This window comes from Balaenoptera musculus, chromosome 19, assembly GCF_009873245.2.
Source record: "Balaenoptera musculus isolate JJ_BM4_2016_0621 chromosome 19, mBalMus1.pri.v3, whole genome shotgun sequence".
Taxonomy (NCBI): Eukaryota; Metazoa; Chordata; class Mammalia; order Artiodactyla; family Balaenopteridae; genus Balaenoptera; species Balaenoptera musculus.
The window spans coordinates 13,734,637-14,011,062 of record NC_045803.1 but is presented as its reverse complement, the minus strand read 5'-3'; the positions used below and the strand labels follow the sequence as shown (position 1 = coordinate 14,011,062).

General features: G+C 49.6%; 19 protein-coding genes, 2 non-coding genes and 1 pseudogene across 36 annotated transcripts; 12 read left to right on the top strand and 10 right to left on the bottom strand.

Moving 5' to 3' along the window:
- Positions 1–12,301: 12,301 nt before the first annotated feature.
- Positions 12,302–13,630, bottom strand: LOC118885700 (interferon lambda-3-like). The gene is made up of 5 exons (XM_036834597.1): positions 13,451–13,630; positions 13,094–13,171; positions 12,681–12,824; positions 12,489–12,572; positions 12,302–12,397 (listed from the first exon to the last, which is right to left on the bottom strand). The coding sequence occupies exons 1-5, from the start codon at positions 13,628–13,630 to the stop codon at positions 12,302–12,304; spliced, it is 582 nt and encodes a 193-aa protein (XP_036690492.1).
- A 3,501-nt stretch (positions 13,631–17,131) lies between these two features.
- On the bottom strand, positions 17,132–18,698 carry LOC118885770 (interferon lambda-4-like). The gene is made up of 5 exons (XM_036834758.1): positions 18,531–18,698; positions 18,033–18,104; positions 17,790–17,933; positions 17,470–17,544; positions 17,132–17,342 (listed from the first exon to the last, which is right to left on the bottom strand). The coding sequence occupies exons 1-5, from the start codon at positions 18,696–18,698 to the stop codon at positions 17,244–17,246; spliced, it is 558 nt and encodes a 185-aa protein (XP_036690653.1). The 3' UTR covers positions 17,132–17,243.
- A 6,628-nt stretch (positions 18,699–25,326) lies between these two features.
- On the top strand, positions 25,327–27,034 carry LOC118885803 (interferon lambda-4-like). Its single transcript, XM_036834874.1, has 5 exons — positions 25,327–25,494; positions 25,921–25,992; positions 26,092–26,235; positions 26,481–26,555; positions 26,683–27,034. Exons 1-5 carry the CDS (start codon positions 25,327–25,329, stop codon positions 26,779–26,781), a joined length of 558 nt encoding a protein of 185 aa, XP_036690769.1. The 3' UTR covers positions 26,782–27,034.
- Positions 27,035–30,415: 3,381 nt separating this feature from the next.
- Positions 30,416–31,744, top strand: LOC118885617 (interferon lambda-3-like). Of its 2 annotated transcripts, none has more exons than XM_036834425.1 (5): positions 30,416–30,595; positions 30,875–30,952; positions 31,222–31,365; positions 31,474–31,557; positions 31,649–31,744. In XM_036834425.1, the coding sequence occupies exons 1-5, from the start codon at positions 30,416–30,418 to the stop codon at positions 31,742–31,744; spliced, it is 582 nt and encodes a 193-aa protein (XP_036690320.1). The 2 variants fall into 2 exon arrangements, with proteins under 2 accessions (XP_036690320.1, XP_036690319.1); XM_036834424.1 differs by having other exon boundaries at positions 31,646–31,744.
- Positions 31,745–35,137: 3,393 nt separating this feature from the next.
- Positions 35,138–35,722, bottom strand: DPRX (divergent-paired related homeobox). Its single transcript, XM_036834089.1, has one exon. It carries the CDS (start codon positions 35,720–35,722, stop codon positions 35,138–35,140), a length of 585 nt encoding a protein of 194 aa, XP_036689984.1.
- A 29,809-nt stretch (positions 35,723–65,531) lies between these two features.
- LOC118885979 lies at positions 65,532–65,638 on the bottom strand. Its single transcript, XR_005017611.1, has one exon. It is a non-coding gene; the product is annotated as a U6 spliceosomal RNA (small nuclear RNA).
- Positions 65,639–72,980: 7,342 nt separating this feature from the next.
- LOC118885453 lies at positions 72,981–75,226 on the top strand (annotated as a pseudogene).
- Positions 75,227–80,516: 5,290 nt separating this feature from the next.
- Positions 80,517–92,728, bottom strand: LRFN1 (leucine rich repeat and fibronectin type III domain containing 1). Of its 5 annotated transcripts, none has more exons than XM_036832205.1 (5): positions 92,709–92,728; positions 90,206–90,238; positions 87,936–87,990; positions 86,101–87,543; positions 80,517–82,263 (listed from the first exon to the last, which is right to left on the bottom strand). In XM_036832205.1, the coding sequence occupies exons 4-5, from the start codon at positions 87,504–87,506 to the stop codon at positions 81,351–81,353; spliced, it is 2,319 nt and encodes a 772-aa protein (XP_036688100.1). In that variant the 5' UTR covers positions 87,507–87,543; positions 87,936–87,990; positions 90,206–90,238; positions 92,709–92,728; the 3' UTR covers positions 80,517–81,350. The 5 variants fall into 5 exon arrangements, with proteins under 5 accessions (XP_036688100.1, XP_036688102.1, XP_036688103.1 ...); XM_036832207.1 differs by lacking the exon at positions 92,709–92,728 and adding an exon at positions 92,632–92,679; XM_036832208.1 differs by lacking the exon at positions 92,709–92,728 and adding an exon at positions 92,503–92,529.
- A 5,953-nt stretch (positions 92,729–98,681) lies between these two features.
- On the bottom strand, positions 98,682–103,462 carry GMFG (glia maturation factor gamma). The gene is made up of 7 exons (XM_036834218.1): positions 103,375–103,462; positions 102,894–102,990; positions 102,747–102,796; positions 102,249–102,298; positions 99,529–99,611; positions 98,986–99,059; positions 98,682–98,812 (listed from the first exon to the last, which is right to left on the bottom strand). Exons 1-7 carry the CDS (start codon positions 103,375–103,377, stop codon positions 98,741–98,743), a joined length of 429 nt encoding a protein of 142 aa, XP_036690113.1. The 5' UTR covers positions 103,378–103,462; the 3' UTR covers positions 98,682–98,740.
- A 6,825-nt stretch (positions 103,463–110,287) lies between these two features.
- On the top strand, positions 110,288–147,457 carry SAMD4B (sterile alpha motif domain containing 4B). 5 transcript variants are annotated; one of them, XM_036832162.1, is made up of 15 exons: positions 110,288–110,386; positions 116,296–116,614; positions 122,244–122,300; positions 123,559–123,961; positions 133,182–133,652; positions 137,989–138,228; positions 138,802–138,911; positions 139,071–139,157; positions 139,897–140,242; positions 141,312–141,397; positions 141,900–142,018; positions 142,597–142,795; positions 142,985–143,108; positions 144,910–144,993; positions 145,212–147,457. In XM_036832162.1, exons 4-15 carry the CDS (start codon positions 123,766–123,768, stop codon positions 145,238–145,240), a joined length of 2,091 nt encoding a protein of 696 aa, XP_036688057.1. In that variant the 5' UTR covers positions 110,288–110,386; positions 116,296–116,614; positions 122,244–122,300; positions 123,559–123,765; the 3' UTR covers positions 145,241–147,457. The 5 variants fall into 5 exon arrangements, with proteins under 5 accessions (XP_036688057.1, XP_036688061.1, XP_036688058.1 ...); XM_036832164.1 differs by lacking the exon at positions 110,288–110,386 and adding an exon at positions 115,197–115,371; XM_036832166.1 differs by lacking the exon at positions 142,597–142,795.
- Positions 147,458–147,605: 148 nt separating this feature from the next.
- On the bottom strand, positions 147,606–159,943 carry PAF1 (PAF1 homolog, Paf1/RNA polymerase II complex component). Its single transcript, XM_036832168.1, has 15 exons — positions 159,884–159,943; positions 152,080–152,614; positions 151,501–151,530; positions 151,310–151,402; positions 150,869–150,990; positions 150,709–150,775; positions 150,520–150,621; positions 150,332–150,437; positions 150,170–150,238; positions 149,982–150,085; positions 149,775–149,891; positions 149,549–149,677; positions 148,432–148,537; positions 148,229–148,319; positions 147,606–148,150 (listed from the first exon to the last, which is right to left on the bottom strand). Exons 2-15 carry the CDS (start codon positions 152,124–152,126, stop codon positions 147,753–147,755), a joined length of 1,581 nt encoding a protein of 526 aa, XP_036688063.1. The 5' UTR covers positions 152,127–152,614; positions 159,884–159,943; the 3' UTR covers positions 147,606–147,752.
- On the top strand, positions 152,546–155,971 carry MED29 (mediator complex subunit 29). The gene is made up of 4 exons (XM_036832170.1): positions 152,546–152,904; positions 153,452–153,510; positions 153,777–153,861; positions 155,668–155,971. The coding sequence occupies exons 1-4, from the start codon at positions 152,689–152,691 to the stop codon at positions 155,908–155,910; spliced, it is 603 nt and encodes a 200-aa protein (XP_036688065.1). The 5' UTR covers positions 152,546–152,688; the 3' UTR covers positions 155,911–155,971.
- A 2,346-nt stretch (positions 159,944–162,289) lies between the features above and the next one.
- On the top strand, positions 162,290–164,910 carry ZFP36 (ZFP36 ring finger protein). Its single transcript, XM_036832169.1, has 2 exons — positions 162,290–162,446; positions 163,271–164,910. The coding sequence occupies exons 1-2, from the start codon at positions 162,423–162,425 to the stop codon at positions 164,222–164,224; spliced, it is 978 nt and encodes a 325-aa protein (XP_036688064.1). The 5' UTR covers positions 162,290–162,422; the 3' UTR covers positions 164,225–164,910.
- A 455-nt stretch (positions 164,911–165,365) lies between these two features.
- PLEKHG2 (pleckstrin homology and RhoGEF domain containing G2) lies at positions 165,366–181,560 on the top strand. 3 transcript variants are annotated; one of them, XM_036834206.1, is made up of 19 exons: positions 165,366–165,736; positions 169,825–169,948; positions 170,748–171,019; positions 171,098–171,198; positions 172,101–172,167; positions 172,285–172,331; positions 172,577–172,727; positions 173,050–173,187; positions 173,381–173,581; positions 173,982–174,074; positions 174,167–174,253; positions 174,623–174,656; positions 174,748–174,849; positions 174,948–174,995; positions 175,073–175,111; positions 175,278–175,294; positions 175,480–175,656; positions 175,768–176,692; positions 176,775–181,560. In XM_036834206.1, the coding sequence occupies exons 2-19, from the start codon at positions 169,846–169,848 to the stop codon at positions 178,547–178,549; spliced, it is 4,377 nt and encodes a 1,458-aa protein (XP_036690101.1). In that variant the 5' UTR covers positions 165,366–165,736; positions 169,825–169,845; the 3' UTR covers positions 178,550–181,560. The 3 variants fall into 3 exon arrangements, with proteins under 3 accessions (XP_036690101.1, XP_036690102.1, XP_036690100.1); XM_036834207.1 differs by lacking the exon at positions 165,366–165,736 and adding an exon at positions 168,331–169,160 and having other exon boundaries at positions 170,751–171,019; XM_036834205.1 differs by lacking the exon at positions 165,366–165,736 and adding an exon at positions 168,331–169,160.
- On the bottom strand, positions 167,882–167,974 carry TRNAI-UAU. The gene is given in 2 exon segments: positions 167,882–167,917; positions 167,937–167,974. It is a non-coding gene; the product is annotated as a tRNA-Ile (tRNA).
- Positions 181,561–182,709: 1,149 nt separating the features above from the next.
- Positions 182,710–185,327, bottom strand: RPS16 (ribosomal protein S16). 2 transcript variants are annotated; one of them, XM_036832117.1, is made up of 5 exons: positions 185,193–185,327; positions 184,955–185,056; positions 183,202–183,298; positions 183,053–183,100; positions 182,710–182,914 (listed from the first exon to the last, which is right to left on the bottom strand). In XM_036832117.1, the coding sequence occupies exons 1-5, from the start codon at positions 185,238–185,240 to the stop codon at positions 182,769–182,771; spliced, it is 441 nt and encodes a 146-aa protein (XP_036688012.1). In that variant the 5' UTR covers positions 185,241–185,327; the 3' UTR covers positions 182,710–182,768. The 2 variants fall into 2 exon arrangements, with proteins under 2 accessions (XP_036688012.1, XP_036688011.1); XM_036832116.1 differs by having other exon boundaries at positions 182,715–182,914; positions 183,053–183,298.
- Positions 185,328–187,509: 2,182 nt separating this feature from the next.
- On the top strand, positions 187,510–189,035 carry LOC118885914. The gene is made up of 3 exons (XM_036835107.1): positions 187,510–187,638; positions 187,767–187,811; positions 188,781–189,035. Exons 1-3 carry the CDS (start codon positions 187,528–187,530, stop codon positions 189,033–189,035), a joined length of 411 nt encoding a protein of 136 aa, XP_036691002.1. The 5' UTR covers positions 187,510–187,527.
- A 2,596-nt stretch (positions 189,036–191,631) lies between these two features.
- Positions 191,632–218,111, top strand: SUPT5H (SPT5 homolog, DSIF elongation factor subunit). Of its 3 annotated transcripts, XM_036832584.1 has the most exons (30): positions 191,632–191,702; positions 191,969–192,046; positions 196,469–196,634; positions 200,341–200,406; positions 200,946–200,957; positions 201,484–201,553; positions 201,649–201,717; positions 201,826–201,891; positions 202,181–202,211; positions 202,965–203,033; positions 206,491–206,742; positions 207,938–208,027; positions 208,136–208,206; positions 209,771–209,876; positions 210,108–210,201; positions 210,290–210,426; positions 210,858–211,013; positions 211,113–211,259; positions 212,118–212,264; positions 212,351–212,476; positions 213,398–213,482; positions 213,807–213,926; positions 214,010–214,112; positions 214,196–214,323; positions 214,415–214,520; positions 214,975–215,133; positions 215,254–215,422; positions 215,537–215,740; positions 217,509–217,604; positions 217,693–218,111. In XM_036832584.1, the coding sequence occupies exons 2-30, from the start codon at positions 191,972–191,974 to the stop codon at positions 217,834–217,836; spliced, it is 3,264 nt and encodes a 1,087-aa protein (XP_036688479.1). In that variant the 5' UTR covers positions 191,632–191,702; positions 191,969–191,971; the 3' UTR covers positions 217,837–218,111. The 3 variants fall into 3 exon arrangements, with proteins under 3 accessions (XP_036688479.1, XP_036688480.1, XP_036688481.1); XM_036832585.1 differs by lacking the exon at positions 200,946–200,957; XM_036832586.1 differs by lacking the exons at positions 191,632–191,702; positions 196,469–196,634 and having other exon boundaries at positions 191,993–192,046.
- Positions 218,112–219,379: 1,268 nt separating this feature from the next.
- On the top strand, positions 219,380–226,461 carry TIMM50 (translocase of inner mitochondrial membrane 50). Of its 2 annotated transcripts, none has more exons than XM_036832589.1 (11): positions 219,380–219,515; positions 220,448–220,604; positions 221,133–221,164; positions 221,381–221,402; positions 222,875–222,933; positions 223,026–223,145; positions 223,564–223,668; positions 223,778–223,876; positions 224,860–225,016; positions 225,356–225,462; positions 226,252–226,461. In XM_036832589.1, the coding sequence occupies exons 1-11, from the start codon at positions 219,408–219,410 to the stop codon at positions 226,351–226,353; spliced, it is 1,068 nt and encodes a 355-aa protein (XP_036688484.1). In that variant the 5' UTR covers positions 219,380–219,407; the 3' UTR covers positions 226,354–226,461. The 2 variants fall into 2 exon arrangements, with proteins under 2 accessions (XP_036688484.1, XP_036688483.1); XM_036832588.1 differs by having other exon boundaries at positions 219,385–219,515; positions 220,442–220,604.
- Positions 226,462–231,342: 4,881 nt separating this feature from the next.
- Positions 231,343–239,490, top strand: DLL3 (delta like canonical Notch ligand 3). Its single transcript, XM_036832587.1, has 9 exons — positions 231,343–231,411; positions 231,539–231,820; positions 232,668–232,725; positions 233,668–233,910; positions 234,845–235,062; positions 236,144–236,366; positions 237,906–238,485; positions 238,736–238,820; positions 239,164–239,490. The coding sequence occupies exons 1-9, from the start codon at positions 231,343–231,345 to the stop codon at positions 239,167–239,169; spliced, it is 1,764 nt and encodes a 587-aa protein (XP_036688482.1). The 3' UTR covers positions 239,170–239,490.
- A 4,572-nt stretch (positions 239,491–244,062) lies between these two features.
- Positions 244,063–248,437, top strand: SELENOV (selenoprotein V). The gene is made up of 6 exons (XM_036832300.1): positions 244,063–244,733; positions 246,178–246,202; positions 246,333–246,386; positions 246,504–246,578; positions 246,679–246,777; positions 248,392–248,437. The coding sequence occupies exons 1-5, from the start codon at positions 244,063–244,065 to the stop codon at positions 246,754–246,756; spliced, it is 903 nt and encodes a 300-aa protein (XP_036688195.1). The 3' UTR covers positions 246,757–246,777; positions 248,392–248,437.
- A 13,022-nt stretch (positions 248,438–261,459) lies between these two features.
- Positions 261,460–262,543, bottom strand: LOC118884591 (EP300-interacting inhibitor of differentiation 2). The gene has a single exon (XM_036832301.1). It carries the CDS (start codon positions 262,416–262,418, stop codon positions 261,855–261,857), a length of 564 nt encoding a protein of 187 aa, XP_036688196.1. The 5' UTR covers positions 262,419–262,543; the 3' UTR covers positions 261,460–261,854.
- Positions 262,544–276,426: the final 13,883 nt, after the last annotated feature.

The window sequence follows — 276,426 nt, the reverse complement described above, 5'->3', positions numbered from 1 at the left end:
TTGAATCTTCTCCAGCGCAGACACAAAATCAGTCATCGTCTAACTTCAGGACGTGGCTGAAGACCATTTTCTCAGCTACACCTGCTCCAGGTGAGGGGCCTATCTGGAAGGCTCCCTGGGTCCCACGGTCCCCTTGTGGTCTAGGCCAGAGCTACTCAGCCTTCACTGTGCTGCAAATTACTTGGGGGGCGAGGTGGGGTGGGGAGGGTCAAGATACTGATCCCGATTCAGCAGGTCTGGGGTAGGATTTCGTTTCTGCATTTCCTACCAGCTCCCAGGTGATGTCAGGCTGCTGGGGGTCCTTGAGCAAGGCTGACACTCCCATCTGAGACAGATATAGCAATAATTCGGCTCCAAATAGGCAACCTGCCACCAGGAGGGCGTGGCAGGAATTCAGAGGTGATCAAGGCTGCAGGGTGGGGGCCACTGCAGGGGAGTGATTGAAACTGAAAGAGAAAATCCAATGAAATTTCAGAAGGAAGCCTGTGGAGTAAGCGGAGTCTGAACCTCCTAAGGGCTGCAGCAACTTTGACCCGAGATTCCCGGCAGGTGGGCGGTGGAAACCCTAAACTAAATCCCGGGAGGGGGCGGAGTTTCGCGGGCTGCCGGCCGGGATGGGGAGGCTGGGCACTCTCGCGAGGTGGCGCCAAAGCACAGAGATTCGTGTAGCGGGCAGGTGAGTGCTGGAGCCTCAGGTTCAAATCCCGACGCTGCCACTTACCTGCTGCGTGAACTAGGGAAGATACTCAACTTCTGTGAACTTCAGTTTCCTCGTGTGTGAAGTGGAGACAATACACACAAAAGCTAGTTACCTCTTCTAGTTTTGAGACTTGTAAGGAACGTTTCCTTTCCTTTTATTTTATTTTTTATACAATTTTAAAAAGTTACACTCCTTTTACAGTTACTATAAAATACTGGCAATATTCCCCGTGTTGTACAATACATCCTTGTAGCCTACTTTTCACCTCCCACTCTCCCACCTCTACATTGCCCCTCCCCACTGGTAACCACTAGTTTGTTCTCTATATCTGTGTCTACTTTATTTTTATTTTTTATTTTTTGGCTCCCAGGCTTGCGGGATCTTAGTTCCCCGACCAGGGATTGAACTCGATCTCGGGCCACGGCAGTGAAAGCACTGAATCCTAACCACTGGACCGCCAGGGAATTCCCTGCTTCTTACTTGTTATACTCACTAGTTTGTTGTACTTTTTAGATTCCACATGTAAGTGATACCATACAGTATATGTCTTTCTCTGTCTGACTTATTTCGCTGAGCATAATACCCTCTAGGTCCACCCATGTTGCTGCAAATGGCAAAATTTCGGAAGGTTTCCTTTTCTGTTGCTTATATTGGTCATTGATATATTCTCTATCTCTTTTTCTTCTTTTTCCTTCTCTTTTCCAGTTTTATTGAGATATAATTGACATATAGTATTGTATATGTTTAAGGTGTACAACATAATGATATATGCATATATTGTGAAATGATGACCACAGTAAGTTTAGTTAACATGCATCCCCTCGAATAATTGCATTTTTTTCCCTGTGGTGAGAACCGTTAAGATGTCCTCTCTTAGCAACTTTCAAATATACAATACAGTATTGTTCACTATAGTCACCATGCTGTACATTACATACCCAGGACTTATCTATCTTATAACTGGAAATGTGTACGTTTTGACCGCTTTCATCCATCCACCAATCTGTTCTCTGTTTCTATGAGTTCAGTTTTTCATTTGTTTTTGGTTTTGTTTTTTGAGATTCCACATATAAGCGAGATCACACAGTATTTGTTTCTCTGCCTGACTTATTTCACTTAGCATAATGCCATCCAACCTGTTGCAAATTGCAAGATTTCCTTCTTTTTTTTAATGGCTGAATCTTTTTTTTCATCGATTTTGAGATATAATTGCAAGGGTTTTATTAGTCTTTTCAAATTACTAGTGATAACCAACATTTAGCTTTGTAGATCCTCTCTACTGCATATTTGGGTTTTTTCTTTCGTTTTATCTTATTTCATTAATAATAATAAATAGCATTAGTTTCTATTGTGCATTTGGTTTTCATTCTTTCTTTGAGTTTATTGTGTTGTTCTTATCCTAACATTTGAGATTGATGTTTAGCTTGCTAATTTTCAGCCTTTTTTTTTTCTTTTCCAACATTTGTATTTAAGGCTTTCTACTTCCTTTGTAGGATTGTTGTGAGGCTTACATAAGATAATAAGTGTCATGTGCTGAGATTGTGTCAGGCACAGGAAAATGCTCAGTATGTTAACTATTAATGTTGGTGTTGGTTTTGATTATTATTTCTTTAAATTTATTTTTATTTATTTGGCTGCGGCGGGTCTTAGTCGCGGCACTCAGGATCTTCATTGCAGCATGCAGGATCGTTCATTGAGGTGTGTGGGCTCTTTGTTGTGGCACATGGGCTTCTCTCTAGTTGTGGCACACGGGCTCAGTAGTTGCGGCACGCAGGCATAGTTGCCCCGTGGCATTTGGGATCTTAGTTCCCCGAGCAGGGATCGAGCCAGCGCCCCCTGCACTGGAAGGCGGATTCTTAACCACTGGACCACCAGGGAAGTCCCTTGATTATTATTATTAGTGATGGGCCTTAAAGACAGAGAAAGATTCAGGGGAAGAAGGCTGGATCAATTATATATTAGTTTTCTATTGCTGCCATAACAAATGATTACAAACTTAGTAGTTTAAAACAACACAGACATTATCTGACAGATCTGGAGGTCAGAAGTCTAAAGTGGATCTCATTGGGCTAAAATCAAGGTGTTGGCAGGGCTGCATTCCTTCTGGAGGCTCTAGGGGACAATCCATTTCCTTGCATTTTCTAGTTTCTAGAGGCTGCCTACATTCCTTAGCTTGTGGCCCCCTCCTTCTTCAAAGCCAGCAACATAGCATCTTCAAATCTCTCTCTGACTCTGACCTCCTCTTCTGCCCCTCTTCCATATTAAAGGATCTTTGTGATCACATTGGACTCACCCAGATTATGCAGGATAATTTCCTTATTTTAAGGTCAGCTGATTAACAGCTTTTATTCCATCTGCCACCTTATCTCCCCCTTGTCATAACTGGGGATTAGGACAGGGACATCTTTGGGGGGGCCATTATTCTGCCTATCACTAATTTGTATTTGATTTTACTGCAAATGAGGAGTATTCTTCTCTCCTTCATGAAGAGAGGTGCCACCCAAGCTGTCTGGGGCTCCAGTGTCAGACTGTCTGGGGTTCCACAGTGCGAGAACCCAAGCTCCTTCCATACTGTTGCTCCATCGTCAATATGTGGCTTCCTCTTCATGGTCCAAGATGATTGCTTGAACTCCATCCTTTGCATCCATATCCCAGACAACAGGTGGAGAATAGGAGGGAGGGAAGAAGAAGAGAATGCCCCACCCTTTAAGAGCTCTTTCTGTCAGAACTTAGTTACAGGTGAGCATATGATGCCATAAGAAGCTGAGTCATGACTCAGGTTAGCCATATGCCTGGTAAAAATCAAGTTTCCTATTAATAAAGGAAGAATAGATATTAAGGTATTATCACAAAGCTTGGGTAAGAGGCAGGTTGAGGGATGATCAGAGAGTCAGATAGGACACAGATCTCCAGGGGAAAATAAAGGGAATTCAGTCTTTCCACAACCTGGGTACAGTAGAGGGGAGGCTGACTGTGGTAGGCTGATTGATAATGGCCTCCTAAGATATCCAGGTCCTAATCCTGGAATCTATGAATGTGACCTTTTTTGGCAGAAGAGACTTTGCAGATGTTCTTGAATTAAGGATCTTGAGATGGGGAGATTGTCCTGGATTATCTGGATGAACTGTAAATGGAGACACAAGTGTCCTTATGAGAGGGAGATTTGACTACAGATGAGAAGGAGATGTGATAATAGGAGCAGAGACTGGGGTGATGTTCTATGAAGCTAGAGGAAGGGGCCGCAAGCCCAGGAATCCAGGTGGCCACTAGAAGTTGAAAAAGGCAAGGAATCGTATTCTTCCCAGGATCTTCCCTAAGGAATCAGCCCTGCTGACACCTTGATTTTAGCCCTCTAAGACTCATTTTGATGCAAATGACCAACAAGCACATGAAAATATGTTCACTGATCATTAAGGAAATGCAAATCCATTCCATTTCTTTCTTAGATCGACTGATCAATTTTTCTTTGACATATATATCATTATTTTGTTTATTCATTCGTTGATCAATGGACACTTACTGTGAGTGAGATGGAGCCAGGAGAGCACTCTGGGCAGGGGAGGGGCCTGACCTGACTCAGGTGTTCACAGAGTCCCTCTGGCTGCATGTGGGGAACAGGCTGTGGGCTCAGAGCAGGACTGGGGAGCACAGGGTAGAGGCTGATGCCATGGTCCAGCTGGGAGAGGGTGGGGCCAGAGAGGGAGTGAGCAATGGTCCAATGCAGCATATTCTTTCAAGTAGCGTCAGCTGGACTTACTAACTGGATGTGGGAGATGACAAAAAGAGAGAAGCCAAGGATGATTCCAAAGTCTTTGGCCTGTGGGTCTTGACAGATGGAGCTGCCATTTACTAGGATGAGAAAAATAATAGATGGAGAGGTTTAGGGTGGAGAAGGGCAGAAGTTACATTTCCGGCATGATAAGTTTGAGAAGCCCATTAGACATCCAAATGAAGTTGTTCAGTAGTCAGTTTGATGTATAAGCATGGAGTTCAGGAGTGAGGTCTGAAGAGCTAAATTTGGGGGGGTGTATCCGTCAGTGTGTGCTGTGACTGATAAACAACCACAAAAATTTCAAGAACACAAAAACCACTTACTTAGCTCAGCCATCTGCAGATGAGCTGGGGATGGCTCTGCTGATCTCTGGGGCTGGGTGATGCAGGTCAGGTTCAGCTGGGTGGCTCTGATTCAAGCTGAGGGTCTGGCTGGCTCAGGTCTGAGGCCAGGCTGAAGGAGAGCAGCAAGCCAGGGGAGCTCTTCTCATTGTCATGACAAAATCCCAGGAGGGCACAGGAAACCCATGAGGCCTCTTGAGCACTAGACTGAGAACAGGCACATTATTGTGTATCATTGCACATACATACCACTGGCTAAAAAAATGTCACATGGCTAGGTCCAAAATCAAGGGGCAGGGAAGTAAACTCTGCCTTCAGTGAGGCCATGGGAAGGGTATAGATGCAGGGAGGGGGAAATTTTGCACCAAGAATTCAATCTGCCACAAGAGCCATGACTGTAGAGGTAGGGTTGGGTTCTAAGCCATGAGAAGAGATACATGCATCACAGATAGATGAGAGATAAGGGCCAGGATGAGCCCTGGTATATTCGGGGAGAAGCAGAATCAGAAAAGAGAATGAGAAGGAACCACCAGAGAGGGAGGAGGAAAACCAGGAAAGTGGGAGCCCGCGAAGAATGTGTTTCATGGAGCAGAGGATGAACACCCATGTCAACTACTGCTGGCAGATCAGGAAACATTGGACTGAGACTCAACCGCTGGGTTTGGCAACATGGAGGTCATTGATGGTCTGAACAAGAGCTGAATGTGGAGTGGTTGGGAGAAAAGCCTTACTCAAAGGAGACACAGGGGAAGAGGAGACAGTGACATAGACAACTCTTTTGACAAACGTTGCTGAAAAGGGAGTGTGATGGTCAACTTTATGTGTCAACTTGATTGGGCCATTGGGTGCCCAGACATTTGGTCAAACGTTGTTCAGGGTGTGTCTGTGAGGGTGTTTCTGGATTAGATTACATTTGAACTGGTAGACTGAGTAAAGTATATTGCCTTCCCTACTGTGGGTGGACCTCATCTAATCAATGACAGACCTGAATAGAAGGAAAAGGCTGAGTAAGAGAGAACGCCACCTGCCTGACTGCTTTGAGCTGAGATTGTGTTCTTTTCTGGCTTTCAGATTCGAGCTGAGACATTGGCCTTTCCTGGGTCTCAAGCATCCTGGATTTTGGACTGGAACTTATACCATAGGCTCTCCTGGCTCTCAGGGCTTTGGTATATATCTATATCTGTATCCTGTTGGTTCTGTTTCTCTGGAGAAGCCTGACTAGTACAAGGAGGCAGAGAAATGGGGAGGTAACTGGAAGGGGTGTGGGATTGAGATAGAATTTCTTTATGTTTTTATTTTTATGTACTTATTTTTTGGCCACATCACTGCATGTGGGATCTTAGTTCCCTGACCAGGGATCAAACCTGTGCCCCTGGCAGTGGAAGCGTGGAGTCCTAACCACTGGACCACCAGGGAGTTCCCGAGATAGAATAAATAATAGAAATGATAGGAATAGACAGGGGAAAACTGATGACGCAGGATAAGCGGTGAGGGGAGAATTATGAGTAAGAAACAGGTAGGATCCAGGGTCCAAGTGGAGAAGTTGGGCTTAGAAAGGAGGACAGCAGAGCGTCCAGGCCCCGATGCTGGTAGGTAAGTGGATGTGGTAGTGGGAGCATATGGGATTTCTCTCCTACTGCTTCCATATTTTCAGCGGAAGAAGCAAAGCCATCTGTGAGAGTGAGGATGGGGGAGAGGAGTTGGAGTTTTAAGGAGAGGGGAGAAAATATGAAATAAGTATTGGAGGTTTGTAATAGATTATGGAGGCCTGAAATAACCTCCGTTTTGATCAGAAATCTACCATCTTTGCTGTGACCTGAGCTTTCAGGAGAAGTGGGCCCCTCCCCCACCCTACAAAGCAGACCATCTTTGGTCTGAGCCAATTATAGTTGTCTCATGTCCCTTTCCAGTGAATCATTTGGGCTGAGGCATGTGACACAATGTGACAGTCATCCATTCTTTCAATAAGTATTGACTGAGCACCTACTCTGTGCCTGTTTTGGGTGCCGGGGACAGAGGTGAACAAAACAGACAATAACCTCTGAGCTGGTGGAGCTTATATTCTAGCAGAGAGAGACAGGTCATAAACAACAACATAATAAGTAACCACATTTCTTTTTTTTTTTTTTTTTTTTTGGCGGCGCCGCTTGGGGGATCTTAGTTCCCAGACAAAGGATCGAACCGGCACCCCCTGCAGTGCAAGCGCAAAGTCTTAACCACTGGACCGCCAGGGAAGTCCCAATAAGTAAGTACATTCTTGGGACTTCCCTGTTGGTCCAGTGGTTAAGACTCCACACTCCCAATACAGGGGACCTGGGGTCGATCCCTGGTCAGGGAAGTAACTAAATCCGGCACGCAGCAACGAAGGTCCCGTGTGCCGCGACTAAGACCTGGTTCAGCCAAATAAACACTTTTTTTTTTTTTAAAGTAAGCACATTTATGGTGTGTTAGAAGGAGATATGTGCTATGGGGGGGAAAGTAGAGCACTAGGATATCAGGAGCACTAGGGGGGGTTGCAATTTTTAATGGGATGTTAGTGTGGGATTGAAGGAAAGTCTGCTAGGGGGCTCCTGGGAAAGGCTTTCCTCAGTGATAAGAAAGATACATGGAAATGCTGTCCCTTTTCTTCCTCTGGACATTGCTCAAAGGATTTAATATCTGGAACTGCGGTAGCCACCTTGTGACCTGAGGTGATCAAACTTGAGGATGAGGCTGAAATGCTGAGGACGGCAAGGCTGAAAGATGGAAGGGATTTGAATTATCAATAACATTAGTGTGATTTCCTAAATTAGCCAACTTCTTATCTATCTTACCCTCAGGCTGCTTGGTATATGAGATTACAAATTCCTGATTGTTTAAGCAAGTTGAGTTGAAGTTTTCTGTTATTTAAGAAAAAAAAATCCCACAACCATATGTGATGTGACAATATTTCATTTTAAAAATCTGTAAGTGCTGAAGAAGTTAACAGGCATCCACCAAGGTCCCAGGGATGAAAGAAACCACCCTCCTGTAGCCAACAGCGGTGTTCAGAACCATGGAGAGTGGACAGTGGGCCTGCCTTCTCAGCACTGTGGACTAGCTCTTCTTAATGGGGGTTTCCACCAGCAAATCCCTTTCTATGGAGCATTAGTCAGAAAATGGCATGGGAACTTTTAGGATCAGAGTGGTCATTGCTACTGGCTTATCAGCTGGTCCAGTTTGGATCTGAACTTGAGCTGGTTTCTACACACAATAATAAAGCTAATTTGTCTTTGTCTTTAAAGTCAGAGTTGGAGGGACTTCCCTGGTGGTCCAGTGGTTGAGAATCCATCCTGCAATGCAGGGGATGCCAGTTCAGTCCCTGGTCGGGGAACTAAGATCCCACATGCCGAGGGGCAACTAAGCCCACGTGCTGCGACTACTGAGCCCACGTGCTCTAGAGCCCGTGCGCCACAACTAGAGAGAAGCCCACATGCTGCAACTAAAGAGAAGCCCGCACGCCGCAACGAAAGATCTCACATGCCACAACTGAGACCCTATGCAGTCAAAAACTAAATAAATAATAAAGTCAGAGTTGGAGATAAGAACTTAGGATGTGTTATACTGCCTTATCATTCCAAATACCTTCTTCCTTTCCAAAGTGAGGAATCCATTTCTTGGGGAAAATTTTTAATCTCTGCCTTATTGACCTCAGGCTTGGCTATGTCACTTGTTTGGGCCAATGAAATGGGGATGGAAGTGGTCTGTGTCATTTCTGAGCAGAAGTTCTAAGAGCCAGTGGATAGTACACCATGTACTCTTTTTTGTGTTTTGTTTTGTTGGCTGAGCCGCAAAGCTTGTGGGATCTTATTTCCCTAACCAGGGATTGAACCTGGGCCCCAGCAGTGAAAGCGCCGAGTCCAAACCAGGGGATTCCCTCCATCATGTACTCTTATCTCTCTACTCTAAGACCAGAAATGTCCCAGATACAACTGCACCTTCATCCTGAATCCCGGTGAGGAGCTGAGAGTCAGCCTACTCAAGATGGTTGTGTTGCGGACTTCCCGGTGGCTCAGTGGTTAAGAATCCACCTGCCAATGCAGGAGCCATGGGTTCGAGCCCTGGTCCAGGAAGATCCCACATGCCACAGAGCAACTAAGCCTGTGCGCCACAACTACTGAGCCTGCGCTCTAGAGCCCGCAAACCACAACTACTGAGCCCATGTGCCACAACTACTAAAGCCCGCACGCCTAGAGCCTGTGCTCCACAACAAGAGAAGCCACCACAATGAGAAGTCTGTGCACCACGATGAAGAGTAGCCCCCACTTACCACAACTAGAGAAAGCCTGCATGCAGCAACAAAGACCCAATGCAACCAAAAATATAATTAATTAATTAATTATTTTTAAAAAGATGGTTGTGTTGCATAAGTGAGCAATAAACCTTTGTTGTTATAAGCCACTGTAATTTGAGGGTCATTTGTTACTAAAGCATAACCCAGCCTAAGCAGACTGATACAAAAGTAGTCAGCGAGAAGGTAGTTGGTGAATCCATGAGGATATGTGAGATGACCCCAGAGAGAGTATAAAGACAGAAGAGAAATGAGAGTCCAGGATAGGACCCTGAGACACTCCAGTATTCAAGAGGTGGGAAGAAGAAAGAGAACCAGAAAATATGACTGAGAAGAACCAGACAGAAATTGAAGGAAAACAAAGAGAGGGTGGTATCACTAAGGTCAAAGTAGGAGAGAGTTACAAGAAGGAGTTGGTGAGGAATGGGTTGGATGCTACTGAGAGGTCTTCTAGGGTGAGAACTGGAGAAGCAATTGCAGGATTTAGCTATAAGAAATTGTTGTGGAGTGGAGTTCTGGGAACAGAAGCCAACTGTAAGGGCTATGGAGCCTGGATTAGGTAAGGAAATGGAGCCAGTGGAAAAGAGAGATGGAGAAATAGTTGAAGAGAAGAGGACAGATTAAGAAAGGGGTTTTATAAAAGGGGAGACCACTGATGGGCAGGTACTTGTAGAAAGGAAGTTTTGAAAAATGGAGGATAAGAGAAGGATAATTTATGGAGGAAAGACATAAGAGGGGCCAGGATCAGGCACTGGCCCCTCTCATGTCATTAAGAGAAATTGATTGATTTTGACAGGGGAGCAAAAGGACGGTGGAGACAGGTAGGAGAGTGGTATAGATGATGTGGAATTTCTACCTGGTAGCTTCTGTGAGGGAGAGGGCAAAGTAATCCATTTGGAGAGAGAGAGGACATGATGGAGTAGTGGATAAGAGGAAGCAGAGAAGATTTGAAAGAGTTGGAGTGAAACTTTCAAGAAACAGAGGTAAGAAATAGTAATGTCATAGAGACAGGAGTAGGCAGAAGAGCATGTTTCCCCAGATTGCAGCCCCAGATTATTCATCTTCTTGCCCCCCTTCCATGGATACTGAATACAAGGACTCTTTGCAGCTTTGTATCAATGACAGTCTTGGGGATGGCAGAGGCAGAACAATCCCATGCAGCCAGAATTCTTCAACTCTGAGAGAAACTCACTTTTCATTTCCATGTGTGTCATTAAGGATGCTTTTGGCTGCAAGTAACAGTAAGTTTTAACTCAACTGGCTTAAAAAATAATGCAAACTTGTTATCTCACACAAAGTAAGGTAATGAATATAGACACAAAAATCCTTAACAAAATATTGGCATATAGAATTCAGCAGTAGATCAAAAAAATTATACACCATGACCTAAAGGATTCATTCCAAGGTTGCAAGGTTGGTTCAATATTTGAAAACCAATCAATACAATCCACCAAGACGGGCTAAAGAAAAAAAAATCACGTGATCATATCAAACAATGAAGAAGAACATTTGCCAAATTTCAACATCCATTCATGATTTTTTTTTTTTTATTGGGCTGCATCAGGTCTTAGTTGTGGCATGCGAGATCTTTCATTGCAGCACACGGGCTCTTCGTTGCAGTGTGCAGTCTTCTCTCTAGTTGTGGCACACGGGCTCCAGAGCACACAGGCTTCTCTAGTTGCGGTGCACGGGCTCCAGAGTGCACAAGCTCAGTAGTTGCAGCACATGGGCTCTCTAGTTGTGCCACACAGGCTCTAGAGCGCTCAGGCTCAGTAGTTGTGGTGCACGGGCTTAGTTGCCCCATGGCATGTGGGATCTTAGTTCCCTGACCGGAGATCTAACACATGCCCCCTGCATTGGAAGGCGGATTTTTAACCACTGGACCACCAGGGAAGTCCCCAATCATAATTTTTAAAAACTCTTAGAAAAATAGGAATGGAAAGGAACTTCCTCAACTTGAAAAAGAGCATCTACAAAAAACCTACAGCTGACATTTACACTTAATGGTGAAACTGAATGTTTTCCCCCTAAGATCAGGAAGAAGGCGAAGATGCCCTCTTTCACCCTTCTTATTCAACATAGTACTACAGTTCTATCCAGTGCAATAAGGCAAGAAAAGGAAATAAAAGACATACAGATCAGACAAGAAAATTATTTGCAGTCAACACCATTGTCTACATAGAACAATGCCCACAGTGGAACTTAATGATTTTTTGGTGACAACTCTCTCTGTGATATTTCTCCCAGCACATCGCCACCCTGACAATAGTCATCCCAGGTTTAGAACCACAGGAAGTTGGGGTGAATGTAACACAAACACAATTTTAACACATATCTTTAGAAATACTAACAGATATAGACCGTAGGTCCATGATAAAGCCATGGTCCGGCTGATCTGCCCAGACACAGCCTCCTCTAGACATCTTATTACTTAATGTAATGATAGCTTGTGATGCAATGAAATCTTCCATTGTTGTGGCTGAAAACATCCTCAGTGATTCTTTCACTCCTCATTCATTTATTCTTTCATAGTCTCTTCATCTCTTACTTCGCCTTCCCACCGCAACACACACACTCTCAGAGGGCCACAGTCACATATGCGGTTGTGCAGTCACTTATACAGTCACATGTAAACAAGGTCAATGTCATAGAAAAACTGTTTATTTTCACACATTTTACAAAAAGTACAAGAATAAATATCTTTTAGGGGCTTCAAAAACAAATAGGGATCTGGAAGCAATAATCCAGTGGAGGTAGTTTGTGCATAAATAATATCTAAGATGCTGAGACAGGGCTTCCCTGGTAGCGCAGTGATTAAGAATCCACCTGCCAATGCAGGGGACACGGGTTCGAGCCCTGGTCCGGGAAGATCCCACATGCTGCGGAACAACTAAGCCTGTGCGCCACAACTACTGAGCCTGTGCTCTAGAGCCCGCGAGCCACAACTGCTGAGCCCACGTGCCACAACTACTGAAGCCCGCACGCCTAGAGCCGGTGATCCGCAGCAAGAGAAGTCATCGCAATGAGAAGCCCACTCAGCGCAATGAAGAGTAGCCCGTGCTTGCCGCAACTAGAGAAAGCCCGTGCACAGCAACAAAGACCCAATGCAGCTAGAAATAAATTAATTAATTAAATTTAAAAAAAGTAAAAAAGATGCTGAGACAGGTGGGTCTCCAGGGTCAGACACACTGGTCTCCACTGGCAACACATTTCAGGTCCCGGGTGAGGAGGCGGAAGAGGTTGAACATGACAGAGGCTTCGAGGCAGTCCCGGGACTCCTGGGGGGAGAGGGGGATGGCTCAGTAGCTCCCATGTCTGGGCTCGCAGCTGAGCCCAGCCATCGGTTTCCCCTCCCCGGTCACTCACCTTCTTCGGGGCCTCCTGGAGCCGGTGCAGCCAGTGGTGGAGGCGGCCCCGGGGCCTGGGGCCTGCTGTGGGCTGAGCTGGGACCTGTGGGCAGAGGAGGGTGGTGTTGAGGGTGTGAGGCAGGGCCTGGGACAGAGGGGGACGTACAGGCGGCCAGAGCCCAGACACGGCCCGGGTGCCCCGAGCACTCACACAGGCCTGGAGCTTGGAGTGGATGTGGTGCAGCGTGTGAAGGGGCTGGTCCAGGATGTGCTCCAGGGATGAGTTAGCCGTGGCCTCCAGGACATTCAGTGTCAGGGCCAGCTCAGCCTCCAAGGCCACAGGGCGCTCCCACACCTGAGGAGGAGACAGAAGACAGGTGAGAGTTGCACGTGAGAGAGAACAGGCGAGGAGGCACAGGTGAGGGGGACAGAGGAAGGGACAGTGGAAGGTGAAAGTCGGGGTCAGGTGAGAGCCGATGTGCTTGGCTGAGGGGAAGGGGTCAGGGGACGGGTGGGGAGAGCAGGGAGAGAAGGACGTGAGAGAAGGAGGAGGTGAGGGGCCACCTGCAGAGCTGGAGCGGGGCGGGCAGGTGAGGGCAGGCGGGCCTGACTCTCCCAACTCACCTGCAGCTGCCTCAGGTCCCGGGTCCTGGGGAAGAGGCGGGAGCTGCAGTCCCAGTCCTTCTGCAAGAGCGACTCTTCCTAGAGAGCAAGGGCAAGGTCAGCCCACAGGGGGAGGGACAGAGGGGAGACCCCAGGGAGACTGGAGGATGGCCAACAACAGGAGGACGGGAGGTGAACTTGCAAAAGGACCGCAGAGGCGCGTCCACCGCAGGAGGACAGGAGATCGCCCACCGCGGGGAGGGTGGTGGTCAGCCCAGTGCGGGGAGGGCAGGCCCACCTTCAGCCCAGGTAGCCGGGGAGCGCCCAGAGGGAGGGGTGGAGGGTCGCCCACTGCAGGAGGGGCCGGGGGAGACTCACAAAGGCGTCCTTGGCCCTCTTGAAGGCCTGCAGCTCTTGTGGGGACAGAGACTTGAACTGGGCCATGTGGCAGCCCCGTGCACCTGGGAGGGCCCCGAGGGGCGAGGGCACAGGAGCTGCTCCTGTCCTGCTCGGCGCCACGGTCATCAGCATCAGCACCAGCGTGCAGCCCGGGGCCATGTCTGTGTTAAGGAAGGACAGAAAGATGAGGGGAGGGAGGGCGTCAGGGGGTGAGGGTGGAGGCTCTGGGGAGGTGAGGGTCCCAGACAATGATGTAGGGGCTGACCCAGCTTCATTCCTGCTCTCTGGTCTCTGTCAGCAGATGGGGGATCAAGTGTCCACTCTGAGGCTGCCGCCTGGGGTCTCTCAGTCTCCTCTGGCGTCTCTGACTTCAGCCTCCTCTTCTGGATCTCAGCTCGTTGCTCTGTCCGTGTCTCTGAACTTCCAGCTCCGTCTGAGGTGCAATTCCTGCCTGAGTTCCATGGCGCAGCTTTTAGCCTGTGCAGCTGGGCAATCCCAGCTGATGTAGGAAAAGTGAAAACGCAGCTAGAGGCTGACACCGGCACCAGCGGAGGTGCGGGCTGGGAAAGCCCAGAGCAGGGCGGGGCCTGTGAGCCATGTGAGCCGCTGAGGGAAAGAGAAACTGACATCCATTCACGCTCACCTCCAAGAAAGTGAGTAACGAAGTCAAAATCAGGGCTGGGGCAGCTTCAGCCCCACACGGCGGGTCTCCTGCGCCGGTGCCCAGGCTGATCTAGGGCTGGGGTGGGGAGGGGACAGAGGGACTTCCTTTTTTGCAGAGGCCCCAGTACAGGGAGTAGAGGGAAAAGGCACCTGTAGGAGGTGTTGCCATGAAGAACCTGGAACTTCCAAGAGGGAGGCTGTTTAGGAGATGGCAGAAGGTCCAGGGGTGCTGCTGCGGGTGGGAGAGAGAGTGAGAAAGGCAAAACACTCGCGAATTAAGTGAGGACACCAGCTCCTTCCCACCCTTCCCCACCTGATACGGATAGAGACAGAATGGGGGCAGTCGGGAACCTGCACTATCCTGTTCTCTGACTGTCAGGCGCAGAAGGACCCAGGAATAGGAGGATGTGCTAGGAAATTGAGCTGTGACCAGTACTTCAGGGAAATCAGGTGGGTTTGAGAAAAACACCTTCATTCATTCACCAAGTACTTATTTGCCCTCCCACCCCCACTTTGGGTCAGACCCTGCTCAAGGTGCCAGGAAGAGAGCACTGGAAAAAGAAAAGACATGAAACAATCCTTCATGGGGCTTTTTACTAGAGAGAGGTACCAGATAGTACCTCTCTGGGACACGGGGATTAGGCATGTGGTATGTATTACGTTAGGTAAAGTCAGATAATGGAAAATGAAAGAAATGAAGCAGGGACGAGAGCAGAGTGCGAGAGGAAGTCTGTATTAACTAAGGTAATGAAATGACATTTGAGGGAAGACCTAAAGGAAGTGAGGGAGGGAGCCCTGTGGAGATCTGCGGGGAGCCTTCCAGGAAAAGGGAACAGTCAGTGAAAAAGGAAATCAGAGACACCCCGCTCCTTCTGTGGGCCTGTGTATGTCTCACCCTGTTCACAGAGGCTCTGCCACAAGGTGGTTTTTTGTCGCTGTTGTTGTTTCTGGCCGTGCCGCTTGCAGGATCTCAGTTCCCCGACCAGGGATTGAACCGGACCCTCAGCGGTGAAAGCGCAGCGTCCTGACCACTCGAATGGCAGGGAATTCCCTCACAATGTGCTACTGAATACTCATGGTAGCACCAAGGACATCCTGTGCTTTGCCTACATCTCAAATACAGAGGAAACTGCAGGGACTCAGAGGGGTTAAGAGACTTGTCCAAGGTCATACAGCAAATAAGTGGTGAGGGCAGGGTATTAACTGAGTTCTGTCTGACACTAGAGAGTACCCACTGCACTCAACTGCCCCAGTGTAGCTACATCTCCTGACTTGGAGGTAATGGACGTCTCGAACAGAAGGTGTGGAGTCCTTTTGACTATTACTCCCACCCCCTCTTTCCCTCATTCATAATTCCAGGGAGAGTGTGGACCAAAGTTCTCAGTTGGGAATATCTTTGAGCTCTGATACGTAACATTTTTTAGAAATTTTTTTTATTGGAGTATAATTGCTTTACAATGTTGTATTACTTTCCGCTGTACAATGAAGTGAATCAGCTATATGTATGCCTATATCCCCTCCGTCCTGGACCTCCTTCCCACACCCCCCATCCCACCCATCTAGGTCGTCACAGAGCACCGACCGAGCTGAGCTTCCTGTGCTTTATAGCACGTTCCCACTAGCTATCTATTTTACGTATGGTAGTGTATATATGTCAGTCCTAACCTCCCACTTCGTCCCACCCTCCCCTGCCCCCACTCTGTCCACATGTCCATTCTCTAGGTCCACGTCTCTATTCCTGCCCTGCAGATAGGTTCATCTGTAACAGCAGGTGGACTTCCCTGGGGGTCCAGTGGGTAAGACTCTGTGCAGGGGGCCCGGGTTCGATCCCTGGTAGGGGAACTAGATCCTGCATGCATGCCCCAACTCAGACCCAGAGCAGCCAAAATAAATAAACATCTTTTAAAAAATAAAAGCAACAGCAGGGATGTGCCCAAGTCACCTACCAGTGTTCTGGTCAGTATCTATTCATTGCATCGGCCTTACATCAGGGGAGGACACATTGCAACAACTGTGAATCCTGAAAATTGACAAATTATCTCAAAATCCCTCAACATCATACTGTTTCTCTTAGAAAGGAAGTTCAGGGGAGTGGCTAGGAGCATGGGAGCTGGGGCTAGACTCTGGGGCTCAAACCTGGCTCCGACCCTCTCTAGCTGTGTGACCTTGGGAAACAGGCTTTGCAGTTGGCCACGAAGATTGCCCATCCACAGATGCAGACAAATTTTAAAAGTACACTTGTTCTGCATTTATGTGTGTGATTATTTAATGGAGACCGATTATTAAGGCCATTCTGTGGCTTCAGCTGGAAGCTTCAGAAACATTATTTCAATGTATAGTGCTCACTGCAAGGGAAGTGTAACAATGCCATGGCATAAATGAGTAAACTGAGGCTCAGAGAGAAGTAATTTGCCCAGACACGCAACTCTTAAGTGGCAGGGGCAGAACTGAAACTCAGGTCACCTGATTTCCCTGTCTCAGCATTTTGTGCTGAGCAGCCCCCCTCAAAATGATCACGGAATAAACAACCTGCAGAAATGCAAAAATATTTAATAATTGGCAATAAATTAACAACAGAAGACAGAACAGCAAATACACACAGGAACTTCATAAATACAAAACACACTTAAGTAACAGAATTCAAAAAACTAATTATCCAGAAGACTTTTGGCCCTTTCACTACCCAGTCCCTGAGGGAATGAGGCCTCCCCAGCCGGGAGGTCCAAGAGTCACATATTCATGGAATCGCAAAGCGGACATTGAAGGTTCAAAGCAGGGGGTGGGACCTGTCATGAGACAGGGCTGTTCCTGTAACCACAGAAGTAGAAACTGGTCCATGGTACGTGGTGGTCAGCGACCAAGGCGGACACGGACTCCAGTCTTTTCCTGCCAGCCTGGGCCCGGGAAGATCCTAGGGCAACGCATCCCGCAGAAATACCGCTGCTTCCGGGGGAACTCGTTCTGGTCTTTAGGAAAGGGGCACCTCTGGCACCAGCGCCGGCGGGTCCAGGATGAGAGACCCGCCTGGTCCGATGGGGCCACGGAGGAGGGCGGCGTCTGCAACCTGGCGCCCCCGGGGCTTCGGGTCCCAGGCGGAGCCGCGGCGGGATCACAGACAAGGACCCGAGTGCGCCACCAGCCGCAGGTCCCACGCGAGCAGGCGCAGGAGGTTGAAGATGACGGTGGCTTCGTGGCACCGAGGCGAGCCCTGCAGCCCGGGAAGCAGGCGGAGCGGGGCTGAGTCAGGAATCTCCTTCCCCGAGAGACCCCCCTCCAGACCCGCACGCCTGCAAGCCGGCCTCCCGTCTAGCCGCTTTCCCGCCTGCTCCACTCACAGCTGTGCGAGTCTGGGGACGCCTCCCGGGCCGCCGCAGGGACTTCCTCCGGGAGCCTGGCCGGACCAGCTCGAGCTGGAGGGAGAACGGGAGGTCAGTGCAGACGGCGGGGAACCGAGCCTCCCCTCCCAGGTGACTCCGCCCCTCACCCTCCCAGCCGCAGACCAAAGCCCGGATCTGGGGACACCGAGAGGACGTGAATCGTGTCTGCGCCCGTTTCTGGCCTCACGGGACAGATTCGCAGTCGGGGGGCCTGGCCTTGAGACCAGGGGCGCAGAGCGAGCCGGGAGGGGTGCGGGGCCAGGGCGCGGCGCACTCACGCAGGCCGCCACGTCCCGCCCCGCGGCCGCCAGCAGCTCCAGGGTCGGGCCGACGCCGGGGAACAGCTCGGGGCTCGGCAGGCTGCTCAGCACGTCTTGGGCGTCGGCGAGGCCGCGGGCCACCTGGCGGAGCAGCGCACGGGACTGCGGGGACCCGGCGGGAGTTAGACGGGGCGGCGCGCCAGCCCGCGCTCCCCCACCCCCACCCCACCCGACCCCCCGCCCGCCGGCCTCGGGCCTCACGGAAGGCCGCGGAGGGTCCCTCCTCCGGCGGAACGAGCAGTTGCGCGGCCTCCAGCTCAGCGTCTCTTCCTCCTGCGGGACAAGGGCTGGGGTGACGCGGAGTCTCCTGGCAAGGGCCCCTGAAGCGCTGGGACGTCGGAGATTCCTGGACGTGGCTCGGGACTGGCCGGGACGGTTGTGCTTATCGTGTCCCGAACCAGGCAGCGCTCCGATGGCTGAGCGGGGCTGAAAGGCACCCGCGCTCCCCGTGCGGAGCCTGCGCCCCGATGTGGAGCCGAGTCCGCCTAGAGGGGGCGCCCCTCTGTGACCCGCACCAAGGCCGTGCCTGAACTGACCACCGGGACCTCCCGGAAGATGTCGTGGTCACAATTCTGGACCCTGAAATCTGAGATGTGCCTGCTGGACGCTAGGACGCGAGGGCCCCTCGGGACAAAGACTGATGTCTCCGAGCCCGCGGGCCCGGGGTCCAGGGGGCGGGGGCGTCTGAGCATCACTCACATAGCGGTCCCTCAGTGCCTTGATGGCCAGCAGCGCCCGGGGGTCCAGGGAGCGGTAGTGTGAGAGGAGGCGGCGCGGAGGCTCCACCACTTCGGGGTCCGCCGCCACGCCCACCGTCACCAAGACCCACAGCCCCACGGCCACCGCGGCTGCGCCACTCGGCCCCATCTCTGCTCCTGCAGGACGCGACGGACGTCAGGGAGCTCAAGGAGAAGGCCCCGAGTCCAAGCCCCTGCCTGTGGTTAGACTTGCAGAGGGACTGACGCTCAGAGCGTGGGCTGTGGACACACCAGGGGAAGAGACAGGATGGGCCCCCTCCTACCCTCAGCCTCTCTCCTCTCACTCCTCACCTACAATGTGTCTCTGGTGCCTGGTGCTGCAGCAGGGCCTGCCTCCCACTGTCCTCTGGGTGGTGTCCAGAGTGGGGTCCACCTGGGACAGCGGTGCCTGCACCCTCCATGGTGGCTTTTAAGTGCCCAGCTGAGAATGGTGAGCAACCGGGCTTCCCCGTGCAGGGTAAGCTTTCCCAACGTCATTGCTGGCCATTGATCAGCCCAGAGGGTTGCAGGCAGGGGTTTGAGGACTTTACCCACCTGTGGGCCAGTGCCAGCGATGACTCTACCCCAGCTCTCTGTCACCAGTTCTGGTCTCTGTCCCTTTCTGTAGCCTCTCACTTTCTTTTCATCACCCTGGGTGTCCTTATCTGTGTTCTATAATAACAACCAGCCCTTATACAGTGCTTAGTGTTACTGGGCCCTGTTCTAAGTAACTTATATGTACATGTCTCATTTAATGCTCAAAAAATGACACTGCAAGAACTGTTCCACCTCCAATTTATAGATGGGATAACTGAGGCACAGTAAAGTGAAGGAACTTTTCCAAGACACACAGTCAGTAATTGGCAGAGGCAGAATTTGAACCTATACTCAATCCAGCTCCAAAGCTTGATCTCCAAGCCACAACTACCCCTAAATATCTGATTCAGTGCCTCCTTCTCTCTCTCCATTTCTGTCCTCATTTCATTCTGTTTCTTTCTTCCCTCTCTGTTTGCCTCCTCTTTTGTCTGTCTCTCTGTTCCTGTTTTTATCTCTGTCAATAACTCCATCTGTCTATCATTCCTTTTTCTAGCAAACATTCAGGCCAGTGTCTCTCTGTCTCCGTGTGTCTCAATCAGTCTCTTTGTTTCGCTTTAAAAATAAAATCTACTACTTTTCCTGATAAAATTAGCAAGGCAAGGTTATTGGATAAAGCTGGAAAAATAGAGACATGCATAGGAGAGGAAAAAAACCCCACCTATAATTTCACCACCCACCTGTCTTCCGTCACCCCAGCTCTGGAACAATTTTTCCAATGAGTAGAAATGTTACGTATATTTACTTGTACATATGTTTTCTGATTATTGAAGTAAAACATTCGTTATAAAGATTCAGTCAATAAAAAAATACCATTGGGGCTTCCCTGGTGGCGCAGTGGCTAAGACTCTATGCTCCCAATGCAGGGGCCGGGGTTCGATCCCTGGTCAGGGAACTAGATCCCACATGCACGCCGCAACTAAGGAGCCTGCCTGCTGCAACTAAGACCCAGTGCAACCAAATAAATAAATAAATATTTTTTAAAAAAATACAACTTGGAGAGTTAAAGAAAGTCTTTAATCCCACTTCCTGGAGGTAATCTTTTTAGCAGTTAGTGGCTATTTCTCCTCTTTTTTTTTTTTTTTCTCTTTCTTTGAGCAACTTCTCCTAAATTGGAACGAGTCTGTATACAGTTTGATAGCCTGCTTTTTGTGTCTTACCATTACCTCATTACCATTTGCAGTCCCCCACATCTTTAATTATACTGTATCAGTGAGGTACCCTGCAGGAAACAGATGGCCTAATCAATGTAGGATAATTTGTGGTGGTTTAATACCAAGGGTGTTTACAAAGGGATTGGATGGTGAAGAGAACAGAGGAGGAGTAATGCAAGGCCTTGGGGCCCACACGGGTGAGGGTCTGTCATCCCTAGGCCTGAAGGAATGGGGGAAGGGAGGGAGTGGTTACCTGACCTGGGAAGGAGGGAGTCATGTACACAGGGGGAGGGACAGAGAAGTCATGATGCCCCTGCAGGGAGGAAGCCTGGGGAATAAATACTCTGACTTTACTCTCCTTCCCGACTCTCTGGCCCTATTGCTAGGCTCCCCATTGGCTGCACCCAACAGAAGCCAAAGTCCAGCTTCCTGGGGCCCAGAGGAGGGTGGAGAAGTGGGAAGAGTGAACTTGGAGGGGCAAATGGAAGACATCCTGCATATACCACCGGTAAGGCTTCCATTCTGACAGGATTATTGAATAACCAATCCCCTATTGGTGGGCATTGATATTCTTTCCAGTCTTTTGTTAAAATCATGGTTCTCAAGACTGCGGGAGAGAAAGGGAGTAATTTTTTCGTTCTTTTAATAGTGTCTTTCATAGGGCTGGAGTTTAAAATGTTTCCAATTCATCAATTTTTTTCTTCCATGGATCGTGCTTTCAGTGTATATACAAAATCGTCACCATGGCTCCCTAGATTTTCTCCTATACTACATTCTAGGAGTTTTATAATTCTGCACTTTACATTTAGGTCTATGATACATTTTAAGTTAATTTTTGTGAAATGTGCAAGGTCTGCATCTAGCTTGGTTTGTTTATTTTTTTATTTATTCGCATGCGAATGTCCAGTTGTTTCAATACCATTTGTTGGAAGTCTATCCTTTCTTCATTGAATTGCCTTTGCTCTTTTCTCAAAGATCAGTTGACTATATTTGTGTGGGTCTATTCCTGGGCTCTCTATTCTGTTCCATTGATTTGTCTATCCTTCTACTAATATCACACTGTCTTGATTACAGTAGCTTTATAGTAAGTCTTGATGTGAGAGAGTGTCAGTCCTCCAACTTTGTTCTTCTCTTTTAATATTGTGAAAGTTATTCTGGGTCTTTTGAATCTCTATATAAACTTTCACTTTGTCAATATCCACATATTAACTTGCTGGGATTTTGATTGGATTGCATTGAATCTATAGATTAAGTTGGGAAGAACCAACATCTTGACAATATTGAGTCATCCTATCCATATTCATAGAATATTTCCATTTTTAGATGTACTTTTATTTCTTTCATCAAAGTTTTATAGTTTTCCTCACACAGATTTTATTTATATTTTGTGGTATTTGTACTTAAGTGTTTCATTTTTGGGGGTGCTGATGTAAATGGTATTTTAAATTTCAACTACAAACTGTTCACTGCTGTTATACAAGAAAGCAGTATACTTTTGCATATTAATCTTGTATCCTGCAACCTTGCTATAATCACTTCTTGGTTCAGAAATGTGTTTTAAAATACATAAAATTAAATACACAGGACTACTAAGAAAACCGATTATTTTGAAACACAGTTACCAAAACATTAAAGTAACTTTGTGATAAGTAATACATATGTCTCTTTATTAATGAACTAAGTACAAGACATAGCAGTAGGTTTAATAACTACTATACTGTTGAGGGAGTAATGGGAGTAAATGATATTTCAAGATATGTGCCACATCTGTAATGTGTTAGGAAATATCTGTGGCTTCTTTTAGTGACAAAGTCACAGGTTCTGCTAATATATTGTGGTTTGTTGCTTACATTCATAGTGGAAAGAAATGCTAAATTTCAGTTTGAGGTCAGTGAAGATGGAGATGCAGCTTTTTCCCATGCAAGTTCACCCTCCCCTGAATCCTATTGTCCATGAACTCCAGGTTAAGCTAGACCTGCAGCAGTTGAATAGAATGAAGCAGATCTATAGGCATTGACATGGAAAAATCTTGAAGACATATCATACAGTGAAAAAAGTAAATTGCTGAATAATATACATGGTGTGACACTCCTTGCGTTTAGAAATACTCATACATACTAAAGCAATTCAGTGGAGAAAAATAGCCTTTTCAAAAAATAGTGCTGGAGTAATTGGACCTCCATAGGCCAAAAAATGAACCTTGACCTAAACTTCACACTAAAATAAAAATTAACTCAATATGGATCATGGACTTAAATGTAAAATATAAAGCTATAAAACTTTTTGAAAAAATTATGAAGAACATCTTCAGGATCTAGAGCAAGGCAAAGGGTTCTTAGACTTGACACCAAGGGCTTAATCCATAAAGGGAAAATTGATCAACTGAATTTGATCCAAAACTTTTGCTCTCTAAAAGACCATGTTAAGAAGATAGAAAAATGAGCTAAAGACTGGGAGAGAATACTTGCAAACCACCTATCTGATGAAGGACTAGTATCTAGAATAGATAAAGAACTCTCAAAAATCAACAGTACAAAAATTAAACAATCTGTTTGGGAATGGGCAAAAGACATGAAGAGACATTTCACTAAAGAGTGAAAGATGGGAAATAAGTACATGAAAAGATGTTCAACATTATTAGCCAATAAAGAGATGCACATTAAAACCACCATGAGATATCATTATACAGCTATCCGAATGCCTAAAAAAAAAAAATCAAATGCTAACGAGGATATGGAGAAATTGATCGCTTATTGCTGGTGTAAATGCAAAATGGTACAGCCCCTCTGGAAAATAGGGTTGGTAGTTTTTTAAAAAAACTAAACATGCAACTACCATATGACCTAGCAATTGCATTCCTGGGCATTTGCCCAGAGAAATGAAGACTTACATTCATACAAGATCTTGCACATGATTGTTTATAGCAGCTTTATTTATAACAGCCAAAAAACAACCCAGACGTTCTTTAACAGGTAACTGTTTAAAAAAAACCAAAACTGTAGTACATTCATACCACGGAATACCATTTGGCAATAAAAAGGAACAAACTTGATACACAAAACTATCTGGGAATAAGATGTCCAGCATTGAGATTCATTCTGATTAGATTAGCTTAGGTCATATGCCCACCCCCAAATGCAATCACTGTGGCCAGGGAGACTAACTGAGGTAAATGGCTGCAGCCAGGTCACATATGCCAACCCAGAGATGGGGGGTCAAGTCACCTTCCCCAAACCATTTGGATCTCCAGCTGAAATGGGGGGATGCTGGGGTGAGTTGGGGAGAGGTAATGGAAGCCTGGAAAGTTTGCTGCATGGACACATTGGCTGATCTCGTCTAGTGTTTCAGTAGAATTTCTCTCATGTTTTTTCCAGAGTGCTTCTGTTTCAACCAATTTGATGTTTTTTAAAACCTCTATGCCTTTCAATAAGGAAAATATACACTGAAAGACAAAATAATTTTTTCATATTAATGCTGAGGAAGACATACATGGGAAAAACAATCATTACTTGTCTGTAATTATCAATATTTATTAATAAACTTTATAATTAATTAAAGGTGGTCTCATGTAGGAAACTTGGCTTTACTCGCCCAAAACATACCTTAACTATTCTGCACATGAATAGATCTGTCTATATAGGTGAGAAATGGCAGAGCACCACCAGTAATAACCCAGACAGCCTGGCATCACATCTACAAGCTGTGTGAGCTTGGGCAGACTCACAGCCTCTGTACCTCAGTTTCCTCATCTTATAAAATGTCAGCCAGTGAGAGGACCTACCTCACAGACTTGCTGGGGAGAATAAAGCAGTAAATACATGAGAAGAGCTTAAAGTGGAGCCAAGCATACAGGAAGTGCTCAGTATGTATCAACTATAATTATTATTAACAGTGGTTCAGAAAAACATGTTTGCAATTCCAATTTTCAACAGCAAACGAAGAATAGTTTTATAATTGGTAAAGGAATACATATCATTTAATAACAGACTAAGGAAGCCAGAGAGAGTTTGTCTAAGTCCCAGATGAGGAAAGAAGCTGAGAAAACAGAAGGGAGGGATATTTGTGCAGAGAAAGAGGGGGAAAAAAGACAGGGAGAGAAAAGATATAATGACAAGAGAGTGATTGAAGAGCAAGCATTAGAAACCCTAGTATGGGGACTTCCCTGGCAGTCTAGTGGTTAGGACTTCACCTTCCAATGCAGAGGGCGTGGGTTCAGTCCCTGGTTGGGGAGCTAAGATCTGACATGCCTCGTGGCCCTAAAAACCAAAACTTAAAACATAAGCAATATTGTAACAAATTCAATAAAGACTTTTAAAAAAATGTGGTCCATATCAAAAAAAATCTTTAAAAAGAAAGAGAGAAAGAAACCCGAGTATGAACTCCTGACAGCAGGCACTTGTACGGGTACCTCTGCCAAGCTTGCAGCTTCCAGCCGAAGGAAAAGGTGTGTTTTGAGTTCATTCCTCGAGTGCAAAAGAAAGACCAACACACAGAAAAAACAAAACGTGCAGAAAACAAACATAGCAATTGGCTCAGGAGAGAGGGTTGGGCAGAGTCATCACTGGCACTGGCCCACAGGTGGGTAAAGTCCTCAAACCCCTGCCTGCAACCCTCTGGGCTGATCAATGGCCAGCAATGACGTTGGGAAAGCTTACCCTGCACGGGGAAGCCCGGTTGCTCACCATTCTCAGCTGGGCACTTAAAAGCCACCATGGAGGGTGCAGGCACCGCTGTCCCAGGTGGACCCCACTCTGGACACCACCCAGAGGACAGTGGGAGGCAGGCCCTGCTGCAGCACCAGGCACCAGAGACACATCGTAGGTGAGGAGTGAGAGGAGAGAGGCTGAGGGTAGGAGGGGGCCCATCCTGTCTCTTCCCCTGCGTGTGTCCACAGCCCACGCTCTGAGCGTCAGTCCCTCTGCCTCTGCAAGTCTAACCACAGGCAGGGGCTTGGACTCGGGGCCTTCTCCTTGAGCTCCCTGACGTCCGTCGCGTCCTGCAGGAGCAGAGATGGGGCCGAGTGGCGCAGCCGCGGTGGCCGTGGGGCTGTGGGTCTTGGTGACGGTGGGCGTGGCGGCGGACCCCGAAGTGGTGGAGCCTCCGCGCCGCCTCCTCTCACACTACCGCTCCCTGGACCCCCGGGCGCTGCTGGCCATCAAGGCACTGAGGGACCACTATGTGAGTGATGCTCAGACGCCCCCGCCCCCTGGACCCCGGGCCCGCGGGCTCGGAGACATCAGTCTTTGTCCCGAGGGGCCCTCGCGTCCTAGCGTCCAGCAGGCACATCTCAGATTTCAGGGTCCAGAATTGTGACCACGACATCTTCCGGGAGGTCCCGGTGGTCAGTTCAGGCACGGCCTTGGTGCGGGTCACAGAGGGGCGCCCCCTCTAGGCGGACTCGGCTCCACATCGGGGCGCAGGCTCCGCACGGGGAGCGCGGGTGCCTTTCAGCCCCGCTCAGCCATCGGAGCGCTGCCTGGTTCGGGACACGATAAGCACAACCGTCCCGGCCAGTCCCGAGCCACGTCCAGGAATCTCCGACGTCCCAGCGCTTCAGGGGCCCTTGCCAGGAGACTCCGCGTCACCCCAGCCCTTGTCCCGCAGGAGGAAGAGACGCTGAGCTGGAGGCCGCGCAACTGCTCGTTCCGCCGGAGGAGGGACCCTCCGCGGCCTTCCGTGAGGCCCGAGGCCGGCGGGCGGGGGGTCGGGTGGGGTGGGGGTGGGGGAGCGCGGGCTGGCGCGCCGCCCCGTCTAACTCCCGCCGGGTCCCCGCAGTCCCGTGCGCTGCTCCGCCAGGTGGCCCGCGGCCTCGCCGACGCCCAAGACGTGCTGAGCAGCCTGCCGAGCCCCGAGCTGTTCCCCGGCGTCGGCCCGACCCTGGAGCTGCTGGCGGCCGCGGGGCGGGACGTGGCGGCCTGCGTGAGTGCGCCGCGCCCTGGCCCCGCACCCCTCCCGGCTCGCTCTGCGCCCCTGGTCTCAAGGCCAGGCCCCCCGACTGCGAATCTGTCCCGTGAGGCCAGAAACGGGCGCAGACACGATTCACGTCCTCTCGGTGTCCCCAGATCCGGGCTTTGGTCTGCGGCTGGGAGGGTGAGGGGCGGAGTCACCTGGGAGGGGAGGCTCGGTTCCCCGCCGTCTGCACTGACCTCCCGTTCTCCCTCCAGCTCGAGCTGGTCCGGCCAGGCTCCCGGAGGAAGTCCCTGCGGCGGCCCGGGAGGCGTCCCCAGACTCGCACAGCTGTGAGTGGAGCAGGCGGGAAAGCGGCTAGACGGGAGGCCGGCTTGGAGGCGTGCGGGTCTGGAGGGGGGTCTCTCGGGGAAGGAGATTCCTGACTCAGACCCGCTCCGCCTGCTTCCCGGGCTGCAGGGCTCGCCTCGGTGCCACGAAGCCACCGTCATCTTCAACCTCCTGCGCCTGCTCGCGTGGGACCTGCGGCTGGTGGCGCACTCGGGTCCTTGTCTGTGATCCCGCCGCGGCTCCGCCTGAGACCCGAAGCCCCGGGGGCGCCTGGTTGCGGACGCCGCCCTCCTCCGTGGCCCCATCGGACCAGGCGGGTCTCTCAGCCTGGACCCGCCGGCGCTGGTGCCAGAGGCGCCCTTTTCCTAAAGACCAGAACGAGTTCCCCCGGAAGCAGCGGTATTTCTGCGGGATGCGTTGCCCTAGGATCTTCCCGGGCCCGGGCTGGCAGGAAAAGACTGGAGTCCGTGTCCGCCTTGGTCGCTGACCACCACGTACCATGGACCAGTTTCTACTTCTGTGGTTACAGGAACAGCCCTGTCTCATGACAGGTCCCACCCCCTGCTTTGAACCTTCAATGTCCGCTTTGCGATTCCATGAATATGTGACTCTTGGACCTCCCGGCTGGGGAGGCCTCATTCCCTGAGGGACTGGGTAGTGAAAGGGCCAAAAGTCCTCTGGATAAGTAGTTTTTTGAATTCCGTTACTTAAGTGTGTTTTGTATTTATGAAGTTCCTGTGTGTATTTGCTGTTCTGTCTTCTGTTGTTAATTTATTGCCAATTATTAAATATTTTTGCATTTCTGCGGGTTGTTTATTCCGTGATCATTTTGAGGGGGGCTGTTCAGCACAAAATGCTGAGACAGGGAAATCAGGTGACCTGAGTCTCAGTTCTGCCCCTGCCACTTAAGAGTTGCGTGTCTGGGCAAATTACTTCTCTCTGAGCCTCAGTTTACTCATTTATGCCATGGCATTGTTACACTTCCCTTGCAGTGAGCACTATACATTGAAATAATGTTTCTGAAGCTTCCAGCTGAAGCCACAGAATGGCCTTAATAATTGGTCTCCATTAAATAATCACACACATAAATGCAGAACAATTGTACTTTTAAAATTTGTCTGCATCTGTGGATGGGCAATCTTCGTGGCCAACTGCAAAGCCTGTTTCCCAAGGTCACACAGCTAGAGAGGGTCGGAGCCAGGTTTGAGCCCCAGAGTCTAGCCCCAGCTCCCATGCTCCTAGCCACTCCCCTGAACTTCCTTTCTAAGAGAAACAGTATGATGTTGAGGGATTTTGAGATAATTTGTCAATTTTCAGGATTCACAGTTGTTGCAGTGTGTCCTCCCCTGATGTAAGGCCGATGCAATGAATAGATACTGACCAGAACACTGGTAGGTGACTTGGGCACATCCCTGCTGTTGCTTTTATTTTTTAAAAAATGTTTATTTATTTTGGCTGCTCTGGGTCTGAGTTGGGGCATGCATGCAGGATCTAGTTCCCCTACCAGGGATCGAACCCGGGCCCCCTGCACAGAGTCTTACCCACTGGACCCCCAGGGAAGTCCACCTGCTGTTACAGATGAACCTATCTGCAGGGCAGGAATAGAGACGTGGACCTAGAGAATGGACATGTGGACAGAGTGGGGGCAGGGGAGGGTGGGACGAAGTGGGAGGTTAGGACTGACATATATACACTACCATACGTAAAATAGATAGCTAGTGGGAACGTGCTATAAAGCACAGGAAGCTCAGCTCGGTCGGTGCTCTGTGACGACCTAGATGGGTGGGATGGGGGGCGTGGGAAGGAGGTCCAGGACGGAGGGGATATAGGCATACATATAGCTGATTCACTTCATTGTACAGCGGAAAGTAATACAACATTGTAAAGCAATTATACTCCAATAAAAAAAATTTCTAAAAAATGTTACGTATCAGAGCTCAAAGATATTCCCAACTGAGGACTTTGGTCCACACTCTCCCTGGAATTATGAATGAGGGAAAGAGGGGGTGGGAGTAATAGTCAAAAGGACTCCACACCTTCTGTTCGAGACGTCCATTACCTCCAAGTCAGGAGATGTAGCTACACTGGGGCAGTTGAGTGCAGTGGGTACTCTCTAGTGTCAGACAGAACTCAGTTAATACCCTGCCCTCACCACTTATTTGCTGTATGACCTTGGACAAGTCTCTTAACCCCTCTGAGTCCCTGCAGTTTCCTCTGTATTTGAGATGTAGGCAAAGCACAGGATGTCCTTGGTGCTACCATGAGTATTCAGTAGCACATTGTGAGGGAATTCCCTGCCATTCGAGTGGTCAGGACGCTGTGCTTTCGCCGCTGAGGGTCCGGTTCAATCCCTGGTCGGGGAACTGAGACCTTGCAAGCGGCACGGCCAGAAACAACAACAACGACAAAAAACCACATTGTGGCAGAGCCTCTGTGAACAGGGTGAGACACACACAGGCCCACAGAAGGAGCGGGGTGTCTCTGATTTCCTTTTTCACTGACTGTTCCCTTTTCCTGGAAGGCTCCCCGCAGATCTCCACAGGGCTCCCTCCCTCACTTCCTTTAGGTCCTCCCTCACTTCCTTTAGGTCTTCCCTCAAATGTCATTTCATTACCTTAGTTAATACAGACTTCCTCTCGCACTCTGCTCTCGTCCCTGCTTCATTTCTTTCATTTTCCATTATCTGACTTTACCTAACGTAATACATACCACATGCCTAATCCCCGTGTCCCAGAGAGGTACTATCTGGTACCTCTCTCTAGTAAAAAGCCCCATGAAGGATTGTTTCATGTCTTTTCTTTTTCCAATGCTCTCTTCCTGGCACCTTGAGCAGGGTCTGACCCAAAGTGGGGGTGGGAGGGCAAATAAGTACTTGGTGAATGAATGAAGGCGTTTTTCTCAAACCCACCTGATTTCCCTGAAGTACTGGTCACAGCTCAATTTCCTAGCACATCCTCCTATTCCTGGGTCCTTCTGCGCCTGACAGTCAGAGAACAGGTTAGTGCAGGCTCCCGACCGCCCCCATTCTGTCTCTATCGGTACCAGGTGGGGAAGGGTGGGGAGGAGCTGGTGTCCTCGCTTAATTCACTAGTGTTTTGCCTTTCTCACTCTCTCTCCCACCCGCAGCAGCACCCCTGGACCTTCTGCCATCTCCTAAACAGCCTCCCTCTTGGAAGTTCCAGGTTCTTCATGGCAACACCTCCTACAGGTGCCTTTTCCCTCTACTCCCTGTACTGGGGCCTCTGCAAAAAAGGAAGTCCCTCTGTCCCCTCCCCACCCCAGCCCTAGATCAGCCTGGGCACCGGCGCAGGAGACCCGCCGTGTGGGGCTGAAGCTGCCCCAGCCCTGATTTTGACTTCGTTACTCACTTTCTTGGAGGTGAGCGTGAATGGATGTCAGTTTCTCTTTCCCTCAGCGGCTCACATGGCTCACAGGCCCCGCCCTGCTCTGGGCTTTCCCAGCCCGCACCTCCGCTGGTGCCGGTGTCAGCCTCTAGCTGCGCTTTCACTTTTCCTACATCAGCTGGGATTGCCCAGCTGCACAGGCTAAAAGCTGCGCCATGGAACTCAGGCAGGAATTGCACCTCAGACGGAGCTGGAAGTTCAGAGACACGGACAGAGCAACGAGCTGAGATCCAGAAGAGGAGGCTGAAGTCAGAGACGCCAGAGGAGACTGAGAGACCCCAGGCGGCAGCCTCAGAGTGGACACTTGATCCCCCATCTGCTGACAGAGACCAGAGAGCAGGAATGAAGCTGGGTCAGCCCCTACATCATTGTCTGGGACCCTCACCTCCCCAGAGCCTCCACCCTCACCCCCTGACGCCCTCCCTCCCCTCATCTTTCTGTCCTTCCTTAACACAGACATGGCCCCGGGCTGCACGCTGGTGCTGATGCTGATGACCGTGGCGCCGAGCAGGACAGGAGCAGCTCCTGTGCCCTCGCCCCTCGGGGCCCTCCCAGGTGCACGGGGCTGCCACATGGCCCAGTTCAAGTCTCTGTCCCCACAAGAGCTGCAGGCCTTCAAGAGGGCCAAGGACGCCTTTGTGAGTCTCCCCCGGCCCCTCCTGCAGTGGGCGACCCTCCACCCCTCCCTCTGGGCGCTCCCCGGCTACCTGGGTTGAAGGTGGGCCTGCCCTCCCCGCACTGGGCTGACCTCCACCCTCCCCGCGGTGGGCGATCTCCTGTCCTCCTGCGGTGGACGCGCCTCTGCGGTCCTTTTGCAAGTTCACCTCCCGTCCTCCTGTTGTTGGCCATCCTCCAGTCTCCCTGGGGTCTCCCCTCTGTCCCTCCCCCTGTGGGCTGACCTTGCCCTTGCTCTCTAGGAAGAGTCGCTCTTGCAGAAGGACTGGGACTGCAGCTCCCGCCTCTTCCCCAGGACCCGGGACCTGAGGCAGCTGCAGGTGAGTTGGGAGAGTCAGGCCCGCCTGCCCTCACCTGCCTGCCCCGCTCCAGCTCTGCAGGTGGCCCCTCACCTCCTCCTTCTCTCACGTCCTTCTCTCCCTGCTCTCCCCACCCGTCCCCTGACCCCTTCCCCTCAGCCAAGCACATCGGCTCTCACCTGACCCCGACTTTCACCTTCCGCTGTCCCTTCCTCTGTCCCCCTCACCTGTGCCTCCTCGCCTGTTCTCTCTCACGTGCAACTCTCACCTGTCTTCTGTCTCCTCCTCAGGTGTGGGAGCGCCCTGTGGCCTTGGAGGCTGAGCTGGCCCTGACACTGAATGTCCTGGAGGCCACGGCTAACTCATCCCTGGACCACATCCTGGACCAGCCCCTTCACACGCTGCACCACATCCACTCCAAGCTCCAGGCCTGTGTGAGTGCTCGGGGCACCCGGGCCGTGTCTGGGCTCTGGCCACCTGTACGTCCCCCTCTGTCCCAGGCCCTGCCTCACACCCTCAACACCACCCTCCTCTGCCCACAGGTCCCAGCTCAGCCCACAGCAGGCCCCAGGCCCCGGGGCCGCCTCCACCACTGGCTGCACCGGCTCCAGGAGGCCCCGAAGAAGGTGAGTGACCGGGGAGGGGAAACCGATGGCTGGGCTCAGCTGCGAGCCCAGACATGGGAGCTACTGAGCCATCCCCCTCTCCCCCCAGGAGTCCCGGGACTGCCTCGAAGCCTCTGTCATGTTCAACCTCTTCCGCCTCCTCACCCAGGACCTGAAATGTGTTGCCAGTGGAGACCAGTGTGTCTGACCCCAGAGACCCACCTGCAACGTGTCTCAGCATCTTCGATATTATTTATGCGTCAAAACCCCTTTTTTTAATTTATTGCCTCCAAATCACTATTTTTATATTTATGTGTGTGATTTATCAAGCTCAGACCCCATAAAATGTTTATTTTTCTACTTTTTATAAAAACTGTACAAATAAACAATGAAGAAAAGATGCTCTTTGTGGTGTGGGACTGTGTGTGTGTGTGTTGGTTTTTCTTTGCTGCCATAACAAATTCTCACAAACTGAGCATATCAACACAACACAAATTCATTATCTTACATTTCTGCAGGTCAGAAATCCGGGTGGGCTCAGCTAATTTCCCTGCTGTGGGTCTCACAAGGCTGATCAAAGTGTGGCTGGCTGGATTGTTTCGGAAGCTCTGTGCAGGATCCGCTTCCAAACTCATTTAAGTTGTTGGCAGAATTCTATTCCTTGCGGTTGTCAGACTGAGATCCTTTTTTCTTGCTGGCTGTGAGGGCCCATCCTTAGCTCTTCGCAACTTCTTTCTGGTCCCTGTACGTTGACCCTACCTCTCAGAGTCTGTAATGATGAGTCAAATCCTTCTCATGCTTGGAATCCCTCTCATTTCTCCTTCTGCCACATTTCTCTTCTACCTCCAGCCTGAGAAAGTTCTCTGCTCTTAAGAACTCGTGTGTTTAGACTGGGTCCACTCAGGGAATCCAGGATAATCTCTCTCTTTTAGAGTCCATAAATCTTAATTACATCTGCAAAGTCCCTTTGGCATGTAACAGGGGATATTCGTAGGTCTGAGATTGTGGGTTGGCACTTTGGGGGCCATAATTCATCCTCCCACAGTGTGTGTGTGATGGTATGATGGTGTCACTAGATTGCATTCTGTTATAAGTAAAGTAATATTAACTCAAAGTGCCTTAATATTGAGAACATTTATTATTGTACAGGATGAGAAATCTCAAACAGCAGGGTCCATTTAAGCTGAGCTGTCCAATATGGCTCCCAGATCACATGTAGCCATTGTTCACTTGAAAGGTAACTAGTACAAGCCAAGCTGTGCTCTAAGTATAAAATATCCTCCAGAATTTAATGACGTCTTATTTTTCTTATTTTTCTTTTTTCAGATGTTGCCTGCCAAGTTTCTCTATGGTTACTTTTTTTCTCTTTGTAGTTAATAAGGATGTGGAGAGAGTTTGAGACCATGTAAATTCCCATTACTTCTCAAACTCTGAGCCATTCATTTTAGCATCCGTTGTTGGAGTTTGTCTTACAGTTACTATTATGACCATTACCAAATACTGAGCCTCTAATGTCATCATTCTTTCTACATTTCTTAGTCGACATTCTACTCTTAGGAAGAGCTTTCCTCCCCTTCCTGATTCATGTATTTACCAATGGCTTTATGTCAACATGGACTCATGAGTTATTAGTTTATAATTGTAGTTCTTTACTATCATTTATCGTGACACTCAAGTTGTCCCAGATGAGGCCAATGGGAACCTTTTCAAGAGGGCTCATGTCCTTTTGATGTGTCCCCATCATTTGTTGAGCACCTCCTCGCTTTCTGGTATCAGATTCCCAGGCTCCTTTTGTAATTTTCCTGCCTCATCTCTGTAACTCTGGCCATTTCCCCAAGGAGCTCTGGTTCCTTTTAGTGGAGAACAGTATTTAGAAACCAAGACCTGGTGAACTGATTGCGACAAGGATATCATTGCTTCTGCTCTCTCTCAGTGGATAGAGCTAGGAAATAGATGTGTGTACATATAGAATTTTTATTTACTGTTTAAAAGATTTAAAATCATTAATAATTTTACATTGATTATATATTTAAATTATATTTTGGGTATACTGGGTCAAATAAAGTATATTTTAAATTAATTTCTTATATATTTTTTAACTTTTCAAGCATGGTTACTGAAAATTTTAAATGGTATGCATGGCTCACATAATATTTATACTGAAGTGTGCCAGTTTAGAGAGCATGATGTCATAGTGGAGCCAGGGTTTTTCCATCTGGCTGCTCCTCCATCCTCAGTGTATCAGTACTGTCTCCCCTCATGGTCATAAGATGGCTGCCACAGCTCCAGCCATCACACAACCACATAATTGTCTATAAAGCTGGATGACAGAGACTCCAGCTAGCTGTCTCTATATCTGTTATCCCTTCTTCCTTTACCTAGTGGATTTAAGAGTGCTCTACTAATGACAACATTTTCCAGTTTTCCCCACACCTATGGCACTATGTTTTGGCCAATGCAAATGAGTGAAAGCAATCTGAGCACCTTATGAGTTGGTCCTTTAAAGGAAATGGCAATGCCCTCCTCGTTTCCTGTCTCCACTCTTGCTAAATGACAGAAATGAGAGCAGCCATCTTATTTTGCCAATTTTCTAGGATATTTAGAGTGGATATAGAATTCTGTGTTGACAGCTTTCTTTTTCTTTCAGTACATTAAAGATTCAAGGGTAATTTATATACGGACTTAGGTCCTCTTTCTCTGGGGCTCCCTCCATATTAGGATTTCTCCTCTCAGTTTCCAACTACTCTTGCCACCCTGAACTCTAGGGTCTGATACTTCAAGTCAATGACTGGTTTTCTGCTTGAATTCAAGCTGTCCCTTGCCACATGAACAGGGGTGCGTCCTCAGAGGAAAAGCCATATGAACTTGATCTCACATAGTGTGTTCCATTCTTTTTTTTTTTCCCTTCAGCTTTAATGAGATATGATTGACACATAATTTCACATAAGTTTAAGGTACACAACATGTTGATGTGATACATTTATATGTGGCAAAATGATTACCACCATAGCATTAGCTAACACCTCCATCCATCCCATCACATAATTCTCATTTCTTTTTTGTGGTGAGAACATTTAAGACCCAGTCTCTTGCAACTTTCAAGTATATAATGTAGTACTCTGATGAATTTTACACCTAGGTAACTGACATTTTAAGACGTGAGAGGAATTCCCTGGCAATCTAGTGGTTAGGACTCAGCGCTTTCACAGCTGTGGGCTGGGTTCAGGGAAATAAGATCCTGCAAGCCATACAGAGTGGCCAAAAAAAAAAAAAAAAAAAAAAGACATGAAACCTCTACATCATCCTGTGCCTTTTTCAACTCAATTCTTCCTACGACATGGACAGTCACTAATCTGCTTCTGGCTGCTGTAGATTAGTTTTTCCTGCCTGCTCTACAAATTCATACAGTGGGAATTATACAGAATTATACACTGTGTACTCTGTTGTGTGGGTTTTTTTTCTTTCACTCAACCTAATGGTCTTGAACTGCATCCACGTTGTGTATATCTTGTTTTTTCCTTTCACTGCTGAAAGGTATTCCCTTGTATGGGAATCATTACAAATCATATGTGACTTTCTGTGTCTAGCTTCTCTAAGATCTTTATGGCGAAAAAGAGCCAAAAGAATTAGAATTGAAGCTTGTGGAGAGAGCTTGGGTTTCCAAAATGGGATAGAGGCAGTATATATTAGGGTATTGGCAGTAGCCAAAATGTACCATTTTGTGGCCAAGAGAATGGTCTGTGACAGCCTTCAAATTGCGCCACCTGCTGAGTTGGAAGGAAGATATTGGACGATCCATATAAACTAGAGATGCAGGGGAGGTACCATTAGGGGACCTGGGAGGTGTATCCATATTTCCCTTGGAAGAGCTGATCTTGCCTCCTGCCTCAGATAATTGCTGTTGAGCCTCTTGCTGTTCTGACTGAAAATCCTCGTATTTGGCTTTCTTGAGTTTCGCTCTACGATTCTTGAACCAAACCTGCAGGACTGTTGGATGTATGTCCATTTTTGAGGTCATTTCTCTCTGAAGGCTAGGGGTGGGGTACGGGTTTTTATTGAAAAGGAAGTTCAAATCTGCCAATTGTTTCTTCGTGAACGTAGTTCGTTTCCTTTTTGGATGTTTCTGGTACTTTCCTTTTGAAAGGTCGTCTGGATCCGACACCCTGTAATCTAGATGTGTTTCCATGCTGTGGTCTAGTAATAAGCAAAAAAGTCCATTCTTTATTTTATTTTTGGCCATGCCGCTCGGCTTGCAGGATCTTAGTTCCCCAACCAGGGATCGAACCCGTGCCCCCTGTAGTGGAGGGCACAGTCCCAACCACTGGACCACCAGGGAATTCCCAGTGTCTTCCATTCCTTAAAAGGTTGAATCCCCTCCAGCTTCTGCCTGTGTCTGGTTTCTCTCCAGTGCCTTCAAATAGTTGGGTTTTTGTTTTTATTTATTTATTTATTTATTTATGACTGTGTTGAGTCTTCGTTTCTGTGCGAGGGCTTTCTCTAGTTGCGGCAAGTGGGGACCACTCTTCATCGCGGTGCGCGGGCCTCTCACCATCGCGGCCTCTCTTGTTGCGGAGCACAGGCTCCAGACGCGCAGGCTCAGCAATTGTGGCCCACGGGCCCAGTCGCTCCGTGGCATGTGGGATCTTCCCAGACCAGGGCTCGAACCCGTGTCCCCCGCATTGGCAGGCAGACTCTCAACCACTGCGCCACCAGGGAAGCCCCTGTTTTGTTTTTTTTAATATTTTGTTCAGAGTTGGCAATTGCTGTCTGTGGGGAAGTGAGACAGTACCCTCTCACCTGTCCATGTCGTACCTTTCTCCTCCTCCTGTTCTCCCTCAGGTGAGTGATTTTTCACTTGGGGTCTCTCCCACGGTTGCAGTTGGATGTCAGCTGGGATTTGATTGATCTGAAGGCTTGACGGGGCTGGAGGCAGTTGATGGCTCACCCACAGGGCAGCTGTTGGCTGGGAGCTCAGCTGGGCATGCTGAGCAGAGCGCTTACAGGTGGCTTCTCTGCCACCATTGGCTGAACCTTGACCCACCCACGCTGGGTGCAAGAGGCACGGATTCTTTCCCAAGACCAGAACGAGTTCCCTGGGTGCAGTGACATTTCCGTGGGATGCATGGCCAGAATATCTTTCCAGGTGGTCAGTAGAAGACTTGATTCCTGGGTTGCTTTGGTCACTGACCCCCGCATACCATGAACCAGTCTGACATAATTGCCTGGGTTCCTCTGACCATTACAGGGTTGGTCCTCTAATGTGAATCCCCAACACTTTTTGGGGATTTTATAAATCTGTCACTCTTGGACCTCCCCACCTGAGCAGGTCTCGTTCCCTGAGGGATTTGGGGATCATAGATGTCAAAGTTCCCAGTTATGATACTTTGGGTCCTGCTATTTATGTGTCCTCGTGTTTGCAAACCCTGTACCTCTGGTGTCATCCTTTTCTCCTGGTGTCAAGTCATTTTCATTATCAAATGGTGTTACACTTACGAGTGGGAGCAGTCATTCTGAGACAGCGTGAGTGGAGGAAACCCAACTCTGAACTCAGACCTGAATTTGATACCCAGACGGACCATTTACCTGCTGAGTGACATTTAGTAATATACTTGCCTTTCCTGGCCTCTAGATTTCTTCATCTGAAGATAACTTAGGGATACCTCTCTTTTTTTTTTTTTTTTTTTTTTTTTTTTTTTTGGCTGTGTTGGGTCTTCATTTCTGTGCGAGGGCCCTCTCCAGTTGCGGCAAGCGGGGGCCACTCCTCATCGCGGTGCGTGGGCCTCTCACTATTGCAGCCTCTCTTGTTGCGGAGCACAGGCTCCAGACGCGCAGGCTCAGCAATTGTGGCTCACGGGCCCAGCTGCTCCGCGTCATGCGGGATCTTTCCAGACCAGGGCTCGAACCCGCGTGCCCTGCATTGGCAGGCAGACTCCCAACCACTGCGCCACCAGGGAAGCCCAGGGATACCTCTCTTTGAAAGGTTCATTTATTCATCCACGCAGCCATTCAGTCGTCCATTCATTATATACATGGACAGTATTTCCTAGCTGCCTGTTATTTGCCAGTATTGGGAATACAGATCCACAGGCCCCTGTCCTCGGGGACCTTCAGACTGGGGAGGGAGCTGGTCATTAAAATTTGAGGAACAGAAAGGAAGCCAGTGTGCTGCAGTCCAGAACTCCACGGAGAGGTGGCTAGGAGTGAAGTTAGACAGGTAGATAGGGACCAGGGCCTTGGGTGTCTGTGAGATCTTTAAGCACTTGGATTTTCCTGGAAGATACATAGGCAGTCACTGCAGAGTTTTAAGCAAAGAAGCAACTGCTCCAGTTTATGTTTCTAAAAGTTCAGGACTCATAAGAGGAGAGCACCCAGGAATGCCTAAGGGTAGAGGAGGGAGTTTGGGTGTGAGATGATGGTGACGTGTATTCACGTAGAGAGGTTCTTCTGCAAATTAGAAACAATATACGTAAAGCAATTAGCATCTCACCTGGTGGATAAAAGTATCTCAAGTACGATAAAGGAGACAGTATGGTTGTAGTGGTTAAAAATGCAAGCTCTGAGGTCACAGAGATCTTAGAATCCCAACTTCTGCTCGCTTAGTTACTGCATGACCTTGGGCAAGTCAGTTAAACTTTTAGTTTCCAATCAGTAAACTATATTATAATATCCTTCATCACTGGGTGGTAGTCGGAATTAAATGTGTTAAATCATGTCAAGTACCAAGGCACAGTCCCTGGCACAACCTAAGGACTCGTTATTAAATCAATATATCACCATTAAAAATTTTTTCTAACATGTGAACTGTCAAAGAAGAGAGGAAGCTTTATCCTAGGGCCCTAATCTCTAAAATGGATGAAGGAGACACAGTCGTTGCCAGCCCAGCAAAAATTTCTCATGTCATTCTTTGTGGCACAGCCCTTCCCCCACGTCATTCTTGATTGACCTAAACCAACCTACACGAGCCCTCTTGCTAAAGACTCGTGTAGGCTTGGCTCTGTGACTGCGTCAGCCAGGATCCCCACAGGAGACCAAATGGTCAAATGGGGTAAGGGAGTTATTTAAGCAACAACGTACTGATGTGGGGTATGATTAGGGGAAACCAACACAGGGCAGCACCTGGGCCCACCCAACAGCCAGAAGCTATCACTGTTCCTAAACCACCAGAAGGGACCTGGGAGGGAGCTGTTACCAGTCCCCTGACAGAGATTCGGGAACATCACTGCTGCCAGCCCACAGCCCAGCAGGGAAGTAGGAGAGTAAATACCCACCTGCTCTCTTTTCCTCTATCCAATTTTCTGCTAACACCTCCCATTGCTGAACCCAGCTGGAAGACAGAAGGCAAGGGAGTCCCAACTGATGTAATACACATTCCCGGACCTAGAGCAGAGCGGAGAGTGAATCCAGAGGGAAAAGAGAGGACATGTTTTCGGACTTCCCTGGCGGTCCAGTGGTTAAGACTCAGTGTATCCACTGCAGGGAGCACGGGTTTGAACCCTGGTCAGGGAACTAAGATCCCCTGGTGACGCACGGCGTGGTCAAAAAAAAAAGGAGAGAGGACGTGTTTCACAGTGATCCAATTGGCCCATGATTAGGGGAATTTGGCTTGCGGGGAGGTGGATGCTCTAAGAAAGGTTTTGTTTTTGTTTTCTTTCTTTCTTTTGGCTGTGTTGGGTCTTCGTTGCTGCACGCGGGCTTTCTCTAGTTGCGGCGAACGGGGGCTATTCTTCGTTGCGGTGCACAGGTTTCTCGGTGCGGTGGCTCTCTTGTTGCGGAGCACGGGCTCTAGGCGCGTGGGCTTCAGTAGTTGTGGCTCGTGGGCTCTAGAGCGCAGGCTCAGTAATTGTTGCACACGGGCTTAGTTGCTCCACGGCATGTGGGATCTTCCTGGACCAGGGATCGAACCCGTGTCCCCTGAATTGGCAGGCGGATTCTTAACCACCGCGCCACCAGGGAAGCCCTCTAAGAAAGGTTTTATGGTGCTTCATTCGGTAGGCTGAAAAATGGCTCTCCCAAAGATATCCATGTCCCAGTCCCTGGGACCTGTAAATGTGACCTTATTTGGCGGGGGGGGGGGGGGGAAGGTTTTTTTAGATGTGATTAAATTAAGTTTTTGAGATGGGATTATCCTGGATTATCAGGGTGAGACTGAAATGCTATGGCAAGCATCATGATAAGAGAGACACAAAGGGAGAGAATCCCCTGGTGGTCCAGTGGTTAGGACTTCGTGCTTTCACTGACGAGGGCCTGGGTTTGATCCCTGGTCTGGGAACTAAGATCCCTCAAGCTTCATGGCCAAAAAAAAAAAAAAGAAAAGAAAAGAAAAGAGAGAGAGAGAGACAGAGGGAGATTACACACACAGAAGAGGAGGAGGGAACATGACCAGGGAGGCAGACATGGAGAGATGCAGCCACAAGCCAAGGAGTGCCGGCAGCTACCAGAAGCTGGAAGGGGCGAGGAACAGATTCTCCCCTAGAGCTGCCAGAAGGAGCATGGCTCTGCTAACACATTGATTTTGGCCCAGTGGTCCTGATTATAGCCTTCTGGCCTCACAAAGCTGAGAGAATAAATTTCTGTTGTTTTATGCCACAAAATTGGAGGTAATTCGTTACAGTAGCCATGGCAAACTTATACAGTTCATTACAGAGACCAGGACCAATTCTGGTTAATGTCTGCAGTAAGGGATTTATTATAGGGTGATAAGTGGCTTACAGAAGTGTCAGGAAGGTTGAACAAATAGATTCTGTGTTGACCATTCAGGTATAACTTTAAGAGCCAAACCATAAACCAGAGCTTTTCAAAGGCCCACTTCCTTTCTAGGATCAGGATCCTGACTGCTTAATTAGGAATTGGCTTCCACCACCATGATCAGGAAGGCCACAGGCCACACAACCAGGGATCTGTCACAGTTATGGGACAACTGCCATCTGGAAACTGCTATGATCAGAAAGACCACCACAAAAAAGCAGACACTTCCATGGGGGTAGAGCCAGCAGAAGAATGGCCTCCACCCCTCGTCCATCATTCAAATCTTGTCTGAGTGCATCTGGTTGGAAGAACCCAAATGTAAGGCAGATCCCAGCTGCACCGGAGTCAGAAATGTTGTTTTAAACCTTTCAGCCCCTGCAGGCAGGACAGCGTACAAGAGGGAAGTTGAAATGAATGCAGAGCATCAACCTACATATTCAAGACAGGTTTCCTGGTTGCTAATAGGACCAGGAGATCCTTCCATCCCCTTCTTACCCTAGATGTCACTGTGTCTCCATGTGATACCTGGAGCTGCAGCAGCCATCTTGGGACCATAAGGATCTGAGGACAAGTCAATTCTCTAAGACTAGCAGATCAGAGAGAAGGAAGGAATCTAAGCCTTCCATACTCCCTTCATCTTCTAAAATGCATTAACTACCCTCCAGAGCCACCTACATTTAGATTCCTTAATTGTGATGAAATACATTCTCCTTAATGCTTAAGCCCAGTTGAGACAGTGTTTCCAGTTACTTGCAGCCAATGCATCCTGGTGACCTCACACAGGCATGCTTTCTGTGTGGAAATAGAGGGCCTCATATAAAACAGCAGCGTTCTTTTATGTAAATATTTACCAGTTTGCATCTGCCCATGTACTAGTCACTGGAGTTTTAGTAATGATAAGACAGACCCTTCCTTGTCCTTGTGGAGTTTCAGACATTTTTCTTTATCCTTTAAGGTCTAACGAGATCCCCTCTTCCTCTGAGAGGCCTTCATTGGCTCCATCAGTAAGTCACATTCACCTTTCTTCCTACACACTTTGCACATGACACATACTGAGTGTATGAGCTCTTTCTTAATGTGGCCTCTGAGTCCTCAGAGGGCTGGGATGGTGGGCCACACTGGATTCCAGTATCGAGGACAAAGGCCTGGACTCTGCAGATGCCAGAAATACAGATGTCAGAAGTATGTGATTCTTATATGTGGAATCTAAAATATGACACAAATGAAGTTATTTACAAAACAGAAACAGACTCACAGACACAGAAAACAAACTTATGGTTACCAAAAGGGAAATGGGGGCGGGAGGAGGGATAAATTAGGAGTTTGGGATTGCCAGATACAAACTACTATATATAAAATAGATAAACAACAGAGTCCTACTGTATACTAGAGGGAACTATATTCAATATCTTATAATAACATAATATAATGGAACAGAATATGAAAAAGAATATATATATGTGTCTGTATATGTACATATGTATACGTACATATATATAAAACTGAATCAATTTGCTGCACACCAGAAACTAACATGGTAAATCAACTGTACTTCAGTAAATAAGTACATAAGTACATAAATAAGTAAAAGAAATACGTGATTAATGAATGAAGGAATGAACCAACAACTATAGTGAAGTCATCACCCCTGAGGTGGGACATTACCTCAGGGGAGCCCCTAGGAGAGAAAGTCCAATTGCTCTGGGACCCCAGAAATCATCAAGAAATGTCCTCCCAAAGAATTTTGTCCACTTACTCAATAAATATCTACTGAGTACCTACCCTGTGACAGGCCCTGAACTAGGTGACGACTGGACACTGTGATGATCGAGAGAGCCAGGTCCTGCCCTCATAGAGTTCCCAGGCCAGTTACTCTCAAACTCCTCAGCACTTGGTATTTTTAGTCCTTCTATTTAAAACCATTCAGGTGAGTGAGTAGTGGTGTCTCATTGTGATTTTAATTTGCATTCCCCTAATGACTAAAATGATGAGCATGGTTTCATATTGTTATTTACAATCTATATATCTTTGTTGGTGAAGTGTCTGTTCAGAATTTTTGCTCATTTTTATTGGATTCTTTGGCTTATTATTGAGTTGCAAGTTTTCAAAACTATATTCTGGATTAAAAGCCTTTATCTAATCATTGTTTTGCAAATATCTTCTCCCCATCCATGGCTTGTCTTTTCCTGTCTTAACCTTGTCTATTTTTTTTTTTTTTTTGAAATGAGGAGTGACTATTTTTTTTTAAAATCAGTTTACTGTTTTTATTTTATTTATTTATTTATTTATTTTGGCCGCGTTGGGTCTTCGTTGCTGTGTACGGGCTTTCTCTAGCTGCGGCAAGCGGTGCAGTGTGCGGGCTTCTCATTGTGGTGGCTTCTCTTGTTGCGGAGCACGGGCTTCTAGGCGTGCGGGCTTCAGTAGTTGCAGCACGCGGGCTCAGTAGTTGTGGCTCGCGGGTTTAGTTGCTCCGTGGCATGTGGGATCTTCCCGGACCAGGGCTCGAACCCAGGTCCTCTGCATTGGCAGGCAGATTCTTAACCACTGTGCCACCAGGGAAGTCCCTATTTTTTATATATAGCTTTTTTGAGATATAATTGACATACAATAAACTGCACATATTTAAGTTTACAATTTGAACAATTTTGACGTATGAAAACATCTGTGGAACCATCACCACAATCAAGATAATAGATCACCAGCTGCTAAAGTTTTCTCCTGCTACTCTGTAATTCTTCCCTTCCTTGCACTCCTGAAATAAGCCAGAAAAGGGCCACATACTGGGTGATTCATTTATAGACTCTGGCCTCAGAAACCACTCAGGCTGGGCTGATCCTTCCTCTGCAGCCTGATGAGGACACACATGGAGGTCATCAGGCAGGGTAAATGCTCATCTGGGGGCTTTTTCTCTCGTATTTTATTTTATTTTTTTAGTATTTTTTATGGCTGCCATAATAACTTACCACAAATTTCGCAGTTTAAAACAACACATGTTTATTATTTTACAGTTTCTGTAGATCAGAATTTTGAATGGGTTGAACTGGGTCCTCTGCTTAGGGTCTGTCACAAGGCCAAAATCAAGGTGTTATCAGGGCTGCCTTCCTTCCTGGAGGCTCCGGGGAAGAATCCATTTCTAAGCTCACTCAGGTTGCTGGCCGAATTCTCCTTACCGCTGTAGGGCCGTGTTCTCGGCTTCCTCCCTGGGGGTCCGGCAGGGACCAGTCTTTACTCTTAGAGGCTGCCTGTGTTCCTGCTCTTGTTTTCTATGCAGCCCCTGCCAGCAACCCTGGTTGGAATCCTTCTCACACTGTGAATCTCTCTGACTTCTCCTTCTGCCTCAACTCTCTGACCTCAGCCACAGAAAGTCCTCTGCTTGTAAGAGCTCATGGGATTAGATTGGGCCCACTCACATAACCCAGAGTAATCTCTCTATTTTATTGTCTGAAACCCCAATTACATCTATAAAGTCCTTTTTGCCTTGTAACATACTTCTGTCACTCGCTTCTTTTTTTTTTTTTTTTTTTTTTTTTTTTTGGCCTCGTTGCACTGCTTGCTGGATCTTAGTTCCCCGACTAGGGATCAAACGGGGACCCTCGGCAGTGAAAGCCCGGCGTCCTAACCACTGGACTGCCAGGGAATTCCCCTGCCACTCACTTCTGTCTTATCCACCAAACAACTTTCTCAGGCCCTGTTACCTCTTCCAATCAACCTGGATTTGCTCAAACTAACCTCAGCCTCTAACTCTTCTAGACTCACCCAAATCCTTCGCTCAACCCCTACAATGTGGCCCCCAGCCTCACCAGCCTACCACGACTGCCAGTGGTAAAGCTTTAGGGGAGTCTTTTGTTCAGTGGGGCGAGGAGGGATAATTGGTAAAGTGGCATCCTTTCAACCTCCTTCCACTGTATCATCCTGAATTGTAGAAGCTGGAAACTTAAAAATCTTTCTCAGACTCCTTTCCAGTCAAGTTCTGGATGCAAATTAGGTTTGGCCAATTAGGTGTGGTCACAGAGATTTAAAAGGGAGAAGTGAGACGTAGACTTTCCTCCCGCTGTCTTGATTTTGTTCTGCAGCAGTATTCCAGAAAATTCCTACAGAGAGATTCACAGGTGTCAAGAAGCAGTAGGGGGACTTCCCTGGTGGCACAGCGGTTAAGAATCCACCTGCCAACGCAGGGGACATGGGTTTGAACCCTAGTCCGGGAAGATCCCACATGCCTCAGGGCAACTAAGCCAGTGCACCACAACTACTGAGCCTGTGCTCTAGAGCCCGCGAGCTGCAACTACTGAGCCTGCGTGCCGCAACTACTGAGCCCACGTGCTGCACCTGCTGAAGCCTGCACGCCTAGACCCCATGTTCTGCAACAAGAGAAGCCACCGCAATGAGAAGCCCGTGCACCGCAATGAAGAGTAGCCCCCGCTCGCCGCAACTAGAGAAAGCCTGTGCGCAGCAACAAAGACGCAACGCAGCCAAAAATAAATAAATAAAATTACTTAATTATTTTTTTTTAAAAAAAAGAAGCATAGGACAATCACTGAGTCCCAACACAGGATGTGTTCTTGAAGTCATCTGTTCCAGTGATAACCTCATGATCTCCCATCTTCAGCTATTTGTGGCAGAGGGATCAGTCGGGGTCCAGTCAGGAAAAGAGAACCACTCTAGGTTATTTCAAGCAAGAGGGTTTTAAATGCAGATATTTGTGCAACTAGAGATTATCATACTAAGTGAAGTAAGTCAGAAGGAGAAAGGCAAATATCATATGATATCACCTATATGTGGAATCTAAAATGTGGCACAAATGAACCTATCTACAAAACAGAAACAGAATCAGGGACATAGAGAGTAGACTGGTGGTTGCCAAGGGGGAGGGGGATGGGAGAGGATTGGATTGGGAGTCTGGGATTAGCAGATGCAAACTGGTGTATATAGAATGGATAAACAGCAAGGTCCTACTGTATAGCACAGGGAACTATAGTCAATATCTTGTGATAAGCCATAACTGGAAAGAATATGAAAAAGAATGTATACATATATGTATGTATAACTGACTCACATTGCTGTACAGCAGTAATTAACACAACATTGTAATTCAACTATACTTCAATAAAAATAAATAAATAACTCAGATATTCAGTTGCACAGAGGTTTGGAAGGCTGAATGAGCTAAAAAAGGATGTCAGAGTAACCGGAAGATTGTAATGGAATAAACCCACTGTCACCTCTGGGACTGAAGGAACAAAAGAAGACAGGTGGTACTCCCATAATCCAGGGTCTGAGAGATGAGGCCCCACTTGGTGGAGTCCCAGGTTACCAAGAGCTGGGGCTGGAACCTCCAAGGAGGCACAAAAGCAGCTCATGCTCTGGCCTCGGAAGGGAGCCCCCTGCATCAGGTGCACAGGCTCTGAAGGGAGAACTGTGAAGCTGATTTTCTGATCATCAGATGTAGGTTCCCTGCAGCTGGTTCTTTGATCATCCAAGGTGCATGGCATATTGGCCTACTAGAATATTTTAGGGAAGGTACAGAGTAGCTAGGACTGGGAATACTGCAGTATTCCAGCTGAAACTAGAGTTATCCACTGTATGGTAGATGCTACAGTAAATGACCCAGACTCCCATTCAGGAATGAAGAACTTCTCCAGGTGCTGGCATTGCTTAGCTGTCGGCTCTCTTTAGGAATTGCCTGAGTTGAAGGAAACTGTTTTGCCTAAATTCACACCTCACTCCAGGGCAGCCTGCATCCAATAACTGATGAACATGGAGGTGTAAAGACCCAGATCCTTCACCCCAACTCAAGACAATTCTGAAGAGCCATCCAGAGGTCCCACAAGGTCGGGAGAGATCTTTATTGGGAATACATCACAGCTCAACTTCCCCTCTGCCCAATGCTGATTCAGTTCCCTCTTTCACAGGTGTGAAGGAGCCCTCCCTAGTGCTCTCCCTGGGAACCCCAGCTGTGACACACAGCGACTGAGAGGATGCCGATCTGAGCTAGAAGCAGGAAGAAAGTTCCTGATCCATCCTTCCCTCATTGGCAGAACTGAATCAGAAGATGGCAAAGGAGTCTAGGAAAATGTAGCTTGTAGGCTTTCAGCCCTATAATCATAGAGCAGAGTGGAGACAAATGAGCTGGAGGCTGAGACTATAGATGAATAATCAGTTCTCCCAATTTGCTCCTGAATTCAACAGTCCCGCTATAGTCTTTTGAACTCCCATCTTCTGGCAGAAGATGGCAGAAATAGTAAGTTCTGGGTAAGTTCTGCAGCACTGTTTGAGAGTCATTTCTGGAGGCCAAGCCCACAGCTTTCTCCTCTGAGCCTTTAAGTGATTTTACACGTGTATTAGTCGGGGTTCTCCAGAGAAGCGGAACCAATAGGAGATATAGATATAGATTTAGATATAGATATAGAGAGAGAGTCAGAAAGAGAGAGACAGACAGAGGTTTATGATTATGGAAGTTGGCAAGTCCAAAATCTGCAGGGTGCACTGAAAAGCTGGATATGCTGGAAAGAAGGGAGGTGGCAGTTCAAGTCCAAAGACTTTCTGCTGGCAGAACTTCCTCTTGCTCAGAGGAGGTCAGTTCTTTGTTCTATTCAGGCTTTCAACTGATTGGATGAGGCCCACCCACATGGTGGAGGAAAATCTGCTTTACTCCAAGTCCACTGATTTAAATGTTAACCTCATCCAAAAACACATTCACGGAAACATCCAGGATAATGTTTGACCAGATACCTGGGCACAATGGCCTAGTCAAGTTGACACATAAAATTAACCATCACACACACACACAAAAAAACCATTAACTATCACAGTAAGTGCCTGATACTTACTATTAAACTCCTTTCTGTTTAGAATAGCTAGAGTGGTTTATTTCTTCTAGAAATGAACCCTGACTGATATCAATATCAGTCTTTTTGCAAGATACTTGGGAGCTGCTTCAAAGTCTTCCTCTTTACAAAGTCTCTTTGTTAAAGTTGAGGTGCGTCAGATAGGTAATCTCAGGTGAGATCACTGGATTCAGGTCCCAGATCTGCCACTTACTAGGTATGTGCCTTTGATCAAATCATCTAACCTCTCTGTACCTCACTTTCCTCGGAAATAAGAATAAAAATGACACCTAACTCATAAGGTTATTGAAAATCTCAAGTTATTTAATGCATATAAATCACAGAATAATTCTCAGCACATCATCTGTGCTCAATAAACGTAAGTTGTCATCATCATGATCATCTTCACCTATCCGTGCTCCTGAAGCTTCATTGCCCACTTGAGTTTAATGATTTCTCCACAGACACTAGAATATAGGGACGTTTGGCCAGTCTTTCCAAGAAATTCTAAACCAGGAGAGGTAAAAAAAATCAATAAGGACAGGAAGAGAAACAGACAGACAAATAGATTCAGGCTGTGCGGGAATCTAGCTACAAAAAGATTTCAAGAAAAAAGCAAGAAAAACTTGTTTCCACGTTGTTGTCAAAGAATACCAGACTGCTGAAAACTTTTCCGTCTTGATGGAAAATCTGCACTGTTTATGCTAGAACAAAAATTGATATTTCAAAATCTTCAAGGCATTTTGTAACCATCAGTGGAATAAATGATTCAGATGAGGATCATCCATAGATGCTAAAACCTTTGGGTGAAAAGTTGTTGGAGCATAGGATATTCACACAATCGCCAGTATCCTCCCACAGGTGACTTATTAACTAGAAGGAAGCAAAGAAACCTTTATGATGGAGAAATTTGGCAGACTCCACCTTAACCCAATCACCAAAAAGGAGATAAACTGACAGCATGTTCCTCGGGATATGATACACTGAGGACACAAAGTCATCTCTGAATTACTCTTGGCCAAAACTTTTAACCTGAATTTAAATCATGAATAAAGAATCAAACGAACCCAAGCCAAAATATCCTACAGAACAACTAGCTTGGAGTCTTCAAAAACGTCAATGTCATGAAAGAACAAAACAAAACAAAAAGGCTGTGGAACTGCTCCAGATCAAAGGACGGCAAGAGACATGACATTGACATCTAAATGCAATGCACCCTCCTAGACTGGATAGGATCCTGAATTTGAAAAAATATGAAGAACAAAGCTATTATTGGTATAACTGGATAAATTTTAACATGGAGTGCATATTAGATAATATAGTGTTGATCTTGTTACTCCAATGTTAAAATTGTGGAGTATTGTGATTTATGTAGATTTCCTTGTTTCTAGGAGCTTCATAGAAAGTTTTTAGGGGGGAAGTAGTGATGTCTGCAACTTACTTTCAAGTGGGAGAGAGAAAGGAAGGCAAAATATTAACAGTGGTGAATCAAGGTGAAGGGTATATGAGTGTTCATTGTACTACTTTTATAACTTTTCTGTAAGAGTGAAAATTTTCAAAATAAAAAATTGGGGGCAAGTCAACAAGTATTTTTTTTAAACTTCTACCACATTCCAAACGATTTTAAGTTTGTTTGTTTTTTTCCTCCTCCTTAGAGTGTTAGCCAGAAGCACATTCATTCAATTTTTATTGAGTACCTACTGTGTGCTAGGCATTGTTCTAGGCACTGGGTAAGCAGTGGTGAACAGAACACATAAAAATCCTTGCTCTCCAATAAGTGGTGCTGGGAAAACTGGACAGCTACATGTAAAAGAATGAAATTAGAACACGCCATAACATCATACACAAAAATAAACTCAAAATGGATTAAAGGCCTAAAGGTAAGGCCAGATACTATAAAACTCTTAGAGGAAAACATAGGCAGAACACTCTATGACATAAATCACAGCAATATCCTTTTGACCCACCTCGTAGAGAAATGGAAATAAAAACAAAAATAAACAAATGGGACCTAATGAAACTTAAAAGCTTTTGCACAGCAAAGGAAACCATAAACAAGATAAAAAGACAACCCTCAGAATGGGAGAAAATATTTGCAAACGAAGCAACTGACAAAGGATTCATCTCCAAAATATACAAGCAGCTCATGCAGCTCAATATCAAAACAACAAACAACCCAATCCAAAAATGGGCAGAAGACCTAAATAGACATTTCTCCAAAGAAGATATACAAATTGCCAACAAACACATGAAAGGACGCTCAACATCATTAATCATTAGAGAAATGCAAATCGAAACTACAATGAGGTATCACCTCACACCGGTCAGAGTGGCCATCATCAAAAAATCTACAAACTATAAATGTTGGAGAGAGTGTGGAGAAAAGGGAACCCTCTTGCACTGTTGGTGGGAATGTAAATTGATACAGCCACTATGGAGAACAGTATGGAGGTTCCTTAAAAAACTAAAACTAGAACTACCATACGACCCAGCAATCCCACTACTGAGCATATACCCAGAGAAAACCATAATTCAAAAGAGTCATGTACCACAATGTTCATTGCAGCACTATTTACAATAGCCAGGACACGGAAGAAACCTAAGTGTCCATCGACAGATGAATGGATAAAGAAGATGTGGCACATATATATACAATGGAATATTACTCAGCCATAAAAAGAAATGAAACAGCTATTTATAGTGAGGTGGATGGACCTAGAGTCTGTCATACAGAGTGAAGTAAGTCAGAAAGAGAAAAACAAATACCGTATGCTAACACATATATATGGAATCTAAGAAAAAAAAAAGTTCTGAAGAACCTAGGGGCAGGACCGGAATAAAGACACAGACGTAGAGAATGGACTTGAGGACACGGGAAGGGGGAAGGGAATGCTGGGACGAAGTGAGAGAGTGGCATTGACATATATACACTACCAAATGTAAAATAGCTAGCTAGTGGGAAGCAGCCCCATAGCACAGGGAGATCAGCTCGGTGCTTTGTGACCACCTAGAGGGGTGGGATAGGGAGCGTGGGAGGGAGGGAGACGCAAGAGGGAGGGGATATGGGGATATATGTATACGTATAGCTGATTCACCTTGTTATACAGCAGAAACTAACACACCATTGTAAAGCAATTATACTCCAATTAAGATGTTAAAAAAAAAATCCTTGCTCTCACAGAACTTTGACAGTCTAGTGGAAAATGCTTCTCAACCTGACATTGCCGTTATTCTCCACACCAGCACACTCACCATCTGGCTATAGGTGCGGGGCAAAGACTGCTACTGGCCTGGGCTATATCCATTCTCTACTTTTTCAGTAACAGAACCCTGATTTAATTGCAGATGGCAATGGACCAGGCCAAAAGATGTTTACCAGCTTCCCTTGCTAAAACAAAAAAACCCAAGTCATTGGGTGGGGATTCCAGGAAAGTTTCTTAAAGGGAATAGGCAGCTGGCAGGTGCCCTTTATGCCCTTTACTCCTTCCATGGAATTTCTGCTTTGAATATGGCTTGGGCTCCAGCAGCCACAGTGAACCAAGAAAAGATCTCTTTTTTTTAAATGTATAACTGAGTTACCTTGCTGTACAGCAGTAATCAACATGACATTGTAATTCAACTGTACCTCAACAAAAAATAAATTTAAAAAAAAAAAGCTGAGAAAACAGATTCCTTCCTTGTGTCCTACACCATCCCGCCACCACCATGTAAACCTCTGCCAGCTAAAATTTGCCAAGTGAGACACCTGAGCACCTTTTCTGGCCCACGGGTGAGAAATCGTAGTTCGTTTCTAGAGATCACTTCATTCTTCATTCTTTGAAGAAACGATCTTAAGAATGGAATCCATGTTCTGAGACTGGCAGAGCAGGAGGCTGAGAGGAGCCTGGATTCCTGATGTAGAACTGAAATACCAACCCTACCTCTGGATGTAGGGCTAGTATTTTACATGGGAGAGAAATAAATCTCTATCTTGCACAGGTGGTCTCTGTTCTAACAGTCAAATATAATTCGTAACTGACACAAGAGCCCTCAGGAACATCAACAATCCAGCCCACGCTGATGGGGGAAAGTGTTAATGATGGCACTATTTATTGAGTGCTACCTGCATGCCAGGCATTGATTTAAGTATTTTGCATGCATTAATTTATTTAATGCTCACACTATGAAATAGATAAATATTAACCCATCACCTCCTGCGTAAGCCAATTACTTGTAATGCATCAATCTCTAGATAGATAGGTAGATAGATAGATAGATAGATAGATAGATAGATAAGATAGATAGATAGATATTCTACTGATTCTGTTCCTCTAGTAGAACCCTGACTGATACACTTGATAAAATGGTTTTTAAAAAAAGTTTAAAAAATCTACATGAAAGTAGAAAAAATAGCTACTAATCTGTTGAAATTAAATTTGAACTTATGATTTTAAATGCCAGATGTGGTTTTAGGTTCTGAGGATTCAACATGGACCAAGACGAACAGAGTCCCTGCCCTCATAGAGCTTGCATTCTAGTGGTGGGCAGGGAGAAAACAAACAGACACACAAATAAATATATAATGGCAAGTAATGAATAGTGTTATACAGAAAAGATAAAGTGGGAAAAAGGGATAGAATGGTGGAAGCACTCATTTAAACAGGATGACATTTGAGCAGAGGATGAAGCGAAGAAGTAAGTCATGCAAACATCTGGGGGGAAAGCATTTTAGATAGCAGGAACTGCAAGTGCAAAGGCCCTGAGGTAGTATAGAGGACATAGGTTATTTTGTCTGTCCAACATGTATTGATTGCTGTATCAGTCTGGGTCCTAAGAGAAGACAGAGACCACCCAGTAAGTTAAGCAGGAGAAGTTTCATATAAGGAAACATTAAGATATTAATATATTTAATATTCTATATAATTATTTATTTAGTATAAAGAATTATTAAGCAATGGTAGGAGAGTGACTATAAAGATAAAAGAGAATGCTAAAGTGTACCCTAGGTCCGAGGAGGAATACCCAAGGAAGGACAAACTTGGAAGGGGGGTTCAGACCTCTACCACTGGATGGTGGGAAAGTTCCCTGGGTCACCGGGGCCAGAGCTGGTCACCAGTCATCAGGTAAGCAGAAACAATGCTGTGGGTGCAGGCAAGCAAAGGCTTTTAGTGGGTGGGTTCACAGAGGGAGTTGGGTGGTCTGAAGGGTGCTATTGGAACTGGGTGCTAAAAAGAACATCAGCTTCAGGGGTCTTGTGTACTTCTCTGTGTGGCTTGGCCAAGGCAGATCCAGGTCAGGTGCATGGGATGAGAATTGGATCATCAGCTCATTAGACAGCCAGCCCCATGTCCCCAGCCCCATCCCACCTCATTCCCCAGCATGCACATGCTTGGGGCTATTAACCTAAAATAATAAAACAGCCAGTTATTTTACCAACAAAACGGATTTATTCAGAAGCAGCAAAGAATTGCAATTCAGGACACACAGCTATGGTGAACCACATGCAAGTCCCCTAAGGCAAAGGAGAGGGAACTCTTTTATAGAGGAGAGGGAAAGTTGGGAGGGGCTGCTATAAACAAAAAGCCCATTAGAGGAAACTGGGAGTTTGCAGTATAGTGGCTTTTCCTTGGCTGAGTTGTGAGAGACTCTCATTGGCTCAGCTGTTGCCAGGCAAGTAGAAAATTTTTCTTCCTCCTGCTGGTGGTAGCAAACTAGTGTCACTCCCTGCCCAACATGCAAAGTATGTGCCTCCTGACTCCTTTTTAGGGAGGTTTTCCCTTTATTAATTTTCACAGGGCTGAGGAAAGGGTGTGAAATCAGCGACCCATCAGGGCACAGCCCATGCTGCCTGAGGCTGCCACTCAGGTCAAGAGAGAAAGGACACAGAAGAAGAGAAAAATGTACCCTGCTGTAATGTGGCCAGGAGAAACCACACAGGACCAAGCAGTGGCAAACAAGCCACCAAAGAAAGCCTCTTTCTCCTACGGTGTAATCTCTGGCGCCCTCTACTGGCCTGGCTGAACACCTTCCTGACAGGCCAAGGAAAAATTCATAAAAGGCCTAGCTCCATCATCAAAGAGAAGGCAAGGGACTATCCTGGCTGTCCACTAGTTAGGACTCCATGATCTCACTGCCGAGGGCCTGGGTTCAATCCCTGCTCTGGAAACTAGGATCACACAAACTGCGGCCAAAAAGAAAAAAGCAGGCAAAAAGAGTGAATGTGGAAACAAGAAGCAGGATGTTTAAAACTTACAAAAATATCCTCCCACATTTTGGTAATTTACCACAAGACTCAGACTTCCTCAGGTAGAAGCCAAAAAACTCACACTCCCAGACTCCCTCTGTCCTAGATAGTATTTCTGTAGACACGTGACCTGGGCTCCACCAATCAGATGCATCTGCATAAGTTTGAGTTCAAAAGTGAGCCACAATAACCAAGAGAAATGAAAACGTATACCCACACAGAAGCTTGTACATAAATGTTCATAGCAGCATTATACATAATAGCCAAAGAGTGGAAACAACCCAAAAGTCCACCAACTGATGAATGGATAAACAAAATGTGGTATATCCATACAATGGAATATTATCAGGCATAAAAAGAAAGTACAGATCCGTGCCACAATATGGATGAACCTTGAAAACATTATACTAAGTGAAAGAAGCCAGGCACAAAAGACCACATACTATATGATTCTATTTGTATGAAATGTCTAGAATAGGCAAATCCATAGAGACAGAAAGTAGATTAACAGTTGCCTAGGGCTGGGGTGGGGTGCAGGGATTGAGAGGAAAAGGGGAGTGACTGCTAAAGCATATAGGATTTCTTTTGGGGGTGATGAAAATGTTCTAAAATTGATTGTGGCGATGGCTTCGCAACTGTGTGAATATATTAAAATCCATTGAATTATACTTTTTTTAAATTGAAGTATAGTTAATTGACAATGTTGTGTTAGTTTTGAATTGTACTCTTTAAATAGGTGAATTATATGGTGTGCGAATTATATCTCGATAAAACTGTGACCAAAAAATATGTAATATAATGTCAGGTAGGGATACAGAGTTTGAAGTACATAAGACAGACTTGAATATAAAGCCTGGTGCCACTTAAAAATCGCTTGACCTTGAGTAGGTTGCTTCATCTTGCTGATCCTCAGTTTCCTCATCTATATAACTGGAATAATAATAATATCTACTTCATGTAGTGGTTATGAGAATTAAGTGAAGAAGATAACAGTATCTGGGAGATAATAAGTGCTCAATAAATGTTGGGTTTTGTTGTTTAAAAAGGGAGAGAGAGAGAGAGCCACAAGAGGTGGCCACAAAAATGAAAAGCAGTCATCTGGTGGCCTCTGCAATAAAAACCTCTGGGAAAAGAATCTTAAAAAAGAGTGGATATATGTATATGTATAACCGATTCACTTTGCTGTACAGCAAAAACTAACACAACATTTTTTTTTTAAGATTTTTTTTTGATGTGGACCATTTTTAAACTCTTTATTGAATTTGTTACAGTATTGCTTCTATTTTATGTTTTGGTTTTTTGGCTGCGAGGCATGTGGGATCTTAGCTCCCCGACCAGGGATCAAACCCACACCCCTTGCATTGGAAGGTGAAGTCTTAACCACTGGACCATCAGGGAAGTCCCCTAACACAACATTTTAAATCAACTATACTTCAGTAAAATTTAAAAAAACAAAAAAGCCTCTGGTTCTTTTGGGAAGGTTGTGAAGGATGTTCCTGGAGCCTGGTCTGACCTTTAGAGATTCTAAGCTTCAGGTACAGGGTTTTTCTCCCCAGAGAGGCCCTCATGGTGTGGCTGGGGATTATTCCAGGCTTTTGGCTCCATAAGCTGCCACTCTGCCCTCTCTGGTAATCTATGAGCTTCCCAATGTCTTTAATTGAATGTCTTTACTGCTCTAGCCAGTGTGGATTCTGTTGTTTGCAACTAAGAGCCCTGACAGATATAGGCAGGAAGGGGCTTGCTGAAGGGACAGCAGTAAGGTCATGTGGTGGAGGAGAGGGGGGTGAAGAGGGAGATGAGGTGAGAAGACCTGGAGGGCCAGCCCTCAAAGGGCTTGTAAAGCATGGCAGGGAGTTTGGATTTGATTCTGAGTGAAATGGGAGCCATGAGAGGGTCTTGAATAGAAGGGGAACATAATCGCTGACTGTATATGGGAGACAGTCTAGGGTTGGGGTGAGGGATCAGGGAGGAGGCTGCTGTGATCGTCCAGGCAGGAGGTGAGCATAACAGGACCAGATGGGGGTGTGGAGAGGATGAGAAGTGGGTGAATTTGGAAACACTTTGAAAGTACAGCCAGCAGAATTTGCTGATAAATTGAAAATAGTACGGACTATGTGTGAGAGAGAGACAGACAGACAGAGGGAGAAAGTAAAATCAAGGATGACTTGATGGTTACAATGAAGCCTCAATTTCATTGACAGGAAAAGGAAAGCAATACTTACTGCATAGGGTCATCACAGGGAGTCTCTATAACAGTGGGTATAGAACACTTAGCACATTTCATATACCACTGTCATCATTATTTATTATGGGATGTGTTTGAGACAACTCATCTAAACCCATCATCTTTATCTGGCACCCCCAAACCCTACATGTGTCCCCTGAGATTCCAAGAAAGCCCTCCACCATGCCCCAATTTCTTCAAAAACATTTGCCCCCTTATTTTGTGTCCCTCACAAGGAAAATAGGGGTGACTCAGGGCAACTTCCTCCCCTCCCACCATTCCATGGGTTCTAAGGATTTGCCTGTCCAGGAGTCTCTTGGAAGGATTCCAGACTCCCTGTTCTAGCCTCGTTTTTGGTACTCTTACAAATTCAGTTTCCCATTTGTCATCTCCTGGCCACTGCCCACCTGGGCTTCCCCAGGCCTGCCCAAACCCTGCCAGCAAATTCCAATTCAGCTACTGTGTTCATTTACTTACATAAACTAGGATTGTCCCTCCAGCTAATCTGGTGGTTCAGGGTCTTTGCTTGCTTTACAATTACCTGGGGAACTGTAAAGACACCAATGTCTGGGCTGCAGTCCCAGAGATTTGACTGGTCTTAATTGTCACACTCAGTCAGTGGTTCTCAAACTTTAATGTGCATCGGAATCAGCTGGAGGTCTTACTAAACCTGACTGCTGGACTCCCCATCCAGAATTTCTGATTCAGTGTAGCTCAGAGAATCTGCATTTCTAAGAAGTTCCCAGTGGACTTCCCTGGTGGCACAGCGGTTAAGAATCCGCCTGCCAATGCGGGGGACACGGGTTCTATCCCTGATCCGGGAAGATCCCACATACCGCGGAGCAACTAAGCCCGTGCACCACAACTACTGAGCCTGCACTCTAGAGCCCACACGCCACAACTACTGAAGACCGTGTGCCTAGAGCCCGTGCTCCGCAACAAGAGAAGCCACCGCGATGAAAAGCCTGCGCACTGCAACAAAGAGTAGCCCCCACTCGCCGAAACTAGAGATAGCCCACACACAGCAACGAAGACCCAATGAGGCCAAAAAATAAAGTAATTTAAAAAAAAAACGATTAAAGAAAAAAAGTTCCCAGGTGAAGCTGATGCTGCTGGTCCAAGGACCACACTTTGAGAAGCACTGCTCTGTACCAAGAGGTGGTAACTTGAAATGGTTAAAACTCTTGCTCCTCAAGTGTGAGCCACAGACCATTGGCATCACCTTGGGAGAATGCTAGAAATGCAGAATCTCAGGCCTGACCCCCCCTCCACCTACTGAATCAGAAATCTGCATTTTAACAATAACTTCAGGTGGTTCATACATATGTTAAAGTTTAAGGAGTACCGGGTTCAATCCCAGTTCTGCCTATGATTAACTATGAGATTTGGAAGTGGCTTCTTGAGGTCTCAGTTTTCTCGTCTGTAAAATGGGGGTAATAATAATACCTATCTCATAAGAGCATAGTCAGGATTAAATGAGTTAACATAAGTATAACAGTGCCTAGCATAGGATATGCACCAAATAAATATTTGCTATTTTTGTCATGAGTATTATCAACTCCCCAGGTGTTTCTAATGTGCAGCAGAGGCTGAAAAACACTGAGCAAGGCTGAAAGCTGCCCCCTGGAGCCCCAGGAGCCACGGAAATATTGATAAAATATGAAAACAGACTGAAATGGAGATGCAGACACCAAGATAGAGGCTAGAGCCAGAAAACAGACAGTGGCAAAGCGCCAGAGACTGAGACCCAAGAAATCAAAAGCTGAACCCCAGACTCGCAACGGGGGAGACAGAGACTCCAGGAGAAATACACCCACAGAGAAGAAGTACCAACACTTTCCACAGCCAGAAGTTAGAGGCAAAGCTAGGTGAGGCAGACCTCCCTCCCCTGATCAATGCCCATCCATCTATCCATCTATCCATCTGCCCAATCCATGCGCCAGCCGTGACTCCCCTCTCCCTGCCATGTCCTTATCCCTTCAGCCTGTCCATCCAACAGGTAGGGCCACAGGTCCAGCCCTGACCAAGTGGCACCTTTGGGGGCACACACCTGGGAGAGACTGCTGTGTTGTGAGGTTCTAGTCGGCAGGCATCCAAGAAAGCAGAGAGGCCACCACCTTTGTGAGCCTCCCCCATGAGTGTTAAGAAGCTCTCAAGTCAGGCAGACCTGGGATTGAATCTGACTCCACCACCTATAAACTGTGTAGCCTAGGGTAGATTACTTTACTTCTCTGTGCCTCAGTTTCCTCATCTGGAAAATGGGAAACATAAATAATATGTCTGAGTTAGGTCCTAAGACTATTCTGAGGATTAAGGGGGACAACACAAGTGACATATTTAGAACAGTGCCTAGCATAGGGTAAGCATTCAAATGTTGCCACTGTGGTTTATGATTTCCCGCTTGTCCTGCTAAAGGCTCACCTCTGGTGCTCCCACTCCTGGAACTGCTCTCTCAGGTCGTCTGTGGACTCACACTCTCCTTCGCTGGGAGATAACAGTGGTAGCTCTTACTATTGAGGTCTATTCCCCCATCCCTCGTGCTCTGGGCTGAGACCCCCTGCCACCCTGCCGCTGTCCTCAGACCCACTCCTCTCTGAGGGACCAAGGCAGTAAACATTTGATCACCCAGGGCACACACTGGGGGCTCATTAACATATGATGAGAGAACAGATGAGAGAATCCTTAGGGACTTGGTGGGCATAGCTCCTGCCCCTCCAGAGGACCTGAAAGCTGGGACCTGCTGTAGCAAGCAAGGAGCTGGGGAAGCTTAAAGATGGGTACATGTGAGGGGCAAAGCTGAGCAGGACAGTGGGGTCAGGTGAAGGGGGACAGGTGATCAGTGAGAAGGAGACCCACAAAGTCAGGCTGAAGAGAGAGAGGTGAGGAGACACATTTGAGTGGCACAGGTGGCAGGCACAGGCAAGGAGCAAGTCAGAGAGGAGGAGAGTCCAATGGGCGTCCTAACTCTCCTGCCTCACCTGGCCGCCTCACCTGGCCTTTTCATCCGGCTCTCCTCCCCAGCCTCTATAACCTGTCTCCCCTCACCTTTCTCCCTCTCCTAACTTCCCTTCCACTCTCTCACCGTCCCAACTCCCTGCCCCCTTCACTCAACCTTCTCGACTGTTCTAATCTAGTTGTGGCTTCCCTCACTTGCCTTGCCCACCTTTCCCCTCTCAGTCACTCCTCACGGACCTCCCCCTTCACCTTTAACCCTCCGCCTCTGTCTTTTTCATCTTTCCCTCTTCGCTTATTCCCCACTTGTCTCCTCTTCTGTATCCTTTTTGCTAGCAAGGGCTTCCTGTTTCCCACCCAGGGTGCCCCAAAGGCTCTCAGGGATTCTGGGCGCCCTGGGCAGGGTTGGGCAGGGCTGTGGACCTCAGGGCTGGGAAGGAATGTAGGGGCCGGGGAACTATTCAGACCTGCGCAGGAGGGATAGGCAAGAGGTGGGGAGGAGCGTGCAGAAAAGGCTGTGTAGGAGATGGAGGTTCCCTGGGGTTGCAACCTTGGGGTGGCATCCGACGTTCTGCAGGGCAAGCCGGTGGAGCCAGTCCACCTCCTCTACCCCCAGCGGAACCGAAGTGCCCCTTTCTGCCGTCTCCCAGCCTCTGCCCTTGAAAACGCGCCCCCCGTGTTTGCCCCTTGGGTCCCCTCCACACCTGCAGTGGGGCTCCTGAGAGACGCACCAGAGATTTCAAGGTGGCCCGGCAGGCACCGCGGGAGTGATGCGCAGTGGGAGGGGGGCTGAGACCCCAATCAGGGTCCCCTGATTCAGCCCCTCCCACCCCCACCTGGGAACTCGTGCCTCCCCTTTACTGCTTCCCCCAGACCTACCCTGACCACCCAGGAAAACGCTGGCCAGTTCCAGGAGCACAGCAAAGTGAGAAAAGCAAATTGCAGAAAAACATACGACTGATGCCACTTTTGTAAAACCAAAACGAGAATATGTGCATGAATCTGCATTTGATATAAGTGTACAGGAAAAGCTGTGAGTTAACAATGGTTATCTAAGGCGATTGGAGTAGGGCAGGGAGGGGCAGAAAGGGAGGTAAGAAAGAAAGGGGAAAAGGAGTATAAGCTGAACGGAAAAATGCGCATGGAATCATTTTTTTCTTTTAGTACATTTACTGCATAGTACATAAAAAAAACAAAAATTTCTAAAATTTTACAATACTATAGACTTACAAGAAGTTGCAAAAATACTACAGAGAAGCTCCCTGTATCCATTATTACGTAACTATAGCACTGTCTCAAAACTAGGAAATTGACATTGTCACGATGCAATTAACTAGACCACAGACCTTACTGGGACTGGGACTTCCCCAGCTTTCCAATGCACTCTTTTGTTTGTTTGTTTGTTTGTTTTTGGACTTTTGTGTATAATTCGGTGACATTTTATCATATGTATAAGTACCACAATCAGAATACAGAATTATCTTCTCGCCACAGAGGAATGCCCAAGTGCCACCCGTTTATACAGTCATACCTTCCCTCCTCTTCTGTTACCCTTGACAACTACTAATCTGTTCTCTAGCTCTATAATTTGTCATTTCAAGAATATTATATAAATGGAGTCCTATAGCACGTAACCTTTTGAGATTGGCTTTTTTCATTCAGCACAGTGCCCTTAAAATTCATCCAATTTGTGTATCACTAGTTCCTTCCTTTTTATTGCTGAGTACTCTTCCATTGCATGGATGTGACAACAAAGGAATATTAACCATTTGGCAGTTGAAGGACATACAGATTGTTTCTAGTTTGGGGCTACTACAAACTAATAATATTAACCAGTTTAGCTAGTATTAAATAGTTTAATGGGCTATTGAAGCTGCTATGAATATTCATATCTGATTTTTGTGTGAACATGAATTTTTATTTCTCTAGGATAAATGCCCAGGAGCGTGACTGCTGAGTCATGCAGTGTAAGTGCATGCTTTACTTTTTAAGAAATCTCCAACTGTTTTCTAGAATGGCTGTGCCATTTTACATTCCCATTAGCAATGTATGAGAGTTCCAGTTTCTTCTAATGCTCACCAGCATTTGGTCCTATCAGTATTATTATTATTATTAGCCAGGCTAGGAGGTGTGTAGTGAATGATGAATCATCATTTCATCATGATTTTAATTTGCATAATTTTAATTTGCATTTTCCTAACGGCAAGTGATGCTGACATCTTTTCTTGTGTTCATTTGCCACCTGAATATACTGTTTGGTGAAATGTCAATGTTTTCTGCCCATTTTCTAATTGGATTTTTTGACTTTTTAAAATTGATGACTTCTGAGGTTTTTAAAATATATTCTAGATACTAGTCCTTGTCAGATATGTGGTTTGCAAATATTTTCTTCCAGTCAGCTACTTATTTTCTCATCCTTTTCAATGAGCCTTTCACAGAGTAAAAGTTTTTAATTTTGATGAAGTCCAATTGATCCTTTTTGTTTTTCTAAAGGATCGTGCTTTTGGTGTCAAGTCTAAGAACTCTGCCTAATCCCGGGTCATGAAGATGCTCTCCTATGTTCTCTTCTAAAAGTTTACAGTTTTACATTTTACATGAAGATCTATGACCTGTTTTGTGTATAGTTTGTGTATAAGGTGTGACGTTTAGGTCAAGGTTCATATTTTTGCCTACTAACGTCCAGTTGTTCCAGCACCATTTGTTAAAAAGACTATCCTTCCTTTTTGGATTGCTTTTCAATTTTTGTCAAAATTCATTTGGGCATACTTATGTGGCTCCATTTTTGGGTTCCCTCCTCTGGTCCATTGATTAATGTGTCTATGCTTCCCCCAGTACCACACTGTCTTGATTACTGTCACTATCTAGTAAGTCTTGAAATCAGGTAGTGTGATGCCTCTAACATTTTTTTTTTCTTTTTTAATATTGTTTTAACTGTTCTAGTTCTTTTTCTTTCCCATATAAATTTAAATATAATAATCCATGTAAATATAAATTTTAAGATAAGCTTGTGTATATATACTAAAAAGAAACTTGTTGGCATTTTGATAGGAATTGCATTGAATTACAAATCAGTTTGGGGAGAATTGACATCTTTACTACATTGAGCATTCCTGTTCACTGTATGTCTCTACCTTTATTTATTTCTCCTTTGATGCCTTTCTGTAAAAAGAGAAGAACAAACCTGATTCCATATCCGATCTATTCCTTTAGCTCTAACCCTTTATGCTCTGTTGCCTCTGCTTAGTAATTCTGGCTCTGAACCTTTGTAAAAGAATGTTGCCTAGAGCCTGAAATATACATGATAGCCCGTCTGACCTTTAAAGATATAACACCTTTCCATTCATATAGAGATTAAAAGTTGCAGGATAGAGAATAACGTTTGTCTTGTTGGAGGTTTATAGGAACATTGCAACCAGCCCTACAGTGAATAGCTGCCAGAAGGATTTCCCCACCAAGAAGCTTGCAACGAGGAACCACACCCCCTCCCTTTTTAGCATGAAAGGAGCCTGAATTCTAACTCGGGTAAGATGGTTCTTTGGGACACGAGTCCACCACGCTTTCGGTCTGCTGGCTTTCCGAATAAAGCCCCTATTCCTTGCCCCAACTCATCTCTCGATTTATTGGCCTGTTTATTGGCCAGCAAGCCATATGAGCTTGGACTCGGTAACATTTCATCAGAATTTTGTAACTTTTAACATACAGATTCTATCCATATTTTGTTGATTTATATCTAAGTGGGGTTTTTTTAGCAATTGTAAGAGGTATCCTATTTTTAATTTTGATTTTCAATTGTTTACTGCTAGTATAAAGAAACATAATTTATTTCGTGTGTTTACCTTGTACCTTATTCTTGCTAAACTCACTTATTAGTTCTAGGAGTTTTTGTATTTTCCTGGTGTCTCTATACATACACATTCATGTCATCTACAAACAGCTTTATTTCTTCCTTTCCAATCTTCCTTTATTTCTTTCTCTTTTCTTCCTTCCTTCCCTCCCTCCCTCCTTTTTTCCTTCCTTCCTTCCTTTCTTCCTCTCTCCCTTCCTTCCTTTCTTCCTTTCTTCCTCTCTCCCTTTCTCTTTCTTTCTTTCTTTCTCTCTTCCTTCCTCCCTCCCTCTCTCTCTCCTCCCTCTCTCTCTTTCTTTCTCTCTTTCTTTCTTTCTTCCTTCCTTCCTTCTTTTCTTCCTTCTTCCCTCCCTCCCTCCCTTCCTTCCTTTCTTCCTTCCTTTCTTTCTTCCTTTCTTCCTTCCTTCCTTTCTTTCTTCCTTCCTTCCTTCCTTTCTTTCTTTCTTTTCCTTCTTTCTTTCTTCCTTCCTTCCTTCCTTTCTTTCTTTCTTTTCTTTCTTTCTTTCTTTCTCCTTATTGTACTGCCTAGGATCTCCAGCACTGTGTTAAATAAGAGTGGTGAGACTTCACACTCATTAGGATGGCTGTTACTAAAAAAATAATAATAACAAGTGATGGTAAGGATGTGGAGAAATTGGAACCCTTATGCACTGTTGGTGGGAATGTAAAATGGTGCCACCACTCTGGCAAATAGTATGGCAGTTCCTAAAAAAAATTTTAAACGCCATACCATCCAACAATTCCCCTTCCGGGTGTATACCCCAAAGAATTGAAAGCAGGAACTCAAACAGATATTTGTACACCCATGTTCGTAATAGCCTTGTATACAATAGCCAAAAGATGGAAGCAACCCAAGTGTCCATTGCCAGATGACTGGATAAACAAAATGTGATATATACATATGATGGAGTATTATTCAGCCTTAAAATTGAAGGAAATTCTGACACATATCAACATGGATGAACCTTGAGGACATTATGCTAGTGAAATAAGACAGTCACAGAAGGACAAATACTGTATGATTCCACTTATATGAGGTGCCCCAGAGTAGCCAAATTCATACAGATAGAAAGTAGAATGTGGTTGCCAGGGGCAAGGAGTAAGGGAGAATGGGGAGTTATCGTTTCTTAGGTACAGAGTTTCAGTTTTGCAAGGTGAAAAGAGTTCTGTGGCTGGATGGCAGTGATGATAGCACAGCAATGTGAATGTACTTAATGCTACTGAACTGTGCACTTAAAAATGGTTAAGATGGTAAATTTTATATTATGTGTACTTTTCCACAATAAAAACAGCAAGAATGGTGAGAGTAGGCATCCTTACCTTGTTCCTGATTTTAGTGTGAAAAGCATTCAGTATTTCACCATTATGAGATTACCTGAATGTTTTTCACTGATTCGCTTTATCAAGTCAAAAAATTTCCTTCTATTCCTTGGTTGCTGAGAGTTTGTAATCAGAAATGGATGTTAGACTTTGTCGAAAGCCTTTTCTGCATTGACTGATATGATCACATGATTTTCTTTAATGTTTTAAATTTTTATACAATTTTAAAGGTTACTTTATGTGTACAGTTATTACAAAATATTGGCTGTATTCCCTATGTTGTACAATACGTCCTTGAGCCTGTCTTACACCCAATAGTTTGTACCTCCCACTCCCCCTCCCCAATATTGCCCCTTGCCCCACCACTGGTAACCACTAGTTTGTTCTCTATATCTGTGAGTCTTCTTCTTTTTTGTTATATTCACTAGTTTGTTGTATTTTTTAGATTCCGTATATAAGTGATATCATCAGTATTTATCTTTCTCTGACTTATTTCACTTAGCATAATGCCCTCCAAGTCCAACCATGCTGCTTCAAATGGCAAATTTTCATTATTTTTTATGACTGAGTAGTATTCCATTGTGTGTGTGTGTGTGTGTGTGTGTGTGTGTGTGTGTGTATCAATCACATCTTCATCATCCATTCATCTGTCGATGGAAACTTAGTTTGCTTCCATATCTTGGCAATTATAGATAAGGCTGCTATGAACATTGGGGTGCATGTACCTTTTCAAATTAGTGTTTTTGGTTTTTTTGGATATATACCCAGGAGTGGAGTTGCCAGGTCATATGATAGTTTTAGTTTTTTGAGAAACCTCTGTACTGTTTTTCGCAGTGGCTGCACCAAATTACATTCCCACCAACAGTGCAGAAGGATTCCCTTTTCTCCACATCCTTGCCAACATTTGTTATTTGTGGTCTTTTTGTTGATAGCCATTCTGACAGGTGTGAGGTGATATCTCATTATGGTTTTGATTTGCATTTCCCTGATGATTAGCGATGTTGAGCACCTTTTCATGTGCCTGTTGGTTATCTGCAAATCCTCTTTGGAAAAATGTCTATTCAGTTCTTCTGCCCATTTTTTAGTTGGATTATTTGTTGTTTTTTTTTTATGTTGAGCATATGAGCTATTTATGTATGTTGGATATCAATCCCTTATAGGTCATATCATTTGCAAATATTTTCTCCCATTCAGTAGGTTGTCTTTTCATTTTGTCAGTGGTTTCCTTTGCTGTGTAAAAGGTTTTGTGATCGTATGATTTTTTTCTCTTTAGCCTGTTAATATGGTGGATTCCATTGATAGATTTTCAAATATTGAAGCTGCATTAATGGAATAAATCTCTGCTTGGTCATTGTGTATGATTTTTTTTTTAATATAAAACATCTTTATTCACTTTGGATTTCCATTCTTCCAGTAAGGTTACCTTTTTCTCCATTAATTATGGTAAAAAATATACATATAGTAAAATTTGCCACTTTAGCCATTTTTTTATCTTTGGTATTTTTTTGTTTTTAGTTTTTTGTGGGTTTTTTTGTTGTTGTGTGTTTGTTTGTGTTGGCTGTGCCACATGGCTTGTGGGATCCTACTTTTGCAACCAGTGGTGGAACCCAGGCCACCTGCAGTGGAAGCGTGGAGTCCTAACCACTGGACCGCCAGGGAATTCTGCCATTTAAACAATTTTTTTTTTTTTTTTTTTTTTTATGGCTGTGTTGGGTCTTCGTTCCTGTGCGAGGGCTTTCTCTAGTTGTGGCAAGCGGGGGCCACTCTTCATCGTGGTGCACGGGCCTCTCACTATCGTGGCCTCTCTTGTTGCGGAGCACAGGCTCCAGACGCGCAGGCTCGGTAGTTGTGGCTCACGGGCCTAAAAATATGGAACGCTTCACGAATTTGCGTGTCATCCTTGCGCAGGGGCCATGCTAATCTTCTCTGTATCATTCCAATTTTAGTATATGTGCTGCCGAAGCGAGCACTAAACAATTTTTAAGTGTACAATTCAGTGGCATTAGTGTAAACCATCACCACTATCTGTTTCCAAAACTTTTTCAACACCCCAAACAGAAACTCTGTACACATTAAGTAATAACTCCTCTGTCTCCCATGCTCCCAGACCTGGGTAACTGCTAAACTATTTTCTGTATCTGTGAACTTGCCTATCCTAGATATTTCCTATAAGTAGAACCACACCATATTTGTCCTTTTATGTCTGTCTTATTTCATTTAGCATAATGTTTTCAAGGTTCATCCATATTGTTGCATGCATCAGAATTTCATTCCTTTTTATGGCTGAATAACATTCCATTATATGTATGTACCACATTTTGTTTATCCACTCATCTGTTCATGGACACTTGGCTCATTTCCACCTTCAACTATTTTGAATAATGCTTCTATGAACATAGGCATACAAGTACTTTTTGAGTCCCTGTTTTCAATTCTTCTGGGTACGTACTGACTTTTTACATGTATTTTTATTGCTGGATAAAATTTGCTAAAGTTTTAGGTGTTTTTTTTTGGTCTATGTTTATGAGGAATACTGATCTTCAGTTCCCTTTTTTTTTTTTCCTCTATTTTTGTTATGTCTTTATCTGGCTTTGGAATGAAATGCAATGCTGGCCTCATAAAATGAATTGGAAAGTGTTGCCTCCTCTTTAATTTTCTGGAAGAGTTTGTGATGAATTAGTGTTAATTCTTCCTTAAATTAATATTTGGTAGAATTCTACAGTTAAACCATCTGGGCCTGGTGATTTCTTTCTTGGAAGCCTTTTAATTACAGATTAAATTTCTTCCATAGTTAATAAGATTATTTATATTACCTATTTCATCTTACGTGAGCTTTGGTAGTTTGTGGGTTTTGAGGAATTTGTCCTTTTTGTCTAAGTTGTTGAATGTATATGCATAGAATTGCTTGTAGTATTCCCTTATTTCTATTTTAATGTCTATGAGGTCTATAGTGATATCTCCTTTCATTCACGATAGTGGTCATTTGTGTCTTCTCTCTTTTTCTATTCTTCAGTCTTGCTAAAAGTTTATCAGTTTTACAATATTTTCAAAGAAACAGATTTTTGTTTTATTGATTGTCCTTATTGTTTTTCTGGTTATTTTATTAATTTCTGTTCTTATCTTTCTTATTTATTTCCTTCTGTTTGCTTGGGTTTTTCTCTTCTTTTTCTAGTTTCTTGAGGATGCTTAGATTGTTGATTTGAGAAAATATTTTTCAAATATAAGCACTTAAGGCTACAAATTTCACTCTACGCACTGCATTAGCTGTATCTCACATATTTTTATATGGTGTATTTTCATTTTCATTCAGTTCAGTGTATTTTTTATTTGCTTTGAGATTTCTTCTTTGACCCATGGATTGTTCAGGAGTGCATTGTTTCATTTCCAAGTGTTTGAAAAATGTCCTGCTTTCTGTATTGATTTCCAGTTTGATTCCATTGTAACCAGAGAATATATTCTACATTATTTTAATTCTTTTAAATTTGTTGAGGTTGGTTTTATAACCTGGGACATGGTCTATCTTGTTTAATGTTCCATGTGCCCTTTAAAAGAATATATAGTCTACAGTTGTTGGGTGGAATGTCCTACAAATGTCAGTTAGATCCTGTTGGTTGACGGTACTGTTCAATCTACTATATCCTTGCTGATTTTTGTGTCTAGTCATTCTGAGAGAGAGACTTGAAGTACTCAACTGTAACTGTGCATTTTTCTATTTATCCTTTCTATTCTGTTGATTTTTGCTTAAGCTCTGTACTTTGAAGCTCTGTTATTTGGTGTATACACTTTTAAGATTGTTTTGTCTCCTTGGTACATTGACCCTATTATCATTATGTAATGTCCTTCTCTGTCTCTGATAATTTCCTAAAGCCTACTTTATCTAGTATTTCTATTGGCACTCCAGCTTTCTATTGATTGTTATATCTTTTTCCATCCATTTACTTTTTTTTTAATTTATTTATTTTATTTATTTATGTTTGGCTGCGTTGGGTCTTCGTTGCTGCGCGTGGGCTTTCTCTAGTTTCGGCAAGCAGGGGCTACTCTTCATTGCGGTGCACGGGCTTCTCATTGCAGTGGCTTCTCTTGTTGTGGAGCACGGGCTCTAGGCACGCAGGCTTCAGTAGTTGTGGCACGCAGGCTCAGTAGTTGTGGCTTGCGGGCTCTAGAGCGCAGGCTCAGTAGTTGTGGCACGTGGGCTTAGTTGTTCCGTGGCATGTGGGATCTTCCCGGACCAGGGCTCGAACCCGTGTCCTCTGCATTGGCAGGCGGATTCTTAACCACTGCGCTACCAGGGAAGTCCCATATTCTTTCTTAAAGAATATTTTTCACTGGATAAGGAAATCTGGGTTGACAGTTCTTTTATTACAGCGTTTGAAAAATGGGTCACTTTCTCCTGGCCTCTATGGTTTCTGAAGAGCAATCCATTGTCAATCAAATTATTGTCCCCCTATAAAATGTAATGCATCTTTTCCCTCTGGTTTCTTTCAAGTTTCTTTCTTTGTCCTTAGTTTTCAGAAGTGTTTTTATGATGTTTCTAGATTTGGATTTCTTTTATTTATCCTGTTTAAGGGTTATTCAGCTTCTTGAATTTGTAGGTTTATATAGTTTGCTAAGTATGGGATATTTTTAGCCATTATTTCTTCAAAAATTTTTTTCAGACCCAATTTCTTTATGTTTTTCTTCTGGAACTTCAATGATGTGAATATTAGATCATTTCTTATTGTCCCAAAGGTCCCTGAGGCTCCCTTTGTCCCAAAAGCTCCCTTTTAATTTCTAAAAATCTACTTCTCTTTTGTTTGGACTTCAGTCTATTTACTCTCTGTTGTGCAGAGTGGATAATTTCTATTGGTCTATTATCAAGATCATTGATTCTTCTCTCTCTCATCTTCATTCTTCTATTTACCGCTTCCAGTGAGTTTTATTTCAAGTATTGTATTTTTCAATTCAAAAATTTCCATTCAGTTCTTTATGTCTTCTGTTTCTTTGCTGAGACTTTCTATTTTTTAATTTGTTTCAAGAATGTTCATGATTGCTCCTTGAAGCATTTTTACAATAGTTACTTTAAAATTCTTGTCAAATAATTCTAATATCTGCATCATCTTGGTGTTGGTATCTACTTATTGGCTTTTCCCATTCTGTTTAAGATTTTCCTGATTCTTGAGATATCGAGTATAATGAATTACTTTCTTTTGTATCCTGGATATTTGGAGTATTATAATATGAGGCTCTAATTCCTCTCTTAAAATGTTACTGCCAGGGCAATAATCAGAGCTCTGTTTATACATTCCCAGTGCTGGTCACCTTGTACAGTGGCTGAATCACATTTTTGGAGTTTTGGATAATTTGTTTCATAGTAATTGTAACCAGATATGTATGTATGCATGTATGTATATATATGTGTGTGTGTGTGTATATATGTATATACCCATTTGTATATAAAAGGAGAGATTTTATATGTATGAATGTATGTGTGCATATATAATTATTTTGTTCTCTGGGCCACAGAGGCCTGGGAGCAGTAGAGTAAAAATGGCTGTGTAGAGTCCTTGGTGGGGTGGGGATTAGAGATAATAGACCCCAACCATAGTCTGGGGGTTCTGAGAGCTGGGCTGGATGTCCGAGATGTCTCATTCACATGGCTGGCAGTTGATGCTGAGTGAGGGTGGGAGCATGGTGGTCTCGGGTCATTCATCCTTTTCACATGGCAGCTGGCCTTCCCAAGAGAGAGATTCTCAAGAGAAACATGCAGGGACTTCCCTGGCGGTCCAGTGGTTAAGACTCTGTGTTTCCACTGCAGGGGGCATGGGTTTGATCCCTGGTTGGGGAATTAAGATCCCACATGCCCTGTGGTGTGGCAAAAAAAAAAAGAGAGAGAGAGAGAACCACACAGAAGCTGCCTAAGTCTTTTCTGACTTAGACCCAGAGCTCATGCAGCACCTATAGTTACACGTGAGCCACTAGGTTGTATGATAAGGCCACCCAAGATGGCTGTTCTCTTGCTCTCTGTACATCCCCTGCTTGACCAGTCCCTGCTTCACCTACACCCTACTCACATGACTGACTCTTCCTCTAAATCATAGAGCTTAATCAGTAAACACCTACAGACTTGCCTCCAGCCCCAGCTAGTAATTGTTCTAATCTTTAGATCAGAATGTCTCCACCAAGACAGCTTATCCGAGGGGTGGTGAGGGGCCATGCTCCTCTGCTGGTTTCCCTGGTAACCGGTGAGCCAACCTGACATCAGTTCCCCCCCTCTAACTGGTAACCTCTCTCCCAAACCCCCGTAGCAAATACTACTACCACCATGTCCTGCCCGCTGTCTGCCACACACGGTGGGGTGTCACTCCAAGACCTTGCTTCAGGAATGTAAGATCCCCCCATCCATTAAACCATTGATGTCTCTGTCACTGACTCTGGGCTCTTTCTTTGACCTTGAGGCTGGGCAGGTACAGGGCTTGCAGGCCTGCAAGGTACAGCCCAACAAAGGTCAACCCAGATTGAAGGGAAGGGGACAGACCCACTTCTCGGTAGGGAAAGGGTCAAAGCTTTTGAAGACATGTTTTGAAACTACTACAATCTGCTTTCTGGCCATAAAATATTTACATTCCTTCCACATGCAAAATTTACTCATCTCTCTCCTCAACCTCAAAAGTCTCATCTATGTTGCATCAGGCTCATAGTCAAAGCCTAGGACCTCATCATCTAAGTCAGAGCCAGGTGTTGAGGAGGCCACCCTATTGCAGGGATACAGGGTCTCTCGAGCACCTCCAAAGGGAGTGAAGCAGGTGCAACTATTTGGGAGAACAAGATGAGTATTTAGAACTGCACTGCCCATTATGGAAGCCACCAGCCACATATAGCAATTAGATTTAAATTAAGGGAAAAAGAGAAATTGAAAATTCAGTTCCTCCAACACACTAGCCAAATTTTAAGTACTCAACAGCCACATGTGGCTAGTAACTCCTGTATTGGACATTACAGATATAGAACCCTTCCATCATTGCAGAAAGTTCTACGGAATGGTGCTAACTAGACAATATAAGCACAGGTGTGCCCTGTGACTCAGAAATCTTACTCCTGAATAGGGATCAGGATTTAGTTTGGGATCTCCCAAAAGCATGCCCTGAGCAAAGGGTATAGGTAGTTTATCTGGGAGGTATCCCCAGAAAATACAAGTGAGTGGGAAACTTGGGACTGAAAGAGAAAAAAGCTGGGAGTTCCCTGGTGGCCTAGTGGTTGGGATTTGGTGCTGTCACTGCCATGGCCCCGGGTTCAATCCCTGGTCGGGGGCCTGAGATCCCACAAGCTGTGAGGCACAGCCCCCAATTTTTTTTTTAATTTTTTTTAAAGAAAGAGGGGAAAAGCCAATAAATGGTGCAGAGTGTGGACTAGAGTGAGGCAAGTGAGGCACCTAGGGCGCTTACCTGAACCTGAGCGGGGCTGGCTCCTTAAATTTTGCACCCTAGACACCTTGCTTCCTCACCCTAGTCCCAGCCCCGAAAGGGTGACCACTGTGAACAATTAGAGCTCATTGGTACCCAGGACCCTCTAAGGAGTTGAGAAATCATGTAGAACATACCTCAGAATTGACTCACTGAGGAAAAGGGAAGCAAAAGTATTTAATCACAAACTCCTGACCCTCACTGGTTGAAGACTGCCCCTGGGGAATTAATCCTGGCACTTCCAATCTGTTCTGCATGCCCACAGGAGAAAGACCTCAGAGGGAGAAGCAGAAAGATACGGGCACATGAGGTGGGAAGCTGGCAGCGCGTGTGGGAACCAGACGTACAAGTGAGAGAGAAAATGAGTTGAAGCAATATGGTGGGGGCACCCCCCTGGGGCTACAGCAGCCTAGAAAACCTCCCGCAGAGAGGATGTGTGTGAGCCTTATGGTGATAGGGAGCTGGAGGCAACCTAAATGTCCGTCACTGGAGGAATAAATAAGTGAAGGAGTGCTGTGGGCACACCATGGAATACAACACAGCAGTTAGAACCAGAGAGCTTGGGGGCTCCCTGGGCTCCCCTGGTGGCGCAGTGGTTGGGAATCCACCTGCCAATGCAGGGGACACGGGTTCGAGCCCTGGTCCGGGAAGATCCCACAAGCCGCGGAGCAACTAAGCCTGTGAGCCACAACTACTGAGCCTGCGTGCTGCAACTACTGAAGCCCGCGAGCCTAGAGCCCATGCTTCGCAACAAGAAAAGCCACCGCAGTGAGAAGCCCGCGCACTGCAATGGAGAGTAGCCCCCGTTCGCCACAACCAGAGAAAGCCCGCGCGCAGCAACGAAGACCCAACGCAGCCAGAAATTAAATAAATAAATAAATTTATTAAAAAAAAAAAAAAGAAACAGAGAGCTTGATGTACACCACTACATGGAGACACCTCAGAAACATACTGTTATGTTTAAAAAAAGAGGGGGAAGAAACAGAACAAGATTTATAGCCCAATCCCATTTATGTAAATTGGAGACATATACACACACAAAATCACAAAGTATAAAGATATATCTTCGCAGCTATGTATCAAGTGCATTAAAGTGGGTGTCTGTGAAGGGGAGGGATGGGATAGGGATTGGGTATGAGGCTGGGGGTAAAACCTTAGGGGGTCTTTCATGGGCCAATTGTGATTCTATATTATGATCCGAAGAGTATGATTAGTATCTTTCTGCACCTAAGGGCCAAGAAAAAAATACAGAAATGAAAAATATGAAGTGCCGGTACATCAGAGCAATTCCCTTCTCGCTACACAATGATTATCACCTCAGGGGACGATGATAACAAAGCAACCAGACTCTGCCTGCCTTCTGGAAGCCCTCCTCACTGCCTTCTTTCCAGGCAGCCCCTCCAGTACCCAGCACGTGCTCTTGCCCCGCAAACGAGGAACTTCCTAGCCTTTCATGCTACCCAGAGGGAGAGAAAGGAAAGCTGGACGTCTGTGAGTCCCAGAGGTTCCCACCTTCTGCTGTGGCTGTACACAGAATAGGGAGTAATTGCGTGGGATTCCATTCAAACCCCAGCTCTGCCATTAAACACCAGTGGGACCTTAGGTTAAGTCACTTTACCCTCCTGTGCCCTAGTTCCTTCACTGGTAAAATGGGGGGTGATCATAAAAATAACTACTCACGGGAATGTTCGGAGCCTAATGTGAATGAGTTCGTGGAACATGCTTAAACCAGTGGAGGAAGCTCCCTCTCTGCTTCTCCAGCAGCCCCGCCCACACACACCCCGCCCCAGCCCCTGCCCTGCTGTGACAGCTTCCCATTTCTCTTCCCGCCTCAGCCGCAGTCAGGGGCTCCCCAACATCCCAGGGTTTCCTAAACCAGGTTCAGGAACTTCTCAGGCTCCCTCCTGGGATTTCAGTTTCTCTTTCCTTCTGGGCGTAGCTCTGAGCTCACCTGGCCCCAATACCTGTCAACTCACCTGGCTTAGCAGCTGGCCCCATCCATTCATGCCTTTTAAAGTCAAAGCCCTCAGCCAGGGTTGCACATTTAGCCTGGCTAAAAAGCACAGCTGGGGAAGCAGTTTGCGATTTGGCCATGGCTGCAGACTTGATGCTAGTTCTGGTGACGACAATGGGGCTGGGCTTGGCTAGAGCATGTCCTGTCCCCACCACAACCAGGAAGGGCTGCGGCATTGGCATGTTCAAATCTCTGCTGCCAAGTGAGCTGGTGGCCTTCAAGAAAGCCAAGGATGGGAATTCCCTGGCAGTCCAGTGGTTAGGGCTCCACGCTCTCACTGCCGGGTCCAGGTTCGATCCCTGGTCAGGGAACCAAGATCCCACAAGCCGCGGGGCACGGCCAAAAAAAAAGCCAAAGATGCCTTCATAAGTCCCTGTTGTGGGCTAACCTCTACCCCTTCTACCATAGCCAAGCTGCTGCCCTGCTACTGTTGGCCTAACCTCTATCCTCCAGCTACATGGGCTAGCCTCTAGCTTTTCGGCTATGACTAACATCTATTCTCTCTGCTGTGGATTAAACTCAAGCCCTCCTGCTAGACCTTCATCCTTGCTGCTAGTCTCTGTCCCTCCCGCTGTGGGTTGAACTTGCCCTTGCTCTCTGAGAAGTGTCGCTCTTGCAGAAAGACTGGAACTGCAGCTCCCGCCTCTTCCCCAGGACCCGGGACCTGAAGCAGCTGCAGGTGAGTTGGGAGAGTCAGGCCCGCCTGCCCTCACCTGCCCGCCCCGCTGCTCCGGCTCTGCAGGTGGCCCCTCATGTCCTTTATCTCACCTGTGCTTCCCTCCCTCTGGTCTCTCCTCATCTCTCCTGGGCCTCTGTGCCTCCCCAACTGCTCCCTTGACCCTGTCCCTCCCCTGGGTTCCTTTTTATCATCCCTCTGCCTGTCCTCACTTCCCTGTCTCCCCCACCTGTCCCTCTCACCTGCACTCTCACCTTGTTCCTTCTCACTCCTCTCTTCTTTTCTCTCCCGGCTCTGTCCCCAGCCTGTGCCCCTTGCCCTGCCCACCTTGTCACCATCTACTCTCAACACTGATTCCCTCTTCCCCTCTCACCTGCCCTCCTGGCCGCTCTCACCTCTGTCCCTTGTCATCTTCCTCCGCTGATCTTTTCCCAGCAAACGTTCCTCCTTCCTCCACCCTCCTCACCTGTGCAGCCAACTGTCCCATGCTCACCTACCTCCCAAACTGCTCTCTTCTCACCCGTTCCCATCCCCGTCTCTTCAGACCTCTGTGACCTCCCCCATGAGTCACTTTTCATTTGTCCCCATTTCACTTTTTTACCTGTTGCCTCACTCTTCTCTTCCCTTATCATTCTGCCTCACCTGCATCCCCTTCATCTGCCTCCTTCCTCATGTGTTCCCCTCTCCTGTCTCCCTCTTACCTGTCCCATCACCTGTCCCCCTCATATGTCTCCTATCACCTGCCCTCCTCCCCTGTTCTCCCTACCTGTCCCCACTTAACTGGGCCTTCTTGCCTATCCTTCCTCACCTTTCCACCTCACCTGTTCTCTCTCACCTCTCCTCAGGTGTAGGAGCACGCCACAGCCTTGGAGGCGGAGCTGGCCCTGACACTGAAGGGTCCTGGGGACGGTGGCTAATTCATCCTTGGACCACATCCTGGACCAGCCACTTCACACACTGCACCACATCCACTCCAAATTCCAGGCCTGTGTGAGTGCTCAGGGCACCGGGGCCATATCTGTGGTTTTGGGCGGATGAGACCTCACCGCTCTGTCCCAAGCCCTGTCTCACACACCACCTTCCTCTGTTCTCAGGTCCAGGCTCAGCCCACAGCAGGCTCCAGGCCCCAGGAGCTGCTTCCAGTACTGGCTGCATCGGCTCCAGGAGGCCCCAGAGAAGGTGAGTGACCCAGGAAGAGGGTGGATGCCTGGGCCCTGGGCAAGGAGGAGGCTGACGCCCGGGCAACGGGGAACCACCTTCTCATCTCTTGAAACAGGAGTTTCAAGATGGCCTCAAGGCCTCTGTCACATTCATCCTCTTCCACCTCCTCACTTGGGACCTGAATTGTGCTGCCAGAGGAGACCTGTGCATCTGCGAACTGGGACCTACCCCAGCCCATCTGGGAGCCCAGACCTTATTTATGCACTAACCCCAGCCCTGCCTTAAGTTATTTCTTCTCACCCCTGCAGCCCTGACTCAGACCTGAAAGAAATGTTTCTTTTTCTACTTTTATATAATATGCAGAAATAAACAGTAAGCAATTGGAATCTTCTGTGATAAGTGAATCTTTGAGTGTGTGTGTGTGTGTGTGTGTGACTGTGGGTCTGTGACTGAGTGTGGATGTCTGCGTAGTGCAGGCAAAATTGATGACAGGTTGCATATATTTGCGTGTGCCTGACTTCTGTGAATGTGTATGTATATGCATCCAAGTGAGTATCTGCCCGAACCTGAGTCCAACTGAAGATGTATAACAGCATATTCATGCCCACGTGTGTGTAAGTGTGTGTGTACTTATGCACATGTTTATATATCTCTCCCTGTCTGTGTGAACTGTATATCTCTCTTTTCCATATGTACCTAGGACAGATGGAAGTCTGTATCAGTCAGGATGCTTTATCCTATAATGTGTCAGAAACCCAACTCAAATGGATAGAACAAAAATGAATTTATTATGTCACAGTAAAAAGTGCATTGGGGGGCTTCCCTGGTGGCGCAGTGGTTGAGAGTCTGCCTGCCAATGCAGGGGACACGGGTTCGAGCCCTGGTCTGGGAAGATCCCACATGCCGTGGAGCAACTGGGCCCATGAGCCACAGTTACTGAGCCTGCGCGTCTGGAGCCTGTGCTCCGCAACAAGAGAGGCCGCGATAATGAGAGGCCCACGCACCACGATGAAGAGTGGCCCCCACTCGCCGCAACTAGAGAAAGCCCTCGCACAGAAACGAAGACGCAACACAGCCATAAATTAATTAATTTTTTTTTTTTTAAAGTGCATTGGCAGGGCAGTTCCAAAACTCATTCATTCATTCATTCAACAATGTCATTGGGGAACCAGGTTCTTTCCATTTCTGTTGACTGATTCTTACTCTGGCTACCTCACGGTCTCAAGATGGCAGCCATGGCTCCAGCTTTCACACAAACAATATCCTCCAAGTCATAACAAACACCCCAAACTTAGTGGAGTAAAACAACAACTATCTTATTATGCTCACAGATTCTGTGGGTCACGAAATTGGACAAGGCCCAGTGTGGATCACTTGCCTCTGCAGTTTGGAGTGGCCATGAGACTAAAGGGCTTCTTAAGTGAGTTAATTTATGTAAAGAATTGAAAACAATTCTTGGCACAGGTTAAGCCCCATATATGTGTTTATTGCTGTCATTTTTATTATTTTGGGATTTTTTTCTTCCCTAACACAAAGAAAACTCTTGCATTTGTTCCCTTCCTTCCTGCTTAGTTCATTGGTATAAGGATGAGAGACCTGGAGCTGTGATGGCCAATGAGGCAGCAACCCTAGAATATGAAACTATTCTTCTAAGGAAGGTGGAACAAAATAGTAGGAGAATGGGTCATTGGTGATATCAATAAGCTGTTGCATTAACAGCTCCAAACTCCCAACTCCAGACATATTAAATGAGATAACCAAATATCCTGAGTCACGTTAATTGGGTTTTGTTTCTTCAGCCAAATGTATCCTCAAAAATCCATCTCTGTATGCCCAGCAAAGAACCCAGAGGAAGAAACCAATTATTTGATAATAAAAATTTGAATCATGTAGGACATGTCTGAGTTCAAGCATATACCCCTTTTCAGTATGAGTGCTGTAATTGAAACAAGGTTGCAAACCTCTGCTTGGAGATGCCAAGGCCTAACAAAGAAATTTTGAACTGGATATATTTCGGTTTGCCTGCCCAGCGTCCATTTCACCTGGTAAAGCTTCTCAATTTTCCTTTGGGGCATGACCCCCCTTTCCCATTCCCTCATTGGTTGGACATAAGACTCAGGTGTGCCCAGAGCACTCCATCTCCAGAGTAAAGTGACCAGTCTTCCCTTGCCTCCCTCATGACAGCCTTTGCATAAGCTGTGCCCTCTGCTTGGGACATGTCCCCACTACTCTCCCACCACTACCACGTCTTCATCTAATTTCCATTCATTCCCTATGTCTCAGTAATATCACTTCCTCCACCAAAAATCCTTCTGAGTGGAGCACTGGGGTTTCTATTGCTTTTATATGCCCAATAAGTTTTCCCATCCTACTTTTCCAGTGACTATTTAAGTTCAACCATATGAAATTGCCAATGTTCTGCCATTTCTAACCTACAAAACTGGCAATTTCATATGGTTCAACTTAAAATTTTTAGCACCTCCCCCTTCCCCAGGCCAAACGATCTGGACATGTGACCCCAACCTGGCCAGTCAAAGCATTCCATTCCTTTGGATATCACAATCAATGCAGGGGTGGCAAGTGTCCCCAGTCAGGCCAATCAGAGCCCTTCCCTGGGATTTTTTTTTCATTTAGGACTGGAGGAGATTTTGCCATTTTACCTCTGGGCTATGGTGCTAGAAGGATTGAGTCTGTGTCTGTAAATAAATGGCCATTTTCCCTACTACATGCAGTTGAAGGGGATAGATCTGAGCTGAGACAAGCGGAGAAGAGAAATGAATGGGAAGACTGTCATGATGGAGTTGAGTCTGGGTTCCAGTCTCTAAGGCCAAGTTCCTGGTAGCTTTACCCTTGATTGTCTCCTTCCTAGCTACATGAACCAACAAATGCACACTTTTTACACCTAATCCAGTTAAGCTGACTTCCTGTCACTTGCTACCAAGACTCAAATACACTTCCCTGAACTTCCAGGCAGGGTAAGGCAGCTCTTCTGGGCTCTGATAGGCTTTATGTTTCTCCCATCGCAGCCCTATTGCCATCTGTCTGCCTGAGCTCCAAGAGGGCAGGAACTGGAGCTGTCTTGGTCAATCGGTCACTGTTGACCAATTGGTCACTGCTGGGTCTCCAGTGCCCATCACAGGGCCAGGGCACAGAGCAGATGTTCCAATACTCCCCTCTCTCACCTAATGTACCTGTTCTTGGGTTTAAAGCTCTTAATTTTCGGAAAAAACAAAAACAAGCATGTCATTGGCATTGATAAATACTTCTCTGTTAAATGAAAGACCTGAAGTTACAGGGGAAGGAAGGTGATGGCTGTCATCCAGAGGGCTGAACCAGGGACCATGTGGGCTCCAAATATGCCAATGGCTGGATGCCAAGTTCTGAGGTGGCAGTTCCTGATTTTGTTTTGAAGACAGGCACACCCTGCTCAAAGCTGGATTCTCCATGGAAATCAGGCCATATACTGCCCCAGCTGAAAACACGCCACTGGCTTCCCACAGCTCTGAGAATAAAATCTTTACTCTTGACCACAGCCCACAAGGCTCTGCAGAACCTGCTCCCTGCTTGCCTTTCCCACTTGCTCTCCTCTCACTCTCCCCCTTATTCCAGTCCAGACACGCTATACCTCCAACACACCAAGCACACTCCTGCCTCAGGGGCTTTGCACATGCTGTACTCTTTGCCAGGAATGCTCTTCCCTGGCTCTTCCCACAATGGATTTCTTCAGCTCCAACATCACCTTCCTTGACCTTCTAACCTAAAGTAAGCCTCTCAGTCATCCCATCCCATCATCCTGTTTTCATTCTCAACGTGACACTTATTCACTACCAGACACTCATTATTTACTTGCTTGATTACTGTCTCCTGCCTCTAGAATATACGCTCCATGGGGCAGGGGTTTCTCGTTTTGTCTATTTTGTTCACTGTTGTATCCCCTGCGCAGGGCCAGGTACACAGTACATGCTCAAGAAACCTTTATCAGGTGGATTAGAGACAATATAGTCAGATGGTTAGGTGTGCAGGATTTGGAGGCAGTAAACTTTCCAATCATGGATGGCTCTGCCGTTTACTGCCTGCATGATCTTGGGCAAGTCCTTACCTCTCTGAACTTCAGTTTCCTTATCTAAAAAAAGAGGGTACACGAGGCCTCTCGCCTTCTGAGATGGCCCACACTCTGTCTGTGGAGTGTGTTTCTCTCTAAGTAAATCCACTTCTTACCTATCCAAAAATAAATAAATAAATAAGAGGGTGCACACACCGCACACATCTGTTGCAGAGTATAGATGTAATCATGCTTACTGTCTGAGTAAACCCATTTTGTGAGTGCGATGTGCCAGGGGCTGAGCTGCACACTCTCTATTCATGCATCAGGGAGGGTTTGTGAGCACAGTGCCTGGTGTGTGGGAAGCCCTCAGTACCCAGGAGTCGTGATGACTGAGATAGATAAGTGTGGCTAGGCCACTGGGTGATTCTGGCCTGTGATTCTCTGGTGTCTCTGTCCTTGCTGCCTCCCACCTTGTCTGCCCAGATCCATTCCCCTCCCTCCTGCTCTGTTTCTATTTCTGTCTTTCTCTCCTCCTCCCCAGCCCTCAGGAGGCCCCTGGCTGGCATGAGGCCTTCTTCCTTCTTCCCCAGGATCGGGAAAGTTTTCACTGCAGGGCCCACCCGCCGAAACAACTTCCCTTCCCCAGCCACAGCTCACACCCTCACCTGAGAAACTCCCCTCCCCACACCAAGCCCTGCGCCCTAAGCAGACCCCTTCTCTACCTAAGAGCCCTCAGATTCCAGACAGCATGACCAATGAGCCCTTTCCCTCGTCCCCTCCCCCACCAGGCTGGCTTTGGATACCCATGCTCAGCTAACTAAGGTCCTTGGGGCCACTCCCCAGCCTCCAGACACAGACATCAGAGGCTACATTTGGTAGTGGTGAGGAACAGATACTGAGGTCAAACTGCCAGCTCTCCAATTTCTTCACCAGGGGAGCCTCGGGCACGTGACTTCACTGCTCTTGGGTGCAGATTCCAGTCTGTAAAATGGGGCCAAATGCATCTGCCTCCAACAGCCGTCCGACCCTGAAGAGATGAGCTGTGCTTAGCACAATGCCTGTGTGTAGAATGAACACTTCCTAGCTGCTCAGCACTAAAGACTCAGAAGCCTGCCTGCCTTTTTAAATCCCAATTTTGCCACCTTCTGGTTATGTGACCTGGGACACGTTACTTTACTTCTGGGCCTCAATTTACTCATCTATAAAATGGGATAATGGTACTGATGTCCTAGGGCTGTTGTGAGGATTAAACGAATTAAGTGCTTGGCACACAGCAAGCACTCACTAAACCTTAGCTATTGTTTGTGCCGTTTGGGGTTTGGTTTGGTTTTTGACATATTATTCCCCACCGCTAAGTCTCTCAGAGGGTAGGAAACTGTCTGCAAATCTCCCTGGGCCCAGTTAGCTGTCCTACCTTCAGTCTCACTTAAGAGCCCTTATGCTGTAATCTAGGTCACCCTCCCCCTCAACCTCCCCAAGACACATGGACACACACAGAGGTCAGCAGAGCGGCCTCAGACACAGAAAAATGTTTAATTCTCCTGCGGCAGAGGGTCCCGGCTCCGGTAGGGAGGGGAATTTGGTTTTGGATTTTGTTCATGTGGGGATTTATTTGGGGGTTAAGAGGAAGGAATAGGGGAGAGTCTGGTCCTTCCAGTGGGACCTGCCCGGGAGAATGTGTACTGGGGAGATATAATCTGGAGAGACAAGGAGGCTGGACGCAATACGGGAGTGCAGAGGGAGAAGAGATGACGGGACAGAGAAATGAGAGACAAACAGGGAAGGACGTAAGACACAGACGACAGAGGGCGGGACAGAGACAAACGAAGGGAACAGAGAAAGGGGCACCCCAAGCCAGACCCGACGGGACCAGGGAATTGAATGGGGTGGGGGTGGGGGCTTTGGAGGCCGCCGCGGGACAGAATAGGATCTAGTCCAGCCAGATACAAGAAATGGGTCCCTCGCCCCTGCCCCGGGTCCCGGGCGGGGGTAGGGGGCTCGTGTCTCAGTGCTGCAGTGTCGGGGGGGCCCTGCCCCTCCCCGCGCTTCGCTGTGTAAGGCACCGGCTCCAGCGAGGTCCGCGAGCGCGCGGGGGGAGGGGCAGGAGGGGGGCTTAAAGTCCGTGGGGGAGGGGAGCTCGGCGGCCCGCCCTCAAATCCCCCTGAGCGCGGGGGCGTGACCTCGAGCCGCAGCCCAGGCCGCCCACCCCCTCCAGGGAGGAGAAGGGCACGCCTCCCCTGCAGTCCGACGTCGTAGCTCGGCGCTTTGTCCCCCGAGTCCTGCCCCGGCGTCCGGGCGGCTGGGCGATCGTCCGCGGCACCCAGGCGTCCCGGCGCCCGCCCGCCGCTCACACGGTACTCTCCAGCATCCACTCGGTGCTGGTAAAGGCCAGACGCGCCCTGGCGGAGCCCAGCCCCAGGTCTCCGTCGTCCCCGGCCGCGCCCCCTCCGGCCCCGTCCAGGTGCGGCGTGGACCGGTGGCGCTTTGTCCGCCGGGCGCGGCGCGGGTAACTGTGGCTCTGGAAGAGCGCCCCGTAGTCCCCGTCAAACGAATAGCGCTGCTGCGGCCTCTGCCGGGCCGGGGCTCCCCCAGGAACCAGAGCTAAAGTGGGGGGCGCCGAAGCCAGCGGTCCCAGGGCCCCAGAACGGCTCCTCCGAGGGCCCGCAGCGGCCCGGGACTCCTCCCCGGAGGTTTCCTCGGACGGCAGCAGGCACAGCGAGGTGGCTGAGCCACCCAGGGAGCGTCCAAGGACCGCCTCCGGTTCCGCGGAAGCCGTGTCCGCCGCCACGGCCTTTGCCTCGACAGCCACCGCCGCAGCAGCCGAAGCTGGCACCTCGCGCAGCGCCTCGTAGCGGTCTTGCGCCGGCGGGGGCGGGGCTTGCGTTGCGCCTGCGCCTGCGCCGTTGGTCTGAGAGCACACGTGGCTGACCCGCGGAGGCGACCTGGAGGTGCCCTTGACTCGGCGGCCATCCCCATCGCCGTAGACCTTGTAGCGGATCATGAGCAGAACTATGAAAACGAGGACGGAGGCGACAATAACACCCCCGATGGCGATGATCATGGTGCCGCCCAAGAAATGGGCCCTCAGTGGGCGGCAGGGCGCGGGATCCCCTGCCGTGGTAAACTGCACGCAGCCCACCACTCGGGTGGCGGGCAGCGCCGTGGCCCCATCGTCGTAGACGGCCAGCACGCACAGGTCGTAGGCGCGGCCCGCTGCCAGATCATTCACCAGGAAGGTCTGGCTGGTGGATGGGATCATCCTGCGGGAGGGGGCGGGATCAGCGCGGGGTTAGCTCCACTCTGAACCACGCTGCTTCAGTTGCATGTCCCACCCGGGGGGACCAAACGATACATCCCTACCAGTGTCTCACCCTCTACTGGGACAACAGCAGCCATTAAAGCAACAAATTCTCACCCTCTCAGGACTTTTGATACAGCCCACGCCCCTTACCTGCATGCCCCACCCTCAGACCCACCTCCTGTCCGTGTCTCATCACCTACTAGGATAATTTTAGCCATTCATCTACCCTCATCTACATATCCTGGCCCCTGCCAGGGAGGAATGCTACAGTTTTTATGCCCTGCCCTCAAGGGGCATGCGCCCTAGCAGTGTCTCATTCCTACTGGGACAAATGCCATTCAAGCGTTCTTAACTACATATTCCCACCTTTAAGGGGATGGATGCTACAGGCCACGCCCCCTTACCTGCATGCCCCACCCTCACTCAAGTGGACAATGAGGTCACCTCACACCCCATCTTACTCCTACTGGGGCAATGGGTGCTCTTCTAGTTCCTCTCTTCTACACATTCCTGTCCTTTCAGGGAAACCATGATACAGACCACTCCCCCTCATCTGTACATCCTTGGGTATACACATCTCGTAGCTGCATCTATCTTCTGGGACAATTTCCAAGCCCCTCAACTATATATTTCCGCCTACTAAGTGGCCACGGCTAAAGGCCACTTCCTTTCTGACTGACAGGTGCCTTCCAAGCCACACCCCACAACGGTCCACTGGAGACGGTTCCCCTACTGTGCCTAGGACCATGTCCACTCTTTGGATGTCCTGCACCGTGTCCAGGTAACAAAGGCAACCACTCTGTGCACGCCCTGCCCCTATACTGCCTGAAGTCACTAAATTATGCCCCCCCCCCCGGTAAGTCTCATCCATAATTGGGGCAAATGTAGCCAAGAAAGCATGCTCCTTTCTTGCTATGGGCCCCTGCCCTCAAATAAGCAGCAGTGTAGAGAAGTGGTTAAGCTGAAAAAGTCTGAGAGCCACGATGCCAGGGTTTGAGTTCTCTTCTGCTCCTTGCTAGCTCTGTGACCTCAGGCAAGTTTCTTAACCTCTCTGTGTCTCATTTCCCCCAAATGGGGGTATTAACAATTCCTACTCCATAGAGATGGCGTGAAGTATGATGAGTTAACATACCCAAAGCCTGGCATTTAATAATTTCATTAACAGCTTGTGTCCCACACGATGCTGGCCAGTAACGCTTGCTGTGGCTCAGTTGTGCTCCTCCGCATCTATAAGACCATTCCCACTAGGCCTTGCCCCTCTTCTGTTGGGCACATCCCTTCCATGTCCAGCCTCGGCTAACCTGGGACTGCCACATCCACATAGATTTGCATGCACTCAATCTCGCAAGCTCTCCTCTCCCACAAAGCTCTTAGTGGGTCACCAGAGACAAGAACCGCCTCTTCATCTGCGTGGGGACTATGCTGCAGGAGCGCCACCTCCTCTAAAGGCCATGCCCCCATCTCTACAGGCCACCTTCTGGTCCTGAAACCCACCTCAGTTCTAGCCAGGCCATCTTCTGGTCCTGAAACCCACCTCAGTTCCTCCACCTCCAGAAGGTTCCACCACCACCAAGAGCCATCCTCCCACCGAAAGACTTCAAGTAAGGCCCTCACCACCTCATAAAGGCCCACCACCTCTCCGACTCTGCCCCTGCCTGCCATTTCACAGACCACTGCCCCCCCCACCCCCATCCAACCTTGGGCCCCCTGGCTGTAAGTCTTCCTCTTCCTCTCATCATCCCTTCTCAAAGAGCCTTGGATTCCTTTTGCTCCTTCCCCCAAAATAACCAGTTGTTAGGGACTCCCCCCTTTTCAAGGACAGAGGCTGGCTCCTTAAGAAAGCTTGAGCCCATGTGTCTCTAATTGGCTGTAAGACCCAAGCAAGCAGCAGAGCAGGCTTCTGGTTGGTTGTCACCTCCGCCCATGGCGGCAGTGAGGAAGTTAACCCCTGCAGTGCTGTAGCACAGGCGCCTGCAATGGGGGACGGAGGATTGGAACTGTGGCCCTACAGGGAAGGGAAGAGTCCCAGGGTCTGTTGCCCAGCTGGAGACAGAGGGCTATCAACGTCGGCATACATGCAGGGTCTGTGGACCTGTAAACCTCCCTCCACTCCATCATGTAGTGACCATGGGTTAGAGAGAGAAGGAAAAGAGAAAGAGAGAGGTGGAGAATCACAGAAACCAAGAGCTGTTTACAGAAATGTATTATCCATCTCCCCTAATCCCTGCCTGGCAAACAGTAGGTGCTCGATAAACATGTGTTCAATGTAAAAAGGGCAGAATTAGGAGTTAGAAGGGTAAGAACTAGAATCCTGGCTCTGCCTCTTTCTGTGTGACCTTGAGCAAGTGACTTCCCCCAACTGAGCCTCACTTTCCCTGTCTGTAAAATGGGAGGGGAGATCATAGCTGCCTCACAGCGGAGTTGGGAAGGTCGAATGGAGTAGCATCCTTGGTAGTACCTTATAAAAGTTTTTGTTTTGTTCATTTGTTTGCCCTAATGTTTGTAAGACTGGGCCAGTGTTTGATCCATCTCGGTAGGCCCGGGCCCAGCATGGAAACTGGCATGCAGTAGGCATTTATTCAGTGTTTGGTGACCAGATTCAGAAAGAGAGGAAAATGAGGATGACAGAGACAAGAGAAAAGGGAGGCATCTACTCATTCAGCCAACAATGGGAAAGTGCCTACTGTGTGCCAGGACCGTGGCCAAAAGAACACTGGGCAAGGTGAAGATGGACCCCAAGAGGCAGACTTCTCAGTGCAGGTCTGAGTACCCCCAAGATCTGGGGTTGCCCACAGGTGGGGAAATGGCTCCACCCCCTCTGGCGCCCCCAAGTGAAGTCAAACACAGGATTAAGCATTCAGCGGGCACTCTACAGCGTGCCCAAGGGAGGCAGAGCCAGGATGAAGGAGAGACATCCACAGAGTCCACAACCACCTATGTGCCAGGCACCTGTGTGCCAGGTCTGTGGCTGTGAGCCACACTCACAAACTACCCAGCTGGAGAGGCAACGCAAGGCCAAGGCTGTTAATTCATCGTGTACTATCTGCCTCCTCCCTCTGGGCTGTGAGCTCCCTGAGGGCAGGGACTGCTCTCTTGGTCTCCCTGTGTCCCCTGCACCCAGCTCAGGGCCTAGCACAGAGCAGGGGCTTAGTGCCTCATGAGGGCAGGAGGGAGAGAAGGTACAGACAGACAGAGACACGGTGAGAACAAGAGAAAAACAGATGATGGGGGAAAGTAACTCTTTAACATCTGTCTACACCATACGTGTCTGTCCTTACCGGGGCAATGGCTTCTAACCCAATGTATGGTGGAAATAATTTGTATTTATATCTTTTTCTCATACTTTTCTGTTTCTATAATGTACCCAATGTGTTGATACAGTAGCACTGGTATATAATTTCCAAATATAAATGTAACTCTAAATATATATATGTGAGTATATTTCATGCTCTAGAATGTTTAACTGACAAGGTAGACAATCAGACACCTTTGGCGAGCAGTGATGTAGACCATGAGCCCCATGACAGCAGGGATCATGCTGGGCGCATTCACAGTTATAACTCCAGTGCCCAGCCCTGGTCTGGCTCATGTGGGTGCTAAACGAAGATATGCAAAATGCGTGAAACACAAAGACAGTGAGACAGAAAGAGAGAGAGAAGGAAATATGGCAAATGAGAGCCAGAGACCACTCTACATACCCATCTAGAACCCCAGCTGAGCAAGAAGGCCTAGTGAGCCGGCAGATGGGAGGGAGGGCCCCTGGGGTGGGAGGAGGTCCTGGGACTGCAGCACCCACCTGTAGACAAGGGAGTCATCTGCGGAGCTGTTGTACTGGACCTGGTACATGCGGATGCCAGGCACGGGCCTCTGGGCTGGCCAGCGGATGAGCACGGAGCTGGAGGTGAGCTCGGCAGCCACAAGCCGGCGCTCAGCCCCAGATTCATTGGCACCAGGTCGGCCAGGCGTGGCGATGTCCGAGGAGCCAGGCTCGGTGAGAGGTGGCGGGGCGGCCGGTGGGGGCGCCATCAGAGGCAGAGGCACCACGCACACCTCCACCGGTGCCGTGGCTTCCCCGGCGGCGTTGGAGGCGATGCAAGTGAACGTGCCACTGTCCCGCAAGGTGGTGATGGTTACATCCAGTGTCCCATCCCCCCGGACCCGGGTCCGGCTCGAGTTCCCCAGCAACCGCCCATCAGGTGCCACCCAATGCACCACCGGCTCAGGGTCACCCACAGCGCGGCACCGCAGGCTGACCGCCTGGCCCTCCACCACCAGGGCCCGGCCGCCTGCCTGCCGAGTGATCAATGGAGGTTCACACAGGAACTCCTCCTCGGGGATGGACCAGAAGTAGCGGTCGGTGAGGTGCTCAGGGGTGGCGCACGTCTCCAGGTCATCCTCCCTCGTCAGCCGCCGCAGCCAGAGCAGCTCGCAGTTGCAGTGCAGGGGGTTGCCGCCGAAGCTGACCGTGAGCGGCGTGGGTGGCTTTGGCCCGGGGCCTTGGGACCTCAGGAAGAGCCCATCAGGGGGCAGTTTATGCAGGCGGTTGGAGGTCATGTCCAGGCGAACCAGTTTGTGAAGCTGCACGAAGGTACCTTCGGCGATGTGGTCGATCAGGTTGTGGTCCAGCGTGAGGGTGTTTAGGTTCACCATCTGGCCTACGGCCTCCCACGGCAGGGCCTCCAAGTTGTTGTAGGACAGATCCAGGTCCTCCACGGTGGAGAGAAAGGCGTCGAAGGCGGCCGACTCCACCCGGCGGATCTGGTTGTTGCCGAGGATCAGGTGGCGGAGGTTGCCCAAGCCGCGGAGCTGGTCGCCCCGGACCTCCGCCAAGCGGTTGCTGTCGAGGTGCAGGGCGCGGAGGGCGCGGAGGTCTGCAAAGGCGCCGGCCGCCACCTGGCCGATGGTGTTCCGGGAGAGGGTGAGGTGCACCAGGCTGGTCATGTTGGCGAAGTCTCGGCGGCGGACGGCCGCGATGAAGTTGTCGGTGAGCCGCAGCTCCACCACGCGCCGGTCGATGGCCGGCGGCACAAAGAGCAAGCCGGTCTTGGCGCACAGCATGGTCAGCGTGGGCGCCACGTTCTGGCAGATGCAGCGGCCGGGGCAGGGCTGGCCTCGAGATGCCCCCGCCCAGAGGAGCAGCAGAAAGGGCAGGGCAGCAGGCGGCAGCGAGAGGAGCGCCGAGGAGGATGGGCCCGGAGCCATGGTGCAGGGGGAAGATGGGAGGAGTGGGAGGTGAGATCTGCAAGGAAGGAGGAGGGTCACCCAGGCGTAGGGCTTGACCACCAGCCTGGCCACCCTGGGATTTCCTGCTCGTAGTCCGACCCAGGTCCCTCCCTTCCTGACAAGCGGGTCCTATAGGACAGTGACAAGACTGGTCACCAGCTGGCACGCACTTGTTAACAGGTAACAGTATTTCCATGCTGCTTGGTAAATTACCACTGCCCCACCTCTGCCCCTCTTCTAGGAGCTCCCAGACCTCTTATAATCTCCCAACCAGAGGGATGTCATCTGGCCCAGCCTGGGTCTTCCATTACCCACGATATATTTTGAAAAATCACTGCTGACTAGGGCTTAAAGTCATGGATTTCAAAGCCATACTCCCTGGGTTCAAATTCCAGCTCTGACACTTACTAGCTGTGTGACCTCGGGCAAGTGTCTGAACCTCTCTGAATCTCGGTTTCTTCATCTGTAAAATGGAGATAAAAACAGGCCTTACCTCTGTGAGGATTAAATGGATTAATGAGCATGGTATACTCAGAATAGTGCCCAGCACATAAAATGTGTTCAATACATATATGTGGATAATTATTATTATTATCATCATGTCCAATATGTGCCAGACGTAGAAATGTGCACTATTATTAAGAGCAAGGGCTTTGAGATCAAATAGACTCAGGTTCAAGTCCTGGCTTCCCCAACTTGCTAGCTCTGTGACCCCAAACCAATGATTTTCCCTAACTAGGCCATAATTTCCTGATTTGTAAAATGGTCTGATAATTGTACTGTCTTCATTGGGTTGCTGCAAGGGTTCAGTGAACTCATTCATAGGGGTCACTGAGCATGGGGCCTGGCACACAGTAAGTATTCAGTAAATGTTAAGGGTAATACATGCCCCGCCCCCAACCTCTGGCTGTAGCAGAGGGGGTCTGAAGGTGGAAGGGGCTGAGAAAAACACATCAGTCTCCCTGCTCAGTCTTGAGAAGTCTTTCTCTGAGCCTGGTTTCATCCTGGGCTCTGCTGAGCTCCCACGCAGGGGGCAGACTTTCATGCTCACATTAATGGGCACAACACAAGGCCCCATATATGCCTACACACACACACACACACACACACACACACACACTCACACACACACACACAAAATCAGGCTGTGCCTCTGCTCCAGGCAAAACCTTCCGGCGGGGATTCCCCCTGCGGCAGCTGCAGCCCACGACACGTCAGCTCCCATCACAACACAGGGTGGGCGGGGGGTGAAGAGAAAAGGATGGGGGGGGGGTCCCTGAAACTGTTTTCACCCCACCCCATGCCCCAGTCCCTGCTGGCCCACCTCCCAGGAATCTGCATTTGGGGCCTGTGGCCTGATGTGGCCTTGATCCTTTGGCCCATGGGGAGGGGACTGTGGACACAGAGAAGGGACCAAGAGGCAGAGAGAGACGAGGGGGAGGGAGAGATGGACCCACAGTTACAGAGAGACAGATTCAGAGAGAGAGACAAAGAGACAACAAGAGAAAGAATCTGAAAGAAAGGTGAAGATACAGTAAGACTGAAGCAAAGAGAGACAGAAAAACTGGGTGGAGGAGACACACACAGAAAAGAGAGAGTGAGACACAGAGATGGAGAGGGGGAGAGACAGGAAGAGAAACTAAGAGTGTTATAGAGACAGATAAAGACGGGAAGAAAGAGAGAGACTGAGGGAGACGGTGATGGGGCTGAAGAGAGAAAAAGGCAAAGTCAGGGCATCCCACCATCTCTGAGGTCCCCCACTAATTCATCTTGCACTCCCTCCAGGACACTGCTCTACATCGGACAGAAAACCCTGGCCTGGGAGGTGGCGCTCCCAAGGTAGGAGGCCCAGCTCTGTACCTGCTTGGCAGTAGGGTCTCCAGGGCTCAGAACCACAATCTATGCAACGGGAAGTCCCACAGCTTGGGTGGGACTCAAGTTGAAACTGTAATAATAACACTGAAAACAGCTAACATTCATCGAGAGGCAGTGCAGCCTTGCCGGACAGAATCTGGCCCCAACCTTTCCAGGTTCACACCCCAATTCCCTGCTGTGTGACTTGAATCAGGTGACTTCCTCTCTTTGTGCCTCAGTGTGTTCATCTGTAAAACAAGGATGATAGCACCTGCCTCATAGGATTATTGTGAGGATGAGATGAGATAATACACTGTAACACGCTTAGAGTAGTTGCTGACAGAGTAAACACTATATAAATGTTAGCTCCTATTAGCGTTAAATTATCATTTTCTCTGGCTTTTTCTCAGCCACCAGCAGGTCTGACTATCAGGAGATTTTCCCACGTACATGCACATACACACACAAAATGGTAAACCGTATCCATGCCCCTCTCCAAATGCAGGGTCATATCATGTCAGGAACCTCTTTTGCATCCTTTACTGATATGTGGAAACTTCCCTTTCCCGACCACTTGACTCATCCTGAAAGGGGATGGCTCCAGGTCTGAGACCGCCACCTACCACCCATGCCATGGTTCTTTCGAGCCCTTACCCAAACACGATGTTCCCGACCTTGTCACTACCCCCCAGCCTGGGGGGCACCTGGTCCCTGCCATACCCGCCACTGAATCCATACAAGGCAGTGCTCCAGGCCTCCAGCTGGCTCAGAACAAGCCCAGTCACTCCACATCCCTCTCCCCAGCCTGTGGGACCCCCACTCACCTCTCTTCAGGGAATCAGGGCCTGGGCCAGTACCTGCAAAGGAACAAAACCACACTGTTAACATTCTTCTGGCTCTTTTCCGGAGACCTGACTCAGAGACCATCTCAGCCAAGGAAGTCCCTGGTGTGATCACTCTCTCAGCTCTCCTGCTGCAGATTCTGCATAGTCTCAGGTGGACCCAGGAAGTCACCTCTGGAAACCAAGGAGTCTGGGCCTAAGACTGTTCACCCTCCAAAATCCAAGAGTCTAGGACTTTTGTCCTTTGTCCTCTGGGGGTTCAAGAGGCTAAGAACCCCACCCTCCCCTTCCCTCAGATTCAAGAGTCCAGGTCTCAGTTCCTTCCTTTCTCAAGACGCAGGACTCTGGCCCCCCAGCCCTCTTCTCCTTCAAACCCAGGATTCTAGGCTCCCAGCCTCCTCCTTCCAGAATCCACATCCCAGTCCCCCAGCTTCAAAGACCTGAACAGTACCAGGAGATGGGGGAGGACCAGAGATTCCCATCTTCACCATCACACCACTGTCACACCAACATGTGTGGACATGCCAAAACCCACATGGGCCCACAACCCACGACTCTCCATCTGGATTTCCATGGACACAGCAGCATGATCTGTGTGCCCCCTGCCCTCAATAGGCTCTTGGTCCAGGATGTGGGCACACTTGTATCCATGGATCCCAGCATACTACAGGTCATGCCACATGGGCCCCAATTCACTGGGCCCATAAGTGGGGTCAGCCTTGTGTCAAGGACACAGGCACATGTGTGCATATCATCCTGAATATATGTATTTGAACATATACAACCCCACCCCCAGAGACCAACGTGAACACAAAAATGGACTCACAGTATAGACACATACCCTCAAGGTTGACACACCGACACACAACCACACATACAATATTGCCTTTTCCCTTGTACACTCACACACAGATGCACACACACAACAGTGAAACCCACGTGTCCCCAGGTGCGTGCACCTATAACAGATCTACCCTTGCACACTCACCAACACACAGGGGCACACACATATAACAGATGCTCACTCGCACAAAGATACACAGGTGCATGCTCTTAAATGCCCAAACACACTCATGCAACTTCACATATCCCCATGATGCATGGTCACAAAGCTGATACATTACTACACCAACAGATGCACAAATGCACACACTTGCGAATACACACCTCACACACATACACAGAACCACACGTGCACAGACACTTACAAGGCTGATACATACTCAAACAAGCACACAGGTACAGAAAGATCCACCTTTGCACAGACACTCCCAGATGTTCACTCATAACAGACATGCTCACACAACTGCCCTGTGAGGGATTTACACACTTACAAATACACACAAAATACTGAACCACAGTGGCACAGTCAACAGATAAGCAGAGAATCCCACTCACACACAGTCATGGACACACATGCCTCCCAGCCCTGAGGCACCCCCGCCCCACCTACTTCCCAGGCCAAAGAAATCCTAACATCCCTCCCTCCCAGCACAACCCCTCCCCAGCCAGGTCAGAGTTCAGCAGGTCGAATCTCAGAGGGTTGGGGGCCTGAGTCGTAGAGCATTGGTCCAAGGCAATCCTCCCACCAGCAGCCCAAGGTACCTCAGCCTGGCTATCTGGATGCAGGCAACTCCGGCCCCATCTGCGGAGATCTGGCCGGTGGGGGATTGGGGTGGGATGGGTGGGAAAGGGCCGGGTCTGCGTCCCTCCCCTAGGGCCCATCTGTCCATCCCTCGGCCTCTCATCCCTCCATCTGTCCACCTACCGGCTGCCCATCCCCCCCACCCAGCCACCGGGAAGGGGAAGACATGGCCGTCTCCCCCAAGGACCGCCGAGGACCCCCCCACCGGAGTTGACATGGACCGAGGGAGCGGCAAACTCCCCTCCCCCAAACCCACACAGAGGCCTGGCCCCACGAGGCGCTGAGCCCCAGCCCCCGCCAGGAACCTGACATGGACGCACAGACACACACCCTCGGAGACATACAACCCGCAGACACACACACACACACACACGCACAAATGGACACCCAAGAGGGCACACCCGGCTACACAGACCCTGGGATGGACATCCAACCCGGACACAAACACCCAACGCAGCTAGCCGCGCGAACACACTAGCTGCGGGGGGGTGGGGTGGGGGACTCACACCTGGGCACACAACCCACGCACACACACCTGCACACAGCCCCTCCGATGGGCGCGCGACAGCCCCCCAGACACACAGCAGGAGGGGCGGCCACCCGGGGGACACACACGCACGGCAGGACACAGCACCTCGGCTCGACACCCGGCACACACCCGGATGGCCACACAAGCAGGGCGCCGCACACGCCGGCGCCGGGCACACAGAGGGCCGCGCGAGCGCACGCCGGGCCCGCCGCAGCGCCGCGGACACACACTCACACGCTCGCACGCTCACACCGGCGCTCACACCGGCGCCCCCGCCCGCCGCCTCCCCGGCCGCTGCGGGCCGCGCTCACCCAGTCAAGGGGGGGCCCCGGGCCCGGCCCCGCCGCCGCCGCTGCCTCGCTCCGCGCCATGGTGGGGGGAGGGCCGGGGGAGGGGGCGCGGGGCCGCGGGGCCGCCTCCCTCCCGCCTCCCACCCTCCCTCCCGAGCCGCCGCCGAGCTCCGCCCTCCGCACCGCCCGCCGCCGGAACCCCGCCGCCAACACCGCCGCAAGCGGGGAGGGGACGCCGACCGGAGGGGCCGGGCAGGGCGGCCACACGCCCCCGACCCTCGCCCCTGGGCCCGCCGCAGACCCCTCTCCCCTGCGGAGTTGCCGGCCCGCCCCCAACCCCTCCCCAGCCCCACCTCCAGCCCTGCCGGCTTCCCCGGAGACCACCAGACCACGCCCCGACTGGCATGGGGAACCCTTGAAGCCCCAGTGGAGACGTCGGATCGTGTCCCAATACCCAGGGGGACTCCAGATCATACCTTACCTCCTTTGAGAACCCAGACCATGTTCCTCAGCCACCCAGGACCACAAATCATGTCCTACTCTCCTTGGGGACCTCGGACTCTGCCCCAAACCCATCAGGGACCTTAGTCTGTACCCCCAAATCTAAGGGGACCCCAGACCACATCCCAGCATCCAAGGCGATCCACAGCACCCCCATCAGGGACCTTAAGTCATACCCCAACATTCAGGTGGACCCCAGACCACACCCCATCACTCAGGGCCCCCAGATCACACCCCAACATCCAGAGAAGATTCAGACCATATGTCAACATCCAGGGAGACCCCAGATCGTGCCTTACTCCCTTTGGGGACCCAAACCATGTTCTACAGCCACTCAGGACCACAAACCATATCCCACTCCTTCCTGGGGACCCCCTATGTCCTTCTAACCTCTCGACCTCAAACCATTCCCTGCCCCCAGTAGGAACTCCAGACCACGTCTAACATCTAGGAGGCCCAAATATGTCTCTTACCCCCATGGGAGACCCTAAACGTTCCTGATTACCCCCATTAGATCCCAGACCGTCCTCCCCTCCAAGGCACCCCTTGGTTTACAAAATGCCCAATTTGCCCCAGATTCTTGATCATCCTCCCCACCAGTGCTGCCCTCCTGAGGACCCAGCCTCCTCCCCATTCCTATTCTCTCTCTTGAACCCTGAAGACCCTTCCCCCTCCCTGTGACTTCTGTGGAGTCCAGAATGCCGTGTTCCTTCCTTGTTCAGACCCCTTTGCCCAACTCCTATCGAATAGCTGACCCCCAGCCCCTCTCCCACTGAGTATCTCAGGCCACTTTCCACCTCGTTTTGAGATATTCACTGGCCCCTAAACCCAGCAAGTCCTCCCCTCAAAATCTGTCTTATTGCAATTCCCCAGCTTCCTGGTGGCCCAAATCCTTCCCATTTTGAATCCCATTTGGATTCCAAGGTCTTCCCCTAAACCCCTTCCCTAAATTCTTCCTAGCCACATCATCACATGGAGCTTGCCCTGCCCCCCAGATCAAGGGCATCTCTGCAGAGCTTCCCTCTAGTGAACCTCCCTCTAGTGAAGCTCTAGTGAACCACTCACAACCATTAGATCCCCCTGGGGACACTCACAATCCCACCTCCCACCCCCTAGTCTTTAGATTTCACCATCACCACCACCATTACCACCACCACCCAGGCACCATCCCCACCTCTCACCCTGGTATTTGGTGCTCCCTGCCAGGATGTGGAGGATCAGGGCTGGGAGGACAGATGTGGGAGAATAATAACAGCAACAGCAAAAGTGGACACGTGTCCAACACTACTGTGTACCAGGAATGGATCTAAGGGCTTCACATATATGACTCCATTCACTCTTCACAGCAGCCAGATGAGGAAGTCGCATTATTATCCCCATTTTACAGATGAAGAAAATTGAGCCACAGAGAGGTTTAGTCACTTGCCTAAGGTCACACAGATGGTAAATGTCAGAACAAGGTGGAGGAGAAGGGGAAAGAGGGTGAGGGCAGCCCTGGGGTGGACGGGAGTGGAAGGGGCCGGGGCGGTGAGAAGTTAATAATAAGAGACACAAAGGTATACAGAGATGGAGAAACAAAGAGCCTGAGCCCAGGCAGTGACAGCCTCACTCACAGAGCATATCTGGCCCTGTGAGCTCTGGCCCCTGCCCACCTCTTGACCTCATCCCTGACCACGCTTGTCTTTTAGCCTCAATAATGAATTTTCTCTTCTTCCAACATACCACCTCATTCCAGCCCCTTGGCCTTTGCACTCTTTTCCCCTTCCATGGCTGATCCCATCTTTTCATTCAATTCTTAATTCAAATGTAATTTCTTCAGAGATCTCTTTCCCATGGCCAATTTACATCCTCACCACCACCAATTCTCCTGATGTCTGCAGATTACTTTGAAATACTTTAAAAATAAAAATGGATTAATGGATGAATAGATGGATGGCTATGTGGTAAAGCAAGTACAGTCAAAACGTTAATGGTAGGGAATTCCCTGCCAGTCCAGTGGTTAAGATTCCAAGCTTCCAATGCAGGGGGCACGGGTTCAATCCCCGGTCAGGGAACTAAGATCCCACATGGCACATGGCGCAGCCAAAAAAAAAAAAAAAAAAAAGTTAATGGTAGAATCTAGGTGGTGGATATATGGGTGTTCACTGTAAAATTATTTCAACTTTTCTGTATGTTTGAAATTCATGATAAATATTGGTGGAGAGAAAACCGGAGGACTCTTCTAGAGACTAAAGAGGCAGCAAAAAAAAAAAACTCAAATGGGTCCCACCATTTCTATCATCCCATCACCTCATTTTATTTCCTTCATAGCCCTATCACTCTTGCTAATACTCTTGTTTGCTTGTTTGTTTACCTATTTATTGTTTACTTATTTGTTTATTGCTTATTGTCTAGTCATTGAAATGTAAGCCACCTGAGGGAGGTGGCATGGGCACCAATTTTCTCCAGTGTCCAGAGTAGTAATTGGCACCCAGTAGGTGCTCGCTAAACATGTGTCCTTGAACTCCTCTTAGGAGAGGGTCTGGAAGCTAGATCTGCTGCAGACTCACTGGAGAGCCCACACTCAGGCATAAACAGGATCTCCCAGCCTGGGGTCCCTGCAAGGGGAGGGATATACCCCAGAGGCAGGGGAATGCCCCATGAGGTCAGGGAATGTGAGTTGGCCTGAAAAACAGGGCAACAGGCAGAAGCTGATAGTGTGATTATTTCCCTGGGGCCCTAATTCTTGACCTAGACCAGCTAATAGAGATGCAATCTAATTCTTCAACAACTTAGGCCCCGCCCCCAAGCAGAGGTTCCACCCTCTGTCTCTAAGGCCCCACCCCACAGCAAAATCCCTGCCCTATCTGACCTAAATAAATAACACCCCTCGGGACATCCCTGGTGGTCCAGTGGTTAAGAATCCCCCTTCCAATGCTTAAGAATCCCCCTTCCAATGCCCGGGACACGGGTTCCATCCCTGGTCGGGGAACTAAGATCTCACATGCTGCGGGGCAACTAAGCCCACATACCACAACTAGAGAGCCCATGTGCCACAACTACAGAGCCCACGCGGCCAGAGCCCACGGGCCACAACTAGAGAGAAGCCTGCGCACCCGCAAGGAAAGATCCCGCATGCCGCAACTAAGACCCGAGGCAGCCAAAAATAAATAAATAAATATTTTAAATAACACCCCTCAAGCCTAGGTCCCACCCTCACAGCCCAAGCCCCACCCCTTTACCTTAGACACCACCCTAAAATTTATAAGATTCATACTTCTTCAGTCTGGGCCCTGCCCCCACCTAAGCCCCACCCCTCCACCTTAGGCTCCACTCCAAAAGCGTCAAGCTTTCAGCCTAGGCACTGGCCCTTCAGGCCTAGTTTGGGTACCCCATTCTCAGCTCTGACCTAACGTCCAGTCTTCACCTGTTCAATATAAGCGCTGCTCACATTCAAGGTTAGCAGGGAGAAGTGCCCCAGGAAAAGCCTAGGGAGCCTGGATCTGTGGGAACCTAGAGGGGAGGTTGGTGGAAAGCGAGGAGGTGGCTCCCACTTTGTACCGCCCCTCAAAGGCCTGGCCCCAAACCAAGAGCAACGCCCCATTGAGCCCACTTTGCATTGTACAGCGGTATTCTGTTCTGACCTCTTTGATTGGTCCCTCCACAAGCCCTCTACTCAAACCTACTCTGCATTGGACTGCCCCTCAGAGTCACCCTCTCTGATTGGTCCCTGCTTTCCAAACTCCTTGCTCCTGATTGGGCAAGTCCTTGCACATGCCTCTTTCTGATTGGATCGTTTGCAATCATGAAGCTGGAGGCAGACAGTTCAACTGTGGTGTGGGGGGTAGTGGGAGGAGAAAGAGGAGGTAGAGGAGGAGGAGCGGGTTCCCTGAATCCCCTGCCTAAGAGAGGGAGTGGCCGTGGACCACAGGATAGCTTTGGGTTAAAGTTCTAACTGTACAGACCACTAGTTGTGTGGCTTTGAGCAACTATTTTTGACTTCTGTGCCTCAGTTTCTTCATTTGTAAATTGGGGATAATACTGGTACCTTCTTCACGGGTTACTGTAGGAATTAAATTAGTTAATACCTGTAAAGTGCCTATAGAAGTACCTGGCACATAGGAAGCCCTCAATCAAAGAGCTGGCTATTATTATCCATTTGATCATGTAAGTTCATGACCTTGGACAAGTCCTTTTGCCTCTCTGATCCCTGCAGACCAGGAGTTGCTGACCTCTTCATTGAATGACCCCTCCTATTTCCTCATCTCTAGCCTTCAGGAACTGAGGCTGTGCAGAGGGAGGTGTAGAGACATCCCTAGCAAGAGAAATGGGATAGGGGCACCAGCATGGGTGAAAGAGAGGAGAGGCGCTCAGCCCAACCCTCTCCCCCCAGAAAACTGAGGGCAGTGGGGATCTCTCTATAGCCCAGTGTAGAGCGATTCTATCCTGAATCCCTCATGCAAAGGGCTTGTCCTGACTGGGGACAAGGGGCAAGGGATGGGACAGAGCGGGGTGATGAGGACATGGCATGTTAAGGCTGGGAAGGAAGGGGAAGGGTTGGAGCTGGGCTTGTGGACCCTCCCCCAGGAATGACAGGGCCGGGGGAGGGGCAGCCAGGGCCCAAGGTCACCCTGTCATTGTTACCATGGCAACAGCCACCTCTCAACTGGGAACCTGGAAAAGGGTGGGAGGAGGGAGTTCCCAGGTCCCTGAATCTAGGGACAGAGAGAGGAAGAATCAGAGACCCGGAGGAGAGGCAGAGAGAGACAGTGATTCAACTCTGAAGACCTGCCCATCTCAGAATCCTCAGAGCCTGGTACACTGTGGGTGATCAATGAATGTCCCTCAGAAACAGAAAGCCTTAGAGAGTCAAATACCCAGAGATGACAGAGAAAGAAAGAAGAATCTCCAGACAGGGGCAGGCAGTGTCCCTTTCCTGCCTGCTCAACCTCATACTCCTCAGGGGTCCACTGAGAGTCCTGGATCCTCTTAATCTTTCCCAGACCTGGGCCCTCAGGCCTACCCAACTGCACAAACCACCCACCCCCAGCAACTCCCCAGCCCCTGAAGCTGTTATATTTCACTTTTATAGTAACTTCAACAACTTTTCTGCCTTTAAAATCTTCCGGCCTGGGGACTCACTGAGAAAATTAGCATAGGTACAAGCTAATGCCTGCTAGGGTGGGAAGGTGAGAGGTGGGGAGACAGGCACTCTGCCTTCTTTACTCTCAGGGACGCAGGTGTCCTTGTCCCCCTTGGGAGTGGCCCCTCCACAGATTCAGATATCCTCCCAATCCCTCTAGGAGACCAGGCCTCCCTCATTTCTCCCTAGGAAATCCTGCAGGCCCCTCCCTTTCTTTCAGAGGAACAGGTACTGTATCCTCCTTTACTCCCAGGCCTCAGCAGGCGTCCACGGGATCTGCCTGACCTCTACTGGCCTAAGGCTGGTACTGCAGGACTGCCACCTACGGCCCACAGTGAGGAACAGACACTGAGCCAGAACTGAGGGTCTCTTGAGTTCTTGCATTTTAATTTCTTTAAGGTCTCAGATGTTCAGGTCCCCCGCCCAGAGGTCAGCGAAAGAAAGACAACTTCTCTTGGAGCCAGGCCTCTGTGAGGTCATCAGTGGTGCGGATTTCAAACACCTGGGCAGAGAGAGGGCTCAGTATTATAATCCACTCAGGAACCGAAAACAGTGAGGGCCCTGACCCCCTCCTCCTTCAGACCCAGGAACCCAGATCCCCAGCCCCCTCCTGCCTCAGACCAGGAGTCCAGACTCTCCCTCTCACACCCGGGAGCCTCAGCCCCAGGCCCAGACCTTTGTGAGCTCTGCCGTCTGCACCAGCCTGTTTTTGCTCCCTGCGTACATCATCTGTTGTTCAGGCTTGCAGCCTGTGTGGAAAAGAGAAGAAGGAAGCATAACTGGGGAATGCCAGAGTGTTCTCTAAGGCCCTAGTAATGTCCTGCAGACCCTGGAGTTTTCTAACAGTCCCAGGAACTGTTCTAAGGAGGTCCCTGGAGGCTATAGTCAGAGTCTCCAGGTTTGTTTGGGGGCTTGAAGTTATTCTAGGGTCCCTGGAGATGGTTTGGGGCCAGACAGGGGTTTCTAGGTAAAAGGAAGAAGTGAGTTTGCTTATACGCCTCAGGACTAAGGAGGATGGGGGCTCTGTGCCTCCACCTCCACCCAATGCCCTCTCAGGACTCACACCACACTCTCACACAGGCACCTACACACATGCACACAGTCACACAATCACCAGTCACAGGCATGCACACACACTTGCACTCAAACACACACGCTTACACACCCTCACACAGACTCTAAGACCCCCTTCTCAGGATGAGTAGAGCTGTGTCTCACCCACGGGGCTGGAGAAGATGAAACACAAGGGGTAGGACACTCGGCCATCGGCGTGCATGTACTTGTAGCTGTAGACCACGAACCTACAGCAGCAAAAGGGAATTCAAACTCAGGACTTGGCCTGGAGCCCAGGCCCAGTGCCCATTACCTGAGACCACAACCTTGAAATCTTGACTGTCTGAGAACCTAGGGTTAACAACTGAGACCCAGGGTACTGGCCTCAAACACAATAAATGATTTTAAAAATAATAATAAAAATGGATAACTAATAAGAACCTGCTGTATTAAAATTAATTAATTAATTAATTAATTAAATTTTTTTGAAAAGATAACATAGAACTATACATACAGTGTATAAATGTCAATTTCCCAGTTTTGATACTGCACTATAGTTAGGTAAGATGTAACCATTGGGGGAAACTGGATAAGGGGTACTATATTTGCAACTCTCTGTGAATCTATAATAATTTCAAAATTAAAAGTCTTTTTAATAATTAAAATAATAATAATAATAGTAAATGCTAAATAGAACTACCATTTGATCCAGCAATTCCACTGCTGGGTAGTTATCAAAGAAAATGAAAACAATCATTCGAAAAGATATATGCACCCCATGTTTATTGCAGCATTATTTATAATAGCCAAGGTATGGAAAAAACCTAAGTGTCCATTGATGGATGAATGGATAAAGAAGATGCAGTACACACACACGCGCGCGCGCGCGCACACACACACACACACACACACACAATGGAATACTATTCAGCCATAAAAAAGAACGAAATCTTGCTATTTGCAACATGGATGGATGTTGAGGGCATTTTGCTAAGTGAAATAAGTCAGAGAAGGATAAATGTCTTATGACCTCACTTATATGTGGAATTTAAAAAATAAAAACAAAGAAACAAACCACCAAGTTCATAAACAGAGAGAACAGATTAGTGGTTGCCGAAGGTGGGGGTGGGCGAAATGGGTGAAGGGAGTCAAAATGTACAGATTTCCAGTTATTTTATTTCCCATTATTTATTTTAAATAAGTCCTAGGGATGTGACGTACAGCATGGTAAGTATAGTTAACAATGCTGTATTGTATATTTGAAAGTTGCTAAAAGAGTAAATATTAAAAGTCCTCATCGTAAGAAAAAAAAATTTTTTTAACTATGTATGGTGACAGATGTTAACTAGATTAGAGTGGTGAACAGTTTGTAATACAGTATATACGAATATCAAATCATTATGTTGTACACCTGAAACTAATATAATATGTCAAATATATCTCAATAAAAATTTTTTTTAAGAAAAAATGGCTTAGGGACTTCCCTGGCGGTCCAGTGGTTAAGACTCTGCCCCTCCACTGCAGGGGGCACAGGTTCCATCCCTGGTCAGGGAACTAAGATCTCACATGCCAAGTGGCGTGGCCAAAATAAATAAATAATAAATAAGTAAGTGCTTATTTGATTCACAACAACCCTATGATGTAGGTACTATTATTATCCCCATACTACAGATGGGAAAATTGAGGCCCAGAGAGGCAAAGTCACTTGCCCAAGGTTCTATGGATAGATTTGAACCCAGGAAGTTGGCTGGTAGAGTATAAGTGCTCAACCACTATGTTTTACTATCCAGAGAACTAGAATCAGGGGCTGAGACTAGAGCCAGCTACATAATTTCCCAAGCCCAGTGCAAAATGAAAATGCAGGGCCCCTTGTCATAAACACAGGAGAAAGGCTTTTTTCCTTTCTTCTGCAGTCTCTCTCCAGATTGATCTTTTAAAATTTCCTATTTAAAATCATGCTGTCTTGGGCGTGGGGACACTCACGGAGGGAGTGGAAATGCTCAAAGGCACACACTGGAACTTGTCACGCAGGGGGTGAGTGCCGACCCTGACCCTGACACTCCCTGAATCTGTAATCAGGTCCCCTGTCTGGGACAGAGGGCAGCAGCCATTGCTGGGCAATGCGGGGAGTGGGTAGCTGAGAACCCATCCAGGCTGGAGATATGAGCTGAGGGAGGCTCCAAGCCCCCAGCACATGCTCCATTGTTCCATCACACTTCACACAAAACACAGATTCAAAGATAAAACTATAAAGAATTTCAAGACAGCAGGCAGTCGTAGAGCATCAAGCCCTGCATTCAAGGCTCCCTTCTGGGTACGGGGCCCTGTGTGACTGCACTTGTCAGACGCCCAGGATGCTGGTCCTGACTGAGATCTAGAGCCTGGGATTGAGGCTCAAAGTTGTAGGGCACCCAAAATTCACCCCAGTCGAGATGAAAAATCTAAAGAGACCAGTTTTCACAGAAGTGTCAAAAAGCTCCTCCACACACGAAAGCACCAGGCTCCTCTGGCTTCACACAGGATTCTCCCCAATCATTAAAGGTCAAATAAATCCTTTGCTACTCAAAGTATTCCCTTATTTATTGAAAAATAAGGAAATTTTAACTTTTTTTTTTTAAATGAAGTAAGTGCAATGTTGAGACCAAAACCTGACACGATTTGTACAAAAAAAGCAAACTCTAACATTACATATGACTATTAGTGTAAAATTCTGCAATAAAATTTTGTTAAACAAACCAAAAGTCCTAGGACAGGAACACTTGACTTCAAAGGCATAGATCCCAAGCCCATGAATAGGACTGGAACCCAAGCAGTCCCTCAGTCTGTATCCCTATCATCACCCCTCTCCCCATGGCCTGACCTTCCCCTTCCTTCCCCCAGGATACCTGGGCTGTCTCTCTGGCAACTCCATTTTTAGTTCCTCTGGAGAAATATTCTGGGGATGAGGGGAGAGAAAAAAAAAGACTGCCATTAAATGAACACTTACTGTGTGCCAAGGCACTAGTCCAAGAAATACACATGGATTAACTCATTGACCTCTCCCGAATCCCAGAGGGGTGGGTCTTATTGTTATCCCCATTTTACAGGTGAGCAAACTGAAGCCCAGAGGTGTTAAGACACTTTTCTTCTAAACCCACTACAAGGATTAAATCATTGAATCCACAGACAACCCTAAGAGGTAGGGACTGCTATCGCCATTTCACAGATGAGGAAAGAGAGACCCATACAGGTGAAGTCTCTCACCTAGGGTCACAGCTAAGCTGGGACTTGACCTCCGGGTCTTTCTGGCCCCCAATGCCAGGCTCTTAGCATCAGTCACAGTCGCTTGGGTCTCCCAGTCCCACCCTGCCCTTCTTGGAGGTCCCATCCCCCCATCCCCTCACCTGAAATTCTTCCTCCAGCACCACCATCTGCCGGTCTTTGTCCACCTTCACTGAGGAGGGAGGGCACATGGGGGTTAGACGCCCCTCCCATCTGCCCCCACGCTTGTCCCCATACCCCATCCTTCCAGGAGGGAAGATGACACTCACTTATTATGGCCGCATTGTCCGTCTCTTTCCGGAAGCGAAATTTCCTCAGCTTTTCCTTTAGCTCTGGGTCCACCTCGCACACCACCAGGGAGTCAGACTGTCAGAGGAGCCCAGCAAGAGCTGAGTCGCCTGGCCTCAGCCCTGCCCCCTTCCCCAAACCTCAGTTTCTCCATCTACTAATGAAGAGGAAGACCCAATAGCCCATAGATTGCCTTTGTGAACATCAGGAAAAGGCTCCTTTCCCTCAGGCCAGATGCTGCCCCTTGCAGAGCAGAGGCTGGACTCGAGCCCTCTCAGCAGGTGCCCTTGGGCAGCGCCCAGGGTGGACCAGGGATCTGCTTGCCTGGGGCTAAACCCGGAACCACAGTCTCTCTTCCCCCAGCCTTGACCTCCCTTCCACAGCCTGACCTTCACCCTGGCATCCTCCTAGCCCCAGCCCCACTCCAGCCCCTAGCCCTTTCCATACGACCCTGGCCCCGACCATGACTTTTCTGTCCACAGGCCTCTTCTTTTCTGGGTTCCGCTGTCCTCTAGGGGTGGGGACCAGGGCTACAGGGGGCAGGGTGTGGGGTAGGGGAAAGGTTTCATCTAACACCACATCCTGTTTATGCCCATTCTGGGACAACTGTCACAGACGACTCCTCCCCCTCCTTCCTTCCCCTCATCTGCTGGGACCTCCCAGGCTTTGCAGTCACCCAGACCGGGTTCGAATGCTGCCTTACTGTGTGGCCCTAGCTAAGTAACTTCACGCCTCTGATTCAGGATTGTTATGAGGATAAAATAGTTTCACATATCTCCCAGCATGGTGGACACACTCAATACACAGTAGGTAATGATGAGCTTTTTTTTTTAAATTTTTATTGGAGTATAGTTGATTTACAATGTTGTGTTAGTTTCAGGTGTATAGCAAAGTGAATCAGTTATACATATACATATATCCACTCTTTTTTAGATTCTTTTCCCGTATAGGTCATTACAGAGAATTGAATAGAGTTCCCTGTGCTATACAATAGATCCTTATTAGTTATCTACTTTATGTATAGTAGTGTATATATGTCAATCCCAATTTCCCAGTTTATCCCTTCCCCTCCTTTTCCCCACTGGTAACCATAAGTTTGTTTTCTACATCTGTGACTATTTCTGTTTTGTAAATAAGGTCATTTGTACCATTTTTTTAAGATTCCACTTATAAGAGATATATATTTGTCTCTCTCTGTCTGACTTACTTCACTCAGTATGACAATCTCTAGGTCCATCCATGTTGCTGCAAATGACATTATTTTGTTCTTTTTTATGGCTGAGTAATATTCCATTGTATGTATGTACCACATCTTCTTTACCCACTCGTCTGTCAATGGACATTAGGTTGCTTCAATGGCTTGGCTATTGTAAATAGTGCTGCACTGGGGTGCATGTATCTCTTTTTTTTTAAATAAATTTATTTATTTTAGGCTGTGTTGGGTCTTCATTGCTGTGCACGGGCTTTCCCTAGTTGCAGCCAGTGGGGGTTACTCTTCATTGCAGTGCAAGGGCTTCTCACTGCGGTGGCTTCTCTTGTTGCACAGCACAGGCTCTAGGCACGTGGGCTTCAGTAGTTGTGGCACGTGGGCTCAGTAGTTGTGGCTCACGGGCTCTAGAGAGCAGGCTCAGTAGTTGTGGCGCATGGTCTCAGTTGCTCTGCGGTATGTGGGATCTTCCCAGACCAGGGCTCGAACCTGTGTCCCTTGCATTGGCAAGCAGATTCTTAACCACTGCACCACCAGGGAAGTCCCTGGGGTGCATGTATCTTTTTGAATTATGTTTTTCTTCGGATATATGCGCAGGCATTGCTGGATCATATGGTAGTTCTATATTTAGTTTTTTAAGGAACCTCCATGCTGTTCTCCATAATGGTTGTACCAATTTACATTCCCACCAACAGTGTAGGAGGGTTCCCTTTTCTCCACACCCTCTCTAGTATTTATTATCTGTAGATTTTTTGATAATTGAATGATGAGTTCTTTAGCCCCTCCTCCAGGAAGACTTCCTGGATTCCCACCCCCCCCCTCCAATCTGGAATATTTTAATTCCAGAGCTGAAAGGGGGAAATTAGAGATGTTTGCTGGTCAAACTGCCACTTATTAGGTTGATGGGGAAATGGAGAATAGAGAGGAGACTCCACAGCACCCAAGTAATGGTGAATTTTTTCCTGCAATTATTCAACCTCATGGGCCTTATAGTGGCACTACAACAATGGTGTTCCATCCTATCAGACCAATAACTCCTTTTTTATTAACAGCATTTTGTATTGCCCCCCCCAGTTCCCATCCTGAAATGAAACTCCTAGATAATGCAACATACTTATACACATAAGTTCTCCCCCAAATCAATATAATGTCTTAATTGTCGTATAAAGGAGAAATAAAAGGGAAGTAATTGATCAGAAACCTGTGCATTTCCATGAGAAAATATAAGCAAACAATAGAGAATTTTTACAGGATCCAGCTGCACGATGTCTGGCTCACTGTACTGAGTTCCCTCCATAGCAGTGGGCAGATCCCACCCTCTCTCACCTCCTCAAGGGCATTGCTGCAGTTGCTCTCCTTCTTCCTGCATCATCAATGTCTTCATCTCTACTGGACCTTTCCCCTCAGCCTACACGCTGTGTTATGTCTTCCATCTTAAAAACTAAAAACCCTGTCTCCTGTCCAGCCACTGCCCATTCATTTCCTTCCCTTTTCAGCAAGACTTCTTTTTTTTTTAACAAATATGTTAGCCGTTTTTTTTTGTTTGTTTGTTTTTTAAATTTTTATTTATTTATTTATATTTATTTTTGGCTGTGTTGGGTCTTCGTTTCTGTGCGAGGGCTTTCTCTAGTTGTGGCGAGCGGGGGCCACTCTTCATCACGGTGCGCGGGCCTCTCACTGTCGCAGCCTCTCTTGTTGCGGAGCACAGGCTCCAGACGTGCAGGCTCAGTAGTTGTGGCTCACGGGCCCAGTTGCTCTGCGGCATGTGGGATCTTCCCAGACCAGGGCTTGAACCCGTGTCCCCTGCATTGGCAGGCAGACTCTCAACCACTGCGCCACCAGGGAGGCCCTCAGCAAGACTTCTTGAAAGAACTGTCCACACTCACTGCCTCCAATTTCTCCTTCCAATTCACTCTTCAACTCTCTCCCAGCAGACTCACTCCTGTCTCTCTCCAATGACATACCCTTGTCAGGGCCACCAAGGACATCTGTGGTGCTGGACCTAATGGTCAATTCTCAGTCTTCATCTGCTGTGCCCTGTCAGCCGCATCTGACACCATCCATCACACCCCGTGCCCCAAACACTTTCTTCACTTGGCTTCCAGGACACCACCCTGGCCTGGTTTTCCTCTGGCTCTTCTGGCTGTGCCTGCTCAGACCTTCTTTTTTTTTCTTAATTTCATTGAAGTATAGTTGATTTACAATGTTGTGTTAATTTCTGCTGTACAGCAAAGTGATTCCGTTATACACATACATACTTTTTTTACATATTCTTTTCCATTTTGGTTTATCACAGGATATTAAATAGTTCCCTGCGCTATACAGTAGGAACTTGTTGTTTATCCATTCTGTGTATAATAGTTTGCATCTGCTAACCCCGAACTCCCAATCCATCCCTGTCCCACGCCCCTCCAACCACAAGTCTGTTCTCTATGTCTGCGAGTCTGTTTCTGTTTCGTAGATAAGTTCATTTGTGTCACATTTTCGATTCCTCATATAAGTGATAACATATGGTATTTGTCTTTCTATTTCTGACTTAGTATGATAATCTCTAGGTCCATCCATTCATTTGTCGATGGACATTTAGGTTGTTTCCATGCCTTGGCTATTGTAAATAGTGCTGCAAGGAACATTGCAGTGCATGTATCTTCTCAAATTATAGTTTTCTCTGGATATATGCTTAGGAGTGCGATTGCAGGATCATATGTCAGCTTCCTTTTAACAGTCAGGTGTCCCAGGGGTCAGTCCTCGGTCCCCTTCTCTTTTCCATCCATCTTCCTGTCTTCCTGATAGCATCAGTTTCTTGGTTTTCAAAGGGGATACCTTAATTATTTCTCCAGCTGGGCCTCTCCCTGAACTCTAGGCTCTTATATCCAACTGTCAGTGTGACATATCCATCTGGATGTCTTAGAGTCACCCTTGACCCGTCTCTTTCCTCTGACGATGTACCTCAGAAGTTGTCAGCTCTGAACTTCAAAATATAACCAGAACTGGTCTACTTCTCCCCCTCCACAGCCCATATTCTTCTGCCTGAAATCTCACAGCAGCCTCCTGTTTCTCTGCTCCTGCCCCCCTCTCAACACTCTATTCTTCATAGGACTGTCAGAGACATCCTAAAAAAACCCAAGCCAGGAATTCCCTGGCTGTCCAGTGGTTAGGACTCTGTGCTTCCACTGCGGGGGGCACAGGTTCGATTCCTGGTCAGGGGAACTAAGATCCCGCATGCTGTGCGGTGTGGCCAAAAAAAAAAAAAAAAAACAAGCCAGATGACATGCCTGCCCTCTCAAAAACCCTCTCATGGCTCCACTATTATTTGGGTGAAAGCAAAAGTCCTTATAGTGGCCTTAAAAACTCTAATAAATCATCTGCCACGACCCCTCCTCCATTACCTCTTGGACCTTGTCTTTCAATACTCTCCTCTTTGCTCACTCCTCTCCACCCACACTAGCCCCTTTTTGGTTCTGTGAATGATCCTGTCACCGGGCCTTTGCACTTGCTGGCTCCTCTTTCTGGAACCCTCCTTCCTTCATGGTTCATCCCTTCACTCCTTCAGATTTCTGTTCAAATGTCACCTGATCAAAGGTGCTTTTCCCCATCTAAAACAGTGCCAACCCCATCTCTCAATCCCCTTAGCTTGCTTTTTCTCCATAGAACTTATTACCAAGTTACATTGTAAGTATTTATTTATTGTTTCTGTCCCCCCAACTAGAAGGTAAGCCTCATAAAGACAGGGATTTTTGCCTGCCTCGTTCACTGCTGAATTTTTAGCACTTGGAGTAGTGTCTGGCACACTTTAGGTACTCAAGAAATATTATTGAATGAATAAATGAACCAGCATCCTTAGAGCACAACCATTCTATATGGTGTGAAAGTTGTTGCTTAAATGGAGGGGGTAATGCTTAGGGTTTGTGATATTCCCCCACTCTGTTTTAAAATGGCCTTTCCAGGCTTCCCTGGTGGCGCAGTGGTTAAGAACCCGCCTGCCAATGCATGGGACACGGGTTCGAGCCCTGGTCCGGGAAGATTCCCACATGCTGTGGAGCAACTAAGCCCGTGCACCTCAAATACTGAGCCTGCGCTCTAGAGCCCGCAAGCCACAACTACTGAGCCCCAGTGCCACAACTACTGAAGCCCGTGCGCCTGGACCCCATGCTCCGCAACAAGAGAAGCCACTGCAATGAGAAGCCCGTGCCCTGCAACGAAGAGTAGCCCGTGCTCGCCACAACTAGAGAGAGCCCGAGAGCAGCAACGAAGACCCAACGCAGCCAAAAATAAATAAATAAATTTTTTTTTTAATTAAAAAAAAATGTTTTTTAATAAAAATAAATAAAATGGCCTTTCCTCTCAGCATCTGAGATGCCATGTTTTCCTGGTTTTCTTCCTCCTCTCTCTCTGGCTGCTCCTTCTCAATCTTTGTTGAAAGTGTCAATTCCTTTGCTCAAACCTTATACGTCTCCTCTTCTCAAGGTTCTGTCCAGTCCTTGTCTCCATTCCTCCTTCATACCCTCCGCAGGATAGGTCACTAACTCCCACAGCTTCAATTACCATCTTTGATCATCCTCAGATCTTGGTTTCCAGCCCCAATTTTTCTCTTAAGCCCTAGACCCAGGGGTGTGGAGCCGCCTAAACCCTGATGCTGGGTGGCACACACTGGGCTCAGCATCTTCCTAACCTGCTTCTCCTTTGGGTCTCCTTCTCAGGGAAGCCCCTAATCCCCCCAACCTTCTTCTAGCCAGAGGGCCTCGTCTTGGACTTCTCCCTCCCTACCCCTCTGCGGCCACCCAGTCCCAGAGCAGGTTCCCCGGGCCTCCTGGGCATGCATCCCTGCCACCCACTCCTCCTCCCCTCCCCACAGTCCCACCCTGGTGCAAACGCCCCTCTCCTACCCCAGCTGCCTCCCTGGACTCTCCAGCTCCAGTTCTATTTCCTCCAATCCATCTTCCATATAGAAGCCAGAGACATCTTTCCAAACCCCCACTGACTCTCCTTGGCTTGAAGCCCTTCCATGGCTCCTCAGTGTCCTCGGGACAAATCCAAACTCTCTCAAGTGGCCAAACTTTTGGCCGCGGTGAACTCTATGTTCCACTCCGACTGCCTTTCTTTGGGTTCCTCTAACAACCACGCCTCTGTCACCTGACAGCCCGCTCTGCTTAGTTCACGCTGATCCAGGACAGTGTGCGGAATGAATAGGTTACAACAGTCAGAGCAACAACTCCCACTTATTGAAGGCTTTGCGCCCAGCGCTTTATCAACATATATATTTTTTAATTTATTTATTTTATTTATTTACTTTTGCCTGCATTGGGTCTTCCGTTGCAGTGCGCGGGCTTCTCATTGCGGTGGCTTCTCTTGTGCAGCACAGGCTCTAGGCGCGCGGGCTTCAGTAGTTGTAGCACGTGGGCTCTAGAGCCTAGGCTCAGTAGCTGTGGCACACGGGCTTAGTTGCTCCCGGACCAGGGCTCGAACCATTGTTCCCTGTATTGGCAGGCGGATTCTTAACCACTGCGCCACCAGGGAAGCCCTGCCCAGCGCTTTTAAATGCTTCCTCTCTTTCAATTCCTATCTGAGAGAAGAAGCAACAGGCTCAGAGACGGTTGCGGTGGGAAAGCTGAGACTCCAGCAGCCGGAGCGGTTACTTGCTACCTGGACGGTCAGGTGGTGGCGGGGCTCAGGCCTAGAGCGGAGCGTGCAGGCGGGGCGCACAGCTGGGCCTTGAACGCCAGAATCAGGAATTGTGACTTAGCTCGAGGCCGTTGAGGTAGACGCGCGCGAGACTGCCCCCTGCGGGCCGGGAGGCCCAATCCCGGGCTCCGCCGGGCCCGTTGCCCGTGGCAACGCCGCGCGCGCCCCGCCCCTTCCCCGCCCGCCGTGCCGACTGCCCGTCAGCCGCGCAGCCGGCCAATCCCACTGAGCGGGGGGCGGGCCTCGTGAGCCTCGTTCAACCCCCGCGGCCCCCTTCTCCGCTGGGACCCCGCCTTTCTCCGCGCACACCTCCCGCCCTTCGGGCTGCCCTCGCAGCCCGTTGGCGGGCGCACCGTTCCTCACCGCGGCGTCAGCTAATGCCGGCGCGCGGCAGTCCCGTCGGGGCGGGGCCAGGGGCGGTGACGCACGGCGCGGTGACGCAGCGCGACGGCGGCGGTGGCGGCGGCGGTGGTCGGTGCGGGAGGAGGGAGGGGAGCTCGCGGGCCGGAGAGGGGGCGACGGCAGTGGCGGAGGCCTGAGGAGGCCCGGGCGGCGGCGGCGGCGGCGGCGGCGGAGGCCGAGGCGGTGAGTGGCGGGCAGGGTCGGGCGGACGCGGGGCGGCGGCGGGTCGGAGCGCGCGGGGCTCACCTCGGGGCGCCCCAGGCCGCGGGCGGCCCCGCCCCCTCAGGGACCCCGGGAGGCGGCGGGCGCGGAGCGCGGGCCTCCGAGGTCCCGACCCTCGAGAGAATCTCCCACACCCATTCCCCGAGTCGCCCTCACAGGCCGCTTCTCGAGCTTCTCTCCGAAATTCTCGCCCCTCGGGGTGGCCGGGGGGCCCGGCAGCAGCCTATCTCGTGACCCTCCAGGTGTACCTCAGACACGTCCCTGGAGGGCACGCCCACAGACCCCCCGAATCCTCCCGAAGTCCTCCGTCCCCTCCCGCGGTGCGAAAGCCTTCCCGAGAGGCCACCCCTGTTATTTCCACGTCTGCTCCAGACCCCGTCCTACGCCTCAGAAATCTTCCTCAGAGAACCTCCGTCTGGTCCCAGATCCCCCATCCTCCTTCTCCGTCCAGAAATATTCCCCCGGGGCCACTCCTCATATTCCAATGATATGTGTCAGATATCTTCTCCAGGAACCTCCCTCGTAAGCCCTAAAAATCTCCTTCAGATCAGAGATTCCCCGAAATCCCCTCCAGACCCCGTACATTCCAGAAATCTCCCCCAGCGACCTACTTCGCACATCCCAACAGTCTCCCCCAGACTTCCTTCTCACACATCCCAAGAATTTTCCCTCCCACCTACCCCCATACCAGAAATCGCCTTGGAGATTTTCCACTCATAGCCCCCAAATCTCAGAGCCCCTCCCCCTGGAATCCTCCAGAATGCCCCTGATGTCCCCTGAAAATCTTCCTCAGAGGCTCTCTGAAATGGCCTCGGATCCTCAAAACTCACTTGGAGCGCCCCCACCGCCCCCACCCCGCCAATCCATCTCCCATATACACTCCGCCTTGACATATCCCGAAAGTCATCCCTTTGGCCCCTCCCACAGGTCCCCAAAATCTCTCCCAAAGACCTCCTCATGTTTCTCAAATCTCACCACCCTGAAATGCTCTAGAGATCACCCTCAGATACCCCAGAAATCTTCCCCTGAGACCCTCCTCACTTATCCCAAAACTCTCCTCCAGAGATTCCCTGAAATCTCTGGAGAACTCTTCTTCCACATTCCACAAGTCTCTTCCAAAACCCTTTTTATGTATCCCAAATCTCCTAGTAACCCACACAAAATGTTCCAGAAATTGCTTCCTCAGGATTCCAAAAGGTTTCCTTATAGTTTCTCTCTGATATTTTCTAGAATCGCTCTTCGAATCCCCCTTTCAAAATCTCTCCTTCTAGACCTACTTTCAGATGAACTTTCTTCCTCACAACCCCTGTAAACCCTAAGACCCTCTCTTCACGACCCCTCTGAGATGCAGGTTTTCAAGACCTCCTCCTGTCTTCACAGAGACCCCAGCAACCCCCTTGAGCCCTCTGAGATACGCCCTTGAAATCCCTCCCAGAGACCCTTCCAGCACAGAGACCCTTGAATCAGCACTTAGAGACCTCCTGCCTTACTATGAGACTTTTCCTGGATAATTCCCTCCCTGAACTCACCCTCACAGCTTCCCTCAAATCCTCTAGAACCATCTGTAGAAGACCCCCAGCACCAACCGGCTCCTTTTCTTAGAAAGTCCCAGAATTTTTTTTTGAAAAACCCTCTACTCTGACGTTCCCATATTCCCCCACCCGAAGACCCACCTTCCCCGTATATCCTATTGAGACCTTTACTCAGAGATTTCTCATCTGAGCTCTTTGAGAGTTGTTCCTAAAAAGGTGTCTGTCATCTTACTCCAGTAAATCTAAGATCTCTCACAGAAGACCACACCTCCACAGACTCCCTTTAGAGAATTGTCTCCAGAATTGCTGTGCATCAACAACCCCAGCACTTTGTGAGACTTCCTCAGAACACTCTCTCTCAGATTCTCCCTCTGACATCCCCAAGAAACCTTATTCAGGGCCCTGTCAGATATACCCCTTTTAGAACCCCCATTTACACCCTCTCATCTCCTCCATTCTCTTTCCTCTGAAATCAACTTAGAGATCCTTCTCAGATCTGAGCCTCCTTCCCCCATTATCCCACTATAGGCCCCCAGCATCCTACAGACTCCCCCTCTCAAGAGCCTCTATGTCCCCTTTTATTAAACAGATCCTCAAGAGATACCCTCACCTCTTGAAATCCCAGCCCTCAGAGATCTTTCTCTCAGACCATATTTCTTAGGTTCTATCTTCATAGACCCCTCCTCCCTTTAGATCTTCCCTTCAGAGAGATGGAGAGACCCTTAACACCTTCCTTAGACTCTTTTTTTTTTTTTTTAAGGTTTTTATTTTTTTGGCTGCGCTGCAAGGCTTGTGGGATTTTAGTTCCCTGACCAGGGATTGAACCCAGGCCCTCGGCATTGGGAGCATGGAGTCCTAACCACTGAACCACCAGGGAATCCCCACCCTCCTTAGACTCTCCTTGAGGACTCCCCCGATTTTCCTCTCTGAAGCCTTCTCCTTCCTTTTTCCATTTTGAGGGCCTCCTCACAAAAGAATCCCTCCCCCTGTAGTAGTGGTTCTCGAAGTGTTGTCCCTGGACCAGCAACATCAGCATCACCTGAGAACTTGTTAGAAATGCAAATTCTTAGGTCCCAACCCAGACCTGCTGAATCAGAAAACCTAGGGGTAGGGCCCAGCTCTTTTTAGGAACCTTCCTGGTGATTCTCATGCATGCTCAAGTTTGAGAGCCACTGCCCTCTAAGAGGATTTCCCTTTCCCCACAGAAAGCCCCGCTGAAAGATATCTCAGGGTATGCCTCTGTGCCCTACTGCCCACCCCCATTTTCCTGGGAGTCCCCTTTGTGAAGTACCTGCCCTCCAGAAGATTCCTTACCCTCTTTGAAAGGTTTCTGGCTTCTCCACAAGGTTACCCCACCCTCTGAGCAATTACTTCATATTCCGCCTTTGAATGGTTCCCTTTCAGATCTTCCTCAGCATTTTCTTCTTCTGGCTTCCCCTCCACCCCTCCATACCATCCCCTTTCTGTGCTTCTGCTTCAAGTTGCTCCCTCCTTGAACACACATGTCCATCTCTTCTCCTTATCTATTCCTCATCTATTCTCCACATAGGCACCCTTGCCTTAAGGCACCTTCCAGTCTTTTCATTCTCTGTGTCTTACTGCCCAGAGCCTTCCATTGTACTTCTTAGAGCACTGCTCATCTTCTTCCTTGTAGTTTTTCATGTACTTGTCCACTCAGCCTCACTGGACTGGGAGTTTGGAAAGTACCAGGATGTAACTTGTTCTTCTCTGAATCCCACAAGCTAGGATCGTTCCCTCTGTAAGTTATTAGGAATCATTGGCTCATGGGCAGCTCTTCCTGCATTTGGTCAGAAATCTCTGTGTTCCTTACTCTCACTCCCCATTCAGGTTCAACACACCTTACCCACCACCTCCTCTCCTCTTACCTCTTTTATTCTCTCTACCCAGCTCCTTTTGCCACTCCTCCTAGGAGAGGCTGCCTTCCCCACCTTCTCTCATCTGGAACTTTTCTTTGTGCTGTTTCCTGATTCTTAGCTACCCCACGTCCTATTCCTGGGGATCTGCCTCACCCCATCCTAGTTGGCTTCTCAGCCCTCCTCAGCCTTTGTAGGTCTGGGGCCTCCACAGGGCTCTCAACTTTCTCCAAGGGTTTTTGTTTCTCTCTAAGTTTCAGAAGAATAAACAGATCATGAGGTAAATACTGGGGCTGGCCTTCAGGGAGCTCACAGTACAGTAGAGAGGTTGGGCAGGTACACAGGGCAGAACGTGAGGTACAGATTATATACTGTGGAAATTTGGCAGTGAGAGAAGGCACCCTCTATCTGGAAAGACTTCATGGAAGAGGTGGTATTTGTTCTGGGTGCTGTTCCACAAGAGTTGGGATGAGGATGAGTGGCCTTCCAGGCAGACGAAGCAGCTTATGCAGTGGGTGAAAGACAAGAAAGACTCTTCATCTCTAACCCATGGCATCTCTTCTCTTCACCTAAAGGACAGAGGTGAAAGAAAACAGATCTCTTCCATCTGCATTGTATTTGCCAGTTGCACTTTAGTGACCCACAGAGTAGTAATGTTAATGACCACTGTTTATTGAGTAATTATTATCTGCCAGTCACTGTTTAAGTGCTTCACATGTATTGTCTCATCTCATATTCACAGGAACTCTATGAGGTAGGTAAACTGTGATTATCCTCATTTTACAAAGGATGAAATTGAGGACAGGTGGCACAAATAGAAGGTCTCTGGGCTCTGTCCGTCCCAGGATGATGGTGTCTGGGGTCAGAGAGTTGGATTTTCTGTTCAGATAGGATTGGGTGCAATGGGGCATTGTAGTGTAGTGATTAAGTATGCAGACTCTGGGGCCAGACAGGATTTGCATCCCACATCATTGCTTACCCCCTGTTTTGTGACCTAGGACAAGTTATTGAACTTCTCTGGTCCTTAGTTTCCAGAGTTGAAAAATGAAGGTAACAATGATCTCTTACTTCATAGAACTATTATAAGGATTAAATAAGTTAATGTGTATAAAGTATTTAGAACAATGCCCTGTATATAAGTGCTCAGTTTTAGCAAAAAAAAAAAAAAAGTTCATATCAATCAAGACTCTAAAGATATAGGTGACAGTACGTTAGCTCAAACTGGTTTAATAAAAGAGAATTAATTGGCTCATGTTACTGAAAAGTCCAGAACTAGGATGGCTCTAGACCTCCATGCATCCAGGAGTTCAAACAATCTTCCTAGTAATCTCTCCCCATTTCTCCACTGACTTAGCTTCATCCTCAACTGGTTTCTGCTTTGTGACAACAAAGATGACCCTCAGCAACCGTAGGCTTAAACCCTACCTTCTTAGCAGTCTCAGTGGAAAGAGAACTCTTTCCTGAGAGCCCCAGTTTGAAAACAGTTTCCTCTCTGAATAAGTGTGAAATGGTGACAGAAGATCCTTTGAGACATGTTTAGGTGAGCGGCACTCTTAGAGACTCTCTTGCTTGCTAAACCAGATAGGACTGTGATTCCATCCCATGACCTTTCTGAGGGTTGATGGTAGTCCCCGTCTTCACTGTTCCCCAGCCCCAATCATTCTCTTCTCTATGGTCGTTTGGATCCAGAGAGAGTTTATGGCTGGTCTGACCCCACCAGACTTTCCTTTGGGATCTCACTGGGAGAAACAGGAATGAGATGACTGGCCTGGTTTGGTTATAGCCTTGGGGTAGTGGAATCCAAGAGTACTCATGTTCAGTTCCCTACCTCAGCTTTGGGTTTCTAGGGCTCAGAACTTTAGAAGAAGTTAAGTAGATTACTGTGAGTAGAGTTTTGTTTTGTTTGTTTTAGGGTAAATTTGTTGAATAGAGTCTGGTCGAGGGCAAGTAACAGAACAGCAGTGTAGAGTGTGCACATCTCAAACGTCTCCAGCAATTAAACAATTTATGAAAGCACTTTTCTAGGTACTGGAGATACAGCAGTGAATGAAACAGTCAAGGTCTTAGAGCTCTTGGGTCTTATATTCTGATGGAGGGAAGATATATAAACAAAAGAAATCAGATAGTGATATGTGCTATGAAGGAATTAAAACAGTGGGAAGGGGGTGGGAGGTTGGCCACTGTACACAGGGTGGTCAGAATTGGCCTCTTAGAGGAGGTGACAGTTGAGCCTGATAACCTGAAAAATGAGAAGGCACCAGTTGTGGGAAGATCTAAGAGCTGGGCATTCTAATCTAAGCATTGTTACATGTGGAGAAAGGACTGCTGCAAGGTGGGGGAAATTTTTCACAGATGCTTACTGAGGGTCTTACTGAGGGTTATGTGCCAGGTACTATTCTAGGAATTGAAAATGTAGCCGTGAATAATACAGCCACAGTCTTCCTTTCCCTCGTGGATCTTACAGTCTAGATGTTTCCGGAAGAGCTGCAGCCTTTGAAGAAACACTTTTTGACGACGATATCAGACCAAAGACTCCTTCCTACTGGGGAGATGAGGAAGATTGGGGCACACATGAACCCAGATCTGATTGATGAGAAGGAACCAACCATGTGATGATCTGGGGAAGAACATTTCGGGTAGAGGGGTCAGCCAGTGCAAAACCCCTGAGATGTGTTCAAGGAACATCAAGGAGATCGGTGTGGCTGAAGCATAAGTGAAGCAGAAGGGGCAAGGGCTTGGAGTGGTTGACAGAGGCCAGATCATGTGGGGCCTTGTGGGCCATGGTAAGGAGTTTACATTTTCACGTAAGAGCATTGTGAAGCTATTAGAGGATTTTTTTTTTTTTTTTTTTTGTGGCTGCGTTGGGTCTGTTGCTGCGCACGGGCTTTCTCTAGTTGTGGCGAGTGGGGGCTACTCTTCGTTGCGGTGCGTGCACTTCTCATTGCAGTGGCTTCTCTTGTTGCGGAGCACAGGCTCTAGGCGCACAGGCTTCAATAGTTGTGGCACGTGGGCTCGGTACCTGTGGCTCGCGGGCTCCAGAGTGCAGGCTCAGTAGTTGTGACTCATGGGCTTAGTTGCTCCGCGGCATGTGGGATCTTCCCGGACCAGGGATCGAACCGTGTCCGCTGCATTGACAGGCGGATTCTTAACCACTGCGCCACCAGGGAAGTCCCTATTAGAGGATTTTTAAAGCAAGACTGTGACATTCGTTTGCTTGTTTGTTTGTTTGTAAAGAAAGTTCACTGGTTTCTGCAAGGAAAACGGGGGCAAGAATGGAAGCAGGAGGCAATACATTTGTCCAGATGAGAAAAGATGATGACTTGAATATGGTGGTGGTAGTAAAAATGGAGAGATACAGATACATGTTCCATGTTGAGAAAATAGGAGTTAATGATGGGATTAGAGAAAGAGGAATGAATCCAGGATGATGATACTAGCTAACAACTCTGTGAGGGTATTTATGCCTCATAACACTATGAGAGTAGGTACTATTATTAAACCCATTTTACAGATGAAAAAACAGACACTGCAAGGTAAAATCATTTGTCCCAAATTATGCAGGTTTCCCAGAGCTCCCCAGGCTCTGTTATCTTCCAGGAGGCCCTGCCTGGCTTCTCCCCTCCTCTCCTTCCCTCCTCCAGGACCATTCATACAAAAGCCTCATTCTTGGCTGAGGCAATAATATACATATTTTGTATACATATTTCAGGAGTTTCTGAAAATAATGGTTGGTTTTCACAAGAGAGAAGTTGGGCTCCCTTGGCTTCTGACATTCTCCTGTTCTTCTCAGGTTGGGATAGTGAGTTAACCTTAGGTAACTAGCCTATTACTTTACTCATGAAATGAACAAGTTCCTCCAAGGCCTATGTGGATGCTGTAGAAAGGCTAGGGATAGGTGGGAAGGCTAATAGGACCCTCCCGTTATTTGTCCAGAGATGTTGGCGTTAAAGGGTGTATGCTTTGGTCCAGCTTTCCAGGCAGTGGAAGGGAACTTATAAATATATATAAATATATAATATATAAACTTATATATATAAACTTATAAATATATATATATTTATAAGTTTATATAAATATAAATAAATACGCTGTAGCATTATTTGCAAGAAGAAGCAAGAGCTCTAAAGCCAGAGTGCTTGGCCTTAAAAATCTCAGCTTAGCTGTGTGCAGTCTTGGGTAAGTGACTTGACCTTCTCTGTGCCTCAGTGTCTTCATCTGTAAAGTGAGAATACTATTATATACATATATATATTTATATTTATAGCTTTTGAGATCAGATGAGCTCATCCACGGAAAGCTATTAGCATAAGGCCTGGCACATGATACAATAATATATGATGTGAAGACATTTGAAGCATCATGCTAGGTGTTTTTATATATATTCTTTCATTTCATTCTTACGACAAGCTTCACTGAGGAAGAAACTGAGTTACTTGCCAAAGGTCAACACAGCAAGTTAGTATCAGTAGGAGAGCTCTGGTTCAGCCAGGTCTCACTCCACAGTGCTGCTTGTGGATGAGGAGAGCTGACCTCCAGAGGCGCCTCCTATATGTGGGCTGCTTTTCACTGGGGCCAAAGAAAGAGTCCAGTGGACAGTTTTTCCTGGAACCTCTTAGCCAATTTTTGACTCCATTTCCCACCCTCCAGGGTTAGAAGATGCTTCTCAAGAAGGTTACTTGGTCTCTTAGAGACCAAGTATGGCAGCCATATTGTTGGACTATTTGAAAGACTTCACCATAGGGGTTCCCCTCTAGTGTCTTTTCTCAAAGGCAGGGAGTCATTTTTGGTCACTTATGTGAGAGACTAGAGCAGCAGATAGAGACTAGAGCAGTGGTGAATTCTCTTGTATGGGAGCAGTCAAGGCTTAAAGTTGAAACTTTAAGTGGTAGAAACCCAGCTCAAACTGACCTCAACCCAAAAGGAATTTATTGGTCCATGTAACTGAAAAGTCTGGGATGGGGAGGTGGGGTGGGAGGCTTCAAGCTAACTGGAGACAGGTCTTCAAATGATGTGAACAGGTCTCTCTTTTTCTCCCCTCTTTTGACTCTGCTTTCATCTGTATTGGCTTCATTCTGAGGTAGGCCCTCACTGTGAGGTAGCAGAAGTGGCAACCAGGAATATCAGGAGATGTTGTATAATCTGAGCAACCCTAACCAAGAACTTATTTTCCCCAATATTTCCAGCAAAAGTCCAGGGAGGCCTTTCCTTGGCCAGGCTTTACTCCATGTATGCTCCTAGATCCAAGAAAGACAGTTAATTCTCCAAAGGGAATTTAGGGGCCTGGTACCAGAAGATGGGCATGGATGTTTGGCAGACAAATCCACCAGAGTCCATCATAGTAATTTGCTACCACATTAAGATGTCTTCAAATAGTCAGGGCTGATGCCTCTTCCCTAGCCAATCTCACCAAGCCAGGTCTTCCTTTCTCACTGTTGCCAAGCACGCAGGAGAGGAGGTAGCTGGAGGCCTCTGGCTTTTTGATGGAAGAAGGCCATCCAGTCCTCCTCTCCAGTCACCATCCAGACCAAACACCCAGCATTCTTCTCCTGTCCAAAACATAGGAACACTTCCTTTAGGGATGATTTTTATTGAAGTATAGTTGATTTACAATGTTGTGTTAGTTTCTGGTGTACAGCAAAGTGAATCAGTTAAGTGTGTGTGTGTGTGTGTATTCTTTTTCATATTCTTTTCCATTAGGGTTTATTACAAGATACTGAATATAGTTCCCTGTGCTATACAGTAGGACCTTGTTGTTTTATCTATTTTGTATATAGTAGTTCGTATCTGCTAATCCCAAACTCCTAACGTGTCCCTCCCCTAATAGTATATTCTTAAAAGTGACTGTTTGTTACCTAAAGCCCCAGTGTTTCTTGAGGACTGTCCAAGCTATACTTGGGCACTAGATCCTCTCTACCAATCATGTTTCCTGAGCAGTGGGGTGGCTTAAACGTGTAGGACCTTCTCTAGGCCCTCGAGAGGGATGGTTATCGGACTTTTGGTCTTATCACAGTTTGTGTCTATCTGGTCTAAGGACTGCAGGCCACAGGCTTTGTTTGTTCTGTATAGTGGTTCATTGTTGCTCTTTTAATATGGATTATTTTCCAACATTTAAAAATAGGGGAATTTTATTTAAAAATCCAGATTTCTGGCTCCTCTTTAAAAATATATATAATAATCTAAGATCTAACAATACTGGACCCAAATTCCTACATGGCAGCAGTTGATTAGAGCTAAATAGTAACTTCTCCCTTTAGACAGGGTGTGTGCTTTCCAGCTCACCATAGTCCTCACCAGCCTGCTCCATTCAAAACCTGGCCTTGTAAGCATCATGTTTGAGATCCTGCTGTGTCCCAAGGCTTTGCTTCTAGCATTTGGCTCAGGGGAAGAAACTGGATTAATGTTCAGTCAACAGTTTATTTAGGGGGCACAGTGCTGTTGCTTGGGAAAAGTAACAACCCAGTAAAAGTGTTTATAGGAAAGAGTGTGCACAACTTTGGTCTGTTTGTGGATTTGGTCATCTTTTTGCCGTAAACGCTGTTGGCATAGCAAACCTCCCATCACAGTTGTTCCCTCTGAAATAGTAACATGTCCTTCTATCTTATGAGTTGCCACCCAGTGAAGGAATCCCTCCCACTCCCAAGGGATATTCATCCAGCCTCTGCTTGACCACTTCCAGCAGCCAGGGAGCTTATTACCTCCTCATATGGCAGCCAGTTCCATTCTTGGACAGATACATTATTTTAAAATTCTTCCTTATGTTGAGGCAGCTGCTGTCTCCTTGGGACTGAAAGCCACAAAATGCTGGAGCTGGGAAGGGAAACTGATTTTTTTCAGGCACATGAGCTACCACTCATCCATCCCGTATCCAGGGCAAACATTGATAATCAATCACATTACTCTTTCTCACTGAGCCAGAAAGTAAAATGCAGCCTTAATTTTTTTTTAATTAAATTTATCTTTAAAAATTACAAAAGTAATATGTGTTCATTTGCAACTAGTGAAATAGTACAAAGTTATATAAAGAGAGTGTTAATAATTCCTCCTTCTCTCCAAGGTAACCAATATGAACAGCATACACATTTCTCTACATACATACATACATAGACATTGACATATGAGATATTTAAGGGTTTTTGTATATGGCTCTTTTTTTTTTTTCATTTTACAAAAATGGCATCATTGTACATATTACTATGTACTTATGGACATCCCTCCATCATGGTAGTTAAAGATCAAACACTATACTTAGATATAAATACATTGTTTGTATGCTGCTATCAAGATCAAGCATATTTTTAATTACTACATAACATCCCCTTGTATGAGGTATGCTCCAATTTATTAATCATTCTCCATTGATGGATATTGCCATTGCTTCATTTCTTCAGTACCCTTCTCACTGCAGTGTTCCGGGCAGCCACTACCAATCGATTGGAGTTAGCCTGTGAGGTAAAACCCATTTGTCATGTCTGATCCAGTCTCGCTCCTTATCTCACACATTCTAGAGAAGGGAAGCAGAGTAGCTCAAAGATTAAAGTGACAGAGTGGCTGGGGCAAGACTAGAACTGAATTTTCTTGACTTTCAACATTTCCCGTATCTCATGTTGCCTCTCACTTAGAGCCATCTACCCTGTTTCTCCTCTGGAGTAAATAAACAAATCTAATTCTTCTTCTGTGTGCTATGCCTTCAGGTATTTGAAGTCAGTTATGCCATTCCTCCTGAGTCTTCTCTTCCCCAGGGGAAATTTCCCCAGTGCCTTCAAATTTTTCTCTTAGGGCAAGGTTTCCAAATCCCTTTACCATCCTTTGGGCGATTCCTTCTATCATCTTCTCCCCAGGGGCTGTAGAAGTCCCAAGTGTGGCTTCCATGCTCACTTTCATTTATTCATTCAATAAATATATATTGAGCACCTTCTAAGTCCTAGTCACTGTTCTGGGCACTGCGCAACTATATAGCTTGCATTTGTTGGGAAGAGAGAAACAACAAACAAAGATAAGATGATATCTGAGGGTGCCAAATTATATAGAATAAATGAAATAGCATTAATATAATAGAGTGACAGAGAGAAACTCCTTAGATTGGATGGTCAGGGAAGATCTCTCTGAGGAAATGACACTGAGCTGAGACCTGAGTGACAAGTAGAAGCCAGCCATGCATAGGTCTGGGGGAAGCCATGGATAGGTACAAGTGAACAAGAACTTGGTACACAGGGAGGTTGGAGGGGCCACCAGAGTCTTGCAGGGAGCCCTGTAGGCATTTTATTTAAATGCAGTAGGAAGTCATTGGAGGGTTTTAAGCCAGGGAGGCAACATTTGATTTGTCTTTTGAAAAGATTTCTGGGAGGCTTGTTTAGCTGGGAGCAAGGTTTCATTCCCCCCTCACACACTTTCTCTTGTTTCTTATATCCAAAGGGATTGACAGCCAGACCAGTTTGCTCTGTTCAACTGTCCCACTGAGGATCTATTGAGGTGAGTCACAGCCATTGTCAGGTGTACCTCAACAGCCCTCCTCAGCAGGAGCATGGACATTCAGGGAGATGGCAATAGCTCCCTAAAACCTAGCCCAGCAGGTTCAATGGGTCTTTGTATGGAGTTCTCAGTCCTCTTGGCAGCCAGAGGGAGATGGAGCCAAATGTGGTTTGGGGATGGAGCCAAGAGCACTGGTTGCAAGAGAGACAGAGGGGAAATGTGAGTGGAGACCTGGAGCAGGAGACACTTAGAAAAAGCCTTAAGAGTAGTGTCCAGAAACCAGTCAACTGAAGAATAGGCCTGTTGTCTGCCCAGTTGACACAGCTCCTGTGTAGTTCCTGCCTGCTAAAGGAATTTGGACACTTTCTTGCTTGGGAGTTTTTAACATCTGATGTGTCGCCTTCTCAGGTTGGTATCCTCTTGGCTCTTAGGAGTCTGAGTGACAAGCTGCCATCTCTGGGAGCCAAGGGGACATCGCAACCTAGAGGACCTGGGTCAGGAGTAGCCTTCAAGGGAATGAAGAAGAAGTGAGAGATTCACTTCAGAACAGGGATAGGTGGGATCTTAGAGATCGGAGTGGGAGAGCTGGGTTGGAACAGATGAGATCCCCCCAGCACGTTGGAGATCTCTGAAAAGGACCTCTGCCCCTACGCTCAGGCACCCAGTTACTGATCAGTTAGCTATCCACATACCTGAGATCTCCACCAGGGTCACCACACACCTGTATCCTAGCCTTGTGGGTCTTAGCTTGAAATAATACAAAGAGTCCATAGGGTCCTTTTAGCAGGCGAGCAGTCACTCTGCCCAGACCCCTGAAGGAGGTGACCAGAGACCAGCAAGGAAAGGGCATGTGCTCAGCATCACATGTCTGCTTAGTCATGTCACCTGGGGCCAGGTCTCCATTAATTCAGATATTTTGCCACAGTGTGCAGTGTCTCCTATTTCCCATCTAGAATATCTTGGCAACTTACTCTCTGCTTTAAATCCACTTCCTTTGGCCCTGTGACAGCCAGACCTGAGGGGAAGCATCTTCTCCTTTGTCTGGGTCTCTGAGTCCCAATCAAGCCTTTTCTCTGGATCTGGAGATTGGAGGGAGAGTTGGTTTAGTATCTGGTTAGCTTCATCTTTCTCCCAGGAGCTCGGCAGAGTAGGTGCCCTGAAAGAGGAAGGCCTGAGGCCTCCTTACCCCTTCAGCCCACACTCACCAGGCCAGTTCCAGCCCCTTCATTCTCTCTGACCTCCTTGCTTCCTTTTCCAGGAGCCTGGAGAGGAGTGGCTAGACCAAGACCTCCCCCGATGTGAGCAGGTGTCCTCCTCCCTGCACCACCCATTGCCACCACGCCAGGGAACATCCTCAAGCCCTGGCCCTCAGGGGAGAGGTAACAGGAGCCCGCAGCCGAGACCATGTGACGGCGCTGGCCCTTGCCACCGCCGTCCCCCCCACCCTGGCCCCAGGCCTGGCACCATGATGTTCCGAGACCAGGTGGGCATCCTCGCTGGCTGGTTCAAGGGCTGGAATGAGTGTGAACAGACAGTGGCCCTGCTGTCACTTCTGAAGCGGGTCACCCGCACCCAGGCCCGCTTCCTACAGCTCTGCCTGGAGCACTCACTGGCGGACTGCAATGACATTCACCTGCTGGAGTCGGAGGCCAACAGTGCTGGTGAGTCTCCAGAGATGGGAGCACAGCAGGAGGGAGACCTGGAACAGGAACAGATACCAGGTGTCTGAGGAGGCCTACCCAACAATGGCACTAAGAAATGTGGGTTCTAGGCTTGCTGGTAGGGGAGGAGTCCCTGAGCTCCCAAGTTATCATCATGGCTCTTCTGGGGCTTTGTTGCCAGAAATCCTCAGACATGGAATGGGGGACTCCTGGGGGAGTGCAGTGCAAACTGGAAACTACCCGTAACAGAAGAAGGATCACGTAGGGTGGCTTGTCTGGGTGGCTAAAAGGAACAGACTAAAGTCATTACCTATGAAAGGGGGACGGAAGGTGAGCATTATTTCATTTCTCAAGCTATGGGACATCAGACCTAGGAGGGAATTTTAGAACTCTTCCAAAATTCACATGTCATCTTATACTGTTCTTTATCCCCTCAAAGGTAGGTTGCTCCTAAGGCATAAACAGCTTCAAGAGAGTTTTGAATTTAGATATAGTCCGTATCAGTTTCCTGAACACTCAGTAGAGAAGTGCTCTTTGTCCCACGAAGTTGACATTGTGACGGGTGAGCTAGGCTTCTCTAGAACCTCTCCCTCAGGCCCCAGGTATAGCTAGGAGTCAGTCCAGAGAACCATCTCAAGGGGCACTGCTGAAGCCATTCTGGCCTTCTGGGCCTCCACAAGGCTGGATGGAGAGGTGTTGACCTAGGTGACGGGTGGGAGTGATGGAGGCCAAAGAAGAGGGGGAGTATGTGCACCTGAAAGCTAGCTGGGGAGGGGACCCCAGGACCCCATGTAGCATGTGTCCAAACCTTTCCCATGTTCTTCCTCAGGGTAACAGTTCACATTGAGTCCCTACAACAAGCCAAGTACTGGTTTTACTTGTATAGTAACTTTGAAAACAGTGTTCTTTGGTGGCTCTAGAGTCGGACTGTCGAGGTTTAAATCCCAGTTGTGTCACTTGCTGTATAATCAAGTAACTTCACCTTTCTGAGCCTTGGTTTCCTCATCTTTAAAATCAAGATGATAACTGTGTTTCTGGGTTAGTTACGACCCCTCTGAGAACAGTGCCTGGCATGTAGTAAACATTCAATAAATGTTAACTGTTATTTTTATTGTCAGTAACTCGTTTAGTCCACACAACAACCTCATGAGAAAGGTAGTGTTGTTGTCTCCATTTTATAGGTGAGGAAATCAGCATGGGCTGCTAGGATTGGGATTTGGGGACCCCCAGAGCTGCTTCCTTCCTCTTCTCAGGCCTACCCGTCTTAGCAGCAGTCACCTTTATTTTTCTGAGTTTTTATGTACAATTCACAGAAGCACCATGGCTGTAGAGGAAGACAGTTCCTCAGGCCAGGAATCATCAGCTTAAGTCCCTGTCTCGCAGACAGTGAGCAGCGGGAACCCAGCTTGGCTCCAGCAAGCTCAGACCTCAGCCATTTCACAACTCTCCCATCCTCCCCACCAGGGAGGGTTCCCCTCTGCTCTGGCACCAGGGCAAGGGTTCTGGGGTTGTGGTATGGCTCTGCCCCTAGCGTGGGGGCTCCTTTGGGGCGGGCCAGTGTCTTAAGAAGCTTGGTCACACATCCCCACCACCCCACCCTGAGCAGGGAGTTGGGTGAGCACTGGGTGCCAATCCTGGCTATATATCAGAATCACACTCGTGCTTACTGCTGTTTATTTATTAGAGCATTTTTAGTTTTTGCTTTTGTTTTCAAAATTTGTGGTAAAATCAAACCATATGAAAGGTAAAAAGTGAGGTCCCCTTCCAGACTTCCACGTTCCCAATTTGTGTATGTTTTATGAGATATTCTGTGCATGTATGAGCACATACAAGTTCTCCCTCCAGCTTTTTCATTGTTTTGATTGTTTTAGCACACAGAACATTGCACATATTAACCAATTTGCTTTTTTCACTTAACAGTATAACTTGAAGATCATTCCATATTCAGCACATACGTGTATACCTCATTGTTGTTAATGGCTGCTTGATTGTAAGAATAGTAAGGTAACAGAGCCTGACCTGTGTATCAAGCAGTGCTTTACCTTTATTACTCGTAACCCTCACAACAGCTCCGTAAGGAAGGTCTTATAACTCCCCCATTTACAAACAAGACTGAGGTCTGCAGAGATTAGTGGCTTGCCCTGGGTTGTACAACTGGTCAGAAGTGGAGCTGGAATTTGACTTTAAATTTCTTCCTCTTGATCAGTAGGCTCTACTGCATGGTATGTTTGGTCTTACTCTTACAAGCAGTGCTGTAATGAGTACCCTTTAAGCATCTCTAGGATAAATTTCTAGAATTCTGTGGGACTGCTAGTTTGAAGTTATGTACGTTTAAAGTATTTGTTGTTACCACACTGCCCTTGAAAGACATGGTACACTTTATACCATGGTATACTTTATGCCTGAGACGCATCTCAGACAGTTTACATTAAGATTTTGTGGTTAATACCTGTCCTTGAGAACTGCTGTGGAATGACTTGACTAGTGAATGAATATATGAATCAAGGTCTTTAGCCATAGCCCTGTGTCAGGTGGTGAGAAGAAAACAAGTTGGTACTTAGGTGGATGGAGAGTTAGGGAAAACTTAAAATGAGGGAAGAGAGGGAGGGCCATGGTGTGTTCCAGAGTCAGCAGGAAGCCTGCCAGGATTAGAGCAGAGCATGACTGGAGAGAGAAGTGATCACAGAGGTAAATCCTGTGGGGCCTTGAACGCCTCTTCCTAATAGACATGGGGGCTCCAAGACTGTGTCTCCTGTCTCCCTCCCAACCTCAGGTAGAGCAGCTGCCCTGCCTTATCTGTGAAGGAAGGAGCTGCTTCCTGGGCTTGGAGGCCTGCATCCTTTTGGAGGGCTTGGAGGAGCTCTGCATCCTCTGTTCATTACGGCTTTCCCATCCCACTGTGCTTCCCAAATTTGCATCATCACAGTCACCTGATGGGGGAGAATGTGACCTAAAATCCAGATTTCTGGGCCCCCAACCCAGACCCACTCAATCAGAGTCCTGCGAGGATAGGCCTCGGGTAGTGGGTACCCAAGTTCTCCTGCTGACCAGGCAGTTTGAGAGATGATACTCTACTGATGATTCATTTGTCATGGGACACGAGAATAGGAATCAGGACATCCAGGAGTTCTAGATCAAGCTCTGCCACTGACACCTTTTGTGACGTGGGCCAGCCCCATCCCTCTTGGGCCTGAGGATTCACTAGACAGTACGGGGATTGTTCTAGATACTCTCCAAGTACATCAGTAGCCCTTAGTATTTTATGGGGTGGGCCCCTCAGCAAACCTGTCCCTCCTTCCCACCAAGATGCACACTTACCCCACAAACCAAATCTTCAGTTCAGTTGGTCTACCAATTCTGGATAAGGGTTGCCCATTACAGGGTCTGAAGCTCTTCTTCAGCTTTTCAGATCCCGTCAAGCCAGGAGGGCCGAACAGTGAGGCAGATCCTCTGCCTTTTTCTGGGTTTATACTCCATGTCCCACCCATCCAACCCTGCTACTTCCTTCAGTTCTCCCAGGGAGACCCTGGGTTCAGGTTTGGGTCAGAGCTGCCTACCCACTCATCTCCTTCTCAGAAGGGGCCAGGGAATGCAGAGAGCTCAATCTTGGTGAGTGGGTTCCAATGCTGGCTTCATGTCAGAGTCACTTTATAAAAGGAACCTGAGGCCTTGGTCCTATCTCCAGAGATTTTGGTGTTTTTTAAGCTCCCTACTTGACACTTGTGTGCATCCAGTGGAGAACTACTAGTCTTGATGCTCTGACACTTGATTCTGGGTGGGCCCAGGAAGGTGGTGAGGGTACTGTCACATGACCTACTGGGAGTGGAGAGTAGGGGGGCATGGAAGAGGCTCTGGTCTGGGCTGTCCCTTCCTCTCAAGCAGCTAGGAGGGTGTAGGGAAGTCCCCCAGCCCAGGCAGCCAGCATTGGTTTCATGGAAGCAGAGTCTGAGATAAAACCTGGGAACAGAAGAGCAACACCCAAGGGTCTCTGGAACAGGGAAGGAGAAGCCCCAGGTTTCCCCTTGTCATTATCCCTGTTCCTTCTCTCAGTGCAGTCTTCCCTACCTACTTGGAGCTATTACAGTAATCCTACAACCCACCCCACTTCCCATGCTGACTTGGACCAGAAGGGTGGGGCCGGGGAAGCTGAAATCTCCTTCCCTCCCTGGTCCTATAGCTTCCTGGGCCACATTTCCTGCATTTCTTCCCTCCGCCTGTCCTCTGAGTCAGAGTCCCCATATCCAGCAGGTTTAAGCCCTGCCCTCTCTGGCTCATCGAATCTGGGTGGGGAAACCGAGGTCAAGAGGGGGCTGTGGGTGAGTGAGTCACCCAAGCTCAACTCTAATGCCTCCACCCTCCCCTTTCAAGCTCTACTAACACAGTTCATCCATCAAAAATGTGAGCCCCCTTGCCCTCCCCTATGTTTGTGTGAGATGGGATGAAGCATAGAGGGGCATGTTTGGAGCCAAAATGCATCCCCTCTGGCTGGTGCCTCAGGCTGCCACGATTGTTGCAACAGCCCAGCATGTAAAAATGGATTTGCTCTTATGGCAGTCTCCAAGATATATTTGGCTCCTGTGACTTGCCAGCACCCAGGGTCATGACCTACTTAGCTCTGGTCACCTGGCCAAGGAGGGCACTCATATGCAGTCTCCCTCATCCTCTATGGAGTCCAGGTTTGCAGCTTGCTGAGCAGCAGTCATTGACATCACGGCATTCCCCAGTCCCCTCCCTCATCCGCCCACCTCCAGAATTTCATCATTGCTTGTTGTGCCTCTAGCTCAGAGGAACTAGAGATGTGTCTGTTTTTGGTAAATAACTGCATGAAATTCCCCACCCCTGTGGGGAATCTGAAGGGGGAGACCCAGATGTGCCCTCCTGTGTGAATTGCTCCCTCCAGCCCCGAAATAGCGTAGGCTTTAGATCTTCAACCATCAGCAACGACAATAATAGTTGAAATGCATGGAGCACTTAACACAGATCAGGTGCTTTGCACGATTGTCTCATTGAATCTTTACAACAACCCTGTGATATAGGGGCTTTTAACTGCCCCCATTGTACAGAAGAGGAAACCAAGGCTCAGAGAGGTTTAAAGGACTGGCCCACAGTTATGTTGAGCTACGTCTTAGAGGCAGAGCTAGATTTTGAATCCAGGCAAGTTTGCCAGTTGAACTTGTACTGTTTACTCAGTATACTCTGCTAGGACATGAGACAGAGAGACCTGAGGTCAAGGGATCCTAGACAGGGCACATTATACACACACAAACACCACTACCTTCCAGGGGACCATCAGGGTTCAGCTGTGCAGGTATTCATTGGGTCCCTGCTGTGCCTCAACTCTGGGCCAGACTTTTCTGCCCTGGGCAGGAAACTAGAAGTTCCATCCCTACCCGTCATCTGCAGCCCCTGCTGGGCTCACCCCAAGGGGCCTGAGGCTGTGCAGATTCCTTGGACCAGTTCCAGTTCTCACTGATGCTTTCCAGTGATGGGAGGCCCACCCTTCCCAGTTCACCACTGTACAGACACATGAACACACATTTCCCTAGGGTCAGCCTCCATTCTTCCAAAACCACTCTCCCCTTTCACTGCAGTAGAACAAGGTCCTTCATTGAGCCCAACCCTTGGGGCTCTTCTGTCATGTCCCCTGGCAGTACCAGAGGAGAAGCTGTGTCCCTTAGCCCTGGCAGTACTCTGGTGTGGGGGAGGGACTAGACAAGGCTTCTCTCTGTCCCAGATGCCTCTGGCTACCCTGCAAGGCCTAAACAACAGCGATTGAGAGCATCAGGGTAGGGCTAAAGGGGTAGGCCAACTCTGCTGGAGGAGAAGGGAGAAAAACACCAATCGTTGAGTCACATACTGAGTGCTTACTATGGGCAGACTCTGTCAGGTGCTTTATATTCATTGTCTCCCTAAATCCTCTCAGCAGCCCTGTAATCCCTCTTTTACAGAGGAGGAGGCATATTGCCCAGGCAACTGTACCACACAGCTGGCATGCAAGTCCTTAACTTTCTGTCCCTAATCTTCAATCACTATATTTCTTCTTCCTTCTCATCAAAAACTGAAAACTCAGGGACTAAGTCAGGGAAATGGAGTACCAGGGAGGTCCTTCCCATGTGATCCAGTGCCAGATGGAGGTGGGAGAGCTCAAAAGGTGAAGGCTCCCTGAAGTCAGGAAGGCTTATCCCACCTTGGAAAGATCTTTAGATATGGAGCTGACCTAAGAGATAGCTTCATGGTCATGGGGAGCTAGTTCAGGAGAAGATGGATGGAGGGGATGAGGTTTCCTAGCCTTGTGTGGCAGGTCCTGAAAGGGATCTGGAAAGCCAGGGACAGGGGGAAGAAGAAGATATGCGGCATTGGAGAGATAGTAGAGGGTTGTGGGTAAAAGTTCCTCCCAGTTCTCGAGGCAGAGAGACCTGGGTTCAGATCTTGGCTCTGTCACCTTGGACGTCACCTTCCCAAATGTATTTTCTCATCTACAAGATGGGGATGCTAGAACAAGAGTTGAGGTGAGGATGAAAGACGGTCATGTTCTTAGCATGTGTCTGGCTCAGAGTAAATGGTCAGTAAATATCCATTATTACTATTATTGTGTAGTATTACTCTTCGTTCTGTTTTGGCAAGTACTGTGGGCATAACATGACTCTGAATAAATGGATGAACCCTTGAGCACTTTAACAGGGGTTCTCTAGGAAGCTTGGGGCAGAGAGGCCCAGGCAAGAAAATGTGCACTTACATGGCCAGGAGTTGAGAGGTGTATGTGTTTCATTTTCTTAGAGCTACAAATGTAAGAATTAGTTATGTGAATTCCCAAGCCATAGATTTCCAGACAGGTCATTAAGGGAAAGAAATGTGTGAAAAAGCTATTTCTCAGGTTTTTATGCAAGGCTCCCAGTGGCCAGGTGTCCGGTCTGTAGTGTGGCCAGAGAAGACCAGAGGTCCTTGGAATATTAAGCCTTAAGGAAATTGGGTTGAGACACCATCAGAGGCAGAGGGATCCAGATCGGGGCTCACCTGAAATCCAGATGGCTAGAATTCTGAGGCCCTCCTTCTATACGTGCCCATTCCCAGGCTCTCTGTTTCCTGGTCCGGGAGTTGGCTTATGCCTTGAGAACCTCTGTGGGTATTCAAAAGGAAGGAGCCCCTGTAAGATATAATAACCATGGTGTTAGAAATGACAGCTGATGTTTACTGAGGACTTACTTTGTGCCCTACTTTGTGCTTTGGTCTTAACTCATAGCAACCATGCCAGGTAGGAATGATTGTGAGCCCCACTTTACAGATAGAGAAAGTAGAGCTCAGTGAAGTGATCACATTTACATCAGTAAGTAGGAGAGGAGGGACATAAGCCACATCACTGCCTGTTCTTTTTCATCACCCACCCCTCTGGGGTCCTAGCTCTGTTAGGTTAGAACCAGCTCCTTTGTCCCTTTCCAAGACCTCACCAATATCCCAGTAACTCAACTCTCAGAACTTCCATGTTAGGTGTTTGAAAATCATTACCGTGGCTATAGATATGACCTCAGTTGCCCAAGAGTGAGGGCAGAGTTGGTTCCAGTCTTTGATCATTGTCTCTTTTCTCAAGTATTAGTATACTTTGTCCCTTTCCCTTGCCCCATCAGCATTACCTGCCATCCTCCACTCCATTGAGCTAGTCATGGAAGTGGTAACAAGGTTTTCAAGGAGGACAGTCAGTCCTGTAACAGTTCCTTCCTGAGACCTCCTTTTTTTTTTTTAATATTTATTTATTCATTCATTCATTCATGCTGTGTCAGGTCTTAGTTGCGGCATGAGGAACCTTTAGTTGCAGCATTCAGGCCCTTAGTTGCGGCATGCGTGTGGGATCTAGTTCCCCGACCAGGGATCGAACCCGGGCCCCCTGCATCGGGAGCGTGGAGTTTTACCCACTGGACCACGAGGGAGTACCGAGGCCTCCTTTATGTGGCTAGCTTGGGGCCTTATTCTTGGGGAGCTCACTTCTGGGTAGAGAGAGGAAGCCTCACTCATCTTCACAGGACAGACAGGCCCTCAGACGATGGGATGGGAAGGAGACATCACCAGATCACCAGGGCGTGGAGTAGCCACAGAAGGCTTCCTGGAGAAGGGCAGATGTAGGCAATCCCTAAAAGACTTAGAATTTGGATAGGAGGAAGGAGACTGTTGCAGGCTAAAGCCTTGAATCTCAGCCTGAGTATGGAAGCTTGGATGAATATGGCATGGAGGGAGCCCCAGGGAGGATGGGGATATCCTAAACCAAGTCTTTATCTGGAGGAATAGGAGGTGGGGGAGTGCCCGGGAAATGAAGGTGATGTTGGGCTAGGAGCTCTTGAACTTGAGTCCATTGGTGCTGGTTGCCATTATACGCTCCTGGTCAGGAACATGATATCCTGGTGTGCTTTAGGAAGATCACTCCATCTGGGTGTATGGGATGAGTTGGAAGGGGAGAATCTGGAGGCTGAGTCCGGTTTAAAAAGCAACAGTAAGCATTTATTAACTATGTTCTATATGCCAGGCCACTTTCCATTCTTTATTAACTCCTTGAATCTCAGAGCAACACTGTGAATTGGGTACTGTAATTATCTTCAGAATTTTTCAGGTGAGGAAATCAGTGCTCTGTGAGGTTCAGGTGACAAAGGTCCAGCTAGTGAGTTGGGGAGTCCAGACCATCTGATTCCAGAGCCCAAGCTTTTTTTTTTTTTTTTTTTGGCCAAGCCATGTGGCATGTGGGATCTTAGTTTCCAGACCAGGGATTGAACCTCTGCCCCCTGCAGTGGAAGTGCAGAGTCCTAACCACTGGACTGCCAGGGAATTCCTGAGCCCAAGCTTTTAACCACTGTATTCCATTGTCCTCCAAGTCAGGAAAGAGACTGTTTTGATAGTCAGGGGAAAGCAGGTACAGGCCATGAAGATAGAGTGGGGATACAGCAAGAAGAGCAGGCCTGGGGGCAGCAGGAGGGGCTCAGATTCCAGAGTAGCAAGTTTGGCTTATTAGGAGTCATAGCAGGTTTCTGAGAGTGGGAGTGATGGAACGAGAAAAAAAATTACTCTGGAAGCAGGCTGAGTGTGTTAGATATCACCTGTATGAGGGACAAGGTCGAAGTCATGAAAGGAGAAGGGAAATGAGATTGGAGCTGAGGGAGCAGGCTATAGGCACCTCTCCTGGTTTTATGGGAGTCCCCCACCCTGGCTCCCCTGACATTCCCTCTTGTCCCCTCTGCAGCCATCGTCAGCCAGTGGCAGCAGGAGTCCAAAGAGAAGGTGGTGTCCCTCCTGCTGTCCCACCTACCCCTGCTTCAGCCAGGCAACACAGAGGCCAAGTCGGAGTACATGAGGCTGCTGCAGAAAGTGCTGGCCTACTCGATTGAGAGCAATGCCTTCATCGAGGAGAGCCGCCAGCTGCTCTCCTATGCCCTCATCCACCCGGCCACCACGCTGGAGGACCGCAATGCGCTGGCCCTCTGGCTGAGTCACTTGGAAGAGCGGCTAGCTAGCGGCTTCCGCACCCGGCCTGAGCCCACCTACCACTCACGCCAGGGCTCGGATGAGTGGGGTGGCCCTGCAGAGCTGGGCCCTGGGGAGGCAGGACCAGGCTGGCAGGACAAGCCACCCCGGGAAAATGGACACGTGCCCTTCCACCCACCCAGCTCAGTGCCGCCAGCCATCAACAGTATTGGGAGCAACGCAAACGCAGGTGAGGAGGTGGGAGTCCGGGAGGCCATGCCTACTTGAAAAGGGTCGGACCGGGCTCTCTCTTCACTCGCTCTGTGTCCCTGGGCAAGTCACATAACCTCTCTGGGCCTCAGCTTTATGAGACAGTGCAGAGGTTGTGAACTGGCATTGCCAGAGCCATTCCTGACCTGCAGACATGTTTTATTGAGCTCAAACTCAACAAAACTTTGGTTTTTGTTTTGTTATGTTTTTAAATAAATTTGGTGATGTAAGGAATTGGGAATTTTCTCCTAAAAATCCGGATTTTCAGCTTCTCTTGAAAAGTCAAAAGATCTGGCAACTCAAGGCCTGTATTCCTGGTGGCAACCGTAAGATGGAGTTGAATATTGGTCACCGCCTTCAGACCCTGCACATGTGTCCCAGTCGGCCTCTGCCCCTACCATCCCACTTTGGGCGTGTGTGATAACTGCCTGACTCCAGTTATAGACCATCATAATTTGAGGTCCTTTCCAGCCCAGACATTCTGGATTTTTGTATCTGGCTCCAGCTTACAGACTCATTTCTGAGAAATGTATGTTTGTAAGCCTGTTCATATAAGATGTAACTCATGCTGCAAGGCATTAGTAATAGTAGGTAACATTGTTGAGCATTGACTGTGTGCTAGATACTTTTTTATAAGCACTTTTCAGGCATGATCTCGTTTAATCCTCATCACAACAATATTATTAGCCCCATTCTGCAGATGAAGGCGCTGAGACTCAAAGAGACGAAGTCTTGTATTCAAGGTCACAGAACAAGTGGTGGAACTGGCCAGGGTTTAGACCCAGGCAGTCTGATACCAGAGCTTGCCTCTGACCGCTGTGCCATCCTTCAACTAAGTGGTCTCTTAGTAAGCACCCCCAGAGGCTGGGGTGAACGGGAGGAGCTGGTATTCCAGTGAGTTTTTGAAATATTAGTTGAAATGAACAGTATAAGGGAGAATGGCATTTCCAAGGATTGATGAGGTGACAGGACCTGACTGAAAGCAAGAAGTTTCCAAATTTAACCTCAAGGTGGCCGGCCCCTTTTTGCAGGCACTGGTTAAAGCAGGCCAGGAGAGGGTGGCGGTGAAATGTTACCTGTGCCAGTGGGTGGGGTGAACCCTGGGTCTTCATTGCCCAGCTGTGTGGCACCTGGTACATATCAGTTACCCCTGAGCCTCTTTCTTCCCCAGCTGAATATGGATATCCTGGTCACCTGCCTCCTTCCCAGATGCTGGCAAGAATCAGGGAAGATAGAGGGGGTAGAAGGGCACTTCGGGAGCTCTAGCAACCCAAAGTGTCTTGGACCTTGTTTTCTAGTCTCAGAGCATGACAGTTTCTGGGTCCAGGTTGGGAGGGTATATTAATAATCATAATTCTAGCTAAAATATATTCAGCGTTCAGTCTTTGCCAAGAGCTGTTCTGAGAAGTTTATACTTATAAATTCATTGGCTGAGTCACAGAAGAGTCACTTGCCCGAGGTGGTGTAGCCAGAATTTAAATCCAGGCGGTCTGGCTCCTCAGCTCATATTCTTTATTACTGTGCTACACTGCCCCCACCTAAAAGTGACCCTCCCGAAGATGCCTATCAAGGGGAGGGGTCACCCATGCAGGGTGCCCATACATTCCTTCCTCCCCACGATGGGGACAGCAGCTTTAGAGGACCAAGCTGGAACAATGTTGAATAGGGGATTTGAACCAGAAGAGGAATTGGGCATTCCAGATAGAGGGCACAGCATGAATTGAAGGTATAGGGCTGTCAAATTGGAGGGGACAGTATGCAGACAGGTCTGGCTAGGATGGAGAAGTGCGAGCAGTTAAATGAGTAATAGCAGTAGCAAATATTCATGTTTACCCTGTGCCAAAGACTTCACATGGAAGTGGAGACAGAGGGGGAAGATGAAGTGACTTGCCCAGGATCATGAAGTTAATAGATGGCAGAGCCAGAATTTGAACGCAGGTCTGTCTTGACTCTCAGATCTCAGTATGTTAGGGCCACATTCAGAGGGGGCCTTGAAGGCTAGGATGAAGCTTTTCAATTTCAATTTCAAGCAGTTGCAGGAAACAGGAAGCCATTAAACTATTTTTGAGTGGGGAGCAAGGATTGGCCTGTAAGGGCAGGCAGGGTGGGTTTGGGGTGCTGCCAAGGACAGGCCAGGGCTTCTTGGAGAGTGTGAGGCCCTGGATGTCTGGCCGGCATTCCTGTTTTTATGGTTCTCATGCTGTGGCCAGCCTCCACCCCAGTGTGGGTCCAAAAAGGGCTCCTCAGGAACTGCACAATCGTTCCAATCGGGATAATTTCCAGTCCTCTCAGCCTCGCCTGCCCGCTTCTTGGTTGAGAAGGGAGGAAGGAGGAAGCCAGGAACACCAAGACAGGCAAAAAAAAAGGCCTGTGTTAAGGGTTACCCAGCACCTCCCAGGGCCCAGAGGGTGACATCTTCTAGGAGTCCAGAGGCTTGGAGGAGCCCCTTGCAGAGAACCCCAGAAGTCACAGATAGGGGGAGGAGGCTAGCCTTAGTGGGTGGGATCAATGCACTGCCCTCTCCCTCAGGTGACTTCTGGCTAGGAGCATAGATAACTGTCACAGATGAGGGAAGGTGCTTTGGGGGCCTGTACCAGGCTGGTTGTCCTTCTGAGGCTGGGTGTCAGTGTAGCACTGGCAGGAACCCCAGCCTTTCCATCAGAATCAAGGCTGGGGTTCTTCTGTCTCTGCCTCTCAACTCTTTGTGGGAACTGGGGCAAAGGACTTCAGTTCCCCAGGCCTTGATGTTCTCACCTACCCAGGGTGAGGCTTTTTGGCTTTGTTTCCTTTTCTTTTTTGACTTGGGATACTTCTAGATTTCCTGTGTCAAGCTCAGAGGCCCCCTTAGCACCCTTAGGATGGTGGGTGCCCTCCTTTTGGACTTAGTGAAACTTTGAAAATTCCTGTGTATCTTGCCCTGACCTGGAGGTACAGAAATGATGGGACAGGCTTGCTGCCATCCTGCAGAAGCCCAGAGTCCAGTGTGAGGCAGGCTAGTGAAGGGAGCAGTAAGTGCTGGACTTGAGGTAGCAGCACAGGGGCCCAGGGAACGCAGAGGAAGGAGTCACAGAAGAGGGAACATTTGAGCCAGGAGTGAAGGCTGAAGTGGCTGGCAGATAAGGGTGGACGAGCGGTGAACTAGGGGGAGGGAATAGCACGTGTAAGGGTCTGGAAGCTCATGGGAACCTGCCCTGTCCTTAGAATGGTTAAAAATCAAGTTGGATCCTTTTTCCTATCTCAGGAATGGGATGGATGGAGGATGCGAAACATCCTGTGGATGAGGGCCTGGATTCACCCTGATTTGGGCTCAGTATAGGAAAAATCTTTGGGAGGTGGTGAAGCCCAATAACAGAGATGTTGAGGAAGCAGTTCATGTACTTCATTCACTTACTTTGCAAGTAGTTGTGAAGAACCTCCTCTCGTCGAGGCCCCATTGTAATTACTGAGGATACAATGACGTTTAAGACAGGACAGGGCCCTGCTGTCACAGGTCCTGTAGGAGGGGCGTACAGTTAATAAGTGAACAAATAACTAGATAAGGTCATTTCAAGATGTGATAGGTGCTGTAAGAAAGATAAGACAGAGTGATATGATAGGGGGTTGGTGGGGGACAGCTACTGCTGACTGAGGGTTCAGGGAAAGCCTCAGAAGAGGTGATTGTTTGAGATGAGACCTGGGGGAGCCAACTGCTAAGATCAGGAGAACAAGAAGGGCGATCAAGCACAGAAGTCCTGAGGCTGGAACAAGCTTGAATGTTCCAGGAACAAATTGGGGCGGGGGTGCAGCAAAGGCTAGAAGGGCTTGAACCAAAGGGGTGAGTCATGGGAGGTGAGAAGTCAGGGGTGTGCAGGGCCTTGTAGGTGTCGGGGGAAGAGTTTGAATTTTATTCTCAGTGTGAAGGGAAGCTACAGGTAAGATTTAATCGGGGACTGACTGGGTCAGATTTGCATTTTTAAGAAGGATCAGTGTGGCTGCTGTGAGTTGACTAGACTGTAGGGGACAAGGATGAAGGCAAGAAACCGGCGAGGAGGTTGTGACAGTAATTCCAGCTAGGGACGCCAGTGACTTGGCCCAGGGTGCTAGCAGAGGAAGTGGAGCGGTTCAGAGAAGTGGCTGAGAGCTTGCTGATGGATTGGGGGGTGGAGGAATGAGGGAACCAGCAGTACCTGGTAGGTGGTTCCCCTCAGACCCCAGGGTCCCTTCCTCTTGTTGGATTCCAGGGCTGAGCTGCCATCCATGGCACTGACCAGGGGGGCACGGTCTCCTGTGGTCAGATCACCAAGCCTGACCTCTTGCCTCTCTCCCCCTCCGGCCAGGTCTCCCCTGCCAAATCCACCCCAGCCCGCTGAAGCGCTCCATGTCGCTCATCCCCACGAGCCCCCAGGCCCCTGGTGAGTGGCCGAGTCCAGAGGAGCTTGGGGCCCGGGCTGCTTTCACCACGCCCGACCACGCACCCCTCTCGCCCCAGAGCAGCGTGGCCTCCTCTGGCAGCGAGCAGACGGAGGAGCAGGGCTCCAGCCGGAACACTTTTCAGGAGGACGGCAGTGGCATGAAAGGTACAATGGGGGAGAGTAGCACTAAGACCCTCCTCAAGAGGCTTCCGCAGAACTTACAAGGACAGAAGAGAGCTTGTAGCTGCCTCCCCACCTGTCCTGTCCCTCCCCACCCAATTCTTCTTCTCCCCACCTCCACCCCCGAGAAGGGGACAGGTCTGAGGAGAGTGTACAGGCCCTGCCCTTAGGGCTTAAGACTGAGCAGAGGGACCCCCACAGGTCCCAGTCTGATGGGGGAAAAGCCCCTGCCCTCAGGCACACCAGTCTGACAAGAAAGCCAGGACACAGAGGTAACTGATGGAATAGAGGTTCCAGGAATACTTTTAAAGACATCAGAGGTCGTCCTAGTACACATCCAACCCAGCAACTCAGGAAGATCGGGTGTTCTGACCAGGGAAGGCCACCTGGAAGGGTCTGGCTGGACAGAAGAAGGTAGCTTATGGACCCTTGGCTTCTCCCTACCTCCTTCCAATTTTCTACAGCTTTTAAGGCTGCCTATGATTTATGCCTGGTCCTTCCCCACAGCTGTCACCAGGGCCAGATTCCTGATCTTAGGCCCTCCCTTCTTTTCCACAGATGTGCCCTCGTGGCTTAAGAGCCTCCGCTTGCACAAGTACGCGGCCCTCTTCTCACAGATGAGCTATGAGGAGATGATGACACTGACTGAGCAGCACTTGGAGTCTCAGGTGAAGCCGAGGGGACCATCAGGGCGGGGTTGGGGGCAGTACCATTTTGACATTACCCTTGCGGCCCGAGCCTCCTCTGTCTCTTTGGGCCTTGTTGGGGCACCTTGAGTACCTCAGCCTCCCATTTCCAGCTTCCTATCCCCTTCTGCCCTACCGCAGAATGTCACCAAAGGTGCCCGCCACAAGATAGCCCTGAGCATCCAGAAGCTGCGCGAGAGGCAGAGTGTCCTCAAATCCCTGGAGAAGGTGAGGACCTGGTATCCCCATCCAAGGCCAACTGGCTACCCAGTGGTGCTAGTGGCTGAAGTCTCTGGGTCAGCCTTGCTGCCCGTGTGGCCCCCACCTCGGGACCTCCCCAGCCCTAGGGAACCAGGGTCCAGGGACCAAGTGCAGGTCGGATCACAGGGCTCACTTGCTATGGCTAAGCTAAGAGGCTCTCCTCCCTGTCTGTCCTGGCCTGTGTCTCCAGAATCTTGTTTGTTGACTCAGCCCCTCTCTTCCATTTTACTCTTCCATTTCTAACAGCTCTTTCTGATAGAGCAGAGTGTCTCCCCTGTGTGCATGATCTCTCTTTCCAGTTGTTTCTTATCCGCTCACTCTCCTTACACATCTGCCTTGATTTGCATCCCTTTTTCCCTTTCCCTGCCACTTACCTTCTGGTTTTTGCCCCCCTTCAGTGTCTGAGTCCAGATCTCTGGGTCTGAATCTGGTTCCATCCTCGGTGGGACCCTGAGGCCCCACCTTCTAAGCTCTGTGGGACTCTACCTTGAGTGGGGGAAGAGGGAATGTGTATGTACAAATGTGTGTGTTTGTGCATGTGTGTGTGTGTATGCTCTGGCAGTGCCCTTACCTGCCTTCTCTGTGTGCTGGAACCCAGGGTACCACCAGCTCTCTGCAAGGACTGTTTGACCCCACATGTATAGTCAGTCATTCTACGTAGTTCTGGGGGTTGGCATGTGACCTAGGCTGTGTCTTCCCCACTCAGGATGTTCTGGAAGGCGGGAATCTGCGAAACGCTCTGCAGGAGCTGCAGCAGATCATCATCACCCCCATCAAGGCCTACAGTGTCCTCCAGGCCACTGTGGCTGCCGCCGCCACCGCTACCACCTCTACTGCCAAGGACGGGGGCCGGGGGGAGCCGCCGCTGCCAGGTGCAGAGCCTCCCCTGGCTCACCCTGGCACAGACAAGGGCAGTGAGGCCAAGGACCCTCCAGCTGCAGAGGGCTACCCCCCTCCACCAGCTCCAGCTCCCACTGATGGCAGTGAGCCAGCCCCGGCTCCCGTCGCTGATGGAGACATCCCCAGTCAGTTTACACGGGTGATGGGCAAAGGTGAGACCACCCAGGGCCCAGCAGGAAATTCTGGGGCAGGGTGCCAAGTGAACCCAGGCATCAAAGGTCAAATTCAATTTAAATGATGGAAGCAAAACTTTTCAAAGCACTCTGGGGATTAGAGCACTACAGAGAGTGGCTAAGACTGAGATGACAGGGCCCCTGCCCTCGGGTGCGTCCAGGCTGATGGTGGGAGACAGCCCTTACCCTCAAAGTGTCTCCAGCCTGAGCAGAAGATGGGACATTGTGTATTGTGTCAGTGGAAACTGCATACAGTAAAGAGTGAACAGATAAGGCGAATCCGTTGGTTCTTTCAGAGGGGACTGAAGTCCACGGGATGGGTATGGTGAAGCTCTTAATGGGCTCGCCTTTTCCTAAGGCAGCACAGTGTAGGCAACTTTACACTTGGGTTTAAGTTGTTTTTTTAATAAGTTTGTTTTCCTTTTTTTTTATAAATTTATTTATTTATTTATTTTTGGCTGCATTGGGTCTTCATTGCTGCGCACGGGCTTTCTCTAGTTCTGGCGAGCGGCGGCTATTCCATTTCGGTGCACAGGCTGCTCGTTACGGTGGCTTCTCTTGTTGCAGAGCACGGGCTCTAGGTCGCGGGCTCCAGTAGTTGTGGCGCACGGGCTTAGTTGCTCCGCGGCCTGTGGGATCTTCCCGGACCAGGGCTCGAACCCGTGTCCCCTGCATTGGCAGGCGGGTTCTTAACTACTGCACCACCAGGGAGGTCCCAGGTCTAAGTTCTTTTAGCTGTGTGGCCTGGGACAAGTGACTCAACCTCTCTGAGCCTCAGGCTAAAAATGCCTACATTGATGAGACTGTTGCAAGACTTAAAAAGGAGAAAAGGTGTCATTGACTTCACATCTGCTTTATGCCAGGCACTATGGTGGGCACTTTATATATCCTCGTGATAAGCCAGGTACAGTGCTTGGCACATAGCTAGTGCTCACCCAGCATGAATTTCCTGACCCACCTTCTGTGCCACCCAGCTGGGCCAGGGAAGCTGGAACATGGCAGAGGGCGTGCTGGTAGCTAACCTCCTGCCCTTTCCCATGTCCCCAAGTGTGCACCCAGCTGCTGGTGTCCCGACCAGACGAGGAGAACATCACCAGTTACCTCCAGCTCATCGAAAAGTGCCTGACTCATGAGGTGAGGCCTTGTTTAGGGGTCCCAAGAAGGGAAGGACTGCCCCATCACTCTCAGGACCGACATTCCTTGTATAGCCAGTAGGGCCCTGCCTGACTGGCACCTGCCCACCTCTCCAGCCCTCATCCTTCCCAGTGTTGGGTTCAGTGGATGCCCCTGAGCACTCATTCTTAGAGCCTTAGTACATAATCCTCTGGGGAGTAAGTCCCCCTCCCATCTGCTGGCCCCTCAGATCTCAGTTGATACGTCTGTATCTCAGGGATGCCTTGACCAGCCCCTCATAACATCAGGTTTCTTGTGCCTCCTGTGCTTCTCCCTCACAGCATTTATCACTGTTGTGAATGCGTGTGTATCTTCTCCCCAACTAAACTGTAAGCTCCGTGAGCACAGGTCACCTCTGTGTCCCAGCATTGACCAGCACAGGCAGTTGATAAATATTTGAGTAAATGGATGGAAGGCAAATGTGAAAGAAGCACACACACCCCTTTCACCCCCCTAATTCTAGGCTTTCACGGAAACGCAGAAGAAACGGCTGCTGTCCTGGAAACAGCAAGTGCTGAAGCTCCTCCGGACCTTCCCGCGCAAAGCCGCACTAGAGATGCAGAACTACCGGCAGCAGAAAGGGTAGGCGGGCGGCCAGGGCACAGGGACTTCCCTCCCTAGGCCCTCGCTGGTTGAAAGATAGTGCTTAGAGGGGTGATTGCGTTCTGGGCTGGGAATCCTGTTATACTCATTCAGTAACTGGGTGTCTTTATATAAGTCACCCAGTGAGGACTTTGCCGTAAGAAAATCAGGTGGTCCCTGATTTTGCATTAGAATAGAGTGCTGAGCTGGCAAAACCAGCACATGTCCCCATAGCTGGCCCCTTGCCTGTCCCTTGTTCTCCTCACCTGTGTGCAGAGGGCTCTGAAGTCCCTTCTCACGCCAGACAAACAACAGAAATATTGCGCTTGAGAACTGAAGTTCGGAGAACTACTTCGAGTGGACTTGAGGAAACCTTCGTACACTCCCCATCTCCATCCTGGGAGTACCCTTGGGGCAGGAGGAGACAATGTACAGGGCAGGGACTTGGACAGGGAATCCCTGCTCAGAGCAGATCTGTGTTCTGTCCACCCATGGGGGCTGCGGGGGGGTGTGAGGAAGAGGTGAACAGATGGGCCCCATCCACCTAAACTGACACCCTGCCTTCTGCTCTCTCACAGCTGGGCATTCGGCTCCAACTCACTCCCCATAGCTGGCTCTGTGGGGATGGGGGTGGCCCGGCGGACCCAGCGGCAGTTCCCAATGCCTCCCCGGGCCCTTCCGCCTGGCAGAATGGGCCTTCTGAGCCCCTCGGGCATTGGGGGCATCTCCCCTCGACATGCCCTCACCAGCCCCAGCCTTGGGGGCCAGGGCCGACAGGTGAGCCAGCTGGAAGCAAAGGACCTGGCACTTCTGGGGTTGGGGTGGTGGTGCCTGAGATATGTGTCCATATCTTTGTGTCTGGGCCCAGCATAGAGGGGAGGGGACGACTCTGCCAGCTCCACCACTCCTGGGTCTGGGCCTCTTCCCCGCTCACCCACTGCTTTCTCTCTCCCATGCCACATGCAGAACCTGTGGTTCGCCAACCCTGGAGGCAGCAACAGCATGCCCAGCCAGAGCCGCAGCTCTGTGCAGCGGACCCACTCGCTCCCGGTCCACTCGTCCCCCCAGGCCATTCTCATGTTCCCTCCAGGTACAGTGCCCACCCTTAGGACTCGACCTCAACAGCACCCTTAGCTGGCCTTTCTTTTCTCTTCTGGGTCTTGTACACACTATCCCTTGCATGTGTTCTGTCTCTCTGTCTTTCTGTCTGTCTTTCTCCCCCTCCCTGTCATCTTCTCTCACTCCTTATTCCCACCCCACCCCCATCTCTATCTCTCTCCCTCCCTGTGTCATAATCTTAGTGTTCATACTGGTCTCCGTCCCCGTCTTCTTCGAGAATCATTAAGTACTCAGTGTGGAAGGGTGGAGGGGATGAGACAGTCACAGCAGCCAGGTGTCTATAGAAGGGAGTCCTGCCTATCAGTCCACTGGCATTCTTTCAGGAGCCAGGTGACCAAGCAGGAACCAGTAGACTTCAGCTCTTGGAACGGGTTCTACACTAAAGGGTGGAAGGGCTGTCTTCCCCTCTGCTCACAGATCAGCCTAGAGATGGGAGATTAGAATGAGGGCAAAGTGGGCAAAAGGGAGGTTAGAGAAGCGCTAGCCCTGCCTTGCTCAGTAAGTCAGGGGTGATTCCCTGTGCCAGGCCTGCTGCTGGGCAATGAGGCTGCAGAAGCAGATAAGGCTTGTTTGGAAAGGGCTGCCTCTAGAGAGAGCTTAGATTTGCCTGTGACCCTAAACTCTTAATGTCACAAATAGCCAAATCAATAGGGATTCTTTATGAGATGCAAACTGCCATCTGTGGGAGGCAGGAGACCCCATTTGTCCTGTTCATCCTAGCACAGGGCTTGGCACGTGGTAGGCATCTGTAAATGATATTAAATGACTAGATGGATGAATTACAGGAGTAAAAAATGAGAACAGTTCTTTTCACCAGTGTGCCGTGTGCTAGACTGTGTTGTCAGACAGCTTTCCTGCACTGTTGAATGAAATCCTCCCAACTGCACATGTGAAGGCACTGATATTATTCCCATCTTATTAGTAATGAATCTGAGCCTCAGAGAGGTGATTTGCCCAAGGTCAAAACTTTTTTTTATTAAGGAGAGACAGTTAGATGGTCTGACATGGCTCATGGGTTCAGAGGGGAGGTCGTGAGAGGTGAGGCTGGAGCGCGAAAGAGCAGGGTCTTCTAAACCTAGGTAAAAAGCTCAGAGTTCCTCCTGAAGCAGTGAGGAGCCCAGGAAGGGTTTTAAGCAGTGGGTGGTGTCAGGTCTGCCCAGGGATCTAGTGGGCTCTTGCCCAGGTGCCAGAACAGGAGGCCCTTTGAGAGACTGTATGAAGACCAGCCCCCATGGCTGCTGTCCAGATTTGCCCTGCCTGCTAGGCCTTCCCCAACAGCATCCTGCCAGAGGAGCGAGTCCAGGTGGGAGGGAAGGGTTCTAATTAAGCTTCTGCACCAAGTACAGAGCAAGTCATCAGTCAGGGAGCACGGGGCTGCCCAGTGCTCAGGGCAGGTGCCCTCACTGTGCCCAAGGGAACGTGTAGTGTGTCCAGAATAGTCGTGGCCTCCAAGCAGCTCCCCCAGCTTTACATTACTTCCTGTCAGCCTTTCTCTGTGTTGCCAAGCCTCTGCCCTTGCCATCATCACCTCTGCCTGCTTAGTGGCACTCCCAGGCCTGTCTGTCCTTCAACTCTGCCCAGTCATACCTTCCATCCAAGTGTGTGCATGTCTTACATTCTCTGTGTCTCTGTCTCTTGCCTTTACTTTCCCTCCCTCCCTCCCTTTCCCTCTCGTTCCCCTCAGCCTCTCCCTCATGCCAGCCTTTGTCTTCGTGACTACCTTTCACCCCAGTCCAATCCTTACTGCTTCCATTCTCCTCTCTCCCACCCAGACTGCCCGGTCCCTGGGCCTGACCTGGAGATCAATCCCACTCTGGAGTCTCTGTGTCTGAGCATGACAGAACACGCCTTGGGTGGTGAGCATTTCCTCTTTCCCTGACCCAGCTCCCACCTACCCACCAGCGTCTCCACCTCTGAACTGAGCAACTCAGAGTCATCCTGAGGGGTCCCCAGGGGAGGCCGGACTCCAGGGAGGGCCTGACTGGGATGACAGGCTACCTGAGCACCTTTTCTTGGGCCTCCCGCCAGCTCCTGACCTTCCTCCCTTCCTCCCTTTCTCCCTTTCTTACCACAGATGGGACAGACAAAACCTCCACCATCTGACGGGACCCACAGCCCAGCGCACCCATAGGCTCCCCGGGCGGCGGGCGGGGGCCAACCCCCAACGGGCTTCTCCGCGACAGCGAGAGGGTGGGCTGGCTCAGCTATACATTCTAATATTTTTCTACTCTCTCACCCTTTTAACTTTTGTTTAACATTGGCACACGCCTTGCTCACTCCCAGGCCCGTCGAGGGATCTCTGCTGAGGCCCAGGGAGGTAGGGGGCAGCCAGGGTAAAGGGGGCAGGGACTGGCCAGCCTGCCTGCCCCCTCCTTCCCTCCTTCATCCCCCACCTGGCCCCGTCCCACCCCTGCCTCCTCCAGACTGCCGGCCACCTGCCCCTCCCAAGAAACAGTCTCCCTCAGAGACTCACTGACCCACTGTCTTGTGGGGCCTGCTCAGAACCATCTGACATTTGGGGAGAGATGAGTGAGGTAGATAATCTGCTCTCCTGAACGTGATTTGAGAGGAGCTGCAGAGATAAAGGCGGGTGAGGAGAGGAGCGTGTCTGTCTTCGCGCGCGCGCGCTCTCTCTCTCTCTCTCTCCCTCCCCCACCCCCCGCCCCCCGCCCCCCTCACCTCCTTGCCGCCTTCTTCTCCTTCCCCATTCCCATCATTCCCCGAGGACAGGAGCCACTCTCCTCTCACTCACCTCCTTTTGCCCTGTTTATCAGAGGTTCTCTGCAATTAATTTCTTAGGCCTATTTAAGATACATATTTATATAGTTCTTAACGGTTTTTCTCTCTGATCATTCCCTCTCATTTTTAGAATCCCCAGGCCTCTCTCTGAGCCAAGAAAGTGGCAGGGGGAGCCTGAATTTTACGAGAGGAGAGGGCAGAGCCCTCTCCTCCAGACCCCTCTAGCCCTTCCCCACTTGCCCCCAGCCCTGGCTCCCCAGATGCGGAGGTTGAAGGCTGGGAGCCAGGGCAGCCAGTGAGGTCAGGAAGTCTGTTGCCTTAACGTCTCCTTCCCCCACCGACACAAACCCTTCTCCACTCCCAGGTCTGGTTGCTGAAAGACTTGGGGGTAAGGAATAAGGGAAAGGGGATGGTTTTTGGTTTCTTTCCCCACCCCCATCCCCTTTTCTTTCACCCTCACCCCACCCCCCCCATTCTGTCATGACCTCACTTAAGTGGAACACTATATCATAAGCCAGAGATTCGTCCCAGCCCCAGAGTCATACAGACCCTCCAATCCCTGTTCCTCCTGAGGGGTTGTGCTGGGGCCCAGGTGGAGGGGGGGGGATTTGGGGGTTCAGGCTGTAGGGAAGCCAGGGTCCTCTATTCCAACCCCCTGTCCCCCTCAACCCACCCTTGCCCCCACTGGGACATTCTCAAGCTTTTCACACCGAAAAGGAAAAAATGTTATTTTTAGATACATTTTATGAATAACTTTTGTTATGAATATGGCTGGTAACCATTGTGTATGTTATTAAAGATACAAAATGTTGGGAAAAAAAAAAACCAAAAAAAAAAAAAATTTTAAAACCACCACCCTCCCTGCACTCACCCATTCCCCAGACCTTCTTGCCTCTGCTCTCCTGGTCTGGACCTCCCTCAACTCTGAGCCCAGGGAGGGGGAGGAAGCCATGGGGTGGGGTGGCCCTGGGGACCTGCTCTAGGTCCCCACCTCCTCTCCCAGTGCCGGGCTGGGTAGGGTGTCAGGTTTATTTATGTACCTCTTGCACACTCATCAACCTATGCAAGTCCCCCACCCCGGCCCCTCCATGTTTCTGTGCCTTTGCTCATTCCCCTCCAACTCCCAGGGCTTCTCCAATCCTCTCCTAGCCCGGGGAAGTGGGATGGACAGGGGCCACCTCGTTTTGGAATCAGCAGGGTGTCCCTCTTAGAGACCCTCACCTCCTCCCAGCCAGTCCTGTCTTGTTCACTACCCATCAGGGTGAGCTGGGTCTGCCTGGCCCCGGGAGGTGGTGAGGGACACCCCCACACACAGTGGGAGGCAAGAGCTGCCCCCCTCCCCCCACCTGTCAGCAGAGTGTGCAGGACGCAGGCGGCCCCACTCTGATGGGCAGGACCCTGATCCACTCCCGACCCTCCCCAGCCCCTGCCCCTCCACCATGATTTCACTCTCCCTTCTATTCCCAGCCCCACCGGCAGAATCAGCTTTGAGTAACTGTACAGTTTTTCTCGCTGTTGGAGAAGACTTATTTGTTGGAGTTTCACTTGTTTAATGGTCTGGGCTTATTTTGGAAAAAAAAACAAACAAACAAACAAAAAGGATTCTGACCTTTGTTATGCTACATTTCATGAAAAACATAGTGGCCCTGCCTTTGTGGCCTTTGCTTCTGTGCCTTAAGCACCAGGGGTGCGGGGGCGGGGGGCAGGAGAATGAGACCATGGTGCCTGGGAGGGTAAGTAAAGAGAAGTTGGCTTTATTAACAGCAGAGGTTTGGAGGAGAGGGGAACAAAGCAAAAGGCTCACAAAGAGACCACTCGAAAAGTGCCTTCCTGCACGAAATAACTGTATCTGCACCAGCCCTGAAGGCCCTGGGACTCAGTCACTGTCACTTTCAGCTTCACTGGAATCAGAAGCTGCGGCTTCACTGCCATCCTCCTGAGCAGAATGCTCGCTGCCACTGGGGAAGGGACTGGCACTCCGGCTCCGCTGGCCAGCCCCATCGCTGCCACTGTCTGAATCATTGTCACTGCCGTGGGCCCGTCCTCTGTCCTCATCATCAGAGTCAGCGTCGTCCTCCGAATCAGCATCACTGCCGAAGATCTCCTCTTTGTCCCTGGCAGCCCGGGCCTCATCCTCACTGCTTTCCTCCTCACCGCTGCCACTCTTGTCACTCGCCTCGTCCCTGTCACCCTCCTCCCGTTCACTCTCACTGCCTGAGCGCTCATCCTCGCTGCCTTCCTTCTCACTGCTGCTGCCCTTCTCTCGTTCCTCATCTGTGAAGGAGCAAGAAGAAGTAAGACCCAGTTCCCCACCCTCCCAGGGCTCCCAGAGTTTGGCCCGTCCAGCTTTACCTGAGCCCCCAGCTTCTTTCTCTTCCGTCTCCATTTCCTCCTCTTCTTCCTCCTCGGGTTCGTGGTTCTCCAGCTGGGCCTTCCGTGCCTCCTGGAAGCAGCAGGGTTGAGGGGAAGGGGAGGGTGTTCTATCTGGTTCCTGTCCCAGTCCTCACGAACTACCACCCTCCCCATGGGTACCCTGGGTCAGTGGTGCTTGTTACCTGGGCTTCTAGTTCCTTCTCATTCATGTCCCGGTGTTTGACCACAAGCAGGGCATTGGTACCCGACTGAACCCCTGCCTTGGCTCGGCGCTTACTCAGGCGGACCCTGCGGTGGTGGAGTTGGGGGAGGGGTACGTGAGATTCAGTTAAGGACCCCCGTGGGGAATCTGGTCTAATATGGTTCTTACCCATCCTTACTCATCTATGCTTAGCCCAGAGCAGACCAGAATAAATACAGACTGAATAAAGGAGACTAAACTTGGGGGTAAGGGACGGGCGGGATGATAGCCGTCAGGATAGCAGTTTGGTTGCCCTGCACTTTATATGTGTATATGTATGCCCTGTACACATACACATAAACGTATAAAGAGACTTCAATGTGAATTAGATACCAACACTTTAAAAGAACAGAATCTGGATTTCTGGCTTTTGGAAAATAAGATTCTGTGACCCCCCCCCCGGGCCTTTGTTGCCTCGCCGCCACCCCCCACCCCCACCCCGAGCATAGCGGCAAATGGGTTGCTGTGCTGGGTCACAGTGCCCCTTGGAGGTTGCCAAGAGCTCCAGGTCACCCAGCCCCCAGCAGCCCACTGTGCCGTTTACATTTTTTGCCTGGCTTAATTAAGGGATCAGAATTGGGATCTCTCCTTTAAATAGAAACTCCAGGTCACACTTTCCCAACCTTTACACCAAGGGTCCCAACACAGCAGTAAACTTTTAACCATCAGGGAAGTCTTGGCGGAGGGGGGGGGGGGGGTCATGTTTTTTGAACTTGGATATCTAGCGCTTCATTTAAAATATTCACACTAATTTTACGTATTACTCCATACTTTAGCTATGTTTACTCTTACATGAAGTCTCTCATTAGTATCGGTAAACTTGGTAGTCCTACCCTATGTGAAAGCTCTAAATATCTCCGGTGTTCGGTAAAGATTTTCTTTCTGGGTTCTTGTGTTAGAACCAGGTCCAGCCCACATGCATGAACAGGCTTCTGCTCTTACCAATGCACATGGCAAATCTTTAGGTATAAATGACCTCCAAGGTGGCTCCTGCATACCCCAGGGTACTGAAGTACAAGCCCAGGCTAGTCTGAGTGAGGTAGGACTGTGCTGAGTACCTGGTCTCCAACTCATTGTAGTAAACCCCATCACCCTCTCGGAAGATGAAGAAGTAGTTTTCCTCGTAGCCCTTGCTAGCCTTGTTCTTCACATTCCAGTTGTACTCCCGAGCAATCTTGTAGTCGTACCTGAGGATGAAGGGGATAGGGTCAGCCCCATTTCTTCCCTGTGAGGGAGAAAAGGAGATACTTCTCAATACCCAAAACCTAACCCCAACCCACGCACACGTCATCTGGTGCATAATCCATCTCCTCTTCCTGGTCCCGTTTTCGTTTCTTCAGTGTTTCTTCCACAGGCAGGAAGTAAGCCACAAATTGGTTCCCTTCCTCATCCATCATGCCCCTGGTTGGGGGAAAAAGAGGAGCAGTTAAGAGTGAGTGAGGAGAAAGAGACAATAAGAAGCAGGCCAAGGTGGACAGCAGGGCCACTTACCTGATCATGGCCTGAGACATCATCTCCAATGCAGCTGCACCACTTGTGTCCTTGGGGGCGGGGTCTGAATCAAAGATTACCTGAGCGCAAGGGTTGATCCACATCTGGGAGACGGAGGGCACTGGGGTTAGACTGGGACAGGCAGAGATGGCAGGCTATCCCTCTCTGCCCCCTGCCCTGGATCTGACCTTAAAATCTGGAAAGACAGGCATGACCTCCACTGGTGTCACTCGGGGCTTGCTGTAATGCTGGGAGATCTGGCAGAGGCAAAAAACAGGGTGAGAAGGAGTACAAAGTGCTCTGGAACCACACCTCTGTCTGCCTCCCCCCGATCCCAGTCCCTCAATTACAGATTTCTGGGCATCCTCAAAAGTCTTCTCAATAGCTGTGATCTGGCTATCCCTGTCTTTGTATATTTCTTCCTCAGTGAACTGCTGCTTCACAGAAACCCCAATCCTAGGGAGGAAGAAAAAGGCCTTTAGAGGCCACTGGATATACATGAATGCTCCACCTTGCCTCCCTACCCACCACAACTTACTTAACCTCAGGCTTCTCATTGGAAATGCCATAACGATTGAACTCCGTGGAGATGTACTCTGTCTTCCGCATCCATGGCACCACCTTTGCATGCTGCTGGGATCTGGGGCGGGAGAATCGGGCACCTCAGGACCCCACTGCCTTCCTCCCATCAGAGCCAGTCCTGAGTCCCCACTCAGCACCCCCTCACCTCTTGGAGCTGGTGGGGGCCTGAATCTCCTCTTCCAAAAGCTTCTCATCAGCTGGATCTAGGAGTACTAGAAGAGAGCAAGGTGAGAGGAGGACTATGACGGAGGCCCACAGCCAGCCCTCACTAGCTTAGAGAAGGCCCTCCCTGTCTCCCAACGGACCACTGGGGTCGATGCGGTAGGTATCAGGGTTGATGAGGTCAATGGTAACTCCCAGGTCTGGCTCAGTCAGGAGATCATGTTTGTGCTGTTTCTCCAAGGAAGTCGCTTTGTACTGGACGAACCTGGGTGGGGAAACATGCCCATTACGGTTGCCTGATTCCAGCCTTATCCCTTACACCCCTGCTTCCCAGAAGGCTAAGCTCCTCCAGGGAGGAACTCGGAATGAAATATCCCCCATGTTGGAGTCAGCAGGCCAGCAGCTCTCCAGTGGGAAGAGACTTGGATACTGCTTGCTTCTTTACTTAAACATTTACGGGGCACCTACTATTATGTGCTAGCTACTGTTCTATGCCTGAACAGTCAACAAGAGAAGCAGTCCTTGCCCTCAAGGAACTCATATTCTAAGTGAGGCGTTTCCCTAACCCCCGTGCGCGGTCTCACCTGTTCTGGTCGAAGGGATAGGTGATGAACTTGGGGTCGAAGGGGATGTCAGGGAGGCTATTGCAGTACTTGACTCGGCAGACCACTCCAGACCTGGGAACACAGTGGCTCAAAACCCGGCCCCTGATGCCCCACCTCTGTTCGCAGCCCCCACTGGCCCACTCGTCCTAAGAAAACACAATGGAGCTCACCTCTCAGGCAGAGTCCGATGAGAATTGGGCCTGGTGGGTAAAAGAAAGACACTGACAAAAGATGGAAAGAACGGGATTGACAGGAGAGCAAAGGGGGTTTTTCCAAGCTTTTAAAAGGGAAGGAGAGAGCGACAAACGCTAATTCCTCTTGGTAGGGGTGTCCCAAGTGCTCTAATGGAGAGTGTCACGTATTCCTTTCGGTGTCCCTAAAGGCTTTAATGAATGAAGCCAAGTGCTCAATCTTTTTGAAGGAGATGTGTTCAAATGCTTTAGTAAAAAGAGCCTCATGCTCAACTGTTTTTGGGAAAAGGGGTCTCCAAACGTTTGACTGGAAGAATAAAAACTCAATCCCTTTTGGGTAAAGTCCCCAAGAGCTTAATTCCAGAACACCAGGGCAAGGTAAGAGAGAGGCAATACGCCTTCTGAGACCCGCCCCCGTGAGCGGGTGAGCGCTCCGTGACGTCACGGGCTGACCTGGGGGGCTGGTGAGGTTGTAGACTGACAACTGGGCTCGACCCTCCCACCTCGCCGATGCCTACCCGTACGTAAAACAGTACAGCCAAGCGCCGTAGTGCCTACCTGTGGCCATCCTCGCGCTGGGCCTGGGTCTGGATAGTGGGCGCCATGGCGACGACGCGAGAGAAGTCCTGACAAGAGCCTCAGAGAGCCACGGTAAAAGGCGTGCCGACTTCGGCGCACGCCCAATCCGAGGCAGGGCTCGGGTTGACACCGTTCTCCTCGGGGATAGGGTCGGAGTGAGGTGGGCTGGTGAGAAGAGTTCCCGCAACACTGGAGTACTACGTAGTACTCAGGTAAACGCGCAAACAACGCCAGGGACTGACTCACAGCTCCAGAACCACCAACTGCCGCCAATGCTCTAAGGACCGCAGGTCGCCTCAGGCGGCGAGGCCTTCTGGGAAATAGAGTCTGATTGGAACCACACCCGGATTGGCGAGCGTCTGGGCAAAGGGCGGAGCAAGGCAGGGAAACCTCTTGTGATTGGTGAATCGGTATCTCAGTCTAGACGTCGGATTTGAGAGTCGAGTTGGAGGGTGGGTTCTTTCCTCCCATTGGTTAAATTTTCTGGGAGGCGGAGCTAACCAGCAAACGGGGCCTAGAGACGAAGAAGCTAAAAAGAAACCGGGAAGACGCGCTTCTGACGCACTTCCCGCGCGCGAAGCGAGGAAGATGGCTGCATCCCAGCAGCAGGCTTCCGCGGCTTCCTCTGCCACTAGTGTGTCAGGTCCGGGTTCGGCCGGTGGCTCTGGTCCCCAGCAGCAGCCACAACCACCAACACAGCTTGTGGGACCTGCCCAGAGCGGGCTTTTGCAGCAACAGCAACAGGACTTCGATCCTGTGCAGCGCTATAAGATGCTCATCCCGCAGCTGAAGGAAAGTCTGCAGGTGATTGGTCGGGAGATTTGGCTCTCTGACATCACGGGGGTGGGCGGAGGGACTATTTAGTCAGGGAGAGAGCGAAAGGAGCGTTAGGCAGGGAAGAGGAATGAGATTTGATCTTCGTGAGGCCAAAGCGAAGCTCTGTGGATTGACAGTGTGAGGTGGGATCAGAGCGAATCTTGAGCTTGAGACTGACTGGAATTCGAGTCAGGGAGGGAATTTAAAGGAGAAACTTAGCTCTGGTCGTTAAAGCCTGAGGAAAGGACTGGCCTGTACAGAGACTGACCGTGACTGGTGGGTGAGGGAGGACTCTAAGGTATGTCCGGGAGGGTATTGGCGAGAACCCCAGGTGAGAGCGGGCCTCTGGGAAAATACAGGTGGTTATTGCTATAGAGGAATGGAAGCTGGAGTTACTCTGGAGTGACAGGAGGGGAAGTGCCAAGTGAAGAGGACGCCTGAGATTGGGTGTATCTTAAGGAAGAGTGTAGATCTACCAAAAGTGTCCTCTTTCTCCATCTCCTGAACCTCTTTTTTTTTTTTTTCTTTAAACTAGACCTTGATGAAGGTTGCAGCCCAGAACTTGATTCAGAACACTAACATTGACAATGGACAGTGAGTACTCCTCTTTCTCCAGGCTGTCCTAACTCCATCCTGGTCTTAGAAACTCATCCCCCTTGCACCACACCCACCCCACTTTTCTCTTATTTTCAAGCCTGGCTCCCTAGCGCCTGACCTTGCCCTTTTTGCCCCTTCTATTATCTGTCCCCTAGGCCCTGCCTCGGGTCTCCTGGGCCTATACCTGGTTTTCTGATGGATACTTGGTCACTTAGTCCCAGAGATTGGAAATACATTCCACACCTTCTTCTCCTGGACTGTAGGAAGAGCAGCGATGGACCCATTCAGCGCTTTGACAAGTGTCTGGAGGAGTTCTACGCACTCTGTGACCAGCTAGAGCTCTGCCTGGTAAGGGGCCTCCTAGCCACCGGGTGACCACAACCCTGCCTCAGTTCCTGGTGCTTCAGGAACCTTCATTCAGTCAATCAACACACGCTCACTGAGCATCTCCGGCGGCCCAGACCTGTGCTGATGCTGCAACTGATGCTGGGGGCACAATATTGCCCAATCCTTGCCCTCACAGAGCTTCCAGTTCAGTGGGGTGACAAATATATCCTCAAACAGTGACAGTACAGAGTGGTCAGGGCTCTGATGGGAGAAGCTCAGGCCATGGAGGGCTCTGAAGGGGGAAGCACAGACAGAAGGCTCAGGGCTGGAGTTGTGGAGGCACAGGCAGAGGGGGCAGGATTAAAATGAGGGAAGCTCAGGGGGCTGTGGAAGTCCAGAGAAGGCACCTGACCCTGCCTAGGGCAGGGTTAGGGAGGAAGTGGCTCAGGGTAGACTACTAGTGGAGAGCACATCTGAGCGGTGGCTGGAACAAAAATGGAAGAAGGGCAGGAGTTGAGAGGAGGGTAAATGGCTCGGAGCACAGCCTTTGGAGTCAGACGGACCACCTGAGCCCAATCTCTACCTCTGAGTCTTGGGTTCCTCCTTCGGAAAATGGATTTTTGGGAAGGACTCAGCAAGATCTTGCATATAAAGCACTTAACCTGGTACTGGACACATGGCAAATGTTTCCTGTAGTATCATCATTGTCATCATTATTTTGAACTGGACTTTGAAGGAAAAGTCAGTCTGAGGAGCCTCGTAGTGGTAGAAAGGTGTTCCATCCAGACGGAACAACTTCTGCTTTAAGTTCCCTTTCGGAACATCATGAAATTCAGTCTGGCTGAGGTGTGGTAGGCGTTGGCGCTTGTTGGATTTTGAATATAGCCTGGAGGGTGCTGGGGAGCCATGGAGGGTTTCAAGCAGGGAAGGACATGGACCCATTTGCTTTTTTAGGAATATGCCTCTGGCTGCCACATGAGGGATGGGTGCAAGGGGCTGAGAGTGGAGGCTGGGAGCCCATGGCAGGATTCAGGAGGGCTAGGTTCCACCAGGGCAGGGTCCTGAGGAAGTGGGAAAGGGCAGGTGGGAGAGATACTCAGAAGGCTTTGTGCACAGGGCCATGGGACTGACGGGCTGGGGGAGGAGCCTCCAAGATGAGGCCCGGGGCTCTAGTTGGAATGGTAGGGCCGTCCCTGAGACAGGGACCCAGGAAGGAGAGTGGTTTTGGGGGCAGAGTATGGGAACTCGGGAATTTTAGGGGAGGCTGGGCACACAGAAGTGGTGTCATCAGTACAGAGATCGGAACGGTAGTGTGTGTGGGTGAGACAACCCCTAGAGGGCATGAGAATGAGAGGAGGAGAAGGGATATGGGAATTACCACATTTAAGGCTTAGGTAGATTAAAAAGCATCTAGAAGGACCACCCAGAGAAGTAGGAAAACCAGGAGGAGCAGGTGCCACCGGAGAAGCTAGTGCCGATGCCAAGCCTAGGGTTAGGACAGTCACAACAATAGTAGTTGACATTCATCAACTAGCACTTAAGTTAACTTGCCAGGACCTGTGCCTGTGTCTTTCGCACGCTGCTCTCACCATTCTCACCTTATTAGATAGTAGAAGTAGTTATTAAACCCATTTTCCAAAGGAGGAAACAGACGCAGAGAGGAGCAGCCGCATGCCTGAGGTCACCCAGCGAGTGGCAGGGCCAGGCTCTGACCCCAAGACTCCAGGATTCCAGAGGCTGAAAAGGCTACCCTAGGCTGGCCCTTGGGGTGGGGTTGGCAGTACCCGGAGTGAAGGCTGATGCCACGCCTTGCCTGCCTGCCCACAGCGCCTGGCCCATGAGTGCCTGTCACAGAGTTGCGACAGTGCCAAGCACTCTCCGACACTGGTGCCCACAGCCACCAAGCCTGATGCCGTCCAGCCTGACAGCCTGCCCTACCCGCAATACCTGGCGGTCATCAAAGCCCAGATTGCCTGTGCCAAGGACATTCACACTGCCCTGCTGGACTGCGCCAACAAGGTCACAGGCAAGACGCCTGCACCGCCTACGGGCCCTGGGGGCGCCCTGTGAGCTGGCAGGGCTGGGAGTGGGACTGGCAGTGGGGGAGGGAATGAAGAGTGGCCTCAAAGCAGCTGTGTCTCTGACTTTTCTTCCTGCCTGCGCACTGCGGCTGGCGCCAGCAGGGGGCAGCAGAGGCCAGCAGGGAGCACCCAGGGCGGGGCCTGGCCTCTGCGGGCTGCCTTCTCTCTTCCCTGGCTGAGGGTGGACTTTGGATTGTGCCTGTTGGTGACCTCTTCCAGGGGTCTCCCCCAACCTGGCCTGGCTCTGGAGCCCTGACTGGGTCCCTCTCCCTCAGTCCTTCCTTGATTCTGTCCCAGTGTGGGGGTGGTCTCTGTGCCTGCTCCTTTTTCTAGCTGTTCCTCTGAGCGTCTTGTGTCATTCGATCTCTCTGTCCCCATCTCCCTGTCTCTAACCGTCTCTGTCCCAGTGCCCCTTTGCTGTCTTCTGCCCCCAGGTCCTAACTGGGACTCTGTGTCTGTGCAGGGGGCCAGAATGGAAGCCAGAACCCCTGGCTTGCCTGGGGCTAGAAGGAGCTTCATTTCCAGGGACCACAGTCACATCCAGGGATCCCCAGCACCTCCCATGTCAGCTCAACCCCCAGTCTGCTTGACCCAGGAAAGAGGAAGTGGAGGGGTTTAGGCCCTGACCTCAGCACGCCCGATCAGGGAGCAACCCCGCCCGCCACCCCCCATACCCAGGGTCTGCGTCAGCAGCACTCAAACGAGGGGCATTGTGCAATCTGCGGTGAAGCCTGGCCCAGCTGGATGCCTGGGTCCCTGTATTTTTAGCCCCAAAGAAGAAGTGAAAAGGCCCCAGCAGGGGTGAATCATCAGTCCTGGGGAAGAAGACAGGCGCCTGGGCCCCAGCTCCGGGAAGCAGACCTTGGGGAGGGGGCTTCAGGGAGGGAGTGCCCCACCAGGCTTCCCCATGGCCTTCAGGCCTGGGCAAGTACAGGGCGGAGCTACCAGCCCAGGCCCAGCTGGTGGGTGTGAAAGGCTCAAGTGACTCAGCCTGGTTGGGGGACTGACCCACCCAAAACCTTCTGTACCCTGGTTCCCATGGCACCGCCCAGAGGCCTCCTGTCCTGGACTCCACATCTGTGAGGAAAACCCGGGACCATGGAGACCTGTGATTCACCCAGAGCCCAAGTCCCCATACTGGAATCCTGGGAAATGGCCAGGTGTGTGTGTGTGTACACACATCCCAGAAGTTCCTTCCCTTTCTCCCTGACCTTCCTTGAAGTGCCAGGCACATAGGGGCAAGCTCCAGGCAGGGCAGCAGAACTCTTGGACACTAGCTGAAGCTGCAGCCCATAGGTAGAATTTCTTCTGAAAGGAAACCACAGCTCTGCCCATTTATCTGACTGAATCAGCCCCCACCCCACCATGTGACTCCCCAGATCTTCTAGGATAATCTACTTAAAGTCAACTGATTATAGACTTTAATCACATCTACAAAATACGTTCACAGCATCATCTAGACTAGTTTGATTAAATAACTGGGGACTGTAGCCTAGCCAAGTTGACACATAAAACTGACCATCATAACCTTGTCCTTGTCAATTTGGCACCCATACACATCTCCTTAACCATACTTAAGCTCCAAATAAATACAAAAACAAAGTCATATTTCCACCCAACATGATGCAATTATCTGAGTACAGCACGCTTTCCCCAGAAGAGCCCAGTGGCTTCCAGCCTGGGGGCACACACTACGTACTGGTAGAGACGTGTCAGTGCACAGGCCCACACACTCAGAATGAAGTACAGCTGGCCCTGTGAGGCAGCATCAACACAACATCACACACAGATGGAGGCATGACACCCCAGCAGCCCTGACGTGGGGCCCAGCAGTGCTTAAAACCATACCCAGGGAGACTGCGGAGACACCTGGTGGGCAATGGGATGATGGATGCACAGTTCACACAGCCACACCGGGTGGAAATTGTGCACCAGGAAGTGGAGTTCATTCAACACACATTTGCCGAGCATCTATTTCGGGCCAAGCCCTGTACAGTGTGAACCAAAGATCCCTGCCTTGCTGGAGCTGATATTCTAGTGACAGTTAAGTGTGATAAAGTAAAACACAGTATGTCAGGTAATGAGAAATTCCAAGAAGGAAAATAAAGCAGAGAAGTGAGATCAGAAGTGGAGAGAGATAATAGGAGGAAAAGAAAAGTATTGGGGAATAAACACAATTAAGATTTGCATACGGAGAATTATGTTACTTTGTTGGAAAACATGAAAGTTTGAGAGTTTAGGTTGGGTAGTGGTTCACGTGTATTAATATGATCTGTAAATAGATGTTACATATATTTATTTGTTAAATAGATAACAGGTTATTTTTAAACCTGTTAAAATCCTTGACCGAGGTCATGAAGGCCTCACTGAGAAGGTAGTATTGGAGTGAACTTGAAGGAGAGGGAATAAGTTGTGGACATTCCAGGGAGAGGGACCAGTAAGTGCAGAGGCCCTGCCTGAGGCAGAAATGTGATGGTATGTTGGTGGAATAATGTGGAAGCCTGGGCCACAGTGAAGAGGAAGGGATAGGAGAGGACCTTAGTGAAGGTTCTTACTGGATTATTAAACCCAGAGGGAGACTGTACAGCCTTGTGCACAACCGCCCACTCCAGAGAAGCCCCCACATGAGATGCACAGCCACACAGGGCAAAACAGACCATGGCAAAACAACAGGTGCACACGACACCCCTCTTCCCTAGCAGAGAATGGCATAACCCACCATCCTACAATCATGGTGTCCCTGGCGTCTCCGTCCTGGGGGCAGTCCCACAAACAGACTCAAGGAACAATCCAACTATGTGAATATACAAACAACCCTCTAACCACCCCTTAACCCGCTATCTCCTACCCCATCTCAGACTTTGCCCATCACAGGCTGACTCAGCCCTGCCCTCAGCTCAACATTATCAAAAGCAGCGGAGGCTGGATTTAGATAATGCTTCTCAGGTTCGAATGTGCGTGCATGTTTTCCTCTGCTCTGCCCACGGAGGCCTGTGCGAACCGCAGGAGTGGGCCAGCTGCCCTCCCCATCATGTGCGCCTGTAGACGTCAGGAACCAAAGTTCAGTTTCACTGCCCTGTGACTGAGCCACAGAGGAACTGCTTCCAGACACTGGCCTCCTGGTGTTCTCAGCTACACCCCAAGGACACAGACACAGGAACACTATTCACACACCTGATGACCACACACGCAGTCAGCTGCAGGGGCCCTGCACACAGCTACAGCCGTACAGCCACGCACATGCTCCCACACACCCTCAGCTCCCAAGCTGTGTGCTCACACAGCTCCCTCAAAGAGTTACAATCACTCAGTCACTACAGATCCCAAGGTGTTTCAGAGCTACACACAGATGTGCAGGGAGGTATGTAAGTCACACGTTCTCACGGATGCCACCTCAAAGACAGTTACAGCTGAGTACACACTCCCTCCCCCATAGATGGTGAGAGTAAATACAGTCTGGTCAGAAACACGCAGGCATAAGCGGTTTCCCGCATTTATTCTCACAGCCAGCCGTGTCAGGTGGGTTGTAAGGACACAGCGTTGACACAGGAAAGTGGGCGCACTTGTGTCCCACACCTAATTGCCCAATTGCACACCCAGGCGCGCCAGGGCAGCCCCACCTCGCACCTACAGCGCACACGCGGTCCACACGCCGCAGGGCCCGCGCAGCCGCACCCGCTCCCGCCCAGTCAATCACGCCTGGGGCGCACAAGGCCCAGGCACACGTGCCGCGCGTACACGGTCCCCAGCTCGCCCGCGCACTCTGGCCGGCTCTCACACCCCCGCGTTTCCCGTCCCCGTTTGTTTTTCTGGAAACTGCTCAACGTTCCCCTCCCCCTAGGCCGGAAGCGCTCGCCGTATTTTTAGCCTCTCTGGTTTCCGCCCCTTTCCCCCTCGATCTGCCCGCCCAGGACCTGCCCCCTTGCGCCCCGCGGGGGGACCCCGGCCGTCCCCTTCCCCACCGTCATTCCAGAGGGGATTCCCGGCCTTCGCTGGTGCCACGGATTTTCCCGCTGGCTACGTGGGGAGCGGGGCGGAGCCCTGCCCTGAACTTCCTCCTGGGCTGGGACGCCTGAGGCCTGGACGGGGCGGGGGGGGGGGGGGGAAGTGGGGGATGGGAGCCAGACTCCTAAACCGTTGGGAGAGGGGCCTCGGGGCTCGGACTCCTGCGTTTGAGATCGAGGGTAGCTGGGGGCCTGGACTCCTGGGTCTGGTGAAGGAAGGGGCTGGGGGCCGGGTCTCCTGGGTCTGAGCGAGGAGGCGGCTTGGAAACCCGGACTCCTAGATCTGAGCAAGGAGGGGCGGAGGCCCGGGCTCTTAGGACTCCCGCCCCCGTCAGTGTTTCCAGGGGTGGTCGGTTCTTCATCGCGCAAAGCCCCCTCTAGCCTCTTCGAGAGTCGCCCAGTCCGAAGCGTCCTGGCTCTCGGGCCGATGACTCAGCAGTTGGGAGAGGGGAGGGGGTCAGCTTGACTCAGGGATGGGAAATGCTCCGTCTCCAGGGAATCGAAACTGGTATCCCTCCTCCAGGATCGGGGCCAGAGCCGAGCCGGACACCGGGGACCCCAGGGTGCCTCCCACCTCTCGTTTTACCGCCGCCTTAGTCCCACTAGCCGCACAGGGATTTGGAGCCCAACCGGGCGGCGGGTGCCAGGCACCTCCCCTTTCCCCCTTTTCCCGTAGCCCTCGAGTGTCTGTTTACAGGCGACAGAAGCCCTGGTTACAGAGAGGAACCCTGGCGTCCAGGCCTAGCCTCCTCGTCACGGCTTCCAGGAAGCCCCCCTCCCTCGCCCCGTGCGAGTGAGTCACAGGCTAGAGGGAGGCTGCAACCGTGCCAGAGCCGCCCGCAGCCGCCCAGCTCACGAGACCGGCCGGGAAGGCCCCTCGGCCCCAGAAAGCGCCGCACCAGGGATTCCCCCGTGCTCTGTCGGACGAGCAAGTCGGCGTGTCTAGCAGAATCTCCCCACCTCAATACAAGCCCGCAGTCTGCAGTCGCAACCTGCAAGAATGAACTTTCCACCATTATAACTGCACTCCGTGGCAATGGTTTATTTTTACCCCCGTGTTTTCACTCAGGGCAGCCAGCTAACTCATCGAGACCCAGTTTAAAAATTAGTTTCTTCTCCATATCTTAAGAGAGCATCACTCAGTGCAACCCCTTGACAATAAAAGACTTGCCAATAAGGGGAGTGAGTTCTGCACATTTAGAGTTTTCTCAAGGTACATCCCTTTATTAGAGACCCATCCGACCACCAGTTGCGGATGACCCATTTCTGCCATTCGAGACAGCTTTCCATCAAGGAAACCCGCCACCATAATAAAAGATCTCCCCCTTTCCAATCTTGAGTTCTCTCTGAGCACAGACTCTTAACATAATTTAAGGCCCTGGTATTAGGCTGCTGCCATTTACTAAAGGAGGATAACTTGGCCTCTCTCTGCCAGGGTTTCCTCATGTGTAAAATAGGCATAACAATACCTCTTTGAGTTCATGTATGTAAATAAAGGACTTTCATGCAACAGTGCCTAGCCCAGAGGAAGCGATCAGAAGTGCCATTATCTGCGTGAGGGTGAGAAGACACAGAGGAATTGGGAAATTGGGAAAGGAGGCCCCTTTCCAGCCTCGCCAGGTGTCCAGAACCCCACCCACCCCCAACCCCCGTGAGTGGGGGCGGGGAGGGCAGTCCAGGTCTCCGGATCTGGGCTGTTTGAGAGCGAGACCGTGCCAGGCCAGCAGGTCTCAGAAGAGAATTCTCCACCAGGCCCGTGGGTCTCCTCTCTCCGTTTTGCTCCTGCGAATTTCTGTCTGTGGATGCTTGTTTCTCCCTGTTTTCTCCCTTTTTCTCTGTTTCTTTATGTGACTCTCCCTCCCTCCCGCTTCCCGCTCTGAGTTTGTCTCTCTGGGACTGTCTATATCTTGTCATTTCAAACTCTGACTCCCCACCTCGCCTCCTCTCCTTACCCTGTCTCTCTCTGTGCACGTCTCCCTGTGTGCGCAACTCCCTCCCTCTGTGTGTGCGTCCCTGTGTTTTTCTCTTTGGTCTCTCCATTTCTGTCTCTTGCTCTCCGTGCGTCTCTCCCCGCCCCTGTCGGTCAGTCTCTCTATCGCACGCCCTCTCAGCCTCTGCCCTTGTCAATTCCCCCAGGAGCCCTGCCCCCACCTCCGTGCCAGTTCCCTTCTCCGCGCCTCAGTCTCCAGCCTTTGAAAACTGGGCCGACACACCCCACCCCACGCACTCCCCGCGGTGTTGCGACCGCCCGCAGGGCCCCCTCAGACAAATCCCGGCCGGGAGCCGGGCGGATGGGGTCCGGTCCAGGGCTGGGCGGGCTGCGCCGGGGGCGCGCGTCCGGGAAGCGCCCCTCCTGGCCCCGCCCGCCCGGGCCAACTCCTCAAGGCCCCGCCCCCCTCTGGCTGGATAAAAGCGGCGGCTCTTCCACCCCACCGCAGCCTGACTTCAGCGCTCCCACTTTCGGCCTGTACCTCAGCCTTCGGCCATCTGCGCCGCCATGGATCTCACCGCCATCTACGAGGTGAGTCCCCGCTGATCGGCACCCCGAGGTCCTCAATGCTTGACTCCCTTCTCAAACCAGGGCTCTCTAGCGCCACAAACTCCCTCCCGGGACTCCTGGCTCCTTTCTCAAACTGGAACTCCTTAGTGCTTCACACTTCGGCCCGGGGTCCCTGCCTCCCGTCTCAGACCAGTGTGATGCTCTGGAGGTGAAAATGGAGCCCGTGACTTTCTGGTCTCGGTCCAAACACGGGTGGGGTGGCCCTCGGAGATGGAGAGCTGGAGAACTTTTCTCAGACTGGGGCTGTCTGCAGGCGGAAATGACCCCACACCTGGCTTACCCCTGGTAGTTGCTGAGGGTGCGGTTTTGCGCGGAGGCGTTTCTTGGGCTGGAGTCTCAGGGTGAGGGGGAGCCGACTTCTGTCTCTTCACTCCCTGACCCAGAAGACTCTGGCAACTCTAAAACCGAAGAGATCCGGACTCCTGGGTTAACTTTGCCCGCTCCTCCACTTGTGAAACTGGAGAAGCCAGTGAGCGTGGTCAGATCCCTAGAGGCCCAGAGGCTGAAAATTGGAGGACAGCGGTGTGTCCTGACTTTAGAGCCCCTCTGATCCAGCCGGGGGAGCCGGGATTCCTGGGTCCCTCGGGATAAGTTTCAGTCGCGAATAAACTCAGAACCTCCAAATCGGGATCCTTGCGATCCGGAACCCATGTTTGTTTTCTGCGGACGGGTGGGGCTCAGGCTGGGAGCCCACAAACCGGACTGGCAAGCTCTTAGGTGCCCTGCAGCTGGGGCGGGGCGTCACCCTGCATTTTCGGTGTCTTGACCGATCCCTGTTCCCACAGAGCCTCCAGTTGCTGAGCCCTGACCTGCCTTCCGACCACGGAGAGACTGAGTCCAGCTCGGCCTGGGCCTCCTCGGGACTCTGGAGCCTCAGCTCACCCGACTCCAGCCCGTCTGGGGTGGCTGCCCACCTGCCTAGCCGCTCCACCAGCCTGGTGGAGGGTCGCAGCTGCGGCTGGGTGCCCCCACCCCCAGGCTTCGCGCCCCTGGCTCCCCGCCCAGGCCCTGAGCTGTCGCCCTCACCCACCTCGCCTACTGCGACCCCCACCACCTCCTCCCGCTACAAGACCGAGCTATGTCGGACCTTCTCAGAAAGCGGGCGCTGCCGCTATGGGGCCAAGTGCCAGTTTGCCCACGGCCTGGGTGAGCTGCGCCAGGCCAGTCGCCACCCCAAGTACAAGACGGAACTGTGCCACAAGTTCTACCTCCAGGGCCGCTGCCCCTACGGCTCGCGCTGCCACTTCATCCACAACCCCAGCGAGGACCTGGCTGCCTCCGGCCACCCCCACGTGCTGCGCCAGAGCATCAGCTTCTCAGGCCTGCCCTCAGGCCGCCGAACCTCGCCACCACCAGCAGGCCTAGCAGGCCCTTCCCTGTCTTCGTGTTCCTTCTCACCCTCCAGCTCCCCACCACCACCACCTGGGGACCTTCCACTTTCACCCTCTGCCTTCTCTGCTGCCCCAGGGACCCCGGTGGCCCGAAGGGACCCCGCCCCGGCCTGTTGTCCTTCCTGCCGAAGGGCCACCCCCAGCAGCGTCTGGGGGCCCTTGGGTGGCTTGGCTCGGAGCCCCTCTGCGCACTCCCTGGGATCTGATCCTGACGAATATGCCAGCAGTGGCAGCAGCTTGGGGGGATCTGACTCGCCTGTCTTCGAGGCCGGGGTTTTTGGGCCGCCCCAACCACCTGCAGCCCCCAGGAGACTCCCCATCTTCAATCGTATCTCCGTTTCGGAGTGACAAGTGCCTGCCTAGTGCAGATCAGCTGGATCTTAAGAGGGGCCAGTACTCTTGTGCTGTGGGTTCCACAAGGGGTCCCGAGGTTGCGGGGGAACTGAGGGACTCTTAATCAAGTAGCTCCGCCCCACCTTCCAAAGTGCATTAACTCACTCCCCTGACCCTACGCTGGGGCAGGTCCCCGGTGTGCAAGCTGTTCATGCTGTTGGGGGAAGGAGTGTTTTCTGGGGTCTTAAAAAAATGTAGCAAATTGGAGGCAGTGAGGCCTCTTTCACCTCTCCCCTGCCCAATGCTGTGAATAATAAGCCACCGCTGCCCCTTCCAATTTTTTCTAGATCCTGAGGTTCCGGTGTTCTGATGGTGAACTGGAGCCTCCCCTGAAGGGGAATCTGGTGCTCAAATTTCCCTCCAAAAACAAGCAGCCAAAGCCGTTGCCAACCCCCTGCTCTCCCACCCACCCTCGCCTTTGGGCCTTTTAATTTATGACGACTTTATTTATTCTAATAGATTTTATAGTATTATATATATTGGGCTCGTCTGCTTCCTTGTACTTTTTCTTCCTCTTTTTGTAATATTGGAACGATGGACTAATTATGTTTATAAGTATACTATAATTATATGAAGTATATATATTGTTGAAATTTTATTATATATTTTTTGGAATTTTTAAATAAAGATCTGTGTGTAAACTGGAATCCTGGCTCTTCTGCTGTCTAGAGCTAGTTGGAGATGGGAGGGGAGGACGGTGGTGGCCTTTTTTAGAAGCGGGATGGAATCAGCCGATAGCTCCTCCAAACCTCCCCGGAGCCGATCCGCCAGCGGCGCTTACCTGGCAGGAAGTGACGTCACCTGGCCGGCCATTCACCTGAGAGGGCGGGCCAGGTGAGATCACCGGGTAGGAACTAGGAGAGCCAGTTCCCGGGCGTGGGAGGCGCTCCCGTCCCGCCGGGCTCCTTGACCCAGCTCTCGGCCGGGCGCGGGCGGGGACGGATGTTTTCCGTCCCCATGGGGCCGAGGGGGGAGGGCGGGGCGGAGTGGGGAGGACGGAATGTGCCGGGGCACGAGCCCAGGGCAAGCGAAGGAGCCGGTGCGGCGGGTGGGGAGGGGTCGTCCTGAAGCCGGGGCGTCCTGGGTCCCACCGCCCGGCCTTCCAGGACGGGAGAGTGTGGGGGACTCAGGCTTTCGGCATCTCGGCGGAGGCAGCTTGAAAGCCTTCAGGATTATAGAATGTCAACACTGTGGAATCTCAGACTTGGTCTCTTGGCGACTTCTAGACCCTGGGTGTCCCAGAACGTTTAGGAATCGCAGAACTGTAGCCTCTGGCTTTCCGGGCTCCTAGAACTTCGGAATTCCAGAATCTTGGCCTGTCGGGATTCGAGAAGTTCGGGATTGCGAGATCTCGACATTTCTGAGCCTTGGAAACTCGTGGTCTCGCGCCCCAGGCGGGGTGGGGGTCGCGGCCGCGTCGGGACGGGGCGGGGCCCCCGGGAGAGCAGCGTCCTCGGACCATACAAGGTAAGAGGCGGCGAGAACCACACTGGGGCGAAGGAGCCCGGCGCCCAGCGCCCGGAAGCCGCCCCGCGTCAGTGCCTGCGCCCCGCCCCCTTCCGCCGCGGCCTCCTACCCCTCTTCCCCCCGCCCCTCACTTCCCTCTCCTCTCCCTACCTCACCCCTTCTCCCTCTCAGTACCTCCTGCCCAGACCCTCCTGCGCCGACCTTCCCCTCCCCTCTTCCCCCACCCCTCTTCCCCCACCCTCCCCAGCTCTTCTCCTCCCCCAGCACTCCTCTCCCCTTCCCCTTTTTAATAACCTTACCTTCCTCTCCCCCATTCCCCGTCCTCTATCCCCTCCTCTTTCCTTCCAATTCCCCTCCTCCTGCCCCTTCTCGCCCCCTTTCCTTCTCTCTACACCCATTCCTTCCCTGCCCACACTCTTCATCCCCTCGGTTCCACCTCCCTCCTCACCCCATTTTCCTCACCCCATTCCCTGCTGCGAGTGTTCTCCTCTTCCCCTCCCCTCCTCATGCCTCCTTGACCTCTCAGCCCTCCTTGGCCCTCTCCCCTCGCCCACTGGCAGGCCCTGACCTTTGATCTCCTCTTCCACGAAGCACCCCCACCCCCGTGCCCCGTTTTGGGAAAGGGCTCAGGTCCCCATACTTGGAGAGGAGGTTTGGGAAAGAGAGAGAGAGAAACCCAGAAACCCAAAGACGTTGGAGAGGAAGAGCAAGCCACGCAGACATTCACAGGCACTGAAAGAACAAGAAGTAACACATCTCTGGTCCTTCCCTTTGCGAAAAACAGATTCTCTGCTCCTTGGAAACAAACAAACAAACCCTCACTTGCGAAAATGGCACCTAGCACAAGCTACCAGTGCCAAACACCTGAGAGTCATTCCTCTTGACTCTTTCCTCAAACCTACACCCCAATTCAACGTCAGTCCTGTCTGATTCACCTTCTAAAGAGATATTTCAATCCACCCTCCTGCCTCCTCCTCTGGCCCCCACCCTGGTTCTATTGGGCATCATCTCCCACCTGAACCATCATAGCAGCCCCTTCCTGGTCTCCTGGCTCAGGCCCCTACCCTAGGTCTCTTCCCCACTCCCCCACTAGGCAACCAGAGGGAAGCTGTCATGACACCTGAGTCAGATCACATAAACGCCAAAGTCCTAAGTCCTCACCAGCCTACACAGCCTGGCTCTCATCTTTGATCACTCTTGCTCTAGTCACTCTGGCTTCCACCAGTGCATTTGCCATACTTCAGCCACAGGGCCTTTGCACTGCCTGTTCCCTCTGCCTGGAATACTCCCCCAGGTATCCCAACAGCTTACTCCCCTTCTTCAGGTCACTGCTCAAATGTTTCCTCAGTGAGATGGTCCCTGACTACTATTATTGCAACCCCCATCCTCCCTACCTTGCTGTACTTTTTCCAAGATGTTTATCACCACCTAACATATAAAATGTACTTAGATCTTATGTTTATAGCAATCCTCCCCCACTAGAATGTCAGATCCTCAGGGGCAGGGACTTTGTCTTGTTCACTGCTGTATCACTCACACCTAAACCCTAAACAGGAACCAGTCACATAGTGGTCACAAGCTTCAGAATTTGTTGAAAAAAATAAATCGATTCAGAAATGGGGAGAGAAAGAGAGAAAACTCCAAGACACACACACAAAAAAAATAGTAACTGTGTGAAGTAATGATGTTAAACATTGTGGTAATTATTTCACAATTTATACATATCTAAAATTATTATTTTGTACACCTTGGACTAATACAATGTTATACGGCGATTACATTTCAATAAAACTTGGGGGGGGGTGGAAATCCAAGACAGAAAAAGATGGAGAAGGAGACAGTATCACATAGGCAGTTTGCTGAGGACCCACAGCCTGACACATCTCCTACAAAAGTCTTAAACTGATTTGCAGACTCAAATTCCCAGGCATCTAAGAGGCAATACCACCCCCTGGTGACCAAGAGGAAAACGGCACCTCCCCACAATAGAAAACACTCCCTAACAGATCGTCACCAGAGTCCCAGGATTCCTCCCAGCTTAAAAATTCAGGAGACCGAAACGTTTATTCTTTTAACTGATGTAGATGTTCGGGTTGATTAATAAGATGCATAAATTTATAAAAACCGGTAAGAGAAAACTAAAAGTGCTCCAGGTGAGGATCGAACTCACAACCTCGGCATCGCTCCGCTCGCACTGTTATATAAGTACCGCGCGCTAACCGATTGCGCCACTGGAGCTTCGGCCGCACCCTTGCGCCGCGGGATCTTTCAGTCATTCCGGGCCACGTGACCTCCATGGATTGCTCCGCCTCGTCTTTGCATATACAAATAGGAATTTTTGGATTGGCCAATCGGAGAAAGTGCGTTACCAGTTCCGGATTCTCACGCCTGGAAGGCTCTTGCTGTAAAAGGGAAAAGTCCGCGAGGCTTTTGGAATGTGGGGGTGTAGCCTGCCTGGGACTCGCCTTCTCATGAATATTCAGAAACCAGAGAGGAGGGGTCTTAACCCTTCGCTGGCTGGCCGGCCGGAAGGCGGCCCCTCCCCCCCGCGGGCGGGAACAGGATATGAGCCTGGGCGGCTGGGGGGAGGGGAAGCCCCAGGCGACCGCCCCCCGCCCCACTGCTGGAACAGGGCTCTCCAGCCACAGATGTATGTGGTGCCGCCGCCGCTAGAGCCGGCGCCACCCATCCCGGAACCTGAGGGGTCCACAGTCGCAGACTCCAGCCTCCCGAAACTGCACCGCGTCCTGAGGGACCCCGAAGCCCAGGCCCCAGCGTCCAGGCTAGAGGACCCCAGATATCCAGGTGCCCAGCGCCCCCTCCTGGAGGAGCTAGGAGTCCGGGACATCAGCGCCGCGCGACCCTGGAGGCCGAGCTTCCTGCACCCGGTTTCCAAGAATTTAGGATCCCAGACCGGAGATTCCCTCCAGAGTTTCCCAGAAAGCTGAGACCAAGACTCCCGGGGTTTGAGGAACTTGGGATACGGACTCCTAGCGCCCCATCCAGCCTGTTTGGGGCTGAAGCGCCCGCTACTTCAAGAGGACCCTGGAATTTGGGGCTCCCTGCGCTCCCTCCTGGAGGTGGTTTATCCCTGCTCTTAGAGTTAGGGGAACTCAGGAATCCGGGCCCCCCACCCCACGGCCCCATCTAGAAGACTCAGGAATTTGGGTTCCCAGCACCCCCATCTGAGACTCAAGAGTCGAGGCCCCCAGCATCTTCCATTTAGAGGACCAAAGAAATTTGGACCACTGCACCCCATTCTCCGAGAGACCCCGGATTCTGGTTCCCGGATCCTGAGAGCCCGAAGTTCAAACCCCTGACTTGCAGAGACGCAGGAGTCCCGGCTCTGCGCCTCCCCGGGGACCGTGCTAGGGTCGAATAGGAACTGGGCTGCCTCGGTTCGGGGCTGGAGACTCCCCGGGAGGTGAGGGGGGAGGCGAGGGGCCCCGACGGGTTGGGGGAGGGGGCGGCGCCGCTGCCGCTGAACAATGAGGGGGCGTGCCGGCGGGGGGCGAGCGGAGGAGCTGGCGGGAGTTGGGGGCTAGAGGGGTGTGGGGAGGCGCTGCAGGGGAGCTGCGGCGGTGGGAACAGTGAGCGGATCACGGAGGGACTGGCTGGAGGGGGTCGAGAACTCAGGGCCAGCGCCCCAACTCGCAGCCCTCCGCGGGGGAGGGAGCCGTCTGCAGGACCCTGGCATCCGGTCCCCCAGCCTCCTCCGCCCTCCCCTGGGACCCCGCGGCCTCCCGCCCACGGCTTTTTCCCAGCCCTGCCCCTCGCCCTCGGCTCCAGCCAGAGCCCAAACGTTCCCAGGATCCCTGAGCCTCCGGCCCCAGACACACCAGACTCAGCTTGGACAACTCTTTCGCTCGCTTTACTCTTTTGTCTCACCCTTAACATCTTTTTCTCAGTGTTCTCTCCTCTTGCTCCCCTCTTTCTATCACTTTGCCTCTGTCTTCCCCGGTAGTTACTCCCAGGGCCCCCTCCCAGGATTTAGACCGCACTGTTAATTCTCAGCCCCCAGCCTCTGAGCGTGGGGGGGCAGGGAGGCCTATGGGGTCCTGATATCCAGGAAGGGGGTCTTTCTGCAGAAGCCGCTGAGCCACTCAGCCATGCCCGAAGGAGCCCGTGGACTGGGCCTGTCCAAACCCAGCCCTAGCCTCGGCCGCAGAGGTGAAGTGTGTGACTGTGCGGCTGTGTGTGAGACTCGGACAGGTGAGCCTGTGAGGGAGGGGTGGAGCCTGCGGGGCATTCATTCGTTCATGAAAGACACTGCAACGCTCTGGGGCTGACCCAGTGCTGGCAACACAGGCTGACCAAGACAGCCCCAGCCCTGCATGCACAGAGCTCCAGGTCTGGTCCGGGAGATGGACCCATCCCCATACCGTGATAGTCCAGAGGGGAAGCCCAGCATAGAGTGGTCAGGGCTGGGATGAGGAAAGCCCGGGGGGCTGTGGGAACTTAATCTGGGAGGTCCAGGGAGGCTTCCTGGAGGAGGGGACATCTAAACTGAGAATTGAAAGATGAGGAGGAATGAGTTGAGAGAGGCAAGGAAGAGTGTTCACAGAGGGAACAGTATGTGCAGGGGCACAGAGGTGAGAAGAGGCTCCTTATTTGAGTAACTGAAAGAAGCTGAGTGTGACTGGAGTCCAGGGGGTGAGAAGTGGTGTGTCTCGGGAAGAGAGCAGACTGGAAAGGTCTCTAATGGCCACCTTGCACAGGGCCCTGTGGATCTGAGGAATTTGGACTTTACCCTGAGGGCAGGAATGGGGTTATACTTATGGGAGTGACAGAGTCAGGCCAATTAATAAAGTTCTCCCAGGATGACACATGGAGGTGGATTCAAGGAATGGAGGCCAGCAGTCCAGAGAGGACCCTGATGGGAGAGGACAGGGCACAGTGAGGGGAGAAGGGAGCCCATGGGAGAGCTGTCGAGCAGGGGTGGGTGAGCGTGGGGGCTAAGCGCACTTACTCAGTTGGGGAGACCCCCTGATCGCCTCTTCCACACCCCCAGCAGCCCCTGCAACCCCCGCCATGGCCTCCCCCCGAGGTTCTGGGAGCTCCACATCCCTGAGCACAGTGGGCTCAGAGGGGGACCCGGCTCCGGGGCCCACACCAGCCTGCTTGGCCTCCAGGCCAGAGCCCCTTCCAGGGCCCCCCATCCGCCTGCATCTGTCGCCCGTGGGGACCCCGGCTTCGGCGAAACCCTCGAGGCTGGAGCGTGTGGCCCGTGAGATCGTGGAGACGGAGCGGGCCTATGTCCGGGACCTCCGCAGCATCGTGGAGGTGAGACGGGTGGGCACCCAAGTGCAGTGGGGACCCAGGCCAGCCCCTCCACCCCTGTAACCCCAGTCATCCCCGCAGGACTACCTGGGCCCTCTGCTGGACGGCGGGGTCCTGGGGCTGAGCGCGGAGCAGGTGGGCACGCTGTTTGCCAACATTGAGGACATCTACGAGTTCAGCAGGTCAGGGACGGGTGGGATGGGCAGCAGCGCTGGCTCGGGGGGTCGGGGAGGCAGGCTGTGTTCCAACCCCAACCTTGGCACCCCACAGTGCCCTGTCCAGGCTGGAACATGGGGTGTCATGACATTGGGCAGGGATCATGATGGGGAGTGAGGATCCAGAGTGGTGGAGGAGTGAGGTGGAGGGGAGCCTGAGGGCCCAGATGAGGTCCAAATATCGGGATGGGTCCAGGCAGCGAGATGGGGCTATCGCTATGTCAGGTCTGGGATTGCGATGAATCCACGGCTTGTGTGGGGCCTGAGGATCATGACAGTGTGAGCATTTGTGTGACCAGCTCATCCTGGGAAACCCCTCAGTCCCAGACAAACCGGAATGGTTGGTCACTCGCTCCAAGGAGCATGACACCGAGTGTCTTTTTTTTTTTTTTTTTTTTTTTGGCCACACTGCTTGGCTTGCGGGATCTTAGTTCCCCAACCAGGGATTGAACCCGGACCCAGCAGCGAAAGCGTGGAGTCCTAACCACTGGACCACCAGGGAATTCCCTAATTACACTTAAAGTTACTGCAGGAGGTTTGTGAGTCACGACAAGATCTCGGGGTCACAGTGGGATCTTAAGATCATCACAGCTCTGAGCGTCCTGACACCCCTCTCCCTGGGTTGTGCCATGAGACCCCCCAGGCTCATGCCAGCTGTGACAAGATCTCAGGCCGAGGAATGTAATGCTGATCAAGGACAAAGTCTGAGCAGGTTGCAGTCTCCCATGTCACGATCAGAGGACCCTTCGTATGGACATGACATCCCTTGAGAGATCCTGGCAGCCACCAAGGCCCCAGTCTCCTGGAGTCCTCCCATGGGGGGCTGGGGGGGGCAGGGCCGCCCCTCACCCTTCCTCTCCCCTCCACAGCGAGCTCCTGGAGGACTTGGAGGGCAGCAGCAGTGCCGGGGGCATCGCCGAGTGCTTCGTGCAGAGGGTGAGGCGAGGGCCTGGGCTGGGGCCTGGGTAAGGGGGGAGCAGGCCTGGGCTAGGCGTGGGGTGGGTCATGGGGAGTCGGGAACTGAGGTCTCCCTGACTCCCTTGCTGCCCACAGAGCGAGGATTTTGACATCTACACGTTGTACTGCATGAACTACCCGAGGTGAGGGCCGAGGAGCCCCTGCTGGGCCCCAGGCTGTGCCCACGAGCTGATGTGCCAGCCAAGCTCCCTCCACCCCGACCCATCCAGCTCCAAGCCCTGCCATACCGTGACGGCGTCCACCCTCTCCCTAACCCACCCCGACCCTGGCGGGCCCCTGAGGGTTCCAAAACCCTGGCCACTCCCTGACCCCTCCCAGCCTTGCCCACCATAGCTGCAAGTCCCCCTGACCTGTGCTGTGCCCCCAGCTCCCTGGCCCTGCTCCGGGAGCTGTCAGTGTCTCCGCCAGCAGCCCTGTGGCTGCAGGAGCGCCAGACCCAGCTCCACCACTCACTGCCCCTGCAGAGCTTCCTGCTGAAGCCTGTTCAGCGCATCCTCAAGTACCATCTGCTGCTGCAGGTCAGCTGTGGCCCCTGGGGGGCTGCTTGGGGAGGGGCAAGGTCCTTTCCATTGGCCACCTGGTGGAGCATCTGGAGAGTGGACCCTGGATGAGTTGGGCAAGGCCTGGGGAGGCATCCGGTCCCTGGAAACTGGGCCGGTGCTTGGGGCAGGGTCTTGCTGGCAGTGGGGGCTGGCGCCAGCTGATTTCACTTCGTGTCTTTGCCTGTTTGTCTCTCTCCGTCTCTGCCCCTGCCTTTATTTCTCTCTCTCTCTTATCCTTGTCGTTCTCTCTTCCTCTGTTCCTCTTCCACTCCCTGGGTGCCTGGTGGCTGCCGTCCAGGAGCTAGGCAAGCACTGGGTGGAGGGCCCAGACGCCGCGGGCCGCGAGATGGTGGAGGAGGCTATCGTGTCCATGACAGCGGTCGCCTGGTACATCAATGACATGAAACGCAAGCAGGAGCACGCTGCGCGCCTCCAGGTGACCCCTGGGAGAGGGCTGCGACCGGCGGCATGGGGGGGAGTGGGCGTGAGGGCCTTTGCGGGGGGTCGGTCAGTGCCTTGGAGGGCGGGCTGGGACAGCACAGTCTGGTTGCTAACCCCCCTGTGTTGGTGTGCGTGCACCGCCCACCGGTGTGTTCCTGTGCCCGCTGCACCCGGCGTGGTCCCGGCAGGAGGTGCAGCGGCGGCTGGGTGGCTGGACCGGTCCGGAGCTCAGTGCTTTTGGCGAGCTGGTGCTGGAGGGTGCATTCCGAGGTGGTGGAGGGGGCGGCCCCCGACTTCGAGGGGGTGAACGGCTGCTCTTTCTGTTCTCACGGATGCTGCTCGTGGCCAAGCGCCGGGGACCAGAATACACATACAAGGGCCACATCTTCGTGAGTTCAGGGATGGGGCAGGGCCAGAATGTTACCTGCCAGGTATGTTCTGTACACGCATACCTGTAGACCTAAAGGCTGGGGGCAGGATCCGCAAGGAGGGACAACCCAGCTTAAAAGGGCCACGTTTTCTTGAGTCCGAGGAGGGGGGGCAGGGTTTAATAAGGAGGGGTGAGGCCAGTGGGATGCACGGGTGGTGCGGGCCTGGAGGGCGAGGATCTTCTTGATGCAGATGAGGGGGGGAGGGCTGGTGAGGGAGAGCTGAGCCCAGCCTGGTGGGGAGGGTCGACGGGGGGAAAGGGGACATCTTTATATGGGGTAGGGACCCAGATACACACGAGGGGCACATGGATGAGTCTGAGGCCTCTGAACTTGCCTCCCCTCTCTGCCCCTCATCCAGTGCTGCAACCTGAGTGTGAGCGAGAGCCCTCGAGACCCTCTAGGGTTCAAGGTGTCGGATCTGACCATTCCCAAGCACAGGCACCTGCTCCAGGTGAGCAGAGGGTGGGGCTGGGCGGGCAGGGATCCCCCCCAGTCCCTAGACCTCACCCCTGGCTCCCCATTCCACCCCCACCCCGCCCCCAGGCCAAGAACCAAGAAGAGAAGAGGCTGTGGATTCACTGTCTCCAGCGCCTTTTCTTTGAGAACCACCCCGCCTCCATCCCTGCCAAGGTACAGCTCCTGCCACCGCGGGGGGTCCTCAGGGTGCTGGAGACTCCCCTCCCCCAGTAATACCGAAAAACCCTGAGTGCAGGGGGGGCCGTCTTAGGACATGATAGTTAAATTGCAGTGTTACGTTGCCTCGGTTTCAATCCCAGCTCCATCACATCCCTGCTTTGTGACTTTAGGCAAGTAATTTAACCTCTCTGGCTTCAATTTCCTCACCTGGAGGAATGATAGCACCAACCTCATAGGGCTGCGGTGAGGATTAGTCGTTACCAGTCATGTAAGGCACCTGACATGTAGCAGCACCCTTTAATAGGACCATGACTGGGGTGCTCAGGGACCAGCCCCCTCATCCCTCATCCTTGTCTCTTTCAGGCAAAACAAGTTCTCCTTGAAAACAGCCTGCACTGTGAGTTGGGGCCCTGGGTTGGGAGGATGTGGCAGTAGAGGAATCACTTCTAAGAAAAAGTAAAGTATTAGCCCCAAATCTCTCCCTGCAGGTGCTCCTAAAAGTAAGTCTATCCCAGAGCCCCTGACACCTCCACTTGGGTCTCCACGACCTCGAGATGCTAGAAGTTTCACCCCTGGACGAAGGAACACAGGTAAAAGAGATGGAACCCTGAGTTCCCCCTCCCTCCACTCCTCCCCCAGAAGCCTGGAGCTGGGCTCCTAACAAGGTTCTGATCCGCCTCTCCCACAGCTCCATCTCCAGGACCCGCCACTACCCGCCGTGGCCGCAGACAGTCTGGTGAGTACCCTTCACCTAAAAGCGAACTAGGCATCAGGTGGGACCTGGCTCCTGACATCACTGTGTCCTCCCTCCAGAGCCCCTGAAGGACCCTTACGTCATGTTTCCACAGAACGGTGAGTGACCACGCAGCCCAGCCTGGTCCGTCCCTGTCTGTCTGTCTGTTCCCGGGGACGCCCGGAGTTCGTGAGGGAGGGGTGATAGGGGCAGCTCATCAATGACAAGGAATAACACTCGTTCTTACATCTCACTCTTTTCTCTTTCTCATCTCCTCATCCCCAGCTAAGCCTAGACTCAAGGTGAGAAATATCCTGGGACAGGGTTTGTTTCGGGTCCTGGACTCGTGGGTCTGAGGGAGGAGGGAGCTTGAGTTCCAAAGTCCTGGGTCTGAAGAAGAAGGGGGCTGGGGACTGGATTCCTCTGTCTGAGGGAGGAGGGGGACGGGGCCCTGGATTCCTGCCCTCCTTCCTTTCCTTCCTCACAGCACACTGGCAGTGAGGGGGAGCTCTACCCGCCCTTAGAGCCTCTGCCACCAGTTCCAGCTTCTGAACCCCCTGAGGACCTGGAGGACACTGGGCCCCCCACGCTGGACCCCTCTGGGACCTCAATCACTGAAGAAATCCTGGAGCTGCTGAACCAAAGAGGCCTCCGGGATCCAGGGGTGAGCCGGGCATCCCCTCACGGTGGTGTCCTTGGGACTCTGGGCCTGGGCAGGCACAGCCTGGGGGTCAGGGGGGCCAACCCACCCTGATACCTTTGGCTTCTTCCTCAGTGCCCACTACAGCCACCCCCCCATGACATTCCCAAGTTCCCCGGAGACTCCCAGGTGCCAGGCGACAGTGACACCCTCACATTCCAAGCCCTGCCCAGCCGGGACTCTTCAGAAGAGGAGGAGGAAGAAGAGCTGGATATGGATGAACGGGGCCCTTCCCCACTCCATGTCCTAGAGGGGCTCGAAAGTTCCAGTGCGGCTGAAATGCCTGACATTCCCAGCCTTTCCAAAAATCCTGATGTACCCAACCTCCCTGAAATTCCCAGCCTTTCTGAAATTCCCCAAGTGCCCCGCCTTCCCAGTCTCTCTGACATTTCCAGTGTGTTTGAAATGTCCTGCCTTCCAGCCATACCCAGTGTCCCCGACATTCCTAGTCTTTCCAACGCTCCCACCCTCCCCTGTGACTCCTGGCTCCAGGGACCTCTGCAGGAGCCGGATGAGGCTCTAGCCACCAGGAGAGAACTCTTCTCTGGAAGCAGTTCTGGAAAACTGGGAGAGCCCTCCTCAGAAAGCAGGGCAGGGCAAGAGGAGGACGAAGGAGTATCATACCCAGATTTCCAGCCCCGGGATGTCACCCAAGATCAGGGATTTCCGGATGAGCTGGAGTTCCGCTCTTGCTCAGAAATCCGGAGCGCCTGGCGGGCACTGGAGCAGGGGCAGCTGGCCCGGCCAGGTTTCCCAGAGCCACTGGTGATCCTGGAAGATTCAGATCTAAGTGGAGGCAGCGGAAGCGGGAAGGCAGGAGCCCCAACTTCGGAGAGGTCAGCGTCCCGAGTGCGAGAGTTGGCCCGGCTTTACAGCGAGCGGATCCAGCAGATGCAACGGGCTGAGACCCGGGCATCAGCCAACGCCCCCCGCCGCCGGCCACGGGCTCTGGCCCAGCCGCAGCTGTTGCCCTGCCTGCCCCGTGAGCAGGCTGAGCCAGGTGAGGTCCAGGTATGTGGTTGGCAGACACAGCCCATGTGGGGGCATCCGTCCTAACTCGATCCACCTTTCTTTGCATACAGGGCCCCTGCCTGCCTTTGGACACGTGCTCGTATGTGAGCTGGCCTTCCCGCTGACCTGTGCCCAGGAATCTGTCCCACTAAGCCCTGCTGCCCGGGTTCAAGCTGCCACAGCTGTGACTAAGCAGGGAGGCTGCCTGGACGGCCAGGGTCTAAATGTTTCAAGTTTGCCTGAGCAAGACCATCTGGGCATCCAGGTTCCAGCTGCTACCCCTCTGCCTGGGCAAGGAGGCCTCTGGAATATCCGGATTCCAAACACCACACCTTTGCCCAAGCAGGAAGGCCCCCCCAACAGCCAGCTGCCAGCTATTACAACTTTGCCGGATCAAGAAGGCCACCCGGAAGTCCAAGTTCCAGCTGCCACTCCTTTGCCCGAGCATAGAGGCCATGTGGATATACCAGTTCCATCTACCACCTCTTTTCCTGAGCAAGGATGCCACGTGGACATCCAAATTCCAATCACCCCAGCTTTGCCTAAGCAGGGAAGTTGCTCTGATACCATGGTTTTAGCCGCCACTCCTACGTCCAAGCGAGAAGGCCACCTGGACAGCCAGAGCCCAACCAACACCCCGTTAACTAAGCAAGGAGATTCTAGGGACGTTCAGTTCCCAGCCACTGCCTGTGGCCAAGCCGTCGATCCTTTGCTTATACACAGAAGCAGCCTAGACCCTCAGATCCCAGCTGACACCCCACTGCCCTTGCAACATGACCTCCCCGACATTCAGGTTCCGGGTACCTCACCTTTGCCTGCACATGGAGGCCACCTAGACCATCAGACCCCAGCCAACACTCTGCCGTCCTTGCCCCAGGACCTCCCACACTTTCAGGTTCCAGCTGCCACACCTTTCCCGCAGCCACAAGGCCTCACGGACACCCAGGTCCAAGCCCTCCCACCTTTGCCCCAGCAGGGAGGCCTCCCAGACATCCAGGGTCCAGCTGCTGCGCCTCTGCTTGAGGAGCAAAGCCTCACAGACCTCCAGGTTCACAAACTGACACCTTTGTTGGAGCAGAAGAGCCTCACCAACGACCCTGTTCCAGCTGCCGCGCCTCTGCTTGAGGAGCAAAGCCTCACAGACCTCCAGGTTCACAAACTGACACCTTTGTTGGAGCAGAAGAGCCTCACCAACGACCATGTTCCAGCTGCCGCGCCTCTGCTTGAGGAGCAAAGCCTCACAGACCTCCAGGTTCACAAACTGACACCTTTGTTGGAGCAGAAGAGCCTCACCAACGACCATGTTCCAGCTGCCCCACCTCTGCCTGAGCGAGGAGGCCCTCGGGACATTCAGGGCCTGTTACCCACCCGAGTCCAGACCACGGTGGTTTTGTCTAAACAAGGAGGCCACGCAGTCTCTCATGTTGCCAAGTCAGAGTCTTCAGACTTGAGCCCACCCCACAGTCCCCCACTCGCAACCCGGCAGCTCCTGGGCTCCAACGCAGCTGCCCTCTCAAGATACCTGGCAGCCTCATACATCAGCCAGAGCCTGGCGCGGCGGCAAGGGCCTGGAGGAGAGGCTCCCCCAGCCGCCCGGGGCCCTTGGTCCTCCTCTGCCCCCACGTCACGGGCACCTTCACCGCCACCCCAGCCTCAACCCCCAGCGCCCCCAGCCAGGAGGCTCAGCTATGCCACCACGGTCAACATCCATGTCGGGGGTGGCGGGCGGCTACAGCCGGCCAAGGCCCAGGTCAGGTTGAACCACCCTGCTCTCTTGGCAACCCCCCAGGAATCGGTGGGCCTTCGCAGAGCCCAGGGGGCTCCCGATGCCCCTTTCCACATGTGAGCCAGGATGTCAGGCTTCTTGAAAAGCAGAGACTTCAACCAGATGCCACAGACCCTCAGAATTCACCCAGAAGTTCCAGACGCTGAACACAGGTCTAAAATTGCCACAGCTTTCCAACACCTGGAGTCTTCGCGAATGGTCCTTATTACTTAACCTGGATTAACCCAACAGGGATGGGAAGGGGATGTCATTAATATTTTGTTAATTATATTATGAAATTATGTATCTTTTCCCATTCTGGGGGCCATGGGGGATGACAGAAAGACAACAATGAATGGGAAGGTCTGATACAGCACGAATTAGTCGTTCTGAAATTTGGGGTATCTCAAACTCCTTTGAGAATTACTGAAGACTGGACCCATTACAGTTTGGTGTATGAGTTTTAGAGGGTTTATGAACTGCTTGATGCCTATCCAGGAAGGCCAAGTTAAGAAGCTTTTTCCCAAGCAGATCCCTCAAAATTCATTCCCTTAGCAGTTTATCCAGTTGATGTGTCCCACCATCATCTATTCCTCTCATCTACTTAGCCAATTCTATCCACCCAGCTCTCTCTCCGTCATCTCCCTCTGTCCGTCTGTCTTCCAATCCATCATTCCCACCCATATCTCTTGCTTTATTCAACTTTCTCTACCCTATTCATCCATCATCCTACCCCACCCCCCATCTAGCACCCGTTCCTCCGTCAATCCACTCATCTATTCCACACGTCCATCTTCTCCAACCAACTCTCTCCATTCATCCATTTGTCCCTCCGTATTCCCACCTATGTCCATTCATTCATACATCTGATCACTCAACCATCTCCTAATCCATCAAGCCAACCGTCCATTTAACCATCTCTGCCACCATCCATCCAACCATTTTAATCTCTTTCCATCCATCCCTCCTTAACTGGATTCTTCTGGGTCTTGGTACTACAGAATTTCAGAGACAGTGCCCTGCTAACGCCAAAATGGGTCAGGCTTGGGGTTCTGGCAGAAGTGTCCCACATCTGCCTTATTTCTCTTAGCAACCACTCTCCACCCTCCTAAGTATTCCAGGTCTTGTACCCACCCATCGAATTCTTGTATCAGATCTCTCTACCCCATCTCTCTAGTTGGGGACCTCTGCAGTGCCTCAATATGCCCCCACACCCCAAAGTAATTCAGGTCTTAGGGACAAAGGCTTTTATATTAAGATCGTTCTGTCCCCCTCCCAGCAGTGGTGTGCCCAGTGGGAAGCACAGTTTAAGCAGTTTCTTTGGTAACATTCGCTGCTTTTATTGAACACTTAAGTTCTTGTGCTTTAGAGCATCATCTATTTAGTCTTCCCTGGAATTCTCTGAGACACCACAGCATCATGGCTGAGTTGAAGTCCCAGCTTTTCTAGTACTTGGTGTGTTAACTTCCCTCCGAGCCTGGGTTTCCAGCAGTATCTGCCTCGCAGGATCATCGTAAAGTTTCAGTGAGCGTATCCTTACTTCCCAAATGTGTTTAAGCCTGACTCACCGAGGCACTGTTCAAATCAGATGCCCCAGGATCTAGTCCCAACCCATGGAATGAGAACCTCCAAGGCAGGAGCCTAAGAATCTGGTTTTAACAATCAATTAACAACAACAACAAAAAATGCTATTATTGAGTACTAACTGCATACCACAGGCATTAATCACTTTATTTGAACTCATTCACTTTGAGTCCTCACAACATCCCTAAAAGGCAAGTGAGGATGATTTTTACGCCCCACTTTAGAGATGAGGAAACTGAGGCACAGAGAGGATAAGGGACTTGCCCAGTCAAACAAGTGGGAAGGAGCAGAGCTGGGACTCATCCACGCTGCCAAGCCCGTCGGCACTTTTACTTGAGTGTGTCAGGCGCTATTCTTGTCACTGGGGGCACAACAGCGAACAATTCCTTGCCCACAAGGGGCTTGCAGCCTGGTGCTCCAAAGGCCCTAGGTAACTGGTCATTAGCTGGGGAAACTGAGTAAGTCCTGGCTCAATAAGTGTTAGCTGCTGGCTTCTATTCAGTTACTGCGTGGTTACCATGCCACACACCAGGGCCTAGGCCAAGTCGGGCTTCTTGGCCTGGACCTGCTCCACTGCAGCCTCCCAACAAAGGTCAGGACTGAGGCTGGCCCTCCCCTCTTCCGCCCCCGGCTGCACATTCCCAGCTGAAAGAAAGTTCCCAGCCTGGCCTGGGCTCCCAGCGGTGCCGGAATTCCCGGTATTTGAGGAGGCAGCAGGGAGGAAGAAGGCTGTCTACTCCAAGGCTTGGAGTGAGGACGGAGAGGCAAGCCCCCTTGGCCGCTCCAGATGCGTCCCAGCTGTGCCTCTGCGAGGGGCTAGGAGTCTCAGTAAGGGGGTCTCTGGACCCCGTGGGAAAACCCTGGGCACTAGGCCTGCCTCGGCCCCTCCTACTCCCTGTCCCTGAATTCCATTCCTCCTGCCTGCCCAACTCCTACCTCTGCTTCATGACCCCAGCTCCAACGCCTCCTCAGGAATACCTTTCTTGCTGGTCTACTACAGCCTGCCTTTTGTAAACTGTCTTTAGAGCTGCAGTTAAGACAGGCTTGAAAAGGGAAAGGGCAGCTGTCCACTGCCTTCTTTGGGACACTGCTGCCCTCCTTGGGATGTTTAGGTTAATGCCAGCCAAACCCAGTTAACCCGAGTTAACTCCAGCTCCAATGCAAAACTTGGTGAGGTAGTTGTTTAGCCACTAGGCTAACTTTCTCACCAGCTAACACGAAGACACCTGCCTGTCACCAACCTCACAGGGATGTTGTAAACACTTAGCCTGGCAACCAGCTGGAGCTCAATCAACCCCACTCTCCATCTGTAAGAAGCACTTTATTTGTATGTTTTCTCTGTACACCAGTGCTGTCCCACAGAACTTTCCTGTCAGTGACAGTGTTCTCATGGGTGCAGCCCAGCTTGGCGGCCACACATGGCTACGGTTTTGGTAGGGCAGACATACAAAAAGGGCAACTAGTGAGTAAATCCCAAGGTCCTTTTATAAAGAAAATTTGTGAAACTACTCTTTGAGTAAGTGTGTAATGATGTTCTTGCCAGTACTCTCAGCAGGGGGTGTAGTGAGGAAGCCCACTTGGGGGCAGGTCACTTAAGTACCCAGGTTGGCTGCAAAGGCTGGTATGGAAGCACAGATGCCCTTCCCACCCCAGTGATGTTCACTAGCTTCCTTTAAAAATGGGAAAAGAAACTGAAGGCAACTTAATTCACAAACACTTCCCTATACATATACCAGGGCCATCCCACAGAACTTTCTTCCATGATGGAAATGCTCTATCATCTCTGCAGCCCAGTGGTAGCAACTGAGAGCCCGCCTATGTCAGCTATTATCATCCCATGGCAGACACAACAGATGAACAAGTCCTCGGACCTGTATGTTCCCAGGCCCGTAAGGACAGTCACCATACTGAGCATAACGGGGACCTGCTTCAAGGAGGCCACAGGGGTGTGGCAGACTTTCTCAGGAGTTACTGTTGACATCCTGAAGGATGTGGCCAGTCAGGGGGAAATCACCCATCCACAACGGGGTGCTTACAGCCCCCTGCCCCAATCTCAATCCTATCTACACTACAGGTTGGCATTAAGAAAAATTCCTTTCCCAACACAGGCACGGATGGCTCTTAGTTGCTGACTTAAAGACTCCATCCAGGCAGTTTCTCCTCACTTTGTAGTAAAGATGATTGATCTTACACATTTCCCCTGCTCTTCTCTGACATGTCATTAAAACAACAGCAAAGAGACTTCCCTGGTGGCGCAGTGGCTAAGACTCCACATTCCTAATGCGAGGGGCCTGGGTTTGATCCCTGGTCAGGGAACTAGATCCCACATGCCGCAACTAAGACCCGGCACAGCCACATAAATAAATATTTAAGAATAAATAAAAAAATAAAACAACAGCAAAAAGATTGAAAAAAAAAAAAAAACTCACAAGGATACCCCACACAACCAATGACCTAGGACCACGCCCACCTCAGCTGTGCCAACACACTGGACTCCTCTGGAGGTGCACAGGAACTGAGACCAGGTCTGCTCCCACCAGCCTCTCCAACCCAACCCATCTCCTACCCTGAGTGGTAGCCTCTAGAAAGGCTTCTGGGGCATTTCTTGCATTCCTTTTAGACAAACACCGCCACAGAAGACCACACCATAGTCCTTGAAACCTTAAATCCCATAACATTTTTATTATAAAGGTGAACCCTGATCTTTATGATGGGCTTATCGGTAGGATTTCTGGTAGCGAGCACGGGCACCAGGACCTCCAAACTTTTTGGATTCGCAGCGACGGGGATCAGCTACCAGCAGGGTCCGGTCATACTGGATGAGGATGTCTTTGATCTCCTTCTTGGAAGCCTCATCCACGTCTGGGGATTAAAGTATGGGTGAAGATTTAGATACGCCAGGAAGTGTCCTCCTGCTCTTTGTGACTAAATGCAAGAGTGCCAGAGCTAGACCTGGACCTGCCCCCACCCACCTGATGGGAAGGACCCACCCTCACTCACATTTCTGGTAATAGGCCACCAAGGCTTTAGAGATGGACTGGCGGATTGCTGTGAGAAAGAAACACACACACAAAAAAGGTACATCAGCTTCAGGAACACCCAAAGGTAGGACCCACCTTCCACCCATGTGCCCAGTTCCTGGGACTCACCGTAAATCTGAGCTACGTGACCACCACCCTTCACTCGGACACGGATGTCCACACCAGCAAATCGCTCCTTGCCCAGAAGCAGAACAGGTTCCAGTAGCTAGAGCAACAAGAAGCATGACAGGATTTTAGATCACAACCTGGGCAGCCAAGCCACCTCACTGAACATTCCTCCACAGCTCTCTCCAAGTAGCTTCCGCCAGCACTGGCCTCAAAGTATTAGTGCAAGAGGGTTGGGCTGTTACTCAAGGCACTCTGCACAGCCAGCAAAGCAGGGAGGTTTCCAAGACAGAAGAGATTGCTGAAGGCAACCTGAAACTTGAGCTGGTCTCCCTCCTCTGTGTTTCCCTCTGGACATCAGATTACCTATCTTTAAGATTGATTCTTAGAATGCTGGCACTTTAGCCCAACACTAAGGAAAACCTCTGCAGCCACCAAGGCTTCCCCAAACAGTGAAAAGCCACTCCTGAGCTATGTCACGTGCTTTCCCCACCTGAGCTCTGTGCCCTCCCTTTGAGCCTCACATATTTCCAGAAAAATTACAACTATGCTATAACCCTACTTTGTTTTACCTACTTCAGGCCTCAGCTCACAAGTCTCCCCCAACCCTGCTCTGACCCTTCCACCCAGGTTTGAGCCAGAAACCTTCTCTGGGCTCCTCTACGCCGGCCCTGACTACTTTGGAGGAGTGTCTGGTATTGGGGTCCAATGTGTCTCCCCCACTGGATTGGGAGCTCTGTGAGGGCAGGCCCTGAAGCCATCAGGGTCACTGATTTGTCTCCAGCACTCAACACAGGCTGCACACACAAAGCCTTCGAGTAAACTGACAGTAAGAATAAGCCACAATACTCAATTATCTGCTATACAAAGGAATCTCAGACACCACCTTATCAAGTTTTAACTAACCCTGCAACAGAGATGTTATTCTTCACCTTTAAAAGCAACAGACTTAACAAATGCATTCTCACACACACCAACCACCTCACAAGGACAATCCAATTTACCCTCACAACAGCCCTCCAAGGTAGGAATTATTCCTATTTCACAGAAAAGGTGAGTTACTGCCTCAAATCACACAGCTAGAAAAGGCAGAAATCAAACTCGGATCTCTTTCCATTCTGAGCCAAAGAAACTGAGACCTTCCAATAAAACTTTATTCAGGGAAAAAAAAAAAAAAAAGAAAGAAAGAAACTGAGGCTCAGACAGGGAGGGGAGAAACTCCTTTCACAGCCCAGCACAACAAACTCAAATTCTTGTTCTTATAAAGCTCATTGAGTGTGTACAATATTCAAACCCTACTTTAATCACAATGTTTTGAAAAACAAAACATTGATTCCTGTTGTCGGAGAGTGTATACTACCCTAAAAATCAGAACATTAAGATATAAACAACCTTATGTCCCCCATTAAATTACTGCAAGAAATCAAACCACATAAACTTGGGAAATCCCCATGGAATCCGGTCCCCAACTGAGTGAGCTTCCAAATAACCCAGTTAAGCACCTGCTTAATCTTCAACATCCACGTTTTCACTCTCAATTCAAGCTTTTATAACATCGCCTGAACCCCCAACACCCGACTCCATTCATCGACAAATACCCCATTTTTTTGTTCCCTACTCAGCTTCTAAACGTCCCATTGTTGACACCAGACCCTTCAGCTTCCAAGATCGAGGAACTCCAGTAACCCACTTATTCCAACATCTCCATCTCCAGAACCCCCCACTCAACCCAAACAACCATCCTCAATTCCGGCACCTTGTACTGCAGTGTGCGAGGTTCGATCATCTCCAGGGGTCGCCCGTTCACCTTGATGAGGCCGTTACCTCGTTTGCAGTGCGCCACGGCCGTGGCCGTCTTCTGTGGAAAGCGAAGGAAAACAACGGAGCCACGTGAGCTCCGGGCCCCGGCTCCCAAGTCGACCCCAGACCCCTGCCCACAAGCCTCTCCCCGACCCAGGCCTCCCCTCGCCCCTACCATCGGGAGCCCGGCTCACCTTGCGTCCGAAGACCTGCACCGACTGCAGAGGACCCTTGGACGGCATGGCTGCGGGCGTTCACAGGAGCTCCTCACCGCGCGGCGCTGCAACCGGAAAAGGAAAACGCGGGGCCACCCTGGCTGCTTTTCAGGGTCTGCGCAGGCGCGTTGTGCTCAGCTTCGCGACAGGAGGGAGCTTTACGGCTCGTGGGCGGGGCTTTGGATTGGCGGCGGGAAGGTGGGTCCAAAGAGCGGAGGGGGCGGGACCCGGGAGCGGAAGGGGCGGGGCTTGAAGAGTGTTGGGGGCCGACAGAGAAGGGTGAGGACCAGCCGTAATTCACATCCTTGGTCTTCATTGGTCACCGCCAGTTCTCATTTGCATTTAGGCTCTTTAATAACCTCCCTCCGCTCCCATACGCAACCGATTATCACCCTTTTCGAAGGAGATTTGTGTTACTGTTTCATCATCGGCAATCTTCTTCCTCTCTAGGGTTCCCTCCCGAGAAACCTGGCAGGATTCAGACTCCCCCTACGTCCTAGAACCCACCTCCTTAGAGAGTCCCCCCAGAATCCTTTTCCTCTTAGAGCCCCGTATCCCAGAATCTGGCTTTCACCAGAACTTCCTTCCTTTTAGAGCCTCCTCCTGCCAGAATTCTTCTCAAAGAGGTCTTCTCCCAAATTCCCCTCCTCAGAATCCTCACCCTAGACTTCTTTCCCTGAGTCTCCCTCCACTCAGGGCCCTCTCCCCCCGCCGTAATTCTCCCCAGAATCTTTCTCTCCTCAGACCCACGACCTCTAGAATCCCCCTTCTTCAGAAGCTCCTTCTCCCCCAATCCGCTTTTCCCGCAACTGTCCCCCTAGAACCCGTTTTCACAAAATCTTCATCACTTTCAGAGCCTCCTCCCTCAAAATCTACCTTTCCCAAGAATTTGTTTCCCTTCAGAGCCTCCTCTCCCGAGCAATTGTCTCCCCTGAAATTTGCCTCCCCACTAGAATCCCCCACTCCTTGGAGACCCTCCCTCCAAAATTCTACTCTTCAGAGTCTCTATCTGAGAACCCTCTTTCTCCAGACCCCCCCCAAATCACCCTTCTCTCTAGGCCCCTCCCACATAGAATTCTCTATCCCAGGGGTCCCCAACCCTCAGGATCTAACACCTGGTGGTATGAGGTGGAGCTGATGTAATAATAATAGAAATAAAATGCACAATAAATGTAATGCACTTGAATCATCCTGAAACCATCCTCACCCCCACCCCCGGTCCTTGGAAAAATTGTCTTCCACGAAAACAGTCCCTGGTGCCAAAAAGGTTGGGGGCCACTGCTCTATCCCCAGTCCCCCCAGCCCATCTGAGGAACCTCAGGATTGGGTAGCTCCCTGGCTCCCCACCACTCAGGATGCTCCCTTCCTAGCCCAGAGCTTCCTCTCAGGGCTTCAGGGAGCCCACCGTTGCCTCAGTTTCTCTGGCAGCACTGGGTCTGGAGTCCAAGGTGCAAAGGGGTGTGGTTGCTCACCTCTTCCTGGAGGGCCCAAGGCAGGGTGGAGATTGGTGGGCGGGTCGGGAGCCGGAGGGAGGGTCCTGCAGCTCAGAGTCCAGCTCCTAAAGGGTGAGAGAGGGAGAGGAGCCAGGGCCCGGGGAGAGAGGAAGGGAGGACCCAGAGGCTGACTTGGAGGGACCCACGGACAGATACACAGCACAAGAGAGAGACAGGCACACATGGAGGAGAAGGCAAAGACGGGACCAACAGAGGAGAGGAAAAAGAAGAGAGACACCAGGTCAGTCAGAGATAGAGCCAGGAGACACAAGTGACAGAGATCCAGAGGCAGAGAGGCCAACCCTCAGAGAAAGGAGACCGGCAGGTACAGGCAGGCACGAAGATTCCAAGACACTTTCAACAGAAATAGAAGTAGAAAGCAGAGCAGAGACTCCCAAATATGCACCTGCAGACACAGATAAAGCCTAACACTGGTGTTTTCCAATGAGAAGACAGGCCACAGAATGCACACACTTTCACACACTTTGTACTGACTTATGGGCCTGTTTAGGGTGCAGGGGAAGCTTCCAAACTCTCCAGTCTCTCCACAGTGATCCTCATAGCCTTGCTAAGTCTGGTATCTTGGGTGGGGGGGGAAAGAAGGGGGTCTGGGAGTCCCCTGGCCTAGGTCCTCCCTACTCTAGGGTCACCATCTCCCCCAGCCTCTTGGAGTACATTTCGTGGGTATCTGTGGAAGGGAGGGAAAGGAGGCAATTCTCCTCACCTATTCCAGTTTTCCAACTTGCTCCCACTTTCTGTAGCTCTTGTTTCTAGGACCCCAGGCCGGAACCAGAGAAAGTCTGGGGGTGGGCAGGGTGCCCATGTGGCCTCTCTGGACCATCCTCCTGCTGGTGCTGCCCTTGGGAGGCCTAGGACCACCCTTCTGCCCAAGGGAGACTTTCTACTTCCTCATTGCCATCATGAAGTTGCTGGTGAGGAGGGAGGGAAGAGCCAGCAGACAGGGGCAGGCTAGTTAGGGAGTGGGAGGGGGGCATGTTTGAGGAAGGGTCAGTCTCTCCCCCACCAAGATCTGATTTTACTCCCTACCCCGCCATTGTAGGGAAGCAAAAATGATGGCACTCTTTACACCGCAGATGATCTTTCGGTGAGTATCTCATTAGCTCCTTACTGAAGTTGGAAGTTTAGGGAGAATCCACTAGGCTCAGAACACACACATGTTAAGGCCAGGAGACAGGCGGGCTGGTATTCTGTCTGTCCAGCTCCTGACACACCCCAGCCTTGACAAATATATATGGCTGCGTTGTGTCTTCATTGCTGCGCACGGGCTTTCTCTAGTTGCAGGGAGCCGGGGCTACTCTTCGGGCTACTCTGCATGGGCTTCTCATTGCGGTGGCTTCTCTTGATGCATAGCACGGGCTCTAGGCCTGTAGGCTTTAGTGGCTGTGGCACTTGGGTTCAGTAGTTGTGGCGCATGGGCTTAGTTGCTCCATGGCATGTGGGATCTTTCCGGACCAGGGCTCAAACCCGTGTCCCCTGCATTGGCAGGCGGATTCTTAACCACTGCACCACCAGGGACGTCCAACAAATATATTTTATTCACTGCTGTCTCCAACACCTACTACAGTGACTGGCACATAATCACAACAAAGGATGATGGTGATGATTACAGCTATTCTTATATAGTGCTTACCCTGTGCCAGGTACTGGTCAGTATATTAGCTTAATTACTCTTCACGCTGACCCTATGAGGTAAACAAGGCCATCATGTATGGATGTGAGGGTGTACACTGCACAAGAATCCCACATGTACAAGGACAGTTTTCTCATCCTGGATATATTTGTCAATTTCTAGCAGACGGCAGTAAAGTATCTTGTTCTAACAAAATCAGCACTTAGAAGTACTTTAAGGAAGGAGTGTCTTTTTCTAACTTACACAGGTGCACTTCCAGTGAAGGTAGAATGTAGGGATTATTCAGAGCTCCACTTTACAGATGAGGAAACTGAGGCTCAGAGAGGTGAAGGGGCTTGTCCCAGGCCACAAGTCAGAAATTGTGGGGGTGAGGACTTGGGATCAGCCCTTGCCCAGAGACACCAGATCATTCTGTCCCCACAGGTGTGTCCTGCTGAGGCTCTAGGCTGCTTCTGGCTGGAGCTGTCTGTGATTGGGTTTGAGGAGGGCCCATCCATGGAGACTGCTGTGTTCCGGCTACAGCGCCTATTGGATGCCCTGGGGTCCTGGCTGTGGGTGACTGGCTGGGGCCCTTGTTCACCCTGTGAAGGATACCCTCAGAGGCCAGTCCATCTTTTTCTGGCCAAACTCTTGGAGTTATTACAGGGGGCTCATGCTCAGCATCTGCCCTCAGCATGAACCTGGGAGGATACAGACTCCCTGGTACTCCCGGAGAGGCTGCGTGAAGAGAGGGAGAGGAGATTTGGTCTCCAGCCCCAGTTCCCAAACCCCAAGCCTTCTCCTTCTAGGCCAGAGGACCTCACCTGGAGCCCTGGAAGCCAGGGGAAGAGGAGAGAAAGTGAAAAATAAGGTGAGATCTGAAGCCTGAAGTCACTGACCTACTGGGGCAGAGGGTTGGATAAATTGCCCACACCTGTCCCCGTTGTTCTCCCTCTCTTTCAGATACTCTCTCCTCTCTCCTCTTCCAGGAAGGGACCGAGAATTGCACACCTGTCCTCCAAACTCATCCCCATCCCTTGAAGACAGGAAGAGTCTTGTGGCTCACATTCCTGGCTGCAAATAGTCACCACCTGGAAAACTTTTAAGTGATGCTGATGGCCAGGTCCCAGCCCAGAGAATTTGACAATTGGTCTCTGGTGAATCCTGAACATCTATATACGTATTTTTTGAATTTTTGAATTTTATTTAATTTATTTTTTTATACAGCAGGTTCTTATTAGTTATCTATTTTATACGTATTAGTGTATATATGTCAATCCCAATCTCCCAGTTCATCCCACCCCCGCCACCACCCCCTGCCACTTTCCCCCCTTGGTGTCCATACGTTTGTTCTCTACATCTGTCTCTATTTCTGCCCTGCAAACCGGTTCATCTGTACCATTTTTCTAGGTTCCACATATATGCATTAATATACTATAGTGCTGAACATCTATATTTTTAAAGTCAACTTTATTGAGGCATAATTTACATACATTTTTTAAAATATAAATTTATTCATTTATTTATTTTTGGCTGCGTTGGGTCTTTGTTGCTGCGCGCGGGCTTTCTCTAGTTGCGGTGAGCAGGGGCTACTCTTCATTGCGGTGCGCGGGCTTCTCATTGCGGTGGCTTCTCTTGTTGTGGAGCACGGGCTCTAGGCGCGCAGGCTTCAGTAGTTGTGGCACGTGGGCTTAGTTGCTCCGCGGCATGTGGGATCTTCCTGGACCAGGGCTTAAACCCGTGTCCCCTGCATTGGCAGGTGGATTCTTAACCACTCTGCCAACAGGGAAGCCCCTACATACATTTTAAGTGTACATTTCAATGAGTTCTGACGAATGGATATTACCACCACATGTCCATCACCCCAAAGCATTCCTTTATGCCTCTTCCCAATCAGTCTCCATCTCTAGTCCTAGACACCCACTAATCTGCTTTCTGTTTGTATAGATTAGTTTCGCCTGCTCTAGAATTTCATATGAATGGAATAATAATGTATATATCCTAGTGTCTGGCTTCTTTCACTCAGCTAATGTTTTTCAGATACATTCTTATGTGTATCAATAGCTTGTTATTATTCCATTGCATGTGTGTACTGCAACTTGTTCATCCATTGTCCTCATGATGGACATTGTGTTGTTTCCAATTTGGGGCTATTATACATCTCTCTCTCTTATCTTCTCAACTATTCTGATGTGCTGCCAGGTTGAGGGTTGAGAACCACTGATACACCAAAGAAGAGCTTTCCACAGGGAGAAAATGACAGTTCCTGCTCCTTCCTGGAGTAAATGTCTTCCTGCAGAAGTGTCAATAGGCATTTTTATGTGGACTCCTATTTTAAAGAACTGCTATTTAAAGGAACCAAGCTTATAGAAGGGGAAACTTTTTTTTTTTTTTGGCCTCACCCTGTGGCATGTGGGATCTTAGTTCCCCAACCAAGGATGGAACCCAGGGAATTCCCAGGGAAACATTTCTATTGTGTGTGCAGCCCCTCCCCAATCTGTCTTGGGTTCATTTTGGGGTTGGAGGGGAGACTGTATGCTTATGCAGAGATGCACCTGTGGTGTATACTCACTTCATGGACTACACGTCTTATGAACCTGCTGCCAGTCCAACAGCAACTCATTCCCTTTTAACTAACTAGATGTATATTAAATTTCTGTAAATTGAATCCGGATGTCTCAATGCTTATGTGGGAAATTTTAGCAATGTGTTCTAAAAGCTTCGATTATTTTTTCCTCCATCAGGTTAATTTTTCATATCTCTACCTCATACTTGGTTGTCTTTGCCATCTCTCTGACAAATAACTACTACTATGTAAATTCACATTTCAGTCAATTTAGGGAGCTTGCTAAGGAAAACAAGGGCTTTGGGGTTACCTAACTTGGGGAGGAGTCTTAGGTCTGCCACTTTGCAGTTACGTAGTTTATTTTTCTGAGCTTCGGTTACCTTGTCTGCAAAGTAGGGGTATCTACCTCCTAGGAATGTTTCAGAGGCTGTGAGATAAAGTCTGATTTATTTGCAAATTTGTTATTATTTGCTAATCCCCTGCTTCCTCACGGCTTGGCACACCACGCTAGTGATCTGGACTAAATTCAAGCAAGCACTTATTTCTGGCTAGAAAAGGCCGATCCCAGGGGGTTATAACACTCCGATTTGACCATCCCAAGATGTCAGCTCCACGCTCTACTTTAAGACAACTCTGCCACTCTCAAGATGGCGTCCTGGAAGTGCGTCGCCGGGGATGAGCCCCAGAAATCTCGCGTTAGGCGGGGCCTAGTGGTAGGTTCTCGCGAGAGGGCACGTCAGTCTCAGTCAGGCGTCGTGTGAACAGCGGCTGGTGCCGAAGGCAGAGGTGGCACCTGAGCGGTGAGCGGCTGGGTTGCAGGCCGTGGTGGCAGGCCCGGTCGCCGGGGGCCAAGGAGGTGTAGAAACCGGATTCGGGGACTCGGGAGGTATAGCGGGTGGCGTGTGGGGGGGTGGTCCCCTTTCGGGATCACGGTTGCCGGAACGAGGCTGCCGGAAGTGCGCTGAGGGGATTTTCTTCTCCCCGGGAACTCGAGGGGAAACTGAGGCTCGGGGTGGGGCTCGGAACTGGGGGAAGCGCTGAGGCCGCCGTCTTTTCCTGCGAGCAGAAGATGTCGGACAGCGAAGACAGCAACTTCTCCGAGGAGGAGGACAGCGAGCGCAGCAGTGACGGCGAGGAGGCCGAGGTCTGTGGCTGGGACGCTGGGGGAGGCATTGCGCCTGGGGACGGGACCAGGGCAGAACGGCCAGTGTGGGAGCTTCGCGGGGATCAGGAGGAGCTCTGGCCACTGGGAGCTTCCAGGTTGTCGGGAGAGATAGGGAAGTAGGCAAGCCCAAGTCAAGCAGAGGCTCAGGTGCTGGAGGCCGGGGATGTTCCAGGTACAGTGAGATAACAAGTGATGTGTTTGAAGGACTTGGCATATAGTAAGAACTCGCTATTAGTTTTTATTTTTAGGTGTGCTCAGTCATTCCAGAAATATACTTCTAGTGTCTACTACATGCTAGACACACTTCTTTATCCTTGGGCTACACCAGTAGACAAAACAGATTTTTAGAATCTTTCTTTGCTCTGGTGAAGGTAAACAAACATAACTGAGAAGTAAATCATTTAGTTAGCTAGAAGGCACTCTGGAGGAAAGTAGAGTAGAGAAGGGGAATAGGGAGTGCTGGTTGCACTTTGAGTAGGGTGATCCTGGTGAGTCTGGGAGGGTGACATTTGGAAAAAGATTTGTGAGGTGAGTGAGTGAGGCATGTCATGTGGAAGAAGGGTGTTCCAGTAATGGGGAACTGCAAGTGCAAAGTTGGGAGCATGTCTGTGGTGTTCAAAAAGTAACAAGAAGTTCGGTTTGGCTGGATCAGAGTGAGTGCAACATAGAAGTAACAGGAGCCAGATCTTGTCGAATCTTAAAGGCTGTGGTGAGGAATTTGTGCTTAACTGAGTGAGGTGAAGCCATGAGAAGGTTTTGAGCAAAGGAAGCATGGGATCTAATATTTTGAAAGGATCACTTTAGCTTCAACCCAAAGGGGTCTGTTGAATGTCACTGTTTTAGGAACCAAATAAACATTTCCTGGGACATACCTGATTTCAATATTATTTTATTAGCTATTAGCCTGTTTTATTTATTTCTCATTTACTCATTTGTTGAACAGGTAAATGTTTGAGCATCTATTGCTATGTTCCAGATACTTCCTAGGTGTTGGAGAGAGTGGAGCAAGGCAAATTTCTGCCTTCACAGAGTTTACACTTAGTAGGCAACAATTACAGACAAACAAAGAGATGGCAGTATGATTATAGAAATGTTAACTTATTGCTTAAGTTAGTTGCCAACACCTGTAGAAATTTCATGTAAAAATCAAGCTTTCTTGCTTTTCTGGGACAATGGGAGGAGCCAGCAACGTGAGTGACACCCACAGCAGCCCCTTTCTCAAGAAGTGGCACCCCCTCTTTAAAGCTGGGAATTCTCTCCAGTTCCCGGAATATATTAATTGCCATTTGTCATCATGCAGATTTAAGAAAAGGAAAGATTTCATAAACCTGTGTTCTGGGAAACATCAGGTAGGTGAAGAGTGCCATAGGTTTCCCTTGAGCTGCCCTACTGATCTACGTTTCCTGTTTGCCCTCTGTAGGCATTTGATTGTCAATCCTTGTTGTGTCCTTTGGGGAGTCCTCAGCTTGCCATGGTGGGAATGGGACAAGAGGGAAGATGACACGAAGGGCCTTTACTTGAAGCTGTCTCACTGAGTCCTTGGTCTCTGACTCATGGCTTCAAGACACTTTGCTTGTGGTTAAAGCCTGATGGTAATGAGACCCTCATGAGCTCTCTGTCTTGAGGTGGAGGTAGTTTTATAAGCAGATGGTTACTCCAGGGGATGCTGAGGACGGACTGTGTAAGAGCGCGTTCAAGCCCTGAGGTAACGTAGAGATAGTAGTGAGAGCTATCTCCTCAGAGGATGCGGAGCCAGGTTTGGAAAGAAGACTGCTGGGACTGAGCCAGGGGGGTGATGACAAGGTTCCTAGAAGTCAGGCTGTGGTCCTCTTGTAGTTTGAGTTGTTAAAGTAAGGGACATTGTGGGCTAGTTAGGATTCTGTATTAAGCAAATAGAATTGACCCTTGAACACGACGGATTTGAACTGCTTGGGTCCGCTTATATGGGGATTTTTTTTCAATAGTAAATTGTACTGCATGATCCAAGATTGGTTGAATCCTGAGATGCAGAACCGTGGATACGGAGGAACCTTGTATTCGGAGGGCTGGCCATAAGTTATGTGTGGATTTTTGACTACCCAGAGGGTTGAAGCCCCTAACCCCCATGTTATTCAAGGGTCAGCCTTATTTTTTTAAAGTCATCTTCTGTTCCCAGCCCCAGGCTGGGTGGTGTGTTAGGGACCCAGCGATGCCTGAGCTAGCATGGGCCTTTCACTTAGGGAGCTAGCTCTCGGTGGTCAGGGCTGTGATGGAGGAAGCCCAGAGAGTTGTGAGCCCAGAGAACGTGCCTGACTTTCCCTGGTGGGGAGGGGGCAGGCGTCACTTCCTGGGCATCGCTTCCTGGAAGAGAGGGTATTTTGATTGAAGTATGAACAAGAGGCAGAAGAGAAAGGCTTTTTATGTTGAGGACCAGGATGGATGATGGACAGTGCTATGAGAGCATGCTGTAAGTGGTTCGGTGTGGCTCGAACCTAGCATTTAGGAGGGGGAGCCCAGCGAGGCGGGGTGAGAGGCAGAGGGCACAGTGTGCACTCCCAGACCAGGCTGCTAGGGAGCTGGTTCTTTACCTGAGGGCAGCGGGGAGCCGTGGCTGTGTTTTAAGCAGGGGACCAAATGATCATATTCGTGTTTTTTTGTTTTGTTTTGGTTTGGTTTTGTTTGTTTTTGTTTTTTGGCCTCATGGTGCGGCGTGTGGGATCTTAATTCCCTGACCTGGGATTGAACCCGTGCCCCCCTGCAGAAGTGTGGAGTCTTAACCGCTGGACCGCCAAGGAAGTCCCCCAGATTCGTGCTTTAGGTCATAGTTTCCCAAGACTGTAGGATGTTTTCCAGGTGGGGAGTAATGAGAAGTGCTTTTAGGTGGAATAAGAGTAAGACCTGAAGCCACATTGACTCATTTAGTGAGAAAGTTATTTTCTTTTTAGTTGCACACCCTGTCTTTTAATTGGGTCATGGAGAAAGTTTCACTTTAGTGCTACTGTGTCTTGAGCACCTTTCTGAAATTTGCTAGTCTCTGTGTTTGGCAGGGAGAACAGGCCTTAGACTTAGCTTGCAGCAGGTAACAATATCATGCTGGGACTTAGTAACATTGTTTTCATTGTTTTGCTTTTATCATTATGGTTACTTTCTGTTTATAACTAGCTAACCTTTAAAGAGTTTTAACTTCTGAAACATTTCAAAACAAGTTTGCCTCAGAAGTAAAAATTTTAGTGAATTTAAAGAAAATATTAGATAAATGGGTTGTACCGATGTGGACATGGCAAGAAGTCATGAAGTTAATGAGGGAAGGGTTGAAGTTTGGGGAACACTGTTTTGTGTGGATCATTTCCTTTTGTGGTTTGTATGAAAAAGAGGGATTGGAGGCCAAGAGACAACAAAGGAACCTGGGGCAAGGATTCAGATTTAGAGGGCAGTGTTCTAGCCTAGGCTAGGGGCTGTGCAGATGGGGAAGAAGGGACGGATTGAAGAGATGATGCTCAAAAAGCAGAAAGGTCAAGAATTTGGTACCTGATGGGAGCTAGAGGAGGCAAGCACAGGTCTAGGGGAAGACACAGAGGCCAGTTTGGGGTATGGTGGTTGTGAAGGGCTCAGAGGACATCTGAGGAAGGTATCCAGGAGGCTGCTGGCACATTAGGGTCTCTAGTTCTGGAAAAAAGTAGGGGACTGGAGACAGATGGGATGTCATCTACAGAGACAGTAAGTGAGATTGTGGAAGGTAAAATGGCCAGGAAGAGAGTGCATGGAGGGAGAAGGAAAGTTGGCCCTTGGTTGAACCCTGGTGACTGAAGCCAGTATTTGAGAGGTGAGCACAGTGAAGGGAGCCTGCAGAGGAGCAGGCGGAGAGGTTGGAGAAAAGCCAGGAGAGTGCGATGTGGCAGACACCAAGGGAAGAGCGTTTCCCTACATAGAGAGTGGTCGGTGGTGTGAGAGGTCTTACAGGTAAGGACCAGAGCATGTCCATAGAATTAGCTGTGAGAGGCGGTCAGCGGCCTTGGCAGCAGTGTAGACTGGAAACAGATATGGGAGTCGTTGTCACAGAGATGCCCACCACAGCCAAGGGAGTGGATGAGATGGCCCGGGGCAGTTGTAGCACGGACAGAGACAAGAGCCAAGGACCAGACCTAATGCAGTGATAACATTGAAAGGCTCGGTGGAGGCTAGCAAGGAGATCTAGTTGGGGGTGGGGTCAGCTCCCAGATATTGGTTGGGTGGATGGCGGTGCTGTCACTGAGATAGGATGGCTACCAGGGAGGCCTGGCCAGGGTGGAAGGGCATGTATGCAGAGCAGAGGGGGCTGTGATCGTCCAGGCAGAGCTGAGGTCAGATTTAGGGGTGGAGAGCATGGTGTCTGGATTTGGGGGGTTCAGTACACTGGTGCCCCAACCCTGCCTGACCCTGCAGGTAGAGGAGGAGCGGCGGAGTGCAGCAGGTAGTGAGAAGGAGGAAGAGCCTGAGGAAGAAGAGGAGGAGGAAGAGGAGGAGGAATATGATGAGGAAGAGGAGGAGGAAGATGATGACCGGCCCCCCAAGAAACCCCGCCATGGCGGCTTCATTCTGGATGAGGCTGGTATGTGACAGGGCTGGCGAGTGCTGAGCAGAGGCTGGACTTCCACCTTCAGTTCTATTTCTCCAATGTAGTTTTTTTTTTTTTTTAATTTATTTTTATTTTTGGCTGTGTTGGGTCTTCGTTTCTGTGCGAGGGCTTTCTCTAGTTGCGGCAAGCGGGGCCACTCTTCATCGCGGTGCGTGGGCCTCTCACTATTGCGGCCTCTCTTGTTGCGGAGCACAGGCTCCAGACGCACAGGCTCAGTAATTGTGGCTCACGGGCCTAGTTGCTCCGCGGCATGTGGGGTCTTCCCAGACCAGGGCTCGAACCTGTGTCCCCTGCAGTGGCAGGCAGATTCTCAACCACTGCGCCACCAGGGAAGCCCTCCAATGTACTTTTTAAACATTTTCTTTTGGTAAATGTCAGACACACGATTGTAGGGTAGTTTACGGAGCCCCTGTGTGCCATCACCTAGCATCAGTAGTGAACAGCTCAGTGCTGCACCTGTTTTGCTTATTCCTTCTCACTCCCACCCACCACTGGATGATGTTGAAGCCAATCCCAAATACATAATTTAACCCCAAAATATTTCATATGTATTCCTATAAGATAGATCCTTTTAAAACCCAGTTACAATGCCATTATCCTCCTTTAAAAAACTACTAATCGTGAAAAGTTCAGATGATCTAGAAGTAGGCAGCTGGACAGGGTAGTGGAGGCTGACAGATGCAGGTCCCTTCTGGCCTCGCTCTGCTCTTTTCTCCACGTGGCCCTGGGCAAGTTGCTGCCTGTCTGTCTGAGCCTCTTCTCCCCCTTGTACAGGGGGACAGGCAGTTGTGCCTACTTCAGCAGGGATATTTTGGGGATTTGGGAGACTATGCGTGTAAAGCACGTCAAGCTGATGGTAGCCCAAAGTGTAATGCCCAGCCTGCAGTAGGCCCTCAGAAAACAGGGTTATTATTTATGTTACAAAGACCCACAATGTATCTGCTGTTCTGTAACTGCTTTTCTGTTCAATGCTTGTGGAGGTAGATATAACATAGATAGTTTAGGTTAAATGAGTTAATTCTTGAAAGTTTTCTGAACATTTGGCAAGTACTCAGTAAATTTTAGCTGCTCTCATCATCATCATCATCATCATCATCATCATTGTTGAAATACCTGTTTTTTCCAATGGCTGCACATTATTCCATTCTGTGGTGTGCTTTATGGAACCAGTCTCTTGTGGGACGTTGATGTTGTTTGTAATTTTCAGTAGTATAAGCAGTACTGCCGTGAACATCTTCATATAACATTTAGACTCACATATGCAAGTTATTACCTAGATCAGGCGTTCTTAATCTTTTTTGTACCGTGACCCCTTTTGGAGTCTGGTGAAACCTATGGAAGTGTGATTCCCTGACCCTTCTCAGAATCACGTTCTGAAATGCATTAAAAAAATACATAGGATTCCAAAGAAAACAATTATATTGAAATACAGTATCTAAATATTAAAAGAACATTGTGATGTATGTGCTTCTTTTTTAGCACATTGAAATAACAAGATTTAGTGGAGGATCTGTTAAGAATCTAATTTTGAAGTAACACTGATTGTGAGTAATATTTTGAGGTATCTATAGCTGTACTGTGCTATGAAAATATCAGATTTCATGGCTAATACTACTGTGGTTTGTTGCCATTGCACATAATTGATGTAAATACTAAATTTCACTTAGAGATTAGTGAAAATGAAGATGTAGTTTTTTCATCTAACACAGACGTGGCAGATTTTTTACATGGTAAATCCCTGTAAGTCAAATTGCTGGACAAAGGGGATGCATATGTTTTTAAAGCTTTTTGATATCTTTGGCCAAATATCAGCTCCTGAAAAAGTCACACTACTTGATACTCCCACCATCCATACATGAGAGTGCTTGTTTCCCACACGCAGGTAAAGAGGAACGACTTGGAACACCACGCTTCATTTTCTTGGGACCTTCTTACCTGAGAGGAAACCAGGGAACAGAGGGGCAGGAGATGCTCTGGGTGTTCCTGGTTCTCAGAGAGCTTCGGCCCTTTTCTGAAAGGCTGAGAGGGAGGGAGTCCTTGCTTAGAGAGAAAGTCTTAGACAGCAGATGGGCTCAGATCAAGAGAACGGATAACATGCCATGTGACAAAGATGTGGGCCACTAGGGACACCCACTTGGTGGTGGTGGGAGTGACATTCAGCACTGCCTGTGGCGGTGCCCATTAACATCTACCACACCAGGACCCTAGATCCAGCAATTCCCTTTTAGGAGTTCACCCCACAGGTACATAAGGATACAAGAACAAAGACACTTGCTGCAATCCTGTTTGCAGTTGCAAATGTTTGGTGACTTAGATGTCCATCGATGATAAGGGCTTGGTATAATGAATTATAGGACAGATAATGAGGCGTGTGCTGCTATGGAAGAGCTCCAAGCTACTAGTATTGCTTTAAGAAAGAGGGTGGGATAGAACAGTGTGTTAAAAAATTGTGCGGAAGGGGACTTCCTTGGTGGCACAGTGGTTAAGAATCCACCTGCCAATGCAGGGGACACGGGTTCGAGCCCTGGTCCGGGAAGATCCCACATGCTGCGGAGCAACTAAGCCCGTGCGCCACAACTACTGAGCCTGCGCTGCAGAGCCCGCGAGCCACAACTACTGAGACCGCGTGCCACGACTACTGAAGCCCACGCGCCTAGAGCCCGTGCTCTGCAACAAGAGAAGCCACCGCAGTGAGAAGCACGCAACCACAACAAAGAGTAGCCCCCGCTCACCACAACTAGAGAAAGCCCGCACGTAGCAACAAAGACCCAATGCAGCTAAAAATAAATAAATAAATAATAAATAAGTTTATAGAAAAAAAAATTGTGTGAAGGGAAAATAGTGGTGGGGGATTTATATACATTTCTTATATAAGGTCAGATTATCTCTAGACTAGAAGCTGGTCACATCTGAGAAAGGGGACTGAAAGGGGTTAGAAATGGGAGGGAGACTCACTGTACACTTACATCCTCTGTACACTTTGGATTTTTTCGTTGTGTGTTGTTTCAGTTTTTAGTGTAATATTCGATACATACAAAAGAGTATATGTAATGTAGGGGAGAGGTTAAGCGCATGGACCCTGGAGCCAGACTGCCTCTCAGGTATCAGCTGAGAGTCTTTAGGCAAGTTAGGTGACCTCTCTGGGTCTCAGGGCCCTTACTGTAAAATTAGAACAATGGTGGTACCTCCCTTAGGGTTGCCAGGATGATTCAATGAGGAATTTGGGAAGTACTCAGAGGAGGGCAGGGCACACAGTACGCTCTCAATAAGGGTTGGCTGTTACAAATGTAAGCTAATAATAAAACCAACAAACCACAAACCCTATCTTTAAAAAAACAAACAAATTAAAAAAATCTATATACCAATTTTCCCTTCCCTTGATAGTTGGGAGGGAACTTTTCTGCTTGCTTATTTTTATCTTATTTTTAAAATGGATCTGTGGGTGGTAGGGGGAGGGATGACTTTTAGAGTCAGGCGGATCTGCACATTAGACCTGACCCTGCTACTTGAAGCAGTTCTGAGGCTTTGGGTGAGAGCCTCACCTGTCCGAGCCTCAGTGTCCTGACCTGTGAGGTGGGGATTTGTAGTGCCTGTTGCCCAGAGATGTTTCCTGGGAGCTGTTGTCATGCGGTCATCTTTCCCCTGGATGCCCCCCTGACCACCTGGTTTCCCGTTTCAGATGTGGACGATGAGTATGAGGATGAGGACCAGTGGGAGGATGGAGCAGAGGACATCCTGGAGAAAGGTGTGTGTGGGCCCCACCTCCGGGAGACACTGGGGGTGTGGCCGAGAGGGTCTTGAGAGCCCATCCCCACCCTCATGCCCTGAACCACCCCAACCCACACCCTCCTCACCTTGCTTCTTTCTGTCGTTGCCAGAGAGGCCAGCTCCGCACCCTTTTCCTTTTAGGCCCATGAGTTGGGGGGATGTGGGCTGTGGGGAGAGGACTCTGGGCTCCTAGGGCCCCAGTGAATCCCTTCTGGGGGCTGTGGGGGTGGGACAGGCTCTATCCCAAGATACCCCCCACTTCCTGGGCCAGTGCCACCCCTTCCCTGTTATTTTCCGTTCTGTGCGCCTCATACATTTCGGCTTCTCCCCCCACCACCTGGTGCCTGGCCTTTACTTTTGATTTTCAACCTTCTTGTGTCCCTCCCTTCCCCTTCCCCCAACCCATTGGTTGATTTCGCTGCTATAATTTTGCTCATACTTTGTCTGCCCTCGCCCACCACCACCACCACCACCACCACTACCACCACCACCACCACCTCCTCTTCCTCCAAGTAGAAGAGATTGAAGGTAAGAACCTGAAAAGTGTGGTTCCCCGACCCTCCTCCCATATCCTGACATATCCTCCTTCCTGCCTGTGGCACCCTCCCTCACCCCTGACCCCTCCCTGGCCCCGGGGGCTCTGACTCACGTAGGGTCCAGAGGCAGGGGGTCTGGGGCCAGGTCTCCAGCAGTTGTTGGCCTGGGAAAGCGTGTATGTGTTTATGTGTGCGTGTATGTGTGAGTGTGAGCGTTGCCGGTAGCAGGGTGAAGGGGTGGGGGGGCTGGGACGGAGTTCAGGATGTGCTTAGGCAGTGGCGATGAGATGGGGAACAGCTGGATGTCCCCAACTGCTGGGCCCCATCCCCAAGGAGGACACTGAGAAGCAGGATGCTGAGTAGGCCAGAATAGGAAGGTGAGGGTTAGGGGCTTCCTCAGTGAGGTATCTGCTGCCCCAGGACCCACCTCTGACCCCCTTAACCCCCACCGCTTTCTCCAGGCCCCTGCTTGCTCTTCATCTCCCCTTACTCACCCCATCTGCCCATTTTTTTTGCAGCCTCCAATATCGACAATGTTGTCTTGGATGAAGACCGTTCTGGGGCTCGCCGCCTGCAAAACCTCTGGAGGTAAGCAGTGAGGGGAAAGGGAGGTTGGGGGCAGGTCAGCCCACCCTCCTCTCCTCAACCTTCAATTCTTGTTTACTTTCCCCCTCACACCCCAGGGACCAGCGAGAAGAAGAACTGGGCGAGTATTACATGAAGAAATACGCAAAGTCATCTGTGGGAGAGACGTAAGGGTGTGGGCTGGGCTGATGGGAGGCTGGGAGCAGGTGGTTCCTTTCTGAGAAGGGTCGGGGTCTGACAGACCCCTTCCTTCCTGATGGCCCTTCTCTCTCCAGGGTGTATGGAGGATCCGATGAGCTCTCGGATGACATCACCCAGCAGCAGCTGCTCCCGGGAGTCAAGTAAGGGGGTGGGACAGGAGGGCCGAGGTGGGAACTTTTACTGGGGTGATATGCCCACACGGCTCACTCCCTGAAATAAGTCAGGTCACAGTGTCACACAGACAGAGTGGTGGATGGTGGGGAAAGAGGGGAGGGACAGATTGGCACTTTTCTCCTTCTCTCTGCTTATGGATGGAAGGATGGAGAAGGGAGAGGGTGTGGAGGGAGAGGAAGAAGGATGGGTGTGGTGATTTGTATGTTTCATGATGAGACAGTTTCACTAAAAGGCTTGCTTTTCCTCTCCTGTCAGGGATCCCAATCTGTGGACTGTCAAATGTAAGGTGTGTGCTCTGGCCTCATGGCCTGGGGGAGGCAGGGGAATGGGAGAGGCGGCCTCGTTGGGGGGAACTCGCCTTCTGTCTTTCCTGGGTCTCCTTGATCTGTCAGTCTCTTCCTTCTGTCTGTCTCTACATCCTTCTCTCTACGCCCCCCCCCCCGCCCTCCTCCTCCCCTCCCCTCTCCCTCCCTCCCTCCCTCAGTGTCTCCTCCCTGTTTTTCTTGCTGGCCATTACTCTTGCTCTGTAATCTCTCCACCTCTCTTGCTCCTCTCTCTCTCCTACTTTATCTTTTTTTTGGCCACGCCACGTAGCTTGCAGGATCTTAGTTCCTCAACCAGGGATCGAACCCAGGCCCCTGGCAGTGAGAGCGCCAAGTCCAACCACTGGACTGCCAGGGAATTCCCGCTGTCTTACTTTATCTTTTTTGACTGATGATTCTTTCTTTCTTTCTTTTCTTCATTGAGGTATAGTTGGCTTACAATATTATGTAAATTTCAGGTGTACAACATAGTGATTCACAATATTTTAAACATACTTCATTTATAGTTATTAGAAAATATTGGCTATGTCCCCTGTGTTGTACAATATATTCTTAAAGCTTTATTTTATTTTATACATAGTAGTTTGTACCTCTTAATCCCCTACCCTTTTCTTGCCCTCCCCGACTCTGTCTTTCTTGCTGCTGTCTCCTGCCCCCTTTTCTATGTCCTGTTCTCCATCTTGTCATTTCTCTTAAGTCTGCCTTTCTTCTTCCAGATTGGGGAGGAACGGGCCACAGCCATTTCCTTGATGCGCAAGTTCATTGCCTACCAGTTCACAGACACGGTAAGTCGGGTAGGCAGGCAGCTTGTGGGTGAGAGACAGGTAAAGCCCAGAGTGAGGGACGGTACAGGTTCAGGGGTACCAGGTACCCCTAGCGCTGAGCAGCACTGCCTGTTAGGTGAGCTGCTTCAGCTAGAAAATGACCACTTTCTGGATCAAAGTGTTCTTCATGCCTGACAGAGGTACTGTCTTCATTCTCTCTGCATTTCTGGCAGGATTCCCCAGCCTCTGCACCCCTCTGGAAGTCAGCCATCTAGCTCCCTGAGCCTTTTCTGCCTGAGAACGAGTTCTGCCTGTTCACCAACCCTGGTGGGCAGCTGTCACCCTCTTACTATTTGGTTGGGAGTCCTACCATAGGGCAGTATGGCTACGTGCATTACAGAACAGGCCTTTTGGGAGGAGAATTCCTTCCTTCTGTCTTTCACTCAGTTATCAAAATCCGCTGAGCCCCTCCTCTGGGCTGGTCCCGGCATTGGGAGATGCTGAGGATACAGCCGTGACCATGCCAGAGCTGGTCCCTGCCCCTTAAGGGCTCATTCACACACAACACACAAAACATGAAGTAATGCCGCCTGCGTGCAGGGCAGCAGATTCTGCATTAAGGGCACAGATCTTTCTTTAGACTCGTGGGTTTTGAATCCTGCCCCTGCTGCTTCCTCGCTGTGTGACCTCTATGAAGCCGCTTCCCCTCATTGCACCCCTTGCTTGCCCCTCAGCATCATTAGGATTAAGTATCTTTAAATATGTCCAACCCTTAACTGGGACTTGTTCTGCAGCTTGTGTTCAGTAAATGTAATTATGTCATAGGCATAATTGTTAATTTTGGAACCAGGACGTGCTGGTTGGTAACTTTCTCACTGAGTATGATTTGTGTTAGGCTGAGTGCATAGCTTTTACCTGCCGAAACAGTGGGTGTGTGTCAGTGGGACCAAGTGGACAGTTGCAGGATTTGCAAATCATGATTTTGAATGTGCTCAAACTTCTACCCTGTGCCCTGGGCAAGATTCTAGTGACCCCTTTTGAGATGGGACTGAAGTGGTACATGTATATCATGAAAGCCAAAATCTCTCCATACCCAAGTCCCATTTTTCAGAAGTAATTACTGTTGGTTTGTGTGTCTTTCCAGACCATCTTCTCTGCATATTGAAAAATAGGTATTTAAAAAAAATAAAATGGTATTATATACGTATCATTCTGCAGAGAGCCTTTTGTCAATACCATAGTCATCTTTCCATGACAGTAAATATAAGGTTGTTTCCATTTTTCACTATCACAACGAATACAGAAACAAACTAGGTGATTGTTAAAAAATTGAAATATAATTCACATACTGTATGAAAACATGTTGCTGGATTTGGTCTTCTATTTCATTAAAGATTTTTGCATCTATGTTTATAAGGGATGTTGGTCTGTAGTTTTCTTATGATGTCTTTGTCTGGTTTTGGTATCAGGGTAATAATGGATTCATAGGACTAATTGGGAATGTTCCCCCCTCTTCTGTTTTTTAGAAGAGTTTGTGAAGGAGTGGTATTAATTTTTTAGATGTTTGGTAGATTTCACCAGTGAAGCCGTCTAATCCTGGGCTTTGGGGGTGTGTGTGTGTCTGTGAGAGCGTATGTGTGTGTGTGTGTGTGTGTGTATGTTTTTTGCTTATTAATTCAATATCTTTACCTCGTATAGGTCTATTCACATTTTCTATTTCTTTTTGAGTCAGTTGTAGTAATTTATGTCTTTCTACAAAAAAATTTATTTCCTTCAGGTTATCTAATTTATTGGCATGCAGTTATTCATAGTATGCCTTAAAATTCTGTAAGTTTGGTTGGTAGTAATGTCCTTTCTTTCATTCCTGATTTTGGTAATTTGAGTTTTTTCTTTTTTTTCTTGGTCAGTCTGGCTAAAGGTTTATCAAATTTGTTGATCTTTTCAAAGAACCAACTTTTGGTTTTGATGGTCTTCTCTATTGTTTTTCTAACCTCTATTTTACTTATTTCCACTCTGATCTTTATTATTTCTTCCTTCTGCTTGTTTTGGGATTAATTTCCTTTTTCTCTTCTAGTTTCTTAAGGTGGAAGGTTAGGTTATTGATTTGAAAAAAAATTTTTTTTAAGTTGGTGTTTACAGCTGTAAATTTACCTCTAAGCATGGCTTTCTCTGCATCCCATAAATTTAGTATGTTGTGTTTCTGTTTTCATCATCTCAAAATATTTTAAGATTTCCCTTACGATTTCTTCTTTGACCCACTGGTTACTTAGAAGTGTGCTCCGCATATTTGTGAACCTTGTAAATTTCCTTTGATTTCTGACTTCATTCTGTGTGGTTGAAGAATATATTATACTTGATATGATTTCAGTCCTTTTACATTTGAGACTTGTGTTGTGGCCTAACATATGGTTTATCCTGGAGAGTGTTCAGTGTGCCCCTGAGAATTCCACTGCTGTTTGACAGAGTGTTCTAGCTATAGATGTCTGTTAAGTCTTGTTGGTTTGTGGAGTTGCTCAAGTGTTCTGTTTTCTTGTTGATCTTCTAATTGTTCTAACCATTGTTGAAGGTGGGGTATTGTAGTCTCCAATTATTATTGGTGAATTACCAATTTCTCTCTTCATTACTGTTGGGTTTTGCTTCCTATATTTTGAGGCTCTGTTGTTAGGTTCATATATATTTATAATTCTTATATCTTCTTGATGGATTGAACTTTTTTTTTTTTTTTTGGATTGAACTTTTTATCATTATTAAATGTCCTCTGTCTCTGGTAATAATTTTTGTCTTTAAGTCTGCTCTGCTGTTAGTATAGTCACTCCAGCTCTCTTTGGTTCTAGTTGCTTTTTCCACAGAACATATGTTGGATATCTTTCTGTGTCACTACATATAGATCCATCTCATTGTTTTTTTAAGTACTACATTGTATTTCATGGTACAGGCAGACCTCGGAGATACTGGTTCCAGACCCTCACAATAAAGTGAATATCATAGTAAAGCAAGTCACGTGAATTTTTTTTGTTCCCCACTGCAAGCAACAGTTATGTTTACACTATACTGTATTCTATTAAGTGTGTCATAGCATTATGTCTAAAAAAGACAATGTACATACCTTAACTAAAAAGTAATTGCTTTTGGGAAAATGGCACCGATAGACTTGCTCCCTGCAGGACTGTCACAAACCTTCAGTTGTAAAAAACACAATAGCTACAAAGTGCTATAAAGCCAAAGAGCAGTAAAACGAGTTATGTCTGTATGGTTATTCCATAACTTAATAAGTCCCTGTTCGGGGGCATTTAAAAATTTCCAGTCTTGTTTGTTTTCTATGCTAAATGGCTCTGCAGTGAATATCCCTGTGTTGGGGTCATTGCACAAACATGTTGCTGTGGGATAAATTCCTAGAAGAGAGACTGCTGAGGTGGCGGTCATTCCTGGTACCAGCAGTCGTGTCTCACTGTCTCTTTTCACTGGCTCGGCCCTCCAGCCCCTGCAGATTAAGTCGGTAGTGGCACCAGAGCATGTGAAGGGCTACATCTACGTGGAGGCCTACAAGCAGACCCATGTGAAGCAGGCCATCGAGGGCGTGGGCAACCTGCGGCTTGGCTACTGGAACCAGCAGATGGTACCCATCAAGGAGATGACAGATGTGCTCAAAGTGGTGAAGGAGGTGGCCAACCTGAAACCAAAATCCTGGGTCCGCCTCAAGCGGGGCATCTATAAGGACGACATCGCTCAGGTGCCCGGGGCTGGGCTGGGGTGGGGCGGCCGAGGAGGCCAGGGCTCTCTGTTCTGTCCTCCCCTCCTTTCTCTTTGTCCTTTCCAGCCCCCTGACTAGTGCAGAGAGCAGAACCCCACTCGGATCAGGTGAAGCAGAGTCTGGACTTTGTTGCGAGCACACAGGAAACGGATGACCATCTTCTGTGCATGTTCTATGCGTGTTGAGTAAAGATCTGAAGGTGGTGAGGGAGTGAGCCACGTGGAGTTCTCGGGGAAGGGGTGTGGCAGAAGGCAGCCCATGAGCTAGGACCGTCACTGGCCGAAGCAGAGTGAGTGAGGGTGAGAGTGGCAGGAGATGAGCTCAGGGAGGCAACGGGGCCTGTGGCTCATCCTAGAGCTTTGGCTTTTACTGGAGTCAGATGGGAGGGTTCTAAGGGACACAGCGTGGCTTGGATTTTGATAGGATTACGCTGCTGACTGCATTGGGACTAGACCACTGGTTCTCAAGCAGGGGTACCCCCAGGGGACATTGCACAATGAATGGAGACATTTCTGGCTGTTTCACCTGGGGAGGGAGTTGAGTCTGATATCTAGGGGCTAGAAGCCAGGGGTGCTGCTAACATCTGTCAAGGCGTGGGACGGCCGCCACAACAAAGGCTTACCCGGATGAGAAACCCTGCAATAGACTGGATGGGCCACAGGAGCAGGGAGACCAGTGAGGAGACTGCTGCCACAGCCTAGGTGGCAGGTGATGGTAGGACAGGACTGAGGCTGCAGTAGTAGAGGAGCGGGGAGAGGTCAGAATTTTTGAAGGCAGAGCTGACCGGTTTGCTACCAGGTTGGATATGGGTGTAAGAGGAAAAAAGGAGTGAAGAATGCCTCCCACGTTGTGTGCCTGAGCAGAAGGAAGGATGGAGAGGGACAAGATGGGGAGAGGAGTGGGTTTGGGGCGATCAGGAGGTTAGTTGCAGTTATGCTGGGTGTGCGGGACCTTCTAGACATCCAGGTGGAGATGTCAAGATGGCAGTGGATACTCAGTTTCAGAATGGAGGGAAGACAGGCTAGAGAGTGAATTTGGGGGACTTGTCAACGGTTTCATTTCTTCCCCATAACCCTCTGTCCCTTGCCCTTCCTGGCATCTCCTTTCCCTTCCTGTGTCCGGGGTCAGGAGGGGAGGGCTGGGCCCCTGCTGACCACTTGTCTGGCCTTCTCAGGTGGATTATGTGGAGCCCAGCCAAAACACCATCTCCCTGAAGATGATCCCGCGCATCGACTACGACCGCATCAAGGCCCGCATGAGCTTGGTATCGTGGGGACGTGCTGCCGGTGGGGAGAGGGGGTGCTTGATACCCCTGCTGGTGGCCAAGCCCTCGTCCATCACCCTTCCTACTCATGCCCCTTTTCCTACACAGAAAGACTGGTTTGCCAAAAGGAAGAAGTTTAAGCGGCCTCCACAGAGGCTGTTTGATGCAGAAAAGATCAGGTGAGTGTCCTTTGGCTGGGCCAGGCCGGGTGCCCAGAGCTGTGGTGTAGGATGTGCCTTTGCAGGTTCCCCGACAGGACTGGGCTCCCGGAGCCATCCGTAGTTTGTGAGTGGTTAGCTTATCAGTATAGCCTTAGCCACGTTATTTAACATCCTTGTGCCTTGGTTTCCTCTGCTGCAAAGATTATAATAGTAACCTCCGCTTCCTAGGATTGTATTGAGACTCAAATGATTTAATATGCGTGTGTACCCAGAACAACACTTGACACCTAGTAAGTGTGATTAATGGTGTCACATATTGAAATGAGATTTATTGACACATCAGGCTTTATAAAGTCTCTTACCCTCATCTCCTGATGCCTGGACACCTGAGTTGTGGGTACAGAGCCCCTTCCACTCAGGGTGTCTCCCTCCCCCTCCCCGCTGGATAGAACATTGGAGCAGCCCAGGGTTTCCAGTGTTCCAGGGCTGCTGGGGGCTCCAGCAGAGGAGGAGGTGGAGAAACAAGAGCCAGTGACACTTTTCCTCTGGTCCTGTTCCGGAAACGCATCATGAGTAGCCAGTTTTTCATGCTGTTAAAGACTGGACTGTAGAATGAGCCCTTTGATTTGCCAGGCTGGGCTAATACCTCCCGGCCAGGCCAGATTAATACTTCACATGCCTGAATTGGACTCATTTACACCACTGGTCTCCACCCATCTGGACATCCCCTGCTGAGCACAAACTAGAGTGACCCTTCCCTGCCCTCCAGTAGCCGGTCTGACGCAGTGCCCAGACATGCGCAGCTGAGCAGTCTCGCCTCTTGCCAAATGTACCATGTGAATGAGAAGATGATTGAGCAATTGGCAGGAGGAGCTCAGCCTGCTCCCCAACGCTCCCTTTTTGAGAGTGGGGCAGGCTTTCCCTCCCCACTCTAGAAGCATGGGGCAGGAACTAAGGTCCCCCTGTCCCACATGCAGGGCCAGTAGAGTTAAGCACAGGCTTGGGAGTCCCGCCCCCCTGCATCTGAATCTTGACTCTCAGACTCAAGGGCTCAGCCATGTTGGCCATGTGGTGTGCCCTCCCTGAGCCTCATTCTCTCATTTCCCTGGAAACAAGGCTCATACTACTGATGTCATGGGCTTTGGGGAGGAGTCAGTGAGGTCATATGTGTCTGTGAGTGTTAACTGTTAGCAGTGTCTGATACTTTGTCTAGCTAGTACTCACCGAGTGCCTGCTGTGTGCCAGGCCCTATTATAGGGGAAATAGTGAATAAAAGATGCTAAGTTCCCCCCTTCTGGAGCTGCCATTCTAGTTAGGAAGATGGGTCAAACTTTCTGTAGTGGAAAATAAAGCAGGGACGGGGGGGCAGCAGGGTGCAAGAAGGTGGGTGCTGTGCGCCCTTCCGTTGAGGCGGGGCCTTCGGGCTTTGTGAGAGGTCACTCTCGCCAAGGGATGTGTATTGGGAGGGGATGGCTCAGGCATCCTGTGTCCTTTTCCCCTTTTGCCAGCAGAGGAGACTGAGGTGCAGCAAGATTCTCCCTTAACCTCCCCTTCCAATGTTCTCTCCCCCACAAACTCCCAGGTCCCTGGGGGGTGACGTTGCCTCTGATGGTGACTTCCTCATCTTCGAGGGGAACCGTTACAGCCGGAAGGGCTTTCTGTTCAAGAGCTTTGCCATGTCTGCTGTGGTGAGGGTCCCAGAGGGGGTCGTGCTAATGGCGGTGGGAAGCGGGGAGGCCAAGCTTTCTCCCTCCTGCAGTCCAGGCCCCAGAGCAGTGGGTTATCTGGGCTTGTCTTGGATCCTCAAGTTAGGAGTATCCCCAGGGGATTAATCTCACCATCTCTCCAGTCCGCTCAGCTGGGCTGTGACGCTGACTTTCATCCACTTCCTTCTCTTCCTCTTGTCTCTTGGGGCTCAGATCACGGAGGGTGTGAAGCCCACACTCTCTGAGCTGGAGAAATTTGAGGACCAGCCAGAGGGCATCGACCTCGAGGTGGTGACTGAAAGCACAGGTATTTGGTCCCGGTCAGTAACCCAGGCCAAGGAGGGGGCGGCCCATGGTGAGCAGCCCTCAAGTTAGCCCTGTGCCTCCCCCCGCAGGGAAGGAGCGGGAGCACAACTTCCAGCCTGGGGACAACGTGGAGGTGTGTGAGGGTGAGCTCATCAACCTGCAGGGCAAGATCCTCAGCGTAGATGGCAACAAGATCACCATCATGCCCAAGCACGAGGACCTCAAGGTGGGTACCATGCTGCCCGTATGTACGTGGTGGGTTGAGGGCATGACGAAACTGTGGAGTAATCTTGAGGTCACTGGTTTTAGTTTGCTTAGGGGTGGTTGTGTCTGAGGCTTGTCTAGGCCCAGCATGGTGTGTCTGGGGTGAGGCTGTCTCCAGGTGGGTCTGAGGAGGTGTCTAGTCTGGTGTCATATGTCTTGGGGACAGGCTGTCTCTGTGCGGGGTAAACGTTGTCCAGGCTGATATCCTGAGTCTCCGGGGTAGGCTGAGGTTGGTCCAGGTGGCCTGGGGTAGTCTGTGGTTGGGGGTGTGAGCCTGGAGTGGGTTTTGGCCAGGGTCTTTCTGAGACTACGAGTGGAATCTGAAGATGGGTAGACAGGTGGGTTGTGGTGACTTGCCCTGACTTGCTCGTTGTCCTCACACCCAATCCCTAGGACATGCTGGAGTTCCCGGCCCAGGAACTTCGGAAGTACTTCAAGATGGGGGACCACGTGAAGGTGATTGCCGGCCGGTTCGAGGGCGACACAGGCCTCATTGTGCGGGTGGAGGAGAACTTCGTCATCCTCTTCTCTGACCTCACCATGCACGAGGTAGCTAGCGGAAGGCTGGGAGTGGAGTGGATGTGCCAGGAGGAGACCGAGGCCGATGAGCCACATGGACCCCGCTTCACCCTTTGCCATCTCCCACAGCTGAAGGTGCTCCCCCGGGACCTGCAGCTCTGCTCGGAGACGGCATCAGGTGTGGATGTCGGGGGCCAGCATGAATGGGGGGAGCTGGTGCAGCTGGACCCCCAGACCGTGGGTGTCATCGTGCGACTGGAGCGGGAGACCTTCCAGGTGTGTGTGCTGCACGCAGAGGCAGGCTTACTTTAGGGGCTTCCTCTCCCTCCAGCTCCTCATCCTGGGAGGTGGCCAAGCATGGTGGCTAAGATCCCAGACTGCTCAGGGTTGCAGACCTGGCTCTGTCACCCATGGCCGGCTGTGTGATATCAGGCAAGTGCGTGTCATTTACCCTCTCTGTGCCTCAGTATCACACCCTGTAAAAAGAAGATAGCAGCAGCATATACTTCGTTAGTTGTGACTGAATCCGTGATACCAGATACGTACACAGGCATTCGGTGCTTTCTCAAGGGCTGGGTGCTGCTGGTGCCTTCCTCCCCTTCACCGTGCATGTGGGAGCCACAGAGCATAAATGCTTAGGACACTGGGCTCTGGATTCACAGCTCTGTTGCTCTGTGCTGTATGACCCTGGGCTAGTAACTTACCCTCTCTGGGCCTGAGATTTCTCCTCTGTAAAATGGGAATTGAGACAGCATCCATCTCAGAGGGAAATTTTGAGGCCTCAGTGAAATCTTGTGTGAAGAATTTAGCATGGGTCTGGCACAGAGTGATGGGTAGACATTAGCTATTATGTTAACATCTGTTCCTTTGCTCATCTCTCAGGTCCCTGACGCTCAGTTGCCATGGAGGCGCCTCCCAGAGGGTGTTATGGAATGACTGGGGACATTTTCGGTTGACCCAGTGCCTGGGGGGTGGTTCCCTGACATTACCTGCCCCAGAGTCAGGGAGTCTAGACGTCCTGCAGAGCTTGGGACAGTCTCCTACAGGAAGAATCATCCCACTGTAGGGGAGCCCTGCTCCCCATCACCCCTTTCTACTCTCATCTCCTCAGTATCCCCTTCCCTCCCTCCATAGGTGCTGAACATGTATGGGAAGGTGGTGACTGTCAGGCACCAGGCTGTGACCCGGAAGAAGGACAACCGCTTTGCCGTGGCCCTGGACTCAGAGCAGAACAACATCCATGTGAAAGACATTGTCAAGGTCATTGATGGCCCCCACTCAGTGAGTATAAGCTCCTGCCCGTCTGTCACCTCTGAAAGAGTTGGGGTGGGACATGGCCATGAGAGTGACTGTCCTTCCCCATCCAGGGCCGGGAGGGCGAGATTCGCCATCTCTTCCGCAGCTTCGCCTTCCTGCATTGCAAGAAACTGGTAGAGAACGGGGGCATGTTTGTCTGCAAGACCCGCCATCTGGTGCTGGCAGGGGGCTCGAAGGTGAGGCAGGCATGGTGGCACCCTGTCTGTTGGCTACCTGACTCGGCTCTCTGACCTACCCTGGCCCCAGGAGTGACAAGAATGGGCTTGTGGAGGATTAGGAGGGCAGGTGTCAGTGTCAGGTCCTTGGCAGAGTATGGAAAAAAAGGGTTATTGGGATACTGAGCTATTTACCAAATCATTTGTTCATTCAGTTTTATTGTGCACCTGTTAGGTGCTTGACACTGGAGGTACGGCAGTGAACAAGACAGAAACATCTCTGCCCTTCTAGTGCTGCTGCTCTGGAGATGAACAGATAAATACATGCATAGTACAGCTGGGGCTTACGGCAAGCACTGTGAAGAAAAATAAAACGGGATGTGGAGATAGAGAATGATGGGAGCTGCTGCTTTACATAGAGGAGGTTAAGGAAAGACTCACCTCCTTGAGGAGGGGGCATTTGAGCGGAGACCTGAAGGGAGGGTCAGAGAGCCACCTGAATGTCTCAGGGGAAAGCAAAGTTCCTGAGGTGGGATTTGTAGGGAAGTTGTACAGAACCAGGTATCAGAAAGGAAATCAAACCTGGGATCTGGGGAGCTGGGACCAGGAGATGGTTTTCTCAGGCCCTGCAGGTGGAATGCTGAATTCCCATGGCTTGCAGTTTCTGTGTCACTGGGGGTTTAAATTCCTGACTACCCCATTTTAGTCTCACTCCTTGCCCAAGGGAGGCCTGGGCCTCTTGACTGACAGGCCCACAGTGGCATAGGGGTGACTGTTTTCCCAAAGGGAAATTGAGGCATTGTGACCAGAAGGAGGGAGGCATGGCTGCTGGGCAGGTTCAAGCAGGAACTGTTCCCAGGTGGCAGCAGGCAGTGTGGTGCAGGGGCTGGGAGCCTGTCACCCAGGCCCTGCCTTCCAGTTCACTTCGTGCCCTTTCCCCAGCCGCGAGATGTGACCAACTTCACAGTAGGCGGCTTTGCCCCCATGAGCCCCCGGATCAGCAGCCCCACGCACCCCAGTGCTGGAGGTGAGGGGATGGGGGTGGGGATATGTCTGGGGGTGGAAGAGAGAGGCTGTTGAGCCCACACTCACTGAGTGTCTGCTCTGGGCTGGCCCGACCATGATGGGGCTCACGGCCCAGGGGAGACCCGACCCCCCCCCCACACAGTGCAGCCCAGGGTGGTTAGGGCTGTGATGGGAAAGCCCAGGGCTCTGGTGGGGGGCCCCCAGAGGAGCCTCCTAACCCAAGGGTGGAGGGAGTCAGGGGAAGAGGGGGCTGGAGGGTACCCTGGCTGTGGGCACAGCACATGAGAGGATGGCCCCGGGGACCCGTGACAGTCTTCTTCCCCAGGTCAGCGTGGTGGCTTTGGCAGCCCGGGCGGCGGCAGTGGCGGCATGAGCAGGGGCCGGGGACGGAGAGACAACGAGCTCATCGGTCAGACTGTGCGCATCTCCCAGGGGCCTTACAAAGGTGACCTGCGAGGCCATGTGGAGGCCTGGGGAGGGGCACGGTGAAGGAGAGCCACCCGGCCTGACCTCCTGCCTCCCCACCAGGCTACATTGGCGTGGTAAAAGATGCCACGGAGTCCACAGCCCGCGTGGAGCTGCACTCCACCTGCCAGACCATCTCAGTGGACCGTCAACGCCTCACCACGGTGTACGGGCCAGGGCAGGGCTGGGAGGGAGGTTGTTGGGTGGTGCAAGGGCCCTACTCACCCCACTTGTTCTCTGTGTCTACAGGGGCTCACGGCGCCCGGGCGGCATGACCTCGACCTATGGGCGGACACCCATGTATGGCTCCCAGACGCCCATGTACGGCTCTGGCTCGCGCACGCCCATGTACGGCTCTCAGACGCCTCTCCAGGATGGTGAGCACTCCCAGGGGACGGGAATGAGGGGCAATGTGGGGGGATCTGGAGCCAGGACAGAACTGATGGACACACATCTCTCCCGTTCCAGGTAGTCGCACCCCGCATTACGGCTCTCAGACGCCCCTGCATGATGGCAGCCGCACTCCTGCCCAGAGTGGGGCCTGGGACCCCAACAATCCTAACACACCATCACGGTGAGGGCCAGGAGCTGGGGGCTGGGGCAGGGTTCCCTGAGCCACTGGGTGTGTGTGCCCATGTGCGTGAATGGGTCTGCTGTGTTTCTGTGGGATGGACGGGTCTGTGTGGTCCACCCTGAGTTCTCTGCTCCCAGCCCCAGGCTGGTCATGTGAAGGGGTAGGCAAGGCTGGGGCTGGGGGCAAAGTAATCTCTCCAGCTCCCATCATAGTAGCATGCTGTGGTCAAGACCTGGGCTTGGAGACATATTGTGTGATCTTGGTCATGTGACTTTGGGCAGCCTCATCTCTATTTCCCAAGTCTCCTCACCTGTGAAATGGAGGCCCCTGGATGGGGCTGTTTGTGAGGATGAAGTTGCCTTGGTTTTGCCTGGTGTTCAGCGCTGTTCTGGAAGCATTTGCTATATCATTGCGATTACCACAGTCATTCTCAACAGACGTCTCTCCCCAACAGGGCTGAGGAAGAATATGAGTACGCGTTCGATGATGAGCCGACCCCATCCCCACAGGCCTATGGGGGCACCCCCAATCCCCAAACACCTGGCTACCCAGACCCCTCATCCCCGCAGGTCAACCCGCAGTACAACCCACAGACGCCAGGGACGCCAGCCATGTGAGTCCACTGGGGCTAGCCCTTATCAACCGCTGCCCAAACCCTCCCCACTGCCACCACCTCCTTCTCTCCCCTTCTAATGCCCCCAACTAATGCCCCTCTCTCTCCTTGTCTCTGCAGGTACAACACAGACCAGTTCTCCCCCTATGCAGCCCCCTCCCCGCAAGGCTCCTACCAGCCCAGCCCCAGCCCCCAGAGCTACCACCAGGTGGCGCCAAGCCCAGCAGGCTACCAGAACACCCACTCCCCAGCCAGCTACCACCCCACCCCCTCGCCCATGGCCTATCAGGTACTGCTCACTTGGCACGCCCTTGAGGGTGGTGGGCTAGGATGGGCCTTGGGCCTATAGGGACAACCAGGCCAAATAACCTGTTCCCAATGACCCCATCCCTTTTCCCTACAGGCCAGCCCCAGCCCGAGCCCTGTTGGCTATAGTCCGATGACACCTGGAGCTCCCTCCCCTGGTGGCTACAACCCGCACACACCAGGCTCAGGCATTGAGCAGAACTCCAGCGACTGGGTGACCACTGACATCCAGGTGAAGGTGCGGGACACCTACCTGGATACCCAAGTGGTGGGGCAGACAGGCGTCATCCGCAGTGTCACGGTAAGTGGGGCCCAGGCTGGTGGGTGGGCAGGCATCCCTTGCTTTGGGGTCCCCAGTCTCTCTGGTTACTGTTTTCTGTTTTCTTTGTTAACTGTCTATCCCCATTTTCCAGTACTCATTTATAGCTGGAAAAATAGATGTGGAAAGGTTTGGCATGTAAGCTCTACAGGGCAGGGACTTCTGCATTTTGTGCTCATGGCTGGGCCCCCACCGGCCTGGGACAGTGACTGGCAGCCAGGAGTGTGGTTACTTTTTGACACTCATCTGAGATCAGTTCAGTAACATGGACTAAGTGCTCCTCTGTGCCAGGCTTCGGCTTAGTGCCAGGCACCCACGCCCCCGGGCGTTCCCAGCTCCAGCTCTGCTGGCCTCTCTCCATTCTTCTCAGTCACTGAATTCTCTGCAGCCTCAGGGCCTTTGCTTATTACTTTCCTCTGTCTAGAACTCTCTTCCTGTTATTCTTTGTCTAGTTAACTCCTACTCATCCTTCAAGAAATCACTTGGGCTGTCTCAGATCTGTCTCTTATGGGTCCATGTAATTCTTTTTCATGTTATCTACCTGCTTAAAAGCTTAAAGTTTACCCTGGTGTGGTTCTTTGATTACCAAGCCTATATTTTCTTCCCAAGTAGGCCCAGTTCCTAGATGAGGGATGACACCTTGTTGGCCCTTCAGTAAATATTAATTGAATTAATTAAACACCAGAGAGGAAGACAGCTCCAGGCCCTACCTTCACAGATTTCACATTCCAGTGGGGGAGACAGATATGTCTCCAGACAGTGACAGCCCAAGTGGCCAGAGCTGGGATATGGGAAGCCCAGAGGGCAAGGGGAGCTATGTGAACCCAGGGGAGGCACCTTATCCAACTTTGGAAGGGATCAGGGAGGGCTTCCGGGAGAAGGTGACATCTGCGCTGAGACCTGAAGAATGAACAGGAGTAAGCCGAGAGAAATGGCCGGGGAAGGGGTTGAGTGTGTTCCAGATAGAGTGCACGTGCAAAGGCCTGGAGGTGAGGGAAAGCCTGGCACATTTGGGGGGTTGAAGTCTCTTCATTGTGGCTGGAACATAAAGATTCAATGGGGAAGGTGAGTGATGAGGCCAGAGGAGTGGCTGGAGCTGGTCACATGCCAGCCTGGGGAACTTGGATTGTGTCTTGAGGGCAGTGGTGGGTGGTGGAGGAATCTAAACAGGGGAGTGTTGGGATCAGATCTGTGGTTTGGAATCAATTCACTATGTTGCTCTGTCATAGTTGGATCAGGGGCTGGGAGCCCAGAGGGAGGTCAGGCTGCACTACAGGGCTGTGGGGAGGAGAGGAAGGAGGGAGGTGGGAGAGACCCTCAGGAGGCTGAATGGACAGGCCTCAGAGCTGGAGGTTGTTGGTGAAGTTGCTGACTAAGACGAGGTCTAGAGCTCTGGCTGGTGCCGGGGACCATGGGGCCATCCTTGAGACGGGGACCCAGGAGGAGGAGCGAGTGTGGGGAAGAAACTGAGGCCAGTTTGGGGCACGATGAGTCAAGAGCTTGAGAAACAGTCTCCCTTTTGGCCTAAGTTAGCTTCATGCTGGTGCTTCCCTTGCTGATCTGATCACCCTGCCCCCATACACCACAGACTCCAGGCCTTGGAACCAGGCCCAGCCTTCACCTTTCCTGCCCCTGTGTCACTTTGGGAAAGTGACTCCTTAGAATAAGCCCTGATCCTATGTCCCTTGAGGTGGGGTATCAGTCCTGTGTTGGGAGCAGGCCAGGCTGACCAGGCTGTCCCCACCCCCAGGGAGGCATGTGCTCCGTATACCTGAAGGACAGCGAGAAGGTTGTCAGCATCTCCAGTGAGCACCTGGAGCCCATCACCCCGACCAAGAACAACAAGGTAAGGGAGGACAAAGGGATGTGGGGGCATTGGGCTGCTGCCAAGGACTGTGACCCCATGTGTCGTGTCATCCCCGCCCCCCCCCCAGGTGAAGGTGATCCTGGGTGAGGATCGGGAAGCCACAGGTGTCCTGCTGAGCATTGATGGCGAGGATGGCATAGTCCGCATGGACCTGGATGAACAGCTCAAGATCCTCAACCTCCGCTTCCTGGGGAAGCTCCTGGAGGCCTGAGGCAGGCAGGGTGGACTTTGGCAGATGAATTTGGCAGATGGAGAGTGTCCCTCCTTCCTTCCCTGGCCCTTGGCTCTGACACAGGATCTGGGCCCTGGAGCAGGGCTAGCCGGGTTGATCAGGATTTATTTTCCTTTCTGGGTTCCTGTTTCCCTCCCTGATATTCATGGGAATCAGAGTAGAGTCGACAGGGAGGGTCCCCACCTTCTTGTACTCCACCTTCCCCAGCTTTCTTTTGTGTTACGGTCTTTCAATAAAAAGCTGTTTGGTCAAAAGTCGTGTGTGTGTGTGTGTGTGTGTTCTGGTTTGTAAGTGGGGTCATTTGCAGACCCCTATTCCATGCTGTGTGGTCTTAGGCAAATAACAGTCCTACAAAAGCCTGTTTCCCCATCTAGAAAATGATACTCCCTTCCCCAGAGGGCTGTTGAACGTATAAGACATTGGAAAGAGATTATTAGAACAGAGCCTGCTATGTGATTGACAAAGTTACATCTTACTCATGCTTAAGTTACGTTAAGTGAAAATCAGTGAGTATCCCTCAGGAAACCTAAATTCCTCCTTTGGTGCAGGTTACAGCATTTGATAGTCTTTTCTCTTGAGCCCACATAGCAGTGACACCAGAATTGTTGTAGCTTGTCTAAGGGCGTGGGGATGGGGAGCAGTGTGGAGAGTGGGCTTAGTACTTGACCTTCCTTCACTTTCCTCATTTGATATTCACATGTCTCTTTACAAATGTAATATAAACTGTATTATAAAATAGTTCAGATGTTTAAAAAGGTATGTTAGGAGCACCCATGTCCCCACCACCCAGCATAGGAACCATATGTGTACCAGATTCGAAGGACCCACTTGAGCAGCACACCCAGTCCATTCCCCTCCAGAAGTAACCGCACCCTGAATCCTGTCTTTTCCTAACTTCGTACATTTACTACCTTAGTAAATGTCCCTAAATGTTGTGTGGTGATTTACGTGTTTTTAAAGTTTACATAAACAGTATCAGACTTGTTTTCCTCTCAAAATAATTTGAGGAAGATTCATCGTGGTTCCTGTAGCCTCTAATTCATGGATTTCCTCTTAATACCCCGAGTCCGCCAGATACCGGCAGCTGTTCTTTTGGCTGAACCTCCATGAAACTGGCTGGCTTTCCAGACCCATTTTAAGAAGCTCACGGGAGGAGGGGCAAGAAAGGGTTCGCAGAATGGGAAGGAAGACGGATGAGGCCTCCGGGCCGCACGTGAGGAAGAAGGTGTGTAAAGGTGGCTTTCAGGTTTTAGGACAAATCAAGCAGCCATTGCGTCCCTCCATTAGGGCTTCCGCTTCACCTCGGAGCAGTGGGTGTCCGGCGCCGACCTGGGGCGTGGGCGGTGGAACGCCGTCCGGCGCGAGGGGGGCGTGGTGCCGGCTGACTCCCAGTCCTAGTTGGAGCGCCCGCGGCAGTGCGCCCGCAGCCCTTTGTCTCTCTCGGGCTCCCGTCCACCCGCCCCACCCCTGCACCACCCATTGGCCGAGGCCCCGGCCTGGGGCGGGGAGAGAGAGTGAGGGGGCGGGGCAGCGTGGCGTCAGCGCAAGAGATGGCGGCCTCGGCGGCGCCGTTCCTGCGATTGCGGAGCGGGCTCCGGCAAGGCGCGCGGGGGCTATGCGCGAGGCTCGCGACGCCGCCCCCTCGGGCCCCGGACCAGGTGAGCGGGGCGGGGGTGGGGGTGGCCTCCGGGTGCTGGGACTCCTTCCTGGAGTTCCAGGCGGACCGCCGCCGCCCGGAGGTTCTGGGACGCAGCACCTCAGGGTGCTGAATGGAACACCGCCAGCGTTTTGGGTCTCTTCCCCGCTTCCCGGGGTAGGCAGCGCTTGCGTCCCGGGCTAGATGCTTGGGGGCTCAATTGCGTCCTCTGGACCCCACCTCCTCGACCGCACGTGGGCGCCGGGGGAGGGGAGTCATCTGTTCCCCCATCTCAGTGACTGTTCAGGTAATACTTGAGGGGGAGGGGCCCGGGACGCTGGAGTCCCAGCCTGGCCTTGCGGGTATTTCCCCCGCGGTGGTGTGGTGGTGGTGGTGAGGTAAATGTTCGGGCTTCTGACTCGACCTGCCTCCATCTTGACAGAGACCCAGTCATTCTGACCTCCGGGTCCATTACTTCCGTGCTCTAAGCCCCAGCAAGCGATTGCCCCTCCGGCCCCGCTCCCATTCCCTCCCCCTCCATACCCCGCTACTGTGAGCCCCAGGCGTCCGGAGGACTTAACTCCCCGTCCTATCCCCTTGAGTGTCCTTCATTACCTTGCTACAGGAATCCCAGTGTTCAGCCGGGCTCCCTCATCTTATCTCCCTGCCCTGCTTTTTCCGGCTCCAGGCCCTCCAGTCTTTTGCCTTTGGGATCCCGGGCACCAGAGCTTGTCAACTCTTGAACCCCTGGGATCCTGGCGCCAGACAGTTTAGTTCTTGACCCTTCTGAGAGACCCAGTCTCCTGCCTGCCTCTCCAGGGACACAACACCTGGAGGCCATGTGGGTGGCTGCTTCCTGGCTCCCAACCTCGATTCTTCTCAGACCAGGGTGCCCAAACCACCCTGACCTTCTTTCTCTCCTCTCTTGGCCAACCTATCCCCTTTCAATTGCAGGCTACAGAGATTGGGAGCCGAGCAGGCATTAAGGCCCAGGCCCAGGGGCCACAGCAGCAGAGGAACTCGGAGGGTCCCAGCTATGCCAAAAAAGTCGCACTCTGGCTTGCTGGGCTGCTCGGGGCTGGTGGGACCGCGAGCGTCATCTATATTTTTGGTGAGGAACATATCCTTGCCCACCAGTTTTGTTCTGTTGGCCCTCTATTCTGCTTGGGAACTTCCCCCTTTCCCCTAAGGGCTTCTCCTGTCTTCATTCCCTGGCTCCTCCCTCAATAGGGCAGCCAAATAGAATTTGGAAATGAGGGAAGTCTCCCTACTACCCCTGTACTCAACGTTCTACTCTTTCTAGTTGGTTCCTGCACTAAGCTATGGGGAGTCAATTGGAAGAGGAGGAAGGATAGGCCAGGCCCAGCCCCCTAAGCTACCTCTTCCCTCAGCACCCAAAACTCCAGCCTTCCCCCTAGTCCCTTCATTCCTCAGAGACCCAGGAGACTCTGCCCCAGCCCTTCTTGTCTCAGAGGCCCAGGTATCCTGGCTACCAGCCCCCTCCTCTCTCTCAGGAGGCCATGATGCTCTAGCCCGCTTCCCTCAGACCCAGGAGGCTAGGCCCCCTGCCCTTTTTCCTTCCTTAAAACCCAGGAGACTGAATCTTCAGTCCTCTCATTCATCACTATCTGCCTTACAGGAAACAACTCTGTGGATGAAAATGGTGCCAAGGTGAGCGGGAGAGAGACCCAGAGGCCTTACCAGGGGTCCCATCCTGTGGGTCTCCTCCCGTTTGGCCTGTTCAGGCTCATTTCTGGTCTGCGGTGAACCTCTCCCTCCCAGGGACCTTTGCCTACTCTTCCCAGGGCCCTGGAGATTCCTTTTCTGGGTGTGATGGGGTTCTGCCTCTGCCATCCCAAACCCTCCATTTTTCTCTCTACCTCCCAGATTCCCGATGAATTCGACAACGGTGAGTAAACAAGCACAGATTCTGGGGTCCCCTGACCCTCTCTACTGTGCCCTCCCCATTTGGTGCTCCTCCACCCCTCCATTGGGAGGTAGGGGAGTCAGCAGCTGGATGGCTTGGGGGGAGGGGCATACAAAACTCCAGTCCTCTTCCCTGGCCCCTCAGCCCAAGAGCAGATGGTCAGGGACAGATAGATGGGGGAGGGGAACCCTAGGTGGGTGGGAGTGCTTGGGAAGAACTGGGCTTTCTATGCCAGACACATGACTTCCTGTGCCTTAGATCTGAGCATCTGCAGCCCCTCACCCCCTTCTTTATGACAGCCTCTTTTTTTCCCACCAGGCCCCTACCCCACCCAGCTCCTCATTTCCAAAACAATGCCTTCTTCCTTCCTCCCCCTTTTGATTAACCAGCTCTTAGGGAGCTTCTGACAAGTTGGATAGTAGAGAGTAGTTGTCAATTCTATCACACCTGGTCCCTCCCAAGAGAAATATAAAATTGGTAGGTCCAGAAAGCCACTTGTTTGTGGTAGGGATGTTTGCAAACTGGCATATTAGTACACTGATTGTTTTAAACTAGGCAGGTAGGTAAGTATGCTGTTTTAACTGGGCAGATGTAGAATCATACTAGTTTAAACAAGGCAGTATACTGATTTAAGTTGGGCAGGTAAACTTGTAGTTTTAAAGTGTGTGTGTTTATTAGCTTAAGTGGTGTTTTGGTATTTTGGTTTCAAAAAGGCAGGCCCACAGGCAGTAGTTTAACTGCACTAAAAATATTGTATTGAAAAAGGTAGTCATGTAAGATTTCTGTTTTAAATTGGATTTGGTGTATTCATTTATCCAAGATTTGTTAACCTCAGCCATTCTGATACTACAGATCATATAATTCTTTGTTGTAGGGGAGTGTCCTATGCATTGTAGGATGTTTAGCAGCATCCTGGGCCTCTATCCACTAGATGCCAGTATTGTGACGGTCAAAAATGTCTCCAGACATTGCAGAATTTTCTGGGAAGCGAGGAACAAAACTGCTTCTAGTTGAGAACCACTAGTTTAAAGTATACAGATGTGTGTACATGTTTATCGTGACTTAACTAGATTTCACATACTTGCTTAAAGTGGGCACATCTGGAAACCTAGAGGTTCAAAATGGACTAAATATACTGGCATAATGTCAGCAGATTTATTTATATGTATGTGGGATTTAAGTGGGCAGATGTATAAGCGTTCTATTTTATACCTGGGGTGGTGTGTGGATATAAGTATTCAGATTAAAACTTGACAGGTGAATAAAAACATTTATTCCTACCTGGCAGTTAGTTATGTCATTGCCTTTTACCTTTGTACTCGGAAATGAGCTGTTTCGAACCAGGTGGGTATGTAGACCTGTTTGTATCTGGTAGATAAATAAACCCCTGGTTTGTCCGGGAGGTTGAGCAGTGGCTTATCTTGGAATCCCTTTGTGCCCTGGTGTTCTCCTAGATCCAATTCTGGTACAGCAGTTGCGCCGGACATACAAATATTTCAAAGATTATAGACAGGTGAGCAGGAGCCCTGGGCCCAGTCCCTATCCCTTCACCCCCAGCCTCCTGCCTCCTTGTCTGAGTGCCCCCATTATGTCTCTCTTTCACAGATGATCATCGAGCCCACCAGCCCCTGCCTTCTCCCAGACCCTCTGCGGGAGCCGTACTACCAACCACCGTACACACTGGTCTTGGAGCTCACTGGCGTCCTCTTGCACCCTGAGTGGTCGGTGTGTCCTGGGGAAGGCAGCGGGTTGGGGACACCAGATAGGGCTGGGTGGCCGGCTTGTGATGAAGTGGTTAAGAGCATAGACTCTGGAGCCAGGCTGGGGTTCAGCCCCAGTTCTACTCTGTGATCCAGGGGAAGAGGTATCACCCCTCATTGCCTTGCTTCCCTCAACTGTGCTACTCCGCAGCCCGGAGGTGGTTGTAAGTGTACCTTGGCACACAGTAAGTGCCATAGGGGAGTCACATCCTCCAGACTCCTAGACCCTCAGTCACAGCCGTGTACTCCTGAACCCCTCCGAGAGCCACAGAGACGGAGAGAGCACTCTGGTTCCGGGAATCCCCCGAGACTGGGTCTTTGTCCTCTTGGGGCTACAGGGGCCTCCGGGTCTCAGTGTTTCACTGTTCTCACTGCCTTTCCAGCTGGCCACTGGCTGGAGGTTTAAGAAGCGTCCAGGCATCGAGACTTTATTCCAGCAGCTCGCCCCTTTGTATGAAATCGTCATCTTTACGTCAGAGACTGGCATGGTGAGGCCCCCGGGACAGGGGCGGGATGGTCGACGTGGCAGGAGGTGAGGGAGAGCTGCAGGGCCAAGGCTCAGCCTGACCTTGTTCTCCCCCCCACCCCACCCCCCAGACTGCCTTTCCACTCATCGACAGCGTGGACCCCCACGGCTTCATCTCCTACCGCCTGTTCCGGGACGCCACGAGATACATGGATGGGCACCATGTTAAGGTGCCATGTGGGGGCGCCATGGTGGGGCTCTGGGATTTGGGGGAGGGCTGGTACTTCCCAAAGGAAAGAGGACCTAGCTCTGACACCAGCCTCAACCTGTTTCTGGTTGAGAAGCAACCGGCTGCTTCTGGTTCTGCCCCAGGTCTGATTCTGGTAGGACACTAGCCTGCCGCCAGCCTGGGCTGGGCCTCTACGCCCTTTTCTCTGTCCCAGAATCTGGGAGTGGGAGCAGGGGGAAAATGGGGTCTCTACAAAGAAAATAGTTGGGAGTACGGGGTAAGGACATGAAATTTGGAAGTGGATTTTTGTCTCTGTATCTGGAGCTGAGTGTCTCTGGGACTATGTAATTATAATAGTTTAAATGAGACTGTGTTGGAATTTGACTTGGGGTCTGTTGCTGTGACCTATGATATATCTAGGGGTCCAGGAGTCTGTGGGGCTGTGAATGGGTCTCTCTGTGGGTCTTTGTCCAAGTATCCATGGGTCTTGGTGTCTGTTGGGTTTCTGACTGTGTCTTGGTGGGTCTGGGGGTCTGTGTAGTTTTTCAAGGTTCAGAAGGACATGGGCTGTGATTGAGGGTCTTGAAGGGTCTGTCTGGGTACCTGTCTTTGTGTGACTCCCTGTGTGTTGCTGTGGATCAGTCTGCACCTCCATCTGTGAGAAGTTTACAAATGTGCAGCTTGTCACAATCACCTGGGGCAGTGGTTAAATACACAAGTGCCCACCTCCCTCCCCAGGGAACCTCCAAATCAACCTGCCTGTGCACCAGGCCCTGGGTCTAGGAATCTGTGTGACAAGCTCCTCTGCTCCCTGCTAGGTTTGATGTCTTCACCCCAGCCTGGTCTTCGGGAGGCCCTGTCGTGATGATCCCAGTGTGTGATACCAAGTGCATGTGTAGTCAGTCCGCCTCTCTCTCCCTCTGTGGGTTCCTGGTGGGAAGGGAAGGAGCACAGGCCTTGACCTGACCTGTCACCCACCTCCAGGACATTTCGTGTCTGAATCGGGACCCAGCCCGAGTAGTAGTCGTGGACTGCAAGAAGGAAGCCTTCCGCCTACAGCCCTACAACGGCGTCGCCCTGCGGCCCTGGAATGGCAACTCCGATGACCGGGTCTTATTGGACCTATCTGCCTTCCTGAAGAGTGAGGCTGACCCCTGACCTCCTGGCCTCTGACCCTGGAGCCCTTGACATTCAAGAGGAATGATAAGATGCTTGATTCTGGCTTGTTTTTTATGTGAAACCAGGGACTTGGGATGCAGGAGATCCATGAGCATCTTGCAGTCTTTAGAAGCTTCTTAGAATGTTTGGGATGCTCCTCTGGAATGTTTAGGGGATGCCTGGGAATACTCAAGGGATCCCTTTTAGACTGCTGAGAAGTGTTGCACGTAGCTCTGACCCCACCCCGGTCTGACCTTTACCCTTGTGGGCCCTGCTTCCCTCTGACCTTCAGTTGGCTGACCCCCGCCTGCTATCCCCACAGCCATTGCTCTGAATGGTGTGGAGGATGTCCGAACTGTGCTGGAGCACTACGCCCTGGAGGAAGACCCACTGGAGGCTTTCAAACAGCGGCAAAGCCGGCTGGAGCAGGTGAGTCCTCAGCTTCCCAGCGTGGGTGGGGGGTGTCACCGTCAGTTCCCCAGGCTCTTGAAGGCGGAGCCCCGGAGCAGCTTGTCTCCACTCCGGCTGTGTGACCTTGAGCAACTGCCTTCTCTTTCACACCACCCGTCCCAGGGGGCCCTTGTAATGAGGGGCGAATTGATTCTGCAGCCTGCGCTGAGCACAGGAGGCAGGAAACGCCAAGCATTTGAGATAGGTCCAGAGGCCTTGATGGCCTGGGGGTCCTGGTATTTTGTGGGGTGGGGGTTTGGATCAGGTCTGGGAAGAGGGATCCTTGGACACTTGGCCCAAGGGTTTGGGCATGGAGTTCTGATGACCTGTGATCCTCTGATTTGTAAGTGGGGATAAGAATATGAATTGAGTCTGAGAAAGAGATTCCCAGGAGTCTAGGCTGAGGTTGATCGAGTTTGGGGTTGTGTTCCTGGCTAGAGCTCCTGAGTACCCGAAGGAGGAATCCCTGGAGATTTGGGCCTGGGATCCCTCAGCATCCAGACAGGGGTCTTAGGGCTCAAGACTGGGCACTGGGGGCTTAGGGAGCAAGATGTTGTAGTCCAGTGTAGGGCCTGGGATAGGTTCCCAGGGTTCAGGGGACAGGCCCCCTGGGATTTGAGTCTGGGCTTCTGTGGCTCAAAGCTGGCTTTTGCCAGTGTCTGAACTGGGTCCTTAGGGTCTGGGTGCATCCTGTGTCTGGGCTGGGCAAAGGTTTAAGGAAGGTGGCCCCTGGGCTGACCCTCCCTCTCTGTGTGCCCCCAACTCCAGGAGGAGCAGCAGCGGCTGGCTGAGCTCTCCAAATCCAGCAAGCAGAACCTCTTCTTTGGCTCCCTTACCAGCCGCTTGTGGCCTCGCTCCAAACAGCCCTGACCTCTGGGCCTCCTTAAACTCAGTGCCTGGGTTCTGGGCCCCAGGCCCAGTGCTCCCAGACCACGGCTTGGCCAACCACATGTCCAATAAAGTTCATCGCAGACGCCACACTGCTGTGTCCGGAGAGTCTCCAGATGGGGGCATCAGGGTGCAGTGTGGGACTCTGGGGGTCATCCCACAGTGGCCGATCAGCTGCCGAGCAGCGAGGGCACTCTGGTGGGTGATGGTTGGTTTTTAACTCCGGCCTGGGAATCCGAAAACCTGGGTAGGGCCCTGCCCTAGCCGTGTCTTCCCGTGTGCCACGTGGTCTGCGAAAGTGCATCTCCCTCTTTGGCCCCAGATTCCCTATGGAAAAGAGATGAGAGGATGGCACTGTGGGTTGAAACACAGGTAGCCGCCAGGCTGCTGTGTAAATGTGTGAAGTGTGGGCACGTGGGGCTTCGGTGGACCAGAGACCGCCCCATCTCAAGAGGGCAGCTGCTGCTGAGCTCTGCCAACCATGGCCCTGTGGGAAGGTGGGCCTAGAGTTGCTTGATCTTCTGATTTTTCAGTAGAAGCCAGGAAAGGGGTTGTTTATATTAAATCTCCCAATTTAAAAATGTTGGCTCCTAACTAAAACAGACTGTAGCAGCACTCTGCAATGGAACTTTCCGCGATGTGTACCCCGTGTCATGTATCTGCACTGTCCGGTACAGCAGCCAGTGGCCTCATGGGGCCATTGAGCACTTGAGATGTGGCAAGGGTAACTGAGGGATGAGATTTTTGATTTTGTTTCATTTTAATTAAATAGCCACATGTGACTACTGGCTCCTGCAATGGACAGCACAATTGGCTATTATTTAAGAGTGCTGAGTTCCAGACTGGTTTTTTTTTGGCCGCGCAGCAGCACAGCATATGGGATCTTAGTTCCCTGATCAGGGATCAAAACCTGCTGCAGTGGAAGCGCGGAGTCTTAACCACTGGACCGCCAGAGAAGTCCCTCCAGACTTTTATAAACCCAAATCCAAGTTCGGCTCCAAGCTCTACCACCTCCTGACTTGTGTGATCACAAGCAAATGAGCAAGTTACTTCCCCTCTCAGTGCCTCAGTTTCCACGTCTGTGAAATAATAGTACCTACCTCATAGGCTAGGCTTGAAGGCTGAGTGAGGCCCCCCAGGTAGGCACTCAGATGGTAGCTGTATGCACCTTGGGAGCACCTTTCTGCCTCCCTTTCCTCATCTCTAAAATGGGGGCGATGATAATACCCATCGTAGTAGAGTGGCTGCGAGGAGTAAATGGGACAGCTCGTGCTCAGGCTGCATGTATATTCAGTGGGGCTTATTGTTACCAGGCCATGTTGGTTCTTCCTAGACTGAAATATCCTGTACCGTTTTGGCAGTCGCCTGCCCCCGGCTGTCTCAGCGTCTCCTGCTCCAGCCAGCATTTAGTGCTAGTACCAGTTAGATACTTTTAAAAACCCTTCCCTGGTATTTGTGAAAATAATTAAAATGTATTTGAAACTGTGTGGGCCAGATTGAACTTGAACTCTAGATTTTTAAACAAGGCTCAAAGACGTCTACAAATAAGGAACATTTGCAGCCCTCCACCTCCACCCTGAGGTGGACCATTTGTGATCCAGGAGAGAGTTTCCCCGATATCCTCAGGATTCCCTAGCTTGAGAGCGTCTGCAGGATTGAGGGAGGGCCTGTGTTTTCTTTGCAGGTAGCTTTGAGCGTTGGAAACTCCTAACTGAAAGCAATGTATTTGGGGAACATGATCCTGGGGAGAGGGTTTGTGGACGGAGGGAGCCACCACAAGTGAGTGCTCGCTGACCACAGGGGGTGACCCATGGGACCTTCTGAGGAGCCTTTTGAAATGTGACTCAGATCTGTCCACCCACGGGGCATGAAAGGAGGAAGTACGTTTGTCCATTGGCCCGTGGCCCTGGGGGTTAAGGTTTGCACTCTGGGTGGCACATGCTTCAGTGTCCAGTGGGTTCCTCCAAGGCCTCTCCCCGACATTGATGCCGGTTCAGGGATGGTGCTGTCAGGTCACACCTGCTTAAAGCTGGAGGGAAGGAGAGGGTTTGACTTGTGCCAGGTGGCCTCTGAGACGCTGCTTACGTGACATGGCGTAGGATGTTTATATCAAATGCTCGGTGCTAGGGCTGCATTAGGGCGTCATCTGGTGGGCATGATTGGGCCAGTGTTAACGCATATCCCAGCAGGGGCTGAATTCCCAGGTTGCACGCCACTTGCAAGCCCTGTGACCCTGGGCAAGGTCTCAAGCATCTCAGTTTGCTCATTCATAAGAGGTTAATAATAGTACCTCTCATTTGCTTACTCAACAAATATTTCCTAAGTACTGACTGCCAGGCCTCATTTTAGGCACAAGGGTGTATTGGTGAACAAACTAGAGAAAAAGCTCTAGAAAAAAAGGAGATGATGTTCTCATGGAGGAGACAAAATGGTCAGATATTTCTCGGGGTAAAATAAATGCATAGAGAAAAGCATGGTAAGGAGATAGAGTGGTTTGGGAACAGGAGTGCTGTTTTAGATTGAATGGGACAGTCAGAGAAGGTCTCTTGGGAGGGTGTATTTGAGCAGAGACCAGAATGAAATGAGACAAACCATGGGGATATCTGGGTGTGCCGGGCATGGTCACCCCAGGGCCTTTGCACTTGCTATGCCCTCTGCCGGGAATGTTTTTTTCCCAGGATCCATATAGCTCACTCCCTCCCCTCCTTCAGGTCTTTGCAGATGTCACCTCAGCATTGCCTTCTGTGGGCTCTAAGGTGGGCACATAAGGAAAAGTCCTAGATAGCCAAAAAGATGCTTGGAAATTCCTTAAAGTACACATACAGACTTGAGAGAATTCACATGAAACGCTATCATGCCTGGCAGAAACCCTCAATAAAGGCTGGCTGTTTTTACAATCTTTAAAATCTTTGAGATATCTCAGACCTGGAAACTGTTACCTCCACAGTTATCCAGGGCAGGAATTTGCCTTCTCCCACAGCTTGTAATAGCTGTCCAAATCTCATTTGAATAGTTCCTATAATGGGAGGCTCACTCCTTCACCTACCCCAGTACAGGCCCTAATTTGCCTCCCAGTAACCGGGTCCACAAGGTCTGGCTCTGTGCTTTGGGGCCACAGAACCTGTTTGAGTAGGGGGATGTGGATGGAGGGCCTTAAATGTCAACCTTAGAATTTCAGAAGCTGGAAGGCACTGGGGAGCCATGGAAGAGTCTATGTAGGAGAGGGACATGGTCAGATTTGTGCTTAGAAAGACCTCATAGGTCAGAGTGGTTGGGGCTCGGATAGAGGAGTCCCCAGGGGCTGTGGGAACTCAGAAGAGGTGCCTGGCCCCCTTGGGGGGTGTTAGGGAAGGCCTCCTATAGGTGAAGTCTGAATGGTAAGAACAGAATTTAAAAAGAAGGAAGTGGAAAGAATATATCAAGTAGAAGAAAAACCTGTGCAAAGGAACCTGGGATGTTCTGCACAACTGACCATGGCCCTCCCCTGTTCCAAACCCTTCCATGACTCCCGTCCTCAGGATTATGAGAAAACTGTTTAGATTGAGTTCTTTCATTCATTAAAAATGACTGAGCACTTACTGTATGCCTGGCTCTACTGGGCTGTGCTTTATTGAGCACCTTCTCCAAAAGAAAAATATGTACGTATATAATTGAACCTGTATTTCCCCCTATAATTATTAGCTTCTAAGTGTTAAATTTTTTTATTCTGGAAAAAAAAAGTTTACTCCATCTAAAGGGCTTTGCTCAGCACCTGGCACAGAGTAAATGATTAGGACCAGAGGGCTGGAACATCTGCTCTAACCAGCTTTCCTTGCGGTGGTCCTGGAATACTAAGGAGCTTCTGGAGGGCGCGGGGTGCCCCCTTTCCCCATTCATCCTGGAGTGAGGGAGCGGGCCCCTGATCTGTGAGGACCGAATTTCCTGCCCATTTGCTGCTCACACCTTCCGGAGGCCAAACGGGCAGCCCAGCTGCGGCCCAAAGGGGGAGGGGCGCGGCCGCCCAGCAGATGGCAGCATTTACATACAGCTGGGAGCCCCCTCTGAGGCGGGGGCTCCTCGCCCTGGCGTCTGGTGCATCCGTGATGCGGGTTTGGGGAGGGTGGCTTTGTTTTGGGGAGGGGAACACAATCAAGCATGCGCGCGTGCGCGCGCACACACACACACACACACACACGGGTCCACAAAGAACACTGGATCTTCATCGTATCCACACAGGGCTACACTCATGGACCTCCCGCACCCAGCCTCCTTCACACACAAGCCCTCAGCCATTCACAACCTTGCACAGACCTTACCACACACACAAACACACACAGCCACCTAGAAGCACCTGCACAGACCACAAAGTCACAGGTTCCTACAACTACACACAGTGGTCCAGGAGCTAACACACTTTTGTACACCTGCACAGAGAAGCATCTACACAGCCACAGAATCTCAAAAAGTCACACAACCATTAAATCATGTACATCTCCATTCTCCCATGCAGGTGTCTGCGTGCATGTATACACACACACACACACACACACACACACACACAGAATCTTAGAATTATTTACAACCTCACAAAGAGGCTTAACCATATACAATTTCAGGCACACGTGGAGCCACACAATCTGACCTAGACACACAATCACAGTCATGTACACCCTCCAATAGCTCTTGCTCATACATCACACACACTCAGAGTTTTAAAATCATATCCAACCTCACACACAAGCTTAACCCCCCCAACCCCACCCTATCCTCAGCCACACAAATCATGCCCACAACTGCATATAATATGTGCACTCACTGCACTGCCTGTGGCCACGACACAGTCTCACGGCTGCTCCAGCACGCTCTCCTTCCCCTGCGACCTCCTCCCCTAGGGTCCCCTGCAGCCGGCGGCTGCCCGAAGGGGCGGAGCTGTCCTCTCAGATATAAGGCTCCGGAGCCAGCAGCTGCGGCTCCCAAGACCTCCGGAAGGCCATGGTCTCCCCGCAGATGCCCCAGCTCCTCTCCCCGACGGTGATCCTGGCGCTCTTTTTCCTTCCCCAGGTCGGAGCCGGAGTGGAAAGGGTGGATGGGAGGGGGTGCGACCCGGGGGTCTTGGGGAGGGGGCGCGGGGCGGATGAGACGTCTGGGTCCCCGCAGTCCCCTCACCCTGTACCCCTTTCCGCCCCAGACACGGCCGGCCGGCGTCTTCGAGCTGCAGATCCACTCTTTCGGGCCAGGACCAGGCCCGGGCGCCCCGCGGTCCCCCTGCAAGGCCGGGGACACCTGCCGCCTCTTCTTCAGGGTCTGCCTGAAGCCAGGGATCTCCGAGGAGACCGCCGAGTCTCCGTGCACCCTGGGCGCGGCGCTGAGTGCGCGCGGACCGGTCTACACTGCGCAGCCCGGAGCGCCAGCGCCTGACTTGCCGCTGCCGGACGGCCTCATGCGCGTGCCCTTCCGGGACGCCTGGCCGGTGAGACCCAGTCCCGGGGCACGCCCGTGCGGGGGGCCTTACCCAAACCTCGACTGCCATCTGCCTTCCAACTTCCAAGACCCTGCCCCCTGGAGACCCCAAATTCCCAGTAACTCCATCATCTGGAATTCTCAGACCCATAAACCCTACCCATAAACCCAAATTTTCTGATTCCGAATTTCCCTCTAGGGATCCCAGATCCCAGCCTTGCATGCCTGGAACCCTGAATTCCCAGAACCCCAAACTCACCTTCTAGAAATCCTCAATTCACAGAACCCTACCCCTGTTCCTTGGGGATCTTTAAACACTGGTATCCTCATCTTTATCCCCAAATTTCCTTGCACCTAGGGAGACTTTCACACTCTGTCTTGGGGACCCCCAATATCCTCTCACCTTATCTCTTCTCAGACCTTCCAGTTGGGGCCTGTATCCATGACTTTTTCACCTCCAAAATCCTATTTCCCATCCCACAACCCCAAAAGCATAAAGGTGAACAGAATTGTTTTTGAATTCTAGACGCTTATGCTTTTGGGCAAGTGACTTTCCCTTTTCCAGCCTCAGTATCCTCATCTGTAAAATGGGATCATCATGGTACATTACAGTGGTCCCTTTTGAGAGATTCAACCAGGTATCTTGAGTATAGTGCTTACCACATAGTAAGTGCTCAATAAAGAAAGCCAAAACAGTCATTCCTTCCCTGGGCCAGCCTCTGGGAATTGTCCCTTGCCTGTCTGGTCCCTGGAATGGTCGTCACTCTTTACCTCTTAAAATCTGGCCTTCTTCGAGTACCTACCTGCCCTGACCACTGTTTTCATTCTTCCCTCTCCACCTTCCTCCACCCAACCAGGGCACCTTCTCTCTCATCATTGAAACCTGGAGAGAGGAGTTAGGAGAACAGATTGGAGGTGAGTATCTTCAATTCTGGGACTTCAGTGTAGAGTGTGGGAGATCCAGGGAGCTGGGGCCCGATGTGAGGTCCAGGAGAGTGACATGGGGCTGTCTGTAGGGTGGGGCATTCATGGGATTGCTGGACCCATGATGTCATCACAGCTCCCGGAGCGTGGTGCTGGGTGTTGACAGCCCCAGGGCTCTTGGCATGTCGACACAGAAATGTCCTGATACCAGGCAAAGCGGGGTGGGGGCAGGGAGAGCGGGAAGAAGCTCTCTTACTATCTTGGAGTCGCAGCAGCAGCGTTTCACAGTCCTGCTCTGTCACCATCTGATTTTGAGAACCCAGGGTACAATATGAGTTACTTTCTGGTTCTTGTAGGCAAAGCTGTGTCACCTTGTCCATATAGAGGGCCTCAGGACCCCTTTGGGATGTTGCAGTTTCACCAGAGAGGTTTCAGGGAGGGATATGGGATGATCTTAACCTTAATTCGAGGGGGACTTTGATGCTATATAAGGCCCACAGGCGGGGTTCTGTCACCATTTTGATATAGGAAAATCCTCAGGCACAATTTGGGGGTGTTTTTTTTTGGGGGGGGGGTGTTTTTGACCTCACTTCAAAGACCTGTCATTGCCCCTTGGCCATATTAGGGATGTCATATGTCCCAGGGTGTTAGGGGTCTCATAACTACTTTAATATACAAAGATTCTGGGGCAAAATATAGGGGCACTTCGGCTTCTCTGGGAGAACTGTTATCATCATGATGGTCATAGAGTTCGCGTCATCGAAGATCCCAGAGCGCATTAGGGGAGTTTGCAGCCTTGCTAAGTAACTGCCATTCTCAGGACTCAAAAGGGGTGTTTTGGCTTCGTTAAAATGGGAAGGGAGCCTGCGCGCTCCGTCTCCATCCCGAGACCGAGGCGGGCCGCAGCCTAGCACATCTCCCTTCACCCCGCAGGGCCCGCTTGGAGCCTGCTGGCGCGCGTGGCGGGCCGGCGTCGCCTGGCGGCCGGGGGCCCGTGGGCCCGGGACGTGCAGCGCGCAGGCGCCTGGGAGCTGCGCTTCTCCTACCGCGCGCGCTGCGAGCCGCCGGCGGTTGGGGCCGCGTGCGCGCGCCTCTGCCGCTCGCGCGGCGCCCCCTCGCGGTGTGGCCCGGAACTGCGCCCCTGCCCGCAGATAGAGGACAAATGCGAGGCACCGCGTGAGTCCTGCGTTCAACCGCACCCCATCCCGTCACGGCTCCTCCGGCTCCTTTCACAACCTAGTTACCCTCTTCAGGGAATTGGGGACCCGAGAACCCCTCGCCAGCTTCACTCATGGTCTTCAGCCCGCTCCCATGATCCAGCTACCACTTTCTGGGAAACTGAGGACCCTAGATTTCTCTCCAGCCCTGTCTGGGCACTCCAGCCCCCTTCCCTCTTCCCAGCACTCTTGTCTCCCCAAATAAGAACCGCACACCCATTTCCCATCCTTGTACCCCCAGTTACTCCCCGAATCCATACCCACACCCCTTTCCAGATGCTCGGACCCCAAAGCTCTTCTAATTCTGGGGCCCTCCTTACCCCCACTCAGGAGCTTTGGAAGCTCCTCCCATCCCCCCCAGGGGTTTCACCATCCTCCCTCCCTGTGATTGCACTCCAGACCCCGCTGCGTTCTAAGGCTTGGGATTCCCCAACCCACCCTAGATATCGCAATGTCTGAGCCCCACTGAAGCCCCTAGGACCCCCAGGCTTATCCAGATCCTCCCAGACCTCCCCTAATCCAAGGCCCTCCCATTTCCCCTGAAAGGCCAAGGGTACCTCCTCAAACCTTGATCCTCTTCCTTCATTCTCCTCTCTCCAAGCTCAGACCTGGGAGCCCCCACTCCATTCTCCTTCCAAGAGCACAGACTCTGGAACTCATTGGTCTGGGTTCAGATCCTCGCTGTGCCACTTCCTAGCTGGGTAAATCACCCTGCCTCTCGGGGCCTCAGTTTCCCTGTCTGTAAACTGGGAGTCGCAATACCATCTAGCCCATTGGGTTGACAGTCACAAAGATGAAACAAGTGATGCACGGAAAGTGCTCAGAAATTTCTCTGATTTCTTATCCTCCCTTCATCAATATTCCTCTTTCCTCTGCCTCTCCTTCCCCCATAGCGGCATGTCGAGCAGGCTGCAGCCCAGAGCACGGCTTCTGTGAGCAGCCCGATGAATGTCGATGCCTGGAGGGCTGGACTGGGCCCCTCTGCACAATCCCTGTCTCCACCAGCAGCTGCCTCAGCCCCAGGGGCCCATCCTCTGCCACCACTGGATGCCTCGTACCCGGGCCTGGGCCCTGTGATGGGAATCCGTGTGCCAACGGAGGCAGCTGTAGTGTCAGTATCACACCCCCCCTCACCCCACCGATCCTGGGTAGTACTTTTCCCAGGGAGTCCCCTGTCTGGGGCTCCATGAGACAACAGCCTGAGGGGGCGGGGGCTGGGGCAGCTATCAGGGAGGGCTTCCTGGAGGTGTCCAACCTGCATCTGGGGGCCTTGAAGTACGATGATGTGTTGGGGAGAGCAGACCCAGTGGGTGGCACCTAAAGGTGTGGATGTGGGAATGATGAGGGATCCTGTCGGGCCACAAACTGCCCCGCCTATGGGGTAGAGAACTAGTCAGAACTCAAGGTAGGGGTGGTGGGGCCGAGTGGGTTGAGGATTAGGGATGGGCGGGCATCAGAGAAGGCTTCCTGAAGATGGACCCGGGCTGGGGCTTCTGAAGTCCGATTTGGCAGACAGGAGGCGACTGGAGAAGCTAGACCAGACGAGTGGCCTGGGGGAAGCGAAGGTGTGGTGGTGGGAGTGAGCCTGGGATGAAGCAGAGCCTGGTGTGGGCCACCTGGACACTGCCACCACGGGACAGTGAGAAACACTCAGCGTTCAAGTTAGGGGGAGGGCCTGAGAAGGGGAGATCCAGGGAAGGCTCCATGGAAGAGGTGGGCTTAGAGCTAGGACCTGGAATTAGGCCTGGGCCACGCGGACAGCATCGGGGAGGGCAGACAGGGTGGGCAGCATTTGGCAGCAAAGGTGTAGAGGTGGAAACGGGATCTCTCCGGGCCTCCAGAGCCTCCCCTCTGTGGGGTTGGATGGGCAGACCCAGAAACGTGGAACAGAGAGGTTGTCTCGGCCTCAGGGACTTCCTCGGTGAGGCCCCTACACCCTAGGAGGTGGGACTAGACAAGGAGCAGCCCCCCAATGGTCAAGACTGGGGAAGGGGGGACTTTCCTGGCGGTCCAGCGGTTAAGACTCCGTGCTTTCACCACAGGAGGCACAGGTTCAATCCCTGGTCAGGGAACTAAGATCCCTCATGCCGCTTCGGGCGGCCAAAAAAAAAAAAAAAAAAAAAAGACTGAGGAGAGGGATGGGACTTCTTTCTAAGGAGATGCTGATCCAAAGTCCTCTTGCCCGTGCCCAGGAGACCCCAGGGTCCTTCGAATGCACCTGTCCCCGTGGGTTCTACGGGTTGCGGTGTGAGGTGAGCGGGGTGACATGTGCGGATGGACCTTGCTTCAACGGCGGCTTGTGTGTGGGAGGTGCGGACCCCGACTCTGCCTACATCTGCCGTTGCCCGCCCGGTTTCCAAGGCTCCAATTGTGAGAAGAGGGTGGACCGGTGCAGCCTGCAGCCGTGCCGGAATGGTGAGGTGGGGAGGACAGAGCGGTGAGGGAGGGGAGTGGGGGTCCCTGCATGGTCAGTGGGCAAGAGCAGGTCTTGGCTCACACAGTCCCGGGTGGGGATCCTGGCTTTGCCTCCTCTCGGCCTGCGGCTGGGCTCCCCTCTGCCCAGTCTCAGTTTGCTCTTCTGTAAAACGGGCGAGGTGACATTCCTATCTCATAACTACTTGTTGAGCATCTACTGTGTGCCAGGCCCTGTTCCAGGGATACAGTAGGGAATGAGATGAAAGCCCCCACCCTCGTAGAGCTGATGGAGCAGAGAGACAATAAAGAAGATCAATGAGTAAATATAGGAGGTTTTGTGGTGATAAAAACTAAGAAGAGGGAATCCCCTGGTGGTTAGGACTCTGTGCTTCCACTGCAGGGGGCACGGGTTCAATCCCTGGTCGGGGAACTAAGATCCCAAAAGCCGTGAGGCGCCGCCAAAAACAAAACAAAACAAAACAAAAAAACGAAGAAAAATAAAGCCAGAAGGGGGATGAGAAGTAGTGTGTATGGGGTGGCAGGCTGGCATTTTAGCTAGAGTGGGTAAGGAAGACCATGCTGCAGGTAGGGAGGCAGCCATGTGTGGATCTGAGGGAAGAGTATGTTCCAGGCAGAGGGATGAACAAGTGCAAAGACCCTGAGGTAGGAATGTGCCTGGTGTGTTGAGCATCGCAGGGAAGCCAGTGTGGTTGGAGCAGAGGGAGTGAGGGCAGGCTGGCGAGCGATGAGGTCAGGGAGGTGACTGGGACAGATCCTGTAGGGCTTCATGGGTTATGGGGGGGATTCTGGTGTTACCCTGAGATGGAGCCAGAGGAGGGTTCTGAATAGTGGTGAGACCTGATTTGACATAGGTATTAAAATATTAAATGAGACCATGAATGTGAAGGGCTCAGCGCCCTCTTATTTTAATACTAATTCTCTCCAAAACGCTCGCTGAGTGTTCACTCTGGGCTGAGTGGTAGTGGGAACACAGCAGTGGTACATAGGGGTACCAGTCCAGAGGGGAAGACAGAGTCGTCCTTAGACAGGGCCCACAGTGGCCAGGGTGAGATGGGGGAGCGCAGGGTTGGGATGGAGGAAGAATCGGATGGCTTTCTGGAGGAGGGGACACCTGAGCACAGACCTGGAGGATGAGCTCGAGAAGAGAACAGGTGAAAAGAATGAGAGAAAAGGAGGAAGGGAAAAGGGAGAAGAAGGCACGGGCAAAGGCCAGGTGGTTCAAACCCGTCGTTCCAGAACTGTTGAAGCTATTTCAGTACGGTTAAAGCCGAGAAAAAGAGACAGAGACTCAGAGAACCAAAGAGGTGTGAGGCCGAGTTAATCCAAGACTTCACCAGGGGGAAAAGAGGCGGGCCGGTTTTCCAGGCAAACTCCCAGAGGCTGGCCCTAGAGTTAGACGGTAGAGGGGGGCCCAGAGAAAAGATGAGGGCGGGGATCACCGAGCTGAGAAGAAATCGCGGGCGGGCTTGGGGGACTCCCCCCAATCGGGCCGCGCCCCTGACGCCCCCTTCCCCACAGGCGGGCTCTGCCTGGATCTGGGCCACGCCCTGCGCTGCCGCTGCCGCTCCGGCTTCGCGGGGCCGCGCTGCGAGCACGACCTGGATGACTGCGCCAACCGCGCCTGCGCCAACGGCGGCACCTGCCTGGAGGGCGGCGGCGCGCGCCGTTGCTCCTGCGCGCTGGGCTTCGGCGGCCGCGACTGCCGCGAGCGCGCCGACCCCTGCGCTGCGCGCCCCTGCGCCCACGGCGGGCGTTGCTACGCGCACTTCTCCGGCCTTGTCTGCGCCTGCGCGCCCGGCTACATGGGCGCGCGGTGCGAGTTCCCGGTTCACCCTGACGGCGCAGGCGCGTTGCCTGTGGCCCCGCCGGGTCTGAGGCCGGGGGACCCGCAGCGCTTCCTTTTGCCACCGGCTTTGGGACTGCTGGTGGCCGCGGGCTTGGCCGGCTCTGCGCTCTTGCTGGTCCACGTGCGACGCCGTGGCCCTGGCCGGGATACTGGGTCTCGCTTGCTGGCGGGAACCCCGGAGCCATCGGTCCACGCGCTCCCTGATGCACTCAACAACATGAGGACGCGGGAAGGTGCCGGGAATGGCCCGAGGTGAGTGGCTTGGCCGCAGACGTAAGGCATGTCCCTCTCGGCTGCTTGCATCAATCTCCGTAATGCAATTGTCCTGATTCCTTGATGGGCCTTCTTTGATTGGTCCCTTTCTCTTATCCCAGCTCCAACCTTTTTCTGGTTGGGTCGTTTCACAATTCCTCTGGTTGGCTTTGGGTTCCCCTCCTTGGTGGGTGGGAAAACAAGATATGAGAATTTAAAGTGTCTGGATCTTACTCTTTTCCTCCCACAGCTCGTCCTCAGATTGGAATCGCCCTGAAGATGGAGACGCTCGTTCGGTTTACGTCATATCTGCTCCTTGTATCTATGCTCGGGAGGTAGTTACCCACCTTTCCCCACTCTGCGCACGTTGGGCATGCTGGGTAGAGGCAGCTCCTGCTTTTCCTGTAGCCCTCCATTATCTGTAAAATGAGGAGGGTAGAGTCTCTAGAAGGTCCTCTGCCCATTTTCCAGTTTTGACTTAATTTAGTTCTATCTTGCATGCCTTTTGCTATCGTTTTGAGCTACCTGGCATCTTCTCTTTGGATGACCTTTGGGCTTCAAGAGGTCACAGTGGGGAGCCTCAGCCAGAGCTTCTCCACTGATTTCCACTCACTGGGGAGGGGGGGGGGAGGCGGAGGGGCAGACCTTTCTAATGCTTCCTACTTCCTCTGTTTCTAGGCCTGAGCTGCCCCTTCTCCATCAGCACCTGGGGACAGAACCTGGATATTTTTGTATTCTCTGCTTCAGACACTTTGGAGTTCAAGCTGGAAGGGGTGATGGGGAGGATTTTACCATTGGAAGTTGTACATAATGGTTATTTATATCCTATCTCTTTTTCTCTCCCCATCTCTCCAGAGACATCTATAAAGGCTCTTAGTTTGATCAGCTTTGACTCATCAAGTTGAGTGCTTTGTATGTGGTTTTGGGGCTGAGGGGAGAGATTTTGTCTCCTGAGAAGAATAATAGGACTCTACTGCAGGGGTCAGAAACAACTCAAAGTAGTTTAAATAAACAAGAGAATTTATTAGTTTATAAAAGTGAAAATCCTGTGGCAGGTGTAGCTTTAGCAGGGCTGGATTCAGGGGCTCAGTGTTTTCCTCCAGTTGTCTCTAGGATGACTTCATATGCAGACAGGCTTTCACTGGCCCTGGCTTGTCACATGGCCTTGCTCAAACTAGGGGCCAGGCAGTATGGCTTATTTTGATTGGCCAGGCTTGGCCATCTGTCTAGTGCGTGGCAGGGATTAAGGTCAGCCTGTCTAAACCACATGGAATATGTGGGCAAAGGAGTGTCCCTTTCCGTATCAAAAATCAGCGTTTGTTACTAGATATAAGTACTGTACCTGGCAGGCAAACGGACAGAACCAGTCAGAGCAGAAAGAAACTATTTTACAGAGGAACGGGAGGCTCAGAGAGTGGAGTAACTGCTGCAGCTCCTTCCTGATGGGATGGAACAAATCTAGGTAAGATCTAGCAGAGAGGGGGAAGCTTCCTAAATTTGGGGACTATCCTAAGAGAGTTCATCACACATCTAATACTACTTCTACCACTGAAAATAGAAAAAGCCTGCATCAGCCAATTTCTGCCAATCCTCCTTCCCCATATTTTCTAGTGGGGTATAGGCTGGGACAGTGCCCAAGCACTTTTGGAAATGAGCAAAACCATAGGAACTGAAGATGAGAGAACAGAGAAAAGTAACAAATGGAATATAGCAACAAATGAACAAATGAAGGAGTCCTTTTATTAGAACATCAGCCAAGGGATCCACATGTTCTTTTAATTCAGTCAACGATACCATATACTGAATAAATACTTATACGTACAAATTCTCCTTTCAAGTTTCACTATATTGAATTTCTGTGTCATGAGAATTAACTGTACCATTAAGGAATATGGACATTGAAACAAAAGCCTACTATCAAATGATATTTAAATTGAGATTAAAGGCAGACATCAACACCAGCCCATTGTTCCTTCCAAGACAACGCGATATTCAGAGGCCGAGTCTTTGCTGCCTTGAACAAATTATACCACCTGCCGAGAGAGCAGAACTCAATTTAAAAGCAAAGATGGGAAGCTGTGTTACACTCATCATGTATTTTTTTAAAAATTTATTTATTTTATGTATTTATTTTTAGCTGCGTTTGGTCCTCGTTGCTGCGTGTGGGCTTTCTCTAGTTGTGGTGAGCGGGGGCTACTCTTCATTGCGGTGCACGGGCTTCTCATTGTGGTGGCTTCTCTCGTTGTGGAGCACGGGCTCTAGGTGCGTGGGCTTCAGTAGTTGCGGCATGTGGGCTCAGTAGTTGTGGCTCGCGGGCTCTAGAGTACAGGCTCAGTAGCAGTGGGGCACGGGCTTAGTCGCTCTGCAGCATGTGGGATCTTCCCGGACCAGGGATCGAACCCGTGTTCCCTGCATTGGCAGGTGGATTCTTAACCACTGCGCCACCAGGGAAGTCCCTTCATCATGTATTTTTGATCAATGACTGCATGCAAGCTGAAGGCAGGCAGCTGAATCCCATGGCTTTCCCCTTTGATGCACTTCTGGTGTCAAGGATGCCTCACCTATCTCAGAGTCTTGGCACCATCACTGTACATGTCGGTGAGTCATCACAGGAACAGTACTGGCGGGATTATCAAAGAGTGATGACCAGAGTCCTCTGATTCACCACCATAAGGGAAGAGTCCCACACCCAAGTCTGGAGGCCCTTTAAAGTGCAGGCTCTGTTCTATCGCTTTGCCTCACAGGCTGCTGCAGGCTCAGCCTAAGGTCGTAGCCTCTGGGGCAAGGAAGACTATCTCAGATGATCAGAGCTTGCAGGGAAGAGAAAGTTATTCTGGTCCAAATCCTTCACTTTTTTTTTTTTAAATTTTATTTATTTATTTATTTTTGGCTGTGTTGGGTCTTCGTTGCTGCGCGCGGGCTTTCTCTAGTTGCAGCGAGCGAGGGCTACTCTTCGTTGCGGTGCGCGGGCTTCTCATTGCAGTGGCTTCTCTCATTGTGGAGCACGGGCTCTAGGTGCGTGGGCTTCAGTAGTTGCGGCACGCGGGCTCAGTAGTTGTGGCTCACGGGCTCTAGAGCACAGGCTCAGGAGTTGTGGCACACGAGCTTAGTTGCTCCGTGGCATGTGGGACCTTCCCGGACCAGGGATCGAACCTGTGTCCCCTGCATTGGCAGGCGGATTCTCAACCACTGCGCCACCGGGGAAGCCCCAAATCCTTCACTTTAAAGGTGAAAGGAAGCAGGGCCCCAGAGGACTAAGGTGGAGGGCATTGCACGCCAAAGAGAAACTTGTCATTTTTTTTCTCTTTTGGCAGAGCTTTAAATCTTTAAATCGAGCATACACTTAATTGCATTTAGCACAATGGCAGTAGCAAATAAAGTAACCTAAATGATCACTCCAAAAAAGCGAAAACAAAGACAAAAAACCAAAAAGCCTACAAATGCACAGAAATCAGACTGCTTTGGCTCAGATCTTGGTTCTGCCATGTATTCAGACAAGTCACTTTACCTCTCTGTGCCTTAATTTCCTTATCTGTAAAATGAAACTAGTAATAGAATCTGCTTCAGAAGTTTGTGACTATTAAATGAGTTAATAAGTACAAAGCATTTTATAACAGAGGCTGGCATGCAATAGATGCTCAGTAAATATTACTTCTCAATATTACGCTGTAAGAGGAAAGCCCATTTCAAGTTCATTTCACAGAGGGGGCAAACTGAAGCCCAAAGAGGGGTAGACGCTTGCCTAGCATCACACAGAAAATTCAGTGTCTTTCTTTTTTTTTTTTTGGCTGTGTTGGGTCTTTGTTGCTGGACGCAGGCTTTCTCTAGTTGCGGCGAGCGGGGGCTACTCTCCGTTGCGGTGCACGGGCTTCTCATTGCGGTGGCTTCTCTTGTTGCAGAGCACGGGCTCTAGGCACGCGAGCTTCAGTAGTTGTGGCACGTGGGCTCAGTAGTTGTGGCTCGCGGGCTCTAGAGCGCAGGCTCAGTAGTTGTGGCGCATGGGCTTAGTTGCTCCATGGCATGTGGGATCTTCCCAGACCAGGGCTCGAACCCGTGTCCCCCGCATTGGCAGGCGGATTCCCAACCACTGTGCCACCAAGGAAGCCCTCAGTGTCTTTCTTGACCTTCCTGGTTTTTGGGACCCAGGCCCAAGGTTTAGCACAGGAGGGGCTCTCAGGGGTTGGGAAGCACAGTGGGCTTCTGTTTGAAACCCTTCCATGAATCTGAATAAGGTCTGTACCTGACCTAATAGTATTGGACTGGACTTCCCTGGTGGTCCAGCGGTTAAGAATCCACTTGCCAAAAAAAAAAAAAAAAAAGAATCCACTTGCCAGTGCAGGGGACATGGGTTTGATCCCTGGTCCGAGAAGATCCCACATGCCTCAGGGCAACTAAGCCTGTGTGCCACAACTACTGAGCCCACACACCGCAGCTACTGAGCCTGCGTGCTGTAACTGCTGAAGCCTGCACCTAGAGCCCGTGCTCCACAACAAGAGAAGACACTGCAATGAGAAGCCTGCACACCAAAACGAAGAGTAGCCCCTGCTTGCCACAGCTAGAGAAAGCCTGTGCAGCAACAAAGACCCAGTGCAGGCAGAAAAAAAAAAAAAAAAAAAAAATAGTATTGGACCAATAGGTTTTGACAATGTACTGTGGTTACATAAGATGTTGTTATTGGGAAAAACTGGGTGAAAGTTACACAGGAATTCTCTGTACTATTTTCCCAACTTCTCACAAGTGTTAAAACTATTTCAAAATAAAAAGACATTTATTGAGTGCCTACTGTGTGCCAGGCCTTGTTCTAGGAGCTGAGGATTCAGCAGTGAGCGAGACAAGTTCCCACCCTGGAGGAACTCAGTGTGATAGAGCCCTTGACACAGGGTTCTGTGTCAGGACCCTAGAGTCTGATGGCTGCCGTTTGAATCCTGGCTCTGCCACTTACCAGCTGGGGGCATGTGTGTAGCACTTAGCGCTACATGAATGTAAAATCTGTTATTGTTGTTATTATTTTTCTCCAGGTCTCTCAGTTGTCACCTCTTCTAGGAAGCCCTCTCTGATTGCCCCCAGACTGGTTCTAACACCTGTTTTGGGATCCCACAAGTCCCCATGCTTCCTCACCATATCTCTAACCTCTCTGCCTGTGCCTCCTCCACCCTCGCCCTGACCTCACTGCGCTGCCACTGTTGGGTAAGGGGTATATCTCCTCTACTGGACAGGGAGCCTGATAACTGGACTTCAGCTTTCCTGACTGCTCTGGCCCCAGAGTCACCCAGTACAGGACTGTGCACATAGCAGGCACTCAATGAACATACAGTGAACGCCTGAATGTTAAGGACACTGGCAATCTGGAGGTAGGGATTTGGGGGATGGGAATTATCAGGGGAGATCCAGAGGCCTCTGCCCCATCCCCGGCTCAGGGCAATAGAACCTGCACACTGAATGGAACCCCTTGTAATAGCGCCCCATTGTGTTTCCCTCCCGTTTTAGAAGCCGGTGCGGATGAGGCTCTCCCCACCTAAGGCAGGAGGGTCGGGCAGGATCCCAACCCGGGCTACCTGGGGTGCGCCCCTCTCCCCCATGAACAACCAGGCGCGGGCCCCAGCTCCTTCCCAGGTCCGGCCCGCGGCCTCGGTCCGGGCCTCGACTCTGGCCCGGGGTACGACCCCGGTCAGGACTTCGATCCAGGTTCGGACTCCGACTCTGGTCCCGGCCTTGGACCCGATCCGGACCCCGACTCTGGTCCGGACCCTGACCCCGGTCCGGACCCCGACACCGGTCCGGTCCCCGACTCCGGTCCAGATCCTGACTCTGGCCCGTATCCCAACCTCGACCCCATCTCAGATACTGGTTCCTGCCTCGGAATCCCTTCCGAACTCGGCCCTATCTTCGGATCCACCCCAGGAACCTGAATCCGAGCTCACTTTGTCACCTGATAAGGATCCTGAGCCAACCTTGAGGGTGAAACACGTCCCATCTGTCACCAGTGGATTTGGTCCCATCCAAGAGCCCTTTTCTGCCCTTACTCCACTGGCCACCGATTTACTGGGGCCCCCCCTTGGGTCCACTCCAAGGGCAGACCTGTCGGCCACCAAGTTGACAGATTCCTCCTCTGGACATATCCCGGGGACGCCCAACCTGGGGGCCATCCCGTCGTTAGCTGTCGCCTTACCGATTTCTACCAATGCATTCGCCTCCACCAGCGAGAACATCCATGTGGACAGCAAGATCATGATTCGAGTGGTGTACTGGTGAGGGGCTGTCCCCGCCCACACCTGCTTCCTCCCCGTGGGGAAAGGGCTGCAGGGGGTAGGCTCTACCTGCCATTCTCTTTGGGACTAGAGAGCTCTGAATTCATTCATTCACTGTCCTGCCGGTCATGGGCCAGGCCTTCTGGGGATAGAGGGCTGAGCAGAGCCATGCTTTCCTGGGGGTGGGAGGGGTGGGAGGGGCGGGTGGGAGGGGGGAGCAGAGAGCCCTGAGGGAGGACAAGGGGTGGGAGAACCTCAGAAACTGAGTGTTCGGGGACAGCCTTTCTCAGGAGGTGGGTCTTAGGTGGCTACATCTCAGTGATGAGGCTACTAAGCGGGGTGGGGAGGGGAGGGTAGGAATAGGGGGATCGGGGTAGCAAGGGGGGAAGGGGAGCAGCTAGTGCAAAGGCCAAAGGAGGCTGGCCTCAGTCCGTCATTGTGGTCCCAGAGCAGAATCTTTGTGTCCATGACAATAGTAAACAGCAGTGACCTTCCTTGACCTTCCTTGACCTCCCTGAGACCCAGGGCTGAATGTGGCCCAGGGAGGGGCTTTGTCTTCCCCTCCAGTCCCCTGCTGTGTCTCTTTTGCTCTGGTCCTTCTCTATAGCTCTCCAGCTCCCTCTCCAACTCACTGCCTCTTTTTCTTTCCCCTTGTGGTGTGGGTCTCTTTCTCCTTCTCTCTATCTCTCTTTTCCCATCTCCCCCCTCTCTCTTTCTCTGCCCATCTCCTCTTTTCTGTCTCTTTCCCTGACTCCATGGACTCATTCATTATTTTATTCATTCAACAACCATTTATTCAGCACCAACCATGTGCCGACCCTGCTCTCAGCATCAGAGACACAGCAGTGAATAAGACAGAGATGCCTGATGCCTGTGGCACTGACATTCTGGTTGGTGTGGAGGGGCAGGGATGGACAATAAATACGACACATGGCAAATTATCTCGTCTCTTAGAAGGTGATCAGTGCTATGGACAAAAGGCATCTTGCGGGGCGGGGGTGTCACAATTTTAGCTGGGGTACTCAGGAAGGCCTCACTGAGGAGGTGACATATGAGCAAAGACCTGAAAGAGGGGAGAGAAGGAGCCATTCAGATACCAGGGAAAGAGCATTCTGCAGAGGGAAGAGCCAGTGCAAAGGCCCTGAGGCAAGGCATGCTTGGAGTGTTGGAAGAAGAGCCGGGAGTGTTGGAAGTGGCTGGAGCCAGGGGGCCAGTGGGAGGAGATGGAGCAGAGAGGTGATGGGGGCAGACCCTGTGGGGGCTTGTGGGCCATGGGGAGGACTGTATTTTTTTGCCCTGAGTGAGGTGGCACTATGAGAGGCTTCGGAGCAGGGGAGGGATGGGATCTCACTTAGCTGTTCAATGTCCCTCTGGACTTGAGATACTGATGGAGGTGTCTTCCTTCCACCTCTCTGCCTCCCTCCTCTCTGCCCTTGGCCTCCAGTGGCCTCTGAAGCTATGGACTTCGGGTGAGTAGTTTTGACTTTAGAGGTGGGGGGAGTGGGGTCATGAAGTCTGGAAGAAGTTCCTGTTTTCCCTCCTTTTAAGACCTGTGATCCTGTGGTCCTGTGACTACACGATCCCATCTCTTCCCCACAGTATATCCTACTGAAAAAGAGTCTGGAGCAGCAATTTCCAAACTGTCTACTCTTTGTGAGTGTGCTGGTGGCCTGGGAGAGTTGGGGGTGGTGGTGGTCAGGGCTCCAAGACCCCCAGGGAACTTGGAGGGGAGTTCTTAACCTCCCCCAACCTCCACCATTCCCTCCCCAGGAGGAGGACATATCTGCCCAGGCTACAGGGGAATTTGAACTGTTCGTGGATGGGAAACTGGTCCATTCAAAGAAGGTGATCCTGAGCAAGGGTTCTGGACAGGGAGGGAGGGTGGAGCTGGGGTCTCAGGGGATGGGAGACATACGTGTCTGTGCTCTTTCCCTTCTGTGCCCAGAAAGGTGATGGCTTTGTGGATGAGACCAAGCTGCGGAACATTGTGAGCCTTATCAATGAGGAGATCAAGAAAAGGTAGCAGGCAACTGGTGAGCTGGAGGTGAGGTGAGGGAGGTGAGGTGGGTGGGGTGGAGGCTGGGCTGTGGATAAGTGGGTGGGCGGGCAGGAGGCAGGGCCCTGTCTTGGAGTCAAAGACACCCTAGCCCCAGTCCTAGCTCAGCCAGTCCTCACTGTTATAATCAGGATAGGTCATCTACATCCTTTTCTGAGCCTCAGTTTTCTCATCTGTAAAATGGGGTTGTTGAGATGATTCCATAAGAGGCCTCTTATAAGGTAATAAACAGTGCACAGCTCAGAGCAGGGCTCAGTGTATGACAACTATACATTCTTTTCAAAAGAGCTTTAGGGTGTTTTTTTTTTTTTAGCTTTTAGTTATAAAGCTGTGCTGTCCAATAACAGCATGTGACTTTTCAACTTATAGTGGAGTTAATTAAAATTAAATACATTAAAAATTCAGTTATGAGTCACACTAGCCACATTTCAAATACAGCCACATGTGGCTGCTGTATTGGATAGCACAGATATAGAACATGGAATCCATCATCGCAGAAACTTCTATTGCTAACGTTAAGGTATTAAAGCATAGACACAATAATTTATTTCCCACCAATACTGGATTTTTAAAACCATTTACTACAGAGAATTCCCTGGCAGTCCGGTGGTTAGGACACCACTCTTCCACTGCAGGGGACACACAGTGTTCGATCCCTGGTCGGGGAACTAAGATTCCTCATGCCATACGGTGTGGCAAAAAAACCCTAACAAAAAACCAACCAAAGAAAAAAATAAACCACTTACTACATAGACATTTGCAAGCTGCTACTGATTTAATACTTTGTCTATTGCATATCTATTTTTTACAATTGTTTTCAACTTTACTGAGGTGTAAGTGATGTATAAGAAACAGTACGTGTTTAAAGTACACAAGTTGATGAGTTTTAGTGTACTCATCATAAATACACCATAAATCCTGCTAAAGATCCCCATTGGCATGGATTAAATCACAGGCCATCCCTGAAACGATCACCAAGGCCCAAGATAATGTAGTGCTCTCATTGGCCTGTTTTGAGTCATGTGTCTTTAACCTCATTGGATTTCATTTTATTGAAGTATTTGCTGAGTACCTACTAGGTACTGTTCTAGGCCTTGGGGATGATACAGCAGTGAACCAAACAGACAAACCCTTGCCCTAGTGGAGCTGACATTCTAGCCAGGGAGGCAGACAATGAATAAGACCCAAGCGAATAGAAGGCATTTTAGAAGGAGATAAGTGATGAGAAGAAAAATAAAGTGGGGAAGGGGCTTGGGGGCTGCTGGGAATTTTTTGCAACTCTAAGTTGAGTGGTCAGGGAAGACCTCATGGGAAGGTGCTATTTAAGCGCTTGAAGGATGTAAGGGATTGAGCCATGTGGATGTCTGGGGGAAAGTATTCTGGGCAGAAGCAGCAGGCAGTGCAAAGGTCGTGTAGTAGGAACGTGTCTGATGTGCTTGAAAAATGTCAAGGAGACTCCGGCGGGCATTGTAATCCATGAAAAAGCATTAGAACAGTGCCTGACACATAGTGAGCCCTACAAATGCTATTTTTTTTTTTTTTTTGGAGTTGCTGTTGTTTTCATTATTAAAAATTTTTTTCTCTCCTATTTCCCCATCTCAGGAGCCTCAGCAGGATGGCGAGAAGGGCTGAAACGTTACCAAGTCAGGTCCTTTTCTGATGGTGGCTGGGGCTGGGGTGGGGTCGGGAGGGGTGAAGAGGGAAATACATGCAGAGTCCGCCTCCCTGTGTTCTGGTCTGACCGTGTCTGCTGGTGCCACGCCCACTCCTGACGTCGGTAGAACTGCCTGCTACCTGCTACTGTGCTCCCAGCATCCCCTGGACCTGGGTTGGGGGAGGGAAGGCCAGCTTTGAACAGAAGGCTAGTCCTGTGGCTCCCTAGCTTTGCTCCCGATGGTCTAGCCTCTACTCCTCATGCTGTCGAGGTCAATTCCTTTCTTCTGTGGCATCTTCATTTCCCTTGCCCTGGTTCGGAATTTGAAAACTTCCCATCTCGTTGGCGTTTTTAGGGGTTGAGACAGAAATAGGCATGGTGGCAAGCCTCAAACCCTTGACATCTCAAACTTCTTTACATGTCGGAGTCCGCTTTCTAAACCCACAGGTCTCAGAATCTCAGTGCTGGGAGGGATCTCAGTGACCTGCGAGAGGGCCATTTGTGCATTCAGTGGACATTGATGAGCCCCCTACCCTACATCTGGCTCTGTGGGGTCACTGGGCACATGCCAGAAGGTCCAGTGTAAGCTGTGGGAGCCAGACCTTTACCACGGAGTTTCTGTGTGACCTCCAACAAGGGGACATTACCTCTCTTGAGTCTCAGTTTCCTCCTCTGTAAAATGAGGGTACAATACTGCTTAATCGTGAAATTTCCAAAGTCTGGCACAGAATCCATAGGTTTCAGTTAGAGGTAGATTTTGGTTAGGAGTGCTCTTTCCTGCGAGTAACAGCAAGCTGGACTGCCAGTGGCTCACACAATCGAAAAAACGAATTGTTTTGCTCATGAACTGGGGGGAGGGGACTGGGGACAACAGCTGTCCAGCAATGCCATGGGAGACCTAGAGTTTTTCTACATTTCTTTTCTGCCATCATTAACATGGGATGATGTGTTGGCTTTGGGGCTCATGCATGTGCTTTCAGTGTTGCACCTCTACCCATTATGTCTGTATTCCAGGCAGAAGAGGGTAGAAGAAAGCAAGGACATGCCTGCGGGGTCACTTTCTTAGGAAAGCGAAACTTTCCCGGAAGCCGCACGCAGTCTTCTGCTGTGACTCCAAGACAATGCCCTGCCTCCTGCCCACGCACTCCTCCTACCTCACCTGCAGCTCACTAGTTGCCTGCTACCTGTTTCTGATCTCATTGATAATGCGTACAGTTTTCTGCGGCTTGGCCTCATCCACAAAGCCATCTTGATTTTGAGACAGGGAATGATTCAACAGAGATTGAGTAGAGATAGGAAGCAACAGTTGGGGGCACCATCAAGCCCCAATCCTAACAAATACACTAGCATTGGGAGTGTGTGAGTGAGTGAGAGCAGTGAGTGAGTCAAAGGGTTTGACTCTAGATTTCTTTTTTTTTTTTTTTATATTTATTTATTTGGCTCCGCCGGGTTTTAGTTGCGGCACATGGGATCTTCATTGCGGCATGCGGTATCTTTTAGTTGTGGCATGCGAACTCTTAGTTGCGGCGTGTGGGATCTAGTTCCCCCACCAGGGATTGAACCTGGGCCCCCTGCACTGGGAGCACAGAGTCTCAGCCACTGGACCACCAGGGAAGTACCTGATTTCTTAATATGTCATAAGATAAATGTGATAAGAAATCATAATAAGGTAATAAATACTTTAATAAAGGTTTTTATGGTAGGCAGAATTCTAAGGTGACCCTCAAAGACCCACACCTTCATATAATCCCCATTCCTTGAGTGTGGGTGGGACATGTGAATATGATGGGCTCTCACTCCCTTGACTATGTCACATCATATGACAAAAAGAATTTCGCACCGAGTTTGAGTTAAGCAAATGGAAGATTATCCTGAGTGGGCCTGACCTAATCAGGCGAGCCCTTCAGAGAGACAAGAAGCATCAGAAGAAAGTCTCCCGCTTGCCTTGAAGAAGTTGTGAGAAGTTGTGTCTTGTTGTGAGAAGGCCACCTGGCCTAAGAAGGATAACATCTAGATGTTGAGAGTGACCTCTGGCTGACAGCCAGCAAGATGGTGGGGATCTCAGTCCTACAACTGCAGGGGACTGAATTCTGTCCACGGTAGGAATAAGCATGGAAACCTCAAGTGAGATTGGAGTCCTGGCCAACCCCGTGATTTCAGCCTGGTGAGACCCTGAGCAGAGGCCCAGCTAACCCATGTCTGGATTCCTGACCGTGGAAATTATGAGATTTAATAAAATATATGTTGTTTTAAGCTCCCAAATTTGCAAAAATTTGTTATGCAGCAATAGAACACGAGTACAGTCTTAACCGAGGGTTTTTGGCTATGACGTTAGAGTATATTAGTCGTCACCATATTAATAATAAAGATTGACATTTTGGAGTGCTTACAATGTGCCATTAGAACATTCTACATGGATTAGTTCAGAGTGTCTTAAACTTTTTTGGTCTCAAGATCTTTTTTATTTATAAAAATTGAGGACTTTTGTTTATGTGGGCTGTATCTATTGATATTTACTGTATTAAAAATTGAGAACTGGACTTCCCTGGTGGCACAGGGGTTAAGAATCCGCCTGCCAATGCAGGGGACATGGGTTCTAGCCCTGGTCTGGGAAGAGCCCACATTGCCGCGGAGCAATTAAGCCCGGGCGCCACAACTACTGAGCCTGCGCTCTAGAGCCCACGAGCCACAACTACTGAACCCCTGTGCCACAGCTACTGAAGCCCGCGCGCCTAGAGCCTGTGCTCTGCAACAAGAGAAACCACCACAATGAGAAGCCTGAGCACCGCGACAAACAGTAGCCCCCGTTCGCCGCAACTAGAGAAAGCCCACGCGCAGCAATGAAGACCCAACACAGCCAAAAATAAATAAATAAATTGAGAACTTAAAAAATATGTTTATTAATTGATTGTAAAATAAAATCTGCACTTTCAAGGAGAAAAGTCCTTTCCAGAGGTTTAGCAGATATGCTCTTAAATCTGATTGGCCATACTGGGGTCAAATGTCCATCTCAGGCCAAGCAGTCCCTAGCAAATAGGAATGGGATTGCCAAGCTCAGAGCAGCAATTCTCAAATTGTTTGGTCTCAGGCCCACCTACACTTGTAAAAGTTATCGATAGACCCAAACAGCTTTTGTTTATGTGGATTCATCTACTGTTATTCATATCTTAGGAATTAAAACTGAGAAATTCTAAAACCAATTGAAAACAATAAGCCCATTACATGTTAACGTAAATAATATTTTTTATGAAAACATAATCATTTTCCCCAAAAAATAATTTAGTGAGAAAAGTGACATTGTTTTACATTTTTGCAAATCTTGGAGCATTTAGTCCCTTTATATTTAAGGTAATTATTGATTTTTTTTTTTTTTTTTTCTGCACCATGAGGCTTATGGGATTTTTAGTTCCCCGACCAGGGATCGAACCCGGGCCCTTGGAAGTGAGAGCGTGGAGTCCTAACCACTGGACTGCCAGGGAATTCCTGATATGTATGTTCTTATTGCCATTTTTTTTTTTAAATTTTATTTATTTATTTGTTTATTTATGGCTGTGTTGGGTCTTCGTTTCTGTGCGAGGGCTTTCTCTAGTTGCGGCAAGTGGGGGTCACTCTTCATCGCGGTGCGCGGGCCTCTCACTGTCGCGGCCTCTCTTGTTGCGGAGCACATGCTCCAGATGCGCAGGCTCAGTAATCGTGGCTCACGGGCCCAGTTGCTCCGCAGCATGTGGGATCTTCCCAGACCAGGGCTCGAACCCGTGTCCCCTGCATTGGCAGGCAGATTCTCAACCACTGCGCCACCAGGGAAGCCCCTTATTGCCATTTTGTTAATTGCTTTGGATTTGTTTTTGTAGGTCTTTTCTTCCCCTTTCTTTTGTTCTCTTCTTTTGTGATTTGATGACTATCTCTAGTGTCAGGTTTGGATTCCTTTCTCTTTTTTGTATGTATATCTATTATGGAGGTTTGGTTTGCGGTTACCATGAGGTTTTTGTATAGGAGTCTATATAGATACGTGATTGTTTTAAGTTGCTGATCTCTTAATTAGAAATGCATTTTTTAAACCTTGCATTTGTACTCTCCTCCCCTCACAATTTCCGTTTTTTTTAAAAAAAAATATTTATTTATTTATTTTTGGCTGCACTGGGTCTTCACTGCTGCACGTGGGTTTTCTCTAGCTGCGGCGAGCGGGGGCTACTCTTCGTTGTGGTGCACAGGCTCTAGGCACGCAAGCTTCAGTAGTTGTGGTGCACAGGCTTAGTTGCTCTGCGGCATGCGGGACCCTCCCAGACCAGGGCTCGAACCCGTGTCCCCTGCACCGGCAGGTGGATTCTTAACCACTGCGCCACCAGGGGAGTCACAAAATTACTGTTTTTTGACATCATATTTTACATCTAATTGTTTTGTGTATCCCTTAACTGCTTATTATGGATACAGATTGTGCATACAGATTGTGGATAGAGATTTTACTACTTTTGTCTTTTAACCTCCCTACTAGCTCTGTGTGTGGGTGATTTCCCACCTTTACTGTATGTTTGACTTCACCGGTGAGCCTTTTCTTTCCGTAGTTTTCTTGTTTCTAGTTGTGGCCTTTTCTTTTTCGCTTAGAGAAGTTCCTTTAACATTTGTTGTAAAGCTGGTTTGATGGTGCTGAATTCTTTTAGCTTTTGCCTGTCTGTAAAGCTTTTGATTTCTCCATCAAATCTGAATGTGAGTCTTGCTGGGTTTCCTCATTTAAAAAATCTTATTTCTCTTTCCTCTTCTACTTGTATCACAGAGTTCTATCTTCAATCTTGCTAATTCTCTTTTCCATATAGTGTGCTCTATTTCCAATGCTTTCTAATGCATTCTTCATCTCGTTTACTGAGCTCTTCCGCTCCAGAATTTCTGTTTGATTCTTCTTTAGAGTTTCAACCTCTTTGGTAAAGTATTTCTTCTGTACATTAATTTTATTCCTGAGCTCACTGAACTACCTTTCTGAGTTTTCTTGTAGCTCCTTGAGTTTCTTCATAGAGCTATTTTAAATTCTCCATCAGTGAGATCTCAGTAGTCTGCGACTTTAAGTTTGGTTTCTGGAGAATTGTCATTTTCTTTCGTGTTACAGTGTTACCGTGGTTCTTCATGGTGCTTGATGAGTTGCTCCTCTGCCGATGCATCTGAAGTAGGGGACACCTTTCTGCTTGATGCTAACGATTTAACAGGTTAGAAACTGAGGCGTTTCAGGGAGTTCCCTGACGGTCCAGTGGTTAGCACTCGGTGCTTTCACTTCCATAGCCCCGGTTCAGTCCCTGGTGGGGGACCTAAGATCCGGCAAGCCAAGGGCCACGGCCAAAAAGAAAGAGAAAAAAGAGAAAAATAAAAAAATAAAAAAATAAAATTGAGGCGTTTCTTCTGTTTTCCAGTAGGTGGTGCTATAGCACAAGGTTTGGGTTTCTCTTCCCCGCGCTGCCTCCGGTTACATTTGAGAGTCTGCATTTTCCACACTCCACTGCCTTTATTGTTGCTTCAAGCCCTCCTTATTGCTCCTTGTGCCTCCGGGGTCATTGGTGCCTTGTTTCTGCCAGTGTTGCTGGTGTTTCCGCCTGGGGCTCGGAGATGGTGTGCTTGTCTCTTACATTCGGGATCCCCGCCCCTTGCAGACTCCGCCCCTGGGGGAGGGCGAGGGCGGCGAGGGAGCGGTGTTGCACCTGGCGCCTCAGCCAGTATTGTAAGGTTTGCCGGCTCCACCGCTGCGGGTGGGTGGCCAGGAGAGAGAACTGTGGATGCCTCAGCAGCTGGAGGGATGGGATCTCAGGCTACCGGTGACTGTGGGCACCGCTGCTGCTGGGAGGTTAGAGTCGTGTGTGCCGCTTTCTCTGCTATTATTACTGGCTCTCTGGGGCTGCGGGCTCAGCTGCCATGGCAGGAGGGCTGGGTTTGCAGGAACAACCTCCCTGTTCCCTCAGTTCCGCCGCCTCTGTGTCCCTGTACATCCCCCTGTAGGTGTACAGATGTGTGAATTCTCTGGACACGTGGTGTGTTGGACAGAGGTACCTTTGTTGTGTTGTGAATGTTTTAGCGGTTGTAGATTGAAGAGACAGAGTTTTTCATCTGCTATGTTGCTGATGTCATTCTTCTGAAACAGTTATTTTTCATAAAACTGTTAACATGTAACTTTTTTTTTTTTTTTTTTTTGGTGGCTGCGCCCGACAGGCCTGTGGGACTTTAATTCCCTGACCAGGGGTCAAACCCGGGCCCTCGGCAGTGAGAGCTTGGAGTCCTAACCACTAGACCGCCAGGGACTTCCCTAATGATTTTTTAAAATATTAAAAAATGAAGGGCTTCCATGGTGGCGCAGTGGTTAAGAATCTGCCTGCCAGTGCAGGGGACACGGGTTCGAGCCCTGGTCCAAGCCCTGGTCCGGGAAGATCCCACATGCCGTGGAGCAACTAAGCCTAGGCACCACAACTACTGAAGCCTGCGCGCCTAGAGCGTGTGCTCTGCAGCAAGAGAAGCCACCGCAATGAGAAGCCCGCGCACCGCAACAAAGAGTAGCCCCCGCTCGCCACAACTAGAGAAAAGCCCGCGCACAGCAACGAAGACCCAATGCAGCCAAAAATAAATTAATTAATTAAAAAAAAAAAGAAAAGAAAGGACATGAAGTCATCACTGGTCTTACTTGTAGGCTTTGGATAATTTTTCATAATGTAACTGTCGATATTGTTAACATCACCCCCATTTTACAGATGAAAGACTGATCCAGAGAAGTAGAGTGATTCACCTTAGAGCTCATTGCTGGTAAGAAGTGGAGTAGGGATTTGAACCGTGACAGTCCAGCTCCAGTATTCGAGTATCTCATTGGCTCAGCCTAGTTGAAGTGCCACTGTTGATCAAATCAACTATAGTTGGAGGGGAAGTGAAGTCACAAAGGTCAAATAGCATTAAGAGGGTGGGGTGAGATTCCTGGAGAAAAGAGAACATAGTGGGTAGCCATCTCAAGAAGTGTCTTCTAGAGTCAGAGTGGAGTCCTGGGAAAAAATTTTCTGGTCAGCACTCCAGTTCATTTCTAAAGGTGGTCTGTTTTGGCAATCACTGATGAATTGATTATTAGTATGAGTTTTGGAGGCAAGAAAGCTGGGTTTGAGCCCTAATTCTACTGCTTCTTAGCTGTGTGAACTTGGGTAAGTGTAATGATAAATTCTGTGTCCCCTTGGCTAGACTATGATGACCAGCTGTTTGGTCAAACACTAGTCTAAGATGTTGCTGTAAAGATATTTCTTAGAAGTGATTAAGATTTATAAACAGTTGGCTCTAAATAAAGCAGACTTGCCTCATCTAATCACTTGAAGGTGTGGTTTTTTTTTTTTTTTGGCCACGCGGAGCGTCTTGTGGGATCTTAGCTCCGTAAGAGCAAAAACTAAAGTTTCCTGAAAAAGTGGAATTCTCCTCTAGATTGCAACATAGATATTCTACCTGAGTTTCCAGCCTTCACATTCAGGACCACAGCATTAACTTTACCTAAATCTCCAGGCTGCTGGCCTGCCCTACAGATTTTGCACTTGCCAGCCTCCACAATCCTGTGAGCTAATTCCTTAAGATCTCTTTCTCTCTCTGTATATACAATATATATATCTACGTATACAATATACGTTACACACACACACACACAAAGAAAGACAGAAGCCCACGTGCCTAGAACATGGCTTTCCTATTGGTTCTATTTCTCAGAAGAACCCTGATTGATACAGCTAGTAAGCCTCAGTTTTCTCATCTATAAAATGGATATGCTAATACTCTTTACCTCACACCATGGTGAGAATTCTGTGAGATGCCATAAATAAAGCACCAAGATCTGTGCCTGGATCACCATAAACTCTCAACCAATGGCGATGGTGGTTATATCATCTGTGGTGACCGGTTTCCAAAGGTGGCTCCCCATAAACCACAGTGCTCAGGATTCACTTCCTTGGGTATTGCCTCCCCTCCCTGAAATGGGCTGGGCCTATGTAACCCACAGAATGAGGCGGATGTGTGCTAGCTCTGGGCCTGAGCCTTCAGAAGGCCCGGCAGCTTCCCACCTTTGCACTTTTGGAAGCCCTGAGGCGGCCACATAAGAAATCTGGCTACACTATTGGAGAGCAAGGTGGAGAGGAAGAGGGTTTGGAACTGCGTAAAGGGAGAGGCCCAGCCTTCCAGACTTTTCCCACCAATATGACAGGCATGTGAGTGACCCAGTCCTGGACATTCCAGCCCAGCCGAGCTCCTGGCCAACATCACATGGAGCAGAACTGCTGAGCTGATTTCGGTCAACCTACAGAAGAGTGAGCAGTGATAAAATGGTTGTTGCTTAAAGCCATTAAGTTTTACGGTGGTTAGTTACACAGCAAGAGATAACTGGAACATCAGTATTAGGGGACAGAGACTCATTTCCCCCAGAATTCGTAAAGAGAGGCCAGTATTGGTTTGGAAGAACCATCATGTTAATTTGACTGGACTTTGTCCCTAATTCCCAGAAGGTAACCTATAAATCTTTGGAATTTCCAGCGATAGTGTTACCGAATGCAAGTCTGTGTGCCCGACACACAGTGAGGCCAAACAATACCAAAACGTCCGAGTTTGGAGCAGAGAAAGGTTTATTGCAGGGCCATGCAAGGAGATGGGTGGTTCATGCCTGAAAAACTCTACACTCCCTGAAAGCTTTCAGCAAAGTCCTTTTATAGCAACGGGGAGGGAGGGGCGTGGTTAGTTGTAAATTTCTTGGTGTCAGATCCTTTGTTCTTAAGGTCAGGTCACGGTCAGGTAATGATGTTCCTGTAAATCTCCACCCAACAAATGTTATTCTCTGTTCTGACAAGAAAGGGCAAGGTCCCAAGGCTCAACTTTCACCCTCCGAGGTCCAGGTCCTGGCTAAGAGGAGGGGGTCCCTGCGGCGGCGGTTACCCTGCCCAGGAGCGTTCGTCCGCCACCCAGTCTGGATCCTCCCGGCTGAAGAGGCAGATCCCAGCTGGCAGTGCCCTCAGGACCAGGTCCCCAGACCCTGCACAGCTGTCATCACTGAGGGAGCCAGGCGCCTAGGACCCAGCCAGCCCTCAGGCTCCTCAGGCCGCCCAAACGGCGGGGGCCAGGTCCCGCAAACTGCGTCCCACGCAGACTGCCACTGCCATTAGGTCGCAGAGGTGGGGATGGGGGCGAGGTTCACCGCAGCCTCAAGACCTGGGCCCGGCCAATGGGAGGCCTTGGCGAGGGCTCTGGAGCCCTGCAGGACACAGCCCCCAGCCTATCCCCAGCCCCCCAGCTCACCTGCTGGCCCAAGGCCAGAGTGCCTGGAGGGCCCCCGGGAGAAGGCCGGGATCCGCCTCTTACCTCACTTTTCCCCAGAGAACCACAAACCGCCTGACTGGCAGAAGGGGCCCTCTAACCGGCCAGGCTAGCGGTCTCGCTCTAACTGTCCCGCATTAGCGGTCTCCCGGTAACGGTTGCCTGGTAACTGTAGCGCCAGAGGCAGCTATGCGAGGCACCTGTTCTGTTACAGGGCAACGGTTGCCCGGTAACGGTCGCGCGGTAACGGCCGCTTCATCCCCATTACGAGTGTCTTTGTTACTCCGGGGCGGGGGGGGGGGGACCCCTTGGGCCATCCCTGAGAGTCTTAGAGGGTTTAAGCCTCGCGATTTCGTCCCGACTTCAGGGCTCGGTGAGCGTCCCTGGTTGGTAAATGCTCTGCATGTGCCGGAGGATGATGCATCCCTGAGGATGGCAGTAATATCATGTTTGGGACCCTCCCAGACTTGGCCCTACTCATCTTTCCCTTTAGCTGGTTATGATTTGTATCCTTTGCTATCATGAAATTGTAATCATAACTGTAGTGCTTTCTCGAGTTCTGTGAGTCTTTTTTTTAAGCAAATTATTGAAACTGCATGGGAACTGGGAATCCTCAAACTTGTAGCCAGCTGGTCAGACGTGGGAGTGGCCTGGGGACCCCTGAACTTAGAGCTATGGTGTGTGTAACAGAGGACTGTGTCCCTGACCTGGAGAGTTTGGCTAAACTCTGGGGAAGAAGCCACTGTACGTGCTGACACTGCAGCTGAAATTGTTCAAGCAAGAGAAGAGGCTCCTTAAAATGCTTTGAGAGACAAGAAGAGGACTTGATTTTGCTCCTGAGATGAAAGGTGAAGAGGAGGGAAGGGGAGAAGTTGAAAGGAACCAGCCAGGTGGGGAGGCTTATCCTCCAAGGGATGAGTCACCCAGCCCTGCGACCGCACAGATTTTCACTCAAGTCTACCAAAGTGAAGGGGTCTGTCGTGTGAGTGGATTTGATTGGAAACGTATGAAAGAACTGTCAGGGAGGGGGAAATTTTCCCCTGGACCCATCTTGAGGTCTTGTGGCTGGACTAATAATAAAATTGACACAAGACAGATTAACAGGAGAAAAAGAAACAAAATTTAGTTCATGCGCATGGAGGTCTCATAGAAATGGGATCTAAGAAGTGGCCAAGGGAATTCCCTGGCGGTCCAGTGGTTAGGACTTGGCGCTTTCACTGCCGGGCCCGGGTTCGATCCCTGGTCGGGGAACTAAGATCCTGCAAGTCACTTGGCGAGGCAAAAAAAAAAAAAAAAAAAGGATTATGTCTCATTTGTAAATAAGGATCATTTGAAGAATGCAATCATGGTGGTGGATATAAAAATAGCACCTTCATGGATTATGAAAAGGCCTTTGACAAAATTCTATAACCACTCTTGATAAAACACACACATGTACAAATAGTGAGAGATGGATATGTGAAGAATTTCTACAAAATCAGGACAAGTTAATGATGCTTCACTATCATTCATATTATTTTACATTAGACAGAAGGTACCAATAAAGTACCTTCTGTCTAATGTATAAATAAAGAGAAAGAAGTCAGAAGTATAAAAATTATAAAAGAGGCAATATTGTCACTATTTGCATATGACTTGTTCACCAGTCTAGGAGATTCAAATGAAAAACTACTGTAAAACAGTAAGAGAATTCAGTATATTAACAGGCTATCAAATAAATATGCAGAAATGAATTATTTTCAAATACATAGGCAAGCTTTTAGAAAATATAACAAAGATAATCCTCATTTACTACAGAAAAAACATAAAAGATAAAATGTCTAGGAATAAATGATTAGAGCTGTAAAAGACCTACTTTAGGAACATTAATTTAAGGACAAACATTAACACTCTTCTGAAGGATACAAAGGAAGTCTTTAAAAAATGGAAAAATAAATAATTTGGATATCTTAGAGATGGCAGTTATCTTCGATTTATTAAATATAATGTGATTCTAATAAAGAACTTTGAAATAAGGTAAGCTGACTTTGAGGTTGACGTAGTAATATAAATAAACAAAAATAGCCAGAACACTCTAAAAATGAAGTATAATGAGGGTTTTAGCATTATGACATGTAAAACTAGTTAGAAAAATTTTAAAAACAGTTTAGTATGTGATGAAGAGGCATCTTTAAACAAAGTTAGTGGGAAAAGATGGGCTAGTTAGTAACTGGTGTTGGGGCAAACAGGTAGCCACCTAAAAAAGAAAATTTGGATCCTTACCTCATATTGTACATCAGGATAAATTCCGAATGGTTCAAAAATTCAAATATGAACAATAAAACCACACACATACATACACATGCACACACACCGAGAAAACCTTGAGTTTCAAAATCGTACAGGTTTTTTATCTCTCTCTCTTTTTTTTTTTTTTTGGCCACACTGTGCGGCTTGCAGAATCTCAGTTCTCTGACCAGGGATCAAACACGTTCCCCGGCAGTGAAAGCACTGCATCCTAATCACTGGACCACTAGGGAATTCTCCAAATCTTGCAGGTTTAAAAGATAAAAGGAAACAAGAGCAAAAATCTCCATGCCAAAAGGCTTTCAGGAAAACCAAAGACAAATGACAACCTAGGAAAAAATATCCATAACTCACACTACAAGCTATTATATTATCATATCTCATCTCACTATTTCATTAATAGTTAACAGAGCCAATAAAGAAAGGACAAAATTATTCAGGAAAGAAATGGAGAAAAGATTTTGAATAGATAGTTCATGGAAAAGGGAATATGCATGACTCAAATGAAAAGATATTTAACTTCCCTCATAATGAGAGAAAAGCAAATTAAAACTGATATACCGTTTTCCAACTATACAGATTGGCAAAATCCAGACATTTGATGACTTACTGTGCTGGTAAGGCTGCAGGGGAAATGTCCATGTTCAGCAGTTGCTGGTGGGAGTGTGAAGAGGTACAACATGAATGGAAAGCAACTTAGTAATATCTATAAACTTTCACATGAGTGCATTCACCTCAGAATTCTCACCTCTGGAAATTCGTACTGCAGATATTATACATAACAAGGAATCTAAGAAGCTGCTGATTATAATATGAACCATTATTTTTATGAAAATGCTGTATTACACCATCAAATGTAAGATACACCCCAATTTCAGAGACGTCAATATATGAAAAGTGCATTTAGAATCAGAGCAATACTGTATTTGTGCCCATGCCATGGGATATACAGACAAGATTAACTATTATAGCAACTTTTTTGGCCAATAGAAAATGATGGGAAAAAACCTAAATGCCCATCAGTATGTTCTTGGTTAAGTAAATTACAACATAACCACAGAATAGAATAAAATGCAGCTCTAAAAAAGAATGAGGAAATGTAGTGGTTTGGAAGGATCTTTAAGATAAGTTCTCACTGAAAATGCAATGCATAAATTAATAAATATAATTTGCCAACTTTTGTGAAGAAATGAAAAAAAACCCACCTAGATTTGCATTTGCTTGTGTATACATAGGGAATCCGAAAAGACAGAAGAGGTACTGTGGTTACAGATGGGAATTGTGGTAGGTACTGGGTGGGCGGGGGGAAAGGGATAGAAGACTTTTCATTGCACACTTTATATTTTGGGGGCTTATAAATAGATTACCAAAAAAGTATTAAAAATTGAATGAAAGAAAAAAATCCAGAAATTTCCGATAGTCTTGAATACATAATTTATCATGTAATATATACAGTATTTACTTTGCCTTTAATTTGAAATGCCTCAGAAAACACAAAATCAATCTTACACTATGGGCTCTATTGGCAGTTTTTCTTCATCAAGTCTCAATTATATAAAACCATTCTTCACTTTAGTGAAGCAATTTTAAAAGACATTTCCACAATGCAGGGAAAAGAATCTGGATCAATCACAAACTCAAAGGACGTTAGAGGAGTCATAACGGTTTTTATTTTTTTCTATTTCTTTTCTGATGGTTTTTCTTGATAAGCTTCCTTTTCTTTTTCAACTGTGCCTTGCCTTATTCTCAAATACTTTGACTTTTTGAAATCAAGTTACAGGATTGGTATGACTGTATTGAACGCAGAGGTTCTTGAAGTAGTTTCATCACTAAACTATTCTCTACCGATAAACTTATCACAACCGAGTTCTTCTATCAGAGGATTGATAATTTCAGATGCAGTCAGAGTTATACTAAATGTTAAAATATCAAAATCCATCCTCTGAGGATTCCGCTGATATTCGGCATCAAACGCTGCTTCCCTTGCTCTGCAGGCTTCCACAAATCTCCTGCGGCGTCCTTCAAGCTCCTGAATTCTGCCGGGAGCAATCGGGTAGTGTTCCAGATAGTGGCGGAGGAACTGCTGGTAATTAATTCCTAAAACGCCAAGTGGGTGACGGAGGCGGAGATACGGCAACGCAGCCAGGCCTGGGCTGTTCCCGGGCCTGGACCGGCGTCTGCCCTCAGGACCCTCTTCCTCTGCTGGCTCCGCCAACAATCGGGCAACCTCTGCAATCCGGGCTTCCCTGGCCGCCGCCATCGGACGGTCCCTGGCCTCCACAGGCTGCGCTGGGGCCGGCTCCCGCCTCCCGCCGCCTACCTCCGCCTGCGGGACGTCGCCGTTGTCATTCGCCGCGCCCGTCGGTGGGACACTGCTGTCTGCGGGCAGCTCGGACATCCCGGACCGCGGGGTCAGCTCGGCCGCTCTCAGAAAAGCTGGAATAACGGTACAGCGCGATTAGCGGTGTGCACGTAAATGCGCGTGCGTGAGCGCTGTGCACACGGGTCAACGCTGTGGGCAAACCCACGTGCACGAGCGTAGGGTCTGCGGCTGAACCTAAGAGCACTGCGCATGAGTCATCCCCAAGCGCCCGCGATCTTCCAGGTGCCACCTAGCGGCCGGAAGAGCCAACAAACACACCTGAAACCTTCCCCTGTTACCCAGAATGTCTAAGGGCGGAGTCGAGCCTTGCTTTACATTTCAACCAGTTTAATGTTTACAAGGAAAGTCTCACAAGATCGCTTCCTGTTGGCTTTCCCAAGATTACATCCTAGGATGCCTCTTCCTAAGTTTCTTGTTCTCTAGTGATTATAATGCCACCTCTATTATATACCCAGATAGTTTAGATTCATGGGTTATTTTGGAGGTAGGGTGTGGTTCTTTATTCTTTTCCATTTATTCATTTGCCTATCTTCACCCATACCAATCCTCTTAATTACTAAAACTTTGTAATAACGTTCCCTTTTATTTAAAAAAATTGCTTTGGCTATTCTTGGACATTTTTTTTTCTAAATCTTTTTCGTACAATATAACATGCAGGAAAAAATATACAAAATATAAATATACGGCTGAATGATTTATCACAAAGTGAACGTCCATGTAACCACCACTTGGGTCAAGGATTGAATATTTCTAGTATCCCAGAATCCTTTCCCCCTTCGTATCACTATTGTCTCCTTTCTACCCAGAGGTAACTACTATACTGATATGTATGGTAATCACTTCTTTGCTTTTCTTTATGTTTTACTACCTAGGGGTGCATTCTGATACTGTAGTTTAATTTTGCTTGCTTTTTTGAATTTTACATACTCTTGTGTCTCGTTTCTTTCGCACATTATTTTTATGAGATTCACTTATGATTTTCATTGTGGTTATAAATACTTCATTTTCTTTTTTGTTTTAAACATCTTTATTGGAGTATAATTGCTTTACAATGATGTGTTAGTTTCTGCTTTATAACAAAGTGAATCAGCTATACATATACATATATCCCCATACCTCCTCCCTCTTGCATCTCCCTTCCACCCTCCCTATCCCACCCCTCTAGGTGACTTAATTTTCTTGATATTTACATATCCATTACCATTATTTTTATGTGTCCCATAATATTACAACATTCATCTTAAATACTGACTCTCCAATTACTTTTTCTTTATTCTAATTAACGTGAGAAACATCATATAAGGAAATTCTGCCTTTGATTTTGCTAGTGATGACCCCCATGGTGGTGCCATGATTCATGGGCATCAGTAAATAAGTTTAGTGACTCGTTCTCTGCCCTGTCAGGAGTAGCTATTTTGAGGCATTAGATCTCACCTACAGATTATAAGGTTACATTTTCTTTTTTAAATAAATTTATTTATTTATTTATTTTTGGCTGAATTGGGGCTTCGTTGCTGCACACAGGCTTTCTCTAGTTGCGGCGAGTGGGGGCTACTCTTCGTTGTGGTGCGCGGGCTTCTCATTGTGGTGGCTTCTCTTGTTGCGGAGCACGGGCTCTAGGCGTGCGGGCTTCAGTAGTTGTGGCTCACGGGCTCTAGAGTGCACGCTCAGTAATTGTGGCACACAGGCTTAGTTGCTCCACGGCATGTGGGATCTTCCCGGACCAGGGCTTGGACCAGGGCTCAAACCCGTGTCCCCTGCACTGGCAGGCGGATTCTTAACCACTGCGCCACCAGGGAAGCCCCGAGGTTGCATTTTTATTTTCCTGGTCCAAGCACCACATTTATAAAACACAACATCCAGCCTATGTGCTGCTTCAAACACAGCTTCACCCCAGCATCTGGGCAATGACTAAGTGTGTGACTCCTTTAAGACAGCTCCCAGGCTAGTCTGGAGACCAAAGATCCATTGCTGCCACCCTCAGGCTGCCTGGAAAATCACAAATATTTAATAGAAGAATCCCCAGACATATAATAACATATATTACTAGAGGGGGAACTAGAAATTGCAGTAATTTGCTATAATACTATGGAGGCAGATATCTGTCCTGCCTTTTGAGGCCCCAAATCACCTTCCAGCTGAAGCTGAAAGGCCCTCCCATTATCCAGGGATAAGAATAGCTCTAGAGAAAATCATGGTGTATTAAACAGAAGTGCTCATGTGGGGAGATGAAAGCAAAAATTTAAGATAGGTTCCAGGTTAGCTATTGCTCCCAAGACTGTTCCTGTGTAGCGGCTTGTAGCATCCTTGTTTCTGACTCACCGCCAGCATTTCAGAATCATTTGAGGACAGTTTTAGTCATGGTGCAGACTAAACAATTAAGGGAGTTGATATCAGGGGCTCCACGCTGGTATATTTTTACAGGAAAAAATAGAGAATTTAAACCCATGGTCATACAATTAACATTTTAAGAGAGGAGGTGAAGAGTTTATAAGGAAAGGGACTGGATCTTCTTCTCCCAAAGGCTGCAAAAGCCTGTAATAAATAGCACTGGTGGGATATTTATCCTTACTGGGAACAAAGACTTCCTTTAAAGGATAAATACACATGTTGACCTGAATCAGTACTTTTATGGATATGGGTTGAAACCACAACTCAGAATCTGAACCTGGCTTAGGACAATTGGGGAAATCATGATGTCATTCTTGCCTCTTTATTACCCCTGATTATTCTAGGCCTTACATGTTCTGCCCACTAGATGGGCTTGAGCTGACTTAATGGTGGATAAAGGTGCTTCTTTCTCTAAGGGGATTTTCCAGATTTGCTTATCTCTTCTGAGATATTTAATGCTGTGGGAGGTCTAAACATGATGTTACAAGCCTTGTCTCTTTTCCCAAGATTGTTACTGTGCTAGATTAATTGTAAAAGTGGCCCCAATTTTCCATCCTCTCTGTTTCTACACCCTTTGTAAAAATAGTTTGTAGCTCTTCTCATCAATAGGTAGATTCCTTTTCTCCATCCCTTGAATCTGAGCTGGCCTTGTGACTTGCTTTGACCAATAGGATGTGGCAGAAATGATGGTGTATCAGTTTCGAGACTGGGCGTCAAAAGGCATTTCATGCTTCCGTTCTCTCTTGGACTCCTGTCTCGACCATGAGAACAACCCTGGACCAGCTTGCTGGACGATGGAAGACACTTGGGACTGAGAAAAGTGGTCTCAGACAAGGCATTCAAGATTAGTCAGTGCTGGGAATTCCCTGGTGGTCCAGTGGTTAGGATTCAGTGCTTTCCTTGCCGGGGCTCAGGTTCAATCTGTGGTTGGCTGGTGGCAGGGTCGGGGGGAAGATCAGTCAGCCCCAGCTGAGCTACCAGCTGACTTTTAGGCTCATAGACTAAATAAATGCTTGATGTGATTTGCCATGCAACATTATTGTGGCAATAGATAACTGCTCCAGAAGTTGGTATCAGGAGTTGGGTAGTGCCCTAAGAAAAGGCTAAGATACGTAGGGAAAACAGTGAGGAAATTGTTATTGGAACAGAAAAAATGATGACTCATTATGATGTAGTGAAATAATTGGCAAACTGTCGCCTGTGATTACCCAGAAATAGAAATAGAAACAGAAAATAGAAAGTATTTGGCTAAGGAGATACCCAGGCATAATGCTGATTACTCACTGATGAGTATGATACGGCGTGGCAAGAAAGGGTTGAACTATAGAAGGAACTGGCTGACTTTCCAGAAGAATTTAAAGGAAATATAGAGAGACTATGACTTGCTAGGTTGGGAAAGAAAAGCTTTTTTCACATCCAGTGAAAAAAAAGATTGTCAAAGTGAAAAACAGCCTGTGAGTATAGATCAGAGTAAAGGTGTGGCTTTATGACCCTTTGTTAAAAGTTCAAAAATATGAGGCAGTGCGTAGGTGAGCTTCCCAGCTAGACGAAAGGGTTTCTAGGAAGCCCACGGGCATGGTCCTGCAGAAGCCTCATCTTAAAATAGAAAGAAGTCTAGAGGAAAGGTATGTTTTCCCCCAGCTTTATTGAGATGAAATTGACATGTAACATATAAGTTTAAGTTGTACAATGTGATGGTTTGATACATGTATATATTTTGAAATAATTACAATAGAATTAGTTAACACTTTCATCACCTCACATAATTAACTTTTTTTTTTTTTTGGTGGTGAAAACATTTAAGTTTTATTCTCTTAGCAACTTTCAAGTATATAATATAGCATCGTTAATTATAATCACCATGCTAAACATTAGATTCCCAGAACTTATTCATCTTATAACTGGAAGTTTGTACCCTTTGACCAATGTCACCCCATTTCCACTACCTCCCAGCCCCTGGCAACCACTAATCTACTGTCTGCTTCTGTGAGTTCGGATTTTGTAGATTTCATATGTACGTGATATCATACAGTATTTGTCTTTCTCTGTCTGACTTATCTCACTTAGCATAATGCCCTCAAGGTCCATCCATGTTGCGAATGGCAAGATTTTCTTCTTTCTCATGGTGGAACAATATTTCATTACATATACGATGCCTATCTATCTATCCATCTATCTGTCTATCACCTATCTCTCTCTCTCTCTCTCTCATCTTCTTTATCCACTCATCCATAGACAGAAATGTAGGTTGTTTTCATATCTTGGCTATTGTGAATAATGCTGCAACGAACACTGGGGTACAGATATCTCTTTGAGATCCTAATTTCATGTCCTTTGGGTGTATACCCAGAACTGGGATTGCTGGATCATATAGCAGTTCTATTTTTATTTTAATTTTTTGAGAAACTTCCATACTGCTTTCCATTGTGGCTGTACCAATATACATTCTCACCAAGAGTGAACAAGGGTTCACTTTTCTCCACATCCTTGCCAACACTTGTTATTTCTTGTCTTCTTGATCATGGCCATTCTAACAAGTGTGAGGTGATATCTTATTGTGGTTTTGATTTGTATTTCCCCAATGATAAGTGATGCTGAACACGTTTTCATGTACTTCTTGGCCATTTGTATATCTCTGGAAAAATGTTTATTCAAGTCCTCTGCCCATTTAAAAATCAGATGGTTTTCTTTTTTGCAGTTGAGTTGTATGAGTTCCTTATATACTGTATTTTGGATATTAACCCCCTATCAGAGAAGTGGTTTGCAAATATTTTCTTCCATTCCATAGGATGCCTTTTCATGTTGTTGATTGTTTCTTTTGCTGTGTGGGAGCTATTTATTTATTAAATTAAAAATTTATTTTTACACAATTTTAAAGCTTACTTTCCATTTACAGTTACTACAAAATATTGGTTATATTTCCCGTGTTGTACAATACACACCTGAGCCTATCTTAACACCCAGTAATTTGTGCCCCCCTTCTGCCACTGCTATATTCCCCCCCACCCCCTGCTGGTAACCACTAGTTTGTTCTCTATATCTGTGAGTTTGTGAAGCTTTTTAGTTTGATGTAGTCCCACTTACTCATTTATTTTTGCTTTTGGTATCATATCCAAAAAAATTATTGCCAAGACCAATGTCAAGGCGCTTTTTCCCTGTGTTTCCTTCTAGGAGTTCTATGGTTTCAGGTTTTATGTTTAAGTCTTTAATCTATTTCAAGTTAATTTTTGTGAGTGGTATAAAATAGGGGTCTAATTTCATCCTCTGCACGTGATTATCCAATTTTCCCAATACAATTTATTGGAGAGACAATCCTTTTCCCATTGAGTATTCTTAGCTCCCTTGTCAAATATTAGTTGACCGTACATGGGAGGGTTTGTTTCTGGGCTCTCGATTCTGTTCCTTTCATCTATGTGTCTGTTTTTATGCCAGTACCATACTGTTTTGATTACTATAGATTTGCAATATAGTCTGAAACTTCTGTTTCAATGACTTCTTATTACAAGGAAAACAATGAAAAATACTTGCCTCTGTACAGCTATCTCTTTGGTATCGACATGTATAATCAAGTGTGGCTCATTCATCCTGGAATGTAAGTGAGCAGCCCTTTGAAATTAAATCAAATCAGACTGAAACCTGAGGAACCTCTTCTCAAACTGCCCCATACCCCTTTGTACCAGAAGCAGAGGAGGGTGTTCAAAAGTTATCTGTAATGCCGTAAAAAGTGCCACCTATTTTATACTTTTTGTCTATTTTAGCACCCAAAACAGTGTCTTTTATTTTTTTATATGGTGGGTGCTCAACAAATATTTATTGAATTAGAGTGAAGTCCACTTAGGACTTTAAGCTCCCTCTCCCCCACCACAGACTGTCATATACCAAGGTCTCCAATATTCCTGAAGCTCCTTCATAGCCTCCCAAATTTCAAAAGCTAAATGAATGATATGAAACTTACAAACATTCATTCAGTAGATTTAAAATATCTTGTCCAACAGGTGTGCAAAGAAATTAACCACTTTGCTTGACTTTCTTTTTTTTATATTTATTATTTATTTAATTTATTTAATTAATTTTTTTGGCTGTGTCAGGTCTTAGTTGTGGCACACGGGATCTTTGTTGAGGCATGTGGGGTCTTTCGTTGCAGCGCTCAGGCTCTTTGTCGCAGTGTGCGGGCTCTTCTTTGCGATACACGGGCTTCTCTCTAGTTGTGGTGTGTGGGCTCTGCAGTTGTGGTGCGGGCTAGAGAGCGAATGGGCTCTGTAGTTTGCGGCACGTGGGTTCTCTTGTTGAGGCGCAGGAGCTCAGTAGTTGTGGTGCTTGAGCTTAGTTGCCCCGCGGCATGTGGGATCTTAGTTTTCCCGACCAAGGATTGAACCTACATCCCCTGCATTGGAAGGCGGATTCTTTACCACTGGATCACCAGGGAAGTCCTGCTTGACTTTCATCTGTATCTTTTTGCTTTTCTTTCGTCTGTATCTTGTCAAAGTTCTAAAGCTACCAAAGAAAATAACCCATGCCATTAATCTACTGCCTAGGACACAATATTTCTGCAGGAAGTGTGACAGCTCTCCAACCACGACAGCTGTTCTCAGGACCTAGAAAAACTCAACCTGTTTTGAGTTTCACAAATGCATGTCTTTCTATCTGTGACTTGCTATTGCCAACAATGGAATTAGGATATTGATCAGCCACAAACCACTAACAAAATGATCCCAGAACTGCTCTGCCACAAGAAAATATAGAAATGCCCCCCACCTCACCCCGTCCCATAAGCAAACCCTAACTTGAGCCCAAGAATTAATTCTTCCTAATTATATCAAAATTACTTTCTTTTACCCTCAAAATATTGGCATTGTACTGGAAATACTGATACAAAACCACAGTGACAAACATCTTCCATAGCCTACTCTAGTTTTCTTCTAAATGCAGAAGTTTCTGTTTCACTTCCTTGCTTTCTTTACACATGTACTGTGGTTATGGACACAGTAAAGGCCCATCATTTATAAAGGACTTCAGTCTTACTCAGTTCTTGATAATTAGACTCATTTACTTTAGACACAGGGGCTCAGTGACCAAACCCAGAACATTTAGTATTAACAGTGCAACAGCCAGAAACCATCACAGAGCATGCACTCTGCTACCCCGTGGTTGATTTTTTTGTTTTTTTTGGCCATGCTGGGCCCTTGGCAGTGAAAGCACAGACTCCAAACCACTGGACTGCCCAGGAATTCCCCCCACGTGGTTGATTTGAGTTGTGGTTGGTATTTGTATTAGTTTCCTGAGGCTGCCATAACAAATGACCACAAACTGGATGGCTTAAAACAACAGAAATTTATTCTCTCACAGTTCTGGAGGCCAGGAGTCTGAAATCAAGGTGTCAGCAGTGCTGCACTCGCTCTGGGGACCCTGGGGGAGAAGTCATTCTTTATCTCTTCCAGCTTCTGGTGGCTGTTGACATTCCTTGCCTTGTGGTCACATCACTCCAATCTCTCTGCCATGGTCACATTGCTTCCTTCTCTTTTGCGTGTAAATGTTTCCTGTGTGTCTCTTGTAAGGACACTTTGTCATTGGGTTTAGGGCCTACCCGCAATCCAGAATGACCTCCTCATTTCAAGATCCTTAATTATATCTTCAATGACCCTTTTCCAAATAAGGTAACATTCACCGGTTCTGTGGATTCACATGTGAACATATCATTTTGGGGGCCACCATTCACCCACTGTAGCAGCCAATCTTTTGTTTTTCAGAAGAGAGGGAGAGGCTTAAGTGTTCTGTTTAGTCTTTTCGTACTGGATGAAGGTTTCTTGTGAGGACTTATTTGTCAACATGAAAATGGATACATTAGTTCCTGTCAGTAAGGATTATCATTTTACTAGTTTTTTTTTTTTTTTTTTTCACTCTGCACAGTGGCTTGTGAGATTTTAGTGCCCTGACCAGGGATTGAACCCAGGCCCTCGGCAGTGAAAGTCCACTGGACTGCCAGGGAATTCCCTTCACTGACTTCTGACTGTCAAGAAATTCAATGACAAATTCTTGCCTCTGTACATTTCCCCCTTTGGTTTTAATGTGTTTGAAGTTTTGGCTCATTAATTCTCCTTGTCCAGCTAATATTAGTTTAAACAGGGTGAAGCATTTCCCCAATGTCCCACTGCATCAGAAAAAAAAGGAGGGGATCAACCTTGTAATAACATCTCTCCTGCAACAAGTTATTTTTTAATTATTATTATTTATTTATTTTTATTTATTTATTTGGCTGTGTTGGGTCTTCGGTTTTTTTGTTTTTTTTTTCTGTGCGAGGGCTTCCTCTAGTTGCGGCAAGTGGGGGCCACTCTTCATTGCGGTGCGCGGGCCTCTCACTGTCGCGGCCTCTCCTTGCGGAGCACAGGCTCCAGACGCGCAGGCTCAGTAGTTGTGGCTCACGGGCCCAGCTGCTCCGCGGCATGTGGGATCCTCCCGGACCAGGGCTCGAACCTGTATCCCCTGCATTGGCAGGCAGATTCTCAACCACTGCACCACCAGGGAAGCCCAACAAGTTATTTTTTAACCAAATCCTCACAATAGGCCCAATTATATTGTTTGATAGCTAAGTAGACTAATAGTGACATAGTCAAGATCTCCATGATGTTAATTCAGTTATATTATCTTCATTCCTTTTTCCTCCTAACCCACCCACAATAGAGGCCAGCCTATTAAAGATTGGTAAATATTTCACTGTAGCAATCCTATGGGCCACCCTTTGTCTACTTGAGCACTGATACTGGTGTCTGGTACAGAGGAAATGCTTAATACATGTTTATTGACTGAAATAATAAGTTATTTTTTTCACAGACCAAATTTTTCCACCATAGCATGATAACCTCTTTCTTCACCCCAATTCTAAACGAATTATTGATGTTACACTGAGTTTCTGACCAACTAATACTCATTTAATACATTGATGACCTGGCTCTTCTTCAAAAGGTGTATTTTAAAAAAGATGGTCATCAGGACTTCCTTGGTGGTCCAGTGGTTAAGACTCCACTTTCCAATTCAGGAGACTCAGGTTCGATCCCTGGTTGGGGAACTAAGATCCCATATGCCACAGGGCAACTAAGCACCCGTGCTTGCTCTAGAGCCCACGCCACAACTAGAGAGAAGCTCTGTGCCCAAGTGAGGAGGCTGCATGCTGCAATGAAGACCCCGTGTGCCGCAACTAAGACCCGACACAGCCAAATAAATAAATATTTAAAAAAATAAAAAAGATGGTCATCAATTACATTTCAATTAAAAAAAGATAAATTAAAAAAAATGGTCATTTTGCTTTAATCTCTAGCCTACAAAGGTAGCTCACATTTTTTTCTTTTTTCCTTTAACATCTTTATTGGAGTATAATTGCTTTACAGTGTTGTGTTAGTTTCTGCTGTACAACGAGTGAATCAGCTATATGCATACGTATATCCCCATTTATCTCCTCCCTCTTGCGTCTCCCTCCCACACTCCTTATCCCACCCCTCTAGGTGGTGACAAAGCACCGAGCTGATCTCCCTGTGCTATGCAGCTGCTTCCCACTAGCTATCTATTTTACATTTGGTAGGGTATATATGTCAATCCTACTCTCTCACTTCGTCCCAGCTTACCCTTCCCCCTCCCCGTGTCCTCAAGTGCATTCTCTACGTCTGTGTCTTTATTCCTATCCTGCCCCTAGGTTCATCAGAACCATTTTTTTTTTTAGATTCCATACACATGTGTTAGCATACAGTATTTTTCTCTTTCTGACTTACATCACTCTGTATGACAGCTTCTAGGTCCATCCACCTCACTACAAATAACTCAGTTTTGTTTCTTTTTATGGCTGAGTAATATTTCATTGCATATATGTGCCACATCTTCTTTACCCATTGATCTGTCGATGGACACTTAGGTTGCTTCCATGTCCTGGCTATTGTAAATAGTGCTGCAATGAATATTGTGGTACATGACTCTTTTTGAATTATGATTTTCTCAGGGTATATGCCCAGTAGTGGGATTGCTGGGTCATATGGTAGTTCTATTTTTAGTTTTTTAAGGAACCTCCATACTGTCCTCCATAGTGGCTGTATCAATTTACATTCCCACCAACAGTGCAAGAGTGTTCCCTTTTCTCCACACCATCTCCAGCATTTATTGTTTATAGATTTTTTGATGACGGTCATTCTGACTGGTGTGAGGTGATACCTCATTGTCGTTTTGACTTGCATTTCTCTAGTGATTAGTGATGTTGAGCATCTTTTCATGTGTTTGTTGGCAATCTGTATATCTTCTTTGGAGAAATGTCTATTTAGGTCTTCTGCCCATTTTTGGATTGGGTTGTTTGTTTTTTTGATATTGAGCTGCATGAGCTGCTTGTATATTTTGGAGATTAATCCTTTGTCAGTTGCTTTGTTTGCAAATATTTTCTCCCATTCTGAGGGTTGTCTTTTTGTCTTTTTTACGGTTTCCTTTGCTGTGCAAAAGCTTTTAAGTTTCATTAGGTCCCATTTGTTTATTTTTGTTTTCATTTCCATTTCTCTAGGAGGTGGGTCAAAAAGGATCTTGCTGTGATTTATGTCATAGAGTGTTCTGCCTATGTTTTCCTCTAAGAGTTTTATAGTGTCTGGCCTTACGTTTAGCTCTTTAATCCATTTTGAGTTGATTTTTGTGTATGGTGTTAGGAGGTGTTCTAATTTCATTCTTTTACATGTAGCTGTCCAGTTTTCCCAGCACCACGTATTAAAGAGGCAGTCTTTCCTCCATTGTATACTCTTGCCTCCTTTATCAAAGATAAGGTGACCAAAGGTACATGGGTTTATCTCTGGGCTTTCTATCCTGTTCCATTGATCTATATTTCTGTTTTTGTGCCAGTACCTGTCTTGATTACTGTAGCTTTGTAGTGTAGTCTGAAGTCAGGGAGCCTGATTCCTCCAGCTCCATTTTTCTTTCTCAAGATTGCTTTGGCTATTCGGAGTCTTTTGTGTTTCCATACAAATTGTGAAATTTTTTGTTCTAGTTCTGTGAAAAATGCCATTGGTAGTTTGATAGAGATTGCATTGAACCTGTAGATTGCTTTGGGTTGTATAGTCATTTTCACAATGTTGATTCTTGCAATCCAAGAACATGGTATTTCTCTCCATCTGTTTGTATCATCTTTAATTCTTTCATCAGTGTCTTATAGTTTTGTGCTACAGGTCTTTTGTCTCCTTAGGTAGGTTTATTCCTAGGTATTTTCTTCTTTTTGTTGCAATGGTAAGTGGGAGCATTTCCTTAATTTCTCTTTCAGATTTTTCATCATTAGTGTATAGGAATGCAAGAGACTTCTGTGCATTAATTTTGTATCCTGCTACTTTACCAAATTCATTGATTAGCTCTAGTAGTTTTCTGGTGGCATCTTTAGGATTCTGTTTGTATAGTATCATGTCATCTGCAAACAGTAACAGCTTTACTTCTTATTTTCTGATTTGGATTCCTTTTCTTCTCTGATTGCTGTGGCTAAAACATCCAAAACTATGTTGAATAATAGTGGTGAGAGTGGGCATCCTTCTCTTGTTCCTGATTTTAGAGGAAATGGTTTAAGTTTTTCACCATTGAGAACGATGTTGGCTGTGGGTTTGTCATATATGGCCTTTATTATGTTGAGGTAGGTTCCCTCTATGCCTACTTTCTGGAGAGTTTTTATCATAAATGGGTATCGAATTTTGTCAAAAGCTTTTTCTGCATCTATTCAGATTATCATATGGTTTTTATCCTCCATTTTGTTAATATGGTGTATCACATTGATTAATTTGCATATATTGAAGAATCCTTGCATTCCTGGGATAAACCCCACTTGATCATGGTGTATGATCCGTTTAATGTGCTGTTGGATTCTGTTTGCTGGTATTTTGTTGAGGAGTTTTGCATCTATGTTCATCAGAGATATTGGCCTGTAGTTTTCTTTTTTGTGACATCTTTGTCTGGTTTTGGTATCAGGGTGATGGTGGCCTCATAGAATGAGTTTGGGAGCGTTCCTCCCTCTGCTATATTTTGGAAGAGTTTGAGAAGGAGAGGTGTTAGCTCTTCTCTAAATGTTTGATAGACTTTGCCTGTGAAGCCGTCTGGTCCTGGGCTTTTGTTTGTTGGAAGATTTTTAATCACAGTTTCAATTTCAGTGCTTGTGATTGGTCTGTTAATATTTTCTATTTCTTCCTGGTTCATTCTCGGAAGGTTGTGCTTTTCTAAGAATTTGTCCATTTCTTCCAGGTTGTCCATTTTATTGGCATAGAGCTGCTTGTAGTAATCTGTCATGATCCTTTGTATTTCTGCAGTGTCAGTTGTTACTTCTCCTTTTTCATTTCTAATTCAGTTGATTTGAGTTTTCTCCCTTTTTTTCTTGATGAGTATGGCTAATGGTTTATCAATTTTGTTTATCTTCTCAAAGAACCAGCTTTTAGTTTTATTGATCTTTTCTATTGTTTCCTTCATTTCTTTTTCATTGATTTCTGATCTGATCTTTATGATTTCTTTCCTTCTGCTAACTTTGGGGTTTTTGTTGTTGTTGTTGTTCTTCTTCTTCTTCTTTCTCTAATTACTTTAGGTGTAAGGTTAGGTTGTTCATTTGAGATTTTACTTGTTTTTTGAGGTAGGATTGTATTGCTATAAACTTCCCTCCGAGAACTGCTTTTGCTGCATCCCACAGGTTTGGGGTTGTTGTGTTTTCATTGTCATTTGTTTCTAGGTATTTTTTGATTTCCTCTTTCATTTCTTCAGTGATCTCTTGGTTATTTAGTAGTGTATTGTTTAGCCACCATGTGTTTGTATTTTTTACAGTTTTTTTTCCTGTAACTGATATCTAGTCTCATAGCATTGTGGTCAGAAAAGATACTTGATACAATTTCAATTTTCTTAAATTTACCAAGGCTTGATTTGTGACCCCAAATATGGTCTATCCTGGAGAATGTTCCATGAGCACTTGAGAAGAAAGTGTATTCTGTTGTTTTTGGATGGAATGTCCTATAAATATCAATTAAGTCCACCTTGTTTAATGTGCCATTTAAAGTTTGTGTTTCCTTATTTATTTTCATTTTGGATGATCTGTCCATTGGTGAAAGTGGGGTGTTAAAGTCCCCTACTATTATTGTGTTACTGTCAATTTCCCGTTTCATGGCTGTTAGCATTTGCCTTATGTATTGAGGTGTTCCTATGTTAGGTGCATAAATATTTACCATTGTTATATCTTCTTCTTGGATTGATCCCTTGATCATTATGTAGTGTCCTTCTTTGTCTCTTGTAATGGTCTTTGTTTTAAAGTCTATTTTGTCTGATATGAGGATTGCTACTCCAGCTTTCTTTTGATTTCCATTTGGATGGAATATCTTTTTCCATCCCCTCACCTTCAGTCTGTATGTGTCCCTAGGTCTGAAGTGGGTCTCTTGTAGACAGCATATGTATGGGTCTTGTTTTTGTATCCATTCAGCCAGTCTATGTCTTTTGGTTGGAGCATTTAATCCATTTACATTTAAGGTAATTATCGATATGTATGTTCCGATTACCATTTTATTAATTGTTTTGGGTTTGTTTTTGCAGGTTTTTTTTCCTTCTCTTGTGTTTCCTGCCTAGAGAAGTTCCTTTAGCATTTGTTGTAAAGATGGTTTGGTTTGGT

Bases quoted from the DNA above. Each gene is read 5' to 3' on its own strand.
- LRFN1 (XM_036832205.1), bottom strand. From the start codon at position 87,506: ATGGCTCCGGGCCCATCCTCCTCGGCGCTCCTCTCGCTGCCGCCTGCT. The intron at 82,264-86,100 runs GTGGGTGCTGCA...CCCCTCCCGCAG, and splicing joins GATGACTCCCTTGTCTACAG to GATGATCCCATCCACCAGCC.
- SAMD4B (XM_036832162.1), top strand. From the start codon at position 123,766: ATGATGTTCCGAGACCAGGTGGGCATCCTCGCTGGCTGGTTCAAGGGC. The intron at 142,796-142,984 runs GTGAGCCAGCTG...TGCCACATGCAG, and splicing joins TTGGGGGCCAGGGCCGACAG to AACCTGTGGTTCGCCAACCC. The intron at 144,994-145,211 runs GTGAGCATTTCC...TTCTTACCACAG, and splicing joins GACAGAACACGCCTTGGGTG to ATGGGACAGACAAAACCTCC.
- LOC118884591 (XM_036832301.1), bottom strand. From the start codon at position 262,418: ATGTCCGAGCTGCCCGCAGACAGCAGTGTCCCACCGACGGGCGCGGCG.
- DPRX (XM_036834089.1), bottom strand. From the start codon at position 35,722: ATGGAAACACATCTAGATTACAGGGTGTCGGATCCAGACGACCTTTCA.
- LOC118885770 (XM_036834758.1), bottom strand. From the start codon at position 18,698: ATGGGGCCGAGTGGCGCAGCCGCGGTGGCCGTGGGGCTGTGGGTCTTG. The intron at 17,934-18,032 runs GTGAGGCCCGAG...GGGTCCCCGCAG, and splicing joins GGGACCCTCCGCGGCCTTCC to TCCCGTGCGCTGCTCCGCCA. The intron at 17,545-17,789 runs GTGAGTGCGCCG...TTCTCCCTCCAG, and splicing joins GGCGGGACGTGGCGGCCTGC to CTCGAGCTGGTCCGGCCAGG.
- GMFG (XM_036834218.1), bottom strand. The intron at 102,299-102,746 runs GTGAGGGGATGG...CCTCATCCCCAG, and splicing joins TGCTGGAGGAAGAATTTCAG to AATATTTCTCCAGAGGAACT. The intron at 99,612-102,248 runs GTATCCTGGGGG...TTGCTGCTGTAG, and splicing joins TTGCCAGAGAGACAGCCCAG to GTTCGTGGTCTACAGCTACA.
- SUPT5H (XM_036832584.1), top strand. From the start codon at position 191,972: ATGTCGGACAGCGAAGACAGCAACTTCTCCGAGGAGGAGGACAGCGAG. The intron at 213,927-214,009 runs GTGACCTGCGAG...CCTCCCCACCAG, and splicing joins CTCCCAGGGGCCTTACAAAG to GCTACATTGGCGTGGTAAAA. The intron at 217,605-217,692 runs GTAAGGGAGGAC...CCCCCCCCCCAG, and splicing joins CCCCGACCAAGAACAACAAG to GTGAAGGTGATCCTGGGTGA.
- LOC118885617 (XM_036834424.1), top strand. From the start codon at position 30,416: ATGGCCCCGGGCTGCACGCTGGTGCTGATGCTGATGACCGTGGCGCCG. The intron at 30,596-30,874 runs GTGAGTCTCCCC...CTTGCTCTCTAG, and splicing joins AGAGGGCCAAGGACGCCTTT to GAAGAGTCGCTCTTGCAGAA. The intron at 30,953-31,221 runs GTGAGTTGGGAG...TCTCCTCCTCAG, and splicing joins GGGACCTGAGGCAGCTGCAG to GTGTGGGAGCGCCCTGTGGC.
- DLL3 (XM_036832587.1), top strand. From the start codon at position 231,343: ATGGTCTCCCCGCAGATGCCCCAGCTCCTCTCCCCGACGGTGATCCTG. The intron at 231,412-231,538 runs GTCGGAGCCGGA...TTTCCGCCCCAG, and splicing joins CGCTCTTTTTCCTTCCCCAG to ACACGGCCGGCCGGCGTCTT. The intron at 238,486-238,735 runs GTGAGTGGCTTG...TTCCTCCCACAG, and splicing joins GGTGCCGGGAATGGCCCGAG to CTCGTCCTCAGATTGGAATC.
- MED29 (XM_036832170.1), top strand. From the start codon at position 152,689: ATGGCTGCATCCCAGCAGCAGGCTTCCGCGGCTTCCTCTGCCACTAGT. The intron at 152,905-153,451 runs GTGATTGGTCGG...TCTTTAAACTAG, and splicing joins AGCTGAAGGAAAGTCTGCAG to ACCTTGATGAAGGTTGCAGC. The intron at 153,862-155,667 runs GTAAGGGGCCTC...GCCTGCCCACAG, and splicing joins ACCAGCTAGAGCTCTGCCTG to CGCCTGGCCCATGAGTGCCT.
- RPS16 (XM_036832116.1), bottom strand. From the start codon at position 185,240: ATGCCGTCCAAGGGTCCTCTGCAGTCGGTGCAGGTCTTCGGACGCAAG. The intron at 185,057-185,192 runs GTGAGCCGGGCT...CGCTTTCCACAG, and splicing joins TGCAGGTCTTCGGACGCAAG to AAGACGGCCACGGCCGTGGC. The intron at 182,915-183,052 runs GTGAGTGAGGGT...TTTAATCCCCAG, and splicing joins GGTGGCCTATTACCAGAAAT to ACGTGGATGAGGCTTCCAAG.
- LOC118885700 (XM_036834597.1), bottom strand. From the start codon at position 13,630: ATGGCCCCGGGCTGCACGCTGGTGCTGATGCTGATGACCGTGGCGCCG. The intron at 13,172-13,450 runs GTGAGTCTCCCC...CTTGCTCTCTAG, and splicing joins AGAGGGCCAAGGACGCCTTT to GAAGAGTCGCTCTTGCAGAA. The intron at 12,573-12,680 runs GTGAGTGCTCGG...CTCTGCCCACAG, and splicing joins ACTCCAAGCTCCAGGCCTGT to GTCCCAGCTCAGCCCACAGC.
- LOC118885914 (XM_036835107.1), top strand. From the start codon at position 187,528: ATGTGGCCTCTCTGGACCATCCTCCTGCTGGTGCTGCCCTTGGGAGGC. The intron at 187,639-187,766 runs GTGAGGAGGGAG...CCGCCATTGTAG, and splicing joins TTGCCATCATGAAGTTGCTG to GGAAGCAAAAATGATGGCAC. The intron at 187,812-188,780 runs GTGAGTATCTCA...CTGTCCCCACAG, and splicing joins ACACCGCAGATGATCTTTCG to GTGTGTCCTGCTGAGGCTCT.
- LOC118885803 (XM_036834874.1), top strand. From the start codon at position 25,327: ATGGGGCCGAGTGGCGCAGCCGCGGTGGCCGTGGGGCTGTGGGTCTTG. The intron at 25,993-26,091 runs GTGAGGCCCGAG...GGGTCCCCGCAG, and splicing joins GGGACCCTCCGCGGCCTTCC to TCCCGTGCGCTGCTCCGCCA. The intron at 26,556-26,682 runs GTGAGTGGAGCA...CCCGGGCTGCAG, and splicing joins GTCCCCAGACTCGCACAGCT to GGCTCGCCTCGGTGCCACGA.
- ZFP36 (XM_036832169.1), top strand. From the start codon at position 162,423: ATGGATCTCACCGCCATCTACGAG. The intron at 162,447-163,270 runs GTGAGTCCCCGC...CTGTTCCCACAG, and splicing joins ATCTCACCGCCATCTACGAG to AGCCTCCAGTTGCTGAGCCC.
- TIMM50 (XM_036832588.1), top strand. From the start codon at position 219,408: ATGGCGGCCTCGGCGGCGCCGTTCCTGCGATTGCGGAGCGGGCTCCGG. The intron at 219,516-220,441 runs GTGAGCGGGGCG...ATCCCCTTTCAA, and splicing joins CCCCTCGGGCCCCGGACCAG to TTGCAGGCTACAGAGATTGG. The intron at 225,463-226,251 runs GTGAGTCCTCAG...CCCCAACTCCAG, and splicing joins GGCAAAGCCGGCTGGAGCAG to GAGGAGCAGCAGCGGCTGGC.
- PAF1 (XM_036832168.1), bottom strand. From the start codon at position 152,126: ATGGCGCCCACTATCCAGACCCAGGCCCAGCGCGAGGATGGCCACAG. The intron at 151,403-151,500 runs GTGAGCTCCATT...CTGTGTTCCCAG, and splicing joins CATCGGACTCTGCCTGAGAG to GTCTGGAGTGGTCTGCCGAG. The intron at 150,991-151,309 runs GTGAGACCGCGC...TTCCCCACCCAG, and splicing joins TATCCCTTCGACCAGAACAG to GTTCGTCCAGTACAAAGCGA.
- PLEKHG2 (XM_036834206.1), top strand. From the start codon at position 169,846: ATGCCCGAAGGAGCCCGTGGACTGGGCCTGTCCAAACCCAGCCCTAGC. The intron at 172,728-173,049 runs GTCAGCTGTGGC...GCTGCCGTCCAG, and splicing joins AGTACCATCTGCTGCTGCAG to GAGCTAGGCAAGCACTGGGT. The intron at 174,996-175,072 runs GTGAGTACCCTT...TCCTCCCTCCAG, and splicing joins CCGTGGCCGCAGACAGTCTG to AGCCCCTGAAGGACCCTTAC.